We start from the raw sequence: 276802 nt of genomic DNA on the forward strand, positions 1-276802 counted from the left end.
CTTCTTTTCACCCTCCAGGCCATGCCTGGGTCTGATTTCCCCCAAGGACAACTGGGATCCTGCTATGCAGTCTCTGTCACGTATTGCTTGAGGTCCTATTTGAGTGCCAGGACTGAAAAGTCTCAACTTTCATCCCTGGAAGATAATGGGACAGTACTCCTTACTCAGCCCCACCACATCCAGTCCCTCCCTCCCTGGGCGATATAACAATACACCTTGGGAGGAAAGACCCTCAACACTTCTCCAGCCACAGAATCCTCAACTCTAACTCTGCGAGATCCTCAGCCCCAGGGCCTAGTAAAGGGGGCTGCACACATGAGATCAAGATTGTGGAAGTGAGGCTTCTCACTGGAGGGGTAGCAATAGCTGTGGTGACCCTTCTGTGGTCCTGGGGAGAAGAGTGGGTAAGGGGCTGAGTGAGGTAGTTATAAATAAGGCAAAGTGAGCATGAGAGGAAGAGGAGGCGGGGGAGACTTTCTTAGTTTGCAGCATGAGGCAGGTTTCTAATGGTGGAGAACTTTATTTTTATTGAATTTGAAGGGCTCTCCATTATTCTAGCCTGCCTCTCACTTTTTAGCTGTCTGACTTCGGGCAGGTCGCTGAAACTTTCTGAGAGTCAGTTATCCCTTTATAAAATTGTAGGGCTTCCCTGGTGGCGCAGTGGTTGAGAGTCCGCCTGCCGATGCAGGGGGCGCGAGTTCGTGCCCCGGTCCGGGAAGATCCCACATGCCGCGGAGCGGCTGGGCCCGTGAGCCATGGCCGCTGAGCCTGCGCGTCCGGAGCCTGTGCTCCGCAACGGAAGAGGCCACAACAGTGAGAGGCAAGCGTACAGCAAAAATAACAATAATAATAAAAATAAAATGGGATTGTAAAAATGCTTGCCTTAACTCATAAGGTTGTGGTGAGGATCAGATGGGAAAAAAAGAAGAAAAAAAAAAAGCTCTGTAATCGCTAAACCACTTCACAAACGTAAGTTATGGCAATTACTGAGGAGCGATTAGGTGAGGATCATAGATGCTTTGGGATACGATGGGATCTCTGCGCCACGTTTAGAAGGAGGTGGGATGTGGCTCTCTTCTTGTGTGACAGCTCCCTCTACCTCAGTTCCTTGAAGAAATCTAGACCCCAACACTGTGATTAGGAATGTGCTGGGCCAGTGCAGAGGGACGGGAATAAAGGAAGGGGAAGCCCTAGAGAAGAAAAAGAAGGAGATGGGCCAAGTAGAAGAGGGTGTGGCCAAGTGAGTGTCTGAACTGGTACAGAAGAGGGAGTGTCAGAAAATTCCAGCAGAGAGTGGCGAGAACTTGCAGTACCACATTTCCTGAATAGGAGGATGGAAGATACTGTGTCTCGGGGAAGAGACATTCTCACCGCGTGCCTTTCACAGAAAACACAGTTATGACGTGGACCCTCCTCCAGTTTCTGCTGCTAGATCAGACTGTTTTTCTCCCAGGCCCAGGACTCCCACAGCGTCATCATGACCACCCCAGGTCCAGGACCCTGCGTGGGTCCAGTCAGTACTGCCACGTGATGGTGCAGCACAGGGAAGTGGTCTCTAGGGTCTGCAAGTCCCTCAACACCTTCCTTCACCAGAGCTTGCAAAGGATAAATGATGTGCAGCGCCATACCTACCAGGTGCCGGAATGAATGAGTTTTCCGCCTCTGAAAACTCACCACCAAGTGGTATCTCTGGGGTCCTAGCGCTCTGACTGTCCTTACAGGTCTTAGGATCTGGTCCTGGCACATCCGAGTGGCCTGTGTGCCGAACCAGCAGGTTCATCTGGAGGGCTGGACTCCCGGGTCCCCGGGTCCTCCGTGGGCCCTCTGAGGATCTCAGCGCCCCAGCGCCTTAATTGGACCGCCTTTTGTCGTGCTCCCCCTCGTTAGACTTCTTCCCCGAATCTGCACAGCTCACTGACCCCAGCCCACCATCTCTCTCAGGGCGCCTCAAGTGACAGGGAGTGGGGTGAGGAGACATGGGTGTACGACGGGAGAATGGCTATGCTGTCTCCTCCGCGCGTGATTGCCCTTCCTGCCAGATGAGTGCAGGGCCCCCGTGACATCCTAGGCTGAGACTTGCCACTTGTTCGGCTTTTCCCTGGTCCCCCTTTCGCCTGGGGAATCTTGGCAGGGTTCGCAGTGCGTGGGGTGGGAGCGGGGCAGCATCTACTTCGGGAAGCCTTGATCCCGCTCTAGGGTTACGCTCTCTGAGTCATGGAGGCAATTTGTTCACGAGCTGTTCTCATAAAACTGATCCTGGCTGGCAGCGTTTTCTCTGGCGGCTCTACCCTCTTCTCTGGCGGAGGCGCCGCGCACCGCACCGGCGGGCAGGAGGCGCTATGCTGCTTGCTCCCCACGAGCCGAGAGCAACAGGTCGAAATTTCCCTCTTGGCTCTGCTTAGCAAGGCTGAGACCGGCTTTATATTTTAAAAGCCTTTTTTTAAAAAACATCTTTATTGGGGTATAATTGCTTTACAATGGTGTGTTAGTTTCTGCTTTATAACAAAGTGAATCAGCTATACATATACATGTGTTCCCATATCTCTTGCGTCTCCCTCCCTCCCACCCTCCCTATCCCACCCCTCCAGGCGGTCACAAAGCACCGAGCTGATCTCCCTGTGCTGTGCGGCTGCTTCCCACTAGCTATCTACCTTACGTTTGGTAGTGTATATGTGTCCATGCCACTCTCTCGCTTTGTCACAGCTCACCCTTCCCCCTCCCCATCTCCTCAAGTCCGTTCTCTAGTAGGTCCGTGTCTTTATTCCTGTCTTACCCCTAGGTTCTTATGACATTTTTTTTCTTATATTCCATATATATGTGTTAGCACACGGTATTTGTCTCTCCCTTTCTGACTTACTTCACGCTGTATGAAAGACTCTAGGTCTTGAGAGGAACAACAGAGAAATAGACACATAGGATTTAAATATCTGAAAACAGATCAGCTTCCAAAGTACAAGATTTTTACCCTTCCGCGGCGAACTGGCCCCCTGCCTTATTCTACCTGCTGCCATGGGATAGTCACACTTTTTCAAAGAGAGAAGAGCAGAAGCAGACATGTCTACTGAGCATCCCTTGTGTACCATGAGCCGCCAACAGTAGAGTGAAGATGGAGGAGGACCGGGGGAGGAGGGAGAGAGTATCAGCAGAGCGCTTCTCTTTTCTGCTCCAAGAGCAAGCGTTCTCTGTGAGCGTGTCTCTCTCTCTCTCCCTCTCTCTGTCTCTCTGCCTCTCTCTCTCTCACTACTATCATTTGTATCTCTATCTCTGATAGTACGGGCATATGGTAAAAATATAACCTCAAAAACATTAGCGATGTGTATCCAGTGAAAAGAATATCTTCCTTTAATATTTGTCTTTTAGGCCCCAGTTTCTTTTCTAAAAGCAACAAATATTTAGTTTCTTTGTATCTTTTCACAGTCTATACATAATATATATGCCTATACACCTATATACCTCTATTGGTATGTATAGAGGTTTGTGTGTGTTTGTATCTCTTCCATTTACCCCACACATAGTAGTATCATATACAGTGTTCCACACCTTATTTTTTAACTACTATGTTTTGGCGAAGGATGTACCTCACTCTAGTTAATGGCTGCATGGTATTCTCGTCTATGGCTATTTAACCACGGATACAATCATACAGTTTGTTCCAGTCTTTTACTGCTAGAAACAAGATAGAATGTGTATCCTGGAACAAAATAGCAACATCAAACCCTTTGTATTCAGCTGTTGACAAGCTCACTCCCATACATGATTAACGTTCCCAAGACCCCAGCACTGCAGCTCCTGCAAGCTGTGGGGTGGGGGGGAGTTGTGAGTTGTCAGCACCAAGTCTTCCAGATGCACCCAGTATCGTTGACCCCAAGGAAGCCTGGGAGACCATTATTTTTCGGAACATAACAACATGACCAGGGGATGTTTCCTTGTTATGAGAGCCCAGTGACATATCTGCACATGGAAGTCAGCATTAGAGTTTCAAAGTTCTGGTCTTTTAATACTAGAGAAAGCAAATACCTATTTATATGTGTTAGATAAATTAGATACAAGTAAGAACCGCTAATTTAGTTTCATATAGAGAGAATTTGAGAGCAAATTGCAAGCTCTCATTTTCAAGCAACTTCTGTGGGGTAAGCACTTTACATAAATTGACTCATTTAACCCTCATGACGACCCATGAGGTAGCTACCATTAGTCTCATTTTCTTTTAATTGATTTATTTTTATTTCTGGCTGCCTTGGGTCTTTGTTGCTGTGTGCGGGCTTTCTCTAGTTGTGGCGAGCGGAGGCTACTCTTCATTTCGGTTCGCAGGCTTCTCATTGGGTGGCTTCTCTTGCTGCAGAGCACAGGCTCTCGGCTCACGGGCTTCAGTAGTTGTGGCACTTGGGCTTAGTAGTTGTGGCTCGCAGGCTCTAGAGCGCAGGATCAGTAGTCGTGGCGCACGGGCTTAGTTGCTCCGCGGCATGTGGGATCTTCCCGGACCAGGGCTCGAACCCGTGTCCCCTGCACTGGCAGGCGGATTCTTAACCACTGCGCCACCAGGGAAGTCCCCATGAGTCTCATTTTAAAGGTGATCAAACAGAGGCACACACAGTTAACAGACAATAGCGGCAGAACCAGGAGTGTCTCCCTCAAAAGCCAAGTGTTCCCATTTATTCCGGGCTGCCTCTGAAGAGGCAGCTGGGGTGCACCGTAACCCCAGGCAGCTGGGGTTATCTCCTTTGGCAAAAACCTATGTTGAAGAGAGCAAGCTGGTTCCAGAGGGCTCATACATTTTTAAAAACCTGGTTGGGTAGACCCTGCCAGGGCTCCCTACAGATAGAGGACAAGGGAGAAGGAGAACTCCAGTCCACATAGTGTCACAGCAGTGCTCATCTCTGCATGGGATGGCATGAATGGATCCCTGACATCCTCAGAACATGACTCTTGCTCATATAGGAGCTTCTCTAGAGGTACAAAGGATTGGACACCCACTGGGAATCTCCCATATCTCTCCTAAGGACCTGGGACTTCGACATGGGCCCCAGAGTGGCCATGGCAGTGAGAGGCTGTAGAAGTCTTCCTGCTCTCGGTTCACGACTCTCTGAAGGAAATCTTAAAATGATCCCACACGTAGTCATCTGGGCCAGGGGCCTCCATTGTTCAACAACTTACTTATTTAGCAGTTTCTAGTCCAGCCTCCAGAGAGGAATCCCCAGGAAACTTGGGTTCATCATTACCTTCTCCATGCCTTCTAGAAATACCATTTCTAATATACTGCCCTGCAACAGGAACTAATTCAAGAGAGAATTCTGGAAGGATCTGTCAGTGTTTTTGAGAATCACTAGGAACCAACATGGGCAACCTAGCTACTCAGCCCAGGAGGTTGTCTAGAAAATGAAGAAGAAATGTGAGAAGAAAGGGATGGAAAAAGAGAGAGAAAAGAGAGAGGAGAGAAAGGTACATAATGAGAAAATATATTTATTTGTGATATGGAAATTATTTTTCATTTCTGAATTAGTGGAATCCTTTACTGACTGCATTAGATGTGCCAAGTCTTGTGTTAAGGGCTAAAACCAGGAGAGGAGTGGAATGTGTTATGGGAGGTGCTATCTTCTTTTTCTTGTACAAACCTTGTTCCAAATTTACATTTTTATTTTTTTAAAAAGGGACATTTATTTATTTACATATTGGCTGCATTGGGTCTTCGTTGCTGTGTGCAGGCTGTCTCTAGTTGCAGTGAGCGGGGGCTACTCTTCGTTGTGGTGCGCGGGCTTCTCATTGCGGTGGCTTCTCTTGTTGTGGAGCACGGGCTCTAGGCACGCAGGCTTCAGTAGTTGTGGCTCACGGGCTCAGTAGTTGTGGCTCACGGGCTCTAGAGTGCAGGTTCAGTAGTTAGTTGCTCCGCGGCATGTGGGATCTGCCTAGACCAGGGCTCGAACCCCTGTGCCCTGCATTGGCAGGTGGATTCTTAACCATTGCTCCACCAGGGAAGCCCCCAAATGTCCATTTTGAACTCAGTAAGGTGCCTTTATTCAAGCTCTGAAAGTACTATGGCATCAGATATCAATAAAACCTCCTAAGATTCTACAGGCCAGTTCAGTCTTCCCCCAACCCCCTTCAGCTCTTTAATCCTACTCCAGCCCACTAAAGAGCCATGTTATGTAAAAAGAGGCCCAGAATTCCCTGTTGGTCCAGTGGTTAGGACTACGCATTTTCACAGCCGAGGCCCCGGATTCAATCCCTGGTTGGGGAACTAAGATCCTGCAAGCCCCACGGTGCAGCCAACAAAAAAAGAGTCCTGATGGAACAAATAGAGCCAGGGGAGGCTGTTGGCAAAGGAGAAACCCAGGTTCCTTTTTGTTTTTGGTAATGCCCCTTGTTTTCTCTTCACATAAACATTCTGTATCTCATCACCTCCTGATGCCGGAAACTTGAGTCTTTGATTTTTTTGCTGTTCGGTTTTGCAAAGTGTTAGAACAGTTTGTTAAGTACTTCTTGAGTTTTCTTCCTCTGTTTCACTTGCATTGGATTTACTTTCTCTAATTTTCAGTCTGGACCTGATCATTGCTTCTACTCTATGTCAACTAACAACCTGAAAATACACAAAAGTCTTTCTGTAAAATCTGTAAAAGAATGAATATCTGGTGTTGTATAAAGGACTCCAATCTAGGTTTCTAGAATCTTGCATGTATTCACATATGTGCTGTTTTCTACACAATTGTCATGTACATTCTTAGTGCTTGTATTTCACTATGTAAATGGGGAATTTTACCTTTTTTTGTAAACCACCCATTTATGGGCAGTGTACTCTATTCCTGAAACTGTGTTACCGACAAGGTATACCACGATACGTGAAATGGTAGTCTAGATCCCCAAGTGGCCTGTGGAAAGTAGAGAAACCGATTTTGTGATAGAAGTAATATCACTTGTATAAACATGACTTAGGGAGAGTCAAGGGGTGGAGGAAGTTACTTTCCCTGATAGGTCCAGGAAGGCTTCCAGGAGGAGACTCCATCAGAGCAGGGCCATGAGAATAAGCAGGGGTTTGCTCGGCATTAGGGAAAGGCTGGGCATTCTAGGTGAAGGAATTGGTGTGGAACAATGCACAAAGGTGGAGAAGGACTGAGTGCTAAGAGACAGAGGTTAAATCACTGGCCCAGCTTCTAGGTGAGAAAAATTGGAATTAGACTCTTGAACTGGCATACTATAATCTTTCAACAAAATTAATCCACATAACTTTTACTACCTTTCTATATTCTCGTCTGAAAATGTGCTCCTGTTACCATTGTTGTCCTTATATAAATATGGACACAAATGTTGACCTAGACAGGACTGAAGGCAAAGCTAGGAGAACTCTGTTTTGTCATCTTGTTTTGTGGAATTCCTTAATTCCTTTGACTATTAAGCACGTTTTTTCATATATATTGTGTGTTAAGCCTTTTTATAGGTGATGAGGGTATAAAAGTGAATTAGGTATATTGTACCCCTTCTGTGATGCTTTAGTGTCTGGGTGGGCAGCAAGGCTGTACTCAAGTGTTTCTAATATGAGGCAAAACCCATATTCTCCAGTCATAGCAGTCTACCTGGCTCAACAGCTGATCTGATTGGCCTAGTCAGTGGGTTTCGTTGTTGTTATTAACAATTTTAAAAATAATTTTTGGAGTTGATGATAACCTTTCCAAACAGGGATTTTCACACAGAAAATGTGGATCCCTGGGTTGCCTTAAAATAGCCCGCCAAAATGTGGCCATGTAACCATCAGCTAGAGCAGAGTAGCAACTGCCAACTAAAAAGCTCAAGAACTCTTCCCTGATTCCACTCCTCCCTCCTGACTCCCATCCTCTCTGTTCACTCAGTGATGATACCTATCTGGCTCCTGTAGACATTTGTGTTTATGAGCCATCAGACTTGCTAAGTGTCCTGAGAGAAGTCTAGATGATACTCTACCCTATCCTTGACCATTCTCCTTTAGATTGTATTCAGAGAACATCCCCAAACACATTTTCTGATAGTTTTTTCTATAGATTCCCTCTGCACATTTTTAATTGCCCTCCATTGCCTTCAAATTAAATCCAAATGACCTAGTTGACAGGAAAGATCTTGGGCCGAGGATCTGTTTATTTGAAAAGAAATTAATACAAACCCATATTGAAAGTGTACTGGATTCTCAGCATGATTTTGTCTTTAGTATCAAAACACTGCTAAATGTGAGCTTGTTCTGTTATTTCATTAGTTTAATCACCACATCAACAGCCACTGAATTATCAGCCAATGTCATTATGCCATTATTTGTAATCCAGGGACGTTGTAAGATATAGTCTTGGGAAACAGTCTTCTGCATTGTGGTAAAAACAACTGTTGAGGATATCGGCCACAGGGTTTCACAGAGTCATCTGATGTCTAGCACTTGCAATTTCTTCACCCCCAGGGTACTCTTGAGATGTGTGCCCTTAACCTGATGAAAGGGAGATGCCAACTGACAATACCTTTCTGCACACGGCTTTCCGAATGCAGTGGTAATAACATTTTATAATTATAAACACTGCTTGGTTTAGCCTCTCTTTTGAACAGAGTTGATTAAATATGACCAAATCTTTGATTTGGGGCTTCAGTTTTTCTACTGTCCTTGGGTTTTTTATTCTTCTGTGAAAGCATTTTTCCAGGTAGAATTTTTCAACTTAAACCTCGAGATACAGCTGTTTATAAAAGTATGAAAAGTATACAGCTGTTTATAAAAGTATCTTAAACCTCGAGATATGAAAGCGGTTTATAGAAGTATAAAGTATGAAGAGTGTACAACTGCTGAGAAGTGAGCTGACTGATGTTACAGAGTACACAGAGAAATATTTAAGGTGTTAATTGTTACGGGTTTATTTCAATGTGATGAATAATCAGTGTGTCAACTCTGTGGTTTCATATGTATTACCGCTTAGAACAAAACTGTGTCAAAAACTGAGTTGATAAAAAGGAAATATTAATAATACAGATGGAATGGAGCTATGGTGCAGGATATCTGATGTCTCGGAAACCCTGAGATAAACAGTCAGGCTTGCCTGGGTCTATGCCCTAATTGTCTTGTTTCTCAGTTTGAGCTATTCCACTTGTTTCTCAACAATAGTCATTACTGCTGATAATTTTTAGTAGTTAAGGCTTTCCTTTTGATGCCATTCAGGCTAATTTTGGGCCTCTTAACTGTTAAGGTATGTTGTTTCTCCAAAGCCAGAATATTTTCCTGTGTGGAATGTTATCTCCTACTTCACCTCAGTCTCACGTGAGAGGAACAAGCTTGTTTGTCTGTTAAAGCGCACGGGCTTTAAAAAAAAAGACAGATCAGAGTTTGACTCACAGCTCTGCTCTTCACCAACCATGTGACCTCACTCAAGGAGTTTGCCTTCTCTTTTCTACCAGGGAAACAGTAAAATTCTTTCTGGATACACAGACATGCTAATTCTGATGGTGGGTCATGCTGGATGTTGAGCACAGGTGAAAACACTAGAAAGTGTAGGGAGTGTTACCAGCTGGACAGCATTATTGTGAGGCTTAATCCCAATTGCCTGGTATGAAATAGGTGCATCAAAGAGGTGGTGGCTTTCTTGTTATTTTCAACCCTTTTTGCATGTATTTTCAACACTCCATAAGGTATAAATATCATGAATGATGCTGAGATATTTTAGGCTGTATAGCACCCATCAAAGCTTTCTCTTAGGTTTAATAAGTTTTAGGCCTTCTGTTTTCCTATTAGACCAGAGGATGGTGAACCTCACTGGAGAGTGCCAAGAGCGGAACCACTCCATTAATGTTTGCTGACTGACAGGTATCCCCAAGTGCATTAGCCAGTCTTCACATCTAGACAGCTTCAGAGGCCTAAGATCAGCCTGTAGTCTTCTGTGATGATCTTTTATCTCGCTCAATTAAACAACAGTTCTGAGGGGTAGGGATTTGCATGCTGCCTGCAATATAATAGTTAAATGATTTTCTCGATAATAGTAAAGCAACAGTAACAGTAATAAATATACATGCTCCATTAGTCAGGTTTCTCCAGAGAAACAGAACCAATGTTATTAAATATATATAAAGAGATTTGTAGTAAAGAATTGATTCATACAATTATGGAGGCTGGCAAGTTCTAAGATCTCCAGGGTGAGTCAGCAAGCTAGAGACCCAGGAGAGCTGTGGGTGTAGTTCTAACGCAAAGGCAGGCAGGCAGGCTGTAGACCCATGAAGAGTTGATGTTTCAGTTTGAGTCAAAAGGCAGGAAAAAGCCGATGTCCCAGTTTGAAGGCCGTCAGGCAGGAGAATTCTGTCTTATTTGGGGGAAGGGTCAGCCTTTTTGTTCTATTCAGGCCTTCAACTGACTGCATGAGGCCCACCCACATTAGGGAGACAATCTGTTTTACTCAGTCTACCAATTTAAATATGAATGTCATCTAAAACCACCCTCACAGAAATACCCAAGATAGTATTTGATTGAACATCTGGGCACCCCATGGCCCAGTCAAGACGACACAAAGTTAACCATCACATATACATACATATATTTTATTTCAGGTAATCGAACTATTCCTTCTGGATTTAGGTATAATCTTTAAAAAAAAATAAGATTTACATAGTAGAAAATTTTGGAAACGAGGATTGCATTTTCTGTAGACATTCCATCACACACACACACACACACACACACACTCACACACACACACCCTACTCCTTTATCAGGAATTCAGAGAATTACAAGAGTCTCAGTTGGAAGGAACTTGGACATTTGTTCCAAGTCCTTCATTTAACATCTGAGGACCAGAATGGTAGAGTGATTTATCTAGCTGACACAGAAAAGTAGAGATAGAACTGGGAAGGAAACACATGGCTCCTTGAAACAAGGATTCCATAAGTACTACACGGCTATTTAAAAAACAAGGTGGGTCTATGTACAACCTGTAGAGATCTCCAGGAGAACGTGCAGAGTCAAGGTAGTGGGACAGAGGGAAGGAAGGAGGGAGGAGCTGGAACTCGTTACACAAGAGGAAGGAAAGTATGACAAAGTGAGCTTCTCAGATGAGTACTTAGACGAGTGAGGAAGAGGAGAAAGGGAGAGTCCCGAGGGCCTGGAATCTGGAGGAGGAGGGACTGGTAACTAGGGGAAGTGAGACAGAGATGCCCTACTCTCTATCCGTCCATTCCCTCTTCCAGGACCGAGAACATGACTCAGATGCGTATCCTCTTCCTACGCACTCCTGGACAAGACAGTTTTCTTCTAGGCCAAGAACTTTGTAAATTTCCTCAATTGACTCCTCAGCATCATTAGTAAGGGTTAGGGGGCACTCCTTGCATTGGAATAAGACCTCCCCACCCCAGTAGGGTTGATTCTCCAGGCTCAGCAGCATCAGGCATGGTTGATCACTCCATTGTCCTTGATGAGGCTGACCTGGCAATGGGGCTTCTTGTGACACAAACAAGGGTGAAACGCATTGTGAGATCAGTCCCAATGACTTCAAGACAGATAGTTGTGTCAATCTGCATGTTGGGTCTGGGACACCACTGTCTCCTGGCTCTTTCATGAGCCCTAATTTAAAATGCTACAGGTAGAGAATTCCCTGGTGGTCCAGTGGTTAGAACTCTGTGCTCTGGCTGCCGAGGACAGCTGGGTTCAATCCCTGGTAGGGGAACTAAAATCCCACAAGCTGCCCTTGCAAATAAATAAATAAAATGCTCCCCGTAGTTTCCCCACCCCTCCATTCTTCTTCCTGCTGTATTTCCCCCCCTAGAGCTCATCACCCTGTCTATATAACTTACATATTTATTATGTTTATTGTCTCTTTTTTGTCTGCTGTATTCTCTAATGACTCCCACATACCTCTAACGGTGTCTCACACATAGGTACTCAAGAGATGTTTGCTGACTAAGCCTCCTCAGATCAATTGTCACGACACAATATTCCTGAGATGTCAAGGTCCCTGACTGATTTAGGCTCCATGCCAGCCCTTAGCAGCTAGCTGCTTGTGCAACTGAAGCTCCACGCTGATCACCCACGAGGTCTAATAGGGGTCAGGTGTAGACACCTCCTTTCCTAGTAGGACAAGTGCTGGTGATCCAATCCCCTTTTGTTTGGTGAACCTCAGTGTTTCCTTCTAACGCTTCCGCTCCGGAATCCGCACCCCTCGTTGACCCCAGCCGGCTGCCTCTCTCACAGCCTCTCCGATGGCTGAGGGCCTTTGACCGCAAAGCGGAGCCATGTGTAAATGCGCCTTCCCGCCAACAGAGGGCAGGTGCTGCTGCGAAATTCTGTGCTGGGCTCGCGCCTTGCTCCAGCCTTGCCGGTTTTCTTGGCGAGTTCTCCCCTCTTCCCCAAACTCCTCGCGCCCTCTTCCTGGGCGGGATTGAAGAAAACCGGGCCCGGAGAGTCAGCAAGCTCTTGCGTACGCGCGACTGTGGTGATGCAGCTACTCGGAAAGCCATGCTCCCACCGTGGGATGATGCTCTCCGGGCTCACTGACCGATCTGCGCACGGCCGCTCTAATACAACTCCGCTGGTGCTGACCCTGAGCCCCGAGTGACCGGGCCCACAGCGTTTTCCTTCGAGTCTCTTCACCCCCAAAGCCCCTGCCACCGCGGGGGCAGATCACGGGCTCCCGAGAGGGGTCTGGAGGCTCTACCCAGATTGGATCAAAGCAGAGGGTCTCTGCTTCCTTCATAGAAAATAACCTCAGACTTGCGAGCACAGCCCGAGGACAAGGCGCTGGCAGGAGAGGAGGGGGCGCGGAGTAGGGGCGACCCCACCTCTCCCCTCGCCTTTGCTCTAGCAGGCGGGTTCCCACGGCCGCCACCTTGGCCGGCAGGGGCCGCTGCGCCGACTGGACCCCGCGGGCCGAGCGGGACCAGAACTTTTACCTCCTGGTTCTTAGTGATGGCTTCGAACTTTCAAAAGCCTCCTTCAATCACTGAGGAAAACCGCAGAATAATAAGTAAGTAGGCTTCAGATAATGAGCGCCTACTGTGTATCACGAACTCTCCATCACGAAGGTGGCTGATCTGCGGAAGGAGGGCCGGGCGAGGAAGGAGGGATGTCTGTGGCGCTCTGCTTCTCCGCCTCGCCGGCAGACGTGGGAGTTTCGAGGTCAGCTCTATGCTGCATCACCAAGGCAATTTACGTTTTATTTCATCACTTCATTGTTTGAACTTTCTATGACCAGGGACCCTTCCTTACTCGACTGAGAAAGGGCTACAGTGAGGTAGCCTATTTGACTTTTTCCGTTCAAAATACAGATGCGTTGTACCTGCAAATGGCAGACGTAAATGCAAACGTTGAGAGCAAATCTAGTAAAAAGGATGTCTTCCTCTGGTCCTTGTCTAACAGGCCCCAAATTTATTTTCCAGACGCAATTATTTTTCAGGTTTTTTTTTTGTTATACTTTTACAGTCTTTATATAATCTACACATGTTAAACACATTTCTAAGTTTGTTGACATGAGTATAGATGCGAGTGTTTCCTCTTTTTTTCCCGCCACAAGTAGTAACATTTTATATTCAGTGTTCTACACCATTACCTCTTTCCCAGCGACAATATATTTTGGACATATTCCATGCCCGTGCAAGAGTGTACCTTATTCTATTTAGTGGCTGTATAGTATTCTTTTGTAAGGATATACCATTGTATTTTATACAGTCCCATATTCAGGATATTCTCTTTGTTTCCAAACTTTTACTAGTATAAACAAGTTGGGATGATTATAGTGGAACAAAGCAGCAACATTAAGCACCATGTGTTTACTTATAGTGCATGTGCTATTGGCAAGTCACCCCATATACTTGTCACGGGCTTCCTAGGGCCTTATGTGCTGAAGCTCCTGCATGGGTGGAGGGTGGGGAATGCTGTGGCCTGACAACAGAAAAGCCTTCCAGATGCACATGGTGTCACTGGATCTAATGAAGCCTAGGGAAAGTGAACATTTTCAGCACAACTCAGTTATTTTTTCTTGTAACAGGACTCTGAGGAGTCAGTATCAATTGGATCAAACTTTGGTCTTTTAATACTGGAGAGGGTTAAAATAATAACCATGTTTATATATGGAGGACAAACGAAGATGCCAAGATAGATAACTAACTTACTTTTATATTCACACTGAACATATTCTAGAGCAAATTGAAAGTTCTCATTTGTAAAACAATTTCTGTATTTAAACTGACCCTCACAATAGCCCAGAAGGCAGGTACAATTATCCCCATTTTAGAGGTTATACTGAGGCCCAAAGAGTGAACGTAATAGCAGGTAGAAGCAGAGCCACAAGTGACTCCTTCAAAGCGTGATGTTCTCCTACATTGTTGGCTGCTTCTTAGAAGGAGGCAGGATGCATAGTAGGTTTAAGGTAAGTTTCATCCATTCAGGTGGACTTTGAGTCTCTTGTCTAAGATGGGCATATCATCCAGGCTGAAATACCTGCTTCATCAGGTATGTCAGGGTTTCGTTTCCTAGGTAATAATGTTTCCTTAATAAAATGTATTTATAGAATGTGAATCTCCATTCTAATGGTTCTCTCACCTTTTATACCCCCAAGGACCCTTGTTATTTTCCCTTCATGCAGAAGCTATATTTATAAACACAAGTAATAAAATTATTTTTTGCCATTTTAATTGATCACATATTATATATATAATATAATATATACTATATATATTATATATATATTATATGTATAATTATTATATATATAATAATATATAAATATATATATTATATGTATAATTATTACGTGATACTTTTGAGTACCTGAGTTAAATGGTTTTACCATGGCATAGATACTTTCTGTTCAGTTGTTTCATTAGCCTCTGCTATTCCTCCTTAATATAGGTAAACGTGTGTTTCTTTTTGGATATTTGCAATAACATATAGTATAATACTTGCACTCTAGTAAAGCAGTTGTCAAAGTGTGGTCTAAGGACCCTGATGGCTTCCAACAATCGGAATGAATTTGGGAATAGATTCTCTGTTAATCAACCCTTTAGTTGAGAATGCGGCGTGGCCAACGCTTTGATGGCAGCCTGTGAGACCCTGAGTGGAGGACCCAGAAAAACTGTGCCTGGATTCCTGATCCACAAAAACCGTGAGATAATAATTATATGTTGTTTTTAAGCTGCTAACTTTTCATTAATTTATTATGCAAAGATGAAAAGTTGATATGATCTATGTGTCTTCATTCATTCAAACACTTTACTTAACATCTGATCGGTACCAGGTACTATTCTAGGCACAAGGGATGTAGCAATGTACTGAGGCCTTTTATTCCATGTAATGGGTCTCAGCCAAAACCTTTGATCATTTCTCCCTTTATTCAACGGGAAAATGTCACAATGACAGGTAGGTCAGTTGTGTGCACTCAGGTGATGACTGGGTCAAGTTAACACAGGTTTATCCTAGGATATAGGTGCATGATTAGAAGTATTTGTAGCTGGAGTTGTCTTGGGCTCCCAAGGCAAATGGTACCTCCACTTCCTCTCACCTTGGAATAGCCCCAATATCGAGACACTATCAATTTCCATCATAGGCTTCTGAAGTCAGGATCAGTTAAAGTGAGTCCCAAATGCCAGGCTGGGGACAGGTTACAACAGAAACACCTGAAGAAAGATTTGGAAGTGCTGACTCCTGAGCTCCCAAACTCTGCAGTTTTCTAAATGAACAAGGGCATAGGCAAGATTCACTTTGTGACTGAGTGGAACACAAAGATTAGGTATTGGTGATCACCACAGTGCCTTAGTTTCTTCTCAGGGGTCTTAATAAAGACCATGGAAAGTGCCCACTGAATTCAACCTCATCTGACCTCTCAGTAAAACAATCCCCATTCTGAGACTCTGCGGAGGTCATGATGAGTGACCAAATACAACGTTGTATGTATTGGTTGGCTATGACCAATATCCACTGCCTAGAATAATAGCTTGATACCAGAAAAAGCATGATTGGATTTCTGGCCTCACAAAATGTCAAAGGAGAGCAGCAGGGTGGGTATGAACCCAGGTTTCAGTATGGGACAACCTCACCTCGACCACACACCCCGACCTCTGCCCAATATTCCGTAGCAGCAAGACTAAGAGTTTTTGCTCTAGGTATCACTTTACACTCTAAAAGTTGAGAACAGCAAAGAACTTTTGTTTATGTTGATTATACCTATTTATATTTACCGTGTTAGAAATTTGAACCAAGAAATTTTAGAATGCTTAGTAATTAATTCAAAAATCACCTAATAACAATATTGAATCATTAAATGTTGATATATATTATATATTTTTCAAAAAACTTATTTTCTAAAACAAAAAACAGTAATAAGAAGAATGCCGTTGTTTCACATTTTCTTTACTGGCTGACTCTATATTGACAGCTGGATTCTCACATCTGCTTTTGCATTCATCCATTGTGCTATGTTGTTTTGCTAAACTGTGTAAAGAGAACCTGGCCTCACATAGATATGTGGTTTGAAAGGTAAGAACCTAATAGATACTGTGAAAGGGTTTGTGGGACCACCAGGTTCCTCGAACCATACTTGACCTGATCAGTGCATGCATCTCTCATTTCTTAGGTCACAGTTGTTGATTCTGAGATCAACCCTTAACACAATCAGATATGTTTGATGGGAATGTTGGCGTATGAAGACAGGGCCATCCTCTGCTGAACTTATTCCTGAGAGGGTATATGGTTTGGAGTTGTTGCAGTCACCTTACAAAAATGTGAGAGAAATTTGCCTGAAATGTGCACCAAGATCTAGGAGAGATGGAAATGGAGAAAGAGAGAGAAACTTTGGTTCTCTTTTCATCATCTGAGTTCTGATAAGCTGCACATTAAGCCATAACAGCCCGTTATTTCTCAGGACAGTTTAACTGTTCTTGCAGATTGTTAGGACATCATCAGCAAGGCCAAGTACTTGTGGAAGGAAGGGGATTCGGCACACCGTTGTGGCTGGAGGAGCTCCTGAAACTATCAGAGCTGTGGAGGACCCTGTGGGTCACAAGCCGGTCAAAATCCACGGGAAAGTGTAGAGGATATTAAAATAGATGAATAAATGAATTAATTTAATCCTCCACTTGGTTTTGAATCTCTTTGTTTTTTAGATAACTGCTCATGATGAAAGGATTGTGGCAAATGGCTCTCGCATTTTGTAAGAGAGCAAATGAAGAATTTGTTGTTTCTCATTATTAGCTGTGTCCTAGGTTCTTGACTCCCCTCCAGACAAATTTCACCTCACAGGTGAGACTGAATTTCTGGTAAGTTCAGAAGTGCACTGGCCTGATATAGGTGGGTCCTGATGTCTTTTGCCAGATTTGGTAATGTCCAGATGGTGCGCCATGGGTCGTATTTTCTAACTCAGTGAGAATGTGTGAACGATTTGATCTACTCGGTGCTCCTGTTATCCATTGAAATCACCCTGCTACACCCATTCACTAATGTCTCTCATGTCACCAATTCTGAATCCAATATACCTTTGAAATACTGAGAATTTTGAAGTAGGCATTGTTCTTTTTTTGTAATTTTTAAATTTTATTTTATTTATCTTTTTTATACAGCAGGTTCTTATTAGTCATCAATTTTATACACTTCAGTGTATACATGCCAATCCCAATCGCCCAATTCATCCCACCCCCACCCCCACCCCCCCGCCGCTTCCCCCCCCCTTGGTGTCCATACATTTGTTCTCTACATCTGTGTCTCTATTTCCTGCCCTGCAAGCTGGTTCATCTGTACCATTTTGCTAGGTTCCACATATATGCGTTAATATACAATGTTTTTCTCTTTCTGACTTACTTCATTCTGTATGACAGTCTCTAGATCCATCCACGTCTCAACAAATGACCCAATTTCGTTCCTTTTTATGGCTGAGTAATATTCCATTGTATATATGCACATCTTCTTTATCCATTCGTCTGTCAATGGACATTTAGGCTGCCTCCATGACCTGGCTATTGTAAATAGTGCTGCAATGAACATTGGGGTGCATGTGTCTTTTTGAAATATGGTTTCCTCTAGGTATATGCCCAGTAGTGGGATTGCTGGATCGTATGGTAATTCTATGTTTAGTTTTTTAAGGAACCTCCATACTGTTCTCCATAGTTGCCGTATCAATTTACATTCCCACCAACAGTGCAAGAGGGTTCCCTTTTCACCACACCCTCTCCAGCAATTGTTGTTTGTAGATTTTCTGATGATGCCCATGCTTACTGGTGTGAGGTGATACCTCATTGTAGTTTTGATTTGCATTTCTCTAATAATTAGTGATGTGGAGGATCTTTTCATGTGCTTCTTGGCCATCTGTATGTCTTCTTTGGAGAAATGTCTATTTAGGTCTTCTGCCCATTTTAGGATTGGGTTGTTTGTTTTTTTAATATTGAGCTGCATGAGCTGTTTATATATTTTGGAGATTAATCCTTTGTCACTTGCTTCGTTTGCAAATATTTTCTCCCATTCTGAGGGTTGTCTTTTCATCTTGTTTATGGTTTCCTCTGCTGTGCAAAAGCTTTGACGTTTCATTAGGTCCCATTTGTTTATTTTTGTCTTTATTGCCATTACTCTAGGAGGTGGATCAAAAAAGATCTTGCTGTGATTTATGTCAAAGAGTGTTCTTCCTGTGTTTTCCTCTAAGGGTTTTATAGTGTCTGGTCTTACATTTAGGTCTCTAATCCATTTTGAGTTTATTTTTGTGTATGGTGTTAGGGAGTGTTCTAATTTCATTCTTTTACATGTAGCTGTCCAGTTTTCCCAGCACCACTTATTGAAGAGACTGTCTTTTCTCCATTGTATATCCTTGCCTCTTTTGTCATAGATTAGTTGACCATAGGTGCGTGTGTTTATCTCTGGGCTTTCTATCCTGTTCCATTGATCTATGTTTCTGTTTTTGTGCCAGTACCATATTCTCTTGATTACTGTAGCTTTGTGGTATAGTCTGAAGTCAGGGAGTCTGCTTCCTCCAGCTCCGTTTTTCTCCCTCAAGACTGCTTTGGCTATTCGGGGTCTTTTGTGTCTCCATACAAATTTTAAGATTTTTTTGTTCTAGGTCCATAAAAAATGCCATCGGTAGTTTGATAGGGATTGCATTCAATCTGTAGATTGCTTTGGGTAGTAGAGTCATCTTCACAACGTTGATTCTTCCAATCCAAGAACGCGGTATATCTCTCCATCTGTTGGTATCATCTTTAATTTCTTTCATCAGTGTCTTATAGTTTTCTGCATACAGGTCTTTTGTCTCCATAGGTAGGTTTATTCCTAGGTATTTAATTCTTTTTGTTGCAGTGGTAAATGGGAATGTTTCCTTAATTTCTCTTTCAGATTTTTCATCATTAGTGTATAGGAATTCAAGAGATTTCTGTGCATTAATTTTGTATCCTGCAACTTTACCAAATTCATTGATTCGCTCTAGTAGTTTTCTGGTGGCATATTTAGGATTCTCTATGTATAATATCATGTCATCTGCAAACAGTGACAGCTTTACTTCTTCTTTTCCAATTTGTATTCCTTTTATTTCTTTTTCTTCTCTGATTGCAGTGGCTAGGAATTCCAAAACTATGTTGAATAATAGTGGTGAGAGTGGACAACCTTGTCTTGTTCCTGATCTTAGAGGAAATGCTTTCAGTTTTTCAGTGTTGAGAATGATGTTTGCTGTGGGTTTGTCATATATGGCCTTTATTATGTTGAGGTAGGTTCCCTCTATGCTCACTTTCTGGAGAGTTTTTATCATAAAAGTGTGTTGAATTTTGTCAAAAGTTTTCTGCGCCTATTGAGATGATCATATGGTTTTTATTCTTCAATTTGTTAACATGGTGCATCACATTGACTGGTTTGCGTATATTGAAGAATTCTTGCATCCCTGGGATAAATCCCACTTGATCATGGTGTATGATCCTTTTGATGTGTTGTTGGATTCTGTTTGCTAGTATTTTCTTGAGAATTTTTGCATCTATATTCATCAGTGATATTGGTCTGTAATTTTCTTTTTTTGTAGTATCTTTGTCTGCTTTTGGTATCAGGGTGATGGTGGCCTCATAGAATGAGCTTGGGAGTGTTCCTTCCTCCGCAATTTTTTGGAAGAGCTTCAGAAGAATGGGTGTTAGCTCTTCTCTAAATGTTTGAGAAGAATTCACCTGTGAAGCCATCTGATAGAATTCACCTGTGAAGCCATCTGGTCCTGGCATTTGTTTGTTGGAAGATTTTTGTTCACAGTTTCAATTTCATTACTTGTGATTGGTCTGTTCATATTTTCTATTTCTTCCTGGTTCAGTCTTGGAAGGTTATACGTTTCTAAGAATTTGTCCATTTCTTTCAAGTTGTCCATTTTATTGGCCTAGAGTTGCTTGTAGTAGTCTCTTAGGATGGTTTGTATTTCTGTGGTGTCTGTTGTAACTTCTCCGTTTTCATTTCTAATTTTATTGATTTGAGTCCTCTCCCTCTTTTTCTTGATGAGTCTGGCTAATGGTTTATCATTTTTGTTTATCTTCTCAAGGAACCAGCTTTTAGTTTTATTGATCTTTGCTATTGTTTCCTTTATTTCTATTTCCTTTATTTCTTCTCTGATCTTTATGATTTCCTTCCTTCTGCTAACTTTGGGTTTTGTTTGTTCTTCTTTCTCTAGTTCCTTTACGTGTAAGGTTAGGTTGTTTATTTGAGAGTTTTCTTGATACTTGAGGTAGGCTTGTATAGCTATAAACTTCCCTCTTAGAACTGCTTTTGCTGCATCCCACAGGTTTTGGATCGTCGTGTTTTCATTCATTTGTCTCTAGGTATTTTTTTATTTCCTCTTTGATTTCTTCAGTGATCTCTTGGTTATTTAGTAACATATTGTTTAGCCTCCATGCGTCTGTGGTTTTTTTAACGTTTTTTTCCCTGTAATTCATTTCTAATCTCATAGTGTTATGGTCAGAAAAGATGCTTGACATGATTTCAATTTTCTTAAATTTACTGAAGCTTGATTTGTGACCCAAGATGTGATCTATCCTGGAGAATGTTCCATGTGTACTTGAGAAGAAAGTGTAATCTGCTGTTTTTGGATGGAATGTCCTATAAATATCAATGAAATCTATCTGGTCTATTGTGTCATTTAAAGCTTGTTTTTCCTTATTTATTTTCATTTTGGATGATCTGTCCATCGGTGTAAGTGAGGTGTTAAAGTCCCCCACTATTATTGTGTTACTGTCGATTTCCTCTTTTATAGCTGTTAGCAGTTGCCTTATGTATTGAGGTTCTCCTATGTTGGGTGCATATATATTTATAATTGTTATATATTCTTCTTGGGTTGATCCCTTGATCATTATGTAGTGTCCTTCCTTGTCTCTTGTAACATTCTTTATTTTAAAGTCTATTTTATCTGATATGAGTATTGCTACTCCAGCTTTCTTTTGATTTCCATTTGCATGGAATATCTCTTTCCATCCCCTCACTTTCAGTCTGTATGTGTCCCTAGGTCTGATGTGGGTCTCTTGTAGACAGCATATATATGGGTCTTGTTTTTGTATCCATTCAGCAAGCCTGTGTCTTTTGGTTGGAGCATTTAATCCATTCACGTTTAAGGTAATTATCAATATGTATGTTCCTATGACCATTTTCTTAATTGTTTTGGGCTTGTTTTCGTAGGTCCTTTTCTTCTCTTCTGTTTCCCACTTAGAGAAGTTCCTTTAGCATTTGTTATAGAGCTGGTTTGGTGGTGCTGAATTCTCTTAGCTTTTGTTTGTTTGTAAATCTGAAAGAGATCCTTGCCACGTAGAGTAATCTTGGTTGTAGGTTCTTCCCTTTCATCACTTTAAGTATATCATGCCACTCCCTTCTGGCTTGTAGAGTTTCTGCTAAGAAATCCGCTGTTAACCTTATGGGTGTTCCCTTGTATGTAATTTGTCATTTTTCCCTTGCTGTTTTCAATAATTTTTCTTTGTCTTTAATTTTTGCCAGTTTGATTACTATGTGTCTCGGCGTGTTTTTCCTTGGGTTTATCCTGTATGGGACTCGTTGCTCTTCCTGGACTTGGGTGGCTATTTCCTTTGCCATGTTAGGGAAGTTTTCGACTATAATCTCTTCAAATATTTTCTCGGGTCCTTCTCTCTTCTCCTTCTGGGACCCCTATAATGCGAATGTTTTTGCGTTTATTGTTGTCCCAGAGGTCTCTTAGGCTGTCTTCATTTCTTTTCATTCTTTTTTCTTTATTCTGTTCCACAGCAGTGAATTCCATCATTCTGTCTTCAGGTCACTTATCCATTCTTCTGCCTCAGTTATTCTGCTATTGATTCCTTCTAGTGTAGTTTTCATTTCAGTTATTGTATTGTTCATCTCTGTTTGTTTGTTCTTTAATTCTCCTAGGTCTTTGTTAAACATTTCTTGTATCGTCTCGATCTTTGCCTCCATTCTTTTTTTTTTAAATAAATTTATTTATTTGTTTTTATTTTTGTCTGCGTTGGGTCTTCCTTGCTGTGTGCGGGCTTTCTCTAGTTGTGAGCAGGGGCTACTCTTCGTTGCGGCGCATGGGCTCCTCATTGTCGTGGCTTCTCTTGTTGGGAGCACAGGCTCTAGGCACGCAGGCTTCAGTAGTTGTGGTGCATGGGCTCAGTAGTTGTGGCTTGCAGGCTCTAGAGCGCAGGCTCAGTAGTTGTGGCACACGGGCTTAGTTGCTCCGCGGCGTGTGGGATCTTCCCGGACCAGGGCTTGAACCCGTGTCCCTTGCATTGGCAGGCAGATTCTTAACCACTGCGCCACCAGGGAAGCCCTGCCTCCATTCTTTTTCCGAGGTCCTGGGTCATCTTCACTATTGTTTTTCTGAATTGTTTTTCTGGAAGTTTGCCTATCTCCACTTCATTTAGTTGTTTTTCTGGGGTTTTATCTTGTTCCTTCATCTGGTACATAGCCCCCTGCCTCTTCATCTTGCCTACCTTTTTGTGAATGTGGTTTTTGTTCCATAGGCTGCAGGATTGTAGCTCTTCTTGCTTCTGCTGTCTGCCCTCTGGTGAATGAGGCTATCTAAGAGGCTTATGCAAGTTTCCTGATGGGAGCTACCTAGGCATTGTTCTTATGTTATTATTATAACTCAGACTTGAGACATGAATAACAGTTAACTGTGTCACATTTCTATGTGCATTTTAGGAAGCAAATTTAATAACGTAAGTAAAGTTTTAGTTTCAAAAAAAGGCTATTTTTCATAGATAATTTGACTTGGGGATGGGAACAGAATTTCTGTGCTCCCTTCCCTACTCATTGCCTCACTCTCTTTTTTTTTTCTTCCAGTTTTACTGAGATATAATTGACATACAGCACTGTATAAGTTTAAGGTGTACAGCATAACGATTTGACTTACAAACATAATGAAGTAATTAGCACCATAAATTTAGTGAACCTTCATCATCTCATATAGATACAAAACTAAAGAATTGGGAAATAATTTTTTCCTTGTGATGAGAACTCTTAGGATTTATTCTCTTAACAATTTTCATATATAACATACAGCAGTGTTGATTGCATTTAAAATGTTGTACATCACATCCCTAGTGCTTATTTATCTTATAACTGGAAGTTTGACTCTCTTGATCCAATTCCCCCTCCCTCTCATCCCCCACCTCTGGTAACCACAAATCTGATCTCTTTTTCTATGAGTTTGTTTTGTTTGTTTGTTTGTTTTTGAAGTATAATTGACCTACAACACTATGTTAGTTCCTGGTACATAGCAGAGTGATTCAGTATTTCTATACCTTTCAAAATGAACACCATGACATCTGGTTGTCATCTGTTACCAAAGATATTACATAATTATTGACTATATTCCCCCACACTGTACATGTATACCTGTGACTCATTTGTTTCATAACTGGAAGTTTTTACATCTTAATTTCCCTCACCTATTTCTTTCATTCCCTTATCCTGCTTCCCTCTGGCAAGCACCTGTTTGTTATCTGTACCAATGACTCTGTTTCTATCTTGTTATTCTTGTTCATTTGTTTTGTTTTGTAGGTTCCACATCATACAGCATACAGTGAAATCATACAGCATTTGTCTTTCTCTGTCTGACTTATCTCACCAAGGATGATACCCTCTAAGTCCATCCATGTGGTCACAGTCTCACTCCTTTATGTGATTCAAATGGAAACAGTGCCTAAAATCTCAATCTAGGCAAAAAGAAATCAGGAGCTTTAGATCAGATTGCTCTCCTCTCACACCTCCTGACCTGACCCTGGGGCCTTCTCTCCCTGATCTGAGGGTCACTTGAGGCAACCTGCTTCGTACCCACACGGAGGGATCTGCTCCTGATGTTAAAACATGAAGTAGAAACAATAACAATGTGAACGGCCCTTTCACTTCATGCTGTACCTTACAAAGTGTGTTACAACCACTAACTGCTTTCACTCCTCCAAGACTTCCTTGAGATTTGGTACTATTACGAGCATTTTACAAAGTTAGAAATGGAGGCTTAGGGAAGAGAAGTGGACTCCAAGGAACGTGTCCTTGGAACATGCTGACGTGAACAATTAACTTCTCTAAGAGTGGCCACTGTAGCGCTGGCCTCAGGTTCAGTGCAGCCAGATCTTGAGTGTCTATCACAGAGGGTGGTGGGCGCCAAGCCACGGCTTTGTCGTCACAGAGCACGGAATCCTCCTTGCTCTGCTTTGAATCCTCCTGCCTCCCAGGAGGGAAAAGCTACATCTAAGCTTCAGGGCCACCAGCTCCCTCTGACCCCAGCCCAATCTTCAGCACAGGGACTGAGGAAGATGAGGAACAGAGGAAAAGCAGGAAGAGAGTGGGGAAGCATGGCCTCAGGGAGGGGGAACAGCATGGTGCTACTGAGTGAGAGGATGAAGGTGCATTTTACTGACATGAGGAAGTCTCTTCTGTTCCCCTCTCCCTCCGCTTCCAGTCCTTCACTAAAGCCTGATGATTCAAACTTGGAAACATAATCCTAAACCTGCACTTTTTCTTCTGCCCTATTGCTATTACCTTATCCCATGCCTCTGGGATTTGGCCTGGATACCACGAGTTCCTGACTGTCCCCACAGTCCCTGCACAGCTGCCAGAGTGATCTTCAGGTCACATTATTATCTAACATGCTCCATTTGTACCCCATAGGAAATTTACTCTTTATTTTCATCTCCATAGGTATGAAGCATCTGAGCCTCAATAACCTCTATCATTAATGCTCATGGTTAAAATGCTCTTGTCCTGCTAGACTAACTTTCATTTTTGTAACATGACTAATCTACATTCATGTCGGGCCCTTTGAATGTTCTCTCTCTGTCTCTCTGTCTCTGTCTCTCTCGGGAAGACTATCCCCTTAGTTTCTGCATGACCAGCTGCTTCTCATATTGTTCGGAATTCATTCCTTCATTGGGTCCCTACCAACCACACTTCAGATTCACTTCTATGGACTCATCGAGACCCACTACAGATGGCCCTCTGTGTGGATGTGAAACCCACGGATGTGGAGGGCCAACGGTATGAGCCCCTTTTATATAAGGGACTTGAGCATCTGTGGATTTTGATATCTGCGGAGCCTCCTGGAACCAATCCCCTGAAGTTACTGAGAGATGGCTGTACATTGTTTCCCTCAGTGCAGTTTTCCTCCTGACACTTATCACCTGGAAAAATAATTTTGCATTTTCTTCCCAGTAGAATAGGCACCCTAGGGCAGAAATGTGTCTTTGTTTACACTGCACCCTCACGACCTCAGAAATCTGCCTAGAGCACATCTGCACATGGGTTAACTACTGCATTAATGAATGACGAATGAATGCATGAACGAATGGTGGGAGAGGGGATGACGACACAAGGCAGAGAGAGCTGGGGCAGCTGAGTTGGCTAATCCCTCTACCATACGGTGTTAGAGATGCTGTGTCCATGGCTGGCAAGTGACATGTGATCTGCTGAGACAAGGAAGGTTCACTGCCTCATGGCAAATGTGACTCCAGCCTTGCGGTATCCCACCTTCTCCTTCTGTTACTCCAAGCCTGTTGGAAGGGTAAGCTCATTTCATGCCACTCTGTATTAATCTCAAGTCAGTGGATTCGGGGCTTCCCTGGTGGTGCAGTGGTTGAGAGTCTGCCTGCTAATGCAGGGGACACGGGTTCGAGCCCTGGTCTGGGAAGATCCCACATGCCGCGGAGCAACTAGGCCCGTGAGCCACAACTACTGAGCCTGCGCGTCTGGAGCCTGTGCTCCACAACAAGAGAGGCCGTGATAGTGAGAGGCCCGCGCACCGTGATGAAGAGTGGCCCCCGCTTGCCGCAACTGGAGAAGGCCCTCGCGCAGAAACGAAGACCCAACACAGCAAAAATAAATAAATTAATTAATAAACTCCTACCCCCAACATCTTAAAAATAAATAAATAAATAAAAACCCTTGGCTTAAAAAAAATAATAATAAAAAAGATAAAGTCGGTGGATTCTGTTGAGCCCTGGAATTTTCCAAACCTAGTATCTCCATGCAATAGCTTGAGTCAACAGACCTGCCTGGAAGAACAAATCCTCCAGTGGCTTCTCCAGAGAAGATGCTCAAGTGCAGACGCCGTATACAGTACTACCAAGAGCAAGAATGACTGACCATATGGAGGGGGGGAGGAATGGAAATTGCCATGTATCTGGGCCTGGAAGAGGAGCTGAAAAATAGGAGGTCAGGAATCCCAGACTCAAGGACAGAGGTACAGATTTAATGACATGCTACCTGCCTTCTGTTCTGAGTCAGGTGCTGCAAAAGACCCGACCTGTCCCCCGAACAATCACTTGAATGCTGCATCTGACCACAGTTTACAAAGAGCTTTCCCTTCCTGTTCCTCACTGATTCCTGAGTGCAGCCTTGTGATGGAGGCAGAGTAGGGGCTTTCATTATCCGCCCCCTTTTCTGTCTGTCTACATTTCTGTAATCCTGGAACCTGTGCCCCTTCCTGACCTGAATGTGAACAAGCCACTGATTCATCCTCGGGAGAGATCCCAATTCCATGTCTCCTTCCTTACCTTCTGCTACCAGATGACCAGCTGCTCCCTTCTCCAGGACACAGAAATCGCCAGGAAAGAGTTTCACCTCTTCTCCAGGTAGTACTGGAATCTGTCCATATACTACCTGAACAATTTGTCTCATTCCACATTAGACTCAAACTCTGGATCCACCCCTAGGATAACCATTAATATCTGAAGATTTGATATGCTTATTTAAAAACAAATCTATGCGGCTAAAATTTGCTTCTTTCTTTTGGTCTTATCACAATTACGGCATTTTCCCCTTTCTTTTTGTTTTTACACCGTATCGTTCTCTTCTATCATAAAATGCATGGTTCTTAAATCAGAATCAAATACATTTGTTTCTACTTACTGGGGGCTCTTTGCCTCCTGGTAATGAAATAGGCCGCTGTGAGTGGAAGCCGCAGCTTCCTGGCCTAAAGCAGAGAGAAGGAAAAGTCTGCACAACTTCATGACACAAGGAGCCTCTTATCCTCACGTCTATTTCCCACAAATCTCAGATTAGAAGAAGGGGAAAAGCCTCTAGACGAGAATGTAACTACATGACAGAAGAGCACAAACAGACACATGGAGCCTTGTAGGTGATTCTGCAAAGTTTACTGTGCGTGCACAAGGAGCTTCAGCTGAGCAAAGCTTAAAGGGACCTGGAGGCTGTGAGATGAGGACTGATGCTGATCTCTGGGGTGGATGGTGGGACAGGACTGTGGCGCTTGGCAAATGAGCATGGCCCAAAGTTTTGGCCCAGAGTTTAGATGATGTCATCCAAGTGAACTGGAACCAGGGGGTACCTGGCATCGTCCTGTGGTAATCTGTTTCCACACGCAATGATGTAGATCTTCCGATTACTTCTCTGTCCATAACGGCAGTTCCTATAATCATTTTCCTTTCTTATGCGGTTGCAGTAGGTTACAGGCACTGGATATGGGCTTCTATGACAATTCGTCTCCCGTGATCTAGGGCAGGTTACATTTGTGGTGTGACAAACACGAGCTACGGCAGCAAACGTTGTGTGGAGAAAAGTATTTTTATCTTTGCATGCCCTTTTGTAACCGTTAACCACCCGCATTGCATCATCGCATCGACGGTGGGCCATATTTAGGTGCTGAATCTGAAACCACTGAGCCGGGGTTAATTGGGCGTGGACTGAGATCACCATTCCCAAGAGCCCCAGCAGCAAAAAGAGAGGAAGCTGGGCATTCTGCTGTCTTGGAACCATGTTTCCTGTGAAAAGAAGGGTATCTTCTGTATCCCGGCCCACAAATAACACACTCCCTCCTCACTCACCCTGCAGGCCCCCTGCTGTCACTGTGGTTCTAGCTCCTTTCCCCTCCGCTCCCCAAAGTCTGTCATGTGTCCTGGGCACTAACTTCAGCTCACCGCTCCCCCAGTTGCTGCTTCATTGCTGTCTCTCCTGTTCCAGCTCTGGGGCTCATTGTCTTACCCAGTATCTCTGCTGTGGCTCCTGTGAGAACAGATCAGCTGGTGGGCCTGGCGCTCAGGGGCAGCTGGTATCCCCCCAGTTCTTGGGTCTGGAGATATAGAGCAGCCCCTGTGGGTGGGGCTAGCAGAACAAGGAGGGTTCTGAATCTAGGACATGAAGAAACGCACAGATTAGGACATGGTCCACTTATGCAATGAGCCCTTTGTTTTATCATTTGCTGATCAGTGCATACCCAGGGATGAACCACTGCTGCTTCTGTTGTAACAAATCTAATTCCAGGCATCCTGTGCAGGACAGAGCTCTGCCACTGGGTCTGGATTTCCTAAATGAAAAATATCACTGGCTGCAGAATGGCCATAGATTTTTTATTTTTATTTATTTATTTGGCTGCGTTGGGTCATTGTTGCTGCGTGCGGGCTTTCTCTAGTTGCAGCGAGCAGGGGCTACTCTTCGTTGCGGTGCACGGGCTTCTCATTGCGGTGGCTTCTTTTGTTGCGGAGCATGGGCTCTAGGCACGTGGGCTTCAGTAGTTGTGGCACAAGAGCTCAAGAGTTGTGGCTCACGGGCTCTAGAGCTCAGGCTCAGTAGTTGTGGCACATGGGCTTAGTTGCTCTGCAGCAAGTGGGATCTTCCCGGACCTGGGCTCGAACCTGTGTCCCCTGCGTTGGCAGGCGGATTCTTAACCACTGCGCCATTAGGGAAGTCCCAGAATGGGCTATAGGTTTTATAACTCAACTTGGGGGCAACACATTGAAAGACTGAAGTACATGAAGGCAGGCCCGGTACTCAGAACAAATAGAGCCAGGAGGCTTGTTTGCACCAGAGGAACCCAGGCCCCCCTTTCATTTTAGTAATCACCCTGGTTCCTTCTCACCCAAATGTTCTTTATCTCCTCACTTCCCTGTGCTGGAAACTTGAGCTCTGAATTTCTCACTGCTCAAAATCCTATCAGTAATTAGTTTGTGACGAATCTATGATTTTTTTTGTAATTGCTGTTGTCTTTTTTTTTTTTTTTTTCTGCTTGAATTCACTTTCTCTTGTTTTTACCCTGGCCCGGTTTTTGCCTTCACTTCCTGTGAAATAGCATGACCTAAAAACACCCTGAAGAAAGTCTGTAAAATCTGCCAGAGAATGAACATTTGGTGTCATGTAAGGGATTCCAAGCTAGAGCTTGAACTCCTGTGTTCTTTTCAATCTGCGCTATTTTCTACAAAACAGTCTGTCCTAGAGTTGTCATTTATCTTACTAGTACATTTCATTTCTTTTTTTTTTACATTTCATTTCTTGATGTTAACAGGAAAAAACAATTTAATTTGTAAAATGAGCATCAGTGGATAGGACACTGTATTCCTGAAATTATGGAAGTCATAGTGTGTAACTTGATGCATGAAACATACTCTTGGTTCTCAGAGAAGCAGAGGAAAATAACTGTAGGCCTATAATTTGATTACAATGTGATAGAGGTAATAACACTGTGTGAAGATGGTTTTATGGGGGCGCTGAGGATGAAGGGTCTTTCTTGGCCTCATGGGATAAGAAAGGCTTCCAAAAGAAATGTCCATTTGAGCTGGCCCATAAAGGATAAGCAGAGTTTAGGGACTTAGGGAATAAATGAGCATTCTAGGCTAAGAAGATGGTGTGGGACATTGTACAGACAGGGAAAGTGTATCAAGGTAGGAAAGGCCTCCAGATAAGAGATATTAAATCCCTGGTCTAACCTCTCAGTTAGAAAACTGGGGCTTCCCTGATGGCGCAGTGGCGCCCTCTCCCTGCAACTAGAGAAAGCCCGCGTACAGCAACGAAGACCTGATGCAGCCAATAAACAAGCAAACAAACAAATAAATAAAATTAAGAAAAAGAAAACTGGATTAGGTCCTCAAATGGTACTGTACAACCCTCCAAGAAAATTAATGCACATTTTTTTAAACCACCTTTTTATATTTCTGTCATGTGGAAATGCAATTATTTTACCACTGACGTCGTTATGTAAACATGGACATAATGGTGACCTGGATAGGACTCAGTGCAGTGCTAATAGGATTCTGCCTGAAATCCTGTTCTACCTAAAAGGCATTAATATCTTTTACCATGAAGTAAGTTGTCTTTTTTTTTTTCACGTATATTTTGTGGAAAGCATTTTCAAGAGAGATGAGGATGTAAAAATGAATTAGGTGTAGTTTAGCCCTTCTGTGATACCGACAGCCACACTGGGTAGAAGGATCTGTACTCAAGTGTCTATAATATGAACTAAAAATCATACACTGCAGTCACAGGGAGTGCATCTGGCTCAAAAACCTGTTCTTGATCAGCATATAGTTTTACTTTTAACATTGGGTTTTGGAATATTAACACTTCAAATTGGGAGAGTTCACATAAAAATTTGCATTCCTGTCTTATCTTTAAAAATCGGGAGATGTTGTCGGTGCACTGTCTCCATTACCACAAGGGATCAACTAGAGCTGAGTAGTTCCCTCCTCTGTTGAAGGTGGCAATAGTTCAGGGGTTTTCACGCACTCTACTCCTACCTACTGATCACATCCTGTCTGTTCACTCAGATACTGCCCGTCACGCTTATCACAAGCGTCCTGAGAAGAGACTCACCCAATGTCACGCCCAATCTGCAACCATGCTCCACCTTTAAAATTGTATTCGGAGCACACCTTCTATGCTTTTCCTGATCGGTTCGTACATAGCTTTCCTCTATGCATATTTACCTTACACTAAATCTCTTCATAGAAATTTTTGTTGGCTAATCTACATATCATTCAGTAACTGCCACTAATCACAACTAATAATTTTAGGTAATGTGCTTTTTCCTCTTGGTTGTTTTCAGACGACTAGGTTAGTCTCTCACTATAAAGATAACTTTTCCCTCAATAGAAAGAGAAGTTTTTTTCATGTTGAATACATTTCTAAATCTTTGCTTGTCCTGCGGCCTGCCACATACCCTCTTCAAAAAGTTAAGGTCAGATAAAGGACCTTGATTTGAATACGAGCTCTACTAATTCTGAGAAGTGAGACCCTATATGTACCACTTGGCCAAAGGGTCGGATACTTTAAGCCCAATGGCCAGTTATGCAGGGCCATGAACACACGAAATTGTGAAACCTATAAATAATGACACATACACTTGTTAGAACTACTGTGTGAATTAAACAAGAAGAGCTAAGCAGAGTGAAGTTCCAAAAAAGGCAGTTCCTCTTTTCTTGGCCAATTATAAAGGATATTGAGATCTAGTTATTAGATCTCAACTTAGTTTCCTGCCCGCTGTCAGTCAGCTTTTGCTTTGTTGCCTAATCAGACAAAAGGCTTTTGAGGCCTATCTGCCAGGGAGACCTATCAAGATAAGACCTATGAAATCTACTTCTATTACAACTTGTTGATTGACTGTATGTGCCCCTGCCGCCACCTTCATTAGCAGGGCCCCTAACATAACTGATTTTGGAGCTCTGGAAAGGCATATGTACTGATTTCTTCCCTTCCCTTACTGAAATGCAGACCCAAGTCTCAGGCAGCTTCTCCCATAATAAGAACATTCACAGTTTAAATTGTGAAGACAGAAAGAATATAATCTTTACATAAAAGTGATTGATTTTTTTTTTGTGCCTAGATTCATCAACAACTTTTTAAAAGAAAAATTAGATTTAATTGGATTAACAGTTTTCAGATGGAAACCCAACTTGCAAACAAAATATTGCTGCTTACCTGGACATGTCCAAAACAATATGTACACACAGAAAATCACACATGGACTCATACACACAAGTAATGCTTAGTTAGGGAGTGAAAGAGAATGATTGAGGTGAAAAAGATCTTTAGTCTATAACCTTCACTTTAGAGTATAAGGATGAGGTGATTTGCCTACCTCCAACAATAGCAAGCTACTGACAGTCACCAAACTGCAGGTTTTTTTCTTCATATGTGTGGTGATGTCATAGGTACTCTGTGTGATGCTGGTAAAGACTGTGGGTGTGAAATAGTAAACATGAAATTAGTCCTACTAGGCAATCTGTTTAAGATCATTGACAGACCTGAGAGTTTTCCATATGGCCTGCCCCTTAAGGTCTGGGAAGAAAATATCCACAATGTAATTCCTATAGGATTAGAGGAAGGAGGGAAGGCAACGGAGGTTCCATTTCTGCTAGGAGTATCCACCACTGAAAGGGACATATGTATCTCTGTGGATGTCATCTGCTCTGCAAAAACCCTGCCCTGGGACTCCCAGTTATTCAGTAAAAGAGTCAGAATATACACTCAGTCTTTACTCAGACTCCCTGGGCACTAGTTGGGAAGTTTCATGACGACAGGCCCTATACATAGAAGAGCCAAGAATTTTTTTCAGAGTACTTATTTATTTATAAGTAAGATGCTGGGTCTTACTGCAGCATGCAGGTTCCTTAATTGTGGCATATGGGATCTAGTTCCCTGACCAGGGATCAAACCTGGGCCCCCTGCATTGGGAGCACAGTGTCTTAACCACTGCGCCATCAGGGAAGCCCTGAGGAGCTAGGAATGTTTATTCTGAGGCAGAGGAATCTGTGGGAGAAACATGAAGTCTACTCCCTTAGAACTGAAATGCTTCCATTTTCTTTCTAACAGCATTTAAAACAGGCATAGGTATTTAAGGAAGTGGAAATATTTTCTAAGATGCAAGGCATATAGATTTGTAGTGAGCTCACCCACTGTAGAAAAGGTTTGGCAGGGACACCTGCTTCATTCATAGGCTGTGGAATCAGGTGGCTGATAGATGCAAACACTTTTTTCGTTTAACTACTCAAGTGAGGAGCAAAAATCCTTCGGAGTTTGAAAATACCTTTGTATGTCAGGCCTGTAAAGGGGTGAGTGGGTGGTAGGCACCTCCTTTCTTCCCAAGTCCTTCTCTTCTCTTCCCACTTCTTACCCGAAAAGGAGGGGTGTGAGGTGGAAGGAGAATGTGAGAACAGTAGTTGCTGTGAGTACAAGAAGTGTAGATAGGGGCCAGTGGGGACATGAAGTGTTTGGGCCGAGAGTTCTTAGAAATACAATAGGTATCTTGCGGGCAAGGGACCACAGCCTGCTCCCTGACCCCATTCTTCCTCGACCTGCTTTCACAGGGAACATGAATCTGATGTGGACCCTTCTTCTCCTCCTCCTCCTGGGGCCAAGTGTCTTCACTCCAGGCCTGCCCTTCTCAAGACGGCGTACAGACAACCCCAGGTCATGAGTCCCTGGAGGACACCACCGATACTGTGACGTGATGATGAGGCGACGGTGGCTGATCCGGAGGGGCGGATGCAAGCAGATCAACCCCTTCGTTCACGAGGATTTGGCCACCAGAGCAGATTTCTGCAGAGCTCCATCTGTGCCCTGTACCAGCAGCCGCTCCTTGCAAAGCTGCCACAACGGTACTCACAATGTCAGCGTCACTGACTGCTTTGCCAAAGCAGGGACCCGGCCCCCGCACTGCCACTGCCATAAGAAGGACTCCACCAGGCCCATCCGCGTGGGCTGTGAGGAGGGGGCCCCTGTTCACCTGGACGGCTAGTCTTCTCCCAGCCCTGACGTGGGAAGCCGAGTGACCTGCGCCCTACACCTCCAGATCTTTGAAGCCCTGCCGAAGTCTTCCCTGGAAACGCTTCTTCTCTTGCATCTGGATCCCTCATTGTTCCCAGTCACGAGCATCTCTCTCACAGCTTCTCCCCCGACCCTAACTCCACACTCCACCCCGCACTCCTGCCATGGAGTCGGTTTTTGGGGTGTAGGACAAGATGGGGCTGGGGAGTTGGGGAGAAAGCCCTGTTACCTCGCAAAGGGAATCTACCTCTGGAAAAGCCTTGCTCCCCCGGAGCGGCTACACAAGCCGTGCTGGCTGGGCTGATTTGCCCACGAGCTGCTCTAATAAGAACTCCCGATGGCGCTGGCCCTGTTCAGCCCCGAGTGGCCCGCCTCGCAGGGTCCTCCTGCGGGACCTTCGGCTCCCTTCTCCCCAGTGGGCTCCTGTGGAGGGGATTTGGGACGACTCCCGTGAGGGAAACCCGCTTCCTTTATAGAAACAGACCCCTGATGCGGGGGGACACAGCACGGGAAAGAGCCGCTACCTGGAGGAGAGGTGGCACGGAGCCGGGCGACTCCCACGCCACACGGTCCCTTCGGCGTCTCTCGCCGGCGCCGCCTCAACTGGCCCGCAGGGGGCGCTGCGCCACCTGAGACCCCGGGCCAAACAGAGACCAGAGCTGCTTTCCGGGTTCCTCTCAAGACAGGGAGAGATGGGTGGGAAGTTGCTTGGTTACCGACACGGGAATGGAGGATAACAGGTGATTAAACGGAAAATTCAGCCAGCGTAAATACAGCCTAACTTTCAAAAAAACAGATTTCTGAGTTTACCATAACTTTCACGCTCTCGTACTCTTTAGTATTTAACTTGCCTACAGATTTACATTCTAGCACCGCAGGTATAGAGGAAATAAGATCTGTACAGAGCACCTACTTGTGTTATAAGCTTTGCAGTTTGGCTGCACTGGAAAAAAAAGAGCCTATTTCTTTCTTGGAATCCATTATATACATACATATATATATATATACATATATATGTGTGTGTGTGTGTAAAAAAAATATATATATATATACATATATATATACAATCCTCTTCTGAAGGAAGTTTTTCTACCCACAAGAAGGAGCAGCCATAAATGACCATGTTTTCTGAGACTCCATCAAAATGGTGACAGGGCTTTGAATCCAAGAGGGCACCTGACTCTAGGGCAGCCATCCATGGACTGATTGGCTGGTGCTCATGGAGTAAACTGGGGATTTTACCCTCCTGGAATAATGGTGACAGAACTTGATACTCTTATTTTCATCTTCTCCTCTGAAGCCAGGAGCTGTAGTTGTGTTACAGTCGTTTGTGACCTTCCACACTTAATGCTTGCTATAAAAATGTTTTCAGTAAAATGTTAAAGGGCCATTGTGGTAGATCCTGTTGGTGCTGTGGAGATCTGTAGACTTTCACTTTCAGGTTGGGAAAGTTTCCTTCCCTTCTACTCCTAGTTTCCACTCTTGAATGGACTGTGAATTTTATTGAAGATTTGTCTTCATCTAATGATAAAATCATATAGTATTTCTCTCTGAATCAGTGAATTGCATTAATTGATTTTAGAATATTAAACCAACTTTGGGATAAACTCATTCTGGTTATGCTAAATTTTCTTTTTTTAATCACTGAATTTAGCTTGCTAATATTTAAGGGTTTTTTTGTGTTTTTTTGTTTTTGTTTTTTGCATTTATGTTCATGAATGAAATTGGTCTGAAATTTGTTTTTGGAAATATCTTGTTTGATCTTGGTATCCAGATTCTATGTTAGCCTTCATAAATGAGTTGAGGAATATTCCCTCTTTATTTTCTGTAATTGGAATTATATGTTCTTTTATTATTTACAGAACTCATCTGTAAGGCTGTCTGGCCCTGATATTTTCTGAGACTATTTTTAACTTCTATTTCAATTTCTTTAATGGTTATAGAGATGCTGAGTTTTCTAGTTCTTTTTTTTTAATTGAAGTATAGTCGATTTACAATATTATATTAGTTTCAGGTGTACAGCATAGTGATTCAGTAGTTTTGCAGATTATACTCCATTATAGATTATTACAAGATAATGGCTATCATTCCCTGTGCTATTGCTTACCTATTTTATACATAGTAGTTGGTATCTGTTAATCCCATACCCCTAATTTGTCCTTACTCCCTTCCCTTTCACCTTTAGTAACCACAAATTTTTTTCTATATCTGTGAGTCTGTTTCTATTTTGCATATACATTCATTCATATTATTTTTTTGGATTCCACATATAAGTGATATCCCTAGTTCTTCTTGAGATCATTTTGGCAAGTTTTTTTTCCCCCTAGGAATTTATCCATTTCATCTAAAGTGCTTAAATATATTGGCACAAAGTTGTTCATATTCTTTTGTTAATATTTACAGCATCTCTTTTTACATCTTATTTCTATCTGACATTCTATTTATACCTTTTAAAATTGATAAAACTTATGAGAGCTGTCGTTTTATTAGATGTATTAAACAAAGACTTTTTCAGACATACAGAGCTAAAAGAATTCATTGCCTGAAAGAAGTCCTTAAGACAGAGGAAAAATGACACCAAATGGAAATAGAAACCTACACAGAAATGAAGGACATTGGAAACTGTAATTACATGACAGTATGTGAAACTCCTGGGAATAGTGCATGGAAATAGCTTTGGAAGTTTTGAGTTATAACTCTAAAATACTGGGTTTTGTTCTCCATGAAGTAGTATGTTTATTTTCTGAAGCAGAATCTCTGATCATGTAATTTATTTACCCTTCTAATAAATGTCAAAGAGTCAAACTGCCTCCAAATTAAAAGTAAAATTCTTGGTTTAAAATTTCTTTCCTTGGGACTTCCCTGGTGGCACAGTGGTTAAGAATCTGCCTTCCAATGCAGGGGACGTGTGTTCGATCCCTGGTCTGGGAACTAAGATCCCACATGCCTCGGGTCAACTAAACCTGTGTGCTGGAACTACTAAGCCTGCTTTCTAGAGCCTGTGGGCCACAACTAAGAGAACCCACATGCCGCAACTAAGATCCAACACAGCCAAATAAATAAAGAATTTAAAAAAAAAAAAAAGATAAAATCAAAGAGTAAGGAAGAAATGCAGAGCAGAACCTCTAGCAAAATGAGTTGAGATATAGCCTGCGGTTAGGGAGATGGGCATGAAATGAAAAAAAAAGAAACCACACTTGAATTTGCATCTTTGATGAGAATGTTTTGCACACTAGGCCTTGATCTCGTCTCGAAAAAGAAAATGCAATAACAGAGGGGAGAGCCCCCTCTGCTAGCACTCAGTGAGGTGGACATGCCAGACTCCTGCCTACCCCTCCTTCTCTAGCCCTGAGTATGAAAACTGGCCAGCACTGGGGTGGCCTGAGCCACGTTGCTGTTCTTCCAGCAGGACCCGTTTGTGGTTCCCCTTCCTCTGGCCAGAGGGCACCCAGAAACAGTACCTGAGCTGCTTCTGTTTGAGGACATGGGGATTTTCAAGGAGGTCAGGATCACCTGTGCCTGGTGTCAGCCTTCCTAGGTTCACCCAAGCTGCCTTCCCTATGTGATCATTCCTCTCCTCCAACTTTGATGTCAAAGCCTCTCTCCAATCTCAACGTCCCCATACTTTCTAAGAGACTGTTTCTTTTCACTGAAGTCAGGCTTCTCAAAAAACAGCAAGCTTAAAAAAAAAGCAAAAAAACCCCAATAAGCTTAAGTTTGGCTTTAAACACTTCCTGCCTTCCACTCTGCGGATATCCCTGAACCAAGGAAATACAAAGGGTGTGGCTCCTACTTGGAACTAGGGGAATGAGGAACGTACAGAAAAAGAAAGAAAAATTCGTGTCTCAGCAAAATATCCTGTTTGCGTATATTCTTTAATTTTCTAACTAGAAAATTTCTGTGCTCTTCCCACCCCAGGAACCAGAATAGGGAGAACAGGAAGTTATTATTATATCCTGAAGGTTGTAACATTAGATTCACCTTGAATCCCAATGTTAGAGTTTCTGCAAAGATAGAGGGGTCCATGCATTGGGACCATCAGCTTTTTCTCCTGGTCTAAATTAAAGGAGGTCTTTAGTGTGTGTGTGTGTGTGTGTGTGTGTGTGTGTGTTACGGGGAGCAGGTGAAGGTGAACTGAGAAAAAGGGCTGGTTTGTATGATGACTGAGCATGTTTTCCTCAGTCTCAAAGAAGTGGGAATGGGGAAGTTTCTACCGAGTGGCAATGCTCCTGAGAGCTACTCTGTTGACAAAAATTAGACGTTACTCTGCTACAGATCTTTGTTAACAGTTGGAAAGTAAGCTAATTATATAAAATTATGGAATATTTCTATGAAAATTGGGAATCATTTGGAAAGTGAGCACCCTTAGGATGCATCTCTTTGCTCTCACTAATTGTGCACGATCATGAAGTCAGATGCTCCTACACTTCTCTAAAAAAGAGGTCTAGAAACTCGAATAAAAATCAGGATCTCCTGGATTAACATTCTCTAATAGTCTGAAAGTCTATTAAGCAAAAGCACAAATATGTGTGAAGATCCGCTAACAATACCCAATTACAGGGACTTCCCTGATGGCACAGTGGTTAAGAATCCGCCTGCCAATGCAGGGGAAACGGGTTCGAGCCCTGGTCCGGGAAGATTCCCACATGCCACGGAGCAACTAAGCCCGTGTGCCACAACTACTGAGCCTGCGTGCCACAACTACTGAAGCCCATGTGCCTAGAGCCCGTGCTCTGCAACAAGAGAAGCCACTGCAATGAGAAGCCTGCGCACCGCAACGAAGAGTAGCCCCTGCTCACCGCAACTAGAGAAAGCCTGCGTGCAGCAACAAAGACCCAACGCAGCCACAATATTAATTAACTAATTAACTAATAATTAGAAATAAATAAATAAAAGAGCTTTCAGAGAGCTCCCTGGCCCTTTCTACTATGTGAGGACAAAGAGAGCCATCTATGAACCAGGAAGTGGCTCTCACCAGACACCAAATGTGCTGGTGCCTTGATCTCGGACTTCCCAACCTTCAGAACGGTGAGAAATGAATTTCTGTTGTTTGTAAGTTTGGAAGTCTTTGGAAGTTTGTTGTAGCAACCTGAAGGAACAAAGACAAGGACTCTAGACAGGGTGGTCAGGAAAGAATCACTGATGAAGGGAAATTTAAACTGAAACCTGATGTCATAGAAAAGAACATTTCAGGCAGGAAGAACAGAAAGTGCAGAAGTCCAGAGGCAGGCAAAGGCTTGGCATCTTTTAGGTGCCTACAGAGCCCGGTGTGGCTGAGGTGAAGTGAGTGTGTGTGAGATGCTGATGAAGAGAGAGAAAGAGAAGACATACATAATAGAAGAGTCAGCCGCAGGGTCAACAGGGGATTCTCCAGGGAATAGAGTTCCTGTCCTAGAATTGGTATGGCCTCAGGAAAATGATAAAGAGAAACCCCCAATTTCTTAAAGAAAGAGACATCAGTGACTGCAGACCATCCCTGGAATGAAATGTGGATCAGCTCACCACAAGGAGTTATGCAAGATCCAACCCAAGCAGGGGCAGCAGCAGCAAAATCTCAGGTGACCAACTCTCTCTCCACAGTGAACCTTTAAGTGAGGAGGGTGTCTCTGAGGTTCTGAGGTCCTCCTGCAGAGGAAAGAGGGATGTAATGAGCCTCATCACTAGACAAAGAGAAGTTGAATGATGCTCTCCCTGGAGGAGACATGCTAACAGTTCTGACATCAGCAGCCACGCAACAAACTGTGTTAAGTAATGAGAAATTCTGAACACTTGTTCATTTATCATAAGTAGTAAGAATAGAGGGAACTCCCTGGCAGTCCAGTGGTTAGGATGCTGTGCTTTCATTGCCGAGGGTGTGCGGGGTCGATTCCTGGTTGGGGAGCTAAGGTCTCACAAGCCATGCGGCGCAGCCAATAAAAAAGAATAGAGAAGAACTAAATGCATTCAGAACGCAAACACAGAGATTCAGAGTCACTATTATAGAGCTGCAGGGAAGGGCTGTGAGCTGCTCTACTGGATTACTAAGGATAAATGTTGACTCTCCCTTCATTAGTTCTCTACGTATAGTTTCCTTTTGCCAAAAAAGAGGAAGAGATGGATGAATCTCTAAATTAACCAATTATCCCATGCGTTCATGGTGATGAAAGATCACTGACAGAATAAAGAACTTCTGTCTGAGTCCCCCTTCTTTCTCAGTGGCCTAATTTCCTCCTTTATTGGTATCATTTATCGCGGTCTAATCAACTTGTCCCTGCAGAAAGCACCCAGCCCCTCCTCTCTGAGTGCATGGCCGTTGTGTACAGGCTGCCCAAGTGCCTGACGGCTTGTTCTCAGGATGGGTTCGTTAAACCCCATCAATCTCGCAGACCTCTACATGTTCCTGATTAATATCAAGGCTTCCTTCTCATTTCTCTGTCTGTGGCAATCCCCAAAACTGCCCCTGTCCCACTGTAGCTCCTCTCCTCTCCAGCAATGGCTTCAGCCTCCTGAGGTCACCCATCTGCTCCTTCCGTTCATGTGCATTTCAGCCATAGGGATCGTATAGCCTGAGGCTCGTGGCACTCATGCAAAAGGCCAGGGGCACAGACCTGGAGGTTATGCCTTTCCCGGGTCATCTACCCTCTCTCAACTGTGTACCATATTGGGACCTGTCCACCTGTGAACAGCTACACCCATTTCAAGTCTCAATTTAAGTGTCAACTACTCTGTGGAGCCTTCCTTGGAACAATTCCTATTCCTTTCTTTTTGTTCCTTGCACATTTAAAACTTTTTTTAAAATAGTTTGGTAGCTCCTATAGAACTCTAAGTCCCTTGAGGGCAGGTACTGTGTCTCATCTATCTGCGTGTTAATAAGAACTAGTGGGGCTTCCTTGGTGGCACAGTGGTTGAGAGTCCGCCTGCCGATGCAGGGGACACGGGTTCATGCCCTGGTCCGGGAGGATCCCACATGCTGCGGAGCGGCTGGACCCGTGAGCCATGGCCACTGAGCCTGCGCGTCCGGAGCCTGTGCTCCGCAGTGGGAGAGGCCGCAACAGTGAGAGGTCCACGTACCGCAAAAAAAAAAAAAAAAAAAAAAGGACTAGTGCATAGTAGATGCTTGATAAATAATTGTCAAATAAGTTAATTATAGTGAACATCTATCATAAGAGAGGTCAATGAGGTAAACAGAAGCATAATGAAACCAAGCGATGCCCTGTGGGGCTCCTGGGCACGGAGGCCTTTTTCGTCCCGTTTCTTGTAGGCAAGACTCCAGCCTCCAGGACCTTCCCTGAGTTCCAAAGGGCAGATTCAAACAGTTGCTAATCAAGGGAACGGCAGCCAAGAAACCACCTGAGGCCAGATTAAAAGACCAGAGAAGCTCATCCAGATTAGGGGACCGACCACCTGAGACAAGATGAAGGGAACGCAGGCCCTGCTCACCCCTGACCTTGTCAGAGACCCCACCCTTGAACAGTTGCTATAAAACTTCTCCTCCAATCCTCCCGGGTTGGGACACATAGTTTTCAAGGACAGGAGCCCACTGTGTCCCCCTTTGCCTGGCAAAGTGATAAAGCTATCCTTCTCTACTTCACCCAATACTCTGTCTCCAAGATTTGATTCGGCACTGGCGTACAGAGACGTTGAGTTTTGGCATCATGGGGACAAAATTTCTAAAATGCAGGCACCTGTCTGTTTGCTCACTATACGCACAGCACTTAGAATAGCGCTTGTCACATCAAAGACACTCAGAAATTCAGGGGCTTCCCTGGTGGCGCAGTGGTTAAGAATCCACCTGCCAACGCAGGGGACACAGGCTCGAGCCCTGGTCCGGGAAGATCCCACATGCCGCGGAACAGCTAAGCCCGTGCACCACGACTAGTGAGCCTGCGCTTCAGAGCTGGTGAGCCACAACTACTGAGCCCACGTGCCGCAACTACCAAAGCCAGCGTGCCTAGAGCCCGTGCTCTGCAACAAGAGAAGCCACGGCAGTAGCCTCCGCTCACCACAACTAGAGAAAGCCCGAGTGCAGCAACAAAGACCCCACACAGCCTAAAATAAATTAAATAAATAAATAAATTTATATTAAAAAAAAAGAGCTAGCTTGTGCACAAGGGAGAAGATGGGGAAAAAAAGTGCTAGCTCCCTGAGTAGAAGGGGCAAGTTGCTTTTATAACAAAAAGGAGAGTTTGTCTCATGATTACCAGTAATTTCCAGAAATCATCAAACTTCTTTGATCAACAGCAGGTGGCTCTATGATGGCCAGGAACGGGGAGGCTAACCACACACAGGGCAGGCAGCAAGCAGTGCTTAAATGCCACACTAAAGAAAAGAAACAGCATCATTGGACTCAGTGGACCAAACAGCTCCTAGATAAACATGAGGAAAAGGCAAAGAACTCACAGCCTTGACCGGCAATAGCTGCTGTTGCTCGTTATGGAAGGGAAGGCAGGTCCTCTCGGTACATTTGCCTAAAAAGATAACACTGTTAGCAGGGTAATCTTCGGAAGAGGGAGTAAATTACAGTTGTGTGTACATAGGAGAGAGCGTGTGTGTGTGTGTGTGTGTGTCTGTCATGGAGGATGTGTGGGAAATGGGTGGTGACTGTGTGTGTCTCTCTCCTACAGATGCCTCTGCATCTATAAGAAACCCAAGAGTTAGGTAGAGGGAGAGATGCTGTCTGCTGGGAGCAAGGGAGAAGGGCTTTGCTGTCCTTGACTGACCTCTCTACTTTGCTGGTCCTGCACACTCCAGGTTAGCCCATGGGGATTCAGTGCCCCCCTGTGGTTGGCATGGTTCTTCCTAGCTTTCCCCAGCTCCCAGGTCCCTTCCTGAGTCAATCCTGAATTTGGTTTCTAGTTACCACGCCCCAACTAACTCAGCTCTCCCTCCTGTCCTATGCTTCTTATTCCATTCTTCCTCATTTCCAGCTCATTCAGAAATCACTTCTGTTCATCTTCTCTTTCCTTAGAGCCCTCTCTGGCTCCTTGCTGGGGATTCAGAGCTTTCGAAAATGATCAAGATTTTTCCTTTTTCTGATCCTGATGTTCTGTCTATGAAGCATTCTCTAGCTCTGTTCTAGCTCTGGATACAATATGGTTCAAGCTAAAGATGGTTCCAGTCCTGTTTGGTAAGGATCTTGGGAAAAGAAAAGGAAATGGTCATTGAAAGTATGGCTGAAAGCAGAGGAGGCTATAGGGGAATCTACAGGCCCCTGGGATGGGAGGGGGCAAAAAATGCATGACCCACCCGTGCTTGAAATCTCCAGCCTCTGCGCACTGACCTCAAATGCTGATAGCATCAGTGACCCAGAAACATGTGAAGAGCCTCGGAATCTAATGTGCTTCTCCTCAAGCCTCCTCTCTATAGTCATACAAACCCTCTGTACCAGAAATAGCTCTCTAACTTCCATATAATCATGTCCCTTCCAATTTCTCCTTCCAAAGTCTGGGCAAGATCACTGGAGTTGAAAGCAGCAGAGAATCGATGGTGTGTGGGACGTCTTCTGTTTAAAGGAAGCAGGGCAGACAGATCGACCTTCTAAAGGCACAGCTGAAAAATTTTTTTTGCCCTCATTTCAGCAAAATCACTGTGTTGTTACAGTCCAGATTTCTACATAATTTATGTTCTTTGGACAGCAATTGATGTCAAATGAGCCAGTCGTTCTTGAATCATTGTAGTTATTAGTTTTTAAAAATTAATGTAATTTGAAAATATTTTGCTCTGTTAAGTCCGTAGCAACTGGTATTGTTAATACCGTCCTTAAAGCAATACTTAGATTTGGAAATGAATTGGTAGTTTTATATACCGTGTTCTCACACTGTAATGGGCTTGCATATGTTAAATTAACATGATCACATTAAATATTAAGGACTATTTCATTATATAAAGTACTATAACTTACATTGTGATTTTTACCATTTCTTAAAGCATTATCTAGATACATAGATAAAGAATTCATATCAAGTTCACACATATTGTCCAAACCTACATATACAAATTTAAGAGTAAAGACATTGTTGGCTATTGCAAACTGTGCCTCAGCTGCCATGTACACCTATTGGGTATATCGTGCTAATTTTTGAGTACCTTCAGAACTGTGCATTGGAACATGAAGGGAAAAAAGAAATAGGTGCTTTGTACCATGTTACATCATAGTATAAAAATGCACTGCAGTCATGCTCTCTGAGAGGAAGAATTTGACAAATTTGTCTTTTTTTTTTTTTCCCTATATGCTTCTGCTGCCTAGTCCTTCCTGTATTTGGAAGCAGTGCCTGTCTCCTATCCTGGAAGAGGCACAATCTATAAGGAGTCTTGTCACTCGACATAGTCACCTTTAAGGATCTGGGTAAGAGACGTGGAAAAGTGTTTCGCCTGGATTAGAGCCATGTCAGTCCCGAAAGCAGAAGTTTAGGATGATAGGTTGCACTGGATCCCAAGTAACAGAGGCACATCTGTTGTTTAGTAAATTCATTATTTATATGTCTACATTAGTTACTTGTGGGGCTTCCTCAAATGTGAGGCCCAGGGAAGGGGCTCTCCTTTCTTGGGCCTAAGGGTAGTTCTGGCTATATCTTCAGCACTTAGGCAAAGCCAGGCATATAGTCATAGCAGATTCCTAATAAACATCTGATCAAAAAATTTTTTGAGTGAATTGGATGAGTTCCTGAAAGAGATGTGTTGCTGGCTCTCTGGATGCTCTATGGTTGGTGAACTTTTAAAAAAGAAGAGAATGTTTTCAGGGCAGGAAAAGGTTAGAATTGTCAGCCAGGAAGAGACTAGTTTAGAAATGTTTTCTAAACAGAATACAGATGAGCTCTCAAGTTGACTTTGTATGCACCTAAGGAGGGTAGTTTCTACTTGAGCCATGAAGGCTGGACCCAGAGTTCTGATTGAAAGAACCCTGTTTCTTCAGAGATCAAGGGATAAAGAGCTCTGGCCTAAAATGGGGACTAGCCGTACATGTGAACCTTGAAATGAACTGCAGCAGGCTTCACAGCCTGAATGGTGGCTGAGAGTGTGCGAAGCACATCGTGTGGCTTGAGACAGTCCCCAGAAATTTGCCCTAATGCTCTCTAGTTAGCATGTACTGTGAAAAGTCATTGTCACCATGGTGACAACGTGCTCTACATAACTATGTTTCAGAGGAAATGGGAGAGGCCTCCCTCATGCCAGAGAGGTATAGGGATAGAATAGGATGTCAGGCCACATTTTTTGGAGAAAAAGACTTTGCCTTTCAAATTTATATCGCAACAACTTAACCCGCTGACTGCAAAGCTGGCTAAGAAGTTTTCAGTGTGGGCATGTCCTTGACCCGTGCTCTGGCAAAACCACCTGCTGCCTACTCCTGCTTTCCCTCTCTATCTAGAGGTTTAAGGGAAGAAGCTCTAGAGAACAGACTTGGCAAATTTCAAGGGATAGATGGGATGGATCTTTTTTTTACAGACTTGCGCATTTCCATAAATTTTAGGCATCTGCTGAAAACTGTCAGACTGTAATTCTTATCTGTAGCTCCTACCAAGAAAATAAAATCTGTAACGTGGAGAATCTTACCTGTCTCGGGCCTTGTAGCAAACTTAGGTTGTAAGCTGCCCTTCTGGGCCATGTTGATATGGATCCTCAGAGCTTAGGAAACAAGTCCTTCATTCAACTGCAAGGTTGGGCCTGTGGCTCCTTGCTTAAGGGGAGAAAGAAATTTGGCTGTAGCCTTGGCAAGCTGTCAGAAAATGATTGCTAAGATATAAAGAGACAGTTCACAATAGAGGATTATGAGTAGTGAAATAAACATTGGGGAAACTATTTAATCTCACTAGTAAAGAAATGCATGTTAAAACATTAGGATGGGGACTTCCCTGATGGGCCAGTGGTTAAGACTCCGCACTTCCACTGCAGAGGGCACGGGTCTGATCCCTGGTCAGGGAACTAAGATCCCCGCATGCCGCATGGCACGGCCCAAAATACCCCCGCCCCCAAAGAAAGCATTAGGGCACAGTTTCTCCTATTAAAAAAGCAAGGTTGCAGTGGAACTTATATTCCACAGCAGATGGCATTATAAATAGGTGTTAACGTTTTGGAGGGCAGTTTGCAATATATCAAGAGCCAAAAGAATTGTTTGTGTTCTTTGATCCATTGATCCCAATTTTGTTATTCTGTAAACATTTATAGAGTCCCTTCCAAATGACAACATTCTAGGCAGAGACATCAGAGATTGGTGTTGCATACTGTGCCCTTCAGGAACTGACGGTCGGCTGGGGGAAAACATACCAATAATCAGATAATAATAATACAAAGATGAACGGGGAAGATGGGGGCCTAACTGCAGGTCTGGTGAGTGTGTGACCGGGGACAGGGAAGGTTTCCTGCAGCAGATGACACCACACTGAATCTGGGAGGATAAATAATTACCCTAGAAAACCACGTGGGGAAGGATGTTCCAGGCAGAGCCAGAATAAGACCTGGAGGTGGCTGTCCATGGTTCAGCTTGGCTAGAGGATAGGCCTGGAAGTGATTTCAGAAAGTTATTCAACCATTCTCAAGGCTGACATTAGAAAAACTTTTTACACGTTTAGTGTCTTTCCCTTGACTCTGGTTTTTATTTTCTGCCTAGAGGTACATATTCATCCCTTCACTTCCCTGGGATAGACATAGGCAAATCATGCCACCTTGGCTACAAACTCCCCTGTAGTAGCAGCTGGCAAGCATGAGCTGCATTCCCTGGGTCTCTTTAACACAATGCAGGACTTCAGTGTTCCCTGAGCCCCTAATAAGAAGCAGAGATGACTTCTTGGGTAGGAGAGACTGGCAGCTGGAGCGACAGGGCACAAGACAGGCCAGACCTGCATGATCCTTTCCCTTTCCCATGGCCGCTCCATCTGGCAGGGGGCCCCTGGTGCCTTGGCAGAGCAGAGAGTCAGGCCACAGTATAGGAGAAAGTGATGGGAACACACACTAACTGTCTCCAGAGAAGAATGGACTTAATCCTGCTCACCAGCATTGCCAAGAGTGAGATGGGAAGATTGAAAGCCTGAGAATTATAACCTAAAGGAAAAGTTAAAGGAGAGTGCCTGGGGAAGAAAAAGTTTTGCAACACTAAGAAGAGTCAACATGTAGTTTGTTTTTATATTCCATCTCCTCCAAAACAAGAACAAGCTGAATGGGGTCACAGCTGTAGTACATTGGTCCCAAAGGCCTTTAGACATATGAGAAAGCACTCTCTAGCAGTGGTCATGTAGATGCCAGCATAGGGAATCTGGGAGACCCTGGAGAGCTCTATGAATAGGAGAAGCCCTGTTATCACCCCACCGTGCTGTGAATGGCTAGATGGCTGAGGTGCCCGGGCTTAGGGACTCAGGCACTCTCCTTTCGCCTTTCATTCGGTAAAGATCTGCTTAGCAAGTGCTATGGACCATGCATCATAAGTGAAAGTGTATCTATCTTTTACTTCAATTTTCCAGATGAGGGATAATGATTCTTGTCTAAGGGCCTGTGGCAGATCAGAACAGGGTCTGAGTCACAGGGGGAGCCCTGAATCCAGGAGGAAGAAGGCCCATCAGGGCTGAGTGGTCAGGCTGAAAGAACCAACTAATGGAAAAGCAAAGACTTGGCTGAGCACGAGGGTGACCCAGCCTGCAGTGCACGAGGTTGATGAGGCATTTAGAGAGCTGTCCCCAAGTGCGGACTGTGACCAAAAACGTCTTGAGACCGAAGTTCTGGCTCTCGTGATGGAAGGAGAAGAGGACTAGGGGGTTAGGATTTTTCTTCATGGAAGCTGGGAGGGCATTAGAGGGAGCAGCGTTACTTATGCAGTCAGCACCAATTCTTTTCCTCGGATCTCAGTTCCTGCTCTTGCTGCCTTCCATCCTCAGGCCCTCTTGCCTTCCTTCCAACTGACTCTGAGGGACTCTTCTTCACTGGGAATCTATGAATATTCTTTTCCCCAGGCCCTTGGATTTCCTGGCTTCAAATGACAGAGCCCCAGGGCTACTTAGGGGAGAGGACAGTCAGGGTGGAGGCTGGCGTGTTGCTCAGACTGGGTTGCATTTGCTGAAAGGATTTATGCTTTCTAGTTAGACTCTTCTTCCTTACCACTGCTCTTCCAGATGAAATGGAACAATTGGATGCCTTCCCCTTATAACCTGTGGCAAAAAAGAGGCTCAAGGAGAGGAGACAATTATCTGGGGAGTCCGGGAGTTGGGGCTGCCTTCTCTTTGCTTCTTTTCACCCTCCAGGCCATGCCTGGGTCTGATTTCCCCCAAGGACAACTGGGATCCTGCTATGCAGTCTCTGTCACGTATTGCTTGAGGTCCTATTTGAGTGCCAGGACTGAAAAGTCTCAACTTTCATCCCTGGAAGATAATGGGACAGTACTCCTTACTCAGCCCCACCACATCCAGTCCCTCCCTCCCTGGGCGATATAACAATACACCTTGGGAGGAAAGACCCTCAACACTTCTCCAGCCACAGAATCCTCAACTCTAACTCTGCGAGATCCTCAGCCCCAGGGCCTAGTAAAGGGGGCTGCACACATGAGATCAAGATTGTGGAAGTGAGGCTTCTCACTGGAGGGGTAGCAATAGCTGTGGTGACCCTTCTGTGGTCCTGGGGAGAAGAGTGGGTAAGGGGCTGAGTGAGGTAGTTATAAATAAGGCAAAGTGAGCATGAGAGGAAGAGGAGGCGGGGGAGACTTTCTTAGTTTGCAGCATGAGGCAGGTTTCTAATGGTGGAGAACTTTATTTTTATTGAATTTGAAGGGCTCTCCATTATTCTAGCCTGCCTCTCACTTTTTAGCTGTCTGACTTCGGGCAGGTCGCTGAAACTTTCTGAGAGTCAGTTATCCCTTTATAAAATTGTAGGGCTTCCCTGGTGGCGCAGTGGTTGAGAGTCCGCCTGCCGATGCAGGGGGCGCGAGTTCGTGCCCCGGTCCGGGAAGATCCCACATGCCGCGGAGCGGCTGGGCCCGTGAGCCATGGCCGCTGAGCCTGCGCGTCCGGAGCCTGTGCTCCGCAACGGAAGAGGCCACAACAGTGAGAGGCAAGCGTACAGCAAAAATAACAATAATAATAAAAATAAAATGGGATTGTAAAAATGCTTGCCTTAACTCATAAGGTTGTGGTGAGGATCAGATGGGAAAAAAAGAAGAAAAAAAAAAGCTCTGTAATCGCTAAACCACTTCACAAACGTAAGTTATGGCAATTACTGAGGAGCGATTAGGTGAGGATCATAGATGCTTTGGGATACGATGGGATCTCTGCGCCACGTTTAGAAGGAGGTGGGATGTGGCTCTCTTCTTGTGTGACAGCTCCCTCTACCTCAGTTCCTTGAAGAAATCTAGACCCCAACACTGTGATTAGGAATGTGCTGGGCCAGTGCAGAGGGACGGGAATAAAGGAAGGGGAAGCCCTAGAGAAGAAAAAGAAGGAGATGGGCCAAGTAGAAGAGGGTGTGGCCAAGTGAGTGTCTGAACTGGTACAGAAGAGGGAGTGTCAGAAAATTCCAGCAGAGAGTGGCGAGAACTTGCAGTACCACATTTCCTGAATAGGAGGATGGAAGATACTGTGTCTCGGGGAAGAGACATTCTCACCGCGTGCCTTTCACAGAAAACACAGTTATGACGTGGACCCTCCTCCAGTTTCTGCTGCTAGATCAGACTGTTTTTCTCCCAGGCCCAGGACTCCCACAGCGTCATCATGACCACCCCAGGTCCAGGACCCTGCGTGGGTCCAGTCAGTACTGCCACGTGATGGTGCAGCACAGGGAAGTGGTCTCTAGGGTCTGCAAGTCCCTCAACACCTTCCTTCACCAGAGCTTGCAAAGGATAAATGATGTGCAGCGCCATACCTACCAGGTGCCGGAATGAATGAGTTTTCCGCCTCTGAAAACTCACCACCAAGTGGTATCTCTGGGGTCCTAGCGCTCTGACTGTCCTTACAGGTCTTAGGATCTGGTCCTGGCACATCCGAGTGGCCTGTGTGCCGAACCAGCAGGTTCATCTGGAGGGCTGGACTCCCGGGTCCCCGGGTCCTCCGTGGGCCCTCTGAGGATCTCAGCGCCCCAGCGCCTTAATTGGACCGCCTTTTGTCGTGCTCCCCCTCGTTAGACTTCTTCCCCGAATCTGCACAGCTCACTGACCCCAGCCCACCATCTCTCTCAGGGCGCCTCAAGTGACAGGGAGTGGGGTGAGGAGACATGGGTGTACGACGGGAGAATGGCTATGCTGTCTCCTCCGCGCGTGATTGCCCTTCCTGCCAGATGAGTGCAGGGCCCCCGTGACATCCTAGGCTGAGACTTGCCACTTGTTCGGCTTTTCCCTGGTCCCCCTTTCGCCTGGGGAATCTTGGCAGGGTTCGCAGTGCGTGGGGTGGGAGCGGGGCAGCATCTACTTCGGGAAGCCTTGATCCCGCTCTAGGGTTACGCTCTCTGAGTCATGGAGGCAATTTGTTCACGAGCTGTTCTCATAAAACTGATCCTGGCTGGCAGCGTTTTCTCTGGCGGCTCTACCCTCTTCTCTGGCGGAGGCGCCGCGCACCGCACCGGCGGGCAGGAGGCGCTATGCTGCTTGCTCCCCACGAGCCGAGAGCAACAGGTCGAAATTTCCCTCTTGGCTCTGCTTAGCAAGGCTGAGACCGGCTTTATATTTTAAAAGCCTTTTTTTAAAAAACATCTTTATTGGGGTATAATTGCTTTACAATGGTGTGTTAGTTTCTGCTTTATAACAAAGTGAATCAGCTATACATATACATGTGTTCCCATATCTCTTGCGTCTCCCTCCCTCCCACCCTCCCTATCCCACCCCTCCAGGCGGTCACAAAGGACCGAGCTGATCTCCCTGCGCTGTGCGGCTGCTTCCCACTAGCTATCTACCTTACGTTTGGTAGTGTATATGTGTCCATGCCACTCTCTCGCTTTGTCACAGCTCACCCTTCCCCCTCCCCATCTCCTCAAGTCCGTTCTCTAGTAGGTCCGTGTCTTTATTCCTGTCTTACCCCTAGGTTCTTATGACATTTTTTTTCTTATATTCCATATATATGTGTTAGCACACGGTATTTGTCTCTCCCTTTCTGACTTACTTCACGCTGTATGAAAGACTCTAGGTCTTGAGAGGAACAACAGAGAAATAGACACATAGGATTTAAATATCTGAAAACAGATCAGCTTCCAAAGTACAAGATTTTTACCCTTCCGCGGCGAACTGGCCCCCTGCCTTATTCTACCTGCTGCCATGGGATAGTCACACTTTTTCAAAGAGAGAAGAGCAGAAGCAGACATGTCTACTGAGCATCCCTTGTGTACCATGAGCCGCCAACAGTAGAGTGAAGATGGAGGAGGACCGGGGGAGGAGGGAGAGAGTATCAGCAGAGCGCTTCTCTTTTCTGCTCCAAGAGCAAGCGTTCTCTGTGAGCGTGTCTCTCTCTCTCTCCCTCTCTCTGTCTCTCTGCCTCTCTCTCTCTCACTACTATCATTTGTATCTCTATCTCTGATAGTACGGGCATATGGTAAAAATATAACCTCAAAAACATTAGCGATGTGTATCCAGTGAAAAGAATATCTTCCTTTAATATTTGTCTTTTAGGCCCCAGTTTCTTTTCTAAAAGCAACAAATATTTAGTTTCTTTGTATCTTTTCACAGTCTATACATAATATATATGCCTATACACCTATATACCTCTATTGGTATGTATAGAGGTTTGTGTGTGTTTGTATCTCTTCCATTTACCCCACACATAGTAGTATCATATACAGTGTTCCACACCTTATTTTTTAACTACTATGTTTTGGCGAAGGATGTACCTCACTCTAGTTAATGGCTGCATGGTATTCTCGTCTATGGCTATTTAACCACGGATACAATCATACAGTTTGTTCCAGTCTTTTACTGCTAGAAACAAGATAGAATGTGTATCCTGGAACAAAATAGCAACATCAAACCCTTTGTATTCAGCTGTTGACAAGCTCACTCCCATACATGATTAACGTTCCCAAGACCCCAGCACTGCAGCTCCTGCAAGCTGTGGGGTGGGGGGGAGTTGTGAGTTGTCAGCACCAAGTCTTCCAGATGCACCCAGTATCGTTGACCCCAAGGAAGCCTGGGAGACCATTATTTTTCGGAACATAACAACATGACCAGGGGATGTTTCCTTGTTATGAGAGCCCAGTGACATATCTGCACATGGAAGTCAGCATTAGAGTTTCAAAGTTCTGGTCTTTTAATACTAGAGAAAGCAAATACCTATTTATATGTGTTAGATAAATTAGATACAAGTAAGAACCGCTAATTTAGTTTCATATAGAGAGAATTTGAGAGCAAATTGCAAGCTCTCATTTTCAAGCAACTTCTGTGGGGTAAGCACTTTACATAAATTGACTCATTTAACCCTCATGACGACCCATGAGGTAGCTACCATTAGTCTCATTTTCTTTTAATTGATTTATTTTTATTTCTGGCTGCCTTGGGTCTTTGTTGCTGTGTGCGGGCTTTCTCTAGTTGTGGCGAGCGGAGGCTACTCTTCATTTCGGTTCGCAGGCTTCTCATTGGGTGGCTTCTCTTGCTGCAGAGCACAGGCTCTCGGCTCACGGGCTTCAGTAGTTGTGGCACTTGGGCTTAGTAGTTGTGGCTCGCAGGCTCTAGAGCGCAGGATCAGTAGTCGTGGCGCACGGGCTTAGTTGCTCCGCGGCATGTGGGATCTTCCCGGACCAGGGCTCGAACCCGTGTCCCCTGCACTGGCAGGCGGATTCTTAACCACTGCGCCACCAGGGAAGTCCCCATGAGTCTCATTTTAAAGGTGATCAAACAGAGGCACACACAGTTAACAGACAATAGCGGCAGAACCAGGAGTGTCTCCCTCAAAAGCCAAGTGTTCCCATTTATTCCGGGCTGCCTCTGAAGAGGCAGCTGGGGTGCACCGTAACCCCAGGCAGCTGGGGTTATCTCCTTTGGCAAAAACCTATGTTGAAGAGAGCAAGCTGGTTCCAGAGGGCTCATACATTTTTAAAAACCTGGTTGGGTAGACCCTGCCAGGGCTCCCTACAGATAGAGGACAAGGGAGAAGGAGAACTCCAGTCCACATAGTGTCACAGCAGTGCTCATCTCTGCATGGGATGGCATGAATGGATCCCTGACATCCTCAGAACATGACTCTTGCTCATATAGGAGCTTCTCTAGAGGTACAAAGGATTGGACACCCACTGGGAATCTCCCATATCTCTCCTAAGGACCTGGGACTTCGACATGGGCCCCAGAGTGGCCATGGCAGTGAGAGGCTGTAGAAGTCTTCCTGCTCTCGGTTCACGACTCTCTGAAGGAAATCTTAAAATGATCCCACACGTAGTCATCTGGGCCAGGGGCCTCCATTGTTCAACAACTTACTTATTTAGCAGTTTCTAGTCCAGCCTCCAGAGAGGAATCCCCAGGAAACTTGGGTTCATCATTACCTTCTCCATGCCTTCTAGAAATACCATTTCTAATATACTGCCCTGCAACAGGAACTAATTCAAGAGAGAATTCTGGAAGGATCTGTCAGTGTTTTTGAGAATCACTAGGAACCAACATGGGCAACCTAGCTACTCAGCCCAGGAGGTTGTCTAGAAAATGAAGAAGAAATGTGAGAAGAAAGGGATGGAAAAAGAGAGAGAAAAGAGAGAGGAGAGAAAGGTACATAATGAGAAAATATATTTATTTGTGATATGGAAATTATTTTTCATTTCTGAATTAGTGGAATCCTTTACTGACTGCATTAGATGTGCCAAGTCTTGTGTTAAGGGCTAAAACCAGGAGAGGAGTGGAATGTGTTATGGGAGGTGCTATCTTCTTTTTCTTGTACAAACCTTGTTCCAAATTTACATTTTTATTTTTTTAAAAAGGGACATTTATTTATTTACATATTGGCTGCATTGGGTCTTCGTTGCTGTGTGCAGGCTGTCTCTAGTTGCAGTGAGCGGGGGCTACTCTTCGTTGTGGTGCGCGGGCTTCTCATTGCGGTGGCTTCTCTTGTTGTGGAGCACGGGCTCTAGGCACGCAGGCTTCAGTAGTTGTGGCTCACGGGCTCAGTAGTTGTGGCTCACGGGCTCTAGAGTGCAGGTTCAGTAGTTAGTTGCTCCGCGGCATGTGGGATCTGCCTAGACCAGGGCTCGAACCCCTGTGCCCTGCATTGGCAGGTGGATTCTTAACCATTGCTCCACCAGGGAAGCCCCCAAATGTCCATTTTGAACTCAGTAAGGTGCCTTTATTCAAGCTCTGAAAGTACTATGGCATCAGATATCAATAAAACCTCCTAAGATTCTACAGGCCAGTTCAGTCTTCCCCCAACCCCCTTCAGCTCTTTAATCCTACTCCAGCCCACTAAAGAGCCATGTTATGTAAAAAGAGGCCCAGAATTCCCTGTTGGTCCAGTGGTTAGGACTACGCATTTTCACAGCCGAGGCCCCGGATTCAATCCCTGGTTGGGGAACTAAGATCCTGCAAGCCCCACGGTGCAGCCAACAAAAAAAGAGTCCTGATGGAACAAATAGAGCCAGGGGAGGCTGTTGGCAAAGGAGAAACCCAGGTTCCTTTTTGTTTTTGGTAATGCCCCTTGTTTTCTCTTCACATAAACATTCTGTATCTCATCACCTCCTGATGCCGGAAACTTGAGTCTTTGATTTTTTTGCTGTTCGGTTTTGCAAAGTGTTAGAACAGTTTGTTAAGTACTTCTTGAGTTTTCTTCCTCTGTTTCACTTGCATTGGATTTACTTTCTCTAATTTTCAGTCTGGACCTGATCATTGCTTCTACTCTATGTCAACTAACAACCTGAAAATACACAAAAGTCTTTCTGTAAAATCTGTAAAAGAATGAATATCTGGTGTTGTATAAAGGACTCCAATCTAGGTTTCTAGAATCTTGCATGTATTCACATATGTGCTGTTTTCTACACAATTGTCATGTACATTCTTAGTGCTTGTATTTCACTATGTAAATGGGGAATTTTACCTTTTTTTGTAAACCACCGATTTATGGGCAGTGTACTCTATTCCTGAAACTGTGTTACCGACAAGGTATACCACGATACGTGAAATGGTAGTCTAGATCCCCAAGTGGCCTGTGGAAAGTAGAGAAACCGATTTTGTGATAGAAGTAATATCACTTGTATAAACATGACTTAGGGAGAGTCAAGGGGTGGAGGAAGTTACTTTCCCTGATAGGTCCAGGAAGGCTTCCAGGAGGAGACTCCATCAGAGCAGGGCCATGAGAATAAGCAGGGGTTTGCTCGGCATTAGGGAAAGGCTGGGCATTCTAGGTGAAGGAATTGGTGTGGAACAATGCACAAAGGTGGAGAAGGACTGAGTGCTAAGAGACAGAGGTTAAATCACTGGCCCAGCTTCTAGGTGAGAAAAATTGGAATTAGACTCTTGAACTGGCATACTATAATCTTTCAACAAAATTAATCCACATAACTTTTACTACCTTTCTATATTCTCGTCTGAAAATGTGCTCCTGTTACCATTGTTGTCCTTATATAAATATGGACACAAATGTTGACCTAGACAGGACTGAAGGCAAAGCTAGGAGAACTCTGTTTTGTCATCTTGTTTTGTGGAATTCCTTAATTCCTTTGACTATTAAGCACGTTTTTTCATATATATTGTGTGTTAAGCCTTTTTATAGGTGATGAGGGTATAAAAGTGAATTAGGTATATTGTACCCCTTCTGTGATGCTTTAGTGTCTGGGTGGGCAGCAAGGCTGTACTCAAGTGTTTCTAATATGAGGCAAAACCCATATTCTCCAGTCATAGCAGTCTACCTGGCTCAACAGCTGATCTGATTGGCCTAGTCAGTGGGTTTCGTTGTTGTTATTAACAATTTTAAAAATAATTTTTGGAGTTGATGATAACCTTTCCAAACAGGGATTTTCACACAGAAAATGTGGATCCCTGGGTTGCCTTAAAATAGCCCGCCAAAATGTGGCCATGTAACCATCAGCTAGAGCAGAGTAGCAACTGCCAACTAAAAAGCTCAAGAACTCTTCCCTGATTCCACTCCTCCCTCCTGACTCCCATCCTCTCTGTTCACTCAGTGATGATACCTATCTGGCTCCTGTAGACATTTGTGTTTATGAGCCATCAGACTTGCTAAGTGTCCTGAGAGAAGTCTAGATGATACTCTACCCTATCCTTGACCATTCTCCTTTAGATTGTATTCAGAGAACATCCCCAAACACATTTTCTGATAGTTTTTTCTATAGATTCCCTCTGCACATTTTTAATTGCCCTCCATTGCCTTCAAATTAAATCCAAATGACCTAGTTGACAGGAAAGATCTTGGGCCGAGGATCTGTTTATTTGAAAAGAAATTAATACAAACCCATATTGAAAGTGTACTGGATTCTCAGCATGATTTTGTCTTTAGTATCAAAACACTGCTAAATGTGAGCTTGTTCTGTTATTTCATTAGTTTAATCACCACATCAACAGCCACTGAATTATCAGCCAATGTCATTATGCCATTATTTGTAATCCAGGGACGTTGTAAGATATAGTCTTGGGAAACAGTCTTCTGCATTGTGGTAAAAACAACTGTTGAGGATATCGGCCACAGGGTTTCACAGAGTCATCTGATGTCTAGCACTTGCAATTTCTTCACCCCCAGGGTACTCTTGAGATGTGTGCCCTTAACCTGATGAAAGGGAGATGCCAACTGACAATACCTTTCTGCACACGGCTTTCCGAATGCAGTGGTAATAACATTTTATAATTATAAACACTGCTTGGTTTAGCCTCTCTTTTGAACAGAGTTGATTAAATATGACCAAATCTTTGATTTGGGGCTTCAGTTTTTCTACTGTCCTTGGGTTTTTTATTCTTCTGTGAAAGCATTTTTCCAGGTAGAATTTTTCAACTTAAACCTCGAGATACAGCTGTTTATAAAAGTATGAAAAGTATACAGCTGTTTATAAAAGTATCTTAAACCTCGAGATATGAAAGCGGTTTATAGAAGTATAAAGTATGAAGAGTGTACAACTGCTGAGAAGTGAGCTGACTGATGTTACAGAGTACACAGAGAAATATTTAAGGTGTTAATTGTTATGGGTTTATTTCAATGTGATGAATAATCAGTGTGTCAACTCTGTGGTTTCATATGTATTACCGCTTAGAACAAAACTGTGTCAAAAACTGAGTTGATAAAAAGGAAATATTAATAATACAGATGGAATGGAGCTATGGTGCAGGATATCTGATGTCTCGGAAACCCTGAGATAAACAGTCAGGCTTGCCTGGGTCTATGCCCTAATTGTCTTGTTTCTCAGTTTGAGCTATTCCACTTGTTTCTCAACAATAGTCATTACTGCTGATAATTTTTAGTAGTTAAGGCTTTCCTTTTGATGCCATTCAGGCTAATTTTGGGCCTCTTAACTGTTAAGGTATGTTGTTTCTCCAAAGCCAGAATATTTTCCTGTGTGGAATGTTATCTCCTACTTCACCTCAGTCTCACGTGAGAGGAACAAGCTTGTTTGTCTGTTAAAGCGCACGGGCTTTAAAAAAAAAGACAGATCAGAGTTTGACTCACAGCTCTGCTCTTCACCAACCATGTGACCTCACTCAAGGAGTTTGCCTTCTCTTTTCTACCAGGGAAACAGTAAAATTCTTTCTGGATACACAGACATGCTAATTCTGATGGTGGGTCATGCTGGATGTTGAGCACAGGTGAAAACACTAGAAAGTGTAGGGAGTGTTACCAGCTGGACAGCATTATTGTGAGGCTTAATCCCAATTGCCTGGTATGAAATAGGTGCATCAAAGAGGTGGTGGCTTTCTTGTTATTTTCAACCCTTTTTGCATGTATTTTCAACACTCCATAAGGTATAAATATCATGAATGATGCTGAGATATTTTAGGCTGTATAGCACCCATCAAAGCTTTCTCTTAGGTTTAATAAGTTTTAGGCCTTCTGTTTTCCTATTAGACCAGAGGATGGTGAACCTCACTGGAGAGTGCCAAGAGCGGAACCACTCCATTAATGTTTGCTGACTGACAGGTATCCCCAAGTGCATTAGCCAGTCTTCACATCTAGACAGCTTCAGAGGCCTAAGATCAGCCTGTAGTCTTCTGTGATGATCTTTTATCTCGCTCAATTAAACAACAGTTCTGAGGGGTAGGGATTTGCATGCTGCCTGCAATATAATAGTTAAATGATTTTCTCGATAATAGTAAAGCAACAGTAACAGTAATAAATATACATGCTCCATTAGTCAGGTTTCTCCAGAGAAACAGAACCAATGTTATTAAATATATATAAAGAGATTTGTAGTAAAGAATTGATTCATACAATTATGGAGGCTGGCAAGTTCTAAGATCTCCAGGGTGAGTCAGCAAGCTAGAGACCCAGGAGAGCTGTGGGTGTAGTTCTAACGCAAAGGCAGGCAGGCAGGCTGTAGACCCATGAAGAGTTGATGTTTCAGTTTGAGTCAAAAGGCAGGAAAAAGCCGATGTCCCAGTTTGAAGGCCGTCAGGCAGGAGAATTCTGTCTTATTTGGGGGAAGGGTCAGCCTTTTTGTTCTATTCAGGCCTTCAACTGACTGCATGAGGCCCACCCACATTAGGGAGACAATCTGTTTTACTCAGTCTACCAATTTAAATATGAATGTCATCTAAAACCACCCTCACAGAAATACCCAAGATAGTATTTGATTGAACATCTGGGCACCCCATGGCCCAGTCAAGATGACACAAAGTTAACCATCACATATACATACATATATTTTATTTCAGGTAATCGAGCTATTCCTTCTGGATTTAGGTATAATCTTTAAAAAAAATAAGATTTACATAGTAGAAAATTTTGGAAACGAGGATTGCATTTTCTGTAGACATTCCATCACACACACACACACACACACTCACACACACACACCCTACTCCTTTATCAGGAATTCAGAGAATTACAAGAGTCTCAGTTGGAAGGAACTTGGACATTTGTTCCAAGTCCTTCATTTAACATCTGAGGACCAGAATGGTAGAGTGATTTATCTAGCTGACACAGAAAAGTAGAGATAGAACTGGGAAGGAAACACATGGCTCCTTGAAACAAGGATTCCATAAGTACTACACGGCTATTTAAAAAACAAGGTGGGTCTATGTACAACCTGTAGAGATCTCCAGGAGAACGTGCAGAGTCAAGGTAGTGGGACAGAGGGAAGGAAGGAGGGAGGAGCTGGAACTCGTTACACAAGAGGAAGGAAAGTATGACAAAGTGAGCTTCTCAGATGAGTACTTAGACGAGTGAGGAAGAGGAGAAAGGGAGAGTCCCGAGGGCCTGGAATCTGGAGGAGGAGGGACTGGTAACTAGGGGAAGTGAGACAGAGATGCCCTACTCTCTATCCGTCCATTCCCTCTTCCAGGACCGAGAACATGACTCAGATGCGTATCCTCTTCCTACGCACTCCTGGACAAGACAGTTTTCTTCTAGGCCAAGAACTTTGTAAATTTCCTCAATTGACTCCTCAGCATCATTAGTAAGGGTTAGGGGGCACTCCTTGCATTGGAATAAGACCTCCCCACCCCAGTAGGGTTGATTCTCCAGGCTCAGCAGCATCAGGCATGGTTGATCACTCCATTGTCCTTGATGAGGCTGACCTGGCAATGGGGCTTCTTGTGACACAAACAAGGGTGAAACGCATTGTGAGATCAGTCCCAATGACTTCAAGACAGATAGTTGTGTCAATCTGCATGTTGGGTCTGGGACACCACTGTCTCCTGGCTCTTTCATGAGCCCTAATTTAAAATGCTACAGGTAGAGAATTCCCTGGTGGTCCAGTGGTTAGAACTCTGTGCTCTGGCTGCCGAGGACAGCTGGGTTCAATCCCTGGTAGGGGAACTAAAATCCCACAAGCTGCCCTTGCAAATAAATAAATAAAATGCTCCCCGTAGTTTCCCCACCCCTCCATTCTTCTTCCTGCTGTATTTCCCCCCTAGAGCTCATCACCCTGTCTATATAACTTACATATTTAGTATGTTTATTGTCTCTTTTTTGTCTGCTGTATTCTCTAATGACTCCCACATACCTCTAACGGTGTCTCACACATAGGTACTCAAGAGATGTTTGCTGACTAAGCCTCCTCAGATCAATTGTCACGACACAATATTCCTGAGATGTCAAGGTCCCTGACTGATTTAGGCTCCATGCCAGCCCTTAGCAGCTAGCTGCTTGTGCAACTGAAGCTCCACGCTGATCACCCACGAGGTCTAATAGGGGTCAGGTGTAGACACCTCCTTTCCTAGTAGGACAAGTGCTGGTGATCCAATCCCCTTTTGTTTGGTGAACCTCAGTGTTTCCTTCTAACGCTTCCGCTCCGGAATCCGCACCCCTCGTTGACCCCAGCCGGCTGCCTCTCTCACAGCCTCTCCGATGGCTGAGGGCCTTTGACCGCAAAGCGGAGCCATGTGTAAATGCGCCTTCCCGCCAACAGAGGGCAGGTGCTGCTGCGAAATTCTGTGCTGGGCTCGCGCCTTGCTCCAGCCTTGCCGGTTTTCTTGGCGAGTTCTCCCCTCTTCCCCAAACTCCTCGCGCCCTCTTCCTGGGCGGGATTGAAGAAAACCGGGCCCGGAGAGTCAGCAAGCTCTTGCGTACGCGCGACTGTGGTGATGCAGCTACTCGGAAAGCCATGCTCCCACCGTGGGATGATGCTCTCCGGGCTCACTGACCGATCTGCGCACGGCCGCTCTAATACAACTCCGCTGGTGCTGACCCTGAGCCCCGAGTGACCGGGCCCACAGCGTTTTCCTTCGAGTCTCTTCACCCCCAAAGCCCCTGCCACCGCGGGGGCAGATCACGGGCTCCCGAGAGGGGTCTGGAGGCTCTACCCAGATTGGATCAAAGCAGAGGGTCTCTGCTTCCTTCATAGAAAATAACCTCAGACTTGCGAGCACAGCCCGAGGACAAGGCGCTGGCAGGAGAGGAGGGGGCGCGGAGTAGGGGCGACCCCACCTCTCCCCTCGCCTTTGCTCTAGCAGGCGGGTTCCCACGGCCGCCACCTTGGCCGGCAGGGGCCGCTGCGCCGACTGGACCCCGCGGGCCGAGCGGGACCAGAACTTTTACCTCCTGGTTCTTAGTGATGGCTTCGAACTTTCAAAAGCCTCCTTCAATCACTGAGGAAAACCGCAGAATAATAAGTAAGTAGGCTTCAGATAATGAGCGCCTACTGTGTATCACGAACTCTCCATCACGAAGGTGGCTGATCTGCGGAAGGAGGGCCGGGCGAGGAAGGAGGGATGTCTGTGGCGCTCTGCTTCTCCGCCTCGCCGGCAGACGTGGGAGTTTCGAGGTCAGCTCTATGCTGCATCACCAAGGCAATTTACGTTTTATTTCATCACTTCATTGTTTGAACTTTCTATGACCAGGGACCCTTCCTTACTCGACTGAGAAAGGGCTACAGTGAGGTAGCCTATTTGACTTTTTCCGTTCAAAATACAGATGCGTTGTACCTGCAAATGGCAGACGTAAATGCAAACGTTGAGAGCAAATCTAGTAAAAAGGATGTCTTCCTCTGGTCCTTGTCTAACAGGCCCCAAATTTATTTTCCAGACGCAATTATTTTTCAGGTTTTTTTTTTGTTATACTTTTACAGTCTTTATATAATCTACACATGTTAAACACATTTCTAAGTTTGTTGACATGAGTATAGATGCGAGTGTTTCCTCTTTTTTTCCCGCCACAAGTAGTAACATTTTATATTCAGTGTTCTACACCATTACCTCTTTCCCAGCGACAATATATTTTGGACATATTCCATGCCCGTGCAAGAGTGTACCTTATTCTATTTAGTGGCTGTATAGTATTCTTTTGTAAGGATATACCATTGTATTTTATACAGTCCCATATTCAGGATATTCTCTTTGTTTCCAAACTTTTACTAGTATAAACAAGTTGGGATGATTATAGTGGAACAAAGCAGCAACATTAAGCACCATGTGTTTACTTATAGTGCATGTGCTATTGGCAAGTCACCCCATATACTTGTCACGGGCTTCCTAGGGCCTTATGTGCTGAAGCTCCTGCATGGGTGGAGGGTGGGGAATGCTGTGGCCTGACAACAGAAAAGCCTTCCAGATGCACATGGTGTCACTGGATCTAATGAAGCCTAGGGAAAGTGAACATTTTCAGCACAACTCAGTTATTTTTTCTTGTAACAGGACTCTGAGGAGTCAGTATCAATTGGATCAAACTTTGGTCTTTTAATACTGGAGAGGGTTAAAATAATAACCATGTTTATATATGGAGGACAAACGAAGATGCCAAGATAGATAACTAACTTACTTTTATATTCACACTGAACATATTCTAGAGCAAATTGAAAGTTCTCATTTGTAAAACAATTTCTGTATTTAAACTGACCCTCACAATAGCCCAGAAGGCAGGTACAATTATCCCCATTTTAGAGGTTATACTGAGGCCCAAAGAGTGAACGTAATAGCAGGTAGAAGCAGAGCCACAAGTGACTCCTTCAAAGCGTGATGTTCTCCTACATTGTTGGCTGCTTCTTAGAAGGAGGCAGGATGCATAGTAGGTTTAAGGTAAGTTTCATCCATTCAGGTGGACTTTGAGTCTCTTGTCTAAGATGGGCATATCATCCAGGCTGAAATACCTGCTTCATCAGGTATGTCAGGGTTTCGTTTCCTAGGTAATAATGTTTCCTTAATAAAATGTATTTATAGAATGTGAATCTCCATTCTAATGGTTCTCTCACCTTTTATACCCCCAAGGACCCTTGTTATTTTCCCTTCATGCAGAAGCTATATTTATAAACACAAGTAATAAAATTATTTTTTGCCATTTTAATTGATCACATATTATATATATAATATAATATATACTATATATATTATATATATATTATATGTATAATTATTATATATATAATAATATATAAATATATATATTATATGTATAATTATTACGTGATACTTTTGAGTACCTGAGTTAAATGGTTTTACCATGGCATAGATACTTTCTGTTCAGTTGTTTCATTAGCCTCTGCTATTCCTCCTTAATATAGGTAAACGTGTGTTTCTTTTTGGATATTTGCAATAACATATAGTATAATACTTGCACTCTAGTAAAGCAGTTGTCAAAGTGTGGTCTAAGGACCCTGATGGCTTCCAACAATCGGAATGAATTTGGGAATAGATTCTCTGTTAATCAACCCTTTAGTTGAGAATGCGGCGTGGCCAACGCTTTGATGGCAGCCTGTGAGACCCTGAGTGGAGGACCCAGAAAAACTGTGCCTGGATTCCTGATCCACAAAAACCGTGAGATAATAATTATATGTTGTTTTTAAGCTGCTAACTTTTCATTAATTTATTATGCAAAGATGAAAAGTTGATATGATCTATGTGTCTTCATTCATTCAAACACTTTACTTAACATCTGATCGGTACCAGGTACTATTCTAGGCACAAGGGATGTAGCAATGTACTGAGGCCTTTTATTCCATGTAATGGGTCTCAGCCAAAACCTTTGATCATTTCTCCCTTTATTCAACGGGAAAATGTCACAATGACAGGTAGGTCAGTTGTGTGCACTCAGGTGATGACTGGGTCAAGTTAACACAGGTTTATCCTAGGATATAGGTGCATGATTAGAAGTATTTGTAGCTGGAGTTGTCTTGGGCTCCCAAGGCAAATGGTACCTCCACTTCCTCTCACCTTGGAATAGCCCCAATATCGAGACACTATCAATTTCCATCATAGGCTTCTGAAGTCAGGATCAGTTAAAGTGAGTCCCAAATGCCAGGCTGGGGACAGGTTACAACAGAAACACCTGAAGAAAGATTTGGAAGTGCTGACTCCTGAGCTCCCAAACTCTGCAGTTTTCTAAATGAACAAGGGCATAGGCAAGATTCACTTTGTGACTGAGTGGAACACAAAGATTAGGTATTGGTGATCACCACAGTGCCTTAGTTTCTTCTCAGGGGTCTTAATAAAGACCATGGAAAGTGCCCACTGAATTCAACCTCATCTGACCTCTCAGTAAAACAATCCCCATTCTGAGACTCTGCGGAGGTCATGATGAGTGACCAAATACAACGTTGTATGTATTGGTTGGCTATGACCAATATCCACTGCCTAGAATAATAGCTTGATACCAGAAAAAGCATGATTGGATTTCTGGCCTCACAAAATGTCAAAGGAGAGCAGCAGGGTGGGTATGAACCCAGGTTTCAGTATGGGACAACCTCACCTCGACCACACACCCCGACCTCTGCCCAATATTCCGTAGCAGCAAGACTAAGAGTTTTTGCTCTAGGTATCACTTTACACTCTAAAAGTTGAGAACAGCAAAGAACTTTTGTTTATGTTGATTATACCTATTTATATTTACCGTGTTAGAAATTTGAACCAAGAAATTTTAGAATGCTTAGTAATTAATTCAAAAATCACCTAATAACAATATTGAATCATTAAATGTTGATATATATTATATATTTTTCAAAAAACTTATTTTCTAAAACAAAAAACAGTAATAAGAAGAATGCCGTTGTTTCACATTTTCTTTACTGGCTGACTCTATATTGACAGCTGGATTCTCACATCTGCTTTTGCATTCATCCATTGTGCTATGTTGTTTTGCTAAACTGTGTAAAGAGAACCTGGCCTCACATAGATATGTGGTTTGAAAGGTAAGAACCTAATAGATACTGTGAAAGGGTTTGTGGGACCACCAGGTTCCTCGAACCATACTTGACCTGATCAGTGCATGCATCTCTCATTTCTTAGGTCACAGTTGTTGATTCTGAGATCAACCCTTAACACAATCAGATATGTTTGATGGGAATGTTGGCGTATGAAGACAGGGCCATCCTCTGCTGAACTTATTCCTGAGAGGGTATATGGTTTGGAGTTGTTGCAGTCACCTTACAAAAATGTGAGAGAAATTTGCCTGAAATGTGCACCAAGATCTAGGAGAGATGGAAATGGAGAAAGAGAGAGAAACTTTGGTTCTCTTTTCATCATCTGAGTTCTGATAAGCTGCACATTAAGCCATAACAGCCCGTTATTTCTCAGGACAGTTTAACTGTTCTTGCAGATTGTTAGGACATCATCAGCAAGGCCAAGTACTTGTGGAAGGAAGGGGATTCGGCACACCGTTGTGGCTGGAGGAGCTCCTGAAACTATCAGAGCTGTGGAGGACCCTGTGGGTCACAAGCCGGTCAAAATCCACGGGAAAGTGTAGAGGATATTAAAATAGATGAATAAATGAATTAATTTAATCCTCCACTTGGTTTTGAATCTCTTTGTTTTTTAGATAACTGATCATGATGAAAGGATTGTGGCAAATGGCTCTCGCATTTTGTAAGAGAGTAAATGAAGAATTTGTTGTTTCTCATTATTAGCTGTGTCCTAGGTTCTTGACTCCCCTCCAGACAAATTTCACCTCACAGGTGAGACTGAATTTCTGGTAAGTTCAGAAGTGCACTGGCCTGATATAGGTGGGTCCTGATGTCTTTTGCCAGATTTGGTAATGTCCAGATGGTGCGCCATGGGTCGTATTTTCTAACTCAGTGAGAATGTGTGAACGATTTGATCTACTCGGTGCTCCTGTTATCCATTGAAATCACCCTGCTACACCCATTCACTAATGTCTCTCATGTCACCAATTCTGAATCCAATATACCTTTGAAATACTGAGAATTTTGAAGTAGGCATTGTTCTTTTTTTGTAATTTTTAAATTTTATTTTATTTATCTTTTTTATACAGCAGGTTCTTATTAGTCATCAATTTTATACACTTCAGTGTATACATGCCAATCCCAATCGCCCAATTCATCCCACCCCCACCCCCACCCCCCCGCCGCTTCCCCCCCCTTGGTGTCCATACATTTGTTCTCTACATCTGTGTCTCTATTTCCTGCCCTGCAAGCTGGTTCATCTGTACCATTTTGCTAGGTTCCACATATATGCGTTAATATACAATGTTTTTCTCTTTCTGACTTACTTCATTCTGTATGACAGTCTCTAGATCCATCCACGTCTCAACAAATGACCCAATTTCGTTCCTTTTTACGGCTGAGTAATATTCCATTGTATATATGCACATCTTCTTTATCCATTCGTCTGTCAATGGGCATTTAGGCTGCCTCCATGACCTGGCTATTGTAAATAGTGCTGCAATGAACATTGGGGTGCATGTGTCTTTTTGAAATATGGTTTCCTCTAGGTATATGCCCAGTAGCGGGATTGCTGGATCATATGGTAATTCTATGTTTAGTTTTTTAAGGAACCTCCATACTGTTCTCCATAGTTGCCGTATCAATTTACATTCCCACCAACAGTGCAAGAGGGTTCCCTTTTCACCACACCCTCTCCAGCAATTGTTGTTTGTAGATTTTCTGATGATGCCCATGCTTACTGGTGTGAGGTGATACCTCATTGTAGTTTTGATTTGCATTTCTCTAATAATTAGTGATGTGGAGGATCTTTTCATGTGCTTCTTGGCCATCTGTATGTCTTCTTTGGAGAAATGTCTATTTAGGTCTTCTGCCCATTTTAGGATTGGGTTGTTTGTTTTTTTAATATTGAGCTGCATGAGCTGTTTATATATTTTGGAGATTAATCCTTTGTCACTTGCTTCGTTTGCAAATATTTTCTCCCATTCTGAGGGTTGTCTTTTCATCTTGTTTATGGTTTCCTCTGCTGTGCAAAAGCTTTGACGTTTCATTAGGTCCCATTTGTTTATTTTTGTCTTTATTGCCATTACTCTAGGAGGTGGATCAAAAAAGATCTTGCTGTGATTTATGTCAAAGAGTGTTCTTCCTGTGTTTTCCTCTAAGGGTTTTATAGTGTCTGGTCTTACATTTAGGTCTCTAATCCATTTTGAGTTTATTTTTGTGTATGGTGTTAGGGAGTGTTCTAATTTCATTCTTTTACATGTAGCTGTCCAGTTTTCCCAGCACCACTTATTGAAGAGACTGTCTTTTCTCCATTGTATATCCTTGCCTCTTTTGTCATAGATTAGTTGACCATAGGTGCGTGTGTTTATCTCTGGGCTTTCTATCCTGTTCCATTGATCTATGTTTCTGTTTTTGTGCCAGTACCATATTCTCTTGATTACTGTAGCTTTGTGGTATAGTCTGAAGTCAGGGAGTCTGCTTCCTCCAGCTCCGTTTTTCTCCCTCAAGACTGCTTTGGCTATTCGGGGTCTTTTGTGTCTCCATACAAATTTTAAGATTTTTTTGTTCTAGGTCCATAAAAAATGTCATCGGTAGTTTGATAGGGATTGCATTCAATCTGTAGATTGCTTTGGGTAGTAGAGTCATCTTCACAACGTTGATTCTTCCAATCCAAGAACGCGGTATATCTCTCCATCTGTTGGTATCATCTTTAATTTCTTTCATCAGTGTCTTATAGTTTTCTGCATACAGGTCTTTTGTCTCCATAGGTAGGTTTATTCCTAGGTATTTTATTCTTTTTGTTGCAGTGGTAAATGGGAATGTTTCCTTAATTTCTCTTTCAGATTTTTCATCATTAGTGTATAGGAATTCAAGAGATTTCTGTGCATTAATTTTGTATCCTGCAACTTTACCAAATTCATTGATTCGCTCTAGTAGTTTTCTGGTGGCATATTTAGGATTCTCTATGTATAATATCATGTCATCTGCAAACAGTGACAGCTTTACTTCTTCTTTTCCAATTTGTATTCCTTTTATTTCTTTTTCTTCTCTGATTGCAGTGGCTAGGAATTCCAAAACTATGTTGAATAATAGTGGTGAGAGTGGACAACCTTGTCTTGTTCCTGATCTTAGAGGAAATGCTTTCAGTTTTTCAGTGTTGAGAATGATGTTTGCTGTGGGTTTGTCATATATGGCCTTTATTATGTTGAGGTAGGTTCCCTCTATGCTCACTTTCTGGAGAGTTTTTATCATAAAAGTGTGTTGAATTTTGTCAAAAGTTTTCTGCGCCTATTGAGATGATCATATGGTTTTTATTCTTCAATTTGTTAACATGGTGCATCACATTGACTGGTTTGCGTATATTGAAGAATTCTTGCATCCCTGGGATAAATCCCACTTGATCATGGTGTATGATCCTTTTGATGTGTTGTTGGATTCTGTTTGCTAGTATTTTCTTGAGAATTTTTGCATCTATATTCATCAGTGATATTGGTCTGTAATTTTCTTTTTTTGTAGTATCTTTGTCTGCTTTTGGTATCAGGGTGATGGTGGCCTCATAGAATGAGCTTGGGAGTGTTCCTTCCTCCGCAATTTTTTGGAAGAGCTTCAGAAGAATGGGTGTTAGCTCTTCTCTAAATGTTTGAGAAGAATTCACCTGTGAAGCCATCTGATAGAATTCACCTGTGAAGCCATCTGGTCCTGGCATTTGTTTGTTGGAAGATTTTTGTTCACAGTTTCAATTTCATTACTTGTGATTGGTCTGTTCATATTTTCTATTTCTTCCTGGTTCAGTCTTGGAAGGTTATACGTTTCTAAGAATTTGTCCATTTCTTTCAAGTTGTCCATTTTATTGGCCTAGAGTTGCTTGTAGTAGTCTCTTAGGATGGTTTGTATTTCTGTGGTGTCTGTTGTAACTTCTCCGTTTTCATTTCTAATTTTATTGATTTGAGTCCTCTCCCTCTTTTTCTTGATGAGTCTGGCTAATGGTTTATCATTTTTGTTTATCTTCTCAAGGAACCAGCTTTTAGTTTTATTGATCTTTGCTATTGTTTCCTTTATTTCTTCTCTGATCTTTATGATTTCCTTCCTTCTGCTAACTTTGGGTTTTGTTTGTTCTTCTTTCTCTAGTTCCTTTACGTGTAAGGTTAGGTTGTTTATTTGAGAGTTTTCTTGATACTTGAGGTAGGCTTGTATAGCTATAAACTTCCCTCTTAGAACTGCTTTTGCTGCATCCCACAGGTTTTGGATCGTCGTGTTTTCATTCATTTGTCTCTAGGTATTTTTTTATTTCCTCTTTGATTTCTTCAGTGATCTCTTGGTTATTTAGTAACATATTGTTTAGCCTCCATGCGTCTGTGGTTTTTTTAACGTTTTTTTCCCTGTAATTCATTTCTAATCTCATAGTGTTATGGTCAGAAAAGATGCTTGACATGATTTCAATTTTCTTAAATTTACTGAAGCTTGATTTGTGACCCAAGATGTGATCTATCCTGGAGAATGTTCCATGTGTACTTGAGAAGAAAGTGTAATCTGCTGTTTTTGGATGGAATGTCCTATAAATATCAATGAAATCTATCTGGTCTATTGTGTCATTTAAAGCTTGTTTTTCCTTATTTATTTTCATTTTGGATGATCTGTCCATCGGTGTAAGTGAGGTGTTAAAGTCCCCCACTATTATTGTGTTACTGTCGATTTCCTCTTTTATAGCTGTTAGCAGTTGCCTTATGTATTGAGGTTCTCCTATGTTGGGTGCATATATATTTATAATTGTTATATATTCTTCTTGGGTTGATCCCTTGATCATTATGTAGTGTCCTTCCTTGTCTCTTGTAACATTCTTTATTTTAAAGTCTATTTTATCTGATATGAGTATTGCTACTCCAGCTTTCTTTTGATTTCCATTTGCATGGAATATCTCTTTCCATCCCCTCACTTTCAGTCTGTATGTGTCCCTAGGTCTGATGTGGGTCTCTTGTAGACAGCATATATATGGGTCTTGTTTTTGTATCCATTCAGCAAGCCTGTGTCTTTTGGTTGGAGCATTTAATCCATTCACGTTTAAGGTAATTATCAATATGTATGTTCCTATGACCATTTTCTTAATTGTTTTGGGCTTGTTTTCGTAGGTCCTTTTCTTCTCTTCTGTTTCCCACTTAGAGAAGTTCCTTTAGCATTTGTTATAGAGCTGGTTTGGTGGTGCTGAATTCTCTTAGCTTTTGTTTGTTTGTAAATCTGAAAGAGATCCTTGCCACGTAGAGTAATCTTGGTTGTAGGTTCTTCCCTTTCATCACTTTAAGTATATCATGCCACTCCCTTCTGGCTTGTAGAGTTTCTGCTAAGAAATCCGCTGTTAACCTTATGGGTGTTCCCTTGTATGTAATTTGTCATTTTTCCCTTGCTGTTTTCAATAATTTTTCTTTGTCTTTAATTTTTGCCAGTTTGATTACTATGTGTCTCGGCGTGTTTTTCCTTGGGTTTATCCTGTATGGGACTCGTTGCTCTTCCTGGACTTGGGTGGCTATTTCCTTTGCCATGTTAGGGAAGTTTTCGACTATAATCTCTTCAAATATTTTCTCGGGTCCTTCTCTCTTCTCCTTCTGGGACCCCTATAATGCGAATGTTTTTGCGTTTATTGTTGTCCCAGAGGTCTCTTAGGCTGTCTTCATTTCTTTTCATTCTTTTTTCTTTATTCTGTTCCACAGCAGTGAATTCCATCATTCTGTCTTCAGGTCACTTATCCATTCTTCTGCCTCAGTTATTCTGCTATTGATTCCTTCTAGTGTAGTTTTCATTTCAGTTATTGTATTGTTCATCTCTGTTTGTTTGTTCTTTAATTCTCCTAGGTCTTTGTTAAACATTTCTTGTATCATCTCGATCTTTGCCTCCATTCTTTTTTTTTTAAATAAATTTATTTATTTGTTTTTATTTTTGTCTGCGTTGGGTCTTCCTTGCTGTGTGCGGGCTTTCTCTAGTTGTGAGCAGGGGCTACTCTTCGTTGCGGCGCATGGGCTCCTCATTGTCGTGGCTTCTCTTGTTGGGAGCACAGGCTCTAGGCACACAGGCTTCAGTAGTTGTGGTGCATGGGCTCAGTAGTTGTGGCTTGCAGGCTCTAGAGCGCAGGCTCAGTAGTTGTGGCACACGGGCTTAGTTGCTCCGCGGCGTGTGGGATCTTCCCGGACCAGGGCTTGAACCCGTGTCCCTTGCATTGGCAGGCAGATTCTTAACCACTGCGCCACCAGGGAAGCCCTGCCTCCATTCTTTTTCCGAGGTCCTGGGTCATCTTCACTATTGTTTTTCTGAATTGTTTTTCTGGAAGTTTGCCTATCTCCACTTCATTTAGTTGTTTTTCTGGGGTTTTATCTTGTTCCTTCATCTGGTACATAGCCCCCTGCCTCTTCATCTTGCCTACCTTTTTGTGAATGTGGTTTTTGTTCCATAGGCTGCAGGATTGTAGCTCTTCTTGCTTCTGCTGTCTGCCCTCTGGTGAATGAGGCTATCTAAGAGGCTTATGCAAGTTTCCTGATGGGAGCTACCTAGGCATTGTTCTTATGTTATTATTATAACTCAGACTTGAGACATGAATAACAGTTAACTGTGTCACATTTCTATGTGCATTTTAGGAAGCAAATTTAATAACGTAAGTAAAGTTTTAGTTTCAAAAAAGGCTATTTTTCATAGATAATTTGACTTGGGGATGGGAACAGAATTTCTGTGCTCCCTTCCCTACTCATTGCCTCACTCTCTTTTTTTTTCTTCCAGTTTTACTGAGATATAATTGACATACAGCACTGTATAAGTTTAAGGTGTACAGCATAACGATTTGACTTACAAACATAATGAAGTAATTAGCACCATAAATTTAGTGAACCTTCATCATCTCATATAGATACAAAACTAAAGAATTGGGAAATAATTTTTTCCTTGTGATGAGAACTCTTAGGATTTATTCTCTTAACAATTTTCATATATAACATACAGCAGTGTTGATTGCATTTAAAATGTTGTACATCACATCCCTAGTGCTTATTTATCTTATAACTGGAAGTTTGACTCTCTTGATCCAATTCCCCCTCCCTCTCATCCCCCACCTCTGGTAACCACAAATCTGATCTCTTTTTCTATGAGTTTGTTTTGTTTGTTTGTTTGTTTTTGAAGTATAATTGACCTACAACACTATGTTAGTTCCTGGTACATAGCAGAGTGATTCAGTATTTCTATACCTTTCAAAATGAACACCATGACATCTGGTTGTCATCTGTTACCAAAGATATTACATAATTATTGACTATATTCCCCCACACTGTACATGTATACCTGTGACTCATTTGTTTCATAACTGGAAGTTTTTACATCTTAATTTCCCTCACCTATTTCTTTCATTCCCTTATCCTGCTTCCCTCTGGCAAGCACCTGTTTGTTATCTGTACCAATGACTCTGTTTCTATCTTGTTATTCTTGTTCATTTGTTTTGTTTTGTAGGTTCCACATCATACAGCATACAGTGAAATCATACAGCATTTGTCTTTCTCTGTCTGACTTATCTCACCAAGGATGATACCCTCTAAGTCCATCCATGTGGTCACAGTCTCACTCCTTTATGTGATTCAAATGGAAACAGTGCCTAAAATCTCAATCTAGGCAAAAAGAAATCAGGAGCTTTAGATCAGATTGCTCTCCTCTCACACCTCCTGACCTGACCCTGGGGCCTTCTCTCCCTGATCTGAGGGTCACTTGAGGCAACCTGCTTCGTACCCACACGGAGGGATCTGCTCCTGATGTTAAAACATGAAGTAGAAACAATAACAATGTGAACGGCCCTTTCACTTCATGCTGTACCTTACAAAGTGTGTTACAACCACTAACTGCTTTCACTCCTCCAAGACTTCCTTGAGATTTGGTACTATTACGAGCATTTTACAAAGTTAGAAATGGAGGCTTAGGGAAGAGAAGTGGACTCCAAGGAACGTGTCCTTGGAACATGCTGACGTGAACAATTAACTTCTCTAAGAGTGGCCACTGTAGCGCTGGCCTCAGGTTCAGTGCAGCCAGATCTTGAGTGTCTATCACAGAGGGTGGTGGGCGCCAAGCCACGGCTTTGTCGTCACAGAGCACGGAATCCTCCTTGCTCTGCTTTGAATCCTCCTGCCTCCCAGGAGGGAAAAGCTACATCTAAGCTTCAGGGCCACCAGCTCCCTCTGACCCCAGCCCAATCTTCAGCACAGGGACTGAGGAAGATGAGGAACAGAGGAAAAGCAGGAAGAGAGTGGGGAAGCATGGCCTCAGGGAGGGGGAACAGCATGGTGCTACTGAGTGAGAGGATGAAGGTGCATTTTACTGACATGAGGAAGTCTCTTCTGTTCCCCTCTCCCTCCGCTTCCAGTCCTTCACTAAAGCCTGATGATTCGAACTTGGAAACATAATCCTAAACCTGCACTTTTTCTTCTGCCCTATTGCTATTACCTTATCCCATGCCTCTGGGATTTGGCCTGGATACCACGAGTTCCTGACTGTCCCCACAGTCCCTGCACAGCTGCCAGAGTGATCTTCACGTCACATTATTATCTAACATGCTCCATTTGTACCCCATAGGAAATTTACTCTTTATTTTCATCTCCATAGGTATGAAGCATCTGAGCCTCAATAACCTCTATCATTAATGCTCATGGTTAAAATGCTCTTGTCCTGCTAGACTAACTTTCATTTTTGTAACATGACTAATCTACATTCATGTCGGGCCCTTTGAATGTTCTCTCTCTGTCTCTCTGTCTCTGTCTCTCTCGGGAAGACTATCCCCTTAGTTTCTGCATGACCAGCTGCTTCTCATATTGTTCGGAATTCATTCCTTCATTGGGCCCCTACCAACCACACTTCAGATTCACTTCTATGGACTCATCGAGACCCACTACAGATGGCCCTCTGTGTGGATGTGAAACCCACGGATGTGGAGGGCCAACGGTATGAGCCCCTTTTATATAAGCATCTGTGGATTTTGATATCTGCGGAGCCTCCTGGAACCAATCCCCTGAAGCTACTGAGAGATGACTGTACATTGTTTCCCTCAGTGCAGTTTTCCCCCGACACTTATCACCTGGAAAAATAATTTTGCATTTTCTTCCCAGTAGAATAGGCACCCTAGGGCAGAAATGTGTCTTTGTTTACACTGCACCCTCACGACCTCAGAAATCTGCCTAGAGCACATCTGCACATGGGTTAACTACTGCATTAATGAATGACGAATGAATGCATGAACGAATGGTGGGAGAGGGGATGACGACACAAGGCAGAGAGAGCTGGGGCAGCTGAGTTGGCTAATCCCTCTACCATACGGTGTTAGAGATGCTGTGTCCATGGCTGGGAAGTGACATGTGATCTGCTGAGACAAGGAAGGTTCACTGCCTCATGGCAAATGTGACTCCAGCCTTGCGGTATCCCACCTTCTCCTTCTGTTACTCCAAGCCTGTTGGAAGGGTAAGCTCATTTCATGCCACTCTGTATTAATCTCAAGTCAGTGGATTCGGGGCTTCCCTGGTGGTGCAGTGGTTGAGAGTCTGCCTGCTAATGCAGGGGACACGGGTTCGAGCCCTGGTCTGGGAAGATCCCACATGCCGCGGAGCAACTAGGCCCGTGAGCCACAACTACTGAGCCTGCGCGTCTGGAGCCTGTGCTCCACAACAAGAGAGGCCGTGATAGTGAGAGGCCCGCGCACCGCGATGAAGAGTGGCCCCCGCTTGCCGCAACTGGAGAAGGCCCTCGCGCAGAAACGAAGACCCAACACAGCAAAAATAAATTAATTAATTAATAAACTCCTACCCCCAACATCTTAAAAATAAATAAATAAATAAAAACCCTTGGCTTAAAAAAAATAATAATAAAAAAAATAAAGTCGGTGGATTCTGTTGAGCCCTGGAATTTTCCAAACCTAGTATCTCCATGCAATAGCTTGAGTCAACAGACCTGCCTGGAAGAACAAATCCTCCAGTGGCTTCTCCAGAGAAGATGCTCAAGTGCAGACGCCGTATATAGTACTACCAAGAGCAAGAATGACTGACCATATGGAGGGGGGGAGGAATGGAAATTGCCATGTATCTGGGCCTGGAAGAGGAGCTGAAAAATAGGAGGTCAGGAATCCCAGACTCAAGGACAGAGGTACAGATTTAATGACATGCTACCTGCCTTCTGTTCTGAGGCAGGTGCTGCAAAAGACCCGACCTGTCCCCCGAACAATCACTTGAATGCTGCATCTGACCACAGTTTACAAAGAGCTTTCCCTTCCTGTTCCTCACTGATTCCTGAGTGCAGCCTTGTGATGGAGGCAGAGTAGGGGCTTTCATTATCCGCCCCCTTTTCTGTCTGTCTACATTTCTGTAATCCTGGAACCTGTGCCCCTTCCTGACCTGAATGTGAACAAGCCACTGATTCATCCTCGGGAGAGATCCCAATTCCATGTCTCCTTCCTTACCTTCTGCTACCAGATGACCAGCTGCTCCCTTCTCCAGGACACAGAAATCGCCAGGAAAGAGTTTCACCTCTTCTCCAGGTAGTACTGGAATCTGTCCATATACTACCTGAACAATTTGTCTCATTCCACATTAGACTCAAACTCTGGATCCACCCCTAGGATAACCATTAATATCTGAAGATTTGATATGCTTATTTAAAAACAAATCTATGCGGCTAAAATTTGCTTCTTTCTTTTGGTCTTATCACAATTACGGCATTTTCCCCTTTCTTTTTGTTTTTACACCGTATCGTTCTCTTCTATCATAAAATGCATGGTTCTTAAATCAGAATCAAATACATTTGTTTCTACTTACTGGGGGCTCTTTGCCTCCTGGTAATGAAATAGGCCGCTGTGAGTGGAAGCCGCAGCTTCCTGGCCTAAAGCAGAGAGAAGGAAAAGTCTGCACAACTTCATGACACAAGGAGCCTCTTATCCTTACATCTATTTCCCACAAATCTCAGATTAGAAGAAGGGGAAAAGCCTCTAGACGAGAATGTAACTACATGACAGAAGAGCACAAACAGACACATGGAGCCTTGTAGGTAATTCTGTAAAGTTTACTGTGCGTGCACAAGGAGCTTCAGCTGAGCAAAGCTTAAAGGGACCTGGAGGCTGGTGAGATGAGGACTGATGCTGATATCTGGGGTGGATGGTGGGACAGGACTGTGGCGCTTGGCAAATGAGCATGGCCCAAAGTTTTGGCCCAGAGTTTAGATGATGTCATCCAAGTGAACTGGAACCAGGGTGTACCTGGCATCGTCCTGTGGTAATCTGTTTCCACACGCAATGATGTAGATCTTCCGATTACTTCTCTGTCCATAACGGCAGTTCCTATAATCGTGTGCATTTCTTGTGAGGTTGCAGTAGGTTACAGGCACCGGATGTGGGCTTCTATGACAATTCGTCTCCCGTGATCTAGGGCAGGTTACATTTGTGGTGTGACAAACACGAGCTACGGCAGCAAACGTTGTGTGGAGAAAAGTATTTTCAGTCCTGCATGGCCTTCTGTAACGGTTAACCACCCGCATTGCATCATCGCATCGACGGTGGGCCATATTTAGGTGCTTAATCTGAAACCTCTGAGCCGGGGTTAATTGGGCGTGGAGTGAGATCACCACTCCCAAGAGCCCCAGCAGCAAAAAGAGAGGAAGCTGGGCATTCTGCTGTCTTGGAACCATGTTTCCTGTGAAAAGAAGGGTATCTTCTGTATCCCGGCCCACAAATAACACACTCCCTCCTCACTCACCCTGCAGGCCCCCTGCTGTCACTGTGGTTCTAGCTCCTTTCCCCTCCGCTCCCCAAAGTCTGTCATGTGTCCTGGGCACTAACTTCAGCTCACCGCTCCCCCAGTTGCTGCTTCATTGCTGTCTCTCCTGTTCCAGCTCTGGGGCTCATTGTCTTACCCAGTATCTCTGCTGTGGCTCCTGTGAGAACAGATCCAGCTGGTGGGCCTGGCGCTCAGGGGCAGCAGGTATCCCCCCAGTTCTTGGGTCTGGAGATATAGAGCAGCCCCTGTGGGTGGGGCTAGCAGAACAAGGAGGGTTCTGAATCTAGGACATGAAGAAACGCACAGATTAGGACATGGTCCACTTATGCAATGAGCCCTTTGTTTTATCATTTGCTGATCAGTGCATACCCAGGGATGAACCACTGCTGCTTCTGTTGTAACAAATCTAATTCCAGGCATCCTGTGCAGGACAGAGCTCTGCCACTGGGTCTGGATTTCCTAAATGAAAAATATCACTGGCTGCAGAATGGCCATAGATTTTTTATTTTTATTTATTTATTTGGCTGCGTTGGGTCATTGTTGCTGCGTGCGGGCTTTCTCTAGTTGCAGCGAGCAGGGGCTACTCTTCGTTGCGGTGCACGGGCTTCTCATTGCGGTGGCTTCTTTTGTTGCGGAGCATGGGCTCTAGGCACGTGGGCTTCAGTAGTTGTGGCACAAGAGCTCAAGAGTTGTGGCTCACGGGCTCTAGAGCTCAGGCTCAGTAGTTGTGGCACATGGGCTTAGTTGCTCTGCAGCAAGTGGGATCTTCCCGGACCTGGGCTCGAACCTGTGTCCCCTGCGTTGGCAGGCGGATTCTTAACCACTGCGCCATTAGGGAAGTCCCAGAATGGGCTATAGGTTTTATAACTCAACTTGGGGGCAACACATTGAAAGACTGAAGTACATGAAGGCAGGCCCGGTACTCAGAACAAATAGAGCCAGGAGGCTTGTTTGCACCAGAGGAACCCAGGCCCCCCTTTCATTTTAGTAATCACCCTGGTTCCTTCTCACCCAAATGTTCTTTATCTCCTCACTTCCCTGTGCTGGAAACTTGAGCTCTGAATTTCTCACTGCTCAAAATCCTATCAGTAATTAGTTTGTGACGAATCTATGATTTTTTTTGTAATTGCTGTTGTCTTTTTTTTTTTTTTTTTCTGCTTCCTATGCATTGAATTCACTTTCTCTTGTTTTTACCCTGGCCCGGTTTTTGCCTTCACTTCCTGTGAAATAGCATGACCTAAAAACACCCTGAAGAAAGTCTGTAAAATCTGCCAGAGAATGAACATTTGGTGTCATGTAAGGGATTCCAAGCTAGAGCTTGAACTCCTGTGTTCTTTTCAATCTGCGCTATTTTCTACAAAACAGTCTGTCCTAGAGTTGTCATTTATCTTACTAGTACATTTCATTTCTTTTTTTTTTACATTTCATTTCTTGATGTTAACAGGAAAAAACAATTTAATTTGTAAAATGAGCATCAGTGGATAGGACACTGTATTCCTGAAATTATGGAAGTCACAGTATGTAACTCGATGCATGAAACATACTCTTGGTTCTCAGAGAAGCAGAGGAAAATAACTGTAGGCCTATAATTTGATTACAATGTGATAGAGATAATAACACTGTGTGAAGATGGTTTTATGGGGGCGCTGAGGATGAAGGGTCTTACTTGGCCTCATGGGATAAGAAAGGCTTCCAAAAGAAATGTCCATTTGAGCTGGCCCATAAAGGATAAGCAGAGTTTAGGGACTTAGGGAATAAATGAGCATTCTAGGCTAAGAAGATGGTGTGGGACATTGTACAGACAGGGAAAGTGTATCAAGGTAGGAAAGGCCTCCAGATAAGAGATATTAAATCCCTGGTCTAACCTCTCAGTTAGAAAACTGGGGCTTCCCTGATGGCGCAGTGGCGCCCTCTCCCTGCAACTAGAGAAAGCCCACGTACAGCAACGAAGACCTGATGCAGCCAATAAACAAACAAACAAATAAATAAAATTAAGAAAAAGAAAACTGGATTAGGTCCTCAAATGGTACTGTACAACCCTCCAAGAAAATTAATGCACATTTTTTTAAACCACCTTTTTATATTTCTGTCATGTGGAAATGCAATTATTTTACCACTGACGTCGTTATGTAAACATGGACATAATGGTGACCTGGATAGGACTCAGTGCAGTGCTAATAGGATTCTGCCTGAAATCCTGTTCTACCTAAAAGGCATTAATATCTTTTACCATGAAGTAAGTTGTCTTTTTTTTTTCACGTATATTTTGTGGAAAGCATTTTCAAGAGAGATGAGGATGTAAAAATGAATTAGGTGTAGTTTAGCCCTTCTGTGATACCGACAGCCACACTGGGTAGAAGGATCTGTACTCAAGTGTCTATAATATGAACTAAAAATCATACGCTGCAGTCACAGGGAGTGCATCTGGCTCAAAAACCTGTTCTTGATCAGCATATAGTTTTACTTTTAACATTGGGTTTTGGAATATTAACACTTCAAATTGGGAGAGTTCACATAAAAATTTGCATTCCTGTCTTATCTTTAAAAATCGGGAGATGTTGTCGGTGCACTGTCTCCATTACCACAAGGGATCAACTAGAGCTGAGTAGTTCCCTCCTCTGTTGAAGGTGGCAATAGTTCAGGGGTTTTCACGCACTCTACTCCTACCTACTGATCACATCCTGTCTGTTCACTCAGATACTGCCCGTCACGCTTATCACAAGCGTCCTGAGAAGAGACTCACCCAATGTCACGCCCAATCTGCAACCATGCTCCACCTTTAAAATTGTATTCGGAGCACACCTTCTATGCTTTTCCTGATCGGTTCATACATAGCTTTCCTCTATGCATATTTACCTTACACTAAATCTCTTCATAGAAATTTTTGTTGGCTAATCTACATATCATTCAGTAACTGCCACTAATCACAACTAATAATTTTAGGTAATGTGCTTTTTCCTCTTGGTTGTTTTCAGACGACTAGGTTAGTCTCTCACTATAAAGATAACTTTTCCCTCAATAGAAAGAGAAGTTTTTTTCATGTTGAATACATTTCTAAATCTTTGCTTGTCCTGCGGCCTGCCACATACCCTCTTCAAAAAGTTAAGGTCAGATAAAGGACCTTGATTTGAATACGAGCTCTACTAATTCTGAGAAGTGAGACCCTATATGTACCACTTGGCCAAAGGGTCGGATACTTTAAGCCCAATGGCCAGTTATGCAGGGCCATGAACACACGAAATTGTGAAACCTATAAATAATGACACATACACTTGTTAGAACTACTGTGTGAATTAAACAAGAAGAGCTAAGCAGAGTGAAGTTCCAAAAAAGGCAGTTCCTCTTTTCTTGGCCAATTATAAAGGATATTGAGATCTAGTTATTAGATCTCAACTTAGTTTCCTGCCCGCTGTCAGTCAGCTTTTGCTTTGTTGCCTAATCAGACAAAAGGCTTTTGAGGCCTATCTGCCAGGGAGACCTATCAAGATAAGACCTATGAAATCTACTTCTATTACAACTTGTTGATTGACTGTATGTGCCCCTGCCGCCACCTTCATTAGCAGGGCCCCTAACATAACTGATTTTGGAGCTCTGGAAAGGCATATGTACTGATTTCTTCCCTTCCCTTACTGAAATGCAGACCCAAGTCTCAGGCAGCTTCTCCCATAATAAGAACATTCACAGTTTAAATTGTGAAGACAGAAAGAATATAATCTTTACATAAAAGTGATTGATTTTTTTTTTGTGCCTAGATTCATCAACAACTTTTTAAAAGAAAAATTAGATTTAATTGGATTAACAGTTTTCAGATGGAAACCCAACTTGCAAACAAAATATTGCTGCTTACCTGGACATGTCCAAAACAATATGTACACACAGAAAATCACACATGGACTCATACACACAAGTAATGCTTAGTTAGGGAGTGAAAGAGAATGATTGAGGTGAAAAAGATCTTTAGTCTATAACCTTCACTTTAGAGTATAAGGATGAGGTGATTTGCCTACCTCCAACAATAGCAAGCTACTGACAGTCACCAAACTGCAGGTTTTTTTCTTCATATGTGTGGTGATGTCATAGGTACTCTGTGTGATGCTGGTAAAGACTGTGGGTGTGAAATAGTAAACATGAAATTAGTCCTACTAGGCAATCTGTTTAAGATCATTGACAGACCTGAGAGTTTTCCATATGGCCTGCCCCTTAAGGTCTGGGAAGAAAATATCCACAATGTAATTCCTATAGGATTAGAGGAAGGAGGGAAGGCAACGGAGGTTCCATTTCTGCTAGGAGTATCCACCACTGAAAGGGACATATGTATCTCTGTGGATGTCATCTGCTCTGCAAAAACCCTGCCCTGGGACTCCCAGTTATTCAGTAAAAGAGTCAGAATATACACTCAGTCTTTACTCAGACTCCCTGGGCACTAGTTGGGAAGTTTCATGACGACAGGCCCTATACATAGAAGAGCCAAGAATTTTTTTCAGAGTACTTATTTATTTATAAGTAAGATGCTGGGTCTTACTGCAGCATGCAGGTTCCTTAATTGTGGCATATGGGATCTAGTTCCCTGACCAGGGATCAAACCTGGGCCCCCTGCATTGGGAGCACAGTGTCTTAACCACTGCGCCATCAGGGAAGCCCTGAGGAGCTAGGAATGTTTATTCTGAGGCAGAGGAATCTGTGGGAGAAACATGAAGTCTACTCCCTTAGAACTGAAATGCTTCCATTTTCTTTCTAACAGCATTTAAAACAGGCATAGGTATTTAAGGAAGTGGAAATATTTTCTAAGATGCAAGGCATATAGATTTGTAGTGAGCTCACCCACTGTAGAAAAGGTTTGGCAGGGACACCTGCTTCATTCATAGGCTGTGGAATCAGGTGGCTGATAGATGCAAACACTTTTTTCGTTTAACTACTCAAGTGAGGAGCAAAAATCCTTCGGAGTTTGAAAATACCTTTGTATGTCAGGCCTGTAAAGGGGTGAGTGGGTGGTAGGCACCTCCTTTCTTCCCAAGTCCTTCTCTTCTCTTCCCACTTCTTACCCGAAAAGGAGGGGTGTGAGGTGGAAGGAGAATGTGAGAACAGTAGTTGCTGTGAGTACAAGAAGTGTAGATAGGGGCCAGTGGGGACATGAAGTGTTTGGGCCGAGAGTTCTTAGAAATACAATAGGTATCTTGCGGGCAAGGGACCACAGCCTGCTCCCTGACCCCATTCTTCCTCGACCTGCTTTCACAGGGAACATGAATCTGATGTGGACCCTTCTTCTCCTCCTCCTCCTGGGGCCAAGTGTCTTCACTCCAGGCCTGCCCTTCTCAAGACGGCGTACAGACAACCCCAGGTCATGAGTCCCTGGAGGACACCACCGATACTGTGACGTGATGATGAGGCGACGGTGGCTGATCCGGAGGGGCGGATGCAAGCAGATCAACCCCTTCGTTCACGAGGATTTGGCCACCAGAGCAGATTTCTGCAGAGCTCCATCTGTGCCCTGTACCAGCAGCCGCTCCTTGCAAAGCTGCCACAACGGTACTCACAATGTCAGCGTCACTGACTGCTTTGCCAAAGCAGGGACCCGGCCCCCGCACTGCCACTGCCATAAGAAGGACTCCACCAGGCCCATCCGCGTGGGCTGTGAGGAGGGGGCCCCTGTTCACCTGGACGGCTAGTCTTCTCCCAGCCCTGACGTGGGAAGCCGAGTGACCTGCGCCCTACACCTCCAGATCTTTGAAGCCCTGCCGAAGTCTTCCCTGGAAACGCTTCTTCTCTTGCATCTGGATCCCTCATTGTTCCCAGTCACGAGCATCTCTCTCACAGCTTCTCCCCCGACCCTAACTCCACACTCCACCCCGCACTCCTGCCATGGAGTCGGTTTTTGGGGTGTAGGACAAGATGGGGCTGGGGAGTTGGGGAGAAAGCCCTGTTACCTCGCAAAGGGAATCTACCTCTGGAAAAGCCTTGCTCCCCCGGAGCGGCTACACAAGCCGTGCTGGCTGGGCTGATTTGCCCACGAGCTGCTCTAATAAGAACTCCCGATGGCGCTGGCCCTGTTCAGCCCCGAGTGGCCCGCCTCGCAGGGTCCTCCTGCGGGACCTTCGGCTCCCTTCTCCCCAGTGGGCTCCTGTGGAGGGAATTTGGGACGACTCCCGTGAGGGAAACCCGCTTCCTTTATAGAAACAGACCCCTGATGCGGGGGGACACAGCACGGGAAAGAGCCGCTACCTGGAGGAGAGGTGGCACGGAGCCGGGCGACTCCCACGCCACACGGTCCCTTCGGCGTCTCTCGCCGGCGCCGCCTCAACTGGCCCGCAGGGGGCGCTGCGCCACCTGAGACCCCGGGCCAAACAGAGACCAGAGCTGCTTTCCGGGTTCCTCTCAAGACAGGGAGAGATGGGTGGGAAGTTGCTTGGTTACCGACACGGGAATGGAGGATAACAGGTGATTAAACGGAAAATTCAGCCAGCGTAAATACAGCCTAACTTTCAAAAAAACAGATTTCTGAGTTTACCATAACTTTCACGCTCTCGTACTCTTTAGTATTTAACTTGCCTACAGATTTACATTCTAGCACCGCAGGTATAGAGGAAATAAGATCTGTACAGAGCACCTACTTGTGTTATAAGCTTTGCAGTTTGGCTGCACTGGAAAAAAAAGAGCCTATTTCTTTCTTGGAATCCATTATATACATACATATATATATATATACATATATATGTGTGTGTGTGTGTAAAAAAAAAATATATATATATACATATATATATACAATCCTCTTCTGAAGGAAGTTTTTCTACCCACAAGAAGGAGCAGCCATAAATGACCATGTTTTCTGAGACTCCATCAAAATGGTGACAGGGCTTTGAATCCAAGAGGGCACCTGACTCTAGGGCAGCCATCCATGGACTGATTGGCTGGTGCTCATGGAGTAAACTGGGGATTTTACCCTCCTGGAATAATGGTGACAGAACTTGATACTCTTATTTTCATCTTCTCCTCTGAAGCCAGGAGCTGTAGTTGTGTTACAGTCGTTTGTGACCTTCCACACTTAATGCTTGCTATAAAAATGTTTTCAGTAAAATGTTAAAGGGCCATTGTGGTAGATCCTGTTGGTGCTGTGGAGATCTGTAGACTTTCACTTTCAGGTTGGGAAAGTTTCCTTCCCTTCTACTCCTAGTTTCCACTCTTGAATGGACTGTGAATTTTATTGAAGATTTGTCTTCATCTAATGATAAAATCATATAGTATTTCTCTCTGAATCAGTGAATTGCATTAATTGATTTTAGAATATTAAACCAACTTTGGGATAAACTCATTCTGGTTATGCTAAATTTTCTTTTTTTAATCACTGAATTTAGCTTGCTAATATTTAAGGGTTTTTTTGTGTTTTTTTGTTTTTGTTTTTTGCATTTATGTTCATGAATGAAATTGGTCTGAAATTTGTTTTTGGAAATATCTTGTTTGATCTTGGTATCCAGATTCTATGTTAGCCTTCATAAATGAGTTGAGGAATATTCCCTCTTTATTTTCTGTAATTGGAATTATATGTTCTTTTATTATTTACAGAACTCATCTGTAAGGCTGTCTGGCCCTGATATTTTCTGAGACTATTTTTAACTTCTATTTCAATTTCTTTAATGGTTATAGAGATGCTGAGTTTTCTAGTTCTTTTTTTTTAATTGAAGTATAGTCGATTTACAATATTATATTAGTTTCAGGTGTACAGCATAGTGATTCAGTAGTTTTGCAGATTATACTCCATTATAGATTATTACAAGATAATGGCTATCATTCCCTGTGCTATTGCTTACCTATTTTATACATAGTAGTTGGTATCTGTTAATCCCATACCCCTAATTTGTCCTTACTCCCTTCCCTTTCACCTTTAGTAACCACAAATTTTTTTCTATATCTGTGAGTCTGTTTCTATTTTGCATATACATTCATTCATATTATTTTTTTGGATTCCACATATAAGTGATATCCCTAGTTCTTCTTGAGATCATTTTGGCAAGTTTTTTTTCCCCCTAGGAATTTATCCATTTCATCTAAAGTGCTTAAATATATTGGCACAAAGTTGTTCATATTCTTTTGTTAATATTTACAGCATCTCTTTTTACATCTTATTTCTATCTGACATTCTATTTATACCTTTTAAAATTGATAAAACTTATGAGAGCTGTCGTTTTATTAGACGTATTAAACAAAGACTTTTTCAGACATACAGAGCTAAAAGAATTCATTGCCTGAAAGAAGTCCTTAAGACAGAGGAAAAATGACACCAAATGGAAATAGAAACCTACACAGAAATGAAGGACATTGGAAACTGTAATTACATGACAGTATGTGAAACTCCTGGGAATAGTGCATGGAAATAGCTTTGGAAGTTTTGAGTTATAACTCTAAAATACTGGGTTTTGTTCTCCATGAAGTAGTATGTTTATTTTCTGAAGCAGAATCTCTGATCATGTAATTTATTTACCCTTCTAATAAATGTCAAAGAGTCAAACTGCCTCCAAATTAAAAGTAAAATTCTTGGTTTAAAATTTCTTTCCTTGGGACTTCCCTGGTGGCACAGTGGTTAAGAATCTGCCTTCCAATGCAGGGGACGTGTGTTCGATCCCTGGTCTGGGAACTAAGATCCCACATGCCTCGGGTCAACTAAACCTGTGTGCTGGAACTACTAAGCCTGCTTTCTAGAGCCTGTGGGCCACAACTAAGAGAACCCACATGCCGCAACTAAGATCCAACACAGCCAAATAAATAAAGAATTTAAAAAAAAAAAAAAGATAAAATCAAAGAGTAAGGAAGAAATGCAGAGCAGAACCTCTAGCAAAATGAGTTGAGATATAGCCTGCGGTTAGGGAGATGGGCATGAAATGAAAAAAAAAGAAACCACACTTGAATTTGCATCTTTGATGAGAATGTTTTGCACACTAGGCCTTGATCTCGTCTCGAAAAAGAAAATGCAATAACAGAGGGGAGAGCCCCCTCTGCTAGCACTCAGTGAGGTGGACATGCCAGACTCCTGCCTACCCCTCCTTCTCTAGCCCTGAGTATGAAAACTGGCCAGCACTGGGGTGGCCTGAGCCACGTTGCTGTTCTTCCAGCAGGACCCGTTTGTGGTTCCCCTTCCTCTGGCCAGAGGGCACCCAGAAACAGTACCTGAGCTGCTTCTGTTTGAGGACATGGGGATTTTCAAGGAGGTCAGGATCACCTGTGCCTGGTGTCAGCCTTCCTAGGTTCACCCAAGCTGCCTTCCCTATGTGATCATTCCTCTCCTCCAACTTTGATGTCAAAGCCTCTCTCCAATCTCAACGTCCCCATACTTTCTAAGAGACTGTTTCTTTTCACTGAAGTCAGGCTTCTCAAAAAACAGCAAGCTTAAAAAAAAAGCAAAAAAACCCCAATAAGCTTAAGTTTGGCTTTAAACACTTCCTGCCTTCCACTCTGCGGATATCCCTGAACCAAGGAAATACAAAGGGTGTGGCTCCTACTTGGAACTAGGGGAATGAGGAACGTACAGAAAAAGAAAGAAAAATTCGTGTCTCAGCAAAATATCCTGTTTGCGTATATTCTTTAATTTTCTAACTAGAAAATTTCTGTGCTCTTCCCACCCCAGGAACCAGAATAGGGAGAACAGGAAGTTATTATTATATCCTGAAGGTTGTAACATTAGATTCACCTTGAATCCCAATGTTAGAGTTTCTGCAAAGATAGAGGGGTCCATGCATTGGGACCATCAGCTTTTTCTCCTGGTCTAAATTAAAGGAGGTCTTTAGTGTGTGTGTGTGTGTGTGTGTGTGTGTGTGTGTGTGTGTGTGTGTGTGTGTGTGTTACGGGGAGCAGGTGAAGGTGAACTGAGAAAAAGGGCTGGTTTGTATGATGACTGAGCATGTTTTCCTCAGTCTCAAAGAAGTGGGAATGGGGAAGTTTCTACCGAGTGGCAATGCTCCTGAGAGCTACTCTGTTGACAAAAATTAGACGTTACTCTGCTACAGATCTTTGTTAACAGTTGGAAAGTAAGCTAATTATATAAAATTATGGAATATTTCTATGAAAATTGGGAATCATTTGGAAAGTGAGCACCCTTAGGATGCATCTCTTTGCTCTCACTAATTGTGCACGATCATGAAGTCAGATGCTCCTACACTTCTCTAAAAAAGAGGTCTAGAAACTCGAATAAAAATCAGGATCTCCTGGATTAACATTCTCTAATAGTCTGAAAGTCTATTAAGCAAAAGCACAAATATGTGTGAAGATCCGCTAACAATACCCAATTACAGGGACTTCCCTGATGGCACAGTGGTTAAGAATCCGCCTGCCAATGCAGGGGAAACGGGTTCGAGCCCTGGTCCGGGAAGATTCCCACATGCCACGGAGCAACTAAGCCCGTGTGCCACAACTACTGAGCCTGCGTGCCACAACTACTGAAGCCCATGTGCCTAGAGCCCGTGCTCTGCAACAAGAGAAGCCACTGCAATGAGAAGCCTGCGCACCGCAACGAAGAGTAGCCCCTGCTCACCGCAACTAGAGAAAGCCTGCGTGCAGCAACAAAGACCCAACGCAGCCACAATATTAATTAACTAATTAACTAATAATTAGAAATAAATAAATAAAAGAGCTTTCAGAGAGCTCCCTGGCCCTTTCTACTATGTGAGGACAAAGAGAGCCATCTATGAACCAGGAAGTGGCTCTCACCAGACACCAAATGTGCTGGTGCCTTGATCTCGGACTTCCCAACCTTCAGAACGGTGAGAAATGAATTTCTGTTGTTTGTAAGTTTGGAAGTCTTTGGAAGTTTGTTGTAGCAACCTGAAGGAACAAAGACAAGGACTCTAGACAGGGTGGTCAGGAAAGAATCACTGATGAAGGGAAATTTAAACTGAAACCTGATGTCATAGAAAAGAACATTTCAGGCAGAAAGAACAGAAAGTGCAGAAGTCCAGAGGCAGGCAAAGGCTTGGCATCTTTTAGGTGCCTACAGAGCCCGGTGTGGCTGAGGTGAAGTGAGTGTGTGTGAGATGCTGATGAAGAGAGAGAAAGAGAAGACATGCATAATAGAAGAGTCAGCCGCAGGGTCAACAGGGGATTCTCCAGGGAATAGAGTTCCTGTCCTAGAATTGGTATGGCCTCAGGAAAATGATAAAGAGAAACCCCCAATTTCTTAAAGAAAGAGACATCAGTGACTGCAGACCATCCCTGGAATGAAATGTGGATCAGCTCACCACAAGGAGTTATGCAAGATCCAACCCAAGCAGGGGCAGCAGCAGCAAAATCTCAGGTGACCAACTCTCTCTCCACAGTGAACCTTTAAGTGAGGAGGGTGTCTCTGAGGTTCTGAGGTCCTCCTGCAGAGGAAAGAGGGATGTAATGAGCCTCATCACTAGACAAAGAGAAGTTGAATGATGCTCTCCCTGGAGGAGACATGCTAACAGTTCTGACATCAGCAGCCACGCAACAAACTGTGTTAAGTAATGAGAAATTCTGAACACTTGTTCATTTATCATAAGTAGTAAGAATAGAGGGAACTCCCTGGCAGTCCAGTGGTTAGGATGCTGTGCTTTCATTGCCGAGGGTGTGCGGGGTCGATTCCTGGTTGGGGAGCTAAGGTCTCACAAGCCATGCAGCGCAGCCAATAAAAAAGAATAGAGAAGAACTAAATGCATTCAGAACGCAAACACAGAGATTCAGAGTCACTATTATAGAGCTGCAGGGAAGGGCTGTGAGCTGCTCTACTGGACTACTAAGGATAAATGTTGACTCTCCCTTCATTAGTTCTCTACATATAGTTTCCTTTTGCCAAAAAAGAGGAAGAGATGGATGAATCTCTAAATTAACCAATTATCCCATGCGTTCATGGTGATGAAAGATCACTGACAGAATAAAGAACTTCTGTCTGATGTCCCCCTTCTTTCTCAGTGGCCTAATTTCCTCCTTTATTGGTATCATTTATCGTGGTCTAATCAACTTGTCCCTGCAGAAAGCACCCAGCCCCTCCTCTCTGAGTGCATGGCCGTTGTGTACAGGCTGCCCAAGTGCCTGACGGCTTGTTCTCAGGATGGGTTCGTTAAACCCCATCAATCTCGCAGACCTCTACATGTTCCTGATTAATATCAAGGCTTCCTTCTCATTTCTCTGTCTGTGGCAATCCCCAAAACTGCCCCTGTCCCACTGTAGCTCCTCTCCTCTCCAGCAATGGCTTCAGCCTCCTGAGGTCACCCATCTGCTCCTTCCGTTCATGTGCATTTCAGCCATAGGGATCGTATAGCCTGAGGCTCGTGGCACTCATGCAAAAGGCCAGGGGCACAGACCTGGAGGTTATGCCTTTCCCGGGTCGTCTACCCTCTCTCAACCGTGTACCATATTGGGACCTGTCCACCTGTGAACAGCTACACCCATTTCAAGTCTCAATTTAAGTGTCAACTACTCTGTGGAGCCTTCCTTGGAACAATTCCTATTCCTTTCCTTTTGTTCCTTGCACATTTAAAACTTTTTTTAAAATAGTTTGGTAGCTCCTATAGAACTCTAAGTCCCTTGAGGGCAGGTACTGTGTCTCATCTATCTGCGTGTTAATAAGAACTAGTGGGGCTTCCTTGGTAGCACAGTGGTTGAGAGTCCGCCTGCCGATGCAGGGGACACGGGTTCATGCCCCGGTCCGGGAAGATCCCACATGCTGCCGAGCGGCTGGGCCCGTGAGCCATGGCCGCTGAGCCTGCGTGTCCGGAGCCTGTGCTCCGCAGCGGGAGAGGCCGCAGCGGGAGAGGCCGCAACAGTGAGAGGTCCACGTACCGCAAAAAAAAAAAAAAGGACTAGTGCATAGTAGATGCTTGATAAATAATTGTCAAATAAGTTAATTATAGTGAACATCTATCATAAGAGAGGTCAATGAGGTAAACAGAAGCATAATGAAACCAAGCGATGCCCTGTGGGGCTCCTGGGCACGGAGGCCTTTTTCGTCCCGTTTCTTGTAGGCAAGACTCCAGCCTCCAGGACCTTCCCTGAGTTCCAAAGGGCAGATTCGAACAGTTGCTAATCAAGGGAACGGCAGCCAAGAAACCACCTGAGGCCAGATTAAAGGACCAGAGGAGCTCATCCAGATTAGGGGACCGACCACCTGAGACAAGATGAAGGGAGCGCAGGCCCTGCTCATCCCTGACCTTGTCAGAGACCCCACCCTTGAACAGTTGCTGTAAAACTTCTCCTCAAATCCTCCTGGGTTGGGACATAGTTTTTTGAGGCAGGAGCCTGCTGTACCCGCCTTTGCCTGGCAAAGTGATAAAGCTATCCTTTTCTACTTCATCCAAAACTCGGTCTCCAAGATTCGATTCGGCACCAGTGTAGAGAGAGGCCAAGCTTTCGGTAACAATAACTCAACATCCCTATATTTGTTTGCTTCCCATTTAGATGCAGAATGCTTGCATTAGAAATTTTGACCAGGTCCTCTTAGATTTAGAAGTCCTCTGTCTGGACTTTCCCACTGTGACATCTCTTTTATTATTATTTTTAAATTTTTGAAAACAATTTTCAAATTTACATAAAAGTTGCAAGTAGTTACAAGAGCTTTCTTTTTCTTGAACCAATTGAGACATAAATCAAATTGAAGACATGATGCCCATCACTTCTGCCACCCTCCCACCCTTGCCAAATACACCACTGTGTATTTCGTACAAGCAAGGACATTCTCCTACTTAATCATGATCATCAATGGCCACCCAAATCAGGAAATGAATATCGGTACATGATTCCACCTTCCGCTTTTAGTTGTCATGTCTCTTTTTCTTCAACTCGGAATAATTGCTCAGCATTTTCTTGACTTTCATGACTTTTGACAGTTACTTTGTAGCATACCTCTCTATTTGGGTTTGCCTGGTGTTTCCTCATGATTAAATTCAAGTTTCGTGCATCTTTGATAGGAATATCAGGGAAGTGGTGCTGTTTTCTTCTTGTTGTACCTTATTAGGTGGCACGTGACATTTAGACTATTGCCCTCTTAACTTATGTTGTTCACTTTGATCATTTATTAAGGTAGTGTCTGCCAGGCTTCTCTGGTATAGTTACTGTTTTCTCCTTTGTGATTAATAAATATTGGGGGAGATTGTACTTTGAAACTGTGTCAATATCCTGTTCCTCATCAAACTTTCAGTTTATTCATTTATTTATTGTATCAGTGTAGCCTCATGGTTTCTCATTTTTTAGTAGGTTATATAATCTGTTATTTTCATTGTTTACCTTCATGCTCACATTGTCACAGATTTGGCCATTGGGAGACCCTTAAAGTGGCTTCTGTGGCCTTTTGACATGCCCCTATCATTCTTTGGGTACTTCCTTGCTTTCTGGCACAAGATATTCTAGTATCATCTCCTATGCTCCCCGTCGTAGCCCTGGGATCAGCCAGTTCTTCAAGGAGCCATTTCTCCAAGGTTCTGTTTAAGAGTAGTACATGATATTTAAAAGCCATGTTCAGGCTAAAATCTATCTGTGCTTGTCACTGTTGGAGTGTTGCTATTCTCAGGCTCTTTGAGTGAACAGATCGAGGAACTAGATGAATGTAAATTCACACACACAGATTTACATCTCCATTTTTTTTTTTTTTTTTTTTTTGCGGTACGCAGGCCTCTCACTGTTGTGGCTTCTCTCGTTGCGGAGCACAGGCTCCGGACATGCAGGCTCAGCGGCCATGGCTTACGGGCCCAGCTTCTCCACGGCATGTGGGATCTTCCCAGACCGGGGCACGAACCCGTGTCCCCTGCATCGGCAGGCAGACTCTCAACCACTGCGCCACCAGGGAAGCCCCACATCTCCATTTTATATCAATATCGAAAACCACGACTAGACACTGTTCCCTCAAGTTTCAATCCAACACCACAAGGTTCCTTCTAGTTTCTTGTCTTCCACGTTTGGAACTCTCATCTCCTAAATGACAAACCTGGATCTGATTTTCCTTAAAATAATTATGTATTTGATAAATCCCTAAAGAGTTCTAGAATGTGTTACAATGGCATGAGGATTATTTTGAGCTGAAGACATTTGGGAATTGACAAACACAGGACAATACTTTCTCTGAACTCCCCTTATCTGTGAGTATACTGAAGACATTTAATTTTTTCATAGGAAGATAGGAATTTGTGTATTGTGTGAAAATATTCAAACCCCGTTTCTTGCTGGTCTTTGACAGGGACTCAGTTGGGGGAGGATGGCGGGTATAGGTGAGAACTTTCTTCTCCCTTTCTGTGTATCTGTGTTTCCGGACTAAGGTGTGTGAATGAGTTGCTCGTCAGTTAGACCAAAGGCAATTGGTGAATAGATCCAAAAAAGCAACTTTGGCTCTGTGAAAAACATAAAAGTCTTAAGAAAATAGATCTGCTATTGAGATCTTATATTGCCTTTCTTCCTGGAAAATATTGAGCGGAAGATCTTTAGAAGAAGAAAGTACTTTTAAAGAAACAAAACAATGTTTTAACTCAGGGTGATCTTAGAGATCATCTTTCTTCACTCTTTCATTTCTCAGAAAACAATACTAAGGCCCAGAGAGATCACATGACTTGGCCACAGTCACTGCACAGTACAGTGACAGAAGTCCGCTGACCCAGCTGGTGGAGGTGGATGGACTGTCTGGCACCCACACTTTTCCTCACACACGTGGGTACTGAGTGTGGGATACCCTCTCCTGCTCATAGAAAATAACCATAGCCCTGCTGAGGTCTGCTTTGCTAGTTTCTTTATGAGAGAGAAAATGACTTACAAAGAAAAAATTAAAAAGTTGAGTTTGGGGCAGAACCAGGAAAGCAGAGAGGGATTAAGGATTAGCCTTTCTGGAGAAATGAAACCCATATTCAGGGAGTGGGAACTCAGGCCGGATCAGATCGCAATGAGGGAAGGCATCAGGACTGTTTAATTCAAAGCTCAAAGCAGGTCAGCCAGCAGGTCAAGAGGCTGAACTTAGTGACCCCATAAAAGACTCCACTTAAGTAGATGTGAGACTTTTCCCCTAAACTCGATAAAGCTGACTCTTTTCACTTGATATTCCGGAATCAACTTCCCGATCCACGTGGTCTGAATCTTTAACATCCCCCGCCTGTGGGTAAAGAAGCACCATTGTGCTGGTTGTAACCGTCCAGATGATTAATACCAGGAGGAAAGCAGGAGACGGAAGATGTGTGACCCAAGAAATTTCTAAGCAAATGACTTTTCTCAAGACCTTGCTTCCTTGGTGGAACCAGCTTGTGATGCCTCTTAAAGAAAGGGAGGGGGACTGTTTGGAGTAGCTGTTTTCCTGGGGGGGCCTCTTCCTCCTAAACAGGCTCCCCTGCCTCCTGTCCCCTTACTCCAGCTGCTCCAATGGAAGTGCCCCTCATTGTACCCCAGTATGAGTCCCCAGGCCCCTAACTCCATAGGTGGGGGGAGCAGCAAAGCTACCGCTGTCTTCTCCCACCACAGGGTGCAACAGGAAGAGCTAGAAGGGGGAAATCCAAGGCTAGAAGAAGGGGATTATTTCACAATGAGAAATTGCAGCCCTTTGGGTGTCCATCCCGAGGGCGGGTTCCCTGCCCCACGGCACACCAGCCAGCCCAGTTTAGTGAGAACGCTGCCCTGGAAGTTGGGGACCTGACACTGGTTTCTGCTTCTGCTGCCAAGACGCAGATCTCTGACCTTGGGTCCACTAGGGCCCTCAGTCTCCTTGGGTGTATAATGGGATGCCTGGAGGAAGGTCCCTTGCATTGCTTGTGTCTGGTCTCTCCTTGAGTTCAAGGGAACTGTATCTTTTACAAATTGAAGTGTTCTGCATGGCATTCAAGATACTTCTCCCCTGAAAACAAATATCGTATACTAACGCATATATGTGGAACCTAGAAAAATGGTACAGATGAACCGGTTTGCAGGGCAGAAATAGAGACACAGATGTAGAGAACAAACGTATGGACACCAAGGATGGAAAGCTGAGCGGGGTGGGGATGAATTGGGAGATTGGGATTGACATGTATACATTAATATGTATAAAATGGATAACTAATAAGAACCTGCCGTATAAAAAAATTAAATTAAATTAAAAAGAAAAGGACATTAAACTTTGATTTTATCATTAAAAAAAATATACTCCTCCCCTGGTCTAAATTTTATTTCTGTGCCATCCCCTGCCTCCTCCCGGCCACGTGGAGAAACTTGCTAGTCTCTAAACACACAGTACTCCTCCGTATGTGTCTAACGTCACTTTCTGGCCTTTTTTTCTGTCTGAATTACTTTTCCCCTCCCCCTAATGGGGAAAACAAAACAAAACAAAACTCTGTATCCTTAAAAGTCTTCCCTAAGGTAATCTCTGCTCTGAAATCTTCCCTGATTCCCCCTCACTCCACCCCTTTCCTCTTGTTGCTTCCAAATAACTCCACCCTCATCTCCACTGGAGCTCTTCTCAGGGTCTGGTTTATGTTACAACTCTAGAGGCTGCTTCTGTTGGAGAGAATTCTCAGCACTTGGATCTTAAACATAGTCCTTGATTTCGTTGCTTAGCTCTTCTCAGGAGAAGAAAAGGTATGTAGCTCTGGTGGAGGCTGCGGTTTTGAGGTTCCCACATCCCTCGGGTGCCCTGCCCTCCTCTCTTCTCAGCTGTTTTCTTTCACACGAGAGCCCTGGTCAACAATTAACGCCACAGTGATAAGCCATCCGAAGAGATGGCACAGGTGGGCTGTCCCTTATGTGAGCGATGAGGGCACTGGGGCTTGCTCTAGAAGGGAGGCAGGGGGTGCGGGGACTCTCCTAAAATGGTTCAAACCAAGAGACCACTGACCAACCCAGGCTGAAGGGTCATTAGGTAATTAGGTCTTCTCCAATCAGGAACCCCAGACACCCAAGTCTCTGTCTTTCCTCAGACACCCTGGGCCATATCTGGCCTCCCTTTAAGAAGACCCAGGGCTGGTAATCAGGGTGGGAAAGGACATATGGAGAAGGCGCTCTGTCCTTGGGGCTGAGGAACCCTGTGATAGTGTGGGAAGGCTGGGAGGTGGAGGTGGGAGACTGGGGCCTGTCTCTCTGTGTTCTGGAGTCCAGACGACTGCACGTGGCGGGCTCACACGCAGGTCAGAGCCACCCTCTGGGAAAGGGCAGCCTGTGCTCAGATGTTGGAGCCCCTTTCTTTCCCAGTGTGTGCCGTTAGGTGTATGTGGGTGGGATGGACAGAAGGAGAAATGGAAAGTGTTATAAAATGGGGATAATCAACAGGAACCTGCACAGCCTTGAAAGCTTTTTGCCCTTTTGTAGTTGATTTGTCACGTGAGGTGAAGTGTTGTGGTGTGGGTGTTGCCGAAATCTCGGCTTCTCTGTGCACCGATGCCGAACAGAAATACGGAGACAGAGATTTTGGAGGAAGAGAGAGATGGCTTTATTTTTCTGCCAGGCAGAAGGGAAGACACAGCAGGCTAGCGCCTCAAGACCAGTGTCCCCCCCCTCCTTCGGGAATCACAGAGGATTTTATATGTGGGGCCCGCAGGGTATATGATAAGGATCAAAATAGTGAAGGTCTTACATTCTTCTTCTTCCTGCATTATCTCAAAACAGTCACAGCTGGCATCAGGCAGCCTGGTAATTGGGTCCTTTTGTCTCTGGGTTATTGGCCTGCGACTTTTTCTTCTGAAATGCAAATGCTACAAAGGGTGATTTGCTACAAGGGAGTGCAGGATGTAATTCACATAGTGTTGAAGAGTAATAGGTTAGCTTTGTGAAGTACAAACCTAGTTACAGACACTACAGATTAGTAACAGTTAAAAAACAAAACAAAACAAAACCTAGGAGTGATTAACTCTTTCAGGCCAGTTTATGTTTCTTCTCTAGCCTGCTCCCTTTGTTTTCCTTGTTCTCAGGAGAGGGAAAATTTCATTTCTATTTTTGCTGCAGACTAATTCCCCACTGCTAGTTCATTCCCTCCATATCAAGGGAGGAAGGGAAACAGGTGTCGTTCTTGTCTGGCTGAGGACAAAACTTCAGTTTTGCTCCACTTGACAAATACCAGCTGTCCGGCCCAGGGGCCCATCTGTCTCCTATTTTAAATCCCACCCACCCCGGCCCACAAGAGACATGAACCCCAAGAAGTCTTTGTTGGGAGGATGAGGGATGACGGTGTGTCCTCTATAGCTTCTTCAGGCTGGCAAGGGGCTCGTAGACCCAACCTAGTTGGGGCCATGGAGCTCTCATCCTGTCTTATTAAGGGCCCCAGGGTGGGTGACTTCTGTTGTTTTGGCAGGATCCGTTCTGAGAAATGGCTGGAATCTTTGCATCATCATTGTCTTGATGTGAACCTATTGTAATCCGGTAGAGACAGAATTTAACAAGTAGTTTAAAAAAACAGAGGCCAAAGATTATTAAAAGAATTATTGTAGGGCTTCCCTGGTGGTGCAGTGGTTGAGAGTCCGCCTGCCGATGAAGGGGACACGGGTTCGTGCCCCGGTCCGGGAAGATCCCACATGCCGCGGAGCGGCTGGGCCCATGAGCCATGGCCGCTGAGCCTGCGCGTCCAGAGCCTGTGCTCCGCAACGGGAGAGGCCACAACAGTGAGAGGCCCGCATACCGGAAAAAAAAGAATTATTGTAGCCGGGAGCCCAAGCAGGATTGAGAGCCATGTTGCGTTTGGTAGTAGTTGATCCTGGTCCAGACAGAGTCAGTGCTTGGGTTACCCTGTCTAAAGGAATCGAGCCATTTGGTCATATATATAATTTTATGTCCTCTTCTATTAGCCCAGTGTGATTGATGTAGGTGTAACAGACTCTGTTAGAAGTATTTGGAGGAGTGACAACCTAAATGTTAATAGAAAAAACAGATCTCATTTCCTTTTAGGAGAATAAGCCTGAAACTCAGTCTAGGCCTGGCGCTTTGGGGAGACTTGTAGCCAGGTAGCTGGTTATCTAGTTTCATCAAAGTAGGTTTTAACCTTTGATGTGGTATTAACATATAGATAACAGGAGCTGTTGGTCACTACATATGTGTTTTCTCTTTTTGTTAACATAGGATCTAAAGCAATGTTATCATCTAAAAGTGTAATAGTTACAAGAGGAGACCTTTAAGAAGTAAGGTTGCAGGTACCAGCTGCCAGCAGACATTGTTTTGAGAATGGCTGGTGGCATCCCAAATCTAACACAGCTCAGAAAACTCAAGTTCTTAGCAATAAAAAGACTTGCCTAAAATCACACCACAGTGTCACTGTTAATGATGTTAGTGTTTCTCTAGGTATGAGAAGATGCAAGAATTGGGGCTCATAAAATCTTCTCCTGAAAGTATTTAACTATTTGAAGGCCTGTCCTGTCAGTTTTTCCCAGAGCACAGAGTGCGGCATTTAAGATCTCCACCCTGAACTCCTTGTAGGGGGTGTTGAAAGTCAATAGCTACAGCAGCTCATGGTTTAATCCTTGTAGAAGTAGATGGCAAGTGTCAGTTTTCAGTCAGCAGGGCCCCTTTATAGTCATAATTTCAACCATGGTTTGGGGCATTTCACGACCATTTTGTCCCACGGAGCTAGGAATGCTCATTCCCAGGTCTGGCAAAGATTTTGCTGATAAGCTACTCCATGTGCTGTTGCTGGACTAGGCCTTTACTAGTATCCAGAAGTCTCTGGACCACCTGTCTTCCTAATCTTGTATGGTCCAGGACAATATTCTCTCGTGTTGCCGCTTCTCACACCTAGAGTTAGACTATTGCAATCATTGATCTCATATGGAACTATATATCATCATTTTATCAGAGGTTCAGTCACACATTTGGTAAGAAACAATCATTTTTTTGAAATAGGCAAAATACAAATAGCATAGCTGTCAGTATTAATAAAATCATAAGTAAGAAATAAGCCAAGATCTTCCATTAGGTGTAGCCCAGTATATTCCAGGTCATCTGACTTAGTCTGTTCTGTACCAGTCCCTATTCTTCAGGGAAACTATATCTTGGCATTGTCCATAAGATGCTGAGCCCAGTTTCCTAGTGTTACTAGACTGATCATCTTTAGTATGATTTAATTGTTCCCAGCATAGAGGAACCTTTCACGTTAAATTCCCATAGACTGGTGTTAATTACATAAATCCATCCCATAATTGTGGGAGGTTTTATTCCTTGGCTGAAATTTTGCTTGTGCTCTGATTGAACTTTGAGTAATAGAGGAAAATTCATATTTATGGTCAGGGTCAGAGCAGGTATTATTAATCGGTCAGGTGAGGGGATCTCATTTAGTAATACCAACAGTGGCCTGAACATGACTATAAGTTTCCTTTTAAGATAAATTTCCTAAGAGTCAACCAATTAGAGCCTTGGACTGGAGAAATCCACTCAGGTAACCCAGAAGTACTAGACATAGGTAATTGGCCACAAACCCAACGACTGGACTGATTTTTAAAACTAGCATAGGATCATGCCTATGATAGAAAAACATCTGATTCATATGCAAAGGTCCAAGAGGTCAAGAAAACATTCTAAATGAGAATATGAGTCAGGTCCAGGATCTTGGGTAAGCTATTTCTGATGTTGTCTTTTTCTCATCTTGGTGTGAATGTAGTTTCTCTTCTGTTTGAGCATTGTTTTAAGGTGCTTTTGAGGTCAGCTGTCCTCTCTATAGGCCAGTCCAGTGCAGGGGCCCTTTGTGAGTGGAAATTAATCCAAGAGTTAATTCTCATTAATTTTACTGTGTATAAGCCAGTTAAGAATACCTGATAAGGGTCCTTCCATCCAGTTTGGAGATAGTCCTTTAAATTATGTCTTTTCCAGTATGTATAATCCCCTGGTTGTAGGTCGTGGGGCATCTGATCTCCATCCAAAGACAGATTACTGAGATAAGCTTTAGAAACAAACTTAGAGCGTCCTTTAATAATTCAATTAAACTTTTTAGCAATATAAGATAATAGCAAGGAACTATCTGGGAAGTGAGTCTTGGTAAACACAGACCTTAATTAACAAAGCTAGAATTTAATATTCAGTAAAACATATTTTTTTTCCTTTATTGTGAGGGCATTAACCCTGCAGCCAGGGAAGGCTTTATCCCGTCAAATAAAAAATGAGGTTTGTCAGGGAACCGGAAAAAGCCAAGCAGCTGTCTTGGATTTCCCATAACCCTGTCTGATTGACAGCGATTGTTTACCCATTTTCAATTCCCTGATTTAGGAGTAGACTGTTGTTATGTTTTAAGGACATCAAGATGGCAAAAGTCTGACAATGAGGGGTTAATTTTTGTAGAAGCAGAATGAACTTGATCTATGTGTGCAATAATCTTTATAGATCATTGTGAAATAATACTTTACCAAAGTAACAAAAGATTTTAAAAGCAAATGAAAATCACTTAAAGGCAAGGAAATATACATAGTCTGTTATTAAAGCAGCATTCCAAGAAAACTTTGTTCTCTTAACAGAGAGAGAGAACCAAATTTCAATCTGGTCTCAATAAACTTGCCCCGATAATTTATATAACTATAAGTGATCATATAGGCTTTTTGCTTGCTGAAACTTTTTTAAGGAGTCTCAGACTGAACTTTTTTTGTTGTTGTTGTTGTACGCGGGCCTTTCACTGTTGTGGCCTCTCCCGCTGCGGAGCACAGGCTCCTAACGCGCAGGCTCAGCGACCATGGCTCACGGGCCCAGCTGCTCCGTGGCATGTGGGATCTTCGCGGACCGGGGCATGAACCCGCATCCCCTGCATCGGCAGGCGGACTCTCAACCACTGCGCCACCAGGGAAGCCCAGGGAAGCCCTCAGACTGAACTTTTAAAAGACCTCTCAGGAAAGTCACACCAAGGGCTTGTCACAGATTTCACATACCAGATCTAGGTGAATTCCTCCCTTTTCAAGTTCCCGAAAATACCTTGAGATTTCTGTACCTGTTACTGAGGTAGCCTTCCTAATTTATCTGTTAAAGCTTCTGGGGACCCAAGAGTTTCCAGTCTCTGGAGCAAGCAGATAGAGAGAAAAGATAAATGTTTTAATTTTACCCATAGGTGTAAATTACCAAATTGTTGTAAACCATAAGTAGCTTGAGGAGAAGAGCTTCTTTTTTCTTTTTTAAATAAATTTATTTATTTATTTATTGGCTGCGTTGGGGCTGTGTTGGGTCTTTATCGTTGCTTGCAGGCTTTCTCTAGTTGCAACAAGCAGGGGCTAGTCTTCATTGTGGTGCACGGGCTTCTCAATGTGGTTGCTTCTCTTGTTTCGGAGCACAGGCTCAAAGCACACGGGCTTCAGTAGTTGTAGTATGTGGGCTCAGTAGTGTGGCTCACAGGCTCTACAGCACAGGCTCAGTAGTCGTAGTGCACAGGTTTAGTTATAGGATCTCCCCAGACCAGGGCTCGAACCCATGTCCCCTGCCTTGGCAGAGCAGATTCTTAACCACTGCGCCACCAGGGAAGTCCCGAAAAGAGCTTCTTTATATCCAGTTTAGCATTATGGTCTGAAAGTCAGAAACTTGTATTTATCTAAAAGTCCTTTTTATAAAACTTCTTGAAGAGGAAGCATTTTTGCAAGGGCATCAGAGTGAAACCATATCTATAACGACAAAAGATTTAAGGAAGTTTAAAATCTGATTACAATGTAATTAACAAGGTAACTTGGTTACTGTTGTAACATATGACACTTAAGATAATAACTAGAATTATGACTGATAACATTTTACCAGGACATAGAATTTTTTTGAAACTCTATACAATTTCTAGAATATCTATATTAGTAACAATCACCATATAATATAACCTAAGAAGATTTGTTACACGTTTGACAATACTTCCCACGTACTTTTAACATATGAAATGAACTTAATTAGTGTAATATCTCTCTTTGGGATATTTCAGGGGCCCTTTGAAGCACCCCAAAGTTAGCTAGAGGTCAGAGAAACTTCATTACAGTTTTGATTTGGGAAGTTTTATCAAAAAAATCAAGAGTTTAGAACACTCAGTCAGATAAGATCATATGTCTCTGTGAAATAATAGTTATTCCCTTAGCCAAAGTAACAATAAAAGATTTTAAAGGCAAATATCGAACTGATCACTTAAAAGGTAAGGAAGCTTAAAATCTGTCATCCAAGGCAGTTCAACATCTTAAGGAAACTTGTACCATGTATAAAACTCATTTCTCAGGGTCCACTTTCCACAAACCTTTTTTATCACTTTCTGTATCCATCACTTTATTTTCCCATTCAGAAACTGCCACCTGTTAAGTCAGACTTACTTCCTTTTCTCTTAATAAAATGCATTTCCATTCCTCATACCTTCTTTACTAAAAACACACGTCCTACTTTCCTTAAGCAACCATGAACTGTCCTTTATATCAGCACTCTGTAGATTGGTAAACATACATCCAAATAATAATTTTTGAAGAACGTGCTTTCTTATAGAAAATATCTCAGTGTGTCACCAACACATTTTTTAATAGTTCTAAACCTTTTGTTTCTCTGTAAAAGGAAGCCAATGTTCAGTAATTAATGTTTCAGTACCTTATTTTATTTGGAAATGGCCTAGTTATTTAATAAACTTCCATCCTTTAACTTAATTTAGCACAGTCTAACTTTTCAAGTTGTCGAATATTTGGAGAGATCATTCTTAAGCAAATATTCCTAAAACATAATTATTCCTAAAGTTCACCCAAAACTCTTATCTCACTTGCAATTTTTTTTTCTTAAAAGTTTCTTCATATCGAGTTATTTTCATTGCTGACAAATTTGTAACAGGTATAATAAGATCTTATTTCGTTTATATTAAACCTAGGCACAATAAAAGCATTATACTTAATGTTGATGGCTCTAAAGACATGTCTATATTAATTAGATCAACAAACTTAAACATTAATACCAAGTATTAATTTAGTACTGAATATTTCCCAGTCCACATGAACCTGAAATTTATTTAATTTTTCTTGCATTTAGAATCGTTTGATTGTAAGTGCTTACTTTTCATTTAAGCCAATTAAATAGAGTTCATTTACAAATTAACCTCAACAATATTATCCAAAGACAAAAACACATACTGAGACATACACATATATCCAGACAGACAGACATCTCATAGTCTCTACTTGGGATTTAAATGTCTCTTTTCCTCTTTTTTCTTTTTTTCTCTCTTGGCTTGAAATTCTACTAATTAACCCAAGGCTGAAGTCTCAGGCAAAGTGGACTGTGTCTGTAGCTCAAGGACATGATAAGAGTTAACTTCAAGCTTTGTCCTAGGCATATTTTTCTCTCTCAGGGTCAGAATTTTGAAGAAAAGTATTTTAACAAGCAAGCTTTTTCTAGCTGCACATGCAAAAAGAACTGGTTTTGCAATTTTAAGAAAAGTTTTATTTTAACCAAATTTCTCCAGAGTCTAAAGAATATTGTGGCCATACTGTTAAAAATCATCTTTCTCTTTTTGTGGTCATGGTTTCATAGCTAAAATTTAAACCAGGTAGTGCTCAAATTGGCTCTGATAACAGGGGCAGACTGGCTGATAAAATGTTGTCCCAGCAGGGACTGTCCCTCTGGGGAGGTGGGGTCTTAGTTTGATCAGAAGAATCTGAAAGAGTAAGGGAACTTGCAGGGGTGGGGTTAGCTCGGTCCAGCACCACCACCCCCCAACTCTAAGAGCCGGGATGAAGATAGAAGAGGATCATTTAGAATGTCAGGAGAGGCCCCCATTTCTCGTGCTTCAGCAAGGCCCACACTTTTCGCGCATCACCTCAGAGAGCGCTAGCCTCATGAAGGAGCTCAGGGTAAAGGCACGGCTGCCAAAGCAGGAGTGAGAGTGACTTGACACCAGGAGGGAGACCCCAAAGAGGCCACAGCCGCAGGAGGCGAGAGTCCGGCCGCTGGCGGCCTTCCCCAAGGGCTTCGACCAGGCCCCTCAGACCGCACACCAGCTGAGCGCTGCCCACCTCACAGACCCCATCCTGCCTCGGTTCACCGACCCAGTCGCCCTGTTGCCAGAATGAGCTGAAGTCTGAAAATTGCTCAGTAGGACCAGGCATAGCGTGGGCCTCTTCTCTTGTGGTTTCACTTGCCAGTGTCCAATATCTTGATAATTCTGTGTGGCTGACAGGGTCTTGGTGCTCCAGCCTGGTGTCAGGCCTGAGCCTCTGAGGTGGGAGCGTGGAGTTCAGGACATTGGTCCACCAGAGACCTCCCAGCCCCACGTAATCTCAGTCTGCGAGAGCTCTCCCAGAGATCTCCATCTCAACACTGAGATCCAGCTCCACCCAAAGGCCAGCAAGTTCCAGTGCTGGACGCCCCATGCCAAACAACTAGCAAGACAGGAACACAACCCCATCCATTAGCAGAGAGGCTGCCCAAAATCATAGTAAGTTCACAGATACCCCAAAACACACCACCGGATGTGACCCTGCCCACCAGAAAGACAAGATCTAGCTCCAGCCACCAGAACACAGACACCAGGTCCCCTCCACCAGGAAGCATACACAAGCCACTGAACCAACCTCACCCACTGGGGGCAGACACCAAAAACAATGGGAACTATGAACCTGAAGCCTGCAAAAAGGAGACCCCAAGCACAGTAAGATAAGCAAAATGAGAAGACAGAGAGATATACAGCAGATGAAGGAGCAATGTAAAAACCCACCAGACCAAACAAGTGAGGAGGAAGTAGGCAGTCTACCTGAAAAAGAATTCAGAGTAATGATAATAAAGATGATCCAAAATCTTGGACATAGAATGGAGAAAATACAAAAATGTTTAACAAGGACCTAGAAGAACTAAAGAGCAGACAAACAATGATGAACAACACAATAAATGAAATAAAAAATTCTATAGAAGGAATCAATAGCAGAATAACTGAGGCAGAAGAATGGATAAGTGACCTGGAAGATATAATAGCAGAATAAAAAAAAAAAATGAAAATAATTGAGGACAGTCTCGAAGACCTCTGGGACAACATTAAACACACCAACATTCAAATTATACGTGTTCCAGAAGAAGAAGAGAAAAGAAAAGGGTCTGAGAAAATATTTGAAGAGATTATAGTTGAAAACTTACCTAACATGGGAAAGGAAATAGCCAATCAAGTCCAGGAAGCGCAGAGAGTCCCATACAGTATAAATCCAAGGAGAAACAAGCCAAGACACATATTAATCAAACTATCAAAAATTAAATACAAAGAAAACATATTAAAAGCAGCAAGGGAAAAGCAACAAATAACATACAAGGGAATCCCCATAAGGTTAACAGCTGATCGTTCAGCAGAAACTCTACAAGCCAGAAGGGAGTGGCAGGACATATTTAAAGTGATGAAAGGGAAAAACCTAAAACCTACAACAATCTCATTCAGATTCGATGGAAAAATTAAAACCTTTACAGACAAGCAAAAGTTAAGAGAATTCAGCTCCACCAAACCAGCTTTACAACAAATGCTAAAGGAACTTCTCTAGGCAGGAAACACAAGAGAAGGAAAACCTACAAAAACAAACCCAGAGCAATTAAGAAAATGGTAATAGGAACATACATATTGATAATTACCTTAAATGTAAATGGGTTAAATGCTCCAACCAAAAGACATAGACTGGCTGAATGGATACAAAAACAAGACCCATATACATGCTGTCTACAAGAGACCCACTTCAGACCTAGGGACACATACAGACTGGAAGTGAGGGGATGGAAAAAGACATTCCATGCAAATGGAAATCAAAAGAAAGCTGGAGTAGCAATTCTCACATCAGACAAAATAGACTTTAAAATAAAGACCATGGACTTCCCTGGTGGTGCAGTGGTTGAGGGTCCGCCTGCCGATGCAGGGGACACGGGTTCATGCCCCGGTCTGGGAAGATCCCACGTGCTGCGGAGTGGCTGGGCCTGTGAGCCATGGCTGCTGAGCCTGCGAGTCCTGAGCCTGTGCTCTGCAACGGGAGAGGCCGCAGAAGTGAGAGGCCCGCGTACCACAAAAAATAAATAAATAAATAAATAAAATAAAGACTATTACAAGAGACAAAGAAGGACACTACATAATGATCAAGGGATCAATCCAAAAAGAAGTTATAACAATTGTAAATATTTATGCACCCAACGTAGGAGCACCACAATACATAAAGCAATGCTAACAGCCATAAAAGAGAAATTGACAGTAACACAGTAATAGTAGGTGACTTTAACACCCCACTTTCACCAATGGACAGGTCATCAAAAATGAAAATAAATAAGGAAACACAAGCTTTAAATGACACATTAGACAAGATGGACTTAATTGATATCTATAGGACCTTCCATCCAAGAACAACAGGATACACTTTCTTCTCAAGTTCCTATGGAACATACTCCAGGATAGATCATATCTTGGGTCACAAATCAAGCCTTGGTAAATTTAAGAAAATTGAGATCATATCAAGTATCTTATCCGACGAGAACATTATGAGACTAGATATCAATTTTAGGAAAAAAAACTGGAAAAAATACAAGCACATGGAGGCTAAACAATACACTACTAAATAACCAAGAGGTCACTGAAGAAATCAAAGAGGAATTAAAAAAATACCTGTAAACAAATGACAATGAAAACACAACAATGCAAAACCTATGGGATGCAGCAAAAGCAGTTCTAAGAGGGAAGTTTACAACAATACAATCCTACCTCAAGAAATAAGAAACATCTCAAATAAACAACCTAACCTTACACCTAAAGCAATTAGAGAAAGAAGAACAAAACCCAAAGTTAGCAGAAGGAAAGAAATCATAAAGATCAGATCAGAAATAATAGAAAAAGAAATGAAGGAAACCATAGCAAAGATCAATAAAACTAAAAGCTGGTTCTTTGAGAAGATAAACAAAATTGATAAACCATTAGCCAGACTCATCAAGCAAAAAAGGGAGAAGACTCAAATCAACAGAATTAGAAATGAAAAAGGAGAAGTAACAACTGACACTGCAGAAATACAAAGGATCATGAGAGATTACTACAAGCAACTATATGCCAATAAAATGGACAACCTGGAAGAAATGGACAAATTCTTAGAAAAGCACAACCTTTGGAGACTGAACCAGGAAGAAATAGAAAATATAAACAGACCAATCACAAGCACTGAAATTGAAACTGTGATTAAAAATCTTCCAACAAACAAAAGCCCAGGACCAGATGGCTTCACAGGTGAATTCTATCAAACATTTAGAGAACAGCTAACACCTATCCTTCTCAAATGCTTCCAAAATATAGCAGAGGGAGGAACACTCCCAAACTCATTCTATGAGGCCACCATCACCCTGATACCAAAACCAGACAAAGATGTCACAAAGAAAGAAAACTACAGGTCAATATCACTGATGAACATAGATGCAAAAATCCTCCACAAAATACTAGCAAACACAATCCAACAGAACATTAAAAGGATCATACACTGTGATCAAGTGGGGTTTATCCCAGGAATGCAAGGTTTTTTCAATATATGCAAATCAATCAATGTGATACACCATATTAATAAACTGAAGGATAAAAACCATGTGATAATCTCAATAGATGCAGAAAAAGCTCTTGACAAAATTCAACACTGATTTATGATAAAAACTCTCCAGAAAGTAGGCATAGAGGAAACTTACCTCAACATAATAAAGGCCATATATGACAAATCCACAGCCCACATTGTTCTCAATGGTGAAAAACTGAAACCATTTCCTCTAAGGTAAGGAACAAGGGAAGGTTGCCCACTCTTACCACTATTATTCAACATAGTTCTGGAAGTTTTAGCCACAGCAATCAAAGAAGAAAAAAAATAAAAGGAATCCAAATCAGAAAAGAAGAAGTAGGGCTTCCCTGGTGGCGCAGTGGTTGTGAGTCCGCCTGCCGATGCAGGGGACATGGGTTCGTGCCCTGGTCCGGGAAGGTCCCACATGCCACGGAGCGGCTGGGCCCATGAGCCATGGCCACTGAGCCTGTGTGTCCGGAGCCTGTGCTCTGCAACAGGAGAGGCCACAACAGTGAGAGGCCCACGTACTGAAAAAAAAAGAAAAGAAGTAAAACTGTCACTGTTTGCAGATGACATTAGAATATACATAGAAAATCCTAAGAATGCCACCAGAAAACTACTAGAGCTAATCAATAAATTTGGTAGAGTAGCAGGATACAATTTTTTTTAGGATACAAAATTAATGCACAGAAATCTCTTGCATTCCTATACACTAATGATGAAAAATCTGAAAGAGAAATTAAGGAAACACTCTCATTACATTGCAACAAAAAGAATAAAATATCTAGGAATAAATCTACCTAAGGAGACAAAAGACCTGCATGAAGAAAACTATAAGAGGCTGATGAAAGAAATTAAAGATGATACAAACAGACGGAGAGATATACCATGTTCCTGGATTGGAAGAATCAACATTGTGAAAATGACTCTACTACCCAAAGCAATCTACAGATTAAATACAATCCCTATCAAACTACCAATGGCATTTTTCACAGAACTAGAACAAAAAATTTCACAATTTGTATGGAAACACAAAAGACCCCGAATAGCCAAAGCAATCTTGAGAAAGAAAAACAGAGCTGGAGGTATCAGGCTCCCTGACTTCAGACTATACTACAAATCTAAAGTAATCAAGACAGTATGGTAATGGCAGAAAAACAGAAACATAGATCAATGGAACAGGATAGAAAGCCCAGAGATAAACCCATGCACATATGGTCACCTTATTTTTGATAAAGGAGGCAACAATATACAATGGAGAAAAGACAGCCTCTTCAGTAAGTGGTGCTGGGAAAACTGGACAGCTACATGTAAAAGAATGAAATTAGAACACTTCCTAACACCATACACAAAAATAAGCTCAAAATGGATTAAAGACCTAAAGGTAAGGCCAGACACTATAAAACTCTTAGAGGAAAACATAGGAAGAACACTCTTTGACGTAAATCACAGCAAGATCCTTTTTGATCCACCTCCTGGAGAAATGGAAATGAAAACAAAAATAAACAAATGGGACCTAATGAAACTTAAAAGCTTTTGCACAGCAAAGGAAACCATAAAGAAGACAAAAAGTCAACCCTCAGAATGGGAGAAAATATTTGCAAACGAAGCAAGTGACAAAGGATTAATCTCCAAAGTATACAAGCAGTTCATGCAGCTCAATATCAAAAAAACAAACAACCCAATACAAACATGGGCAGAAGACCTAAATACACATTTCTCCAAAGAAGATATACAGACTGCCAACAAACACATGAAATGATGCTTAACATCACTAATTATTAGAGAAATGCAAATCAAACCTACAGTGAGGTATCACTTCACACCGCTCAGAATGGCCATCATCAAAATATCTACAAACAATAAATGCTGGAGAGAGTGTGGAGAAAAGGGAACCCTCTTGCACTGTTGGTGGGAATGTAAATTGATACAGCCACTATGGAGAACAGTATGGAGGTTCCTTAAAGAACTAAAAATAGAACTAACATATGACCCAGCAGTCACACTACTGGGCATATACCCTGAGAAAAATGTAATTCAAAAAGAGTCATGTAGGGCTTCCCTGGTGGCGCAGTGGTTGAGAATCTGCCTGCCAATGCAGGGGACACGGGTTCGAGCCCTGGTCTGGGAAGATCCCACATGCTGCGGAGCAACTAGGCCCGTGTGCCACAACTACTGAGCCTGCGCGTCTGGAGCTTGTGCTCTGCAACAAGAGAGACCACGACAGTGAGAGACCCGCGCACCGCGATGAAGAGTGGCCCCTGCTCGCCACAACTAGAGAAAGCCCATGCACAGAAACGAAGACCCAACACAACCATAAATAAATAAATAAATAAATAAAATTAAAAAAAAAAAAAAAGTCATGTACAACAATGTTCATTGCAGCACTATTTACAATAGCCAGGACACTGAAGCAACCTAAGTGTCCATTGACAGATGAATGGATAAAGAAGATGTGGCACATATATACAATGGAATATCACTCAGCCATAAAAAGAAACGAAACTGAGTTATTTGTAGTGAGGTGGATGGACCTAGAGTCTGTCATACAGAGTGAAGTAAGTCAGAAAGAGAAAAACAAATACCGTATACTAACACATATATATGGAACCTAAAAAAAAAAAGAAAAAATGGTTCTGATGAACCTAGGGGCAGGACAGGAATAAAGACGCAGACATAGAGAATGGACTTGAGGACACGGGGAGGGGGAAGGGTAAGCTGGGACAAAGTGAGAGAGTAACACTGACATATATACAGTACCAAATGTAAAATAGCTAGTGGGAAGTAGCTGCATAGCACAGGGAGATCAGCTCAGTGCTTTGTGTCCACCTAGAGGGGTGGGATAGGGAGGTTGGGAGGGAGACGCAAGAGGGAGGAGATATGGGGATATATGTATACATATAGCTGATTCACTTTGTTATACAGCAGAAACTAACACAACGTTGTAAAGCAGTTATACTCCAGTAAAGATGTTAAATAAATTTATTAAAAAAAAAGAATGTCAGGAGAGTTTTTTGTTTTTGTGGGGCTTTTTGTTTGTCTTTCTGATTCCTTAGGCTTTTTTAAATTAATTAATTAATTTATTTATTTGGCTGTGTTGGGTCTTTGTTGATGCGCGCAGGCTTTCTCTAGTTGTGGCGAGCAGGGGCTACTCTTTGTTGTGGTGCACAGACTTCTCATTGTGGTGGTTTATCTTGTTGAGGAGCACGGGCTCTAGGCACGCAGGCTTCAGTAGTTGTGGCTCACAGGCTCAGTAGTTGTGGCTCATGGGCTCTAGAGCGCAGGCTCAGTAGTTTTGGCGCAAGGGCTTAGTTGCTCCGTGGCATGTGGGATCTTCCCGGACCAGCCCGGGTCCCCTGCATTGGCAGGCAGATTCTTAACCACTGCGCCACCAGGGAAGTCCCTGATTCCTTAGACTTTTGATTATGGAGCCACCTAGAGCTGGATTATAATAAAAGGGGCATAAAATCCTGAACATTAGGGAACCACGTCCATTTTCCCCATCCTTTGGCAATAAAGATCTACTTGTAGGAGACCCATTTCAGGCCTTTTTTTTTTTTTTTTTTTTTTTTTGTCTTTGGATCATAGCTATAGGTCGACCAGTCTTTTAAAATTTTCCCTAAGCGTTCCCAGGTAGGGGTGGAACCTTAGAGGAAGCGCTTCCCATTTTGGCTTGAGCAGTTGGTAACAGACGTTAAATGTTAGCGTGCTCAAGTCAAAACATAAACCTGCACCTCATCAGCTGGAAGTCACACATAAAACATAAACCGTAAACGGAAACAGCAAAGGGATGCTCAAAAAGGAAAACGAGAAACATATGGCGGAGACCCGCCCAAACGTGACTTCCGAGTCCCACTCGACCTGCACCGTTGCCCCAAAGCGGCGCCTTACGTCAGAATCTCCCTTTGCAGGGAGAATTCCACATCAGAATTTTCCCTTTGTAGGGAAATCCCCAGATTGGAACCGAAGTTCCCATACGGGGACGGTCAAAGGTCAGAGAGTGCACTCCGGGAGACTCACCGTACGTGCTGGCGGGTGCGTCGCGACTTCCGTATGCCCTCTTTCTGATCCTCCAATATTTAGTGTTTTCTCGGAGTGGAAGTCCAGGCCGGCGCGGGCAAGAGATGTCCTCAAGGCAAAAGAAGCCTCTGCAGCTGCTAGGTCAGCCTCTCCCCCGTTCTCCACCGCAGGCTCGGAGTTCCGCGGCCGAGTCGGCGGGCCGGGTGTGATCGGGCTCAGCCCTGTGGCAGGGAGTCGGTGGCGATCTAGACTCAGATATCCTCCGACCCTCCGCTTTCCTGAAGGAGGCTGGCGTGGAAAGGGATTCCCGAGCTTCCGATCAAGCCAAGGGGCCCTGCGGGGCCGCCTGCCCGTGAGCAGATTTCTGTTCGGCATCGGTGCACAGAGAAGCCGAGATTTCCGCAACACGGGCAGGAGGTGGAAATTGGGAGAAGACTGTACGATGGGTTTCTCAATTAAGGCTGATAAATGCATAGCTTTGTGACAGGCTTGAGGGGCCATGCTGTTGGACTCCTAAGGGACTCCCAAATTACTGCCATCCACAGTAACCTCTGTCTCCGTGGAGTTGGTTCCAGACAGTACAGAGTCCAGAGCCTCACTCCTGAAAAGGAGCCAGGAAAACTGCATAACCTGGGAGTGGGGCAGACGCCCCACCTGAGAAAAGAGTGCGGGAGGTGTGTGTGGGCTTTGCCACACAGTCTATAAGGAGGCTCCCTGGGGCCTGGTGCCCGCAGGTGCAGTATAGTTCTAACCTTCCTGGGCTGCCTTTGAATTTAAGGGGATTTCAGAGGTTAATTTCCAAGCATTCTGTGAAGGGGGCAAACACGCACTTCCCTTCACTACCCCCCCCCACCCCGCCCTACACCCCCCCCCCACCCCGGCCGCCGATCAAGCCAGTCACTGATGCATCTTCACGATGCGATGTAGTCTTGGGAGCCTGCCTTGAACATTCAAGTTGGTCCTCCCACCACCCCTCACGAGAATGCAGGCTGGGGACCTGGATAGCTCAGGCATGCTTGGGGACAGGAAGAGCAGGGGGATGTTGCAAAGAGTCTTATGAAACCTGACGCTGCACAGTCCCTTCTCTAGGAGGACAAGCTCAGGATCCTAAGGGCTTGGGTATGTCAGTCGCATTCATACCTTCCGGAGCTCAGGACACCATCCCCATGTTTCTCACTTGCCTGCAACTGGATGTCCTCTCCACACACCATTCCCCTTCACACTCGGGCTTATCACAGTCTCTTGGGTGAGATTTCGGGGTGTCAGGTACTGCATTCCCCTATTCCAAAAAAATGCGTCTATATCCACCCTCGTCATATGAAGTTCTTTGATAAGAAGATAAAAATTTTATTCTATGTTTGGAAATAAGGCTTAAAGTATATATTCAATTTAACTGGGTTCTAAATGATTTTGGATTCTTAAGGAGGTAGATGAAAGAAGAGAAGAAGCAAGGAGCTTCTGCACAGATGTGTGGAGGAGATGAGCAGGGGAGGAAGCTCAGAAAGGGAGGCTGAGACCTGGAGAGAGAACACAGCTTTGTCGAAGTTGCCTCGCTGCCTCTCATGTGCCCCCAAATATTCTCAGACCCAGCATACTTCCTCAGGCATGATTGTTTGAGAATCAGCTCTTAAGTGTTTATGTCCAAACACTTTCAGTGTCTGAAGCCAAAGGGAAGGATGGGAGAGGAAGAGTCCCCAGACGAAGGGACCTGAAGATGGAGATCCCTGATTCTGCCTCCCTCCCTGCAGTTTCTTGCCCGGTTCTGCTCTAAGACGTGTGGTAAGTCATTGTTAGACAGGGAGTGACCTAAATGCAGAGAGTCGGGAAAGAGGTCCCTGCAGCCAGGATGGAGCTCTCTACAAGACAGGAAGAGCTAGAGGTGGGAGAAGTGCTGGTCATTAACTCAGCCTCCACCACTGTCCTTTCCATTCTCCATATAATCAGTCATTAAAAACGAATCTTAGACTTGGGGCAGGACAGGAATAAAGACACAGACTTAGAGAATGGACTTGAGGACGCAGGGAGGGGGAAGGGTAAGTTGGGACGAAGTGAGAGAGTGGCATGGACATATATACACTACCAAATGTAAAATAGATAGCTAGTGGGAAGCAGCTGCATAGCACAGGGAGATCAGCTCAGCGCTTTGTGACCACCTAGAGGGGTGGGATAGGGAGGGTGGGAGAGAGACTCAAGAGGGACGGGATATGGGGATATGTCTATACGTATTGCTGATTTACTTTGTTATACACCAGAAACTAACACGACACTGTAAGCAATTATACTCCAATAAAGATGTTAAAAAAAAAAACTTACATCTTAGGTTTAGAGTCACATGTGGGATTTCTGGATGGAAAAAGATGAGTTGAAGGATGTCATCTTGGCGGTGACCCTATTTCCCCTCTGTGGGCAGCTGGGTTGCAGGGAACCAGGGTGGGGTCAGGGCGGAGCCAGTGCAGGGGCTGCACTGGCTTCAGATGTCTCTTTGTGTATTTCCTCCATCCTTTCTGCTCATTGCCCTCCCCTTCCAATCACTGGTCACCTCTTTGCCTGCCTCCACTTTTCCAACTTTTTCCTTCTAATTTTTCTCTGCTTTGTTACTTGCTGAGTTTGACAAGGAACTCTGGAATATTTGTGTGTGTGTGTGTGTGTGTGTGTGTATTTGGGGGGCTGTGCTGAGCCTTTGGAGCCAGACTAATGGCAAAACATCCTTGAGATTTTCTGAACCTTCCCTGTGGACCCTCCTTCCCTGAGGACCCTCTACATACCCCCTTCCTTGCTCTTTTAAAGATCATGTGGAAATGAACAAAACCACTCAAATGGGAACAAGAAGAGCCTATTTATTCAGAGTTTACTATAGAAGGAAGTCAACCACTATCAGTTGTGTTTGACAAAGACTCAAAAGCAGGGAAGTGGGAAAGATTTATGGTGGAAAAAAGAGCAGTTTTCAGATGTGCCCTAATTGGAGGCTGTTGGCATGGAGCTGGAGGTGGCCTAACTAGAAGCAGGACAATCTACAGCTAGAGGCGCATATCTGGCTTTCTCCAGTTGGTCCTAATTTGGGGAAGTGGGGACAAAAATTAGGGAAGCTTTCAGTTATTAATCAAGTCACAGCTGTTTTGGGCAAACAGCCAACCTGTTTTGCTATTGGGGTTGTTTTTTGGCTTCCTGGACTGGTTTGCTATGTATAGTGGGTTGGCTTCCTGGATTTATTGCTGCAGATTTGGGGTCAGAAGTTTATCTTTATATATAGTCTGGCTGTTGTCTATTTGTCTATTTGGTGTCTCAGTCCCTCTTCTTGTTCATTCTCTCACTTCCAAAAGGTTGACCCACTTAAGGAAAGCTAGAATTCCAGATCTTCATTGCTCAAAACCGGTTCCGTTATCTTCATAGTCAACTGTATTGCAAGATCTTCTTGACGTTTCTATTGTATCATCATGGTGATCATCTGATGAGAGAGAGGCTGCACAGAAGCATTTAAGACTCTGAAACAGACCGGCATAATGCCCACTATCACTAAAACAAGAGCAATAGCCTCTCTGAGGTGCTTTGCAACCACGAAGGGCAGTTGCCCAACCCAGGCCCAGAGAACAAATCCCATAGGCCATGAAGCTCAACCTTAGACATCCAAATAGCTTCTCCTTTAAGGCAATGGATAGCCTGTTAAACTTGCCTATTTCATTGACAAGTACAAGAAGTATTAGCACTGACACAGGCATAACTGTGACTAGTCAACAAGAAATCTAAAGCAATATGATTGTCCATCACTACTCATGCTGTTGAGTTGAGACTCATCTGTATTCCATCTAGGGCAGAGGTGGTATCATTAACAACTTCTGCCAGAGTTAGTAATAGGTTTCTTTTTTTTTAATTTTTATTTTATATTATTTTATATTAAAGTATAGTTGGTTTACAATGCTGTGTTAGTTTCAGGTGTACAGCAAAGTGATTCCGTTAATGCATATGCATATATCTATTCTTTTTCAGATTCTTTTCCCATATAGGTTATTACAGAGTATTGAGTATAGTTCCCAATGCTATGCAGTAGGTACTGGTTGATTATCTATTTTATTTATGGTAGTGTGTATACGTTAATGCCAACCTCCTAATTTATCCTTCCCCCCAGTAATAGGTTTCTGAAAGTCTTTTCAGTTTGTATGATTCCCACTGATGGGAACACTGCTCTGATTATTCAAATAAAAATTGAGCCAGTAATTCTTCCAAGCAGTGCACCTAAATAATCCAGAATGGCCTCATCTGGACTTCATATCTAAGTTGGAATTCCAGCCTTGGTGATTTATGGAATTAGGGTCAATTACAGACAAGTCTTGGAATACTATTCCTAATGTTCCTGACGTGTTCGTCTGAGGCAAACAAGACCAGGTATCCTGATCACAAAGGAAGTAGTATCCAGGAGAGACAGACAGAGATCCAATGAAAAAAGAGCTGTTTATGACATGAGGTTGGAACCAAGGTCTTACGTGTTTGGATCTCTACTAGTCTCTTTCAGGTGCTAAGAATTTGGCTCATCACCTTACAAAGATTGCTGAGTTCAAATTTAGAATTATCTAGGGTCTGAACAATAGATTTTCATAAAATTTTTTTCCCCCCTGGGAGAGAGGGACACTAGCAAAATCATCGGTTGACTTCTTTGGAGTCAATTTTCCATGTAGGTACAGGTAGAAATGCCATTGGCTGTGATTGCCTGCGGTCTCATTTGATGAAATCAGAATTGCCCAGAGGGTTTTATCATGGGGGTCTGGTGATGGTTGGTATATCCAGCAGTCAGTGGGAACAGTGGCTAGATTTGCAATAATCTAAAAATGGCATTAGAATGGATATTTTCTTTTTAACTTCATTGAGGTATAATTGACAAATAAAATTGTAAGATATTTAAAGTTTACAACGTGACAATTTGATATACGCAGGCATTGTGAAAGAATTCCTTCCATAGAATTAACATGCATCACGTCACATATTTACCTTTTTAGAATGAGTATGTTCTGACCTAACAACTGTAATAAGGAGGGAAGAAACGAGAAAAAGGTTCATTATGGGTGAATGACACCAAGAGGTCTATAGACAAGAAGAAGAAGAAGAATTATAAGCAAGCAGATTAAAAAAACAAACAAGAAATGGATAGGAGTTTTGGTCCAACATCTTGGATAGAAGCAGTCCACTATCTGTGATCATCTGCTTGTTCCACAGGTCTTAGGCTAGCTCTCTGCTTCTGAAGATCAGCAGTTTCTGAAGGATCTCTGAGAATCCTCAGTTTGAGATCTTGTATTGAAATAGCCTTCCAATTACATAGAATTCTGAATTGCTTCTTCAGTTGTAAACTATGAACCCAATGATTGATTTCCTGGAGTTTTACTGCTGTATTTGTTGTTAACAGTATTTTGATAAGGTCCCTTCCAATGAGGTTCAAGAACAGGTTTTCTCTGATGTCTCTTCCAATAGTTAAAATCCCCTGGTTGACAATAATGAAGAAATTGTTTAGAAAGATGTTGTGCGGGGATGGCTTTAACCTGTTGGTGATAGGGCTGGGTATAGCACATGAGTCCCTCGCAGTATTTTGTCTTGTCTGTGTGTGGTCGGGACGAGTCTAGAATTGGAGGTGAAATTCCAAATGCACATGCCTTCCAGTTATCAATTCACAGGGGGATAACCTATGTATTCCTGAGAGAGTAGCCTGTAGAGCCATAGGATAGTGGGTGGGAGCAGCTGTGACAAGAGAGCTCAAGCGTTTCCGAAAATATTGCTAATTTTTTTTTTTGGCTGCATCACACCACTTGCGGGATCTCGGTTCCCCAATCAGGGATTGAACAAGCTCCACCTCAATGAAAGCGCTGAATCCTAACCCCTGGACGGCCAGGGAATTCCCAATATTGCTGATTTTATTTATTTATTTTTATTTATTTTTTGCAGTACGCGGGCCTCTCACTGTTGTGGCCTCTCCTGTTGCGGAGCACAGGCTCCGGACGCGCAGGCTCAGCGGCCATGGCTCACGGGCCCAGCCGCTCCGCGGCATGTGGGATCTTCCTGGACCGGGGCATGAACCCGTGTCCCCTGCATCGGCAGGCGGACCCCCAACCACTGCGCCACCAGGCAAGCCCCTTATTTATTTATTTTCAAAAAATTTTTATTGGAGTAGAGCTGATTTACAATGTTGTGTTAGTTTCAGGTGTACAGCAAAGTGAATCAGTTATACATATCCACTCTTTTTTAGATTCTTTTCCCATATAGGCCATTACAGAATATTGAGTAGGGTTCCCTGTGTTATACAGTAGGTCCTTATTAGTTATCTATTTTATATAGAGTAGTGTGTATATGTCATCCCAATCTTCCAATTTATCTGTCACCCACCTTACTCCCTGATAACCATGTTTGTTTTCTAAGTCTGTTACTGTTTTATAAATAAGTTTTTTTCTTTTTTTTTTTTTGGCTGCATCGTGTCTTGTTGCGACATGGGGGATCTTTCGTTGCTCCGCGCGGGCTTCTCTCTAGTTGAGGCGCGCAGGCTGCAGAGAGCATGGGCTCTGTAGTTTGACACACGCAGGCTCTCTAGTTGAGCCACGTGGGTGGCCCTAGGGCTTAGTTGCCCCGTGGCATGTGGGATCTTAGTTCCCTGACCATGGATCAAACCCGCGTTCCCTGCATTGGAAGGCAGATTCTTAACCACTGGACCACCAGGGAAGTCCCTGTACCCTTTTTTAGATTCCACATATAAGCGATATCATATGATATTTGTCTTTTGCTGTCTGACTTATTTCACTCAGTATGACAATCTCTAGGTCCATCCAACAATATTGCTAATTTTAATTTAAGGGTGCTATTAGTCCTTTCAGCATTTCCAGAGGATTGTGAGTGGAAAGGACAGCTTTCCTTTGTTTTTCTGAGGGTTTGTTTGTTTGTTTTTCTGTTATTTGTTTGTTTGCTCTAATTGCCTGCAGTTTTTGAGTAAGAAGTAACGCTATAGGGAGTTCTTTTATAATGGCTACCAGAAAGCTTGTGCCTCAATCACTTGATATAAAAGTTGGGATGCCCCAGGTGGAAGACACTAAATCAGCAGCTTTTTAGTGACTGTAAAGGCTGTAGCTCTTTGGCAAAGAAATGCTACAACTCATCCTGAAAATTGATATACAATAACTAAAACATATTTAAATTCCATGAAGGGTGGAAGCTAGGTAAGTGTCTAAAGGTATCCAAGAGGCTCTTGAGGCTTTGGTTCATGGCCATGTCCCACCTTTACAATTTTTCCAGAATTGTGTCATTGACTCATAATAGGTGACCTTGTTAGGGCTCAGGGCAGGCCGGTGCAAAATAGGCTGAAGTGGCATATTGATTATTTTGAATTAAATTTACTTAAGAAACAGCCAGTGCAAAAAGGACGCTCTGATCCTCCCCCTTTGTCTCCCTGAAAGCAGTAAATAAATCTCCCATGTGAAAGGTACCCTCTCTGTACTAGGAGGTAGAAAGAGACACCCTTATCACCAGAGATTGGGAAATCTGGACCAGGAAGGCTGTATAGACTAAACTTGTTATTTCTTTACTAATTTACTACCCCAACCCCAAACTCTGTTTAGATTCTTCGCCGATTAAGCACCCAAGACTAAGTTTCTTTGCTCTGTCAATTCCTCAGCAATTTATTGTTTCTTTGTCTAAAAAGTATAAAAGCTACCTGCCTTGGATACTTCTTAGGTCCCACTTCTGTGAGACCTCTGTATATACGAATTAAATTTGTTTTTTCCTCCTCCTGTTAAGGATGTCCCCATCCCTGACATCCCTAACAGTTGGCATAGTTAGCATGATGCTGCCTGGACCCCTCTTTCCCCCAAGGCTGCTGCAGCTGAGAGATCCTGGGACATCTGATAGGCTAGCAGAAGGTGAGCTTTCTTACCACATCAACCTCCTGGATATCTGCCGGCAGGATTCAGTGGAAGGGAAAGTTGTGAGAGTCCCTTTTCTCTCTTTCTAAATTTAAATTAGAAGGAAAAAGTATTTTCAGAATTAGTTTCCTGGACTTAGTGACTCTGGTATTGCTCCTTTTCCTCTCAGAGATGGTCACTGTATTTCTTTGTCTTTGTCATTTGTCATAAGGAGGAAAACCCATGGGGCAGAACACAGGCGTAGACCCTATAAGCCTGCTGTTCAAGCTGGCCTCACAGACTGGTGAGTTAATTGTTCTCACCAGAATGGCATCTGTTTGGGCAAACATTGCTGTGGGTCCCCTATGTAAAGACAAGATGAGGTTTTTCCTTTTGTCTTGTTCTATATCCTGATAGCTTGGCTTTGTAACCAACGAGAATATTCACTTTGGTCTCCGCTATCCAGAGGGTGCACTTACCCAGGTGCAACTTGGTGGCCAGTCTAATAACCAGCTAGCTCTCAGGGGAATTTGTCAGAAGGAGTCTCAGTTCCTAAGGGGCCTTTGTCATCTCAATTTTTGTTGCTTTTTCAGTGTTCAAAAAATTCCATTCCGGGCTTCCCTGGTGGCACAGTGGTTGAGCGTCCGCTTGCCGATGAAGGGGACACGGGTTCATGCCCCAGTCTGGGAAGATCCCACATGCTGCGGAGTGGCTGGGCCCATAAGCCATGGCCGCTGAGCCTGCGCGTCCGGAGCCTGTGCTCCACAACGGAAGAGGCCACAACAGTGAGAGGCCTGCGTACCGCAAAAAAAAATTCCATTCCAGTAGCACCTACCTGGTGTCACAGATCAGCGAGTCTGTAACTGGAGGCATCCCACGTTCTCCTGGGAAACTGGAGACACCATTTTCACCGCGTATAGCAATGAAGGCTTTTACTTTCTTAGACCAATGCTAGGTATGAACTTTCTGGATCTTGTGAAGGCTGGATACTCTTTTTTGAGATGACTCATGTCTTTGGTAAGCCATGGAAAGGCTTATTGGTTTGAGTCGCTATTTGAGATGAATATAAGATCCTACTCACTGATGGCCAGATGATGGATGCTTTGAATTGGCTATATTTAAGAGAAAAAATGTTTAGCAAACTCTTATTCTAAAACCAAATTTTAAAAGTAGATGAAGCAAACAAAGAAAAAATGTACACAGGCATAGCTTGAAGATATTATGGCTTTGGTTCCAGATTACTGCAATAAAGTGAACATCGCAATAAACCCAGTCCTATGAATTTTTTCTGTTTCCCAGTGCACATAAGAGTTATGTTTACACTATACTGTAGTCTACTAAGTGTGTGAAGCATTATTTCTAAAAAAATGTATATACATTAATAAAAATACTTCATTGCTAAAAGATGCTAACCATCATTTGAGCCTTTAGCAAGTCATAATCTTCTTGCTGGTGGAGGGTCTTGCCTTGATGTTGATAGCTGATTAGGGTGCTGGTTGCTGAACGCTGGGATGGCTGTGGCAGTTCGTTAAAATAAGACAACAGTGAAGTTTGCTGCATCAGTTAACTTGTCCTTTTACGAACAATTTCTCTAGCATGCAATGCTGTTTGATAGCACTTTACCCACAGTAGAACTTCTTTCAAAATTGGAGTCAATCCTCTCAAACTGCTACTTTATCAACTAAGTTGATGTCATAGTCTAAATCCTTTGTTGTCATTTCAATAATCTTCACAGTACCCTCACCAGGAGTAGATTCCATCTCAAGAAACCACTTCCTTTGCTCACCCATCAGAAGTAACTCCTCATTTGTTAAAATTTTCTCATGAGACTGCAACAATTAAGTTACATCTTCAGGCTCTGCTTCTAATTCTGGTTCTGCTCTCAGGTGGCCTCAGCCCGGCAGCAGCTTGAAGCAAGATCTCAGTTCCCTCACCAGAGATGGAAGCCAGGCCACAGCAGTGAGAGCACTGAATCCTAACCATTAGATGACGAGGGTCAGTGGCTAGTGACAAGGCCCTGGCTTGTCTGCTTTGTAGAAATGAATTTCAACAAAGAGACAGAAAGTAGTGAAACAAGTAAAGTGTTTATTAGAAGGGGAAAAAGAAATTACTTGTGAATAGACACACAGGGGCAGGCTCAGAGAGAGAGTCGTGCCCCAGTGGTAGCTTGAATCACTTATATGGGGCATTTCTTCCAGGTTCCCTCTGGCCAATCATCTTGCTTTGCCTGGCTCTGAGTTTGTATTTGTTATAACTCAGAGTCTCCCCTGTGTGTGCACGCATCTCTTAGCCAAGGTGGATTCCAGCGAAGAGGACTGTGGGAAGGTTGACACCACCTATTATGGGGTGGTGCCCCCTTCCTTTTTGGCCCCTGAGGAGCCTTTCTGCACATGTGTAGTTGGGAAGGTCTCCTGGACCTCAAGAATGAGAAATATGTGGTCTCTTCATCTCTTATCTGGGCAGGACTCCGCTCCTCCTTTTTCCTGCCATTATCTTTATCTTGGAGTATCTGTCCACAGGGGACATATTTCAGCTGCTTAGCCGGGGCCCATCTATCTCCTGCCTCTGTTCTTTTGCTATTTCCACCACATCTGCAGTGACTCCCTCCACTGAAGTCTTGATTCCCTTAAAGTCATCCATGAAGATTGGAATCAACTTCCAAACTCCTATTAATTTGATATTTTGACCTCTTTCCATGAATTATTAATGTTCTTAATGGCACCTAGAATGGTGGCTCATTTCCAGAAGGTTTTCAATTTACTTTGCCCAGATCCATCAGAGGAATCACTATCTATGGCAGTTATAGGCTTACAAAATGTAATTCTTGAATAATGAGACTTGAAATTAAAAATTACTCCTTGATCCATAGGCTGCAGAATGGATGTTGTGTTAGCAGGCACGAAATCAACATGAGTCTCATTGTACATCTCCATCAGAGCTCTTGGGTGACCAGGTACATTGTCAAAGACCAGTAATAGTTTGAAAGGAATCTTCTTTTCTGAGAAGTTGATCTCAACAGTGGACTTAAAATATTTAGTAAACCATGTTGTAAGCCGATTTGTTTGTTGCTCCATTTATAGAGCACAGGCAGGATTTGTTGCTCCATTTATAGAGCACAGGCAGAGTAGATTTAGCATAATTCTTAAGGGCCCTAAGATTTTCAGAATGGGAATGAGCACTGGCTTCAAATTAAAGTCACCAGCTGCATTAACCTCTTAACAAGAGTCAGCCTGTCCTTTGAAGCTTTGAAGCCAGGTATTGACTTCTCCTCTCTAGCTATGAAAGTCACCAAGCAGCTGTCTTGAGAGCATCAGGGATTATTTAAGTGAAGAGTACAACCAGAATTTTTTCATTCTTCTTTTTCAAAAATCAGGGGCTAAATTTTGATATTTTATAAGGACCTTGTTGAATCCTTCCAGAGATTTATTCTTTGAGGGCTTAGATAAAATCATAATCTTGGTTAAAGCAGTTTCTTTGGCATAATGATCTGCTAGAGCAATCCTTTACCTTCCATATCATCTCTTTTAATGTGGGCCTCAATCTTTAGAATAACCACTCTCTAAGAAGTAGGAATGCATCTAAAACTTCCTTGACGACTTGTCCATTTTGATGCTTGTTTCTAAAGCATCCCCAAATCATATACTACTCCAAAAGCATACCTGCTGTCTGTATGTTTACTCGCTGGTCTTTGGCTAGTTGACAAGCTCTATTTTGAAGAGTTTAGTTAGTGATACTATATCCTACTTGATAACCTCCAGTTTCAGTTTTGAGGTATGATTCATCAACAAATAAAATTAGGTCAGTGAGAGCACTGAATAGGAGTGTCAACTGGAGTCTATAATAAATGAGTGAGATACAGAAAGTTCCCTGCCAACGTAAGATGATCATGGGGCTCCCCTTCTTCTGGTAGCAGCAGGAGAATGGAAGGATTCAGGGTGCTTCTGTGGTGAACAGTATGTGAGATGGAGAGAGTAATAGAATCTTACAAGGAGTTAGTGGACTGGCTGGAAAGTGTTGTGTGTTCTCAGTCAGTGGTAATGTCTCACTGCATGAGGAACCATGAATCACAGGGAGCCTAGAACTAGTTTAGCAGAAGCATCAACTTTTGCAACTGTAGCTCTTGCCCTAAGGCAAGAAGGCCAAGGGTAAGGCTATAGCAAGGATGGGTTTTTGATTGTTTCCATGAAGTTGAATTAAAACCTCAAGGCTGGGAATTCCCTGGCAGTTCAGTGGTTAGGACTTGACGCTTTCACTGCAGGGGGAGCGTGGGAGGAGGGGCCCAGGTGTGAGCTTGGGGAACTGGGATCCCCCAAGCCACACGGCACAGCCCAAAGAAACAAACAAACAAAAACAACCCCAAGGGTTTGTCCAGATTGCCATGCACAAACAGGCAAAATGACTTCTTATAGGGCTTCCCTGGTGGTGCAGTGGTTGAGAGTCCACCTGCTGATGCAGGTGCTCCGGTCTGGGAAGATCCCACATGCCGTGGAGCGGCTGGGCCCGTGAGCCATGGCCGCTGAGCCTGCGCGTCCGGAGCCTGTGCTCCACAACGGGAGAGGCCACAACAGTGAGACGCCCGCGTATCGCAAATAAAAATGACTTCTTATAGTTTGGGGTGCTCTGGGGTAGGCTATTGAAGAAACTTATTTGGGTTACAGAAAACTTATTCATATTTGAACTGTGACTCTGAAATTTTCTTGGTGAACCAACTCCCTGAAATTCTTCTGGCATGGGAAAGGTGCCAAATGAATGATTGTTTTCGTGCAGCCATGCCCAACACCTTGGTGGGACTCACCTGATGAATACAAACTATCCTATCAGGTACCTTTAGGGCAGACCCTGTAACTTATTTCTGTATTCCCACTGTTGAATGAATAAATGAACAAATTCTAAATTTGTTACTGTGGGTACCGTCTCAGATCTGCAGAGTTAATATGAAGGTTGTTTTAAACTGAAGATATTTGAAACCCAGCAGATGCAGAAAGAAGCTTTTTTGGAGCTTCCCTCATCTGAATAAAGGCAGAGTCTTCAGAGAGTAAAGCTGCTATAAATCCCCTTAGGGGAGTTTTGCAGCCAGGACGAAGACACACTACTCACACTTGCAAAGACAAACATTATCACAAATTATTTTACGTCCCATTTATTCCCCCAAAAGCTCATTTATCTTTCCTTTAAAAAAAAACCCATTTATTTCCTTAAGAGTCCCTATTTGCTCCCCTCCCCACCCCCATTAAGTTGATGTATAAACCTTTATCCCTAGCTGTTCAGGGAACTACTTCTTTTGTGCTCCTCCATATGCAGATGAATAAACTTGGTCAATTCTTCTGTTAATCTGTCTTTTGTCAGTTAATTCACAGGCCTCCAGAGCAGAACATAAATGGGTAGAGGAAAAGTTTTCCTTCCAACACCACTCAAGATGGTATGAGTATGATCCAAAGACTAAGAAGCAAAGAAAACCTGGGTGGTAGGTAAACTACAAAAACATGAGACTAAAAGCTCATGTCTCACCACGTCCTCCTTGACCCCACTTCCACTTCCAAATTTATACACACTAGAAAATAATGCTGACTTTACCAAAAATTTCTTGGATTTCATGTGGCGAAACAATTTTAAAATCTCCCCTTAAAGAATTCTGTTCTTCCCTCAAGTTTCCTCTCCTCTCTCTCCCCGCTTCCCTTTTACTCCCCAGGGCTTTGAAACTGCCTGCTATTTTCAGCTCTGGATTTTAGCAAAACAAAAGTTTTGCCAGGCAGTTACTTGACTCCACCTCCTGTGGAAAGCAAATCGGAGATCACCCAGTATTGTTTAAACAGACTCCTTGTGGGAGGTCTTAACCCTCCTCCCAACATGAACCATCATTGGCTTTTTAAGCACTGTTTTAAACCCTCTGCATCTTACCTTATTTTGTCTTAATAGCAAATCTAAAAGGAACATGTTATTATCATCCCCATTTTAGAGATGAGGAAACTTGCCCAGGGCTTAAGGTGCTAAACCAGAATTTGGACTAAGGTAGTGTAAACCTAGAGCATGGAGAGATACTTTGATAATTCTCACTCCAAAGGGATTAAAATTGTCCTCCGTTTTATCTGGCTGAATCAATTTGCTGTACACCTAAAACTAACACAATACTGCAAATCAACTATACTTTAAAAATAAATAAAGGGCTTCCCTGGTGGCGCAGTGGTTGAGAGTCCGCCTGCCGATGCAGGGGACACGGGTTCGTGCCCCGGTCCGGGAAGATCCCACATGCCGTGGAGCGGCTGGGCCCGTGAGCTATGGCTGCTGAGCCTGCGTGTCCGGAGCCTGTGCTCCGCAACGGGAGAAGCCACAACAGTGAGAGGTCCGCATACCGCAAAAAAAATAATAATAAATAAATAAAAATAAAATTGTCTTCCAGCAAATGCACGTCTCTTTCTAGGATGAAATTTTACTGCTAAGAAATATGATGTTCTCTATTTCTTCTCTAAAGGGGATTTTGCATTTTGGCTCATCCCTAGTTCCTCTCCTCCACTCTGGCCTACGGGATGAGAAGTCACTATAGATAAGAATGGCCACACACCCTCCTTCAACAGCCCAGGAGTGTTGAAGTGGCCACAACTGGGTGAGGTCACACCGAACGAAGCTGCTTTCTACTCCTCCGTGTTCAGGTACTCTCCCCCTTCTTCTCCAGATCCGGGAAGCCTTCCAGCTGGGGCAGCTGGCCACTTCTCCCTGCTCCCCCAGCAGAGGAGCTGGTGGGAGATGTGGAATTCTGGCCAAAGCAGCTCCAGGACTCCCAGGGCAAGAGAGGACCTCCCTTTCCCTCCCCTTCCCGTGATCACATATTATGTGCATTTTGCTAACCTCCAAGGGCTATTTGGTGAAAACGGCTTGCAAAGAGACAAGAAGGACTTGGTTGGGGTTCGAGCAACAGTGCTATAGTGGCTTTCTCTGCTGCTTATAGAAAGAAAGGTTCTTATAGGCAAAGACTCGCTCTCCCCAGCAGCCCTGAAAAAAGGGTGGCCTGGGCAATTCCCCACCCCTTCCTCATATGACCTTGTTTTCCTGGGGACTGAGACCAAGATGCTCCTCCCACTGGTCTTTTCCTGGAAGCCAAGCCTCCTTTTAATCTGTATAAAGTCCATACCCCTGGGAGAGAGTGATTGCAGAAACTGCCTTTTCTCTCTCAGAGACCAAGCTAGAGACTCAGGTAAGCAGCCCAAGAGGCACACAGGAGCTGTTTCTGCTTGAGGGTTGGAGAGTGGGGAGCCAGGGTGGGTGAGGCTAGCCTGAGAATCGGGCCAGGCAGATGTGGGCAGGGGGCAGAGCTGGGGTCAGGAATGGAGAACGTAGGCTGCAGAGAGCCCATGGGGCTGGAGAAGGAGCAGCCCCCAGGTTGGGGGAGGAGAGCATCTCTCTCTGGAACACAATGGCATCCCTTTATGATGCCAGTGTAAAACACTGGGGCTGAGTTTCCCTTGTGTTGTAGGACAACAGGGCTCTGTCCACCGTGATCCTGGATGAATACTTGGTGGTTATCTCAGGGATACAATTTGGCTTATTCAAAATTTGAATTATTTATTTAATGGTTTATTCAAAAGCATCTTCTAATGAGCCGTGTGAGCGCTGGGTACGGAGGTGTTTTATGTTTCAAAGGTATTTCGTATCAAAAATATTTCTGTATTCAAATACAGGGCTGCTAGGATTTTAGGTCATTTCTAGGGTCACCACCCAGAGGGGAGGACGGCCTCTCTGTAGGGAGTGGGAATCAAATGTTTGTGGAGAAGAGTATATGTGATTGTCTTGTTACTTGGAAAAGCTCGCAGGGAGAGGGACATCTTTCTGGTTGACCTGGAGACCGTAAGCCAGGGAGGCTACAGGTGGGAGCTGGGGTTCTCTTTCTAAGGTGATGTTATTCCTCCTCTCCCCCTTTTCCAGGAGCGGCTCCTCCAGGGCAGTGAGACCACCATGGCTTGGAAGTCCCTGGTCCTGCTGCCATGGCTGGTCCTGGTGCTGCTGGTGCTGGGGTGGGTCCAGCCTTCCCTGGGCAAGGAATCCCCGGCCATGAAGTTCCAGCGGCAGCACATGGACTCCGGCAGCTCCCCAGGCAACAACTCCAACTACTGCAACCAAATGATGATGCGCCGAAAAATGACCCAGGGACGGTGCAAGCCGGTGAACACCTTTGTGCACGAGTCCCTGGAAGATGTCAAGGCCGTCTGCTTCCAGAAAAACATCCACTGCAAGAATGGGAAGACCAACTGCTATGAGAGCAACTCCACCATGTACATCACAGAGTGCCGCGAGACAGGCAGCTCCAAGTACCCCAACTGTGCCTACAAGACCAGCCAGAAGGAGAAACACATCATCGTGGCCTGTGAGGGGGACCCATACGTGCCAGTCCACTTTGACGGTTCTGTGTAGGTATCTACCTGAAGCCAGAGATGCCCCACCTCATCGCCTCTCCCCCTCTCGCTTCCTTGCCCTGCAGGCAAGAACTCAAGTTAGTTAGGGCTCTCATCTACCCCCTTCCTCTGTGCGCGCGCGCGCGCGCACGCGCACGCACACGCGCACACACACACACACACACACACACACACACACACACGTGCTCCCCTGGCCTGAGGCTGGCCCCTGCGTGGCTTGGGGGGTGAGGAGTGGGTTGTGAGATGGGGCCTATGTTGACCACTTCACTGCTTCTTTCAATAAAACACAGTTGCAACCACTTGAATTCCTGATGCCGTCCCCATCCAGGTGCTGTTTGTGTGCTCCATCCAGGTGCTGTTTGTGTGCTCGCTCTCCTGACAGGGGAGAGAACCGTGAGTCTGGTTAGCTTTGGTGAGTGGCGAATGGAATCCTCAGATGCCACCTCTTCTGACTTTTGATTTTCACTGACCTGAGATAATTCCTCTCTTTGTAGGTTCCTTGATGCCCAATACAGTTTTAAAGTGTGGGCTATTTTAGATAAAAAGGAGCTACGGTCTGGGACAGTGTCATGCTGGGCGAGCTGACAGAGGGTGAAGCTCAGATACAAAAATCTCTGGCACAGAAGGAAGGACAGCGTGACCCTGGGAAGACCCTGCTCGGTCTCAGGCGGGGAGGAGAAGTGTATGAAATTATGACCCTAAATTTCCATCTTCCTTTTCTTGAGGGAGCTATTGCTAAATCAGAAAGCTGGCTGTCTCTTCCTTACAAAGTTGGAACCCTCCATTCAGGAGCTAGGAAGGACTTCAGCGATCGTCAAGTGGGGGGAGGATGAGTAGATTTCAGCTTGTGGACCAACTCTAATTGGAAGTGCCTGCCTAGAATGCTGTAGAAAAATACCTAAACGGTGAAGTGATGGAACAGTGGCCTCTACCGAAGGCTCGAGAGAGGTGAGGGTGTGTGTGCCACCCACTGGCCATCCCTGACCTAATGTAACCCCCGCCTTTTACAGAGGGGCAACCTGAATCTCGGAAAGGTTAAGCCACCTGCTCACGGCTCGTTAATGTCCGACTGAGACTAGACCTTGGGTCTCCTGGCTTCCCTGTCATTGCTCTCTCTGCTATTGGAGTTTCCTCAAGAAGGAAACTCCCCAGTCTCCCTCCTTCACCGAGTGCTGTGGAGTCACGGCTTTCTCGGCCTCCGCTTGCTGGGGGCTCTCACAGGTTCCCAGGGCACTTGGCCTATGAGTCTGCTCACTCCTTGGCAACCCTTTCTTACATCCATTGAAAAGCCTAAACATGACTTCTGTCATCACTTAATCATTTCATATGACCCCCTGTTTACACCTGCATCAAGCTCTAGACAAGGTCATAGAACTAGAGAAAGGTCCTACTGCCAACCAGTTTGACCAGTTCTGTCATTGTCTTTGTGTACTACATTTATAAATGTTGGAAGTGGTTGTGTGTTTTTTAGGTAAAGTGAGTGCTTAGCTCTGGGGCCTCTGTAAGAGGAAGAAGGGCTTTGGGTCAGAGGGGTGGCCAGCTATTTTGTTGGTAGTGGGGATCTCACTCCTTACAAACAGTGAGGATGGAGGAGGGAAAAAAGGGAAACTTTAAGTTTCTAGTTCTGTTTTCTTTAGATAGAATTTTTCTTAAGTTCATCTCACCCTTGTTTCCAAACCCAAAGCTCCTCATTTTCCCTCCTACTAGTGCTAAGAGAACACTTTAGGAGATCTTTTTTGAACACTCACTTGGAGCTTTGCTGCATCTATTCTGCACAATCACCAGCTCTGGCTACTGGTTCCATGCACCTTCCTGGCCATGGGACCACCCGGGGAATAAAGTGATAGGTGCTAGCGGATGGTCCGGGTGCAGACCTGCACAGCCAGGGAAACGGGGGTGAGGTGGGGCGGAAAGTGCTCTGAATAGGAGGACTCTGGGCAGGGGAAGATCAAGTCCTGTCCTAGAGCCATCAGGCAGAGTCAAGGAGAGAAACACCAGTCGTCGGGAGACAAATCAGAGGTCTCTGTTCTGTGGGGCGACTATTGCAATCCCACAAATAAAGGAGTATTAACCTCTTCTAGGAGACTGACCCAGGCAGATTCATCTTAAAATTGAGGTGCTAACATGTGAAGATGGGTACCTGCTTAAAGACAGAAATGACCATATCCAGTGATTCTTCTAAGAAGGATAATGTTAATTTTCAGAAGAGTCTTCAAACCAAACAAGCTTCAGGAATTCTGCATTCTCGGTGGACAGGTAAATGCATCGTAGCGTCCACCTTACTCCTGCAATTTTACCTGTACCGACAAAATCAGAGTGTCTTCTGACATGCTGATTTTCTCCTGTCTCTCTCTGGTAAATTCCCCTTCAATTCCAGCAGCCAATAGTCTTCCAGCCTGAAACAGATCGGTCACCCATACCTTCAATGAACAGAGTAAAGGGCCATCGCGTCAGGTTCTTTCTTTCCAAGTGCTGCCTCATTTGCACTTTGTGCTTTCTGTCTAACTGGAAAATGAAAGGCTGCTCCCAATCGCCACTCTTGCCTCCTGAGACTGATTCAGCCCTCACAGAGTAAGTGGGAGCACTAAAGGGCTTTGAATCTACCTGCCCGTGGCAGAAGGCGCCTCAATATTGGTTTGGGAAATTGATCACGAATGTGGGGCGGCCCTCCATGTGCATGATTCATGATGCATGATGGAGGTCCTGCAGAGAAGTTTCAGAATGAAAGTGTTACCTCCTGAAGACTAAACCGCGGCATACCTGGAAGCGTCTCAAAACTGTCTCCCAGGAGCCACTTTCTAGGGGACTAATCTCAAACACCTCTGCAAATCATTCAGTAAATTCCCATATACTTCAGGTTTCTTTGTGGCTTGCAGCAAGTGTAGGTGGGATGGTTTCATCTCAGCTTCCTCCCTCCGGCGCTTATCTCCCTTCCCATTCCCTTATTGTCTTCTTACTTAACAATAGAGAAGGAGTTGTTCATCTGGATGGACAGAGTCTCAGTAGGCCTGTTTTACTAGCCAGTGTGGTGACTGTACTTTAAAGCTCATCACTACTGTATGTCATCCTCTGGTTTCTTCTCGCTACAAGTCTGAGCAGGGCCTGTATTCAGGGTCAGTTTCCTTCCTTTTCCACCTTCCCTCAGTCTGCAGCTGGATGGATAATTGGGCCAGGGCACCTAATGTAGTCCTTGCCCTACTATCAGCTCCCTGTGCTGTGCCCCTAAGGCACTCTGTAGCCCTCTCTGGACCACAGTTGTCTAATCTGTAAAACCCAGGGCTTGGGTTTGGTTATCTCAAAGTCCCCTTACGCTTAGCGCCTTCTACTCCCTATCTTTTTTGTGTGTGTGTGTGTGTCAGTTAGTTCCCCGACCAGGGATTGAACCCGTGCCCCCTCCAGTGGAAGTGGGGAGTCTTAACCACTGGACCACCAGGGAAGCGCTTAGGACTTTCTAGCTGAACATCCATGTCTAGCAGTGAGTGCTGAGCCCTGGCATGCAGTTTCTGGCTCTTTGTGGGTAGGCATCTCTAGAAGAGTCACGTCATTGAGATCTGGTTTGGTGCAGAGCTCTTCTCAGTGCAAAGCCATGTTCAGAGGTCTAGGTCATCCCAGTGGACTTCAAACATGCTTCTAGGGCAGAGTTTCCTCTCAGGCGACTTTAGGCAGCCTCTGAGAGTCAAGGCTGGCAGCTAGCCTCTGCTAGGCGTTGTTAGGCTTCCTGGGACCTGAGAGCCCATGGAGGTTTTTAGCTTGGCTCAGATCCGCAGACGGGAGAGAGTAATGTGGTGGCGAGATCAAGGCAACAACAAGAGAATGCGGGAGTGGGACCAGGAATTTCCTGAGTTTCTTGGAAACATTCCTCATAGAGGCTGGGAGCTGGCCCTGCTTCAGGCCAACATGTTCGGCAGCTTCTCTTCGCCACCTCCCTCAAGCTCCCCCTTCCTCTCCCATAAATACTGCCAGACAATTATTTAAGGGAAAGGCTCTGGGATAAGGAGAGCTTGGGCTGTTGTAACATAGAGACAAAATCTGTTTGCATGGGACCATGAGTGTGTGTGCACACGCCTAATATGAATGTGATCATGTTTGTAGATCTGTGGAATTAAGGAACATCAGGGCAGGGAAGGTCTTTTGTAATCTAGCTCTAAAACTTTCACCTTAAAAACAAAGAGGGACTTCCCTGGTGGTCCAGTGGGTAAGAGTCTATGCTTCCAATGCAGGGGACCGGGGTTTGAACCCTGGTCAGGGAAGTAGATCCCACATGCCGCAACTAAAAGCCTGCATGCTGCAACTAAGACCCGGTGGAACCAAAATAAATAATAAAATAAATAAATAAATATTTTTTAAAAAAGAGAAACTGAGGCATGAAGCCAAGTATGGAATGATGAAAACCAGGTCTGCTGACTCCCAGAGTGTGTGCTTTTATGCCTTGCTTCCACATTTTCCTTCTTTTTCTGTTTTGATTTTTTTCTTTTTTAAAAAATATCATATGGGAAAATTGATCTTTTTGGTATACAAGTCTATGAATTTTTAACTTGTATAAATGAATTGCACACTACCAGGACACAGAACAGTTCCACCACCCCCCAAATCCCCTTGTGCTATCTCTTTATAGTCATACACTCCCCTCACCCCAACACCTGCCAACCACTGATCTATTCTCTGTCACTATAGTTTTGTCTTTTAAAAATATCATACAAATAGGATTGCACAGTATGTAACCTCCCAAGACTGGCTTCTTTTACTCACTATAATGCCTATGAAATTTATCCAAGTTGTATGGATCAGTGGTTCGTTCCTTTTTATTGTTGAGTAGCACTTTATTGCATGGATGTTCCATGGTTTATTTATCCATTCACCTGTTGAAGGACGTTTGCATTGTTTCCATTCCGGGTGATTATGAAGATAGCTGCTTTAAACATCTGTGTACATATTTTTGTGTGAATTGGTGGAAGGATAGACACATAGATCAACAGAGCTGCATAGAGAGCCCAGAGCATACCCACACAAATACTGTCAAATGATTTTTGACAAAAGTGCAAAGCAATTCTAGGAAGAAAGGATAAGCTTTTCAACAAATTGTGATTGAACATCCACGTGCAAAAACAAACAAAAACAAAAGCCCCCTAACTTCAAAACCCTAAACCTTCCTCCCTCTGCCCTCTCTTTTCCGCAGAGGAAGCTCTGTATTGGTGGAGAGACCTATGATATGCTTCTAAGTCCTGGAACCACCAACAGGATCTGTTCTCAGTCAGACCCTGGGTAGGTGGGAGCCTTGAGGTTGGGACAGAACAGGCAATGAAGAAGGCACAGGAGTATAGAAGTAAGACAGAGGGATTACAAATACGGTGTCAGGAAGTAAGTATGGATGAGACTTAGAGGTAGAAAGGGATGAGAAAACAAGATCAGAAGGGTTGGCATAGATGGTTCTGTTGACTACCTGGAAGGTTATAACTAATCAGGTCACTTAGGAGTAGGAGGAAAATCTGTTTTTCTTTTTGGTTTTTTTCTCACAGGAAATGTAGCTCTGCATTCCCAGCATTCCACCTTCTTCTCTTGGGCTTTTGGTGTGGGCCAAAAATGGTGTGGGCCCCCTCTATGGCAAGCCTTGCTATTTCACTTAAGCTCAGTAGTGTGACGCCCAGTACTTACTGCTTTTCCAGCCTCCATGTACTCTCGCAATTCCTTCAGTCAACCAGGACAATGGGAGATATAAAAAAACATCAGTTCTTTCCTCAGTACCTTTCCTTACAAGCTGCTGTCTGTGAAATCCCCACAACCACTGGTAGGCCCCAAATAACCGTTGTCATAAGAGCAGGGAACAGCTCTTATTCTTATTGTATCCTCTCCTCGGAAAAGTTGCCAAACTACAATTAAAGACCTAAATGTAGGGATGCCTCCCACCATCGCTTAGGGCCTTGGGGCTCTTATGAAACTTCTCTTTATAATCACTGTTATAAGCTGAATTGTGTTCTCCCAAAATTTATATGTTCAAACTTTAACTTCTCAGAAATGTAAGATGTAAGTCAGAATGTATTTGAAGCTAAGGCCTTTAAAGAAGTGATTAAGTTAAAATGAGGCCTTAGGTGGGCCCTAATGCAATCTGACTGGTGTCCTTATAAGAAGAGGAAATTTGAACACAGAGAGACACCAGGGCTGCCATCACCGTCCCAGGGGGAAAGACAGGAAGTTGGGAGCTGGCTAGAAAGGGGGCTATCTGAGGATGTCTTTTTTAGGGAACTAAAAGTACTTTCCTTGAAGCTTGTAATCATCCAAAGGGGAGATGGAACTACTTGGATGAGGTACCAGGAGTTTCATTAAGCCCCTTTTATATGTATGTTTAAATCTATATTAGGTCATTCAGGTCTTGAAACCACCCTGAGAACGAACACTAGTCACTCTTCGTTAAACATTCCAGTTTTCTTGGTTGTTTTTCCCACTCCGCTGAAAGCTACCAGTGATCCGGTCTTTTTCATCTTTCTGTGGCTGGTGATTCGCAGGGTGCCCGACACAGTAGAGTTTGGTAGATTCTATAAATGAAAGTGAGTAGGTAAATATCTTCTTAGTAAATGAGGCAACTGATTATCTGCAAAGATAGGTAATTTGCACAAGTAGTAAATGACCGTGCTGAATTTTTTTTTTAATTTATTTATTTATTGTCTGTCTTGGGTCTTCGTTGCGGTGCGCGCATTTCTCACCGCGGTGGCCTCTCCCGCTGCGGAGCACGGGCTCCAGGCACGCGGGCTCAGCAGTTGTGGCTCGTGGGCTCTAGAGCGCAGGCTCAGCAGCCGCGGTGCACGGGCCCAGCTGCTCCGTGGCACGTGGGATCCTCCCGGACCGGGGCCCGAACCCGCGTCCCCTGCATTGGCAGGCGGACTCCCAACCACTGCACCACCAAGGAAGCCCCTGAAAATATTTTTAAACTTTTCATTTTGAAATAATTTCAGATATACAGAACAGTTTCAAAAATGATACAAAGAATTCCTGTATATCATTTGTCTATATTCTCTAAACATTAACATTTTTCCTATTTGCTTTATTAGTCACATATTTATGTACAGATACATAAATTTTTTTCTGAATGTGTGAGAGTAAGTTATGGACATGTTGCCCTTTTTCCTAAATACTTCACTATGCATTTCCTAAAAACAAGAACATTCTTTTTACAAGGGTTTAAAATAAGTATACTTATCAAAATCAGGAAATTTGCATTGAAACTATACAGTTATCTAATCCACAGACTGTATTCAACTTTCATCAACTGTCTCACTCTAGAGCCCGAGAGCCACAACTACTGAGCTCTTGTGCCACAACTACTGAAGCCCGTGTGCCCTAGAGCCCATGCTCTGCAACAAGAGAAGCCACCGCAATGAGAAGCCCATGCACTGCAACGAAGAGGAGTAGGGGCTCGCCCCAACTAGAGAAAGCTCACATGCAGCAACAAAGACCCAACGCAGCCATAAATAAATAAATAAATAAAAGATTAAAAAAAAATAAAAAGAAACCCACTAGTGTCTGGGACTTCCCCGGTGATGCAATGGTTAAGAATCTGCCTGCCAATGCAGGGGAACCGTGTTCAAGCCCTGGTCTGGTAAGATCCCACACGCCACAGAGTAACTAAGCCCACAAGCCACAAGTACTGAGTCCGCGTGCCACAACTACTGAAGCCCGCACACCTAGAAGCCGTGCTCTGCAACAAAAGAAGCCACCACAATGAGAAACCCACCCACTGCTGCGAAGAGTAGCCCCCGCTCGCCACAAGAGAAAGCCTGCGCGCAGGAACAAAGACCCAACACAGCCATAAATAAATAAATTAAATAAAATGAAAAGAAACCCACTAGTGTCAGGCATTGTACTAGGAACCAAGGATCTAAAGATGCAAATAGCATCTTTTTTTTTGCCTACATGACAATGTTGTCCTATTTCATACTCATCAGGTTGCCAAAAATGCAGGAGCATGATACTCTCATGTTTTGCCAGAGACAGGACATTGAGATGCAAAAACTCACATACCATAGTTTCTGGCAATATTATACAATCAATGCTTCAGTTAGTCTATCTGTGTAACAAATTACCCCCAAACTTGGTGGCACAAAACAATAATTTATTATGCTCCCAGTGGGTCAAGAGTTCAGATAGGACACAGTGGGGACAGCTTGTTTCTGTTCCAATGTCTGAGGCTGCAGCTGGAAGACTCAGAGGTTGGGAGCTGGAATCATCTGAAGGCTCATTCACCCACATGTTGAATGGTTGATGTTGGCTGATACCTTAGCTGGGCCTGTTGGCTGGAATATCTATACAAGGCCTCTCCACGTGGCACCATCTTCCTCACAGCATGATGATTGGGTCCAAGTGTGGGTTGTCCTACAACAGAGAGGGAAAGCCAGGCAGAAGCTGTATCACCTTTTAGGACCTGGCTTTGGAAGTCATACAGTGTGACTTTCATCCCATTCTATTCATTAGAAGGGAGTTTCTAAGACTAACCCGTACTCAAGGAAAGGGAACATAGACCCTTCTGATAGAGAAGAGTCAATATCACACTATAAGAAGAGCATGTAGAATGGGATATGTTGATATGGACATCTCTGAAAAATACAATCTGCTACAATCAGTTTGTGAACAAAGAAGAACAAAGAACATCACTCATTACCCAGTTATACAAGGATTAAGTCGCAACCCACTGCAGTCGACCACTGACAGGGCACCCTGCAGGGAACTGAGAATGAAAAACAGGATGAGGTACTCTGTGCTTTGGAAAAACAGGTTCCTAGATAGTTAGACGTGTATCTCAAGAATAATTTCAAAGACCCCTGATTCTTGCACCTTCCCAAACATAAAAAGTTCTAGTCCTCAGTAAGACCATGGATACAACTTAAACACGCAATTCTTATGCTGAGTGTCTTCCTGTAAGTTGACAAGTTTCTTTGTACAGAGAAATGTACAAAGATATCATTGCAATGCTGCTTGTTAGGGTGGAAATTTGGGAATATCCCAAATATTCAACAATAGACGACTGGTAAATAAATGATGGTTTATTAATACAAAGGAACAAACAATACACCAGTAAAAATAAAAGAACAACAAAGATACATTTTAACATCGATGAGTCTTAAAAACATTGTTGAGTGAACAAAAAAAGCAAGTTGCAGAATGATTTGTACTATATGATAGTATTTATATAAATTTCTTTTTAAATTGCACATGGAAATCCTATGTTTTGTTTATGAAGATATTATACATGAAATATAAGTATAAAAATAGGACTGGAAACACTTTAAATTTATAATTTCATCTGAGAAAAGTTAAGAGGAATGGGAATGGAGAGAGGAATAAAATGGACGCCAATGTTTTTATGTATATATATATATATATATATATTTAGATAGTAAGTAAACGAAAAACAATATTTATTTTGTGTACTGTATATTGGTTTGTATTTATCCACGTTGTTTAATTTTTAAAAAAAATATTTATTTGGTTGCACCAGGTCTTAGTTGTAGTAGGCGGACTCCTTAGTTGTGGTTCCAGGGCTCCTTAGTTACAGCTCCAGGGCTCCTTAGTTTCAGCAAGCTGGCTCCTTAGTTGTGGCATGCAAACTCTTAGTTGCGGCATGCACATGGGATCTAGTTCCCCTTAACCAGGGATCGAACCCGGGCCGCCTGCATTGGGAGAGCAAAGTCCTAGCCACTGCGCCACCAGGGAAGTATCTACATTGTTTAATTTTTGAAAAGTAATTCATCACGTTAAAAATGAAATTAGCCCATGAGAGAGGGCAAGAGAAGGACTTTATAAAATCCATCAAGTTACTTCCCTGGCAGTCCAGTGGTTAAGACTCTGTGTTTCCATTGCAGGGAGTAAGTGTTTGATCAGGGAACTAAGATCCCACATGCTGTGTGGTGCGGTCAAAATAAGTAAATAAATAAAATAAAATCCATCAAGAAGTGTGAAGAGGGACTTCCCTCGTGGTGCAGTGGTTAAGAATCCGGCTGCCAAGGCAGGGACATGGGTTCGAGCCCTGGTCCGGGAAGATCCCACATACTGCAGAGCAACTAAGCCAGTGTGCCACAACTACTGAGCCGGGGCTCTATAGCCTGTGAGCCACAACTACTGAAGCCCACCCACCTAGAGCCCTTTCTCCACAACAAGAGAAGCCACTGAAATGAGAAGCCGGCACACTGCAACGAAGAGTAGCCCCCGATCACTGCAACTAAAAAAAAAAAAAAAAGTGTGAAGAGCTCCAGAAGAATTCCCCTCCTCATGAGCGTACGCTTCCCCCTTCCTGTGAGGCTGTTTGGCCTTGCTTTTGCCACCCCATATGTGGGTTTTCCTCTGTAGGCTTGCCTCATACGTGGACATCACGTTTTCTGTTTCTATTAGCCCTGTCTAGATAGTATGGTATCTTCCCAAAAAACCAAAAAAGCCAAACAGAAAAACACAAACGGAAAAGAAAGATAAGAATAATAAAAGAGAGAAAAAGGAAAAAGAAAAACACAAACTGTTATAAATTAAAAAGGTGACTTAAAGAATATTCACAGTATTGAATTTATCAATGAAACAGTTTTCGATTGTATACTTTTTTACCCCGATGGAACTAGTTAAAGTATCCATCTAAGGCAGTAAGTAAAGCAGTAAGAGGGGCATAATATTTTACTGGCTCCACATCCTCTAGTCAATATAAATTTTTTTAAAAGTACAGTGTCGGGCTTCCCTGGTGGCGCAGTGGCTGAGAGTCCACCTGCCGATGCAGGGGACACGGGTTCGTGCCCCGGTCCGGGAGGGTCCCACATGCCGCGGAGCGGCTGGGCCCGTGAGCCATGGCCGCTGAGCCTGCGCGTCCGGAGCCTGTGCTCTGCAACGGTAGAGGCCACAACAGTGAGAGGCCCACATACAGCAAAAAAAAAAAAAAAAAAAAAAAAAAGTACAGTGTCCTCTGACCTGATACTCAAATTCTATTTCCACACCCTGTGAGTAAGAGATATGTATTGAATTGTCTACTTAGTTCATTTTCCCTGGGAACTTTGGCATCTCTAAGCCAGAGCTAATCCTCCTGGCACCAGGCTTGGCCCCAGGATGCCATTATAAACATGGACCCTGAAGCTCCTCAGGGCTTCCTGTGTCTTTTGAGTCTCATATCTTTGTAGCGCTCCCATATGTACATATGTAACTAAAATTGTTTTTTTCCTGTTGATCTATCTTTTTATTACAGGGGTATCTCAACCAAAAACCTAGAAGCGTTTATGAAAAATTATTTTTCCTCCCCTACACATAGGACCTAAATTCTTAATCCCAGTCCTTCGATCTCTAAATCAGATACCTGTTCCAAAGCCCCAATGTTTCTGTGATATTTCACTATTTGAGTAGGGCAAGAATGTTTTTAGTGTCCCAGTGCTTTTTTTTTTACCCCCCTTGATCTATGCTTTCTCTTTGTCCATTCCAATAGACAACAGGAGAATTGACTCTAAGGCTACAGTGGATTATTATCCCTACTACTATTTATATTTAAAACATTATCTGATTAATTATAGAGGCAAATAGTTAAGATCTAGGATGCCTCAGTTACCAGCGTTAGAATCTGTGAAAATACCATCAACATTGAGTATCAGTGCCACCTCCAAACAACCATAGACAATGGTTTCAAGGGAAATATGTAAAGCCATGAGCAGAGTTTGAAGGGATGGAGAACTTTCTTGCTCCAAAGTCCCAGAGACACAGGGGTGAGGGAGTGGCAGAGGCCCCAGGTTGCCAAATAACTTCAAAGGTTGCCTAGGGCCAAAATCGTTCTCCTTGGAATGCTGGTAAATGCAGGCCTAGATAGCTCCAGGCTGGCAATGATGTGAAAGGGAACACGCTTCCAAACACACTTATACACACACTCATTAGAATGCAGCAGAACATGGTGTTATTTCTGTGAACACAATACAACAAAAGTTGGCCGAAGTTCTAAGGCTGAAAATATGGAGACCTGGACCCTTCTTTGCCCTCTTCCCTACTATCTTCCTTCAAAACCTAGAGCTCCAAAGCAGAAAAGAATCCTACATATTTTTTGTCCCAACTCTGGTCTATCCTCATCACTCTAATTTTTCCAATACCCTCCTTTTTCCTTCTATGGGAACCAGGAAAATCAACAAAAGAAAAGAAAAATCAGAAGAGATCGTAAGAGAATTTGTGCCAAGTGAGAGGGAAAATGATGGAAACTTTAAACAATCTTGTCTAAGTGTACAGGAACCAAATGATAAGGAGGGTCGCTCTTCTGAGGGGGGTCACAGGCAACAATGAAGAGCTTGTATTGGGTGTCATCTCGGTAGCGGCAGTCAGGATACTTCCCCGCAGTGAGACTGCACTGAGTCAGGTTAACAGGCTTTGGACTCTGGTGGCAGTTGTGCCGCCCATTCTTACAGACGATGTGGGGCAAATCACAGACCACAGCCACGTCCTGGAAGGAGTTGTGCAGAAAGGTGTTTTGAGGCTTACAGTGCTGAGTATAATTATTGACACTGCTCATTGCCTTGTTGCACTGGAGAAGCCTTGGCTGTATATGCTGAATTTCAAACCAGCGAGCCTTGGTGAGATGCTTAGGCAAAGCACAAAGTGGACACACTGACCACCATAGTCCCAGCAGCAATAGGAGAGGAAAGCATCCCAGAAGACCTGGCCCCATCTTTTCTGTGTAAGGAGAGAGAAAATAATGGTAGTAGCAAAAACAATAAGAGCAAAATTATCACTCATAACCATTTAGATTTTTATTCTGCCTTTTAAGATTTCATAGCTCTTTTTTGTTTGTTTGTTTTTAACCATCTCCTTTCTCACTCGAGTCTCACAATTCTAAAGAAACTAAAGCCCAGTGAGGAGGAATTTGAGGTAAGACGATCTTTTCTCTGACTGGTAGATCTCGTTCTTCTCTTTGTCCTGCACTCATGCGTTTGATGGTCCCCATGTCAGAAACCTTGTCTCTTCCCTCCTGAAATATTTACCCTCCATCTATCTGACCTGGATCTCCCAGCCATCTTCACTGGCCACTCTCCCCAGCCCTGGGGGCTTCTGCTCTTACCAGGTCTCCGCGCTGGGGCTCCCGCTGAGAACAGCAGCAGTAGTTAGTCCCAGGCTCAGAGCTTTCGTCTGTTGTTCTTCTCCCAGGTGTGCAAGGCTGCCTGCGTGTGGCAGGGGAAGGGTCCTGAGCCCTAGGAAAGAGAAGACTGGGGCTTGGAAGATGAACTTGTTGACAGTGTGGATGAGACTCTTAGACTTTCAAACTTGCTGTTTAATGAGTGTCAATAACACTGTAAATGCAGGGAGAGAAAGCTTACTTAAAGAAACAGTGAGACTCAAAACACAGTTTTGAGGAACTGATCACTTCCTGATATGAGTTGGTGCTTCCTCCCTGACTTGAAGCTTCAGTTTTTTGAAGTTTTATGGTTTCATTTCCTTAGGAGAAAATACACATGAAAATCTGATATAATAACTGCCATGTACTTGGTATGTGAGCTTCAAACATAGACTTGAATGAATTATTCCTTTATGTGTATGTTTATTGGGCCAGATACTGGGCTACTCTGATTCGGGAGCTTGTGATCTAATGAAAGAGACAGTCAGGTAAATGGACCAATGCACAATATATTAACAAATAGAAATAGCACTTACAGCTGTGATCAAGGAAACTACAGGTAACTGTGTGGATACAGTAGAGAGGAGGTATTTTTGGAGGGCACAACACCGGCACTGAGTTTTGAAGATTAATTAGAAATTAGGTGAAGAAGATGGTAAGGGCAGCCCAAAGAGGAAACTGTGTGAAGAGACCCATACATATGAAGAAGGGCACATTTAGGGTATTTGCCTCTTAAATCTGTTCTTGCCTTTCCATTGGTGCTGCAATATCCTTATTCAGAACCTTATTGTCTCATAGAGGACTCACATAAAAGTTTCCTACATGGACTCCCTGCCTCTAGTCTCTTTTCCTTCCAATCCATTCTACATATTAATACTTCCAGATTAGTATTTCTTGAGCATAAATATAACAGTGAAACACTCTTGCCCAGTACTTTTAATGGCTCCAATAATCTTTAGGATAAAAAGTATTTCTTTTTATAGCAAAGTTGCAAGATACAAGGTTAATATACGAAAATTGCTTTCTTATATACCAGCAATGAACAACTGGAATTTGAAATTAAAAAAAAAAGAAACTAACATTTATATTAGCACCAAATAAAAATGAAATACTTAGGTATAAATCTCATAAAATATGTACAAGATCAATATGAGGAAAACTATAAAACTCTGATGAAATAAATCAAAAGAAGATCTAAATAAATGGAGAGATATTCCATGTTCATGCTGAAGGAAATCAGAATATGTAACCCCCCAAAAATGGCTCTTTGACATAAAAATTATTTTGCACTGAAGTCAATTAAGAATCATGAAGTGCAGAAAAAGCTCCCCGCTTTTTGTCCAAAGCCAGAAAATAAATTCTCTTTTTACTGGAGATAGACCCTCAACCTCCCAGAGAGGGCACCAGAGGAATCTGCGAAAGAATCTTGAAACTAACCCTTATCTTTCTAGTTACTTCTTCACCATTTACTAACCATACACCAAACCCCTTTGTCTTGTCTTGTCTCCAATTCTTTACAAATATCTTGTTTCTTGGGCTAAAAGGTACAAAAGCTTCCTGCTCTTTTCACGTATTTGGATTTTTCATTCTCTTGTGAATGCTCCCATGTACATGTAAATATTTAATAAAATTTGTATGCTTTTCTCCTATTGATCTGTCTTTGTCAGTTGAATTTTCAGACCCAGCCAGAGACCCTAAGAGTGTTGAGGAAAACGTTCTTCCCATACAATGACATTATGCACTTGTCAAAACGTGTACAACATGAAGAACGAATCCTAGTGTAAATTGTGGACTTTATTAATACTGGTTCATCAAATATAACAAAAGTACCACAGTAAAATAAGATATTAATAATAAGAAAATTGTGAACAGTGTGGTTAGGAGAGGAGGGAGGGAAGAGAGGCATATGGGAGCTCTTTGTACTTTCTACTCAATTTTTCTGTAAATCTAAAATTGCTCTGAACAAATAAGTCCATCACTTAAAGAAAAAAAAATTTTTAAGATGTCTGTTCACAACATTGTAAAGCAACAATACTCCAATAAAAATTAATAAAAAAATAAGTCTTTTTGCCTAGTGCTCATATATCTTATTCTACATCCTATGTATTAGAACAGTCCTCCTTCTCTCTGCAGTTCCACAACTTGATTGTACACCAAACCCACTACAGAGGAAAACAATACCGAGTTACCCACGTCCTTAAGTAGGGGTCTCCTAACCCTGGCCTCACATCAGAATTGCCTATGAAAAGTTTTAAAATGCCAAGATCCTAGGCCTACTGAATCAGGATCTTGGGGATGGACGTCTTTGCATATCTATATTTGATTAACTCCACAGTGATTCTGTTACCCATTCTTTGTAGAGAACCATTTTCCTTGACTGACATTGATTTTCACCCAATGTCCAAGTTCTTAAGACTGGTCTTAGGCTTGATTCTGAGATAAAGTCCTCCTGAGTGCTACTTCCTCCTCAAGGGATATACATAACAACGTATCTTTGAATTCTTGTACAGGAACTAAGGCTCCCACCCAGGTGGAGGATGGTAGCTTCAAGCTGAGCACAAGTTCTGGAGCACCACCCTGTTGCCTCACCACCAACCAATCAGAAGAAAGTCCCACACCCTGCAGCCCTCACCCCAAATTTTGCCTTTAAAAATTCCTCCCTGAAAACCATCAGAGATTTCAGGTCTTTTGAGCATGAGCCACCCCTTTCTCCTTGCTTGGCCCTGCAATAAACCTTTCTCTGCTCCAAACTTTGATGTTTCAGGTTGTTTGACATCACAGTGTATCAGGCACGACAACTTGGGTTTGACAACACGCTGGGCTAAAGAAAGTGAGTATTTCCTGTAGGATAAGCACTAGTATGCATGGCAGAAGGCATGATGAGGATCACAAAGGTTGCAGATAGAGTTTATCCTTTAGGTTTATTTTGTTTGCAAGCAACACAAATTTGAGCTAATTTGAGAGGGAAATTTTTAAGTGATAGTGAAACTGCACAACCCAGGTTGGGACTTGAACCCACTGCCTTTTTTTAAAAAAAAAAATTTATTTATTTTGGCTGCCCTGGGTCTTAGTTGTGGCATGTAGGATCTTTGTCATGGCATGCAGACTCTTAGTTGCAGCATGCATGGAGGATCCAGGTCCTCGACCAGGGATTGAACCCGGGCCCCCTGCATTGGGAACACAGATGAAGTCTTCCCCACTGGACCACGAGGGAAGTCCCATGAACCCACTGTCTTTTAGTTGAGATCACACACTTGGTCTCAGGACTTAATGAAGCTCAGGTTCTTTATGACTCAAGGCAGAAAGAATTCAGTGAGAAAAAAAAGAGATGGGTAAGAAGTGGATCTATTTAGAGAGATACACATTCCAGAGACACAACGTGGTCTGTCTCAAAAGGCGAGAACAGCCTTGGGAGAAACACACTCCACGGACAGAGTGTGGGCCATCTCAGAAGAGGGCAAGAGGCCCCCAGATATGGGGTGGTTAGTTTTTATGGGCTGGGAAATTTCACAGGCTAATGAGTGGGAGGATTATGCCAACCATTTTGGGGAAGAGGTGGAGATTTCTAGGAACTGGGCCACCACCCACTTTTTGACATTTTATGGTTAGCCTTGGAACTGTCATGGCACCTGTAGGTGTGTCATTTAGATGCTAATGTATTACAGTGAGTGTATAATGAGGCTCAAGGTCCACTGGAAGTCAAATCTTCCACTCTCTTGGATCTAGTTGGTTCTAACCAGTTTATGTCATATCCTCAAGGGCTATGTCATTCTTTTAGAGGTTGTGCCCTGTCTGCTTCCCTCCTGTTTCAGTAGTAGTGGGAATAGGGTGGGGATTTATTGGAAAAATCTGGGAGAGATTACAATATGAAAAAATATAGCAGAAGGATCAGTCTTTGGAAATAGCTGGAACCCAAGAAGCTTGGGTGAGCTGCAGAGCTGTGCCAAATGGGCATGAATCCACTTCAAATTTTTTAAAAATCCTTGCATCACTACTTGAGATTTAGACTCTGAGGACAGTGTAGAGAATGAAAAAAAAATCATCTTTTCCTTTTTTCCTTCTCAGTTCTCAGCTAGGGCCTCTATAACAAAAGACAGATTAACAAGAGAAAAACAAACAGAAGTTTATTAGCATGAATATACCACATATACATGGGAGAAGCTCAGGGATGCGTAACTCAAGGAGGTGGCTAGAACTTGGGTTTACTTTCCATCTTCAGCTAAAACAAAGAAGGAAGAGTGTGGAGGAGGCAAATTATGGGAAGGTGACCAGGAAAAGTACAGTAAACAAGGATAGGGTTTGTTATGCAGATTTAAGTCTGTGGCTTCTCCATTGATGAGGGTTTCTTGTGATTTAGAGTCATCTTTTTCTTCCTGTACAGAGAGGGAAACATGCTTACAAATAGAGATTTCCTTGGTAATTGTAAATTTCCCTTACATAAGGGTAATTTATACTCTGTTTTCAAAGTTTCTCCTTTATCTACTGTTTCTCAAAATAATCCTATGTTGAAGAGGTACATTCTGGTCTCCTATAAGAGACAGTTCAGTTAGCCTACCTTGGGTCTCATTACTATTGTTTGGCTCAGTAGAGGAGATTAGGAAACTTAAAGGACAGCCCCACCAATGTGCACACAAAAAGGGGAAAGATAGTTCCTTAAGGGAAATGAATATGCCTCTTTCCAAACAGGGGAAGTGGATGTGAGAAAGTCTAAGCAACAACACAAGGCTATTATCCTATGTAGACCTGAAACAAATAGACTGCCAACTATTTCTCCAGCAAAGACAGGTTTATTCAGGATCAGCAGAGAATTGTAATTTGGGGTCTGCAACCATGGCAAGCCATGTGCAAGTCCCTGCACAGCAAGGGAAAGAGACTGCTTTAACAGAGAGAAGAAAATTGGGAGGGCTATAGTAAACAAAGAGTGCATAGCTTTTCATTGGCTGAGTCCTTGCCAGGAAAGAAGACAACTCTTTCTTCTTCCAGTTTGCTTCAGCTATGGTCACAGGGTGTGAGAGCTCCTCCTTCTGGTCTTCCAACTCTAGTTAATTAAGGTTTCTGTTTATTAATTTTTTATAACGAATTGTGCTTAAATTCATTTTCCTCCTATACTGTTTTGAACCATCATCTTATAACCTTTTAATAAAAGCAATTTTTTAAATTTAAATTTATTTATGTTTGGTTGCATTGGGTCTTCGTTACTGCGTGCAGCTTTCTCTAGTTGCAGCAAGCGGGGCTACTCTTTGTTGTGGTGCACGGGCTTCTCATTGCGGTGGCTTCTCTTGTTGCGGAGCACGGGCTCTAGGTGCGCGGGCTTCAGTAGTTGTGGCACGTGGGCTCAGTAGTTGTGGCTTGCGGGCTCTAGAGGGCAGGCTCAGTAGTTGTGGCATATGGACTTAGTTGCTCCGCGGCGTGTGGGATCTTCCCGGAGCAGGGCTTGAACCTGTGTCCCCTGAATTGGCAGGCAGATTCTTAACCACTGCGCCACCAGGGAAGTCCCTAAAAGCAAATTTTAAAGAGTTTTTTAAAATGAGGTATTTGTGAAAACTTATTGTAGGACAGCGGAAGAGACAACCCTAAAATATGACTCTAGGAGACCAGAATATGCCAGTACATTTTGAAGCAGCATTTATCAAGTGAGAAAAACAACCAGTATTTCCCCACATGTCAAATGATCGTTGATGAAGAACTATTACCCAAAAACTGAGTTTGTCCCTTGGTGGATGTCGAGCCAAAAGATACAACCAAGCCAAAGAGCAGGAGAAGGAAGGATTTATGATTACTTGCAGCAGGTAAGGAGAACACTGGGAATCTTTCCCAAAACAGTCTCCCTGGAACAGCAAAACTGGGGAAGTTTTAAGCTAAGGGTATATGCATATTCATGAAGGGGCTTGAGCAGAGGAGAATTCAGCATAGAACTGGGGAAAGGTTGACAGAGTCCAAGCTTTAGCTGACTGAAGTCAGGAACGTCAACAGCATCATTCTGTCCTCCACCTGGGTGGGGGCCTTAGTTCCTAGAGAATGCAAAGACTTTATCAGATTGTAATGTATGTCCCTTGAGGAGGAACTGAGATTCTGTTTTATTGCTGAACTATTGTTTCTTGACTGCTTTTCCTTTGTTCCTGCATTCCCTTACTTCCCTTAAGATCCTGTGGCCAGGCTTAGACCGCAAAATGGCTTAGGCTAAAATGGCTTCTCTTATGTCAAGAAAACCCTTCCTGGTTCTCTTTCTCCAGGGACCCCCTACCCTATCTGCTTACAGAACTGCTGTTTAACACTAATCTCTTGTGAATTTGGTGGGTAGAGGTCATCATCTCCCAGGTATTTGCTCATTCCCAAGTACACTGAAAAAATGGCAAAGCTGAGGAGCTATGCTTGGAGCACGATGACCAATCTAGATTCACTGGCTACTCGTTGAGGCCCGAGTTCCAGGAAGGTGTTGTTGGGGAGGATTTTTTTTCCTTTTTTCCCTTCTAAGATATTTGGCTCATCTCATAATTCAATGATATAAGACAAACTGACAGGAGAAAACAAACAAAAGTTTAATAACACGTGTAATACATGGCGGAGACCCAGGTAAACTGAGTAACTTGCCAAAATGGCTGGGGCCATCACCTTAAATATCACCTTCGGCTAAAGACAAAAGGAGATGTTGGGGAGGGAAATCTATGGGAGATGACCAGGAAAACACAGGAAACAAGGATAATGTTGTTGTGGTACGCGGGCCTCTCCCGTTGTGCAGCACAGGCTCCAGACGCCCAGGCCCAGCGACCATGGCTCACGGGCTCAGCTGCTTCGCGGCATGTGGGATCTTCTCGGACCGGGGCACGAACCCACGTCCCCTGCATCAGCAGGCGAACCCTCAACCACTGCACCACCAGGGAAGCCCAAAGATAATGTTGTTTTGCAGACTTATCATTGTCTTGTCCACCACTAAGAGTTTCTAGAGAATGAGTCGCGTCCCCCACCCCCCCACCGCTTCCTGGTACAGCAGGAAGACACCCGTACAAATGGAGATTTCTCTTTTACCTGTAAATGTCTCTTACAAAAGAGTGACTTCTATTTGGTTTTCAGAGCTCCTCTCATATCTGCTGATTCTTAAAAAATAACCAGGCTAAAATAATCCTTATACCAAAGAGACATATTTTAGGGTGGAAAATTCTGTTCCCTTATAGTGTGCAGCTTAATTTAAAGTGTCATCTAATTTAAAATGTTTATACCCTGGTCTTTGTTCTAATTGTTTCAAGGCTTGAGTCATTCAGTGATGCAGGAGGCTGAAGAACACAGGGTCCTTTAATGTTCAGTATCTCTCCTTCGCATACCTGCCCAGGCAAAATTATACGAAGCGAACATTTCTCTTACTCTGTATCTCTATCTCTCATTTAGCAAACAGAATTTCTGTGGACCTTACTTACTTGTGTTTCAACATTTCCTTCTCCAATCTACTTCCTCTTTCCTCCAACAAAATGCAAGTCTTAAGCCCCACTCTTTTTTTTTTTATTTTAATTTTTGGCTGCGTTGGGTCTTCGTTGCTGTGCGCAGGCTTTCTCTAGTTGTGGTGGCGAGCGGAGGCTACCTTTCACTGCGCTGCGCGGGCTTCTCATTGCGGTCGCTTCTCTTGTTGCAGAGCACGGGCTCTAGGCGCGTGGGCTTCAGTAGTTGCAGCTCGCGGGCTCAGTAGTTGTGGCATGCAGGCCCTAGAGGGCACGGGCTTCAGTAGTTGTGGCTCATGGGCTTAGTGGCTCCGCAGCATGTGGGATCTTCCCGGACCAGGAATCGAACCCGTGTGTCCTGCATTAGCAGGCAGATTCTTAACCACTGTGCCCAGGGAAGTCCCTAAGCCCCACTCTTGATGAGAGTTTCATTTTAAAGTCCTCTAGCCCTACCCTATATCTCTGCCAAGTGAAAACGGTTTTTATCAGATAAACTCATTTGTGTTCATATCTTCCACTTAATGTATTATTCATCAGGAAACATACATACTACCGTAACTCATCTAAAATGCAATAGCCTCCTTACAGACATTCTTAAAGAAATCCAGGGAGAGGAGACAATTGATGGGCACTCGTCATGTTTGTTTTGTCAAAGTCAAAATTAAAATACCAAGTCAAAGGATAGAAAGGAAGAAAATCAGTGTTGACTGAGCACCTGCTACGTGCCAGGAACATGCTACATATTTTGTACCTAATCAGCTCTGGCCACACCCATCAATCTGGGTGGGTATGGGAACTCAGCATATCCCCACAATCAATGCCTAGGTCACAACTTTTCCCCAGCTTAGCACATAAACAGTTTTACTTTCATCATACACACAAGTCTATTACACATATTAGACACACACATATAATACACTTTAAACCTACATACAGCACAAATCACATTCAAGTGTAAGCTATATAACTCACAGTTATAACACCCGTGCTAATCACACGACACATAAATAAATTTCACACATTGGAATGATAAAATTTATTTAGGGATGGGAAGATCATTCCACTTGCAAAGTTATAAGGAGAGTCAATATCAGGAAAATTCCTGGGTTAGTCAAAAAGAGATTCCATATGAGCTGAATCTTTTCAAAAATGTAGAAGTAAATCAGGTAAATAAGGACAGAAGGGTGTTCCAGGCAAAGAAACAACATAGGCAAAGTTACGATAGTAAGAAACCACGTGAAACATAACTCTCAGTAGTTGCAAAACATTGGCAAATAAATGCAAGGGCTCTTGGTGCAGGGAGGGACCACCACTTGGGAAGCACTGAACGCTAAAACCTGTGGGTGTGGGTCAACTTTCTAGTTGCTGATATCCTCTAACAACTGCATGTCCTCTATGTCATCAACAAACCCATTCATGCCACAATGGAATTCAATGTAGCTGTAGCTCTTGTAATCTTTGTAGTTGTTTTTGCTATTCTTCCGGTAGCAATTGAGTGTTTTGAAGGGATATGGGGCCCATATATATACATTTCTGTAGTGATCTCTCCAGTTCCTGATGCATATATGCTCAATCTTGTGCCATACGGTATAGACGAAGATGTGATAGTTCTCGTCTTTTGAAACACCTCTTTCCCTCATCAGATCACTGCACTTGTACTTGCTGAATTCCCAGTTTGTGCTAGGGTGGTGCTGTTTCACGAATTCCCTCCAGGAAATGTTCTGGCTGTGTACAAGGAGCCCACATAGAGGGAACAGCAGGGCCAAGAGAGGGCCTAGGACCTTTAGAGAGGATGCCATCTCAGTCACCAGGGCCACCTGTCGGGGTACAGGGAAGAGAGAGGAAGCACTGCTGAGCTCTACCTTAAAATTCCTCTCTGCCAACGTAGGCCCTTCAACCAAATTTTATCATTTGGCTCCCAGGCTAGAAGGTGATAACTCTCATTAGATAATAAAGTTTGTAAGAACTGAAAATATGTTACAGCCTGAGTGAGATAAGCACAAAGTTGTAAAAAACTGATGAAGTTCATTTTGAGAATTCCAAGTACCTCCTGTCTGCCATCTCTTCCACCTGAACTGAGGAACCAATCACCCTCTAGCTAGCTGTTTTGCAGTCCAGATCGATTCTTTTTTGTTTTTTCAATATTTATTTATTTATTTTGGCTGCACCGGGTCTTAGTCGCTGCATGCGGGATCTTTTAGTTGCAGCATGCGGACTTCTTAGTTGCAGCATGCGGACTTCTTAGTTGCAGCATGCATGTAGGATATAGTTCCCCGACCAGGAGTCAAACCTGAGCCCCCTGCATTGGGAGCTCGGAGTCCTACACTGGACCACAAGGGAGTCCCCAGATCAATTCTCAAAAGAGCATGTGTCCTAAAGAAAATGGTATTTTAAGCTCTATGTCTGTGAGGTGGAAAGTGTTGTTGCCTCTTAAGGGGATACAGAAGATGAATAGAGACTTGGGAGATATTTTTGAAGCAGGAAGGCTTTGGTTCCTTGAAATCTGAGGCTGCAGCTACGCTGACTCTGCAAGATGGTGCTTACCAGGATCTTGACTTCTTTAAGACACTTCCCCAAAGCCTGTGTGAAACATGTTATCACTTGTGACTACCCACATCTCTTCTCAGAGGCCACTTCCCTAATTATCATCATTATAAACGATCTTGATCTATTGTTAAGAAGGTCATCATAAAGGAACTCCAGTTTTGAAATATTGTTCTAATCAATCAAAATCAAAATATTGTTCTTTCAACCAAAACTGAAACTGCCCTCACAACAGCTACTCTGGTCAAAATTAGAGCAGAGAGTTGCTTGAAAAAGTCTTCCCTTTAAACTAGCTCTCTGTCGTCATTTACCATGAGGAGTATACCCGGCCCTGTGGAATTTCTAACCCGATTCTCAACTCTCTGAGTGTGATGTCCTCAGATGGGCTTAATAATAACTCCCTCACAAACCTGTAAGAGGCTAATGAGATACGTGTACTGAGAGCGTATCTGAGAATGTCAAGTACTCCATCAAACAGAGCGCAAGGGGTAGGCACGTTCTCATTTGTGGCACCCTACCCCTGGCTCAAAAGGCCTAAATAGGATGAAGAGAAGACCAGGATTCAAGCTGCTTCAATGTACAGTTGGCTCTCTGTATCTATTTGTTCTGCACACAGGAATTCAACCAACCACACCATGGATTAAAAATAGTCCCCCCTCAAAAAAAAAATCCAGAAAGTTCTAAAAAGTAAAACTTGAATTTGCTGTGTGCTGCCAACTATTTACATAGCATTTACATTGTATTTACAGTTATTTACATTGTATTAGGTATTATAAGTAATGTAGAGATGATCAAAGCATATAGGAGCATGCGCGTATGTTAGATGCAAATACTACGTACACCATTTTATATAAGGGACTTGAGCAAGCTTGGATTTTGGTATCCTGGGCATGGGGGGGGTCCTGGACCAATGCCCCCCATGGATACTAAGGGACAATGGTATTATGCTCAGGAAGATTGGAGAAGAAGTGGGGAGGGATGGAAGAGTGGAGAGAGGCTCCAAGAACTGTTTCAGTGAGATTAACGCTGAGTTGAGTCCAGGTCTTTGGTTCTTACAAGTTGAGTCACTGTCTATTCTTTTTTTTTTTTTTTTTTTTTAATGGTACGCGGGCCTCTCCCGTTGCGGAGCACAGGCTCCGGATGCGCAGGCTCAGCGGCCATGGCTCACGTGCCCAGCCGCTCCGCGGCATGTGGGATCCTCCCAGACCAGCGCACGAACCCGTGTCCCCTGCATCGGCAGGCGGACTCTCAACCACTGCGCCACCAGGGAAGCCCGGGTCACTATTCTTAATTCCACCATCTAGAAGTCCAATCAAGCCCCTTACAGTGTTCCTGGGCCTTTCCCTCTAAGCATCCTCAGCACCAACCCTTCTAAACGTAACTCACCCTATTTAGATCCAACACTCCTGTCACTGGCTGTAGTAGGGATCAGTTTATGGATCTAAAGAGCAGAGAGTCTGTGTCTTTCCCCTTTTCTTAGAGCCAAGAAGTCTGCAGCAGTGAAGGAAGGAAGGAATAGCAGTAGGAGGTACAGTGTTCCAACTGATTGGCAGTGGGGTGGGGGTGAGGGACAGCCTCACTAAGAGAACCAGTTCCTATAGCTTCTCATCTAGAATCCTTGGGTTCACTGTGAGAATAGCCTGGAGCAAAGGTGTCAAACCCCGAAGACTGACTTGTGGGCATAAAGGAATTGCAAGGCCTTGGGTAACACCAGAGAGGGGTTATCTAGAGTTATCAGGAGACAACCAGAGATCTGGCTCCTAAACTCATTTCCCAACCAACTTCTAGGGGAAATTCCCTGGATGGCTATGTTCCATGGGAACTTCAGTGAGGAAAACCACATCTGGAGTTGTAAACTGTGGGACTTCCATTGAGAGGTGAAAAGTATCTAGTCAAAGGCACAGTTTGCGGATAAAGTGAGATCCTTGAATGTGTTTCCTATGAACATATTTCTTCAAGGGCTGTTCCTAGCTAAGCCTCCTTGGTTGAATTTCTCACTGGGCCACCTTGTTATCAGAATGCCATAAAGGGTAGCGGAATATGCCACCCCAAAATATGCCTCTGAGGGGAGCAACATTTGCCTCCCCAAAATGTGTCACTTCGGCATGTGGATTATTTTGAGCTGAAAACAATCATGGCATACAAGACTCAGGAAGAACCATTGACCTCCCCTCTAACTACCTAAAAGAATTATGAACAAAGAATACCATCTGCCATTTCAGTAAACAAAGGATATTGAAACCATCAAGCCAGCAACCACTGCAGCCACCCGCAATGGTGCCCCCTGAGGGGAATTCAGGATGGAGATAAACAGGATACTGGCCCTAGATAGTCAAGGTGCATCTCAAAGGAAAGATTTCAATGAGCCCAGACTCTTGCATCTTCTTATACATAGAAAAGTGCTAAATTCATTAAACTTAAGATGCCTGGTTTTTCTTTAATTAACAGTAATCTTTTGATGTTCCAACTACCTGTTGGGTTTTTTTTTTTAAAAATCTCCTATATATCCTGGCTCCTCCCTAACCTCTTCAAGACAGCCCCTCAAGGCTATCTGAGAAGCTGTCTCCCAAGCTTAGGTCCTCAGTAAGTCCACCAAATAAAACATAATTCTCATCTTTTAGGTTGTGCATTTTTTTCAGTCGACAGAATGTAGGTAGGGGACTTGTTCCAGGAAGATAGTTACACCATGGATAATTATAGTATAATATGAACTAGGTGTGTAGACAGGGAGGAACCTAGCAAAGTCTGTTTGTTAAAATTTCTCTCTGTCTCACTGTCTCTACAAGGCTCAACAAATATTTGTTTACCACCATTTGCTCCTTTCAACTTTGGTGAATTTCCTTCCTTCCCGTATGTAATACTATCCCCAACATCCTCTTTTGTCTTTAGCTGAAAATGGTATTTGATGTATCAGCTTGGGCCACTGGGGGGAGTTTTAGTCAGCTTTCTTGGGTATCTCCCAAGCATGCAGGAAATATACATTTTGTTAAGCTTCTGTTTGTTTTTTGTAAAAATAATAATAATAATAAATAGAAATCTCAATTAAATAGAGTCAGGAGACCAGAAGGGGGAGCTCTCATGCTCTATGAGGATAGCAGAACCAACAGGAAGAAGAGAGATTTCCTCTTCTTTCCTGGCTCAGAAATTAAGAGACTGTCACAACTCAGCCAACAAAAAGCCATGCTCTGTTTACTATAGCCCTCCCAACTTCCTTTTCCCCTCTATAAAATTCTCCTCTCCATTTTTGCTGGAGACTTGCGTGTGGCTCACCATGGTTGTAGACCTCAAATTGCAATTCTTTGCTGATCCCAAATAAACCTATTTTTTGCTGGAGAAATAACTGGCAGTCTGTTTGTTTTAGGTCAAGATTTTCTCTTGTTAATCTATCTCTTATTACAGGGGGATCTCATCTAGGTCTCAGAACCTAGAAGGATAGAGGGAAAATTCTTTTTCCTGTCCTATAGTCAGAATGCTTAGTTTATATCCAGAACTTGTCTTCAAAGCATGTTCGTAGCAATGCCATCCTGTTTCTTCTCTTGGAATGGGAAATATGTCATCAGGATTAGATGCGGACGTGTTGGTATTTACAGAAACTCTGGTGCACTGTAAACCCTAGCTCATGTCAAGTATTCCTTGAATAACGGGGAATCATGTGCTGATAGTCTAGACGGGGATCGTCTCAGAGGACGCTGTAAATCCAACTACTCTAGTTCTTTGGGTGAAGAGCGGGGGTAAAAAGGCAAGAATTCTGGGCACCTGGGTATGGAGGATTTGAGAGGTGACTCTAAGAAAAGATAAGATGGCCATCATGTGCCCATACATCTTGAGCCCTTCCCAGCAACTTAGTGTTATCTACTGAAGACCTAAATCAAGTAGTGACTCAAGGAATACAGAGGCAGGAGGGAGACACTCCTAGGACTCATGTGTGAAGTGGCAAGCTAAGAAAGCGATCCATTTTATGTCTGCTAATAACTCTTTTTCTGGGAAAAATCCCCAGTTTAAATTCTTCTAGGAACTTAAGTGAGGGGCAGTAGTTTCTCTTGAGTTAACAGGGTCTCCACTGCCATTAGCTCAAAATAATCCACATGCCAAAGTAACACATCTTGGGGAGGCCTCTTTTGAGCCCCTAAGTTTTTTAACAGGTGGCAATACAGTACTGCATACTTAAAATGTGCTAACAGGGTAAATCCTACGGATTCTCATCATACACACACACGTAAGGGTCACCATGTGAAATGATAGATATGTTTGGTAGCTTGATTATAGTGATTATCTCAAAATGTATATGTATACCAAATGAAGTTGTACATCTTAAATATAAATAATATATGTCTGCTACAATTCAAATGCTTTCAGCTCAGTCCTTTCTCACATACACACACACGCGCACACACACACACACACACACACACACACTTTCCTTCTTTAGCAGTTAATGTCTTTATACATCTCTGTCCCCCAATTTGCTCCTAAATATTTAAAGGGAGAAGGAAGGGGTATGAGAATTGTCTTGAGAGGAGTCATTCTCTCTGGAGCAAATGAGACAAAGTTTTTTGTGTCGTGGTCATTGATCTGATGAGCTTTAGTCTTGAGCCAGAGTCTATGAGGATATTAAAGTGTGTGCATGTTTCTAAACTAGAGGAGAATTAAAAGAGGATAGGAGGGGAAAAAAATCTCACACACAAGACCATAGTCTTCTCAAATACTTGGAATTGAAGGTACCTTATTTCCTTTATTATAAGGAAGGCTTGAAAAATCTTTCAGTCAGGAAGAGTCTTAATGATCTAGTACATTTTAATACTCTGACTTACTAGGGCGACTCAAAAGTTTGGGAAGAGGAAAAGAAAATCCCTTGTATAATTTCTTGATCTTATTAGATCCAAACACAGTAAGGTTGCCGCATTATACAGATAGAGCTCTCATGTTGCCAGTGTCTATTTCCAAATTTTTAATGCTTCCCCCAACAGCTGACATTTGGGAAGAACAGAAACCAAATATTTTCAAAACATTCCTTGTGATGAAGTGGAAAAAGCCCTGGATTAGTAACCGTGTAAACTAGACTTTTGTCTCAGCTTTTCTACTAACCTTTTGGTCTTAGCAAATCTCTTAACTTTGCACTTTTGTATATTGCAACACTAGCAGCAGCATCCCAAGGGTGCTATGGTATTAGAATGAGATAACTTAGATGAAAGCACTTTGAAATTCTTGAAGTGCTAAGTAATGACTAAATTCCAGAGGATGAGATTAGAGAGAGCAAAGCTGACCAGTATTATAGAAGGAAACTTATTACAGAAAAGCTCAGATTCATTATAAGTTTATGTCTCATCTTTCATGCAATGTATTTAACAGAACTGGTTATATAATGAACCAAAAAAAAAAAAAAGGAAAGAAAGAATCAGTGGAGACGGAGCCTGGGACAGCTCAAATGCATTACTCATTGTTATTTAAGGAGTAAATTAAAGGCCAGCAGCTGGGCCATAACCCCTGCTGGGTGGCATCTATTTATCAAAGTGCACAGGCACCTCTGGGTTACCTTCACAGGCAATGACAACACGTCTGGTGCTGGCCTTGGCCCGGTATCTGCAGTTGGGAGCCCTGGAACTTCCTGTCTCCCTGCAATCTGTGACCCTCACTACACCCTCATGGCAGTTCATCCGGCCATTCTTGCACTGAATATTGGCGGTTCTGCAGATACTATGAATGTTCCCAAGGTCTTCATGAATGAAAGTGTTGAAGCGCTTGCACTGATGTGAAGTCATCTTCCGTCTTTGCATCATCAAGTTGCAGTAGCCAACATCGCCTCCTGTCACATCAGGGTCCACGTGTTGCCACAGGAATCGTTGGTACATGCGATCCTGGCCATAGGAGGGCTGTACCAGCCCCAGCCCCAGCAGGGTCAGCAGCAAGAGCAGGAGTAATGCATGGGTCGTCTGGAGAGCCATCACTACCTTGGAGATGCCTAGAGAGAAACCAAGGGGCAGGCAAAATCATCCCTGATTCAACAGGAAGTGAGCAACCCAAAGCAGAAAGGACAATTTTTGGAGCGTCAGACAGATCATTTTCTACACATGCAGTCCAAGGGTTAGCCCCAGCTGAACTCCTAGTTTGATATATATGGTTACTACTGTCCTTTGTTTCAAAGAGGCTGCTTCATGATGGTGGATCACCCACCCCATGTGAGTGATTAAACGGCTGACGAGGGACCTGCACTTTATTCCACCTACAGCCTATCCTTAACGATAATGATTAGGATCAAACATAACTATCATTCTTTTAAATGCCAGCTTCTAAGTTCACAACCACCTTTTGCCTGTGCACAGAAAGATACGAAGCTCTATGTCATATTCCTGTGTCTGATGCCGCAGATATGCGATATGGAGTTGGGAAGTGAGGGAAGTGAAGGAGTTGTGGGAAGAAGGATGGCGGGAAGAAATGATGTTTGATTACCCTCAACCCCAGGACCACTGGTTACAACTTCTGAAGATACACTTGGCACTTGGGTAAGAGCTTCATCACAACAATGTACTTTGGGTTGCTTTTCCCAAATCCAATTTTGCGCAGTTCTGTCTACTTTCTCTCATCCTGCTTCTTTGTGACCAACAACATGGTTTAGCAAGATGACTAGCTACAGAGTAGATTAAACTATTCATCCAAGAGCAAACCCATGACCTCAGCCACAGTAACCAACTGAGTTAACAAGACATGGAAAAACATTATGAACAGAAGTCCCATGTAGACATCAATGGGTGCATCTCAAGATTCTACCTACAACAGAAAATGAAATGGTCCCTAAATCCTCCCAACACGTACTTTTGTTTAGAGCTTGCCCCAAAGGCTTTCTCCACTGCACACGTCAAATCTCAGTAAGAACTTCTTTTGATACTGTGATCCCAAAGACCTAGTTCTGCCACACTAACTGTGTGACCTTGGGGAAATGACTTAACCTCTCTCAGTATATTTCCTCACAAGTAGAATAAGCATAATAATAATACCTACTTCTTAGGAATGTTGTGAAGCATAAATGATAAAATCAATGTAAAGTGCTTATCACAATGCCTAGCCTACGGTTAAGTGTTCAGTATATGTCAGCAGTGGCCATTTTTACAATTTCCATTTTTCTTGGTTTCCTTTGTTCCCTCAATCTGATATACTAACAACTAAACTGAATTGCACATATTATTGACACCCTCCCTCTTATTTTGTAGAGAATCTGTATTCCCAAGAGATGAAGGCTCTTTTTAAGCCAAAATATCTCAGCTACTAGAATTTATGCTATGTCCCTGGACAAATGTTTCCTCTCCAAAGTGCATGGAATTTTCTTTCTTTCATGTCACCATTCTTCAAAGGACTTGACATTTGGGGGTGCTTCTTCTCTTTTCCTTGCAAAGTCAACAAAACATAGTGGATTAGGATTTCAGTTCTTCAAATGATTGACCTGGGATAAAATGACTTGCCTGTGACTCAACATTTCATTCTAAACAAACTTTGATTGTGAGAGAACAAGAGATCAAGAGCAAAAACTACTAGGGTTGGCTACTCAGCTGCTAGCTCCATCAGCAGGTCAGGAAGAACCCTATCCCAATGCCACATGATTTCCTGGGAAAGTGTCATTTGTCCTAACACCAGGGCAGGGTATGCAATAATAATGCTCTAAGTAGATGTTTGGAGATGTGAGTTTTCACAACTGTGATGTGATCTATGTAATAATGGTCCATGCCTTTGACTTTCCCCATCAACCCTTGAGTTGGCAAGAGTCTGTTTGGAAGCCCCTTTGCCTAATATTAGGGAGACAGTCCTGGTTGGAGAACCAGAAATAAAAAATCCAAATAGTCTACCAAACTCTGGAAATTTCTCGCTTCCTAAGAGTTTTTTGATTTTATAGTAAGATAAAGTTTCTTTCTTTCTTTTTTTTTTAACACTATACATTTCCAGAACTTTTTTTTTTTTTCTGTGTTGAGTCTTTGTTGCTGCACGCGGGCTTTCTCTAGTTGTGGGGAGTGGGGGGCTACTCTTCGTTGTGGTGTGTGGGCTTCTCATTGCGGTGGCTTCTCTTGTTACAGAGCACGGGCTCTAGGTGGTGCACCGGCTTCAGTAGTTGCAGCACGCAGGCTCAGTAGTTGCACCTCGTGGGCTCTAGAGCTCAGGCTCAGTAGTTGTGGCACACGGGCTTCGTTGTTCCGAGGAATGCAGGATCTTCCCAGACCAGGGATTGAATCCGTGTTCCCTGAATTGGCAGACGCAGTCTTAACCACTGCGCCACCAGGGAAGTCCCAAGACAAATTTTCTAATAAAGGAGGTTTGGAAAACCCTTCTCCCTACTTCAGAAAGAAATGACAATGTTTTCAATTTTGAAATAGATGAATTCAAGGCAGATATATTCATGCGTTGAGTATGTATCCATAACCTTTCATCCTTTCCTCCATAAATTGAGTACTTTTTCATCCTTTCCTCCATAAATTGAGTACTTTTTCATCCTTTTCTCCATAAATTGAGTACTTTCAGTGAGGGTGGGCTCTCTGTGGCACCAGGACACTGGCCTATAACCCAGGTATTGAGGAGCCAGGGCTTTTGGTCCATTTGAGGGCATGTAGGCAGCAGGGGAGGCCACCATGGGGAATACTGTGACCACTATAGTCATTCATAAGATGGTAAGACTAGTGATGCATAACTGTAATTTATTAACTACTTTCTAAATAAAATATCCAGGTATCTGTTGATGAGATTAGGTAACAGGAAGTTAACCACTGAACCCATGGATTAATTAGCATATTTTACAGAGATTGTTAACCTAAGTTTGTATTTACTTAAAAACATCAAGTTGAAGAAGAATAAAGGGTAAGCTTGGAATCTTTCTATGACCTCCCCAAGACCTCAGAGTTGCCAGACGTCAGTTGAGAAAGTAAAAGATTAAAGAGAAAATAATTATAGTAATCAATTTTTTGATCTTTATATAAAATAACCATGAGAATATCCTGGCAGTGTTCCATTCAAAGCAATATCAAATTACTTCCTGCTTAAGGTAAGAGTGGCTACCCTGAATGGATTTTGGTATTCATGCAGGATTACAAATGTGTGTGTGTGTGTGTGTGTGTGTGTGTGTGTGAAAGAGAGAGAGAGTGTAATTAATCTGTTGGTATTTAGTCCTAAACTCTTCTTCCTAGGGCTTAACATTTGTAAAAGTAATACTGGCTTATTAACGGTGACAGCAAAACAATCTGCTTCTCCTAAAAATTCTGCTTAGTGGCCTTGAGCCCTGGAATTTTCCCAGCAATCTTGGTAAGATGAATTTAACATCCTTACCTTCACGGAAAGGTAAAGTCCACCTCCTTCATGCCTGATAAGGAACTGACTGATAAGGAAAAAGGCATTTCTATCCCATCCAACCCTCTCAGGGGACAGCTGAATAGAGAAAATGGGGAAAGATCAATAGACCAAGAATCAGTGAGAAGACTTTGATTTTTACTGATTTCAGAGACGTTTTTATTTATTAAGCATATTGTAAAACAGAAAACAAAAAGATCAGCAGCTCATTTTCTGGATTCCTAGCAATGAATGTTGCTACAGTAAGAGGGGGAAATGCAAGGAAAAAAGAGCAGAGCCAGCTCTAGGCTACTGTGCTGGAGTGATAAAGGACTCCTGCAAGTGGGTGGGCCAGTCATTTTCACAGCCAATAGCAATGACTCTGTACCCTTTTGTGGCTCTGTACCTGCATGGAGGCCGGGGGGACCCTCCTTTATGCTTGCAAGTGGTGATCTGGAAGGAAGACTTGCTTATTCTGAGATTGCCTTTGCCAGGTTTTCCATTCGTATCATCACAGATGCCCTTGATGTCATTCTTGCTGCCATGAATAAAGGTGTTGACCTCTTTGCAGGGATTGGTCAGGTCTCGCCTCCTCATCATGCTTTCACAGTATCTGTCATCCCGGCCCTTTGGTTGGGGATCATAGTGCTGGGACAGGAAGTGTCTGTATCTGTAGTCTTCCTGAGCCAGGGTCAGTGGGGTCAGACCCAGACCCAGCATGAAGACGAAAAACAGGGGGCTCAGGAACATCACCATCTCTTTCAACAAAAGCTCCTACCAAGAGAAAAAGGAGATGCAGTAGGGGCATCTACTAGTAGATTCTACTACTAGTAGAATAGCATTGCCAAATTAGGCTAAAAGGACAGGGACCTTTCCCTCTGACCGGGCGTCATAAATCAGGTATCGTCCATCACCTAAGCATATCTTTTTCTTTTCCTTTCCTCATTAGTCTCATATGTCTTGTCTATCGATTCCTTTGGAAAGTCTATTTAAAAGTTTCCTGAACACACCTTCCAGCCCCAACCCCTCTTTCCTATCCCTGAAAATTTACATTTCTACCAGTTGTAGCATTACAAAATCCATTCACACTCTTTCATTCATATTAACTAATTTAATAACAAACACTACATAAGCCCCTACTGGGTACCAGTCACCATGCTAGGTCCTGGAACACAAAGACCATTAAGACACACCAAGTCTTGGACTCCCCAGGTGGCACAGTGGTTAAGAATCCACCTGCCAACACAGGGAACATGGGTTAGATCCCACATGCCACGGAGCAACTAAGCCCGTGCGCCACAACTACTGAAGCCCACGTGCCCACAGCCCGTGCTCCACAACAAGAGAAGCCACCGCCATGAGAAGCCCGTGTACCACAACGAAGAGTAGCCTCCACTCACCTCAACTAGAGAAAAGCCTGTGCGCAGCAACAAAGACCCAACACAGCCAAAAATAAATAAATAAATTTATTTATTTAAAAAAGAATAAATGGTATAGTGTCATGGATATTAAATTAATTTTTATATTGTGCTTTTCTTGTGTGTAAGTCAATAAACATATTTTTGTAGCCCTTAAAGAGGCCACAGGCTGTAGCACTGAGCCTGTAGTGATGCTAAGCAGCCCTGGGAGTACAGCTGTGGCTCTAGAAAGACAAGAGGATTCGGGGTTCTGCTGGTTACATGTGAAGGCATGTGACAGGGTGAGCGAAATGACCTCTCTTTCTTCCTTTTTTTTTTTTTTAGTGAAGCAAGTAAAGTGTTTATTAGGAGGAAAAAGAGTACAGTACATGTGGATAGACACACAGAAGGGCTCAGAGAGAGAGACAGTCATGCCCTCGTGGTAGTTTCAATCACTTTGATGGGGCATTTCACTACCTTGCCTGTTTTATCATAACTGTAGACAAATTGGGTATACTGCCAAAGAATTACCAAATTATACACTAAGAAATGACCAAATTATACACTAAGTCATTCCTCAATTATGAAATAAAGAAATAGTCACTGAAAAGGTTTCCATGAAGCATGTAAGAGTATGATCTGTAATAGCAGCAGCAAAAGTGTGTTCTTGGGAGGTTAGCAAGAAAGTGGTACGTGATTGGAAGAGTCCCACCTAAAAGAATAACAAGTAGTCCTACATGGCGGCTGCTCCACCACAGCTGCTGGGCTGCCACGCTCCCCACGCGGCAAGCTCTTTACATTTACATTGTGCTTTTCAGTCTCCTGGGTGTGTTTTCTCTTTCTAGTTTTTTGGAAGACAAAGCTTTCTTGAATTGTCATCAGTTGAGTCTCTTGCTCTGCTATGGACAAATATTGCCTTCTAATGTCACAGGCAATCGTAGAATGGCAGGCTGTCAAGGTTGGAAGGGTCCTTAAAGGTCCCACAGGGAGCAGAAGCCAGAATCCCAGAGTCCAAAAATCTGGAAGTAGAACCTGAGCTGGTAGTACCCAAAAGAGTCATTAGGTGGCAGTGGTGGATAGGAATGCTGTCTCCCACGCTGTAGAGGAAACAGTGGGTCCTTGTAGGAGGTGCCAGTATTGTACAGGGGATATTGCTGTTCACCGAAGGGGGTGTGAGCTGGCAGGCCTGTCTACAGTTTCTGTCCAAACACTCTATGCTTTAGATATTAAGCCCAAGGACAGCTCACCAGTGTCAAAGCAAAAGTCACAACGCTCAGTATATGCCCACAAGGATATCACAAAATAAAGATTTACCTCTTGTCAGGTTTCATGGGTGCCATTCCAAAACCATTATTCATGGGATCTGAGCGAACAATTACCTGTTTACTTCTCAGTGTTTCCTACCGGTGCATAATCTACAGGAGGGCAGGGCTCATATCATTCACCTTGTATTATACTACCTGCCTCACAGTAGACCCTCAATAATAATTTTTTTAATGACTGACTTCATTTTCTTCTCCAGGCCTAAATTTGTTCATCTATAAAATGAGAGTTGCTAGCTCTAAAAGTTTGAAATTCCCTGGTTCTCATAAAGCATAGAGAGCCTTTCTAGTTTCACTAGCAAAAGTCCAGTGACCATGGAATTGTAAAGATAAGTTTGTATAAGTTTAGTTGGTAGCACAAGGCACCAGCTGGAAGAAAGAGATGATAGGGTGGTCTGCAGCCCAATCTCACTGGTATGCAACATCCCTGAAGGCTCGGTGTGTAAGTCCAGCCCATACCACTTCTAGTTAAGGCACTGGACTGACCCTACCTCAGGGCTTGTCACCCTAAAAAGCCACTTGTTTGTTGGGAGGTTGAAGGTCCTCATGTGCCAATCTGCGGAGGTAAAGGAATATCTTTGTTTCTGACTTACAAAATTTGCACATTCGTTCTATAACAACTCAGCTAAAGTTTGCTCAGGCTTATTGTAATCTTGACTCCCTGAGACATCCAGAAACCAAATCCCAGCAAATACACACCACTGGTGAGAGTGGTCACCACTATCTAACATCTGCTCCCCCCACTCATACCTTCCACAAGCATATATGCAATTCTCAATTTCCCAAAAAGAGAGGTAAAAGGGAATTGGAAGAAAACAAATAAGAGATTATTTGTGGTCCAGAAGTGAATCTGCCTAGGCCAAGGGCACAGAGCCTCACACTTGGTCAAGGGTGGTCAGACCCATTTACACATATCCTTCTAGACCCAAGCACATAAGTGTCAGTGGAATTTGTTCCAAATGTTCTTTAGACTAACTTTATCCTCTGTCTCAAACCAATCCCTTGGTCTTTATAAAAATTAACATTCTCTTCCTCTCCCCCCAGGCAATATTTTGTATTCAAGGGATCCACCAAACTTTATGCACCAGGGAATTACCTTGACCTTTAATGATGAGTAACTATGGTCAGTGTACCTTCTTTTGATCTTGGGATGTGTCCCACTTTGCTTTCAAAGAGCACCCAAAACTTTCTTTTTTTTGGCCGCACTGCACGGCCTGTGGGATCTTAGCTCCCTGACTAGGGATTGAACCCACGCCCTCTGCAGTGAAAGCGCAGAGTCCTAACCACTGGACCACTAGGGAATTCCCCCAAAACTTTCTTAAGGAAAGAAATTATCAGCGAAGGTTATAAGAAAACAGAGCTGGGACTTCACTGGTGGTCCAGTGGCTGACTCTGCGCTCCCAGAGCAGGGGACCTAGGTTCCATCCCTGGTCAGGGAACTAGATTAGATCCCACTTGCCAACTAAGTTCGAAGGCCGCAACTGAAAGATCCTACATGCTGCAACGAAGATCTCAGATCTCATGTGCTGTAGCTAAGACCCGGCGCAGCCAAATAAATAAATATCGAAAAAGGAAAGAAAACAGAGCTAAAAATATATTTTCTGTTTTCTTTTCTTGTTAAGCCACATACAATGCCTATATGGCGGGGGTGGGGGGGGTTCCGGATGCCCTTCAGCAAACAGCTTTCCCAAATCTTTGGGGATTTTATCACAATTTAGGAGTCTCTCCTAAACCTCCACTTGCTCCTAATCGCACTAATTTCCCTTTATCTACATATAGGACAGTGGTCTCCAACCTTTTTGGCACCAGGGACCGGTTTTGAGGAAGACAATTTTTCCACGGACGTGGATGGGGCGATGGTTCAGGCGGTAAGGGGAGCGGTGGGGAGTGGCGGATGGAGCTTTGCGCGCCCCGCCGCTCACCTGCTGCTCTGCGGCCCAGTTCCTAACAGGCCGCGGACTGCTACCCGTCCACAGCCCAGGGGTTGCGGACCCCTGATATAGAATATTCCCCAAAGAAATCTGTTTTCATTTTAAACTTTGGAATCTAATTCATTTTCTTCTTAATTCATGAGCTTGGGCCCAGAGGCTTTAAAAGGGGGGAAATAGTTTCACTGAAATGGATGGACAGCTAAAAATAGTATATAAACAAACAAGTAAATAAATAAAACAACGGATTACCCAGGTGGAAGAATCTTACAAAAACCTGGAAGTTTCCCTCCAACTGAAGAGAGGTTCCAGCTGTTTGTTCCTGGAGATGGGTTCCAGCTGTGTGAACCTGGAGGCCTCTCTTGGTTCTCATTATATAGTGATCAGATGAACAGGGTGGGGAGACTAGATCTAAAAATCCCCAATTCTGCAGAGACAGGCAAACCAAGGACACTGCTCTTGGACAAACAATGAGAGTCATTCACCTCTTCCCTGGGCATGACCCGGCCAACTATCAATCCACCTGAATCGATTAGAGATTTGTTCCAGAGGCAAAGTTTGATAAACATGGCCTCTTGTCCCAAAGTTGCTTTTCCTGACATCGTGGTTCTTACTTTTGCCCAGGACAGGACCGAGGTTTCATTGCTGCCATGCAATGATCTGGATCCAGAAGATGTCGTTTCTTGGGCCAGCTCTAAGAACTGCCTCAGAAGAAGCCTGCAGAGTGAGATGGGGTCTCTCAGCAGGATGCTGCTCTGCTGTGCTTTCTGTTTACCCACATAATTTGGTTTCATGAAAGGGTGCTAAGTAGGTTTCACAGAACCAGGAAAGCACTTCCAGAGAAGGTTATGTGACAGCTATTAGCACCCTGCCTTTGACCTCAACCTCCCAGCTACTAACCCTTACTAACCCTCGGAAATATCCTTACCGTATGTCCTGGGCTTCTCTTTCCTTTCTTCTTTACCTGTCCACAAATGACTAACTGTGCACTCAATCTTCTGTTCCTTGTAACACAGTTGTAAACTTGATTATCTCCACCATCAGTGCAACACTGACATTGCATCCACTCACAAAGTGGATTCGTTGCCTGCATAGAAAGTGGACTGAAGGTCACCAGGATCACTTCTAGATCCTATGGTTTCAAGTATCAGGTAGCAGCAGGAGGCCAACTATTTCACAAACCCTCAGCACCCACCTTCACTGATGTTGGATCTAGGACACTGTTATCTTCTTAAAAATCCTCAGCCTTCTATTGTCATCCACCCACCTCCAAGTTTTCAGTCTCCCTGTATTTTAGGTGTCAACTGAAGACAGGCTGCCTACCAGTAAAACAAATGCACTTGAAATCATAATAATTATAATAATCAGTGTTACCTTTCACTCTATGAAGCGCTCATATACATGACTACATTTAACCATCACCGAGACTGCGTGAGGTGGGTATTATGTAAGCCAGTTTTTCTCATGAGGAAACTCTGAAATCAAACAGCAGGGGCCCTTGACTGAAACAACCCTTTCTTTTTCTTTTGCTAATAACTTTCTTGCCTCATCCAGCTTCTGACTATAAAAGCCTTCCATTGAAGAGCTCCTCGGAGCACCTCTTATCTACTAGATGAGATGCTGCCCCATTCGTGAATCGTTCAACAAAGTCAATGAGGTCTTCAAATTTACTCCGTTGAATTTTGGTTTTTAACAGAGCAAAGAGCAGTAGCGGGATGTGGGGCTCTCCTGCCTCTAACGACGTGCCCAAACACTCACTTTCCTTTTATGGGCAAACACACCGTTTGAGAGGGGCACCTACCGTAAATTAATCACACATCACTTTTTAAACACAAACTGAAGAACTGAGTTTTAAAAAGTTATCAGCCATTACAAACCACACAGCTGGGTTTTGCTTTGTGATTCAATCTGATGATCTTTTTCTTTTAGTAGTGAGTTCAGATTTATTAATACAAGTAACATGATTAAAAAAAAAGTTATCAGGACTTCCCTGGCAGTCCAGTGGTTAAGACTCCTCTTTCTAATGCAGGGGGCAAGGGTTCCATCCCTGGTTGGGAAATAAGATCTTACGTGATGCTTCATGCGGCCAAAAAAAAAAAAAAAGACTTATCAAACCAGTCACTTGTTGCGGAGAAGGCTGCCAGACCCATTGCTGACACCCTGATTGCCTCAGCAGTCCTGGACCAGGAAGCAGCAGCCAACTCCCACAGTCTGTGGGGATCAAGATGACTTGATCAACACAACCCCGCCCTAGTCTGATAAATCGCCTGAAAGCAGAGATTAGATACTCCACTCCAAAATCAAGCACATACAGTCCAATGGCCTGAAACACCAGTGCAAGCACCAACTCACACAAACAGATCAGCCTCTGATTTTAGAGTTATGCAGTAGTGCTGGGGGGCAGCCTTCAGCCTCTGAACACAGCCGAGTCCTTTCTCTTCCTCTGGGGTTTGACAACCTTTTCACAACCTGTCCATAGAGCTGACAATGCCAAAAGCCAGCTGGTGAATGGTGAATGATTGCTTTCATTCTAATTGTTTTTCTTTTCACCTTGGCCCAATGAGGTTATGATGAAACAGAATATAAGATTTTGGAAAAAATTAAAAAAGTAAGTTTTACTATTTCATTAAAATGCATCTAAGTGTTTACTCAAAATACTTATAATGAGGAACTACAGTCAACGCTCCACATCCACAGGTTCCCCATCCTCGGATTCAACCAACTATGGATCGAAAATATTTGAAAATAAATTCTAGAAACTTCCAAAAAGCAAAATTTTTAAGTTGCTGTGCCCCAGCAACTAGTTACATAGCACTTACATTGTATTAGGTATTATAAGTAATCTAAAGCATGAAACTTATTTAGTAACAGAAGTAATGGTTAAAAGAGGATGAAGTCCACATGGAAATAAGGGTCACACCTCTACCTCCGGGAATTAGGGGACACTATTGATTGAGGGAGGATGGAGACAAAGTCCAGCTGACCCACCTCTATTTCCAAATAAAGACAAACATTAAACATTCCATTTTCAACAAACCCTTGTTCTGTGCCCATTCGCTCTTTCCCAGGTATTTCAATGTGTTTGGAGAATAGCTGTTTACAGAGATTGTTCTTTGCTCAAATAAAGATTAAATAAAAACTAAAGAGAGATTTCACTGGCCTGCTGTGGTCCACTTTCTTGGCCAACTACTTTAATTTATGAATCACACTGGCAAATGCTTACAACAGTAACTCGGCAAACCCCTTAGTTTTGACTGCTTATAAGCTCACATCTGCTCTTTCAACAAAGCCAGAGCCATTCCTCTTTTCCTAGAATGATTTTCCCCAGCCTCTCTGCCAAACTATAGTTTTTCTCCATATTACTGGAGTACCTTCTTTCCTATAAGAGTCATGTTACCAACATCCTACAGTCAGAATTAGAAGAGGGACCTCAGAGACTATCTATCAACCCCTCATTTTACAGATGAGGAACCAGGAACGAAAAAAGAACATGTATCGCCTAGTGAATATTTGCAGTTCCAGGGACTAGAAGCTTCCCACTGCACCACACAGCATTCACAGTCCACACTAGTAATTTCTAGGAAATCAAAGATCATTTTAAAGGTGCCAATGAAAAGTTGCTGTTTAAGAGAAAACTACTTTGGATATTTCCATATATTCCCAAAATATTTTAACACCCCCATTATCTATTAAAAAGTTGCTTGAAATATAAAATGTCTTATCCTTCTGCACTAACTAGTTAGTAGCTGTGTAGTTCAGTGGCTCTTTGAATACCTCTGGCTGCTTCTGGGAAGTTAGCCATGTGCTATTCAGATAATTATGTCACTTGGGTTTCTAGTGATTACATTTATGACTTGATTGTGAGGTTCCCAATGACACAGGAAAGGTCTTGGCTCTGTTGGGGAAGAGGACATTTTCTTCCACCCCTCCAGGTTCTTCTGGCTGGTTTAAGAATCAAATTGACATGAGACAGATTGACAGGAGAAAATCAAACAGATGTTTAAAATCATGGACACATTAGAGAGACCCAGGAAAACTGAGTAACTCGCCAAAATGGCAGAAGCCTCTCCTTAAACACCATCCTCCCCTGAAGGCAAAAAAGGATGTTGAGGGTGGGGAGAGTCAGTTATGTTAGGGTACCAGGAAAAGCGCAGTAAAAAGTAGGGTTGTGATGCAAACTGAAGTCTTTGCCTTCTCCAGCAGGCAAGAGTTTGTAGATATTTGGTCATCCTCTTCCAGGTACAGCGAGGGAGACACTCTTACAAATGGAGATTTCCCTTATAAATGTAAATGTTTCTTACTACAAAAAGTTAACTCCTACTAGGCTTTCTGGATTTTCCCCTTGTCTGCTGTTTCTTAGGAAATAACCAGGTTAAAATAATATGCTACAGAGATAGTTTGGGGTGGCAAATTCTGCTCCCCTACAGCTCACTTGAGATTTCCCCAGGCCCCAGAATGCTGCTGAAACTGTTTTTACCATCCTGCCTAAATAAGCCCTGTGCTGTTACCATTTGATGTGCTGTCACAGAGTAAGAAAGCTGAGGATCCCAAGGTTCCACTAAGAAAGCTTAGAGAAGAGGCTGGTGGCAATGTCTCAAAGAACGTCTCAACACTGGCTGAAGGTGGGTTAAGGGTGAGGAGACAGAGGAGTAAACAGAAAACGAAAACACGAGCTCCCACGTGTCAGTTGCGGTCGCAAAAGCGGGACAAGACCTGCTTCATAAATCTGGCGATCATTCTGGGTACCAAGAAAAAGAATCCTTAGTTTTGAGGAAGTGTAGGCCTCCCCGGATTTCCTTCGGTTCACCAATTCTGGGGTCCCACTTAGAGCCTACGTTCGAGGCAACAGGCATTTCACGCTGGCATCTCCACTCAGCTGCGGAAAATAAGCATCGGAGTCGGAATGGGGAATCTCTGACTCTACAAGAACTGGACTTTTACCTTCCTTCCTATTCCTCAGCTCCTCCAGTCCGGTGCCGCAAACGCCTCCCCACCGAGCCCCACACTGCCTCTGCTAAGAGGCGACTCCCCCGACTCAAACGCCCCTGATGAAACTACTAAAAAGGAGGCGGGGCGGGGGAGATGGAGGAAAAGGAGCTGGAGGAGAAGTGTGAACCCACCTCGGCCTCAGAACAAGTCTGCAGAAACAGGCAAAACGGTGGAAAGAGACGTGTTTGCTTCTCACCCGCTTCTTCCTCCCTGTGAGGACGATGGGGAGCCGGTAGAAACGCAAAGAGGAGAGGAGCGTCGGGGTGCGAGCCTTTTTGTAGTTGAGGCCCCGCCCGGTTTCTCCGAGAAGGCGCCTTCCTCCAGGACCCGCCTCCGACGCAGGCATCAGAGCAGCCCCCGCCCCAGGCGGAGGGGGTGGGTCCCCACCTGGGCTGGGAGCGAGCCTGGAGATCCGAGGCCGACGCTCAGGGGCCGTGAGGACACGGCCTGTGGGGTCTGCAGACGGCGGGACCCTGGCCCCTGGCTCCCTGCTCCCGGGAGCGAGGTTACCCCTCCTAGGCGTCCGCTGGCGAGAGTCCAGGAAGCCAGGCAGTTTGGCCCCGCACAGATAATCTTTTTGTAGAACAGTTCTCTTTTGTAGAACAGTTCAGAACGCTGGAAAGTTTGTATAGAACTGAGCTTTTTTCAGCGGTTGGAAGGGGGAAGGAAAAGTTTCAACCACTGGGGCTCGTCCGGGATTTGAACCCGGGACCTCTCGCACCCAAAGCGAGAATCATACCCCTAGACCAACGAGCCACGCTGACGAGGGTTTGTGTACTTTTCCTCTGAACCTTACTTCTCCGTCAGCAATTGGCTGCCAGGCTGCTCTGGAGTTTTACCTTATGTTGTGACATTTACCTTTCGCTTTGCTTAGCTCTTCCGTCTTGAAGAAGTCTCACGTCTGACTCCAGCCTCGCTAATTCTCCTCGATCCTTGTCCTGGACGCCTCCAGACGCCGGATGGGGTGAGAAGAGGCAGCTTTTCAGACGTCAGGCCACCTGTCGGTGCTCCCGCAAGCCCCGCCGGGAGGAGTCTAGCCTTGAGCTCCAGCGTGGGGGGAGCCTGGAGGGAGCCTGGAGAGAACCGAGTTGGAGCCTAAGGGCCCGAGCTGGGGTCGATTGCAACATTGTAGGGTCCTGAGCCCCAGGACAGACGCACAGGATGTGTATCTGCCGGGCTGCTACTGCTTCGCGCGAGTATAAAATCCTAGGGGCAGGACTGATGGGCATCAACATACGGGGAGCCAGTATTTTGATCTGTTGGAGGTGGACCAGTCTGGGGCGTGTTCGTAAAGTCCAGACCCCTGCAGTTTCCCAGAATGAGAATCAAATGTTCCATCTCTCTACCTCTGCTTAAATTGTTTCCTCAGTCTGGAATTCTCTCTCCCAGTCTCATCCCAATTCACGTCAAATCCTGTTCCTCCTTCCGGCTCCAGCTCAAAATGATTTTTGTGGAACTATAAAAATCTATAAACAGCTGAATAAATTAAAAGGGCCTCCCCCTGAATGAACGTATGTGTATAGAGTGAATAAAGGTCTCAGGGGTTTGTCCCACAAATTAAGAGTCCCAAAATTAAGAGTCCCAAGGGCCGCCGGATATATATTCTGTACCAGCGAGTGGTCTTGGATCTCCAAACTTTGGACCTCAGGCAGCAACCTAAGTTCAGCTAGAACATCCAACCCAGAACTTCCTTAGTTGGTTTGAAGAGTTAGTGCACACTCCCTTTTTAACTGAGAACCGTGCCCAACAAGTCCAACTTTTCAAGAGGTGATTCTCGAAGTTCATACAACCATGCTGAGTTTATCTTTGGAACGGGGTAAGGTCTGGAGAAAATGACCCCAGAAGAGGGAAAACGACGTAAGAAACAGGAGAGCAACGTCTCGCTCGATGGGTGGTTGCAACCCCCAAAACATCAACTCTTCCTTCGAGCCGGAGTTGAACCAGCGACCTAAGGATAACCATATTGTTTTACACTACAGTCCTCCGCTCTACCAGCTGCGCTATCGAAGGAAATATAAAAATTGTGTTCCTACTATTCTATATTGAGGATATTGATAAGCAGAGGTTCGTGCATAATGGCCCACTAGTTGCCGGTGCATGGACAGCACTTAGCAGCCAGCTTAGGAGAAAGTCCTACATCCGCGATTCTGCAGACAACCCCTCTAGAACTGGATTCTCTTGCTTCATGTACGGGCTTCCAAGCAGGACCAGAGAGTGGGCTCTTCACCGGCACACCTAGAGCCTGTGCATCCCGAGGCCGCCCCGGACCGTGGCGATCTGCTCGCCCCCGGGCTGTTCTCTTCACGTAGTGCGCTGCCCGGGGCCTCCCTGGCATGATGTGTGTCTAAAGTGGGAGAGGACACCCGGGCATCGGAGAACTAAGGGCTGAGGTGGTGGAACATACAATTCTGATCGCGCAACTGCGAGCCAGAGAGAAGGGCGGGCCTCGGAGCTCTGGCCTGGGCCTTTCTTTTCCACACTTCCTGCGCTCGCCTCCAAATCCAGGAGCGTTTGCACATGCGAGCTGCTTCTCTCTTCCGCTTACACGTCCACAGAGTAGGGGAGGGAGGGGTATATAATATATATGGCTAAACCCAATGCTGCTATGAGAATTGACTTGGAGAAACTATTTTAAGGTTTTTCAAAGAGGAAGCCACAGTTTCTTTGAGTCAATAACAAATTTAGTGACCCAAGTCCCGACGCTAATTTTCCCGCTGAGATACTTAAATGTTCGAAAATCCACTGAAACATGAAAACTTGTCGGACCCCCAAATCAGGACAGCTGACGCCGGCTCTTCCCCTGTGGGGAGGGGACCTTGCTCTGGGCTCTAAATCTGCCCAGAGCGGGTGCTGAGGGCTCGATCCCAACTCTTTCCCCACAGCCCTTAGGCCCCGCTCCGGCTCCGGCCGCCCTCAGGGCTCTTGCTGCAGGTCCGCACAGCCAGGTCGTCCGCGGAGGCTGGCAGCGCTCCCCGCAGTTAGTAATGGACTCCGCCACAATCTAGGCAGCGAAGCAGCACTTGCGCATTAGCACTGGAAACTGAGAGGAAGCGGTTCCGCTCGGGTGTTTATTTGGCACATCTGAACACTGGCGAGAAGATATGAGCTGAATTTTCGCAGGGGTTAAAGTAACGAGAGAGAGGCGAGTGGCTGGTGAGGAAGATTTGAAAATAATAAATACACACGAGGCCCCAGCGAGATTTGAACTCGCGACCCCTGGTTTACAAGACCAGTGCTCTAACCCCTGAGCTATAGGGCCCTCTCGTATAACGCTTATTTCTCTTTCCCAGCTGGGCCTTTATTAGAGTGTCTGTAGGTAGCGGGCGACCAAAACCTGAACGTCGTTTCGATCTATTTCCCAACTACTGGAACTCAGTTTGTAGACTCTTACTGGGGACAGAGCAATATGGGGGGCGGTGACAGGACCTACCACTATTTTAAATTGCAGAAATCTGCCCAACCCAACACAGTCTGATGCAATGAAAGCTTTCCCCCTCTCTGCCCTCTGCAGATTGTGAAAATTAAGATATCTCACATGAAACCCAGACATCCGCACTTGGTTTTCTCCTTGATTTGGACATCCACCGATCGGCCTGCCTCAAGTTCATTAGACTAGGGACCTCTTTACAGCTCGAGTAGCAGCGCCAGAGCAGGCATTCATTAATTCTCTGTTTAATTCTTCCCTTCATTCAATAAACACTGAGCTCCAATTCTGTGTTAGGCTCTGCACTTAGGAACGAGGCATCCAGATATGGTCTTTACTTTGAAGTCACTGGCATAGTCTTGTGGTATAAAAGAAAGTTAGTTTTCATGAAAGAGAACAACAAAAAGTAGCTGTGCCCGGTGTGAGGGGCGGTGGACAGTGTCAAGGTTCACAAAACTACAGAGTGAGCCATCACAGAGGCAGGCCTGCAGGAGGGGATGGGACTCGAGCTGCGCTTTGAAGAAAGGTTAAGACATACAAGTTTGGGGGCGGTGTGATCCCTGGTAGAGAAAAATTTATGAGCAAAGTTGGAGAGAAAGACCTAGGCATTTAAAGGGCCAAGGCAGACACTGGGGCAGATGCCGGCCCTGGTGGAAGTGAGGGAATGTAAGACAAGTTAGCAGGAGACTGTGAAATTTCTGGAATGAAGTTACACCATTTTACAAATTGAACATGGAAACTCACAAGGCTTGGAGATGCAGAATGAATTGAAGGGAAGAGAAACCAGAGTCAAGGGGACACCAGAGATTGGCCATGGTGCAGATCCTCAAACATAAAATGCAGGAGAGTAATAGTTACAGGACTGGAAAGGAAGGAATGAATGAGAGAGACACAGGCAAGGGAGATTCTGCTGAAGTTAGATATGAATGAAGAAGAAATGAGACAACAAAGAGGAAAGAGTCAGGGAGGATTCTCAAAAATCATACCTTGAAGAAACAAGATGATACTGAAAAAAAATCTAAGGGAGAGATGTGTATCTCGAGAAGGCAGAGGGGGGAGAAGTGCTCAGATTCAGGTAGGCTGAATCTGAGGTGTGGTTGGAGGATATAGGAGTTTATGATAGCCAGAATACTCTTCTATCTAGAGTTCTGTAGATTGATAGGTCAAGGTTAGATCAAATTACCTAAGTCATTTATTGAGTCAGAGCCTCTAAGAGTTATGTGCTCTTGAAAGAAGAGAGTACAAAGAGAAAACAGCAGACACCTGAACCTGAGCTTTCTGAATAGCCCTGTTGCAGGCGTTTGTCATACTAGTGAGTGTCCAACACTTTTAAAACATTTTCCTTACTTTTTGTAATTGGACATATTATAAGTAAGTCTGTCCTAGAAAAGTTGCTTTCCCATCTGGCAGCTGAGAGTGAGCATGTTACCTAGGTCTACCAATCAGATGCATCCAGGGAAGATTTCAGTTTAGAAGTGTAAACCAGGAGTAAATAATCCCACAGGGAAATCGCATACTTTTCGAATGGTGAAGGTGTCAGATTCTTGGGTAGACAGCCACATACTAACACTATAGATTTCTTAAATCTATAGATTGCTGTCTTTCTTCTGTTCTGGAAAATTCTTAGCCATTATCTTTTTTTTTTTTAACTTTCTGATTACTTTTATTTGTATCATTCATTTTTTTTAACATCTTTATTGGGGTATAATTGCTTTACAATGGTGTGTTAGTTTCTGCTTTATAACAAAGTGAATCAGTCATACATAAACATATGTTCCCATATGTCTTCCCTCTTGCGTCTCCCTCCCTCCCACCCTCCCTATCCCACCCCTCCAGGCTGTCACAAAGCACCGAGCCAATATCCCTGTGCCATGCGGCTACTTCCCACTAGCTATCTACCTTACTACGTTTGTTAGTGTGTATATGCCCATGACTCTCTCTCGCCCTGTCACAGCTCACCCTTCCCCCTCCCCATAACCTCAAGTCCGTTCTCTAGGAGGTCTGCGTCTTTATTCCTGCCTTACCCCTAGGTTCTTCATGACATTTTTTTTTCTTAAATTCCATATATATGTGTTAGCATACGGTATTTGTCTTTTTCTTTCTGACTTACTTCACTCTGTATGACAGACTCTAGGTCTATCCACCTCATTACAAATAGCTCAATTTCGTTTCTTTTTATGGCCGAGTAATATTCCATTGTATATATGTGCCACATCTTCTTTATCCATTCATCCGATGATGGGCACTTAGGTTGTTTCCATCTCCGGGCTATTGTAAATAGAGCTGCAATGAACATTTTGGTACATGACTCTTTTTGAATTTTGGTTTTCTCAGGGTATATGCCCAGTAGTGGGATTGCTGGGTCATATGGTAGTTCTATTTGTAGTTTTTTAAGGAACCTCCATACTGTTCTCCATAGTGGCTGAACCAATTCACATTCCCACCAGCAGTGCAAGAGTGTTCCCTTTTCTCCACACCCTCTCCAGCATTTATTGTTTCTAGATTTTTTGATGATGGCCATTCTGACTGGTGTGAGATGATATCTCATTGTAGTTTTGATTTGCATTTCTCTAATGATTAATGATGTTGAGCATCCTTTCATGTGTTTGTTGGCAGTCTGTATATCTTCTTTGGAGAAATGTCTATTTAGGTCTTCTGCCCATTTTTGGATTGGGTTGTTTGTTTTTTTGTTATTGAGCTGCATGAGCTGCTTGTAAATTTTGGAGATTAATCCTTTGTCGGTTGCTTCATGCCATTATCTTTTTAAATGTTGTTTTTCTCTGTTTTTTCTTCTCCATTCATGAAACTGGAATTAAACATATATTAGACCTTCACACCCTGTCCTCCATTTCTTTTAACCTCTCTTCTGTATTTTCTGTCTTTCTTTCTCTCCAAGTTGCATTGTGGATTACATGTTCTTACTCATAATCCACTAATTTTCTCTACAGCTGTGTTTAATCAGCTGTTAAAGCTACCCACTGAGTAAACTGTAATTATAAATTGTAATTTTCAATTCTAGAAGTTCTATTTGCTTCTTTTTCAAAACTACTAAGCCAAATTTTGTGATTTCCCATTCCTCACAGATACCTGCCACTTAAAAAAAATCTCTTTAAACATAGTAATTATAATTTTTAATATCTATAACTGATAATCCTATATTATGCTATCTGTTGCTTTAGTTGATTCGTACTCATGTCACATTGTTTCCATGTGTAACTGGTCATCTTTGAATGTGTACTGCTCAATATCTTTGCAAAATTATACACAGTGAATTTTTGAGGTCAAGTTGAAGCTGTCTTCCTGGAAAATATATATATATATGGCTTTTGTTTCTCACATGTACCTGGACCATTATCAGCCCAAGAGGACCCTGAAAAAAGTTCATGGCCAGGCATTCCCTGGGCCTCCAAGATGATGTAAGCCCAAGCTGCAAATCAGACCTGTGATCACCAGGAAAAGACGAGGAAAAGCTGACAGCTCATCCTTTCTGTTTTCTCTTGCTAAGCTTAGATGATTTCTGCTGAGCTCCACAACAATTAAGTGGAAGGTTAACTTCTTGTTCATCCTTATCTTGTGAGAATATCTCTTTGGGGTTCCAACTTAATATTTGGCAGATTGCCTTCCTAGAATTTCCACTTTTGGTGGGAGCTGGATCTTGACATCTGTCCCTCTTTTTTCTCCCACCCAAAGATGCTGCCAAAACTATAGCCCAATTTTGCAGTAATTAGCAAATGTCTTAAGAGCTACAAAGGTTAATGCTCTCAGATTCCATCTTTCCTTTAGATTCTGACCTATTAGTTGCTTGTTATCATATCAGTACTTTGATGCTTTTACGAAGATTTGGTAAAATCTTATCCAATATTTTTATCATTTTTCCTCAAGGAGGTTGGTACAAATTAATTAGCCCACAATTACTAGAAAGGAAATTAGAGTGGTAGGAGTTATAAAATCAATCATATTCTACCACATGGGCTGAGAAGCAGAGAAAGCGTTACTATAGAAAGAGCATAAGGGAGAGAATGCCAAAGAACAAAAAAGAGAGTGGTGACAGTGAGAAAGGAAGCCTGGATACCTTCTAAGTCCCTAGCTATGGCCCACTTCAGAGGCCTCACTGTATTCCCACTTGGAATCTATGAGACTTCCCTGAATTCTTAAAGAAATCCTCCCTTTTTGTTTTAGCAAAAATTATCTTCAACTTAAAAGACTCCTAACTAACACTGAAGGTGTTAGTATGTGTCTCTCTACCTCACTGCTTTTATCTTCCAATATTTGGATCAACATTTATCAAATGGCCGTTATATATTGGCAACAGGTTGCCCTGTACAGATCTTTGCTCCAGTCAACTTGGCCCACTTATAATTCCCCAGATATAACTCACACCTTTTCCAGTTGTGATCATTTGCTTATTATTTCTTCAACTAGAATGATTTCCCATTTCTCCATACTTAGCAAACACTACTTATCCTGGAAAAACCATCTCAATGTTCTAATTCACAATGCCTTTGCTTTTTACCAAATAGATTTCATCTCTTTTCCCCTCTGAAACCCATGAACCATTTTTTGTCCTTGCTATTCCTTCCTCTACACTCCCTCTCTCAAGATTTTGAATAGGACACATGTAATGGAAGTGTCCCCCAGCACTCAGAAGTAAGCATCCAGACTGACATTACCCATTCAACTACACTCAGTCAATCATGAAATTATTGTCTTCCGTCCCATATTTCTTCATCTTATATGAAATATTGTCAAAAGGATGCACATTTTAATTTTTTTAATCTTCCAGAATTACTTCTGAGTTGTGGTTTTCTGTCTATTTCTATGTCCATCTTTTGGAAAATGCTACAAAAGATACAAAGAAAGAACTGAATGAGATGGAAAAGAAAAAGGGAAGGAGACTGTACTGCACTTTGGCTTTAGATGGCTTTGTTTTGCTTTTAGAATTGTGTGTATTAGTACATCATCTGCAGTTTATACATTATACAGCTCCTTTAGGGGAAGGTTGTATGGATTATACTTCTGGGTCTCCAAAATACCTAGCAAAGTGACCACCAGCACATACCAGGGCATTAATAAATACTAGAAATGGAGAGCAAACAAATACACAGATATGTGCAGAGAGTGAAGGAAATTATTACCCTCAGAAATCTAGAATACAACAGACTCTTATAGTTTCCTCTTCCTGAAATTCTTGGTAAAACAAGCACTGAAAATCTCTAAGGGACTTCTAGCTGTCACCCAATTTAAGCATAAATTCCAGGAAACTAGTCTGAATTCAGGTGCCAGTTCTCATATTTATGTGGTCACTGAATGGTGTACCTGACACCAGCACAGAGATGAATGTCTCACCCACCCAACACACACAGAGTATCCTTACAGAAAAAGGAGAAGTTACCTAAGAATAAACATATGGTTACCTACTGAGACTGAGAATCTCTAAGATAATGTTCATAAAAAAACACTGGGTAGAAACAGTTTAACATGGCATGTGCGTTTAGCCCTGCTGGGGCAGATTTCCTCTGAAAAATCTCTGACCTCCTTTTTCAGGCCAATTCATGATTTCAGACCCTCAAGCAGACACACTTTCTAGTGAGAGAAGCCCCACTTAAGAAACTTATCTTATGCAACAGGACAACCTTTGTTTTCTAAACATCTGTTCAGTGGAAAGTGTTTTGTGTTCATGGATTGGAAGAATTAATAGCGTTAAAATATCCAAACTACACAAAGTGATCTACAGATTCAGTGCAATCTTTATCAAAATCCCAATTGCATTCTCTACAAAAATAGAAAACAATCCTAAAATTCATATGGGACCACAAAAGTCACTGATGAGCCAAAGCAATTTTTTTTTTTTTAGTAAATATCAGTGTTTATTTACAGTTCTTACAAGGACTGGATTTATTCTCTTTGATCTCTTTGTCTTCTTTGAACACTTGACTAGCCAAAGCAATCTTAAGCAAGAAAAACAAAGTTGGAGACATCATACTTTCTGATTTCAAAATGTATTACAAAGCTACAGTAATTAAAATAGTAACATACTACCATAAAATAGACATAGATCAAAGGAACATAATATAGAGCCCAGAAATAAGTTTTCATATATATATTCAACTGATCTTTGGCAAGGGTGCCAAGAACACACAATAGGGAAAGGATAGCCTCTTTAAGAAATGGTGTTGGGAAAATTGGATATCCACATGCAAAAGAATAAAATTGGACCATTATCTCATATCTTATATAGAAATCAACTCAAAATGAATTAGAGACTTAAGTGTTAGACCTAAAACTATAAAACTACTAGAAGAAAACATAGGGGAAAAACTTCTCAACATTGGTTTAAGCAATGATTTTCTGATAATGACACCAAAACCACAGGCAACAAAAGCAAAAATAGACAAGTGGGATTATGTCAGACTAAAAAGTTTCTGTTCATCAAATGAAACAATCAATAGAGTGAATATTTTCTACCAAATAGGGGAAAACATTAGCAAACCATATATCTGATAAGGGATTAATACCTAAAATATATTTTTTAAAAAATCATATAACTCAATAGCAAAAAAACAAATGACCAATTAAGAAATGGGTAAAGGACCTGAGTAGACAGTTCTTAAAACAAGGCATACAAATGTCCAACAGATATAGGAAAAGGTACTAACATTACTAATCATCAAGGTAATGCAAATCAAAACCACAATGAGATATCACCTCACACCTGCTATAATGGATTTTATCAAAAAGACAAAAGATAGCAACTGTTGGTGAGGATGTGGACAAAAGAAAACCATTGTGCACTTTGGTTGGAATGTTAATTGGTAGAGCTATTATGGAAAGAGTATGGAGGATACTAAAAAACATTAAAAATATAACTACCTTATGATCCTGTAATTCCACTTCTGGGTTTATATCCCAAGGAAATGAGATCAGTATCTCAAACAGACATCTGAACTCCTATGTTTATTGCAGAATTATTCACAGTAGCCAAGATATGGAAACAATCTAAATGTTGATGGATGAATGGATAGAGAAAATATGGTATACATATATACAATAAAGTAATATTCAACCTTTAAAAAGAAGGAAATTCTGCCATCTGCAATACGTTTCTTGCATTGTAAGTTTTCTGCATTGTCTGGGATATGATTAAAATGTTAATTTCAGGTAGACTAATAAAAATGATGCATTTAGTAAATTTAAGGTTAAGAACTTAAAGAATGATAACTAAAAGTAAAACAAAATGGAGGAGATAAATGGAATGATAAAAGTGCTTGTTTAATACAAAGAAAGTCAGAAAAGGACGATGATGATTTATTTAAGATTATTTAAAAAATCAAAATGGAGTAACTATGTTTCAGACATCCAAAATGGAGCCAGGTACCCATTGTGGATGTGGTTTCAGAAACGTTCCCAAATCACTGAGAACTTGAATTTTCTGAACTTCAAGGACATTACCAGTCATTTTCAAAACAACATCTGGCACGGTATTTGTTTTTCTCTTTCTGACTTACTTCACTCTGTATGACAGACTCTAGGTGCATCCACATCTCTACAAATGACCCAGTTTTGTTCCTTGTTATGGCTGAGTAATATTCCATTATATGTATATGTATATATTTATATATACCACATCTTCTTTATCCATTCATCTGTCGATTTAACTCATATATGTGGAATCTAGAAAAATGGTACAGATGAACCTATTTGCAGGGCAAGAATAGAGATGCAGACCTAGAGAATGGATGTGTGAACACGAGGGGGAAGGGGAGAGTGGGATGAATTGGGAGATTAGGTTTGACATAAATACACTACCATGTGTAAAGTAGATAGCTAGTGGGAACCTGCTGTATAGCACAAGGAGTTCAGCTCGGTGCTCTGTGATGACCTAGATGGGTGGGAAGAGGGGGGAGGTCCAAGCGGCAGGGGTTATATGTATACATATAGCTGATTCACTTAATTGTACAGCAGAAACTAACACAACATTGTAAAGCAATTATACTCCAATAAAAAATATATATATATATCTGCTAGCCGCTGCTAGCTACAACCTTGTAGTTTCAAAATGTCCCCCACCCATGTCACAACTATGTTATCATTTCAAATCCCAATCAATCCTTGCTTAATAAGCATGCTTACTTCTAATTCTTGACAAATAATTTATGTAACCGCACAGTTTTTTGCTGTTGTAAGCTTCCCTCATTTTGTAATGCAATGGAACACAATTCAAGTGCTTCCTTGAATTTATGCTTCCTGGGCTGCAGTCCTAACAAACCCCAAATAAAAGCATTTATTTTCTGTCTCAACCAGGTCTCTGTTCCTGGATTTCTCGGTTAACAAGGAATAAAGAAACAAAGAACAGATAAGAGGGATCTTACTGTGATGACACAAATGTTTTAAACCTTGATTATTGTGATGGTGGTACAACTTGATAAATTTACCAAAATAATCATTGAATTATACACTTACAAAGATGAATTTAAGGTATGTAAATCATACCTCAATAGAGTTATTTTTTTAAGTGTTGATGGGAATAATAGAAAGCAAATAGCAATTGGTAGACTCAATCTCTTCTGTATCAGAAATTACAATTAATGTAAATGTTACAAATATTGTAGTTAAAAGCAAAAATTGTTAGATTGAGTAGAAATGAGACCTAACTCTATGCTGTTTATAGAAAACACATTTTAAATGTAAAGACAAGTGTTGACAGAAATAATCAATAAACAATGAACAATAGAAAGAGAAAAGAGTTTTATTTGTTCCAAACCAAGGACTGTACCCTAGGAGACACAGATTCAAGAAGCAATTGAACTGTGTTCCACCAACCTATAAAATGGAGGCTTACATAGGCAAAAAGTGCAAAGTTATGTAAGTTGCTTGTCAAGATTTAGGTATGGAGCTGGCAAGAAGTAAGGGTGTTTGTTAAGCAAGGATTGGCTGGGGTCCAAAATATTTGCATAGTTACAAGAGGAAACCTAAACCACAGTCATTCCATTTTGATTTTACAATACATTATTTTCTTTAATGGCTAAAGCAGATGTACAATGCATGTTTGACAGGTCATAAGACAAGCTGTTCTAGTTAGTGTAAAGTTCAAGCCAAATTGTGTATAAGCCAGAATGACTTGTGATGATGCAAATGTTTTAAACATTTATATATGGAAATTTATGAAAAGTTTGAGTTTATGAATTCAAATATATGAAACTTTCTTCCATCATACAGATAGGCTGGAAGGAAAAAAATGGAAAAGACATACCATTGAAAACTCTTTAAAGGAAAAAGAATGATGTAGTTATATCAATATCAGACAACAGATTCTTTAAGGTGAGAAGTACTATATGAGATATTGAGGAATATTTTATTATAAAAGTGTCAATTATATACAATATTCCTTGTGGTACATCCATACAATGGACTATTATTCAGCACTGAGACCTATAGCATGAGCTAACAAGCCATGAAAAGAAATGTAAGAACTGTTATGGACTGAATAACTACGTTTCCGCCAGATTCATATGTTGAAGCCCTAACCCCCAATGTGATGGTATTTGGAGATGGTCTTTTGGGGGTAAGTAGGGTTAGATGGGGCCATCAGGATGGGGCCCTCAAGCTGGGAGCAGTGTCCTTATAAGAAGAGATATCAGAGGGCTTGCTTTCTCTTTCTCTCTCCTTCTCTGCCATGTGAGGACAGAGTGCTTGCCTGCAAGCCAGACGATAGCTTACATCAGAATTCGACAATCCTAGCACCCTGATCCTGGACTTCCAGCCTCCAGAACTGTAAGTAAATATATTTCTGTTGTTCAAGTCACCCAGTCTATGGTATTTTGTATGGTAGCCTGAGCTGACTAAGACAAAAAACTGAAATGCATATTACTAAATGAAAGAAGCCCTTCTGAAATGTTACATATTGTATGATTCCAACTATTTGATGCTCTGAAAAAGGCAAAACTATGAACGAAACAAAAAGATCACTGGTTGCCAGGGGTTGGGGTGAGGGAGGGGTGAATAGGCAGAGCACAGAGGATTTTTAGGGCAGTGAAACTATTCTATTTGATACAGTAGATACATGTCATACATTTGTTAGAATCCATAGAATTTGTAACACCAAGGGTGATGCCTATTGTAAACTGTGGTTTGGGGGTGATAATGATGTATCAGTGTGATTCATTGATTGTAACATATGTACCATTCTGTACCACTCCAGTGTGGGATGCTGAAGATGGAGGAGTCTGTGCATGTGTGAGGGCAGGAGGTATATGGGAACTCTATGCACTTTCTACTCAATTTTTCTGTGAACTTAAAACTGCCCTGAAAAGAAATTCTATTTAAACTCTCCATAATATCCTTGAATTTTTATGTATCTAATAACATGTCTTCAAAGGTAAGAAACAAAAGTTGACATAACTGAGAGAAGAAATAGAAAAATACACAATCATCATTGGATATTTGAACAATCCTCTCTCAGTAAGTATTAAACAAGTAGACAAAATATTCAGTGAGGACTTCGAAGGTTTTATGAACACAGTAACCAATATCTGGTACTGGGAGGTAACTGGATAGATTCCTAACAAAAAGGAACTTTGACTAACGTTTACTATGCATATGCCAACTACAAACTGGCATTTGCCATCTGCCTCTGCAAGGATTAAGTCACTAGCCACTGCAGTCCCTGACCTTCAACACACCCTGAAAGGGGTTCAGGGTGGAGATCAGGAATGAGGCAATGTGTGCTCTGGGAAAAACTGGCAAAACAGACCTTTCAGATAGTTAGATACTTTCAGGAGAAGATTTTATGAGCCCAAATTCTTGCATCTTCTTACATCTAGAAAAGCACTAAAATCATTAACAGAGACATCTGCTCCTTGCCAAAATGTGTGCTTGACTGCATGTACCCCCTTCACTAAAATCACATACAATACTGAGTTCCTTCCTACCTCTTCAGAGCTGTTCCTCAGAGCTGTCTGAGATGCTGTCTCCCAGGCTATAGTCCTCATTTTGCCCCCAATAAAACTCACTCACAACTCTCACATTATACATGTTTTTTCAGTCGACACATACTTCAATCACTCAGTTGATAGAATGAAGGACTGTAGGATGCATATCCTGGTAGACATCCTTAGGTCTCTAAGGTTCAAAGGAGAATGCAAGTATTTTGCACACTACTGACAAGGATGTGAACTCTACCTTGTCTAAGTCCGTAAAATGGACATGATAAAAAATACACTTGGACATAGAAGATCAAGGGTAGATGAGATTCCATTTTCTTAGGCCGAGATCTTGCAGGTGCATTGTTCATGGACCTCAGACTTCCTAGGCTTCAAGTCTCTAAAGTTCTTTCACAGATGAGAAAGACCTGTGGTATCAAGTTTCCAGGGTGACCTCAGTTGATTAATTTGGATATGTGCAAAGTTTTCCATGTGGCCTAGGAGAGGGTAAGGGTGCAAACATTTCTCCTAGTTTCTCCTGCACGCTCATCTGTCTTTATGCCATGCCCAGTAAGACAAATACACGTGGCCAGAGACTTCAGAAGATAGCACCGTTTGATTCCACTTTTGCGTAGTTCATCTGAGACCTTTAGCATTTCTTGTCCTGGGCATCCTTGGGTCCACATTCTATTCATGCCTTTTTTTTTTGCGGTACACGGGCCTCTCACTGTTGTGGCCTCTCCCGTTGCGGAGCACAGGCTCCGGACGCACAGGCTCAGCGGCCATGGCTCACGGGCCCAGCCGCTCCGCGGCACGTGGGATCTTTCCAGACAGGGGAACGAACCCGTGTCCCCTGCATCGGCAGGCGTACTCTCAACCACTGCGCCACCAGGGAAGCCCTATTCATGTCTTAAGGGTCATAAAGTGACCGGTACTGTTCACCAGTATTGGAAGGACCTTATCCTTGTCCTTAACAGTAGTCTTTACTATTTTGCCAGGCTTTTCCCTCTCATTTATATCCAAGGCCTCTCATTTTTCCCCCACTGCCACCATATTGAGCATACATCTCTTCCCTGCACACTGCTTTCAAGAAGTCTGCACATCTTTGACTCCTTCAGCTTGCCTTCCTCATTTCTGTTACAATTCCAAAATAAAAAACTGATCTCTGCTGCAGTGGTTTTCGAAGCATGGTCCCTGGATCAGTAGCAACAGCAGCACCTCACAACCTGTTAGAAATATAAATTCTTAGGCCCTTGGTCTTCTAAATCAGAAATTCCAAGAGTTGAGTCTAGCAATCTGTCTTTTTAATAAGCCCTCCAGGTGATTGTGATGCATGCTAACATTTGAGGGCCACTGCTCTACCACTGGTGAGATGCCCCTCTCCAGTGATCTCTTTCCACACCAGCAGGGAGCTCCAGCCCCAATATGTCTACCTCTGTTACCCTTGAAACTACGTTGAGGTTCTTTTACAGAGATCCCACAGAGAATCTGAGTTAGCAGTCTTCCTGCAATCCCTGTTCCCTTCACTTTTATGTTGAAATTTATGGGATTTCAGGAAGAGATCTCTATCTCTATGCCCAAATTTCCCCCTTTTTATAAAGACACCAGTCGTATTGGATTAGAGCCCACACTAATGACCTCATTTTAATTTGATTACTTCTGTAAATACCTTATTTCCAAATAAGGTCACATATTGGGGCACTGGGAATTAGGACTTCTATATATCCTTCTGGAGGGACACAATTCCACCCAAAACAAAGACCATAGAATTTTACTGGAGGCTCTGGGAAAATCCCCTTTATGTGTCCTGGGAACCTTCAACACCACCAAGGGAAGGGATTAATTTTCCCTTCTCTTGGGGGAATTAAGAAACAATGACAATTGTCTATTCTTAAGGAAGTAAGCCAGGTCTGGGTGCTTCTTCTCTGACATAGACTGCATATTTGCAAGAGAGAGGGAAGCACAGAGCATATACAACCTCCCCGTTTAAGGCTCTTGGTGGAATTTGCCCCCCAAATAGCTTTAATTTTATCAAATGAAGGATGTGATCAGATATCACCAGGGAACCACAATTTCTACCCTTAGAAGGCAGAAAATTGGCCCAAGCATCCCCCAATCCCATTGCCCAGCCTTTTGCTCAGTCACCTGTTAGAATTCCAAAATACAAAACCGATCTCTGCTGCAATGGTTTTTATTGCCCGCCCCCCCACCCCCAAGTCTAGGCAGTAGTTGTGAAATAATTCTCAGCTACTGACACAAAGTAGCAAAAGAGACATAGCATCGTGGTCTTCTGTAACTTCCACTTCGTTGTAATTAAAAGCAGCAAGAATTCCTTTTCACATAGGGAACATGGAAACTCAAGTTTGGTGGATCCTAGACAGATGCTCAAACATTTGGAGAACTGATGTGTGGCTCCTCTTCTCCGTGTCATGAGGCGTGACAGTGTAATTCTCTCGCCTATTCTGGCCCCGTTCCCAGGCTCCCCTCCGGAGGCCGGCAGCCTTGGGCTTCTAGGTAGGATGAGGAGCGGGAGCGTGAGAGTTGTCAGGAATCCTGGGCACCTTGAGTACCAGTCTGGGCTCAGAATCCGGCCTCAGTCCCTATGGAAGGACGTCTCAGTCCGTCTCCTTCCGCAGTCGCCAGTAGTAATAGCCTCCACAGGGCTACAACTGCGCAGGGGAAACAGGACCTCTCTGGGAGACGCAGAAATGGGAGACACAGAGATACAAAAGGGACTAGAGGCTCCCGGGAAGCAGGAACCGATCCGACCTAAAAAACAGCCTCCCTTCCCGCAGGCTGAACTGGGGAGGAAGACTGCAGACTCTGCTTGGGCTGGCACTAGGGAGCGGGCATTGATCGGCGTCGGCTATTTGCGCTTTCGGCCAAGAGAAGAAAAAGGGAACTAGGAAACAAGCTTTTTTTTTTTCCCCAGTCGTTTAACGCACGCACTGTGCATGACTTCTGGAGACTTCTCTCCCGGCTTCAGAACCGAAAAGTATCAAAGTCAAAATTTAGCAAAGAATTGAAGTCGCGGCGCGCGGGGTGGTGACAGGGAAAGACAGTTTGCTCTTTGTTATTCCACCACCGCGATCCCCAAGTGATCTGGAGTCTAAATCAAGGAGTTCATTCGTCCTTCAACAGTTTTTGAGCGCTTACTGGACGCCAGGCGGAAGCTGACGTGACCCGCCTTCGCAAAGATGTTACATTCTAGATCCCAAGTGCTGTGCTTTGGGAGGGGATACTTGGTTTTGAAGGTCTTTCTCTTTTAGCTCCTGGAGTGAGAAGAGCTGTTTGGGTTGGGTGAATGCAGGTTCGAGTCCTAGTAGAGCTGAGAAGAACTTTCTTAGTGTCCCTTGGTGATACCTAGAATCATGGTTTCGGGTCAGGGAGTTGAGAACAACGCGGGAAAAAAAAAGGGCAGAAATGTATAACTAGTAAGTGTACAGAATTATACGGTATACGCTTGGTAGCGTGGCCGAGCGGTCTAAGGCGCTGGATTTAGGCTCCAGTCTCTCTGGAGGCGTGGGTTCGAATCCCACCGCTGCCAAGGTTTTCTTTCTTAATCACAAGCGATCACTGCCCGTGTCCTCACTACAGGAGCGGATAAGGACTTGCCAAAGGTGTTGCATTTAAGCTGGGGCGTTCAAGTTGAGGAGAGGTGGAGAGCCTTGAAACCGGCGGGGTGGAGTGGGGTTAGGCTCCCGGGAGCAGGAACCGATCCAATCTAAACGACAGCCGCCCTCCCTGCAGGCTGAATTGGAGAGTAAGACTCTGCAGACTCCGGGGTGGGGCACGGAGGGGAGCGGGGAGCGAAGTAAGACTTTGTCTCATCATTTTCTCTTAAGTGTTAACACGGCAAAATTCGGGCAGATGCAAAGTGTCCCTGTGCAGTTTCTGCTGCTGACTGCCTCTGGAACCCCTATAGTTTCCTACGGGATGTTCTCTATTTTTCCACTGGTCTCCCCGCTACAACAGCACCCCCCACTCACCCACCCACCCTTTCTCTTTCCGTCTCTCCCTCCAGGTAAAGGTGGTAAAGTCAAGCCAGTAAAGGACGATGGGTTAAGCATAAAGCGAATCATCGAGGGAGGCAACTGCTCACCAGCTCAGGGAAGTGATTCAATTCCCAGGCTTGAGCCAGCCAAGGAAGAGTACCCTGACCGCCCGCCCCACCCCCAGCCCGCAAGGTATCCTAGGATGGGTTCAAAGTCAGAATTTGAGCTCTTTAGAGAAAATTCTCACTTTCTGACCTTTGGACAATGACTTTCCTGCCCCATGTGCACTGCCTTTGGTACCCAAAGGGTGCACTGGGCACGGTTTGGCAGTCATTGCCCCCAGGTGTGAATCCAGGCATTGTCCCTTCCTCAAGCCTTTGAGAAGGAGTCATCGGTTCATTTCAGTAGGTGGTGATAGTCCTGACTGGCCCACGCCCTAAAGGAGGCAAGAGATAAATTTGTCCTTGTGACTTATTAGTCAGCCTCTACCATAGTGACATTTTGGATAATTCTTTGTAGTGGGGGCCTGTCATATGTATTATAGAATGTCTAGCAGCATCCCTGGCCTTTACCCACTAGACACCAGTAGTACTGTCCCAGTTTTGACAAACGAAAATGTCTCCAGACATTGTCAAATGTCCCCTACGAGGCAAAATCCTCCCTAAAGACCTGAGGGTGCAACTACAGTATTATCTCCCAGTGTTTGGTTTGTCTTCTCAATCTCTTCACAGTGTCTTTTGAAGGGCAGGGGTTCTTAATTTTAGGAAGTACAATTAATCACTGTACTTAATTTTTCTTTGATGGGTCATGCTTTAATGTTGCATCTAAGAAATCTTCCCCCAACACACGTTGACAAAGATTTTATTCTAAATATTGTATAGTTTTGATTTTTCATCCATTTTGAGTTAAGTTTTCATTCAGTGTGAAGTAGGGATCAAAATTGTGGGTTCTTTTAAAGCATCATTTGTTGAAAAGACTACTTTTCTCTACTGACTTGCCTTTGAAATTTTGTCAAAAATTAGTTGATAATACATGTGTGGTTCTACCTCTGCACTCCTGTTCCATAGATCTATTTTTGTATCTTAATGCCAATACTACAGTCTTGATTGTAGCAGATTTCTAAGTCTTGAGGCCAGGCGCAGTGAGTCCTCCAACTTTGTTTTTCTTTTGTTGTCTGGAGCATGCTACGTCTTTGGATTTTCATATGAATTTTGGAATCAGCTGGTCATTTTCTGGGAAAAAAACCTGTTGTTATTTTGATTTGGATTACATTGAAACCATAAATCAATTTAGGGATAATTGATATCTTAACAGTATTGTCTTCTCATTCACAAACACAAAATGTTTCTCCTTGTATTTAGGTTTTCTTTCATTTCTCTCAGCATTTTTTTTTCAGTGTACAAGTGTACACGTTTTAATGCTAAGTATTTCATATTTAATGATACTATAGTAAATTGGATTGCTTTTTTTTTTTTTTTTTTGTGGTACGCGGGCCTCTTACTGCTGTGGCCTCTCCCGTTGCAGACCACAGGCTCCGGACGCGCAGGCTCAGCGCCCATGGCTCACAGGCGCAGCCGCTCCATGGCATGTGGGACCTTCCCGGACCGGGGCACGAACCCGTGTCCCCTGCATCGGCAGGCGGACTCTCAACCACTGCGCCACCGGGGAAGCCCCTGGATTGCTTTTTAAAAGAATCCAAAATCGATTTCTTTTTTAAAAAAATAAATTTATTTATTTTATTTACTTATTTTTGGCTGTGTTGGGTCTTTGTTGCTGCGTGTGGGTTTTCTCTAGTTGTGGCGAGTAGGGGCTACTCTTCTTTGCAGTGTGCGGACTTCTCATTGTGGTGGCTTCTCTTGTTGTGGAGCATGAGCTCTAGACACACGGATTTCAGTAGTTGTGGCACGCAGGCTCAGTAGTAGTGGCTTGCGGGCTCTAGACCGCAGGCTCAGTAGTTGTGGCACACGGGCTTAGTTTTCCACAGCATGTGGGATCTTCATGGATCAGGATTTGGACCCATGTCCCCTGCCTTGGCAGGTGGATTATGTAACCATTGTGCCACCAGGGAAGCCCCAAAATTGATTTCTGATTGTTCATTGCTAGATACTATATATATATGTGTGTGTGTATATATATATATATACACACACACATATATATGGTATACACTCTCTATATATGTATATATAGTATAAACAGTAATATATACAATTAATTTCAATATTAATCTTGTATTCTACAGCTTTTCTAGATTCAATTAGTAGTTATAGCTTTCTGTAGATCCCATAGGATTTTTACATAGGCTTTCATGTCTTTTTTTCACTTTTCCAATTGAATTTTATTCCAGAACATTTTAAACCCAGTACATTTCCCCACTGCTAACAGCTCCATCCTCCATCAACCCGTAGAGGAAAGAACTGAAGCTACTGCTCAGCTGTGAGTGTGCTGTCAGCTACAGATTTTCAAGGAATATAGAACAAAGTCCTGGAGCCAGGCCAGCAGCGGTCAGTGACTCAGCCAGCTCCCAGAACTGTGGTCCTGAGTTCGCAGGTGTGCGCCTTCAGTAGTGTCTCTCCCTTCCTGGCCCTGCCGCTTTGCTCAGACTGACTGGAAATCCATGCAGCACAGGAACAGTGAGAGCCCGGAACCCCGCACGTTGTCCTCAGAGGTCCGTGCCCCACATGCTAGAAGAGTTCTGTCTAGGCCAAAGCCACACAACCCGAGGGCAAGTTCAGGTGTTATCCAGAAGAGTCCAACACTAATCCTTAAAGAAAAAACAGCTGCTCTCACTGACCTTGCTACCGAAAACTCGGCCTCTGTACACCGGTGCCGAATCAAATCTTGGAGACAGAGTATTGGGTGAAGTAGAGAAGGATAGCTTTATCACTTTGCCAGGCAAAGGGGGACACAGTGGGCTCCTGTCCTTGAAAACTATGTGTCCTAACCCGGGAGGATTGGAGGAGAAGTTTTACAGCAACTGTTCAAGGGTGGGGTCTCTGACAAGGTCAGGGGTGAGCAGGGCCTGCGCTCCCTTCATCTTGTCTCAGGTGGTCGGTCCCCTAATCTCGATGAGCTCCTCTGGTCCTTTAATCTGGCTTCAGGTGGTTTCCTGGCAACAGTTAATTAGCAACTGTTTGAATCTGCCCTTTGGAACTCAGGGAAGGTCCTGGAGGCTGGAGTCTTGCCTACAAGAAACAGGGGATGAAAAAGGCCTCCGTGCCCGGGAGCCCCACAGGGCCTCACTCGGTTTCACCCTCGGCTCACTATGTACCAGGCACTGTGCCAAGCACTTAGTACTTCATCTTCGAAACAGCCTCGTGAGGTCGTTGTGTCATTATCCCCACTTTACAGATGAGGGAAGAGACTCAAGAATGAAGTCACATACTTGCCTAAGTCTCAGAGCTCTTAAGATGGGGCTCAGGTTCTGTGTGACCTGAGCTCTTCGTTACCTCATACCCCAAAACTGCCCCTTAGGAAAGAGGGGTAGGGGATGAATTCTGACAGAGAACACTTTTAGAAATTTGGAGAAAACCCAGCCACTGCAGTGATTGGGGGCACCCACCTGAGTGCAGGCAAAACTGCACAGCTGTTAATGCCTGGCCCAGCCCCAGTAGACGGGCACTCTGCTCCCCTACAGACCTGTGGCCTTGCTTTCAATAAGCAAAGGTCATCGTGGGCAATTCTGCACAGGGGTCCCAGAATTCAAATTGCTGTCTTGTTTCTCAGGCGTTTGCTTAAGAGAGCCTAGTGCTGGGTGCGCAGGAGGAATGCCTGATTCAGGTCAAAATAAATATGCCAGTCTCCACCCAAAGCTTATCTGCTCTCAATCCTCCCAGAATAGGGCCTGGTGACTTCTGGTGGCATCATGGGAGGATCCAGCTTCCCATGAGCCTGTAGGCTCTGCTATTCCATTGTAGCCTAGCAGTTCCTACAATGGCTACAGTCAGAGTTCCAGTTCTGAGAGAAAGGGATAAAATGACCCTTGAGTGGCCTTAACTCTATAGCTTCAGAGCATATTTATTCTCTGGAAAATGACTCTGAAGGAAGAGGCAGACGGCGACAACAGGATGAGAACTTTACCCCAGGTCACTGAGTGGAGATAAGAAGACTCTTAGATATTGCCACCCCTACCCACCTCCCCAGGGAGGGAGACATTTAGAGTGACAGCCTGGGACCATCTGTTGGTACATTCCCTACTCCTGCTGGCTCTAGCAGCTAGCCCACGGGACATTTTCATCATATCTGTAAAGTGCCGTTAGCAAAGCCACAGGATTTGGGGAGAAAGGGCTGTCAACAGCCCTGGAGCGCAGAGGGCTGTGCTGTGGGCAGAGGGAGCTGAGTACAGATAGATGGTCCCAACTCTTTAGACCCTGGGGGCAGCTGGCAGCATCCTGCCCCAGCCACTCTCCTGGTCTCCTCTCCCCAAGGGAGCCTCTCCTTCCTCACTCCCTTCTGCCTTGCGCCTCCTCCGTTCCTCTGCTGGTGCCCTGGGCCAGGTCCTCAGGCCAGTACTGGTCCTCCATACACTGTTCCATGTCCGTGCTGCTCTCAGGCTCTTTGTCCTCAGGGTGGGTCCGGAAGCTGCTGGCCTCCTGCTGTTCCCACTGCACCTCCACCAGCTGGTAGAGCTGTTAGCCCAAGTTCCTGTGCCCAACGATGAACAGTGAGACCAAACAAACCAAAACGTCACAGTTTGGAGCAGAGAAAGGTTTTTTTATCTTAATTAAAAAAAAAATTTTTTTTTACATCTTTATTGGAGTATAATTGCTTTACAATGGTGTGTTAGTTTCTGCTTTATAACAAAGTGAATCAGTTACACATATACATATGTTCCCATATCTCTTCCCTCTTGCATCTCCCTCCCTCCCTCCCTATCCCACCCCTCTAGGTGGTCACAAAGCACCGAGCTGATCTCCCTGTGCTATGCGGTTGCTTCCCACTAGCTATCTATTTTACGTTTGGTAGTGTATATATGTCCATGCCACTCTCTCACTTTGTCACAGCTTACCCTTCCCCCTCCGCATATCCTCAAGTCCATTCTCTAGTACGTCTTACTCCTAGGTTCTTCATGACATCTTTTCTTTTCTTAAATTCCATATATATGTGTTACCATAACGTATTTGTCTTTCTCTTTCTGACTTACTTCACTCTGTATGATAGACTCTAGGTCCATCCACCTCATTACAAATAGCTCAATTTTGTTTCTTTTTATGGCTGAGTAACATTCCATTGTATATATGTGCCACATCTTCTTTATCCATTCATCCAATGATGGACACTTAGGTTGTTTCCATCTCCGGGCTATTGTAAATAGAGCTGCAATGAACATTTTAGTATATGACTCTTTTTGAATTATGGTTTTCTCAGGGTATATGCCCAGTAGTGGGATTGCTGGATCATATGGTAGTTCTATTTGTAGTTTTTTAAGGAACCTCCATACTGTTCTCCATAGTGGCTGAACCAATTCACATTCCCACCAGCAGTGCAAGAGTGTTCCCTTTTCTCCACACCCTCTCCAGCATTTATTGTTTCTAGATTTTTTGATGATGGCCATTCTGACTGGTGTGAGATGATATCTCATTGTAGTTTTGATTTGCATTTCTCTAATGATTAGTGACGTTGAGCATCCTTTCATGTGTTTGTTGGCAGTCAGTATATCTTCTTTGGAGAAATGTCTATTTAGGTCTTCTGCCCATTTTTGGATTGGGTTGTTTGTTTTTTTGTTATTGAGCTGCATGAGCTGGTTGTAAATTTTGGAGATTAATCCTTTGTCAGTTGCTTCATTTGCAAATATTTTCTCCCATTCTGAGGGTTGTCTTTTGGTCTTGTTTATGGTTTCCTTTGCTGTGCAAAATCTTTGCAGTTTCATTAGGTCCCATTTGTTTATTTTTGTTTTTATTTCCATTTCCCTAGGAGGTGGGTCAAAAAGGATCTTGCTGTGATTTATGTCATAGAGTGTTCTGCCTATGTTTTCCTCGAAGAGTTTGATAGTTTCTGGCCTTACATTTAGGTCTTTAATCCATTTTGAGCTTATTTTTGTGTATGGTGTTAGGGAGTGATCTAATCTCATACTTTTACATGTACCTGTCCAGTTTTCCCAGCACCACTTATTGAAGAGGCTGTCCTTTCTCCACTGTATATTCCTGCCTCCTTTATCAAAGATAGGTGACCATATGTGCGTGGGTTTATTGCAGGGCCACGCAAGGAGACAGGTGGTTCAGGCCCCCAAACCCTGAGCTCCCCGAAGGGTTTCGGCAAAGCATTTTTAAAGGCCAGGTGAGGGAGGGGGGGTCCGCAGGGTATGTGATCAGCTCATGCACAGTTCTCTGATTGGCTGATGGTGAGGTAACAGGGTGGTGTCACAGGGGTTAACACTATCAGTCCTTAGGCTCCAGGAGGCCAGGGGCTGTGTGCTCATGGTCATCAAGTAGTTAACATCTTCCATTTGGTGGGGGTTTTCACTTCTGTAAACCAACTCTGGAAATGTGCATCAAATACTGTTATCTAGGTACTTCAGAGAGGAGCTAAAGCAGAGGATGAGGGGAAGGGCCTGTCCCGGGAAGGCCCCATAGGGTCCTGCTCAGTCACAGAGCTCCATGGCTGTCCTGGCATCTTCCACTGAGGAGTGCCCCTGCTGGCCCACCTGGATTTTCTTGTGCAGTAGTTGCAGGGTCAGGTCCTTAAGAGAGACCTGGGTCTGGGTGTTGAGGCTGGACTAGCTGAGGAGGTTGGAGACATAAGTGGTATCTGGAGTTTGGCCCCGAGGGTAGACGTACTTGAGGAAAGACCTGGAAGCCATTGTGCAGCACGTGCCTCCCAGCACCTTGCCCTTCAGGAGCTTCAGGATCTCTTTCTGGGCCACCTGGAAAGAGATAGCCTTGCACACGTGCTGCCCAGTGATGGCGCTCCAGAGACTGCAGTAGTCCATGATGGGCATCTCAGTCCAGACGTACTTGCTGAAGAGGACCTCGCCGTGCTAACTCTCCACAGAGCAGCGGGCCAGCTCACTCACCCACGTTCGGGGTTCTGTGCCCACCATCTCACAGTCGATAGCCACATACTTGCTGGGCAAGGGCCCAGCAGATTCCCTGGGTGTGGGCTTTCTGTTGCATGGGGCACCTCCAGATTCAGCCCTTGGACACACTCCCTCATACTGCTGGTGGCTTCCTTGCCTGGTGGTGCCTCCAACAGCGTGGGTGGCGGGGAGGACCCCGGCTCTGGGGATGTGCTCAGCAGCCCCTGCTCCTGCAGCAAGGCCTTCTGGGCCATGAACTGCTGGTGCTGTCTGCTCTTCCTCTTGTGTTTCCGCCAAAGCACAATCTTGCCATTCGGGCTGGCCAGGGAAGGGCACAGACACTGGGCAGACTCAGGAGATTCCCGGCATACCATCCCAATCAGCTCACCATTGAGGGAAAGGGAGGCCTGGGAGGTAATCTACCATCGGGGCAGCACCCTGAAACTCCGCGAATCCCCTCACGCTCCTACGTGCTGTCCAGGCAGCCAGGCAGCTCCCACATGCCCCAGGCTTTCATGTTTTCTTGGAAAAGAATTTCAGCTTTACTTCTTTGTTTAAATACAGATGCTGGATGCCTTCTATTTCAATTTTTTTTTTAATTTATTTATTGGGCAAAATCTCTAGTACAATGTTGAATACAAGTGATGAAAACAGATGTCCTTGTTTGCTTCTTATCTTACAGGGGAAACATTCAGTCTTTTATCATTAAGTTGATGTTGGTTGGAAGTTTTTCATAGATGTCCTTTATCATATTGAAGAAGTTCCCTTCTTTTCCTTATTTGCTGAGGGTTTGTGTGAAGAATGAATGTATACTTTGTCAAATGCTTTGTCTGCGTCTTTTGGTAAGATCCTATGATTTTTCTTTTTTTAATCTGTTACTATGATGACTTACATTAACTGACTTTGAATATTAAACCAACTTTGCTTTTCAGGGATAAAGCTCACTTTACTTTTTTTTTTTTTTTTTTTTTGCCTCTCCCATTGCGGAGCACAGGCTCCGGATGCGCAGGGTCAGCGGCCATGGCTCACAGGCCTAGCTGCTCCGCGACATGTGGGATCTTCCCGGACCGGGGCACGAACCTCTGTGCCCTGCATCGGCAGGCAGACTCTCAACCACTGCGCCACTAGGGAAGCCCCCACTTTACTTTAATCTTGATGTATTATTATTTTATATACCATTGATTCAACTTGCTAAAGTATTGCTAAGTTCCTTTGCTTCTATGTTCTTGAGACATATTGGTCTGTAGTTTTCTTTTTTATGTAGTGTCTTTGGTTTTGATGCCAAAAACATGCTGGCCTCATAGAAAGAGTTGGGAATTATTACCTCCCCTTTAATTTTTCTGGAAGAAGTTGTGTATAAATGGCATTATTTCTCCCTGAAATGTTTGTTAAAATTCACCAGTGAAGTTTTCTTGGTCTGGTAAATACATCGGAGAGTATAAAAAGGGCAACAGCTAGGGCCCCATGGGGACTTCACATCTTAGCTCCTGCCTGGTGCACCAACCTTTGAGTTACAGCGTCTCCTTATTGTATTCTTCTAAGAGAGACACATTTTGTTGATCGACAGCCAACAAAACTGGCAGAAGGAAGAAGTAGGAGATACTTGTCCCTAGGTTCAGGTAATTGCAACTCGCTCTCCGGGGGCTATCACACCAGAAGACAAGTCCCCAGACGAAGCAGGAACACAGTCTGTGTGAATGCCGCCTGCGCAGCTAAGTCTGGACAAAGCCCCCGATACACCGCGCCGCCACCCCCTCACACGTGATTTGTCCTGTACAACAGGGGTCCCCAGCCCCCAGCTGTAGACGGGTCCGCGGCCTGTTAGGACCCGGGCCGCACAGCAGGAGGTGAACCGCGGGCGAGGAAAGCTTCATCTGTGCATCCCCATTATCGCCTGAAGCGTCCCCCAAACCCCCGCCGTGGAAAAATTGTCTTTCCCGAAGCCGGTCCCTGGTGCCAGAAAGGTTGGGGACCGCTGAGGCACAGTACCCACTTCAACCTCTATGTCTCTCCTAACCTAGAAAATCTCCAGTGTTGGTGCAGATGGCTCTGAGACTGGTGCCAGCCCCTCCTCCAAGGTTCCCCGCCCCCGAACATTCTCCCCAGTTCCTGGGCAGCAGCTTTGGGAAGAGCGCAATGGCTCCGGGAGCAACATCTCTGTCTCATCTCTTCTATACGCCGTGTCAAAGGTCAAAGAGAAGCCAGTACTTTTAGACTATGTTGATTAGGACAGCCTCTGACGATTAAATGAACGATTTAGGATCCGCGCAACCATGAACCGGAAAACCTATTCTCAGGTGTCATTTTGGGGATATATTTGTTCCTGGTACTAAGGCTTTAAGTCCAGAGCTCACTTCAAGTGTGTGAGTGGGAATAAGGGAGTTAGAAGCCCTAGATCATCCTGAGACGTGTCAAAGAACGGGACCGAAAGACAGGAATTTAGAGGGACTGGGGAAGAGCCCTTCTTATATGTGGTTCCTCGTTGTAATCTATAACAACCTTACCTTGTTTTTATTGAGAGTCTAGTAACTGGTAAGATGTAGAGGACACTATCTTTTCCATAATCTGACAACAGTAGCCAGGGGGCATTTGGCGGCTGCCATCCAAGCATTGAACCCAGCAATGACATTTCTTGGCTGTGTCCCAGGAGGTGTCCAGAGAAAGAGCTGCGGGCCAAGCAGGTTTTGACTTGACGGGCAGGACAAGTGAGATTTCCTTAAAAGGAATAGAACAGGCTTGTTGGAATATCCTCCTGCACTGCACTTTTTTTTTTTTTAAATGTTGGCTGCACTTGGGAAACTTTACAAAACGCTGATGCTTGGATACCACCCACAGAGATCCTGATGTAATTGGTCTAGGGTGTGGCCTCCACATCAGAATGTTTTTAAGTTCCTGTACAGCCAGGGTTGAGGACTACTGCTTTAGGAATTTAATTATTTTGGATGTGATGTGCCAGGTTAAAAACCTGAAGGGCCCTGAATGATCTTCTGAAAAATGGCGTCAGCCATTAAATGAAGGTGATCTGTGCATGTGGACAGAATATTCTGTGATAGTAAAAACTGCCTGGTGGGAGGGGACAGCTGTCAGGATCGGAAGCCCCAGTCAGGCCTCTGTGGAGCTGCAGGACTTCTATCACCAAAACGTTTTTCTATAAAAGGGTTTCATCTTCAAGGAATTCATGGAAAAGACTCTGACAAGTTCAGGTTTCTGGTAACTGACTATACTGCTGAACTGAATGAATAAGCATTTTCAGAACTCTAATGGAAAACTGATGAATTCATAAAAGTGCTAACAAAAGATCAAGATAAAAAACAATCAATTACATGGGACTGAGTGAGCTGATGAGGATGATTATAATTTTTGTGACTTTCCGTTTGAATAAAAAAAAAAAATCCCACAAGGACTCAGAGGCAAAAAGTATACAAATCAGTTTTCACTGCAAAGTAAAGGAGTTGTTACAGTGGAGGATTACTGGACTGAATGTCAATATTATGACATAGTATGAGTGTGTTTCGTGTTTGGTAATTGCAATCATTGTTGCTTTTGTTGTGGTCATCCATTTACAATGCTTGGTGTCAGTTTATTTATCTCTTGTAAAAATAAAATACAGTGTGTGTGGGGGGTGTGTGTGTGTGTGTTGTGAAAATACAAAACAAAACAAAACGTTTTTCTCGGAGAAATGAGCACGTTGTGTCCTTGGGCTAGGAGGGAGACCTAGAGACGGAGATCCTTCGGGAGCCCTGGGCAGAGCTCTCCGCGGTGCGTTGACGGTTCCACCAGGGGAGCAGGGTTTGTCAACAGGGAACTTGAGCGCTGCTTTCTGCTCACGACGACATTTCCCACCACCCCACCCCCGGCACAAGTTCCGGAGCAACAAGAGGGTGGATCTGTAACGCAGAGATGTCAACATGGCGACCTGGGCGACGCTTAAGGTCCTAAAACCGTCAAATTCCAAAGACGTGAGCAACTGCTATGAGAGCAGAAGACATCTCCAGGTGTCTTGGGAATAGAGTATAAAACCATGTGAGAGGCTGCTCCTTCTCTGAAGAAATAATTCAGCAGAGCCACATGTGTGCATTCTTTGATGCCTCAGCTGGTAAAATGGGGGAGGGGGGCGGCGCTGTAGAGCTCCGTTGGCATCTTTAGGTTGTTGGTTAGGTTCCAGCTTTAAGTACGTGCTCAAGGATTTGCAAATGCTTTAAAACGCCATTTGATAAGTCATGCTCCTTCGAAGATAGGATTTTTGTGGCTTTAATTAGCGTCAGCCTTCGTTTGTTTTCCTAAGAAATTTGTGGCGAGACTGAGAAGAAGCCTAAAAGAATAAAACATAGTAACACCTACAGAAGGCCCACGGCCTAGTTGTGTGGCACAGACTCAATTCACTCATTGTTCATCCACTAAGTTCTTCCCATTTAAACACTTGGGTGGAAGATGAAAACTTCAGAGCCGATGAGGAAAGTAAGTTTTTGTGATAAGCCTCCGCTGTTCCCTGAACCCTTCCTCCACTTGCTCTTGAGGTATCAAGTTAGGACTTCGAGAACACATTGTATAGAGCACAGCTGAAATGTAAAAGAAAGTAGGTAGTATGGGAAAGAATAGGCAATATCACATAATACCAAGTAGTGTGGCCCAGCGGTCTAAGGCACTGGAATGAGGCCTCAGTCTCTTTGGGTGGGGCGTTTGAATCCCACCACCGCTAAGCCACAGCTTTGCCAGTTGCACAACCGAGGTCTAAAATGGGAATAGTAATCTAGTCATCGGTTTGGGGCTGAGATGAGTGACTGAGTGTACCAGAGTGAGGTTCAGGTCAGACTATTTAAGGCAAGTGGGTTCCTGTTTTCTGGCCAGATAGGGCTTGAGAAAGTTTTGCCAGGTAGTAAGTTTTGATAAGTCTTAAAGGTTGAAGTTCATCCGCAGGATAGGGTTCCGTAAGAAAGAGAAGTTTTAAGTACAGGTGTAGCCCCAGAAGAGGAAGCTGTCACATGCAACAGGAGACGGATAAAAGGCTGGAGAAAACAGGGAGTGGTGTCTGTTTTTATTTATTTTATTTACATTTTTTTCCTCATAATGGAGACTCACAGAAGCTTCGTGCGCAGTCTATAAGCGAACTTCAAGAGTTACTCCTTTGGCAAGAGGACCGGTGCAGACCCTTGGGTCTGTACTGTTGCTGGAGTACATCAGTGACCTTAGAATCAGCCCCTCGGGTCCTCAGCTCCCCAGTGGTATGTTTGCTCTGGGACGTTTCTGCTTCCTCACGCCCAAGCCCTAGTTCTTTTTTTCTTTCTTTTTTTTTTTTTTTGCGGTACGCGGGCCTCTCACTGTTGTGGCCTCTCCCGCTGAGGAGCACAGGCTCCGGACGTGCAGGCTTAGCGGCCATGGCTCACGGGCCCAGCCGCTCCGTGGCATGTGGGACCTTCCCGGACCGGGGCACAAACCCATGTCCCCTGCATCGGCAGGCGGACTCTCAACCACTGCGCCACCAGGGAAGCCCCCAACCCCTATTTCTGATCTCCCGATGGAGCTTCCCTCTGCATCTTTCTCTGCCAGGAAGTCAGGACAGAGGGGGTCTGAGTGAGACTGTCCCGAGATGTGACTCAGCAAAAAGGCGATGCCCCGGGGATGATGGAGATGTTTCAATTCTTGCAGACTTGAATCGAGCATCTTTGACAACTAACTTGGAAAATTAGCTCACTGCCCCTACAGTTTGCTCTCAAAGATCCCGAGAATGTTTTAACCCATAATATGAACTCCTATGAGATATTTTCACGGCTTGAACTGTAAGTACAGTGTACTTCGGATCTTTGCCCATATCTTGGGGGTCCCAGAGAGTAGATGGGTGGAATTTGATGTCCATTGCAACCCAGGTTGAATCAAAGTGTTGCCCCTTTCTTAGTGTGCCTTTGGAGAGGTCACCTTTAGTAGGAGAGAGCACCTTTAGGCAAAGGAGAGAGCACCTTCAGGAGGTGGTGAAGGAGAGAAGATGGCCCATGTCCTTCAAACGAATCACCAAGAGAAGTTTCAAGTTCCTGGCTAAATTCTTGATCTAGGGGTCTGAATATGATCGTCCCTCTTTTGCTTAGAAAAACTCACTTAACAAAACAGCAATCTTTATTTAATGTAAGCATTCAATACGTGCCCTCACCTAGCTGAACTAGAATGAAGAGAAACCCAGTGATGCTGAAATGGTCTCAATTTAAATTCATGACAATAATCTCAAGTGCATATGCATAACAATCTTACTATTTTTCTCAATCCCTTCACTTCTACTCTTTCATCCCTTCTCTTGTGTCTTCAAAATAGCAATACCTCAGCATACATTCTCACTCTCAGCTTTCTATTTCACTAAGAAAACAGAAGCATTCACAGGAGAACATCTACAAGGTACCCATGTACAGGCATCTGAGTACTTTTCTTCCTCCTGTTACTGTGGATGACCTATCCAAGATCCTAGCTAAGACCATCCCCTCTAACTGTGCACGAGATGCCGTCCTTTATTGCTTACCCAAGAGCATTCTTTCCAGTAGTTGTATACACATGAATGAATATACATGGACAAAATCAATTTATTAATTTTTCAGTTAATACTGTTTCTGTTTAGAGGCAGTTTTCTGTAAAAGAAAATTGAGCACAGTGTCAAGAATGTTCTCATATATATGTTCTCACTGCCCCTCTTCCACTATTTTCCCTTCCAATGACAAATTGTATTGGTATAATACATTTCATTACAATCGGTGAGCCAATTGTAGTACTTTATTAATAATTAAATCCAGGGATACATAAGTTTCATCCTAGCAAAATTTCTTTGATTGCCATTAAAGATTTCTTCAAAACTGGAGAGTAAAAGAAACTTGCAGCAAAAGCCCAAGAGAATCTGAGCATACATAATTAAAAACACATCCAGGATAACTATTCTTAAACCTCTGGACCTCTCCCTTTATTTTCCCACTGGCTTCTCTCAGCCTGCACTTCAGATAATATCTATTGCCCTATACACTGCTCTCATTGCACCCAGAAAGTGTTAGTTCCACCTGAAAGAGCAATGACTGCCGAAACTAGGTGAATCAGGAACAAATGCACTGCAAATTCTGACATAGAGATATAGAAGTAGAAATATAGAGAGACAGAAAAAAAAAAAAGAGAGACAAAAAGCAAGAGAAAGAGACAGAGAGAAACAAAGAAGGAAACAGTGAAAAAAAGTTTCAGAGAAAAATCAGACCAAAAAGTCAAAAAAGAGAGCCAGACACCCTGAGAGATAGAAAGTGAGAAACAGACACAGATGTACAAGAAGGGGAAAAGTTTGAGAGAAAAACACAGGCTTAGGGATCAGAAATACACCTGGTAGCAGGAAGGAGGTGGGGAAAACAAAGCAGGCTGAAGGAAGGGAACTGAAGGGTGCAGGGAGTGGAAGATGGATGCTGGAGAAACAGCTACTTAAAAAAATTCTGCTCTGTGGGCAGAAAAGGGGATCCAAGTTCGTAGGATGGCCGCAGAGGGCCAGGCCGATGGGTACCTATGGGCGTGGTGTCATCGTCGACCCCCACCGCCTTCCCTCCACCCCTGGCCTGCCTGGCCCAACATCCCGACATCCCTTCTCCATCACATCCCAGGAAGCCTCACTGCGCATAAAAGTAAGACTAGGTCTACATGGGCACCTCGGCCCCGGTCTTGAGTAAGTGGCGAGGTGACGGGGGTATAGAACCGGGGCCGAGGGCTGGGGTGGGATGGGTGGGGTGGGGGGAGGCGCTTAGAGGCTGTGCTCCTCCTCAAGGGATCTTCTGTGACCCTGTGGGCTGCGTTCTTCTGCTCTCCATCCTCCGCAACCAACCCACGCATCTTCTGCTCTCCATGCCCCCAACCAACCCACGCATCCGTTTGCCCGACGTCCCCTTCCCCCTCACTCTCTTGCTGGCTTTCTGGCCTGGGATGGGCGTCATCCCCCCACTCCGTGTAGAAAGGGACAGGGCGGGGTGGGGGGGGGGGTAGAGGAAATGAGTCAACAGGTGACTGTCCAGTCCCAGGCATTCTGAAAATTGCCGCCCCAGGATGCCTGACAACCACGGAGCCAGCATATGCACCGCTCCTTGCCTAGGGGCCTTCCAGCCAACCAAAAGCATGTTGTACCTGGGGCCATTCAACGTGTTGGCCTCTTGTCATTTCTGCAAAAAGGAAGGACTCAGCACTTACCAGCGTGGACCCTTCGATAGCTCAGCTGGTAGAGCGGAGGACTGTAGACCTGATACATGTGGATATCCTTGGGTCGCTGGTTTGATTCCGGCTCGAAGGATGTGCCCATGATGCTTTTGCCCCATCATGAAGCCCACCACTGCCTAGTGCAGCCTTGCCTCTACCCTGCAAATTGGGCCTTCCCCTTGCACTACAAGAGCATCCTCATTCTCACAGGAGAAAGCCGACAAAGCCCTCCTGGAGCCACTTGTCCCTTTCCCAAAATCCAGAGACACATGCTTCTCAGCCAAAGACACCCTTAGCAGCCTTAGCAGACTGCCACCACCAACCAGCCCCTTCAACCTCCGAAGTCCTTTAAACTCTTATTCACGCACCTCTCCTCGGGGAGAGCAGCGCTCCCTCTGCCACCACCACTTTGCTCAACGTGGACAGATCCGACAAACATGTGGCCACACAGGAGCTGCCCACCGCGAGCCCTGGAGGCCGACCAGCACACGGGCCATCACATGGGTCACGGACAACCAAGGCATTCTTCTTGAAAACCCTCCCAACTCAATTTCCCTTTCCTACTCTGCCTAGTCCTACGTTAGTCCATGGCCTCTCTCTTCTGTCTAGCCCAACCGCGGTCTCTGTGTATCTCTGTCCATCCCTCTCTCCAACTGTCTCTCTCTCTCTCCCTCATTCTCGAACTCGTTCTCTCTTTCTGTGTCTCTCTTGAATAATCATAAATATATAAACTTAGGGAGACAGAAAGCTTCACCATTTGCTTTATATACTGTGGGACAGGACTGCCACCCTGAGATTTGCCAAGCCATTGCCAATTGTGCGCCTGCGTCAAGAGCCTCTGGCATTGGCAGGAGCAAAAGACACCAGGGCTCTCAGGACAGGGGAGGAGGCTTGACGCCATGATGAAAACTTCAGAGGCCCCATTCAGGTCTCCTGTCAGTCAGAGAACAAGGCTGAGGCCACGGGAAAACTTCCAATTCCTCGAAATTTCACACCTGTTCTTGCTGCCGTAGGAAGGTTTGAGTTCCTTCTGCAAGAGCAAGGATTGCTCACACTCTGTACAATTGTGGGAAAAACCCCTGTACCAATTCCCCTGCTACTTCTGATGGAGAGACAGAGAAATAGAGACTGAGATAAAGATAGAGACAGAGAGAGACTGAGGGAGAGCGACTGCAAGGGAGAGGGGGAGATGGGGAGAGGAAGGGAGTTTGTGAGCAAAAGGAAAGGCTGAGACCTGAGAAAGAGACCTGAGAGTAGGAAAAGGCCGGGGGTGGGGGGCAGATAATGGTGGCTGAAGGCAGGGAACAGAAAGGGCCTGGGACTGGGGCTTGGTGGCCGGATGTGTGATCCTGGAGGGGCACAACAACTGTCTTCCTGACACAGGCCACTGGCCTGTGCCTTGTGACCAGCTGGCTGAATTAAGTGCTGGGCCGCTGAGGCTACAGCCTTCCACACCCTCCTCCCTCCACCGCCACTGAGCCGGGTTTCAGGGATGGTGCTGGTTGGGGGAGGGTTGTCAGGGCATGTGGGTGCAGAGAGGAAAGCCAAGGAGTGGCCCTTGCCCTTTTCTCTCCTGTGGGAGGGAAACTCCCGAAGGCTGGAGATACAGTTGGAAAGCACTGTCAGAGGAACGGTGATGGGAGCGTGGCTCTCTGCAGGCCCTGGGGCCCAGCCACTGCCCTCCCCTGACCCTTGCGGCCACGAGCTCCTTTTTTGGTTCGGGTTCTGCCTCTGCATCCAGACTGCGTTTCCCGCATATCTTCATCTCCAGGTCTCCTCTGCAGCAGCAATCTTCCCTGCTGCCCCACTGCTGACCAAGAGGAGCTGAGCCTGGGGCTGTGGAGTTTCCAGGGTCCAGGGGGCAGTGCCACTGCTTTCCCACAGGAGCCCTTCAGGAGGAACCTACTGCTCTGTGGCCACTAAGATTCCCCAGCCTCGAATGTCACCATCTGCAGAGACCAGTGGACAGGGACCAAAGAGAGATTCTAAGGCTTCCATTGGATGTGCCCATGCCCTCCACCCACCATGGAAATTGGAGGTTCCCAGGTTTGGGGGAACTAGCTTTGGTGTTTGGGGGATATAACAGGGGTGGAGGATGTGCCTGTGGCTGGGAGGTGGACTCTGGTGACTTGGACACACCCCGGTGAGCCCCGGCACGGCCACCTCCTCCTGTCTGGGGCCTCACAGCGGGCAGTAGGGGACCTCCGCAGACATGGCTCTCATCCTCGCAGGTGCAGACCTGCTGGTCTCCCGATCAGGGGTGGCGACACAGGCATCGGAGGGCAGGTGACTTGGGTGTGGCTTGCCGTACTTCTGTGCGACCTGAGCTGGGTGGGTGAGCGAGTGGTGTCAGGTGGTGGGCACGCACCAGATGGGATCTGAAACGTTTGTCAAAGACGCGGAGTGAGGGCGAGAGGTCCGACCTGGACAACGGTGTGCTCTGCCTGTCCAGGAAGCCCACAGAATCTTGAGCTGCTTCAGGGAGCACCCGCCTCTGCTGGAGGAATCCGGGTCTGTGGGCAGAGAATGCGAGCCAAGTCCCCAGACAGGCCTGGCCCGACGTCCTTTCTCCATCACTTCCCAGGTGCCCTCACTGCGCGGAAAAGTAAAACTAAGTTTAGGTGGGCACCACGGCCCCTGTCTGGAGTGAGTGGCGAGCTGAGGGAGGTACAGAACTGGGAGCGGGATTTGGGGTGGATGGAGGGCATGGGGGGAGGCACTTAGAGGCGGTGCTCCTCTTTGAGGAACGGTGAGGCTCCAGTTCCTTGGTCTCCACCATTCCTGCAAAAAGAAAGGACCCAGTGCTTGTCAGTGGAAACATGGGTGTGCACCCTTCGATAGCTCAGCTGGTAGAGCGGAGGACTGTAGACTTGATGACATGTGGACATCCTTAGGTCGCTGGTTCGATTCCGGCTCGAAGGAAGTGCTTTAATCGTTTTCTACCCCATCATGAGGGCCACGCCCTCTGCTTCTGCCCTGCAAATTGGCCCTTCCCCTTGCACTACAAGAGCATCCTCATTCTCACCGGACAAAGCCAACAAAGCCCTTCCAGAACCACTTACCCCTTCTTCCTGAAGTCCACAGACGTATGCCCCTCAGTCCACAACATCCCCTTGCTCCTGCCTTAGCAGACTGCCCCCACCAGCCAGCCCGTCAGCCTCCCAAGCCCTTAACACTTTTATTCTCGCACCTCTCCTCAGGGAGAGCAGCGCTCCCTCTGCCACCACCACTTTGCTCAACGTGGACAGATCCGACAAACATGTGGCCATACAGGAGCTGCCCACCGCGAGCCCTGGAGCCCAACAAGCACACGGGCCATCACATGGGTCACGGACAACCAAGGCATTCTTCTTGAAAACCCTCCCACTCAATTTCCCTTTCCTACTTTGCCTAGTCCTACGATGGTCCATGGCCTCTCTCTTCTGTCTAGCCCAACAACTGCAGTCTCTGTGTATCTCCATCCATCTCTCTCTCCAACTTCGTCTCTCTCTCTCTCTCTCTCTCTCTCTCTCTCTCTCTCTCTCTCTCTCTCGCCCTCATCCTTGAGAGAGGGACAGAAGTTCCCCAGGTTTGGAGGAACTAGGTTTGGTGTTTGGGGGATGTAACAGGGGTGGAGGATGTGCCTGTGGCTGGGAGGTGGACTCTGGTGACTTGGACACACCCCGGTGAGCCCCGGCACGGCCACCTCCTCCTGTCTGGGGCCTCACAGCGGGCAGTAGGGGACCTCCGCAGACATGGCCCTCATCCTCGCAGGTGCAGACCTGCTGGTCTCCCGATCAGGGGTGGCGACACAGGCATCGGAGGGCAGGTGACTTGGGTGTGGCTTGCCGTACTTCTGTGCGACCTGAGCTGGGTGGGTGAGCGAGTGGTGTCAGGTGGTGGGCACGCACCAGATGGGATCTGAAACGTTTGTCAAAGACGAGGAGCGAGGGCGCGAGGTCCGACCTGGACAACGGTGTGCTCTGCCTGTCCAGGAAGCCCACAGAATCTTGAGCTGCTTCAGGGAGCACCCGCCTCTGCCAGAGGAATCCGGGTCTGTGGGCAGAGAACACGAGCCACGTCCCTAGACGGGTCGCAGCGGGCCAGACGGCTGGGTACCTATGGGGACATCCTTTCTCCCTCACTTCCAGGAAGTCTCACTGCGCAGAAAAACGAGCCCAGCTCACGGCGGGCAACAGGGTCGGGTCGAGGTTAAATGCGCGGATGATGACGCCCCAGCACCAGGGGGCGTGTATGTGATTGGGTGGGGCGGGGGGGGGCGAGCTCAGAAACTCCTCGAGGGCCCTTCAGCGACCCTGCCTGCCTGGTGGTGCATTCTTCTCTCCTGCTTCCCTCCGCAAGCCCGCCCCCACCCGACCCACTCATCCGTTTGGGTTTCACCAACGCCCCCCCTCCCTTCACCCTCTTACTGGCTTTCTGGCCACCGAGGGCTGTCGTCCTGGTGTCTCCCTGTAGAAAGAGCCCAGGGGAGAGAAAATGAGTCAACAGGTGGCGGCCCGGGCCCAGGCGTTCTGAAAATCGCCTCCCCGGGATGCCTGGCCACCACGGATCCCCGGCGTGTGCACGGCTCCCTGCCAAGGGGCTTCCAACTAACCTAGGGCATATTGCACCCGGGGCCTTCCAGAGCCTTGGCCTCTGTCGTTTCCAGGAAAAACGAAGGACCCAGCACTTGCCACTGTGCACCCTTCGATAGCTCAGCTGGTAGAGCGGAGGACTGTAGGCCTGACGCACCTAGACATCCTTAGGTCGCTGGTTCGATTCCGGCTCGAAGGAAGTGCTCTGTTGCTTTTGCCCCGTCATGAAGGCCGCCACCACCCCCTGGCGCCCAGGCCTGCAAATTGGCCCTTGCAGCAAGTCAGCAGCTGAACTCAGCCAGGAAAACCCTTCCGGAGTCACCCTCACAGCCACCTGTGGGCTGTCGCCAAGGAACACACCTACTTCTTGAAATCTATTGACCCATGCCCTTCAACGCAAGACGGCCCAGCCCCCATTGCTCCTGCTTTAGTGGGTAGCCGCAATTAGCCAGCCCCGACCCCCCACCTGCAAAGCCCTTTATACTTTTATTTACCCACAGCTCTTGCTTTTGCTCCTTCTGCCCAGGACAGCACTGTCTCTATCTGATACCACAGCTTCTCTAATCATGGACAGATCCCTGTCAAACAGGTTGCCCCAGAGGAGCTGTTTACTGTGAGCCCTGTATGTCTGCAACCATACCGGCCACTAGGCGGGCCACGGATAACTCTGGCATGCATCTGTGAAACTTTTCATGTCGTTTTATGTATATGTCTGTTTTCCTCAATGTTTTTTTCTTTTTCTGTTGGTATTTTTAATTTTATCTGAGAACTATAATTTTTAGAAACCCAGCTATGTAGTAAACTACCATGGTTGCCTTCTTAGCATGGTATTTGTAGGGATTTACCTTTTGAGAATGTATTTGCTAATCTTCACTGCTTTTTAAATGACATTTAAGCCGAAATATGCAGCTGTTTGGTCCCTGTAGTTTAATGGGTAATTATTACTCCCAGTGTCTTATTTAGGTGGTCTGTCCATCTGATCTCTGGATTTTTTTTCTGCTAAGAATCCTCAGGTTTATTTGTCTTGTTAATATTTCCCGGCGCTCATGTAGATTTTTCGCTATTTTATGAGCAATGATATCTCCTAGTTTGCTTATATTATTTAGCTCAGACAGGTGATCTATACGAAGACTCTATTGCTCTGTATCCACAAAGAGACCCCAGCCTTGAATGTCACCATATGCAGAAATTAACATAGTGAGACCAGTGATGGCACTGGGCCTTTCTTGGACATCTTGTAATTCTACCTCTTACACCATTATGTATTTACTAAGAATGTGTTCTTAGAATTATGAATGAAGGCATGTATGCATCAATAAGGGGACTAGTAAGTCCTGCATCCTCTCAGCTCATCAACCCGGGTCGTGTTGACTCAATAGAATTGCCACTCTTTAGGATTGGTATTCAGGTATGTTTTGTTCACAAACCATTTAATAAGCACGTAATACGTACCATGTATTGTGCTTGTGCCAGGGATGTAGAAGTTAAAATATAGGTCTTGCCCTAAAATATTTCTGACTGTAGGTTACCCAGAGATGGAAGCAGACAGTTATAATACAATGTGCTGAAAACTACAAATGAGGTAGATAGAATATTCCATGTAAATCTAAAACTAAAATCAATCTTAGGAAGTTTTAATTCAGGCTGGGGTGGAGGGCAAAATAGAAAATATGGAACATCTCATGGGAGAGGCAATGCACTGTAGTCAGCTCAGTTTTAGAAGAGGAGTAGTAGATCTGTGATCAGGTGAGTGGAGCGGATCCAAAACAATTAGAAAAGAAACAGAAACCTGAAGAGTGTTGATTTTTTTGTGTAACTATATATGGTATCACTAGAGCATACAGAGAAATCCAGGACTAGCAGGAAATGAAGATACAAATAATTGTGCATGGAATTTTAACTTATCTCATCATATCCCTGATTTCCAGTTGCTGCTCACCCCAGAAGCAAGGGAACGATTTCTCAATATCCCTTGTGAGTCTTTTTGGAGAAGACACCGTGGCTTTTTAACATGATATGTTTATTATTTTTCCAGAATGACCAGCAGAAGAAGCTTCATAATGTCCTTGTACTTCCACAATCACCTCCATTGCATCCATTCCCACACCTACTGTCATTTTCTCTACACATACATTTTGCAACTACCTGGCTTAGATCAGCTGACAGAGAAGGCAGAGACATCGCTGATGCCAGGAGAGAAAAATCTTATGTTGTATAAGGGTTTACCTCCTTTCCAGATTTGTCAGGAATGGGGAATTGGGAAATTTCCATTCAGGAGCTCTTGAAATTTTCTACTCTCTTTCTCAGACCTCACATCACTTCTGTTTACCACCAAGGTAGCCTTTCTCAGAAAGTCTTGCCTCTATGATGCCTGGATCAATAAAACCCTCTATGCAGGCCGTACTCAGTAATAATTAAATAGTTATACATAGGCTATACATGAAAATGTTTACCTTTCAATAGTGAGATTAATTAGAAACCAAAGTATTTTCACTCTCCTCCATCTCTACACTCATGCTAATACAAGTAATCAAGAAGTATGTGGTCCAAGACGGGTAAAATGACATTTGCATGTAAAATCCATAAGCAAGAAACATAAAACCTGGCTTCAAATGGAACAGTTTTTCAATCAGTAGTGGGTAAGGGAATGTGGATAAATATCACAGTCTTTTCAAGATGGAGGATGAGAAGTGTAATCCTTTCAAGGATTTTGCCTGCCAGTCCCATATTGTACACAGACTGAAATGTGTTGGGGCATTTTGTGGCAAAGTCCCTTTATTTAAATATCAGAGTATGCTCAAGCCAAAATCATTAAGTACATTGTAGATAAATAAAACTCTCTGAAAGAGGGGAGGGTGGGGTCCTTGAGGTTGGTAGCCACAAGATACAACAAGGTTACTCCTCTTCCTCAGGATCAGAAGGCACCCCCTTTATTTTTACAAGGCAGAAGAACAGCGTCTGAGAAGCCACACCTGGGATGAAAGCCTAAAAAACAAGCAGTATCTTACTAGGCAAGCTCCTTGTTTTCCCATTGTTGCAACTTCACTGTCTCTCACTGTATGCCAGGTAATAGGGCAGGAATCCAAGTCACAAAGAGGGCAAATGAGTTCCTGCCTCTAGGCCCCTGCAGCACAACCCATTCTCAACCGGGGGTCAACACTGCCCTAGAAGATGGGAAGTGCTGCTCTTTTTACTGGTGGCTTTTTCTTCCTATCATCTTAGTATTTTACTAAAAATATTGGAGCCTCAGAAAGGATCACATTTGAAGTAACCAGCTTAATCAGTTCAATGCCCCCCATTCCCACCTCCACCCAAACGCTTTGATTCAGTCAAAATATGCCACGTTTCCTGGGTTTACGAACACTGGACGGTAACAAGATGCTCATTCTGCTTTGATCCCTCTGCCTCCCCTTTTATCAAATTCCTTCTCATTCTCTCTTACTCATTTCAGGATCATTTTTTATCATAATCTTTTCCTAGCTCCTCAAGTCTCAGTTTTGTCCTCTTCCTCTTTGTCTCTTTGGTACTCCTTAATTACTTTCACCTTTCTGCCTATCATGCTATGCTGATATTATAATTTAATATCCTCTTTCGGAGTGAGCTCCTTGAAATCTGGGGAAATCTCATATTTATTTTGGTACCAACAGCACCTTGCTTTTCACAGTACCTTGCACAGGACAGACATCTAGCGCATGTTAAATTATTTACTAGCCTGAGGCATTTCACCATCAGCTCCAGAAAGATGAAGGCTCTGATAAATAAGGACATCCTGGAGTAATGACTAAAGACCTGATTTATTGGAAGATTTATTGGAAGATAAAAAAAGGTCCATAATTCCTTCTAAGGTAAGAACCAGAGGCGACAGATTCCATGTAAAGAGTCCAGGGTTTTCTGTGATGAAAAGCAAATGAAGAAGATTCTGGGAATCACATAGTAAGATATTCAAACTAACCCTTATCACTGAGGAAAGTTGAAACAATATATGAAAACATCTGCTTCGTGATACTGGAGAGAGAAAAAAGATGACAAGACTTACTCAGTCAAAATATAAGAGAGGTAAAGTCCAGAGTGATAATAACTAGAAAATCCACACATATATGAAAATGACTCATTTTATGAAAAAATCAGTATGAATTTTATAACAAAAGCAGACAAGAATATTAAGAGAAAGATTTATTACAGGTCAATCTCATTCATGAACATGGCTGTAAAAATTCTAAACAAAACATTAGCAAATCAAATAAACCATATATAAAACTTATTACATATCTGACAAAATTGGAGCTATTGCATGAAAGTAGCATTGATTTAACATTAGAAGAATCTGTATACTTCACCGTACTAACAGAACAAAGGAAAAAATAAGAAGACTATTTTAATAGATGAAGAAAATTCATTTAATAAAATTCAGTATCTCTCATGATAATGTTATTAATAAACCAGAAGGCAATTTGTTTGATAAAGTGCATTTACAAACAAAAGTCTCATTGTATGTTGCATCTAACAATGTGTTTAATGGTGAAATGGTGCTAGATTTCTGTCTGAGACTGAAACAAGACTAGAATGCCCTCGGTGAACGTGCAAGCCTCATGTTGAAGACCCTGGATCTCTAAGCCATTGCTGCAGCCCACGAGACTATAACATGAGTGAGAAATAAACATTCACTGTGTAAAGCCCCCCCACCCCCAAAAAAGAAAAAAGAAATCTACAGCTGTATTACTAGAGATAATAGGTTATTTTAATACACTTGCAGTATCAAAGGTCAATATTCAAAGATTACTTATATTTCTATATGCCATCATCAACTAGAATAGTTAGAATATTAAATTTTCAAAAGATTACCTTTATAATAGCATCAAACAATGAAATACCTAGAAACATATCTTTAAAAACATGCACAATCTCAAGGCACAAAATACAAAATATTATTGGAGAATTAAAGAAAAGTTACATAAATGGAAAGACAGTCCATTTATAGACTAAACAACTCAATATTGTAAAAATATCAAATCTCCTCAAAATAATCTATGATCTTAAAAATATAATCAAAATTCCGTAATTGGGCAGGGAAACTTGATAAGACAATTCTAAAGCATATAAGGGCATGCAAAGTGTCAAAACAGCTCATATACTCTTGGAAAGGACAAATAGAGAGGACTTAAATATACCAGGTACCAAGAAACTTTATAAAGACACAACAGTTTAGTTAGGATGGTAATGATATAGGACAGGCAAATATACCAACCGAACAGTGCAGTCTAGAAATAGACCCAAACTTGGCCACTGATTTGTGACAAAGATTACACTGCAAGGGAGATAATTGTCTTTTCAATAAATAATAATGGATCATTTAGCTACTACAATGGAGGGAAAGGAATCTTGATTCAAATCACATATCGCATACAACACTGATGAATTATAAATCTAATTGTATGTTGTAAATCTAATTGTGAAATGTAAAACAGTAAAACATCTTTAAAAAAACATAAGAGAATACCCTGATGACCTTGAGTTAGGCAAACATTTCTTAAACAAGACACAAACAAATGTAGAGGGATAAAATTGATAAATTGGGCTACATTAAAATTAAGATCTTCTCATTTAAAAAATCCCATTAAAGGAGTAAAGAGGCCTGCCACAGAGTGGGAGAATGTACTTGTATATCCAGCAAAAGATTTACATCCCAAATATATAAAGAATGCCTACAAATTAATAAGAAAATCAACTGACAACCATCTCAAATGCTTTTTCTTTCATCAGTTTTTAAAGCAATGTCATTCCTGCTACTTCAACAATTTTTTTGTTTGTTTGTTTGTTTTTTTGTTTTTGCGGTACGCGGGCCTCTCACTGTTGTGGCTTCTCCCGTTGCGGAGCACAGGCTGCGGACGCAGCATGCTCAGCGGCCACGGCTCACGGGCCCAGCCGCTCCGCGACATGTGGGATCTTCCCGGACCGGGGCACGAACCCGTGTCCCCTGCATCGGCAGGCAGACTCTCAACCACTGCACCACCAGGGAAGCCCTCAAATCTTTTTTTAATTAAAAAAATTAGTTGTTGGTTTTCTTATGAACAAGTTTTAAAAGTTCTTAATATAGTCTAAAGTCCTTTATTAAATATGTGATTTTAATATATTTTTCCCAGGTGATGACTTGTTTTTGCATTGTCTTAACAGTATTTGAGAAAGAAAACTTGTAATTTTGATAAAGTTCAATTTATCAATTTTTATTTTATGGACTGTGCTTTTGATTTAGTTTCCATGAAATCTGCCTAAATCAAAGTCACAGAGATTATACCTTATTTTGTGCTTTTAGAAGTTTAAAATTTTTAGTTTTACACTTAAGTTTATGATTCATCTTGACAATTTTTATATATGGTCTAAGGTTTAAAGTCCATTTTATCATACGAATATCCAAATGTTCTTGTAATATTTGTTGAAAAGACTATACTTTTTCCACTGAATTTTCTTTTCCCCTTATTGAAAATCAAGTTGCCATAAATATGTGGGTCACTTTCTGCACACTCTATTCTGTTTCGTAGATATTTGTCTACCTTTTCACTTAACATTTCTCTCATATATTTTATCTCTCAGTTCTACGTTCTAGAATATAAGCTTCAGCCAATCCTGAAGTGACTGTTTCCTCTAAGGTCACTTGTCCTATTTTATCCTTCTCTTTCACATTCTGGTTATACTCAAGGCCAGGTGATATATGGGTGTGAGTTAACATGTATGAATTAAGGACTATGGAATAAATATTTCCTGTTCATATTTTAGATTTGCATTGCAGTTCTCTGTTCGTTTTAATTCAATTTTATGTGCTATTTTTTTTCTCCTGGAAGTTCCTTTTATATAAAATTTGGTAATGGCACTCTGTCTTGTTTTCCTATGTTGTTAGTTAATTACCCTTTTAAAAAATGAAAAGGGAAGAAAACAAGGGACAGAAAAAGTAATCTTTATTTTAAGGAATTTTGTAATAATGAAAAAGATAGGCTTCTGTATTCAATATATTATTTTAATCCTATCTCTCCATTCTGAACTGTGATTCTGTGTGAATAGATGTGTTTCTATATTGCCTCCACTACTTTTGGATCAAAAAGCAAGTTGTTACTGAGAGGTTTGAATTCCACTTGGAGCTGAAGTTCATTATAGTTTTACATTTCCTGGCTCTGAGTAGCCCACATGGTATTTGACATTCCCCAGGGTTTGGCTGGCTAATTTTGTGGAAATGAAGTTGCCATCATTAGGGAAATATTTCTGACATTCATTAATTTCTAACTGCAGACATCTTGTATTTCTAAAAACTTTGAGTTTTTTAAAACTAGATACCTGATTGTCACTACATATTTCTGAAGCTTTTTCATTACGAAAAATTTCAAATACACTAAAAATAGAATGGTATAATGAATAATGGTGTAACCAACTCATAGTTCCATGAATTTCCAAATCATGGCCAGGCTAATTTTATCTATACATCCACTCATTTTATTTTAAAGCAAATCCCAGGTATTGTATCATTTTGCTATAAATTATTTTTACTTACAAAATGATAATTAAATTTCTCATACAATGTCTACCACAATAGGAATTTTACTGATGAGGAACACTAAAGTCAAAGTGATATCAAACAATGATTAATGTAGAAGTATAATTCAAGAATGTTGCAATCCCATAATTCAACAGAGTTATCAAGCTAACAGTCTCCTTAGTTAAAATATTTTCCTCTGTTCTCCAGGTAATGGCAGGGAAATTTTTCCAGGGTATCTTAAAAGCAAGAAATAAGGTGCAGAACAGTGTAAGAAAGTCACAGGTAAATAACTAAGCATTTTGACATTTGCTTACATACACACAAAATGACACTGGAAGGATGTGCAATAAAATAACGAAAATGGTTAATTAGGGAAGGGATGTGGGGTGGAAGAGGAGGAGGAGGACTAGGACTCTAAAAATCTATATATTGTTGTATTTTTTTGAGTCATTTTAGTATGTTTTATATTTTTAAAGTAAATTTAATGCCTTCTAAAATGAACTATTTCATGCAAAAACTAAGATATTCCTATGATCAAGTCAGTTTGAAAGTAGTATAAGCTGAATACAAAAACCATTGTCAATTGGACAGATGGCTATGCAATTTTTTAAAAAATTTAAAAATTTTTTAAAAAATACTTTATAGTTAAAGCCTTAAGCTTTATGGTTCAATTAAATTTTAAAAACGTGTATATCTTAAAGTGTGCTTTACTAGCGCTCAGACTTCATGGGTCTCTCTTCACTTAGAACTCTCCTCCCTGTAGCTCAACAAACAAGAGCCTCATTTTCTAGTTTATTTTTGTTCGGCTTAGCTCAGCCAGGTGTACCTGTCTGTGCTCCCACTCCTTCCTCAGAATCTAAAGTGATGAAACTTCTCATGCCTCATTCATTCTTCCAGTTAGGTATTTTCTTTTCTCTAAAAAGGAGTATGTCCAGAAGAATGGAATTCAGTCAAACTGAGTCTTGGGGGACCTCTGTACAATCGACCCTCCATATTCATGGGTTCTGCATCTAGGGATTCAACCAAACGTGGATTTAAAATAGTCAGGAAAAAAATTCCAGAAAGTTCCAAAAAGCAGAACTTGAATTTGCTGCATCAACAACTATTTACATAGCATTTGCATTGTATTAGTTATCATAAGTAATCTAGAAATGACTTAAAGTACAATTGACCCTTGAACAACACAGGTCTGAACTGCACGGGTCCACTTACATGTGGATTTTTTTCAATAAATATAGTACTTGTATTTTCATTTTACATATCTTTAAATTAAGAAGGTATGGGGAAAAGTTTCTTTTCTCTTAGAGATCACAATATGTGGAATCAAAAGAAATCAGAAAGATTTGAGTCCTGATTCTAAACAAACTGTTTCAGCTTTCTGCCCTTGGGTAAGTGATTTATCAATTCCTTTGTTTTTGAGGCAGAAATAGCAGTGGGTTTTCAACTGCACAGAGGTTGGCACCCCTAACTCTCCCTCTCACATTGTTCAAGAGTCAACTCTATATGGGAGATGTGTGTAGGTTATATTCAAACACTTTGCCATCCTATACAAGGGACTTCAGCCTCCATAGACTTTTTGGGGTATCCCTGAGGGGTCCTGGAACCATCTGATTCAGATACCAAGAGACAATACTACTCTTCTTCCTCTCAGCTCAAGACTTAACTGGTGTTCATCTCACAAGACCAGCTGCTCCTCAAGTCTGGGAGATCAGAGCAGTTTAGTTCACATGCCATTTATTGAGCACCTAATGTGTGCCAGGAACTGTGACTGGTGTTTGATATTATACCAAAATATAGTTCCTGCCCTAAGAGTTCCGAGTCTGGCATGAGACACACATGAGAAAGCAGAGTTCCAATTAGGTATTGAGACTGAGGTCAGCAGAACCCGCCATTGTTCAAGTTGGGAGTGGGCAGCGGGTGGGGATGAGGGGAGTGGGTAGGGGAAGCCTCTCAGAAAAGAAGTTGATATGTGTCAGAGTAAACTGAGTTTTAGAATATGAATAGGAGTTAGTCAAGTCTTTAGTCAGGGGCATAGTGTAGACACAAGTGGGAAAATGTGAACAATGGTACAGAATTCTGAACAGTGTTTTGGGTGTACCACATACACTATTACTAGAAGATAAGGTCCAAGGCTGGGAGAAGCTGTAGAAGCTAGAGCAGGGAAACTTCTCCTATCTTATCCCACCCTTGGGGCTACTATCGCTTCCCAAACCAGAAGTCAGGGGAGGGATTCCCAATATCAGTGTAAGTCTTCAGGGAGAAGAAACAATATCTATATTACTTGGGATATAAATGTTTCCCTTGAGTGACATACAGGAGGAAGATGGATCATGGCTATGGTCTTCCACAGCTGGTCTAACTCCATCCTTTCTCTCATTGCCACTGTATTGCCCAGTACTTTTGCAGCTGCTGGTCTGGGGTGGGTGACAGATGAAGGCAGAAGGATTCCCACTCATCCCTTGTTGAATAGAGGGTCAGCTTCCTTTTCCGATTTATCTGGCATGGAATCTGGGAAATTTCTGTTGAATTGCAAATCTCCCTTGGGTCTTTGAGGAATTATTTTCTCTCTTTCTTATGGTTTTATCTCCTCACCGTTTGGGTCTCTTTTCTCCAGCAGGCACTGTGGCTAGCTGGGCTCCTAATGTCTGGTTCAGTAAACCATCATTTTGGGGCATCTCCAAGCAGATCAAAAAGAAAGTTCATGAATAATAGCATTTAATGTGGCTTTCTAATCTGCACTGTATTATAAAAGTGAATTAAAGACATAACCACTCATTTTGTCATTGGATTGTGTCTCTTTCATTTGTCCATCTTTCTACATTTTTATATCTCTTGTCTTCATTCGTCTTTTTAGCAAAATTGGGATTGGAATGAGGACCTTTAATATCAAAAAATTATGAATACCAACTATTGTTGTACCTACCAAGAACTAGACTTTGTGTTATGTTTTATCTACCTCATTGTATATTTTAAAGGGAACGGGGGTTTCCATTTGTGGTGACCCTGGAATCTTGGACAAATATTTATTTATTTATTTATTCAGTCATTCAACAAAGGTCTTTTAAGCATCTTTGTTGGATACTGTGATACACTAATATATGCTAAGATGAACAAGCAATGATTCCTAACCTCAAGCAACTTTGACCTTAGAGGGGAAGATTAAGAGACAAATAATAATTCAAAAGTAGGGGATGATAAGGGGGTTTACAAAATAATGTTGGAGGTCATGTGCAAATTGATTTACCCTGTCTGGTATTTTCTTGCTAGAGAAGTTTTCGGAAGCTATCATTCACTAAACAGGAATTAATTCCATGTTAAAGTATGTTTGTATATATAGAGACACTATTAAAAAAAAAAGAAAGTATGGACAGCACCTCAAAAAAATGGTGCAAAATTGGAAAACTGAGCATTAACATGCAACGACATGGCCATAAAGCTTCAGTGATCACTGGAAATAGTAATGCTTTTATCTGGTTCCATTAGTAATACACACAAACACATAATATTTCTATCCTGAAAAATTTCTGAGTGAGAACTAAAGGAATGGAAGGATCAGTCATTTGAGAGGGAAAATGAATTCTTCTCAAGTGATCTAGAAGTGTTCCCCAGAGGGCAGATGAAGTATTGCCTTAAAAGCTACCTAATTTCATGGAGCATAAAAACCTGAAGTGAATCCCAGACACTGGCCAGAGAGAGGAATTCATATAACAGTTTATAGCGTTTCTGGAAGGAATCATCGCCAAATTTTAGTAATAAAACATGTTAAACCATCTATTTTCAAAATTATTTTATTGTGGGAAATTACTTTGGACTAAATTTAATTCAGTAAAAATTTACTGAGTACCATGTTCTGGGAACTAAGTTGGTATGCAGAGATACAAATACATGATCCCCGCCATCAAGGAACTCACAGACTCTTTTGGGCGAGACAGAGAGGGTGGGGGAGATAGGGATGTCTCTCACTCTCTCTCTCTCTCTCTCTCTCTCTCTCTGACTGTGGGTCAAAAATGTAATAAGATTATTGTAAAATTTTAAAGTGGATCTAACAAGATGGCATTTTACTAATAAAGCACAAGAGCAAATATTAGGTAAGTGAATGTGATTAGGAATAGAAATATCACAATAAAAATTGTACTAGGGAGCAATCTGTGGATGTATTTTTTTCAGTCTTATTTTATAAATTTCTGTGCCATAAATATTTTTTTTACTCTTCACTTTAATCTCAGCAGTACTTGGCACAGATAATCTTGGCTTCTTATTTAAATCAGTCTTATTCTTTGATTTTCCTGGGACCACACTTGCCTGATTTTGTCTCTACGTTTCCAATTGCTCTTTTTTTGTGTGTGTGCTTTGTTTTATTTTTGTTTTGTTTTGCAGGTGTATCCTCTTTAATAAAGCCATTAAATATTAGCTAAGCTGTCAAGGAAAAAAAGGTTATTTCCAGAGATCACAAAATAAGAGGAAACTGAAAATAAGAATGTGTTCCAAACACATAGAACAGAGCCTGGTACTTAGAAGGCGCCCAAGAAAGTTGACTTTGCACTGTGTCAGTTTATCTAAGCTAGAACTACATTATCGAGAATTTTCTTTTCTGTATGGATCTAAATTTTCTATATGGATATGGTGAAATTTGTAGTGAGATTTGGAAGGTGAAAATGTCACACATAGCAGCCGCAGTGTTCTGAAGGTTGGCATAGGATGCCAGGCTCTGTTGCACCTTGCACTTTTTGATGCTGGTCTGCTTGTTCACTTGTTGGCATGGGGCTTCAGTTGGACCCACAACCCCTCTGGCACAAATGAATCTCCTCCTTCAGCTCCTCCAACTCCTAGGCCAAGTGCATGGGTATCTCCATAATGAAGGGAGCAAGCTTCTCCTGCAGGTCTCCCACATCAACAAGGTTGGAGACAGTGAGAGACAGCTGTAGGTTCCAGTCTGCCCTTTTGATTTCAGTTTGTCTTCGTGGATTTCATGGTGTCGGTTTGCACTGATTCTCCTCACTTCATGCCCACGTGTCCTTCTCAACTGCTCATCCTGCTGAGTCACAGAGATTCAGGCCCAACTCTAGACATAGAGGCAAGGGCCTTACATAAACTTCTTCATCAATTCCCAGAATTATAATAAATCTCTTATTCTTCATCACTTAGAGTGGTTCCTCTTTGATTGAATCCTAAATGATATAATTTCTTTTGCAATACTAATAAGCTGCAGCATTTCTCCTGTTTCCCATTATTTTGCAAACCCCTTGAAGACAGAGACTGGGTCATACCTGAGTTTGTTTCCTTGCCATCTAGAAGAGTACCTGGAAATCTAGAACATAGCAAAGACTCATTACGTTTTTGTTTCTTGAAGGGACAAACGACATAAGGGATGAAAAAGTGTCAAACAGTCATGCTCTGTAGTGATTTCCTGGGGACACTTTTGTGTAATTCAAAGGGGGTCACGTTGACAATAGCATACTAAAGGCCCACATTGGCTGAGAAGTACCATAGTTATGCTCAGGAGGTGAGGAAGACAGTTTAGCAGCTCAGCTAAGATTGTACAGGCCCTGACTCTACTGGCTGAGCTGCTGAGTGGGCCTTGGAGCAGATAAGTTCAGTGGCTATACACAGTCAAGTCCCTCCTTAAAGATCCTTGTTCCAGGAAAACCATGATTATGCAAAACTTTGCATATGGATATCTCCCTTTTTTTTTTTTTAAATGCATTGCCGATATAGAAAACATTTCAAGATCTGACAATACAGAAAGGATTTTGGCAGTAAGGACTTTGGCAGGTTTTCCCAGATCCAGACCTTCTCTGTGACCCCTGACATTCCCCAGTCAATGAGGATGAACTGGTAGTTCTCAGCCCCAACAAGCAAGTTCTCAGCTTCCAACAAGTTGCCCATGAGCTATTCTTTAATTTGTTTTTTTTTTTTTTAATTTGTTTTTTTTTCAAGTGCTGCAGAATTCCCTCTGTCCTGATTGTAGCCAGTATTTCTGCCTCTTACCATGGTGATGGGAGGAGTAATGCTGCCATTTTCATCTGTGCTGGTGATAAAATCCCTTAAGAGTCAGAACATACCAAAGCCAAGGAGTGCACTCTTGGCAACCCAACACACTTTTGCTCAGGTTTCAGGGCAGGGAAAGAAAGGCCCCACAAAATAATTGTGGGGCTACCCTAAGACCTCCGAGCCAGACGTGTGAACTGGCTAGGTCCTCCCCTTCACAGTCAAGATCCTAAAAAGAATGATTTACTTAGTTTCCACACCTTCCCCTCATTCTTCAACCCATCCAGTGCTATCATCTTCCCTAAACTTTCTGCTTTAAATGCTGGTAAAGATTGTCAACAGCCCCTGAGTTAGCAAATCAGCCATCAGATTTTTAAACACTAGTGATCACCAGGGCCTGTCTTTAAATCCTTCCTCTCTCTATTAATGCTCTTCCCTGTGGGTTCTTTCCAAAACCAGTGTTAACCACTGGTTAACCACTGCCCTGTGTTTTTTATTCCTAAAATTCCTTTCTCTGGTTTGGATCTTTCTCTTGAATCTCAGGACTTTATATCCAACTTCCTTCTGTTCATCTCCACCAGTAATCATTCAGCAAATACATCAAAGCCCAGGCTAGATATAACACCTTTCTCAGGAGACAACCAACCTAGAAGTCAGGATGTCCTGGCAGATTCTACTCTCTCCCCTCCCTCCAATTACCGATCACAAACCCCTTTATTCTTGCCTGAGTACATACCTTTTCCAAGAGACGAACCTTGCAAAGGGCAAATATGATCAGGTCAGACAGAAATCCTGTCAAAGATTCCCTTGTACAAGCAGTTTAGGAAGACTAGCAAGTTTGAAGGCCTATCGTACCAGTCGTTTCTATGTTTGGGCAACTTCGACAAACCAGGATCAACCACACTCTGAGGTTACAGGTAGACACCTCACACCATAGCCTGCTGGTTTTCCAAGTGAGCTATCAAAGGGCACTAAGGAGCCGGGTGATTCTTGCCAGAAATGGCAAGACGACTGTCACTATGTTATATTGCGTTTTGGAAAGTAACGTCTGAAAATAATTCAACCGTACTCCTTTTGGACGGAATGAATATCTGCACCCTTTGAGCCCGAGGGTTCCCGGGGCCCCTATTTAGCATTAGGAAGACTAACACAGCACTTGCGACTCTGGGGTAGACGGACTAGGGCCTCAGGAAGAGGGTTCTGTATGGCGCTGCGACCCCAACACACCTCCAGGTACCACTCTTTTCCATGTGAAATGCCCTAGTGAGAAGTGCACTAGTTTTTTTCCGCTCGAAGTGCCGGCGTGAGACCTGCCTGAGCAAGATATTCCTGACAAAAAAGCCTGTCATAGCGGGACGAGGGGCCCCTATCTATACAACGAAGCCCTTGGCCCACGGTAGCATCTTCGTTGTCCCTGAATTGGTCGACAGAAGTGGCCAACTTGCTCACAAGCTAATCTCGAATCAGGTCGAGGTTGAAAGGGACTTCACCTAGGTGGATCTAGACTGGGCGGTGTTGGCTTCATTTAGCTCTAAAGAGGGAGGGGGAAAAAGAGAGAAGAAAGAAGGGGAAAGGTAGGGCTCGTCCGGGATTTGAACCCGGGACCTCTCGCACCCAAAGCGAGAATCATACCACTAGACCAACGAGCCACCCGCGAAACCACTGCTTTCTCTTTAGGAATATTCATACATTCTGTTAGTTGCATCACAATATTTGAGGACCGTTTTTGATTCCTCTCCTAAGTCCAGCGATTTTCTCCAGACCCCAAGAGCGTCACCGTGCAGATTCGGAGGAACCTGAGCCACAGCGTTCCAGAGGTAGGAACGTTCAGTATGGGACTCAGGCTGAGCTGCTAGTCCACCTGTGGACCCTCTGACGAGGGCCCGAGTACTTACAGGGTTAGGACCAACACCATTGCAGGTGGTCTGGGGATGGAGGACAAGTAAGGACAAAAAAAAAAAAAAAGAAACAAACCAAAACAACAAGAAAAACCCAAAACGTTGATTTCGTCAAAAGACCCTCCTCCCCAGGGTGCGGCAGCGGAGGAACTCGATACCACGCCCCTGCGGAGGTCAAATCCTAGAACCATTGTCTTAGCCTGCCCTGCTATCTCACACCCTGTAACATGCTCTTGCTGTTTCCTTTCGGCTTTACTTAATGAACTTTGTACTATAGGTCTAGATTTAAGGCACCCTTCAAGGGCGCACAGAACATGGCAACCGTCCGGGAGAGTTGCCCACTTCCAATATCCTCTTCTAGAGAAGCTTGCCCTCGCCCGCTTCTCTATCACCTAGAAGGTGGTGGTTGGAATGGGAAGGGAGAGCGTTGTCCTTACGCCGCAGTCCCTTCTGCTCGGGGAACGACGCTCTTGGGTTCTAGCCTGTTTCGCTTGGTCACACCTGTTCACCGTGCACCGAGCACATTCTTGGCGTAGGGGGAAAACTCGATAAATAACAGTTGAATGAATGGCTAAACATCGGCACCAGACTGCTGCGCGGGCTAAGACGGGAGAGAAAAGAAGGGGAGCGCTCCCTTCCCAGCCCTCTAATGTATCGCCACTTTCTGCTGATTCTGGACTTCAGGTTGGGCATTTAGAAGAGCCCGGAGGCCGAGAGAGAAGCAGCTACCGTTCAGACTCCGAGCTGTTAGCAAAGAGTGTTAAAGGACCGAGGGAAAGGTTACTCCTTTTCTAAAGCCAGTTTCTGCTTCAGGAAACCTGGAGGAATCTCAGGCCCAGACTGACTATGACCGAACCTGACTCCGCTGAAAGGTCGTGGGAGGGGGCGGCCTGGACGCCTGGATGCCTTCACATCCTCACTGCCTCGCCCCCGGCCCCCTCCATTCTGAGGGCCCAAGGGGTAAGTTCTGGGCTTCGACAAGGCCGCCTCCTTTTAAAAGCAAACAAACAAACCCTAATCTCAGTCTACGAGAGCTGGAGCAGTTACTTTAAGAATCCAAGCAGATGGGAGACAGTGACGTGATGCCATGTCTCGCATCCTTTTCTTTGGTAAGGCACCCTCACCTACCCCACTTTATCCCACGGCTCCGCTCGTGGCCCTGGTGTTGCCCAAGTTCAGTGACTTGTCAGGCCTGAGACTGAGGAGCATGCACTGTAGGTGCTACCAGGGATCTTCCAGTGAATTACATTCCCGTTTGGGCCTAGTCAAGAACATGTTTCTTCCTCGTATATAAGGAAGCGCTTCCTTCAAAAGAAATTCCTTTTAATTTTTAAGTAGTTATTAAGTTTTGTTTAGATATGCCATTTGGCTGCAGCTTTTAAAACTTAGGGAATTCAATACAAGCCGTAGGATTATGGCTAGGCTCCATAGCTTACGGGTTAGTGTACTGATCCTGTAAACCAATGACCGTGAGTTCGATTCTCGCTGGGGCCTCTGCGTGCTTTCGTTGCAAAGAGGGTGGCTCTCTCCTTTTCTTGCGTCCACTGACTGTTGAAAGCAAGCTAGCACTGTGTGATGTTTCAGGGAAAATCAGATCCTGAGTATTTGGGACGAAAGATTATAGGATTGGGGGCACTATGATTCTGGGGAAAAGCCAGGTGTTTATACCATTCAGTAAGTAGTGGAGAAACTAGATTACTCAGGTCTCTGCGAGAACACTCCAGGGCTTGGCGGAGTCCACACACACCTGTGTTTATGGAAAAGAGCTAATTAGCCTCGGCCTATTGATGGCCATGATCCCCCGGCTGCTGCCACTGGAGCGTGGCGTCCTGCACATTTCGCCACTTGCAATATGCCTGGCGCCCCAGTTTTTCCTGTGCTCTTGGAGGGAGAACTGGTTTGCAGATTACTCTGGGACAGCCTAGTCCAGAAGCTACGCAGATACACCCAATCCGGATGGCTCCTGTTCTGTTCCTATTGCTTACTTCCTCGGATTCAGACTCCTCGTCCTTCGGCCCCCGGCTGCTCCCTGGATTTGGTTCACCAGAGATTCAACTCTCTGGAGACTTCCTGACCTCCAACTTGAGCCCGAACTTTAAATACAAAGAAGCTAGACCTCTCACTGGCTGTTACTATATGCTCAATGATTGACACTAACTTTCAACAATTGTGTCCTTCGATAGCTCAGTTGGTAGAGCGGAGGACTGTAGAGGTAATTCACCTTCTGTCATCCTTAGGTCGCTGGTTCGATTCCGGCTCGAAGGAAGGATGTGAGATTTTGCTGCATGCCAGGTTTTATCCTCCTATACCGACGACTGTAAAACATTTACTTTAGCTCTGTTTTCAGGCAACAAAAGAACAGCTTTTTGCCGACTATGAAACAATTTTGTGTGTCCTCTTTGTGATCATGCAGTATACGTGATTCGATTTACAGAGGAGATATGAATTAATAGTTCCCCTTTTAGATTTGAATGTTATCTCCTAATCTTGAAGACCAACTAGCCTTGACTGAATATTGGGTAACATCCCTCAACCCCACCCCAGCCCTACACGTTTCCCTTACTGTGAATATTTTATACTGGGCAATTCAGGGTTTAAAGAGAAATACTGTAGAAATATCTGTTCTTCAAAGCAATGTAAACAAACAGTGTAGAGAATAAGCAACGCAAAAGACAAAATATGCATGTGGAAATGTTCCTTCAATAATAAGAAGAAATACTAATTAAAACTAGGGGATATTGCTGCACCACCAAATTAGAGAGTGTTTATTATTTAGTACTGGGCAGGATACAGTGACGAGGACTTTCTTGTAGAATGTCACTACTTTCTGGAGGATAGTTGGGCATTATAAATCAGGAACCTTAAAAAGAGGCTGTGTGCTGGGGCTTCCCTGGTGGCGCAGCGGTTGCGAGCCCGCCTGCTGATATAGGAGACATGGGTTCGTTCCCCGGTCCGCGAAGATCCCACGTGCCGCGGAGCAGCTGGGCCCATGAGCTCATAGCTGCTGAGCCTGCGCGTCCCGAGCGCAGCGGGAGAGGCCACAACAATGAGAGGCCCGCATACCGGAAAAAAAAAAGCCCTTGTGTTTGATCAGATATTCTCTTCCTGCTTCTAGAAATTTATCATTCATTTTTGGAGAAGAGGAAATATGGCAAAAGATGTTTATCTGTGGGTAAATTGTGTTCTTTTTACTTTAAGGTATTTTTTTCAAAATATGTCACATATATAAATTAAATTTTTGAAAAAACAGTGTTTTAACCTTACAAAATGAAGTTTAAAAATACACTGTGCCACTATGGAAGACATTCTGGCAGTTTTTTACAAAACTAAATATATTCTCACCATAAAATCCAGGAATCACATTCCTAGGTACTTACTCAAATGAGGTGAAAACTTATGTCCACACAGAAACCTGCCCATGAATGTTTATAGCAGCTTTATGTATGTATAACTTCCCAAACTGGGAAACAGTAAAGATATCCTTCAATAGGCAAATAGATAAATAAACTGTGGTACATCCATACAATGGAATATTATTCAGCACCAGGAAGAAATGAGATATCAAGCCATGAAATGATATGGAGGAACTTTAAATGTGTATTACTAAGTGAAAGATGCCAGTCTGAAAAGGCTACATATTGTATGATTCCAAATATATGACATTCTGGAAAAGGCAACATGGAGATGATAAAAGATCAGTGTTTGCCAGAGGTTAAAGGGGACGGAGGGATGCACTGGTGAGGCACTGAGGATTTTTAGAGCAGTGAAACTATTCTGTATGATACTTTAATGGTGGATATATATATAATTATACATTTGTCAAAACCCATAGAATGTGCAACACCAAGAATAAACCCTAATGTAAACTATGGACTTTAGAGGTTTGTTTTGTTTATTGTTTTTGTAAAGACCTCAGGGGCCTAAGGTGGGTAAAAAATGAAAGGAACTGGTCTGGAGGAGTCATCAAAGTGAAATGGGAGTGGGTCTGGGAGGACACAGGAGAAGCTTTTGATTGAGGAGGGGGAAAGACATAAAAAGGAAGGCAGAATTAAAAAGTGTCATTAAAAAATCCCTAGACCTTGGTTCCTGCACAGAGTCCTAGTCTACTGCTCTGTTCCTTTCATTCATTCCTCAAGGCACTGCAGGGAAATTCGTACCTCCTTGAGAGAGCTGTACAGCCAAATCTGTGAGCACTGCCGTGGGGTAACGGGCTGACTCGGCTGAGAAGTGCGGTGGGACAACCATTCTAATAGGGCACCACTAAATAGACCCTGAGTTTACCCGCTCCTCTTTCCCACACTGAGTTAGTTTCTGCACAGGTATTGCAGTTGGGTTGCTCAGAGACCTGGACAGTCTCCAAGATAAGTGAATTCACTTGTGGAAGGGGCAGAGCAGTGGCTAAGCCAACATTCACAGCACACCCCACTGGGCCAGACGCACGGAGTTAGCCAAGAATCCGCTTTGAAATGTTTTGGAATCACAAACCCACCTGCGAAGTCAAATTCAAAAGAACCGTTTACCTGCCCTACTCCACCGCCATGCCTGAGTGACATCTGGAAGCCTGGTAGGAAGTGGCTTTCTGCCTTCATTCATTCATCATATTCAATTACAAAAGTAGTGTGATTAAACGCAAAATCGGGTCTGTGCAGGTTACTTCGCGATCACAGATCTGCAGCTCCTAAACCAGTGTGGGCGTCGGGCTGATGGAGGCTGCGGGGCACTTTCTAGGAAGCCTTCCCTACTGGATGGTGCCTACGCCAGGTCATGAGAATGATTCAATGTGAGCATGGGTTTTAGAAGAGGAGGACCGAAAGAATTCCCCATTGCGGGAACACAAAAACTCGGACACAATGAAAAGTCTAGTCGGGTGCATACCGCTAGTTTCGGCACGGGATGTCGGGAGGAATCCGAGGTAACCCGACTTGATATTTGGTAATAGGTATTTCTCGGGCAGCGGGGGGGCGGGGAGGGGGTACTGATCGAAGTTCCGGGGTAATTCTTGCTGGAAGAAAGAGGATCGCTTGGGATTTAATCGGAATTTCTGTATTACTTTGGATTTACAGCTAGACTAAAACACGGTTGGCAGTGATGGGATTCGAACCCACGCCCCCGAAGAGACTGGAGCCTAAATCCAGCGCCTTAGACCGCTCGGCCACACTACCACATGCAGTTACAAGTTTTCATCCTTGAGCTGTTTACTACCGACCCCAGGCTCAACATTCTGAATTTTCTTCATGGTTAGTTGGGTCTCCTTCACTGTTTTCATTTACCCCTAGGGTTCTGAGCAAACTTGGAGAGAGTAGAAACCATCGCATTCTCACAGGCCTGGGAAGTGAGCTAGAAAGTGGTCAATGATATTAGCGTGAATATCCTTTGAAGACTTCCGCCTTTTCTTTAACCTAGGCAATTCCACGCCGAAAGGGAAAAGCAAAAAACAAAAACCCATCTCACTGGCGACTTATTGCAAGTGATTACAGAAGACTGAATAAGGAACTCCTCGCTGTTGGGTCGTTGGTCTGTGGCTGTGAAACTCACAGTGCGAATGGAGCCGGAGATCCAGTAAGAGGCCCCCTTCCGTTGACAGATCTGGTAAGCCTGTCACCGATAAAAAAGAAAATCCTTGATCGCATCCCCTGCAGGTTCAGTCAGAATGGAGAGATTGGGTCTAATTTTTTGGAAAGTAGCACTCTGGGGTAGACCCATGCGCATGTAGCCTCTGAACCATTTCCCTTATGTAGGGACCAGGGTGACTGCCAGAGGGAGGTTACATCCAAGAAACTTCCCACACCGGAAAGGAGTGGGTCCCGGGCTTCCCTGGGGTCCTGGATCCACTAGGCTCCATATCGTTTCTTTCGAATGGAGTAGAGGGAAGGCTAAGTAAAGTTGCAGAAGTGATCCCGGGAATCTCCAGCACCCAAGTGGGATCTCGTACCTGTCAATGACCTCTAGTAGGCGCTAAAAGCCCTGGGTTACACGTTACATATATTCTTCTTTGCTGTTTCTGATTGGCCATGTCTGGGTCTCCGGATGCAGAAATTCTCCTAGGAGTCTAATTAAAGTTTCCTAACTTCCTAACTCTTACTCTCCTCCTCGATCACTCATAAAAAACACCCTGCTCTTGCCTCCCCTTGCCCAAGGGCTCTCCGAAGTCCTTCCGTGGTGGCTTGAGGGGTCGGGGTCAGGGGTGCTTAGAGAGAGGCAACATTGTTCTTCACTGGATCTTCACGGGGCGAAGGTCCTGCTAGTTCCCGTCTTTGCTTCCAGGAAGGGAGTGGGGGCCGATGAACAGAAAAGAAGTACTAGAAAAGCTGCTTGGAAATAGGGCTCAGGGAGCACCGGATGAATTTAGGACCGAGGCCGGGAAGTGGGAGTGGCGAGTGGGAGAAGGCTGGGGCCGGTTTAGGAAGGGGCTCCCAGGGTCCGAGGCCGGAGGCGGGCTCTCCTCGGGCTCCCCATCAACCCTCCACCCCCTCCAGTCCCGGCTGCCCTCTGAACCAAGTCCCCTCCACCCCGCCCCCGTCTCACCCCCGCCCACACCGGGTTATGCCCACCCTGGTCGCTCCGCTTCGTCCTCTCGTTCCCTCCCTCTGGTCCCAGTTGATAGGCAATCTGAGCTCCCGGGGCAGAGCTGGATGTCTACCCTTGGGCTCCAACTAAGTTCTCTTTCTCTCCAGAAGCTACCGGAGTCAGGAGCGAGGCGCACGCTCGGAGATGGTTAGCGGCGAAGGCCAGCTAGTCTAGCGGAATGGGCAAAGGTGTGGTTTCTATGTTCCACATCACTGGAGATGGAGGGGTTCAAGTAGCCATCGCCAGCCCCTTTGGCTGAAGGGTACGACTTCTGAGAAACTTCACTTTGTGTTTTCACACTTTTTGAGAATCCTCAGATAAAAGCGAATGTGAGCTTATTGCCTCCAGCAGTACACGCAAGTCTTTGCAACACGCCACAGCAATGGAAAGACTGATGCTAATCTCAAATTGGAGAGAACCCAGAAATCCTGTGCAACCACGCACGTTTTGTGCATAACATGAGGAAGCATCAGTTTGAAAGACAGAAAAGGCCTGGGGCTCTTTATTCCTTGAAATGAGGTAGGGAGTGGATGGGAGGAGAGAGAATAAGTATTAATATTTTAAACATCAATATTTATTGAACTATTTGTCTAGTACTGAACCAGGCAAGAGACTCAGGGTCTACGGGTGGGTCTTGGGAAGCCTCATACTGATGAGATGATGAAATGAGATTATATAGTCATATTTAAGTCTCTGTTAGTGCTAATTTGATAAACATGCACATTTAAGTAAACCACAGTTTCTGTAAATGTTTTGACTTTTTAAAAATACGGATTCAAAAAACTACGAGATTCTCATAAGGTGGAAGTGACCTGAGCCCTTGATTTTTTTTTTTTTTTTTTTTTTTTTTTTTAGTGCTAAGTCAGGCAGTAAAAGGAACCAGCTAACAAGAAAGAACCTGGTCATTATAGCAGAGCTCCTTTTGATCCCAGGGGGCTGCATGTTCAGGCTCCACAAACTGACAGACTTCAAAGCACTTTCTTATCAGGACAAAGTACCACACTCTCATATCCCAGGCTGAGTTTCCTTTACTAACCCGTGTGCCTGGCTTCCCCTATTCAATCACCTGATGTTGCTTGAGCACTCACTGCCTGTCTTGAACTTACTGGATCCTTCATTGGGGGAGGATCCTTGCTCCATTCCCCACAGAAGTGGACCACCCATCGGGTTACACAGAGACCTGAAAGCCAGAAGTCTCAGCTTTCCTAGAGGAGTGCCAACCTTGCCCAATACTGAATTGTCCATTATCTGAAGACATTTGGAATGATGCCTGATAAAGATAAAATGTGCTGTGTTTGTCTGGCACATGCCTATTCCTTCAGTTTTCAGTGGGGGATACTAGTATTTTAGGCTCTAGCATTCTGCAATATTACTGGAGAATTTAACCTTAGATTTCCTGCTATCTATACCTTGGCAATAGTCCAGGTGATGAAAATGTATATAAAAGCAGGAAATTTACCTCAAAGTCTTGATGCTCAAAGTGTAGTCTAAGGACCAGCAGCACCAGCATCTCCTGGTAATTGATTAGAAATGCATATTCTCAGGCCTATGAATTGGCATCTTAACAAATTCCTCAAAGGTTAGAGAATTTTTACAAGTACTCTATGTTTCCATCTATGTTTCAACTGTTCTATGCTCAAATAGGGCATTTGAAAGTTTCCACCAGACTTGCACTACGTTGCAATACCTCAACAGGCATCTCCTAAAAATAAGAATTAAGAATAGAAGCACAGGGTTTCCCTGGTGGCGCAGTGGTTGAGAGTCTGCCTGCTGATATAGAAGACACGGGTTCATGCCCCGGTCCGGGAAAATCCCACATGCCGTGGAGCGGCTGGGCCCGTGAGCCAAGGCCGCTGGGCTTGCGCGTCCGGAGCCTGTGCTCTGCAACGGGACAGGCTGCAACAGTGAGAGGCCCACGTACCGCAAAAAAAAAAAAAAAAAAAAAGAATAGAAACATAACTTCAGTATCATATTACACCTAACAACATTTATAATAACTCTATGTAATCAAATTTCCCCAATTGGCTCCCTCCAATTTTTTTTAATCTAGATTCAATGTTTCTCATTGCATTTAGTTTTAATGTTTCTTTAGTCTCTTTTAATCTAGAAAATTCCCCTCCTCTCAGCCTCTCTTTTTTCATGGCAGTTGTCTTATAGGAGGTCTCTCTGTAAATCTCTCTCACTAGCTCCAGTAGAGAGCCGCCCAGGTATTGGTCTGGCTCCTTTCTGCATGTACTATAAAAATCTTACTAAAAATTAAATACTGGTAAATAATATGTTCCTTTTGATGGATGTATCAGATAGTCTTTTCAGCATTTATTGAGCCCCTACTTAAATATTTAGCTTTTTTGTGGTCTCATACGTTTATCACATTGACCATTACACTAATGCAAAGTACTGAGATGTATTTATACTTATGAATTTTCTAAAATAACTGTTCAAAGAAAAAGGAGAAAAGGGGAAGGAAGTCCCTTCCCTTATTTTCAACAGGGAAAATTAAGCCTCTTACTTTAAATTTTTAGTTGTCCTTACAGTGTTTACTGGAGTTTATGGAAGAGGTGGGACAAAAGGGAGCAATCTCACCAGATTGATTGCCTCTGCAACTTCAGGTGAAAAGAAATGCAACCCTGAACTAGGGCATGGTCAGCAGAATGGAAAGATGACGTTTATGAGACATTCTTTATTCTTTGTTTCTGTTCATCCTGCTGGTAGCAATAACCTCCTTCCCCTGCCCTGACTCTGTCCCTGCAAAATATTATAATAGTCCGGCTGCTTTGGGTTTAAGATCAAGTCTGATGTACACTTGATTTTCTTCTTGGATGTCTCTACTACCTTTCCTAGCTTCTGATTCCAATACAGCAGAGTACCAAGTGCTCAAATCTTGGTCAGCTTGGGCACACAAGAGTGATTATAATGGATTTAGGCACTTAGGATTAGGCTAGTGGGGAACATCTACCAAGAGGCATTTTGAAACTGAGAAATAGGATCTTCCTTTGGCCCTTCAAGGTAGCACACACCCACAGATAAATCTGCACTCACCATTTCGTCAGGTTTGGAGAGGTGCAGAAAATAAACACGTTTACATCCCTGCTTGTAGGGAGCTTGCCATTGAATAAAAGAAGATATCTCCTTCTCCTTCTGTAATACATACAATATAAATCTAGAAGAATGAATATGCATGCACACACACACACACACACACACACACACACACACCACACACACAGTGGTTAGGTGGCAACACAAGTAGTGACCGAGGATTGCCAGAGTGAGCGCAGCCTCAGTTTCCCAAGGGTGAGAGGTCTGCGGAAACTGAAGAAAATAAATTTAAGAAAGCACAAATTGAGGCAAGTACAACTTTTTTTTTTTTGGCTAAAGTTTTACGAAGCCATGTTCCTTGATATTTTAGATAAATAATCTATGTACCTTAGAAATCAGTCTGCCTATCCACAGATGTACTTGGATGTTGCTAAGGTGAATAATTGACTGGGCTCTGGTAATTGTGCCTACTTTTCTATATTAATCCTTGACTTTTTAAGATACTTTATGGTCAATGAAGCTGAAAATTACAGGGTCGTCACCCAACGAGATCAAGGAGGTCTCTTCACAGATGTAGAGAACAACTGTATGGACATCAAGGGGGGAAAGTGGCAGGGAGGGGGTGGTGGTGGGATGAATTGGGAGATTGGGATTGACATATATATACTAGTATGTATAAAATGGATAACTAATAAGAACCTGCTGTATAAAAAAATAAATAAAATAAAATTCCCCCCCACCAAAAAAGAGGAGGTCTCTTTCATGAACAAAAGCTCCTTGAGTGCATTTTCATGCAAATAGATAAAATAATCTTATTAGACTTCATTCTTTCTGCTTGGGTAATTAAAATTTTAATTTTTCCTACAGCCTAGACATCTGTCCTGGAAAATTATTGGATTCCTCAGAGTATTAAAAATCTGTGAGGTAGTGTTTCTGACAAAAATATGTAAACTGAATCCAGTCATGAAGAAATCATCAAAGTCAAATGTTAAATTGAATCTAATATAAGGAAATAATCAGACAAATCTAGAATGTGAGACCTCCTGTAAGACAACTGCCATGAAAAAAGAAAGGCTGAGAGAAGGGGAATTTTCTAGACTTAAAGAGACTTTAAAACTAAACACAATGAGAAATATGGTTTGAATATAGATTTTTTTAAAAAAAAATTAGAGGGAACCAATTGGGGAAATTTGAAAATAGGGACTATTAGATTACATAGAGTTATTATAAATGTTGTTAGGTGTGATATGGTACTGAAGTTATGCTTCTATTCTTAATTCTTATTTTGGGAGATGCCTGTTGAGGTATTTAGGTATGAAGGATCACAGATATTAGGTACAAAACAAACAAGGTTATTATCCCTGTTTCTTGGGAGCTTGCACTTGAATAAAAGAAAATATCTTCTCCTTTTGTAATAATACAATATAAACTTAAAAGAATGAATATGCATACACACACACACTATGGCAACACAAGTAGTAAATGTGGCAAATGTTAATAATTAGTGATTCTAAATTAGGGGTATACAGGTATTACTGTACTGTTTTTTTCAACTTTCCTCTAGTGGCAGATTGAATATACAAATGGACAAAGTTCAGACCATATATAACAATGGAACTCTGGCCCACAGCCTGCAGAAATCAGCTCAGGAAACCAATCCATTATCTACCAGCTCAGGAAGCCAGCCTACCATCTTTAAGTCAGACTTGTAGGAACTCTGACCACTATGTCTAGTAAGAGTCCGGGAAGCCAAACAATAACCCCTGTAACAGCTCCAAATGGCCAGGAATTGATTAGTAACAGCCTTCCTGATACTAGTCCCTGCTTCCAACTTAGGATCAACCAGACAAAGTCAAATATGCATCCCGAACCAATCACATAGGATACCTGGCTTCTAGTTAACCCACCTGCAGCTTCCCTAGGCCAGCAGCCTCCAATCAGGGCACCTGAGTGTGGGAAGCAGTCAGCCTTGAGAGCAGGCTGCGGACACGCCAGGCATGCCGCCGCTGCTCGAAGGGACTGTCCCTACTTGTTCCCCTCCTTGTTCCATTCCATGGGAGATAAATCACCAGGGCCCAGAGATCAGAGAGAATGTAAAATGAAACAAGCAAAGCTGTCTGCTCCCTGCACGTGCAGGTTATTTTTGATGATTCTGGGTTTATGGGTTTTCTCCCAGGGAAGTTAACCTTGAGCCAAGACAGTCTTCAGATAATGTAAACCACCGTCCAGCAACCTTCCCTTTTCTAGCCTATATAATCTGCAACTGTAGCGCAATAAAATTTGCCTTGCAACCATCAGTTGTCTTGGTCCTTCTGACCCCATTCGTTGGTGCTGTTTCAGTTCCTCACCCCTTCCCTTCTGGCTCTGGTCGGTTTGGTCTTCTTCGTCCGGCTGGTCCGCGGCACCTGAGCCTTCCCTTTTTCCTCTATAACGCTTTTCCACTCCTGAGTCTACCTTTGAGTGTCTGCCAAAACGCAAGTGATGGTGGCTGACTCCCTCGCAACAGCAAACTCTGAATAAGTAGCCTTTGCTTGTTCTCATTTAGTTGGTCTTCATTTATTTCCACTCTAGGGTTAAAATTTTGCAAAAAAAAAAAAAAAAAAATTGAGGGGAAATGGAAGAAATACAAACAAAAAAGTAATGAAAAATATTCCTGAGATCTCTACTAGAGTCAAGTTGTTTCAGAGACGAGCTTCTGATGTCCAGAGCACACTGGGACATGCCCATATTTGATATTGCTCTCTGGGTCTAATAAACTAGTGGGAAGGACTCTTGGAACCTTCTAGAATCAGACAGGCCAACCAAAGTGAGCGGTGGGCAGTGGCTGGGAGAATGAGGGAGATTGACCTAAGGTCGTGGACAACCTTCAGGGATAGGAGACAGGTGGAATAGAAGTGAGCTTGCTGAATTGTGACAGGTGAGGATGAGGAAACAGATTCTAGGAAAAGGTCCAAGGAGCCAAGACTACAACCAGAGAATAACAAGTAAAGAGAGGAGGAGAAACAGCATGGGGGAGGGGATGAGAGAGCTGCGGTGGACAGAGTTTTGACTCTAGCCATTTTGCAGAAGGCCTGTCTCTTCAAAAATAGTAACGATAATAAAGATGATTGATAATAATGAACCCTTGTTTACAAAACTAGGTCACTGTGACTCTGCAAGGCTGAAAAACTGCCCCAGGTGTTCTCTGACCACTACACTACATACTCAGTGTAACACTCACCAACATAACACATCGCCCATGATTCAGAGTGTTGATTTGATATTCCTGCTGTTTCCTTAAGAATTATGACGTCTGTCTTCAGGTTCAAAGAGATTATCATGCTGAGCACCTTGGAGGTTTCCTCCAGTAAAATGCCTTGTGTAGGCAAATGGGGTACAGCAACCTGATCCTTGATTCTCACAGGCACAGCAGTCAGTTAAAACAAAGCCTCGTAGTTCTATTGGGTGGAGGGTTGGGGGAGTGGAGGATATTGCCTGGTGTAGAAAGACTGAAGGTTGAACACCAAGGGAGTGTTGGGAGGAGCAGTTCTTGTCAAGCCACAGAAGATCTATTACATTCTTGGCCCTGGGCAGTTGTACATCTTCATCTCACCTTAGGACAACAGGGTGATGCTTCCCCACGACTCATCCCTGAACCTAGACTATCTGCCATAAAGGCCTTACTTTATATGTCTAAATAGGGAATTTCTCTTCCTTATAAATTTGTAGGGTCAGTGTCACCATGTTTTACATTTATGCAACGAAAATGAAAGGAGACAATGAACCATGAGCTTTCAGATTTCTTACAGACTTCATGATCTTTGACAAATGACATTAAAAAATAGTGAGTACACGAGCAGGCCTGTGGTCAGAGGATCTAAACCTTACTAAACAGAAGTGGTTCACTTCTTGGGCTTGTGTGAATCAGTGCCTTTTCCCCAGTGTTCTAGTCTATGACTATATTTGCAGTAAGAAATAGGTACAAGATTTTTCGTACCTATTTAAATAAATAAAATTTTAGTTCCTGTTTACTAGCTTACAAAAACGGGGTCTCTAAAAAGTGAAAACGCAATCCTTTAAAAAAAATTGTATTATTTTCAAACCAAAGATATATGTAAATCCATATGTCTTTAAGGAAGGATTAAAATCTTCCTCCCCAGCACCTCTTTTCCCTGCTTGCTCCTAACCCTGGACCTTTGTTTGAGAGAGAGGTATTAATTCCAATACACAAACAAGGGTCTGGGGCTCTGTTCAGAAAGGACAAACCCGCGTGGTAAACCTCTTCTCACCTTCTCCGCAGATTTTACCACTATATTAAGGGAAGAGAACACACCATAACCTCCCTGCCCAACAGATAACCTCTATATGCACCTCTTAATTCTCAGGTGGGTTTCCCGTGTGCCCAGGTATCTAGAGTTCTTGTATTATGCATCCTTTCTGGGCACCAGAGGCGCAGACGTCGATGTCTCAGCAGAGTATCAAGATAAGGGACTAGAAGACAGTCTAGTAGTGGCTCTGCTCCAAGTGGAGCCTTTTCGAGAGGTTGACAGGACACGGAAAATTTTCAGTTTTGTAGAATGTCTTGGATTTTTGCCTGGGTCAAAATTCTATTTCATTTGACAGATGCCAGGCGTACTGAATACATCTATAATATGGAAGATAGAGAGTGCCATCTCGGGCGAAGGCTCCATAGCTCAGGGGTTAGAGCACTGGTCTTGTAAACCAGGGGTCGCGAGTTCAAATCTCGCTGGGGCCTTCGGGATCATTTTTCCCTCCGAGGCCTCAAAGCGGCAAGGGCCGAAAGACGGTGCCAATGCGGCGGTGCTCGGCAGATACCACCTCTCCTCGGCAGCGCCTGAGAGGATGTTCAGGCAAAATGGACGCATAATAATTCCCTTGCTGCTCACCCGGTCTGGATCCACCATAGCTGCTGATAAATGCCTCTCGGCGGCGTGAGGCTTGTGCAAGCTGGCTTAATAAACACGCATTCCTGCCAGTAGAAGGCTCTCAGATTCACATTTCTTTGAAAAACGCCTAGTGACGTGAGTGAGCCTTGGGGCCGAATTAAAACTCAAGGAAAGCATGGCTCGTTGGTCTAGGGGTATGATTCTCGCTTAGGGTGCGAGAGGTCCCGGGTTCAAATCCCGGACGAGCCCCGTTTTCCTGCTTCTAATAAATAACGTATTTCATTTCTAATAAACAACTTATTTAATATACGTCTGTTACAGCATTTTGTTTACTCTGCTGTGAAAAGTTGAGCAAAGGCCCCCGAGGATGTGAAATAGCAAAGTCAGGGACAGCTCCAAGTTATCTATTGAATTCTGTCTGACGAAGCGGTTCCCCACTCTCCCTGGCGGGTAGGCGGACGTGGCAGTTCCGAGAGCGGGTAAGTCTCTTGACCTCTCAGTGCATCGGCTGTGAAATGGAAATGGTAACACGTTCCCTTTCCCTGCCTACCTCCAGGGACCCCGTTCAGTAAAATAAAATAGTGTTTGGGAGACTGCTTGGCAACGTCAAATAGTGCTAAATACGGGGGTCTGTTCCCCACACCCCCGCCCCTCCTCCCCAAGGGAACTGGGATCTCAAACATACTAACATAATCACCATTTTATGAGTGTGATAATTATCGTTTAAAAGAGTTTTTATGTATTATCATATAGTGTCGTGTCTTTTCTTTCTCCTCCCCCACCCCACCTCCGCCTCTTTAAAAAAAAAACACTCCTGTGGAGTAGGGAACGAATTCTGTTAACTCTAGCAGAACAGCAGAGAAAGGAGGGAATGTAAATCCCCAAAGGCAAATTTTAAAGGCTAAATTTTTAAAAAAAATGTTTTGTGGATCCTTATCAACTTTCTTTATTAAGTGAATAACTATTACAGAAAAGAATAACTCCTTTAGAAGTGAACTGTATCCCCTTCCTGCAGCCAGTTCACCGACATCCACACTCATATTCTCTGTCTTCCCTCCTGTTTCAAGGCTCATCTTTCTCATCTCCTATTTAAGGCAACTCCTTCACTTTCTCATCAGATGAATCCCCTTTGCTCTCCCTTACTCAAGGGCTTGATTTCTGCAATCAACATTCCCTGCTACAGCCCCTAACAACAACTATTTCTCCCACTGTACAAGATCATTCCCATCAGCATACAAACGTAGCATCTCCAAGTCCTTCAAGATCATAATCAGACTTTTATCTCCACCACTCCACGGAGATCACTCTTGTCAGAGTCACTAAAGACTTTGTTTCCAAATCTAAAGTTTAGTTCTCACTCGTCATCATACTCGACTTCCCAGCAGCATAGGGATAATATACTCCTCATTTCAGGAGGCTACTTTTTAGTCTCTTTTGCTGGTCCCTGCCTTCCTGAACTGTCAATTTACAGATGTCTTCTTGTCCTCCTTTTTGGATCAGTCTACAAATACTCATCCAATCATTTGGCTTTAAATACCGTCTCTATACTGATGATCCTTAAATTTGTATCATAAGACTTGACCTAGGTTTGTACATATAGTCACCTGCTTGCCCCACATGAATGAGTTATAGGTATCTGAAATTTACCATGTCTCAAACACTACTCCTGATCTCCTGCCACTCCTCTTCCAACTGCCCTTCCACCACCATCCATGTCTCAGAAAATAGATCCATCATTCATCCAGTTCCCCTATACATTACATCCAATCTACCAACAAAGCCTATTGGGTGTACCTTCATCCATTTCCCAATGCATTCACTGCTAGTATCCTAGTCCAAACTCTCCTTCATCTTTTGACTGTACTCCCACAATAGCCTTCTAACTCATCTTCCTACTTCCTCTCTACTCCCTACTCTAGAGAGCAGCCAGAATTATCCTATTAAAATACAAACCAAAAAAAAAATCTCTTCAGTTCCTAAACATCCAGTAACTTCTCACACATAGAATATAATCCATGATCTTGCCCTTGCATGTTCTGGCCCTGACTATCCCTCTGAGCCCGGCTCCAATCCCCTCCTCCTCCTTCTCACTCGTTCTTCTGGCTACACTGGTCTTCTTACTGTTCCTCAAATACATGGACCTTGTTTCCTATTATGGATCTTTCACTTGCTGTTTCCTCTTTCTGGAATATTATTCCTTCAGATATTCCTTCTGTGCTCAAATGCCACCTCTTTAGAGACATCTTCCTTGACCACTCTTTCCAAAATGGCCCCCAATTGTCACTAGCCCCTGTACAAATCTATTTTTCTTCACAGCATTTATCACTACTTGACACATTTATATACATTTAATTATTTCTTTTTTTCTTCTCTTTCCTCCCCTCTTAGGATGTAAGCTCCACAAGAGAAAAGATTTTGTTATGCTCGCTGCAGTACCCTCAGCACTTAGCCCTGTGTACACGTATAGTAGGTGATTAATAATGAATGAATGAATGAATGAATGAATATTACCATATTCCTGGGTGCACCTGCTGGCTTCCAGAAGCCACAATTAAACAGCATTTATTTTTGGCTTTTGTAGGCTCAGATTGGAATCTTCCCAAAGGACAGGAACCATGGTTTTGGTTTACAATACAAATGGAGAGCCTAAATCAGTCTTCGTCTCTCCACTTTGGCCCAAGTACCTAATTCAGGCTTCTCCTCAATAAAAAACTACTAAACTGCTTATCTGTGGGTAGCAGAATGACACATATCTATATTGATAATTACAGGACTTTCACATTTCTACATTTTTACTGTAGCTTTCTGTGGACAATTTGATCTTTTATTATCTAATCTTTAGTGGAATTTCAACCCAGATGGGAGAAAAGAAAGAGAGAGCCCTGTGGTCTGAAATGTGGCAAAAGGTGTGTTTAAGCAATGAAAACACTTAACATTTTTTGATTGCCAAACTGTTCTAAGCACCTTACATGTGCAAACTAAGTTTTGTAACATTTCCATGAGGAATCTCCATATTTACACATGAAGAAACTGAGGCACGCGGAAGATAAGCAATTTGCCTAAGGGCACACAGCTAGTAGTGTGAGAATAGGACTCTGGTGGTCTAACAGCAGCAGCGGAGCCCGGCGTTTCCACACCCACACCACATCACTACACTGCCTTCCTTAACACTGCCTTTGTTTTGTGCGTGATGATGTCTTACAATGTTCCGAGACCGTTTTCAAATAGTATGGCTTACTTTTCCAATGTGCTTTGTGAGCTTCCCTTGCGGGCAGGCATCGTGTTTTATTCATTTTTTCTGTACCCCCCCAACAGTAGAGCAGTGCCAATAACAATAAAAGTGCTCCTAATATGCCCTTTGGCTGAGTGAAGAAAGGCAAAGCAAAGCTTACAGGTTTATATTAAAGTCCTAGCACCTTACCAATGGGAAACCATGGGTTCAAAGGGATTATTATGACCTTACGATGGTGTTAATGTCTATCATTAAAGAATTTTGACTTATGAAAGACTCAGAAACATGACAAGTCGCAAAACAGTGCAAACCCAGATTCTCTATCAAGTATAGACAAGCGGTTGGACAAGAGAGGAAAGTAAATAAACTCTGTCTTTAAGTGGCAGGACCAGCGCATTCACGGTTGTGACACCCAAGAGTGTTACAAAAACCAGTTGGCAGCGGTGGGATTCGAACCCACGCCCCCGAAGGGACTGGAGCCTTAATCCAGCGCCTTAGACCGCTCGGCCACGCTACCCTGCACCGAACAGCCTGGAAGCATTTCCTGTACCCTCCACTCTCCTCCCCTTCACGCCACATGGTTCATATATTTATCTTTTTAGGAGGCTCTTCATATCTCTTTTTTCCCCCTTTCTTCCCGATTTGTTGTGCTTTCTTTCCTCTTTGTAGCCACAGTGCTTGAGATTGATGGAAAGAGTCGTTTTACACAAGCGCAGGGAGTCTCGAGAGACCCAACAACCTTTGTTAGCTCTAACGGGTACGGAGCGCCTACCTAGGCTGGTCACCCGGGAGAGTCGGGGTCCTCTCGGGCCGCGGGCGGGCTTTCCACGGAGGGCGCCACACGGCGAGAGCTTTCGCTACTTGAGATGCTGAGTCTGGGGTCCTGCGGAGAGAAGGCGCCTGGATCTTCCCGGAGGAAACGCGGAAGCTCACCGGGCGGTGCGTTCCATAGCATGTAAGGCAGGGCCAGAGACGTCCCAGCCTGGCCGAGCCAAGAAACAGGTCAGTAATGTGCCGAAGCCAGAAGTCTCCGGAATTGGGCCCAGCTCTCCGGCCGACAGCGGGCAGAGAGGTCGGTACAGGTCAGGGAGACGCCCTGCTGGGAACGCGGGTCCTCTCCCCTCCCCAGTGCCACGGGATCACCCCTCAGCCTGTGACTGTCCCTGATGAGATTGCCTGCCATCATTCCCGCAGCATCTCTGGCCCACTCGGAAGCGAAAATATGCAGCGCAATTAATGTTGATCCTGAACCTTTTTTCCTAAAAAAGGTGTGGCACTGCATTCGGAAATTTGGACGAGAGCATGCAGTGATTTGTTCCTCCACTAGGTGTCACCCATGCCCACAGTTGGTAAAAGAAGAGTTTACAACCATGGACGTGGCGAAAAGTTTCCATACTAAAGTTTAGAAATGGAAACGCGGCTTGCGTGGCTCGTTGGTCTAGGGGTATGATTCTCGCTTAGGGTGCGAGAGGTCCCGGGTTCAAATCCCGGACGAGCCCTACTTTTCCTAGCCAGCGGTCTTGGTCTTGGTCTTTACCTTACTTCCCATAAAGCCTCTGATTTATTGATGTTAAACACCATCACATTAAGCAAGCACCCTATGTAGCTACTATTACAGTATGAACACCAGTTTATAATCCACTATTGCAGATTTATATGTATCTCTAGACCAATGCTCCTTGTATTATTAATTCACGAGGATAAATGACAGATGTTATTAGGTATATTTCATACAGTATTTCTTCTACGAAATCATTATTTCTAAAATCAACCATCATTTCTCTTTTGTAGTTTTTTTGTTATTAGCCAGGAATTGTTCCTTTAGGACTTAGGGAGGTGTATTTTATATTAACAGCTTCACATAACCCTCAATTTTCCTCCACTGTAAGCCTGGGGGCCCACTGGGTGCTGGGACCTCCGCAGGTCAGCAAGTGCGACGACGTGTCTCGTCAAAGAAAGCCTGGACTCCCTCCCTCAGTCAAGCCTAACATTCCAGGGCCCTTGGGTGTGTGCGCGTCAGGGTACGGGAGTCGCTGGTAACGCAGCACCCAGGGAGTGAACTTCTCAACAGGGACGCTCAAGCCTGCCTGCAGATGAGGCTTAACCTGTAACCATTCACTGCAGTGTCCAACACCGAACCAATTACATTGGGGTCTTTGAGGATGGGGTCCCCACATGGTTATGCCCTTCACCCCTACTCGCTCCCTACCTGCTGGGTATGCAGTGTTCACATCCTCTTATTTCAGTCTGATGTGCCCTGACTCACCTGATGAACAAGACCCAGAAACCACAGGTATTTTTCACCTCACTCTTAATTATTCTCCTGAGTATTTAACTTCTAGTACCTCTTCAGACATATGGAAGAACTGTGAAACAAATAATCTCGGAATCATCTTTTAGTGCTTCCTCTTATAACCTACGGTCAGTCCTGTAACAAATGATGTTGGCTGTACTTTTAGAATATTTCCAGAGTCCAAACACCTCTCACCACCTCCTCCACCACGTTTGTAATCCAAGGCACAACGACCTCTCCCCTGCACTAGTGCAGTAGCCCCTTAGCAAGCCTCCCTGGTTGGCCCTGGTGTCTATTCTCAACATAGCATAGATGTAACCAAGTAGGACCCTATGGGACCTTCCCGGGACAGGCCTTCCCCCATATCCTCTGCTTTAGCTCCTCTCTGAAGTACCTAGATAGCAGTATTTGATGCACATTTCCAGAGTTGTTTCCAGAGTTGTTTTACAGATGTGAAACCGCCCCCCCCCCAAATGGAAGATGTTAACTACTTGATGACCATGAGCACACAGCCCCAGGCCTCCTGGAGCCTAAGGACTGATAGTGTTAACCCCTGTGACACCGCTCTGTTTCGTCACCATCAGCCAATCAGAGAACTGTGCATGAGCTGATCACATACCCTGCGACCACCCTCCCTCACCTGGCTTTCAAAAATCCTTTGCCGAAACCTTTCAGAGAGCTCGGATTTTTTAGAGCAAGAGCCAGCCGGCTCCTTGCGTGGCCCTGCAATAAACCTTTCTCTTGCTCCAAACTCCGACATTTCAGTTTGTCTGGCCTCACTGTGCATTGGGCACATGAACTTGTGCTAACATTGGGTACATGAACTTGTCCTATTAAAGCCTAGGACAGAGCTGATCATTGCTCTGCTTAAAATCCTTTGATGCGTCTCCATTTCACTTCATATAATATTAAAACTCCTTGCCATGGCTTTAAAAATCTCTACATGACTTCGCCATTTCTTGGACTCCCCTCACTTTTTTGACCTCATCTCCTACCGTCTCTCCCTTTGTCAGCTGTCTTCCCACTACATTAGCCTCTAGTACTCCTCAGAGATTCCCACCTCAGTAACTTTGCACATGCTCTTCTCTCTGCTTTGAATCTTATCCGCTTCATATCTGCATGGCTCTGACCACTGTGCATGAAATAGCACCCCTTTGCTCTCTACTCCCCCTTCTCTACTTTAATTTTCTTCTTTGCACGTACCACCACCTGACTTCTGCTGCTGCTCCCGCTTTGTTGAATTCTCCCTCCCCAACCACTAGAATGGAAGCTCCGCAAGAACAGGACATTGTTGTTGTTGTTGTTGTTTTTACTGCCAAAGCCTCCTGTTCAGAGGCTGGAACAGTTCTTAACACCTAATAAATACTCAATAAATATTTGTTTAATGAATTGTGTGAATTGTTTTATTTTACTTATTTATTTATTTATTGCCACAGAGCAGAGTCCTAACCACTGGAAGTCAGGGAATTCTCTATGTGAACTATATTAAATCAAAAAGGAATCCCGGATCCTGGACACAGAAGGGCATAAGGAGCATGGAGGTATCGGGGACTTGAATAGAGGGCTCTTGCAGTGTGGGTTATCCACTGTGTGTGCCACCCTCTGGGAAAGGCTGAGGGAGGGCCATGCCTGAAATATATCCTCTAGCAGCTCTCCTTCTCGGCCACAGTATGGACCTGTGAATGCTTTACAGAAGGGTTGAAAAGGTCTCCCAACCGGACATAAAGAAAGGCACAAAGTAGGCTCTCGCAGCTGTAAATCGCGCATCAGCACCGTTGACTTCTGTTGCAAGCTTTCTCCAGGCAGAGATGCTGAAGTACAGGGCTGCTTCAGGCTTCCATGGCTTTGGGCAAATTCTGAACCAGATAGTGTTTTGAGGTCACTCTGTAGGGTTGCATTTAGCCATTCTGTAAGAGTGTGTAAGACAAGTGACTTAACAAGATGAGGAACAAAAGTCCATGAAAGGGAGACTGCGGAGGAGAGGAAAAAGGTTAGGGAAGGAGGTGTATAACCCAGCAGGACTTCATCAACTTCACTTGACCAGGTTTTGTGATGAGGGGTCACTCTGAGTATGAGTCCTAAGGAGACATTGCTCACATGTGGGGAGAATGCTGGCAGGAGTATATGAAATGGGGTGAAAAGCTGTTGATGGTCACAAAGTACATGTGAATAGGCAAAGTGTCTCTGCTGCTCTCAGGAGCTATGACTGCAAGTTGAAATCTGCCCCCTTGTGGACAAACCAAATATTACCACGGGTAATTACCACCTTTAAGGTCTTGCAGATTAAAAATTCATTCCTAGGGACCTCATTACTTTTTGCTGATCCTTCCATGTGCATTATAGGCAGGTGGAACTTATAGCGGAGAGAGCTGTGTTATTGTCCAGGGAGGTGGTGTTCATGGGATTAAGCTGAACTACTTATCAAAGTAGATGGCATCCCATGGCTATAGAGGGAAAGCAGAAAACAAAGCTAGCATCCACTAGCAAAACCCTTGAGTTGCTTTCAACAGCTAAAGGTGAGAGTTAAGAGTGACAATCACAGATTTAAAGTCTTCAAGTAGAAGTGAATCAACATTTTTCTTTCCTTTTATTGATCTTTCTGATCTTATGTCCATATGGTGCTACAGGGTCCCACCAAAAGTATCAAAAAGGATTGTTAAGTTTTGCAAAGGATAGCTTTTCGATACTATGGTTAAAGAATAAAATCTAGTTCTTTTAGGACATTTACTCACGGATTCTTCCATTCAATCAGTATATAAAGAGTATTTTTTGAGCAAACATTTGTTGAACATTTGTTGTATTCCAGGCACTATGCTTGGAGCAGAGATTACTTCAGGGAACCAGACAGATGTGGTTTCTGCCCTCATGAAACAATCAAATAGTTTTTCAAAAACCAAGAAATACAGTTAATTTATTATGCTAGTGATAAGGGCCGCAAAGGAAAAGTACAGAGTGTGACGCAAGCAAAACAGAGGCTGTTCACTTCCCCTGGGGTTTCTGGGAAGGCTTGTCTAAGGAAAGGAGGCACACACAGGATTTAAGCAGGTAGAATGGGGAGGGGTGAATGGAGTAAGGAACATAATGAGGAAACTAGGTGTTAAAACCTTAAGTTGGGAGGAAGCCTGATGAGTTCAGGGGACTGAAAAGGGGAGTGTAAGGAGATAGACAGAGAGAGGAAGGGTGGTTTGGGTGAGGCTCCCTTGCAAGGCCTGGTAGGCAGCGGTAGGGACTGTGGTCATTATTTTAAGACTTATGGAAAAAAAAAAGATTTATGAAAAGCTATTGACACCGTTTAGGTGGGTGTGTGGGTGGAGAGCACAGGCACAGAACTAGATTTGTGTTTTACAAAGATTACTGTGATATAGTAGGGTTTGCACAAAAAGCCATGGGGACCCCCATTTCAGCTTTCTAATAAGCAAGCACAGAGCCCTGCATCAGGGAAGGTTACGACCGAATGTGTGTTATCCACTCTAAAATTGTTCTCTGTTTTTATCTTGTGCATTCCACCAACTCTGCCAGCTCCCAGAGCCACTTCAAAGGAGGTCAGTGAGGCCCGTGGAATGCAGGTCAGGGTCACAGAGCTAGTTAGTGGCAAAGTCGGTATGAAGATAGGAACCTCGCTTTCATGACTCCCAGACCACTGCTCATTTTGTTCTAGCTGGAGACTTCTGAAAAGGAAGGGTGTTTTTTTGTTGGTGGTGGGTTTTATTTTTGGTTTTGATTGTTTGCTTTTTTTTTTTTTTTTTTTGCAGTACGCGGGCCTCTCACTGCTGTGGCCTCTCCCGTTAGCGGAGCACAGGCTCCAGACGCGCAGGCTCAGCGGCCATGGCTCACGGGCCCAGCCGCTCCGCGGCATGTGGGATCTTCCTGGACTGGGGCACGAACCCGTGTCCCCTGCATCAGCAGGCGGACTCTCAACCACTGCGCCACCAGGGAAGCCCTGTTTGCTTATTTTTATTGCATCTGGGTTCTTTAGGGCCTTGGTGATTATTTGCTGATTAGCCATCATTCATTCATCTGCTTTCAAGGAATCTTATCTGATTTTCAGGGAAGCTGGAACTGGCCCCCAAGAGGAGAGCAGAGCTGGGAATGGCAGGACAGCCGTGAATGTGCTTGGAGGTGCTGTAGGGGAAAGCTGGGTTAATGCTCCTTACTCGATGAGGATTCAAAGGAAACTGTTGAGGGCTCAGCCTGGGGACACACATAAGAAGCCAGGTATGCTATGATCAAAGCATTCTCAGAAGTGGGAAACTGAAGGGCCTACCAAGCAGCTGTTTGATATGGTTACGTCAACCTCCCTTCAACCTGACCTCTCCTGGCCTATCACCTGGTGGCTGTCATTTGTGGAATACAAGTAAAATCACACACACACACACACACACACACACACACACAGAAAAGGCTTGGTTTGCCCCCAAGGGAGTACAGGACCTCCCTCCTCCTGTGTGAATAGCCTGGGGCTGTACCTGCAAGGCTGAGGTTGATGACAGCCTCTGATTCAGAACATGTCCTGCCCAAATCAGGAGCAGCTCGTTCTTGGATATATGCAAGCTCCAGTCTGTCTACCTCACCTGGACAGAGACAGGGAGGTAGTGGGAGGGCAGCTGGAAGAGCGCCCAGAGCGCCTTGTGAAGGTATTGCATGACTCTTGCTATTAACATCTTGTCTAGCCAACAGCTCTGCAGGTGCCAAGGGTAGCCAATCAACTCCCCCAGAACAGGGATGCTTCCTGCCTTTTTTTTTTTTTTTTTTTGCAATAGTTAGTGTTTTTGATTTAGGGAGGTGTCTCTCTGATTTAGGGAGGTGGGGGGAAATAGAAGTGGTAGCCAGAGAATCGTCATCTTAAGAGGATAGTCACTGAGGTCATTTAAATGTAGTTCAAAGCCTTCATTTGTGACAGCAGAAAGGTAGATAGTCAAATTCTTCCTTCATTCTTTTCTACCACCTCCATTTTAGAGATAAAGGAACTGGGACTCTGAGAAGTGACAGGGCTTTCCCAAGATCACACAGCTAGTTAGTGGCAAAAGAAAAAGATCTAAAACCCTTTACCCTTTTTTGATCTCCTGTGAGTACCAGGCAGTGTGCTAGTGCAAGCAAGTACATCGTTCTGGCTCTCCAGTGACACAATGGCACAGGGGACAGGAGGCCAAATACACCCTTTGCCATTACCACACAGTACTCACTAATGCTAAGTTGTGTACAGGAAGCTTGAAGGAAGGCTTCATATGGAGACTCAAGGAGAAGATGGAGGTTGTTAATTCAAAGAAGGATTCCTGGAGGAACGGATAAAGTCCCATGCCCTTTGCACAGCAGTCAGAGATATTTCTTGATACATGGGCTTACATCGAATGCCTGAGAGTTTGTGGGAAACAGCATGAATTTCCTCATGGGCAAACTCCACTTCCAAGGTTAGAAAGAAGCTTGAGCTATCTATCTTCTGACTGTTGTCCACACCAGGGTAGTAGATGAAGATAGTTTGGGGGGCTTCTTATTGAAACTGAACAGGGAGGAAGGAGAGCAGATCTCAACCCAGAGGTACTTCCAAACTTCTGTCTTAAGAGTGGTGCTGGGGGTTTCCCTGGTGGCGCAGTGGTTGAGAGCCCACCTGCCGATGCAGGGGACACGGGTTCGTGCCCCGGTCCGGGAAGATCCCACATGTTGCGGAGCGGCTGGGCCCGTGTGCCCTGGCCGCTGAGCCTGCGCGGCCAGAGCCTGTGCTCCGCAACGTGAGAGGCCACAACAGTGAGAGGCCCGCGTACCGCCAAAAAAAAAATAATAATAAATTCCAGTAAGATTCCAAATCTGAAGATTCTTTTCATCTATAACAGTTTCTCCCTCTTTGTTTCCGTGCCACTTACCAATTGAAAAACTTGTTGGGTATCTTGCAGAATGTCTCACCATCTGGATTTGTTTTATTGCCTCCTTGAGGCATTATTTAACATGTGCCTCATTTCCCTTTATTTCCTATACACTGGAAGTTAAATCTAGGGCTTAATTAATTTAGATTCAATTGTTTGGCAAGGATACTTCCTGAACAATGCTGTGTACTTCCTATGGCATCATATTAAAAGGCACATAATAACTAGCTCTTCACTTCTCTGAATACCTAGGTGGTGGCATCCAGCTCTTCCATTGCAAAGTTTCCCATAAGCCTCTCTCCTAATGGTTTTACGACCTACCAAATACATTTTGCCTGACTTAATAATTTCATAAATGATTATAAAATGGCGACTTTTAAAAATTTTATCATTCTTTTCATATCTATTAGTTATTATTCTTCTCTAAAGAAGAACTTTCCCTTACCACATGAAAGCTCTTTGGTTACCCTGAAATATAGTTCCTATGGGCTAGGCAGAACAAATGTGCAATTCTTATATTTTAATTATCAACTTTCATAGTCAGGGATTGATTTAGAGTCAGTTGGGGGATAGGGATCTTTATCTTTTCGCTGATGTGTCCCAAGGGTCTAGAATAGTGTCTGGCATAGGTAGGTGTTCAATAAATATGCGTTGAATGGAATAACATGTGAATGATGAAAGTTCCTTACAGTAGGTGACAAAAATCCCATAGAGTCATTACTGAGGAAATCGAGTCTTAGTACAACCATGAATCGAGATCCTGAATCTGAACCCTGTACTCGAGGAGTTTTTATAAGGGAAGCTAATTAGAATGTTTGTCCCCCAGTTAGTGCTGTTGCCTAATACAGGTTCCATAGTGGGAAGGAGCAAGGACAGTATCCTTCCAGATCCCCCTGGGTCCCTGGGGAGGAAAGGGAAACTGTAATAATGACCAAGTTGAACTTCTCCCCAGATTAGTAGGGCAAAAGACCTAGAATTCGTTTTAATTTGATATAGAAGCAATAAGGTGAAGCCAATGTTCTTGCCCGAGTTTGTAGAATAAGATCTATACCAGCTGGGTAGCAAAATACTAGTTACTTACAATACTTCACTCAGTTTTTAAGTGACTCGATGCTCAGGAAGGGTCTTTCTTCGGTCACAGGGTGATTGATGGGAAGGTAGGGGGCACAGAGGGGCAGGTGGAATCCAGGAGACACAGAGGAGCTGGCACCATGGAGAAGGGAGGCTCTCAGGGCAGAGATGGAGAAAGCTGGGGGAGTTGAAAAGGAACTTGGGGGGTTTTACCGCAGATGGAGATTTTAAAAACGAGTTTTGTCTTGTTTGCGAGACAACCCGTACTCTATAACCAAGAAAACGTCCGTGGTATCTATTATTTGCTAAAACGCGGTGGAATTGGATTTGCCTGGGGAGATGTGTCAGAGTGGTGAGCCCTCTAGTCTGGTTGTCTATGGCTGCTTTACAGATGACCCCCAAATGGTGGCCGAAAACGATAACAACACTCATTTGCTCCTGAATCTGGAGGTTGAGCTCAACTGGGCAGTTCTCGCTCGAGGCCTCGCGTGTGGTTTTATTCACGGGGAGCTGAAACACGTGGAGCATTCTGGGCATCTCTCTCTCTCTGTGGCTTCTCCCTGTGTGGCCTCGACACAGTCAGACTTCTTTCTACGCGACCCCCAGAGGCAACGTCCTAGGAGAACCACAGCCCAGTGGAAGCTGTGTGACCGCGGCTCAGAGGTCATGCCATGCTGTGTAAGTGGGAGCAAACAGAGGCCCACCCAGGTTCTCAGGAAAGGACAGAGACTCTACCTCTTGCTAAGGGAGTGGTAAGGCTCTGGAAGAGGCTGTGGGATAGAAAATATTTTGTGGCCATTTTGGGGAAACTACAATCTGCTGCGTGACTTTAAGGTGAGCATGGCATGGGGCAACCGTAGAAGTCTTGCAAGGGTAGCCAACCACCTCTGTAGGACAGAATAACCTCCACAGTTTTCTGAAGGCACTGAAGCAGCCGGAGCTCTTTGAGAATTTCTCTCCCTCCATGTGTTCTCTCCACTGGTGGCCTCAACATGCTCGAACATCATACGTGGCAGCTGAAGGCATCCAGAGTGAGTGTTCGCTTCCTTTGCGGTCCCTTTGAGGCCGTTGCCTAGTCTCAGACAATACTGGAGCTGGGTCGGTTTCTAGCAGTCCTGGAGGAGAGCTTATTAATTTGACAAAATGAGTGGTGAGGGGAATTACTAATGTTGTTTTACATCCTGGCACAAATATTTGTCTCCAGCCACTACCTGCCTCCTGCAGTCTCCTGAGGGTGACTTGAGGCTTAGCAAAGGGAGGGTGGTGGGAACTTTAGGTCAAATGCAGTCATCTGATAATAGGCCCAGTTTCTTCCTCCCCTTCTCCACCTCTTCCTCCCCTTCTCCACCTCTTCCTCCTCTTTCCCCTCCATCCCCTTCCTTCCTTCTTTCCCTCTTTTCTTCTTTCCTCCCTTCCCTCTTCAGGTGTGCAGAACTGAGTTGATCATATTCTGTTTATGGCCCATGCTAGGCCTCTCTTTTGTTTTATTCAATTTTATTATTTTCCCTTTTTATTCCTTATCCCTGCTTCTATTTCTCTCATCCTCATGGGCATCTGTCTTAGAGTATTTAATCCACGTTCTTCCATCCTACTTAAATATTGTATGTCCTTGGAAAATTTTTTATATTATTTTGGAGCATGCGTGTTTTCAATTTAAATCAACTGGAAATGATTTTCATTGTTTCTTTTTTTCACACCACACCAAATAGCCTGTTGCTATTTGTAAAGCTAGCTATTTGAAGCTGTTTTATACTATTTTATTTTATGTACGTAACACATGTTTACCTGTCCATCCCCTTCATGAGGGACATTTCAGTTACCTTTAGCTCTTTTCTGCCACCAGTTATGCCATGATGAACATCCCTGCACGTACTCCATCTGGAAGAACTATGTTGGAGTCTATGCCCGGGACAGGCTTACAAAGTCTCAGATTATACCCATTTATAATTTTGCCAAATACTTCCAGATTAGTTTCCAATATCACTACACCAATTCTCCTGCCCTGTAACATGTTTTCCAGCACTTGATATTAGATTTTCTAATTGTTGATAATCCAATGTTTATAAATCGGTATCTTTTGGTTATGTTAATTTCCATTTATCTGATTACTAACGAAGTTAAGCATTTTTCGTCATCCATTTTCGCTTCCTCTTCTGAAATTGACTTTTTATAACTTTTGACAATCTTTTCTCCTCTGGAGTTTTTGTGTCTTTTTATTGTTGATATGGAGGAAATCCTTATCTCTAGATGTTAATCCTTAGTTGGTTTTAGGCATTACAAATGTTTTCTCCGAGGCTGCCAGCACTATTAAACAGCTCTATTTCAGGAGGGTAAAACTCTGAAATGTAGAGGTAGGTCGAGTTGCCTCAGTTGAGGATAAATTTTGTAACAAGGGTTGATTCCTTGCCTGTAAACTTAGTATAACATCTGTAATTTGGTTGCTTGGAAGTCCTGGAAGGAAATATTGAACATGTCACAATAGGTAGAAAGAGTTCTTTTTATACAATGGAAATGTTTTTGCAAGATGGTGTGCAAATCAAAATCTGTTAATTGAAAAATTTGTCAACAGTTAGTAACTATGCACTTATACCCTTGTGGCATTTTTGCAACACGTATCCATAACAGAGCAGTTTGAATTGTGAAAGGACAACCAGAATGAAAGTTTCTGGAAAGTAAATAATCACCTCCTGCTTGTTCATTTTCATGGTCTTGAATTATGCTTTTGTTTTTGTTGCATACAAAGAGACACATTCTTTGAAGTCTTTTCTAGGATTCTCTGTCTTTCCCAGACAAGTTTTAACCCCCAAATAGCTTTCTAGTTGACAATTAGAAAGACACAGATACATACAAAGGAGGCTATGTAGCTGTCTTTCCAAAAAAGAAATCATTTCAGAGCAAGAAATAGTACAATTAAGTCCATTTTTTCCATGCCTATATCAAAGACTGGGAGATGTTGGCAACAAAAAGAATTCTATTGTTTCAATACCTTGAGCCACTCACTATCTTTTACCAAGCCCTCATCTACTAATTTTCCATGTAGGTCTCCCAAGTATACTATAATTCAGTGGCTCTCAAATTTTGCTGCGTATTAGAGTCACTGGGAAAGCTTTTAATAATCTCAGCTCCCAGGTCTTACCCAACACTAATTAAAGCAGAATGCCTCAAGGTGGCATTAAAAAATGCCTCGGAGATGCCAATGTTCAGCAGAGATTGGAAACCATTGCCATACTTGCCAGGAGTCCGGGGCTTTATCAAGACTAATGTTAACGTCAGGGAATTGTTTCTGCCCTGTCCTGGACACCACGTGGGAATGAAACTTGCTGAAACTGGAGTCCAAGGGTTAAGCATTGAGAAAGTGAGATTTTTATTACTCTTGCCATCTCACATCTCTACCTGAAACTTTCTGCAACTCATTTCTTCATTAATGAAATGGAGCTAACAGCTACTTCACAGGTTTGTAGTAAGGACCGATGAAAATCTGGAAAATAAACCGTACCGCATCTGGCACACCTCAGGACTATAATAAATGTTTTGAAATGTCAACGCTTGTTTAGTGAGGACACATTCAGGACCTGCCTTACCCAACTGTCCCTCTGAAAGTAACTTCTCTTCCCGCTGGCAGCCAAGCACACTCCCCTCCTACAGGCTCCTCCCTTTCTGCTTTTCCCCTTGGCCTCCCCACACACAGCTTGCACCCTACCAGTTATTGTCTGGGAACAGTGAGACACAAAGGACTTTCTTGGATCCATGATCACAAGGATATGTTACCTGTGAGAGTTACAGCAAAAAGGAAAGGTGAGAGGATGTAGCACAGAACCAAGTAGGACTGACAGAGGGAGAGATTAGGAAGGAACTGGGAAGAACAGATTAATAGAAAGCGCTAAAAGCATATTGAATTTGGTGGGATCAAGGTTAAAACAATCATGGGAAAGAAAGTCATTCAGCAATACGAATAAAACAATCAGACAAGGGTGCTTTTAATACCTTCTGTATGTTCTGCTCCATGTTAAACATTCTGAGGGATTCAGGAGAAATAGGAGATGAGATACTGACTGTCAAGGAGCTGTGGAGGCCAACAAACACAAAACAACAGGAAAAGTTAGAGAACAGTTCAGTGCCAAACTCTGAGAGCTGAAATGGTCAGAAACGGCTTTCTTGGGGAGCTGGACCTCCAGCTGGACCTTGCAGGGTTAGCATGATTTTCACCAACAGAGAGAAGGAAATAAAATATCAAAGGCTAGGGGAGCAAAGTCAGGGGATGGTGCTGGAGGAATCTGATTACCCCCTGATATTTTCTGTCTCCTCTTACTCTATAGGAGTTAGAGCAAAAGATGTGAAGGACCTCATACCCCTGGTGATACTTTTCCTGCTGCTTCTATTCTGGGAAAATGAGCTGGATGAGGAAGCAATGGCGGCAACCTTAGAGCAGTTGCACGTGGACTACCCTCAGAGTGACGTTCCTGTAAGGTACTGCAACCACATGATCATACGAAGACTCATCAAGGAAGCCAACAACACCTGCAAAAAGGAGCACGTCTTCGTCCATGAGAGGCCTCGAAATATCAACAGTGTTTGCAATTCTCTCAGGAAGGTGGCTTGCCAAAACCATTCCACCCTTCTCTGCTTCCAGAGTGAGACCAAGTTCAAAATGACAGTCTGCAAAAAGCTCATTGAAGGCACCAGATATCCCGCCTGCAGATACCACATTCCCCCACAGAGGGGTTTATTGTCGTCACTTGTGATGACATGGGGCCAGCTAATATCCAGAGATATGATGAATAACCTGAGACCAGCGTCTGAGCCGGCCGCCCTCTCGTCTCCTCTCGCAGAGGCACTGATGCTGGTTCTCCCTGAGGCGCACCTGAGTTGTGGACGTGGGGTCATGCCTTGGGTGAAATGCATTTATCCTTTCAGTATTGTTGAGCTGGGATCTTTTTATTCTGCTTTAATAAAAGAAAATCTACCGAATTAAACCATAAACTCTGCATGTGTTTTAATTCCTTGTCCTTTTTCATTTGATGAGAGCCAAGGGTGAATCCTACACAGGACTGGGATTAGGTAAAGTGAGGGACTCACTTCACACGCAAAATTGAAGGAGCACCAAAAACCCCTGAGCAATATAGAGAAATAACTTTTTTAAAAATCAAAATTAATGCAAAAATCCCTGATGAACAAAATATCTGAATTTTAAATCAAGACCCATTCTGACAGGGTTAGATTTAGGATGAGGTGGGTACACGAGTTGTACCAATGCAGGGTCAGATCCTGTTATTTTAAAAAAAAATTTATTTTTTGCGGTTAAAATTTTGATAATTGTTCATCAGGGATTATTTTGCATTAAATTTATTTATTTATTTATTTATTTGGAAGTATAGTTGATTTACAATGTTGTGTTAATTTCTGCTGTACAGCAAAGTGATTCAATTATACATATACATATTTTTTTTAATATTCTCTTCTATTGTGGCTTATCACAGGCTATTGAATATAGTTCCCTGTGCTATACAATAGGGCCTTGTTGTTTATCCATTCTATATATAATAGTTTGCAGTTGCTAACCCCAAACTCCCAGTCATCCCTCCCTCATCCCCTTCCCCCTTGGCAACCACAAGTCTGTTCTCTATGTCTGTGAGTCTGTTTCTGTTTCGTAGATAGGTTCATTTGTGTCATATACATTCAATTTATTTTTAAATATTGCAATAAAATATTATTTATCTTGATTATTGGGCCTTTAACATTTTGTACATGCAGCGAGTACCTCATTCATCTCACACTAATCCCAGACTTTATCCTAGGTGTAGAGGCGGTTGGGGTCATCTCTTAAGGTCCTCTTTAAGGACGACGTGTATAACTTAAGCTGTACCTGCTCCTATTCAGAAGATGCCTCTGTGCCCTGCTGAAAGGGAAAAGCAGATCAGAAGATGCCTGACTGGTCAGAAACCATTTCCCTTAAAGGCTAGAAAGAAATGGATAAGGATTTCCGAGGGAGGGATCAAGACCCTCAGGGTTCAATCTATTTCCTCAGAAGGAACAGAGAGGACTTTGACTCACACTAATCATTCCTTTCCCCTATTAGTTCTTACAGCTGGACTGTTTTTTTAGTTCCTCCTCATTCAGCTACGGGCAGAGGATCTTTAGAGTGAGAGGGCAAAGGAAGAGAAGGAAGTGAAAGAGAGGTTCCTAAGTCTGGGGATTTGATTAAGTTCTGTTCCTATCAGTTTCCTCATCTGTAAAGTGAGGAGCTTGAACTAGATAATCTTTGAGATTCTTTCCTCGTCTATTACTCCACAATTTTATTTCTTAGGGAGTCTAGAAATTGGTCTCGTTGGAGTTGCCGGGGGTGGGGAGATTAGTACTGGGGGGTAGTGAAAAAAAAAAAGGGAGTAATTGGCAAGTAAGGGCCAGATTATGAGATCACTAATTCTGAGCTATGACATTTTAATCCTGTAAGTGATAGCCAGAAACTCATAGAGAGAGCTGGAGCAGACACGGGCAATGCACAAGATTTAGAGGACCCTTTCTGTTCTTATATTTTCAGTTGAGAGACGTCAACTTTTGCATTATTTATTTGTACTTAATTTAAGGTCAGATCAACCTATGCTAGTTGTTAACTCTGTCATTGGTAAACATCAAGTTCTAACAGATTGATTAGATCTATGGACGGAAAAGGATGGCCATCATGTGTAAAGGACACTTTGCAACATTGTAAGTAAAGGCTTACCTCTCTGGGTGGCCCTTCTGCAGCTGAGTTCTATTACTCATTTTTCTGTGGAAATCCCATTGTCATTGTTGTCTTCGTGAAAGTGTGAATGTCATCAAGGAAGCAGAGCCCCCAGAATCTAAATAGATGCTGAGCAGAAAACAGCTGGTCCCTGTCATATGACGCATTGGGTCCTGGTAGCAGCATCATTTCCTGGGCAAAAGTAGCTGAAATGTGTTCTTTAGGCCCGTGTTTCTATGTTCTGAATTCTGATTCCGTTTCCTATCCCTCTCCCTAGGCTTAATTGTCCTTTCTTTCCTTCTCAGTGCTTTTTCTTCCCTTCTTCCCCTAGCCTCCTTTTCTAATTAAAAAAAAAAAATCTTGCAGATAAATGCATTCCTATTAAAGTGTAAGTAACTGAGGATATCAGATGGAATCTATCCTCAGAGTATTTTCATTCAATAAGGATCAAATCGCAATTCAAATAAATTGTGACATTTTAGGGCTTCCCTGGTGGCGCAGTGGTTGAGAGTCCGCCTGCCGATGCAGGGGACACGGGTTCGTGCCCCAGTCCGGGAAGATCCCACATGCCGCAGAGCGGCTGGGCCCGTGAGCCATGGCCACTGACAGGCCTGCGCGTCCGGAGCCTGTGCTCCGCAACGGGAAAGGCCACAGCAGTGAGAGGCCTGCGTACCGCAAAACAAAACAAAACAATGTGATATAATTTTTTTTTAACCTGCCCAATCTGCAGAAATAAGATTTTTTAAAATAACATAGTGCTGGCATAGGGGCAGGAAAGGGGACATTCTCATGCACTCTTCCTGGGAAGACAAATTGGGGTGTTTGCTGTCTTTCTGGAGAACTATTTGAACTCAGCCCCGTTCTAGCCTTCAGACCCTCTGCATGTTTGGTTTCTTTACTCCACTGCTGACACTCCTCCCTCCTCTTATACATCCTTTAGGTAAGAGACTCAGCTCAGTCCATTCTGGCTCTGATGACTTTGAGTTCGGGTCCTCATGGGAGGGCTTGAGGAGGCCCTGGGGCTTGTCTCGTGTAATATCAGAGAGCAGGGCCAGGTGAGCTGGCAGAGCCCTGGGCATGTGCTAGCTGCAGGCTATGCTGCTGGCGTGTGCGCTCCTTGTCTTTCCAGCTCAGGCTGTTCCAAGAATCCCATGTCCTCCATGAGATCTCTGTCCTGTCACTTTCAATACCCCTTCTGAGAGCTCTCCTGGGCACGGAAGGCAGGGCCTGTTAGAGGAGGAATTGGGGAAGCAAAGTTGGGAGCACGGGCTCTTGAAACGTGCCTCCATGAAGAGTGATGACTCTTACTTCTCCCTTGGTGACACCTTTCACCTTCTATCCCTTCCTCATCCAACTTTCATGCTCTCTTCTCTTGACCAGATTGTGCCGTCAACTTACATCTCCCTTTTGCACCCTACATGTTTCTGCTTCCTATTTTCCTTCCAGGCTTTGCACCACTTAACTTTATGTGTTCTTCCCTGTGTGTCTTGTATTCAAAATCACTGTTCAGATATGGTGACAAGTTGGACAGATTTCTAGAGCCAGGCCACCCATAAGACTTTCACTCAAAGGCCAATATTCAATCTGGTCTGGTTTCAGCCCCAGTGGAGCAACCTGTTCATCCAAGGCTCATGGAACACGTAGCCCTGAGTTGCCCAGGTGGAAAAAGACAAGAGCAGCACGAATTGCTGAACTCACCCTGGGTACACATCCAGCCCTTTTAGAGGAGTGCCTCTGAGCTGCTCCCTAGTCAGCTTTAGAAATTCCCTCTTGCCTTCCTTTAGAAAATTCTGGAATTGCTCAGCTATCTTTACAAAAATCATACTCACTGTAAACATTTTTACGGGCTGCTTCCTTTTGGGCCTATTTACCAGGCACTATGATCATGGCTATGAACATCACTAAATGCATGACAAATTATACTGATGTAAATTTGTTCTCATCACAGTTCAAAAATCTGTTCATCATATTTTTTTATTTTGTAGTTTTATTCCTCATGTCAGACAGTCACCTGCCCGTAAATTATAAAAGTGAAGGCACGTTCATGTAGGCCTAGAGTGGTTGAATAGGCATTTGGACCTAGTGGGGAGAAATGTAATGATATTACGGGAGATGACCTACTATGGGGGCAGAATAATAATAGAGTGGTTAATGAGTAGAAGATATTGACAGGCAAGCAAATGAGAAACTTCTGTATGTAAGGCATTGTACCAGCTACTGTGGGAAAAAGGCATAAATGAAAGAAACATGCACCTGTATACAAGGTACTAGATACAGGATAATAATATCATCTCTTAAGAGATGAACTTATCTCTGTTGTCTGAAGTGATCAGATCAGGCATGTGTAAAAGAAGAATTAAAATCTTGAACTTGATGGATAATCCATTAAAATAGCTAAAATTTGAATAGAAGAAAAAAAAAGTACTAGGAGTTGGAAGAAACATATGAAAAGAGTGGGTGGAAACATAGTTGTAGACAGATGAGTACTAGATCTTTTGAGTATTAGAATAAATAATTTGTATGGGTTTTTTCCCCACAGGATTGTGGTAGGCTGAATGATGGCTCCCAAAGATATCCAGGTCCTAATCTCTAAAACTGGTGAATGTTATTTTATGTGGCAAAAGAGACATTGCAGATGTGATTAAGTTCAGGATCTTGAAATATGGATTTTCTGGGTTGGTCCTAAATGCAAACATAAGTGTCCCTATAAGAGGAGGCATAGGGAGATTTGACTCTAGAGCAGAAAGCAATGTGATGGACTGAGGTGAGATATTACAATGTTGCCTTTGAAGATGGAAGAAGGGGTTATCAAGGAACGCTAGGAATGCAGCTCTAGAATCTGGAAAAGAGAAGAAGACTGATTCTTCCTAGAGCCACTGTGGGAGTGTAATCCTTCTAACTCCTTGATTTAGGCCCAGTAAAACTGATTTTGGACTTCTGCCCTTCACAGCTGCAAGAGAATAAATGTGTATTGTTTCAAGTAGCCAAGTTTGCGGTAATTTGTTACAACAGCAATAGGAAACCAATACGAGGATAATGAGAGATAATATGAAGATTTGCGGTAGAGAAAATTATATTTAAAATTACATTAAAGAAGATGTGGTATGTATATACAGTGGAATATTACTCAGCCATAAAAAGGAATGAAATAGTGCCATTTGCAGAGACGTGGATGGACCTAGACATTGTCATATAGAGTGAAGTAAGAAAGAGAAAAACAAATATTGTGTAATATTGCTTATATGTGGAATCTAGAAAAATGGTACAGATGAACTTATTTGCAAAGCAGAAATAAAGTCATAGATTTAGAGAACAAACTTATGGGTACCAAGGGGGGAAGGGGGAGTGGGATGAATTGGGAGATTGGGATTGACATATATACACTGCTATGTAGATAATAGACAACTAAGAAGAACCTACTGTATAGCACAGGGAACTCTATTCAGAGCTCTGTGGTAACCTAAATGGTGAGGAAATCTAAAAAAGAGGGGATATACGTATATGTATAACTGATTCACTTTGCTGTACAGCAGAAACTAACACAGGGGCTTCCCTGGTGGTGTAGTGGTTAAGAATCTGCCTGCCAATGCAGGGGACAGGAGTTTGAGCCCTGGTCCGGGAAGAACCCACATGCCGCGGAGCAATGAAGCATGTTGTGCCACAACTACTGAGCCTGCGTGCCACAACTACTGAAGCCTGCGTGCCTAGAGCTCATGCTCCACAACAAGAGAGGCCACCGCAATGAGAAGCCCATGCATCACAGTGAAGAGTAGCCCCCGCTCGCCAAAACTAGAGAAAGCCCGTGCACAGCAATGAAGACCCAACACAGCCAAAAATAAATTAATTAAATAAATTTTTAAAAAAAGAAACTAACACAATATTGTAAAGCAACTATACTCCAATAAAAATTAATTTAAAAATTAAAAAAATAAAATTACGTTAAAAAAGGTAATATTTGAAGGTTAATTTGACAATAATGGACATGACAGATTGAAGGGGAGAGAGACTGGAGACAAATATGTGGTCTGAGTGACTATAATATGTATAACCTAGGTATAAGGCCATGAAGACAGGAAAGAGAATAACATAAGGAAAAGAAAGGAAGAGATTAATATGAGAACATTTTAAAGGAAGTAATTGTATCACTTCCTGGCTGATCATCTTGCTTAAGCAATATTTGCCCGTTCTTTACACAGTAAAGTTATTTTTCAATTGCTCCACTCTTCTGTACTGTTCCTTTTGGAAGCAAGTCATCTCACTGTGGGCAGGGGAGCTATGCTCCTTCTCCTGGAGCGGGTAGTATCTCAACAAACTATCGGGAATACTCTGTATGGAAGATTTGTCTTTTCTCCTCCATTTATTTATTTATTCAGATGCATTTATATCATTGTGGACTCATGGATATTTATTTTATACTTTGGATAAGATTCAATACTAAACTATTTTGTTGTTCAAATTGTTCTAGCTCTGGTCATCAGGAGTTCTTTCAGTCACCTCCTGTGCCCCTTTGACATTTTGTATTTTGGGGTTTTTTTGAGCACTCCATTTTGGTTTTGCATATTCTCTTACTGTTTGACATTACAAGATACTCCAGGTATATCTTATATTCCCTGCCTCAATCCTAAAATTAGCCATTCTTCAAGGATCCTGGTTCTTTTTATTGGAGAATGGTATTTAGAAACCAAGATTCGGGTACTGATTGCACTTATTGCTGCTGGAACGTCATTGTTTCAAGGCCTTCTCAGAGAACAGAGCTAAGAAAGTTATATATGCCAACTCATGTATACGCTCGTATCTGTAATTATTTCTATATATCAATCAGCATTTATTTTAAGCCAAATCTATACTGACACATACAACTCTAAACCACATGGTTTATTCTAGTCTTTTCCTCTTCTTATCGGCAACCTCTCACTCCAATAGTGAGAAACCTGGGATCCCACCAACCACAATTCATTTACTTATTTGTTCAGTCCCAGTATAGATATACAGCAGTTTCAATTTAACTCATACCCCTGTGGAAAACAACTTATCAACTAGAATACAGTCCTTATGTACAGTTCCTTTTGTCTTTAGTCTTCCAGTTTGCAGTAATTTCTAAAGTTACTGTCTTAGTCTGTTTGGTCTGCTCTAACAAACATACCATACACTGGATGGTTTATAAACAACAGAAATTTATTTCTCACAGTTCTGGAGGCTGGGAAGTTCAAGATCAAGGCCCAAGTATATTTGACGTCTGGTGAGGAGTCACATTTTGGTTCATAGATGACTATCTTCTTGCTAAAATCTCACATGGCAGAAGGGCTGAGGGAGTTCTCTGAGGTCTTGGGCACTAATCCCATTCATGAGGGCTCCATCTTCATGGCCTAATCACTTCCCGAAGGCCCCATCTCCTAATACCACCATATTAGGGATTAAGATTTCAATATATGAATTGGGGGTGTGGGGAGGCACATAAACATTTAGTCTATAGCAATTACTTAAGTCTCTTCAGTATCCCCTTCAGCAAGGTTTTGTCATACAGTCAAATTCCTTTGTCACAGTCTGCCCTCCATCCTGGGATCCCCTCACCCTACTGGTTAATTTTTTTAAATTTACATGCATTAAGATTCACTTTTTTGTGCTGGTTTTTGGCAAATGGACAGTGTCATGTATGCACCACTACAGTACCATACAGAATAGTTTTCATAGCCCTAAAATGTCTCTTGCCCTTCATCTAGGCAAACCACCCCCCTCCACAACTCCCGATAACCACTGATCTCTTTTCTGTTTCTGTAGTTTTGCCTTTACCAGGATGTAATATTAACGGACTCATACAGTATATAGTCTTCTCAGGCTGGTTTCTTTCACATAGCAATAACATTTAAGATTCATCAATGGATTAATAGCTTGTTACTTTTAAGTGCAAAATGGTATTCCATAGTATGATATACCAAAGTTTGTGCATTCATTTACCTGTTGAAGGAAATCTTAGTTTCTTCTAATTTGGTGGGATTCTTTTTTTTTCTTTCTTTTTTTTTTTTTTTTTGCCATGCCACGCGGCTTGTGGGATCTTAGTTCCACAACCAGGGATCAAACCTGTGCCCCTGCTGTGGAGGCGTGGAGTCTTAACCACTGGACAGCCAGGGAAGTCCCTGGTGGGATTATTAATAGAGCCGCTATAAACACTCTAACAAGTCTGTTCATGAGATTAGCTTTGGAATAATAATTTATAATAGAAACAGGAAAAAAATTAGTGAGTCACCAATTTATACCTATATGTTAATTTCTTTCCATCCCAAATATTAAGAGAGGTATATTGTAACATCTAATATTGAAATTTAACTGTTTTACAGAGATACATCATTTTGACTTTTAAAAATATTTATTTATTTTGCCTGCGCCAGGTCTTGGTCACGGCACGTGGGATCTTCGTTGTGACATGTTAAGTTGTGGCATGTTCAGTTGTAGCATGTAGGATCCTTAGCTGCAGGATGGGAACTCTTAGTTGCGGCATGCAAGTGGGAACTAGTTCCCCGACCAGGGATTGAACCCAGGCCCCCTGAATTTTGATTTTTATCACTCGTATAATGCATATTATTTGGTAAAGACTAAGAAAAGAGTACTATTCAAAAATTAATCATATTCTTCCACAGAAAATTATGATTCATTTATTGGTTTATAGCTTCCCAGATTTGATTCCATAAAATAAGTGCCGGAGTATTCAAATTTATTAAGAAAGATTGAGACACGTGTGAAAGCCAAGCACCCACTTTACAGATCCTGATCATGAGACCAGTGCATTGGCGCCATCTGGTGGCATACCTCACACATGTTGTAGATGCTGGGAGTGTTATTTTTTTATTTTATTTTTTTTGCGGTACGCGGACCTCTCTCTGTTGTGGCCTCTTCTGTTGCGGAGCACAGGCTCCGGACGCGTAGGCTCAGCAGCCATGGCTCACGGGCCCAGCCGCTCCGCGGCATGTGGGATCTTCCCGGACCGGGGCACGAACCCGTGTTCCCTGCATCGGCAGGCGGACTCTCAACCACTGCGCCACCAAGGAAGCCCTGGGAGTGTTATTTTTGAGAAGTGGATACATATAGGAGGAAAAATTAGACCCTACCATTTCACTGTTAATATATATACATATATCCTTTTAGCAACATTGAATTATCTTTATTTTAAAAAGAAATTTACTTGCCCAAGGCTACACAATTAGTTCTATTTGTCTGCAAAATTCATTCTTTTCACATACTGAATGGCCTCCATATCTCTGAAGATTGCACTTACAAAACATGAAGTAAAAGAAAAATTACAAAGCAGAAACTAGAGGATAAAGTCTTAATATTTAATAATTAGAGGCTAAGACCTCGAATTAGTGTATTTTGATTTATCTGAGAGCTGTCGTTTTTATAAAACAAGACTAGAATCCTTTGAAAAAGTAACAACGGAAAAACAATAAACACTTGGAAAATAAGCATATTAATGTCAGGAGGAACAAAAGGATCAGTATTAGGGTCAAAAGTACTAGGGTCAAAAGTATTAGGTCAAAAGTCAAAGAAATTTCCAAGAGGGCTTCCCTGATGGCGCAGTGGTTGAGAGTCCGCCTACCGATGCAGGGGATACGGGTTCGTGCCCGGTCCGGGAAGATCGCACATGCCGCGGAGCGGCTGGGCCCGTGAGCCATGGCCACTGAGCCTGCGCATCCGGAGCCTGTGCTCCGCAACGGGAGAGGCCACAGCAGTGAGAGGTCCGCGTAAAGAAATTTCCAAAAAATTAATTCCAAAATATGAGAAAAAAGTAGAAGAGATAAGAAAATCCAAAAGAATAAATACATTTTCCAGTATGTAAGAACTCACAAAATGCACCTCCTAAGCACATTTTCTTATGAATTTACTTGGCGATAGGCTCCAACAAAAACTAAAAGAAGAGAGTAGACCAAGAAAGAGGACAACATGGCATCCAGACAAGAATGATTACAGGATCACAGCTGAAGAACAGACCTACTGGGGCAGAGGCTCTAGGAGAGAAATCTCTAAGGAAAGGAAGTACTTGATAGAAAACTCATTTGATTGAGAGGATGGCATCAATTACATTCACAATGTTGTGCAATCATCACTACCATCTATTTCTAAAACTGTTTTTTAAGTGAGCATTTACAGCTTGCAAAAAAAGCATCTAACAAATAAAAAAGACAACAATAAACTCCAGGAGATACAAAATGTTTTCTTAAATTATGGTGTTTCTAGGGACTTCCCTGGCGGTCCAGTGGTTAAGACTCTGCGCTTTCACGGCAGGGAGCGCGATCCCTTGCTGGAGAACTAAGATCCCGCATGTCTCACGGCCCCCCAAAAAAGAAATTATGGTGTTTCTGGATCTTCGGAAACGTTATTTGCATATTCTAAATAATGTAAATACTTTGTATCAATTTTCGGTGTTAGAGTCAGTGAACCTAAGTCTTAATTTTGATTATAGAATGAAATATTAATATTAAAAATCATGACAATGTAGAACTAAAGGACAGATGACTGAAGGGTTTTTTTAACATCTTTATTTGAGTATAGTTGCTTTACAATGTTGTGTTAGTTTCTGCTGTACAACAAAGTGAAGCAGCTATATGCATACGTATATCACCATATCCCCTCCCTCTTAAGCCTCCCTCCCACCCTCCCTATCCCACCCCTCTAGGTGGACACAAAGCACAGAGCTGATCTCCCTGTGCTATGTGGCTGCTTCCCACTAGCTATCTATTTTATGTTTGGTAGTGTATATATGTCCATGCCACTCTCTCACTTTGTCACAGCTTACCCTTCCCGCTCCCCATATCCTCAAGTCCATTCTCTAGGAGGTCTGTGTCTTTATTCCTGTCTTACCCCTAGGTTCTTCATGACATTTTTTTTTCTTAAATTCCATATATGTGTTAGCATACGGTATTTGTTTTTCTCTTTCTGACTTACTTCACTTTGTATGACACACTCTAGGTCCATCCACCTCACTACAAATAGTTAAATTTTGTTTCTTTTTATGGCTGAGTAATATTCCATTGTATATATGTGCCACATCTTTATCCATTAAAGATAGAGAAAAAGAGAATGAAGGGAACGATAAGGATGCTAATATCCTCATCTTGCAAAATAGGGACTCACAATATGCAGCACATAGCTGAAACAGATAGTAAGAGGGTTAGTATATTATTAGGTTAGAAAGGTAAGCAACAGAGAAACTAAAATATTGCTATATTAGGAGGAAAAGGAGAGGGGAGTGAGGTGAAATTGAGCTAAACCTTAATCTGCCATAACATGAAGTCAATAGACTTGATGGATTAGTAAGTAGAGAAAGAAGACTTTTACAGAGATAGTGAGACGAGAGCTAGAAATGGTGCCTCTTGGACCCACTTGGACTTGGACTGGAGAGTTGGAAAGTCGTAGGGAGAGAGGCTGTAGATTTTAACTGTGGGCATGTATTGTTTTGATAAATATTACAAAATGTGAACTGAGGGACAGAATTTCTATTTGGCATGATAAAAATAACTTTCAGAAATAAATGGTAGTGATGATTGCACAGCATTGTCAATGTAATTAATGCCACTGAATTGTATACTTAAAGATGATAAAAATGGCACATTTTATGTTTGTGTATATTTTACAATGAAAAGTACGTGCTGAGATAAGATTCATCTTTTGCTGAGTCCACCTCCTACAATACCTCGGCTTAGGGAAATGATTAGTCCTAGAATTCCAGAAGATGGATTTAAGTGACCACAACAGCGAAGATGAAAGAACTGTAGAACCAGGGAATTACACAGGTCATTATGAGGATATTAGATTATTTCTGGTTGTGATGCTGCCTGTTCAGATTTTATTCTCATTCAACAGGACCTGCCAAGGGAGAAAGTTCCCATCTTACAACAGACCTTTTTTTTTTTTTTTTTTTTTGTAAATCTAGTCTTGGAACCCTAACTAAATCTTTTCCCATCTTAGGCTTAACATTAAAAGAGTTGCTTCAAAGGTGGTTGGGATGACTAAGCTGGGCAAAACAGACTACAGAATAGGAACCAGCGAGAAGATGCCTGAGTATGGGAATAATTTGCCCAGGCAGGTATAGATAATCTCAAGAATGGTAAACACTGATGATGGCATTACCCACAGAAGGGTGTGTGGCAAGACTGAAGGTAGGTGAATGATGGGATATCCGTGGTACTTGCACAACCTGAGCACTGTGAGGTAATTTTCCTCTAGGAGAAATTCCTGAACCGTATTTTCTCTGTGTACCCTCCTAAATGAACCCAGATTCAACACCCTGAATGCATGACTGATGATACTGTGCAGCCATCATGAATAATCCACTCAAACTTAAAGAGTTTTTAACTTGTGTTTTCAGAGTAACAGAGTATATGGGAAAAAGAGGGCTCATAAGGGTTTCTATCAGGAAGTGGAGAGAATCTCTGGGAAGAGGAGACAGAGTTACTAAGAATTGCTTTAGATATGGCCCACTTGGGGCTTCCGTGGTGGCGCAGTGGTTAAGAATCTGCCTGCCAATAAGCCCGCGGGCCACAACTACTGAACCTGCGCTCTAGAGCCCACGAGACACAGAGCCCATGCTCCAAACAAGAGAAGCCACCGCAATGGCTTGCACACCACAACGAAGAGTAGCCCCCGCTAGACGCAACCAGAGAAAAGCCCGTGTGCAGCAACGAAGACCCAATGCAAAGATAAAATAAAATAAATTTATATAAAAACAAGATATGGCCCATTCAATAAAAGGTATGCAAAGTTAAATAATAATGAGATCCCTTATTTTGCCTATCAAACTGTCAAAAATTAAAATAAAATATAATACCAAATTATGCAAAGGATATAGTGACGTGGGTCCATTCTATACACTGGTGGAGAGAGTATAAGCACAACCTTACTGAAAGGCAATAGGTGAATAGGTACCTAAAGCTTTGAGGTTTATACTCTTTGACCTAATAATTCCACTTGGAAGAATTTGCTTTAAGGGAAAGAATCTGTGCAAACTATTTATTGTTAGACGTCAACTTAACCTCCAAAAGTAAAGGAATAGTTCAATGAATCATATTGCATTAATAAAATAGAATAATATATAGCTAGTAAAACTTTAAAGTACAGAAACTGCTAATATATAATTTTAATTTTCAAAAGATATAACACCTCTTCCCTTTCATTGGCTTATTTCCCCTGGCCTTCCATTTTGTTTCTTTCCTATTCCCTTCCATTCTTTTCCCTTTCTTCCCTTCCCAAACAATTTAGTCCTGAAGCCATTAAATGGGGCAAAACCTGGTGTGCATTGAAAAGGGGGGTCAGCCTGGCATGGGGAATAGGAAGCCAAAGCCCAAGAAAAGAGAAAAGGGCATTCATATGGGGGGTGAGGGGGAGTAGAGGTGAGGCATGGGGCGGGGAATCCAGCATGGAGCGTCAGCCTGAGCAAGGAGAGGAGGTATCTCACTCAGAGGGGAACCTGGTGTGGGGTATGAAAACCCAAATGGGAAGCATCCACGTAGGGGGCCAGCCTGTCACAGAGTGTCGGAGTCAGAGAGGGCAAAGGGCATCCATATGGAAGGGGGGACAGTGGCAGAAACAGAAGATTCAGTTACATACATGGAGATTGATCAAATAAGTAAATATATTAAAGAAAATATGGTAGAAGGGGGTTTATAAATATGGAAATGGAGATATAAATATGGAAAAGGAGAAAACTAATATGAGCCTATGGGGTTGGATTGGAATTGGAGATATTGATGTGAATCATGGTTTTCAATGTAAATACAGAAATAAAATACATGTAAATTGTGTGTGTGTGTGTGTGTAATTGCATCTTTTTGCTATATTCCCAAGCTCTGCCCTCTGAGGGACCAACTCTCTCACCACAAAAATGAACACACACACCTAGCATCCGATCTTGGTTTTAAAATACTGTTTTCCACTAAAACAACCATGTCTCTTTAGAGAAATGACTGGTCCCAGGGCAAGGAAAATACAAGATGAGCTTAGACCATCTTGCTGTTTCTCAAAGCAAGGAAGTGTCTAAAGAATGATGGGAACATGTCAAAAGCACACAGAAGCCAGATTAGAAGGGCTTCTACTGACTAATTCTGGGTCAGATTATGTAACGCTTTTTCCATATTTATAACCCCCTTCTACCATATTTTCTTCAATACATTTCCTTCTCTTCCAGAGAAGTGCACCTGTGAATTCTTGGCAGGTAACACTCACAGAAGCTGGGAGATGGCTGCACCTTCCTGGTAAAAATATCTATCTTTATCCGTTGACCCTTTGGACAGCCTTTTCCTCCCCTTGGAAATAGTCTCCTAATGCAGTTGCTTGCTCTACATTGGTCCTTAGCCAGACCAGCTTTCCAGGGCAATGCCTAGTGCTAGACTTAATCATGCCACCTTCTCTCTTCCTATCCTATCCCCTATAGGCCTCGTCTGTGGATGTGTTACCATGGCAGATACAATGCCTGATTTTAGTTTTTTTGTCTTTTTGTTACTGGTTTTAACAACCGGTAACTAGCACACTGCCAAACTCATGCAAAAGCATTCATAGAACAAGTACTGTTTTGCCTTTTGCTTTTCTTGTCACCTTATAAAGGTGCTGAAAATCTCACCCATTCTTTGAAGTTAAAAATTTTACATGCTGTGTATAGGGATACGCAATATGTTTATACAGATATAATTCTAAACATTAGCTTCGTGCTAATACCGGAGAGCTGACATTTTCAAACAGTGGGATATCGCAGTGCCTCCTGAAATCATATGTAAATGGTAAAGGGCCACGACGCCTTGACGTGTGCACTCACATTTCCCTAAATATTCCTTCTGCTTAGCCATCTTCCTCTTTTCCCAAATTCTTCCTTTAAATCCAACTATTACCTGGCTTCTGAATCATTAATTCTACTAAAGAGCCAACCCAGCTGCTCCTGGAGGTGGCATCTCTGTCCTTAGAATCACTTTCTAGAAACTGACTGAAGCCCAGTTTATAAATGCAAAGAGGAGAGGGCAGGCCTATGGGTAGGATCCAAGGTTCAGAGGAAGGAACATCATCAACAGGTTACATGCTAAGTCCAAGTACTGCCTAAATAGCAACAACTCTGTCCCTTGGAGTCCCTTTTCATCCCACCAGGAATGAGTCTCTGCCAGATGATATAACTTTGCCACCTTGGGAAAGAGAAGGGGTGGAGAGGGCCAGCTCAGTCCACTTTGCCTACAAGAGTGAGCTCTAGAGGGATCTGAGGGGGAGAGTTCGAATCAAGAGCGTGGCAAGGGCATGATACAGACATTACCCTGGATCTGACCACAAGCTGAGCTGCTTCTAAGGAGTGTGTGTCCCTGGCCAATTTTTTTTTTTTTTTCTCCAGGGAGGGATGGGGAATGCGGCCCTTATCTATATAAACAATTTGATTTTAAAATATATTATAAAAATCATAGACCCAAGTGAAGTATAGGGACTTATTGCTGAAGATTTAGAATTATGGGCAGAGGACAGATACTCACCTGTTTGGTTATTATCCAATCAGTGCACACGTAGACTTTCTGTGTTGTCTGGGCACCATCTCTTCCTGTTAGATCTAGGATCCATTTCTTCATGTTCTTTATTGTCAGATGTATTATTCCTGGATAATTTCATTATCTCCCACCACATGAAAAAGACAAACCGGTCTGATAGGACCCATATAGATGTTCTCGTTTCTGCAGTTTCCTAGTGCCATTTATTTCATGCCAGCTGTATCATGACTCATGGCCCTGAATCATCCCTTGTGCTGCCTGTGAATACCGTCTTCCAATGACTCTCTCAAAGGTTACTTTGTTACTGTACATTGTTGATAATGACCACAAACACAAGCAGTGTCTTACTTAGCCCAGCCCATATTTTTAGAACAAAATACCACAGACTGGGTATCTTACAAACAATAAAAATGTATTTCTCACAGTTCTGGAGGCTGGAAGTCCAGATCAGCGTGACAGCATGGTCAGGTAGGGTCCTCACAGGGCAGAAGTGGCAAGGGAGCTCTGGGGGATCTCTTCTGCAGAAGCATTAACCCCATTCATAAGGGCTCCATGACCTAATTCCCTCCCAGAGGTCCCACCATCTCACACCATCACGTTGGGTGTTAGGATTCCAACATGTGATTTTGGAGGGGATACATATTGAGACCATAGCACACAGAGTACACAGGAAAATGAAAATGATAATTTGTGACCGTGCGAAATTTGCCATTTAGAGTTTTGTAGTATAAACATAAAACAACACATCTTCCAACTAGATCTTCTCCTGAACTCTTTTTTTTTTTTGAGAACTGACTTGAGAATTTCTAAAGTTTTCTTTTTTTTCTTTTCTATTCTTTTTCCTAATTGAAGCATAATTGACTTACAATATTATACTAGTTTCAGGTGTACAATTCTCTTGAATTCTTTAAGCCATAATCACCGCCTTCCTAGAATGCCACCTCTTTCATAACTGACCACACTACACTCCTGTCTTACACACATTGCCACCATCCAGGAGGATAGGCAGGGGGTACATGGGCAGAGCAAAAGAGCAATCCCATTCACACAAGGAATGACTAGCCTTCATCTTGCACAGATTAAGAGAGCGTGTCATCACCTGTCAATCAGAGGCAAGAGAGGGCATTGATCTGAATTGCCCCATTGACACTGCAGAGCAATGGTCTCAAAAGTCTTTACAGGAGACAGGAGCAGCCCACTATACCTCCATATGGTGTGGAGCCTGCAAAGGGGTGGAGTCCACCCTGGGTGCCTGCAGTGGGAAGCTCCCAGGGTGAGGGACACGTGCTGTTGTCCCTGCCACCCTCAAGTGCTATAGACCAGAAGTAGCAGAGCAATAGGAACATGGGTGGGTGAAAGCCTCCTACATATGCACTCAAGTCCAAGGGTGAGTAGTGACCATTGGTGATCCAGAGTCCTAAATTTATTCTGTGTCCAGGATATGTTTGAGTCACGCAAAATCAGTTTATCAGCACCATTCTGGTGACCCACTGCTGTGTGATCCCACAAAAGACATACCACACCAGCCAGAGGGGACCGCCGCTTGCCAGGTCACCCTCGTGGAAACAGGGCTTGGCTTCAGGGTCCTAGGACAACCCCATAGGTGCAAGTCTCAGAACTTTTGGGGGGCAGCTTGTTGGCCCTACGCATGGGGTAGGGGAGCAGTGACCTGAGGGGAGAAATGGGACTCAGGCCCAGAGAAGTCCCAGTTCAAGCTCAGGGTACCCAACCCAGATGGCACTGCTGGCCTCAGTCAGTCCCAGACACCAGAGGGGGACTTTCTAAGACCCAACACAGCCAAAAAAAAAAAAAAAAATGCTATGGTCTCACTGAGGTCATATTATATATTCAAATAAATTAAGGGTTAATTAAATAGTATATATAGGTCTCAATCCCTTACCTGAAACCTTTAGGGCCAATGCATTTTGAAACAGAATTTTTAGGGTTTTAAAAAGCAACATTGTATAAGTGTATGTGATATTTATGCATCCCTAGAAGAGTTTATCTGAGGCAGTATTCATAATCAGACATATTGATATTTCTTCAGTGAAATGTATAATAGTCATATAGCATAAATAAAGATAATAAATAGACTTGCATAGTCAATTCAGCCTGATTTTGCATCTCACTGAGCTTGGGAGCCACTTTGAAAGAAAATCTTTCAGTTTTCGGAGTTTTGGGGATTTAGGAACACTGGGTAGAGGACTGAGGACCTGTTGTATGGACTAAGCATATACACTGGAAGTGCGAAGAGGGGGATTTTACTGGAATTCAAAGAGTTGGTGAAAGTTTTATGAATCAGGCATCATTTGAGCTATAATGAGTTAATTTTCTATCCCTTTTGAGTGAAGTTCCCACATCTTGTCAACCCATGACATCTACCGAGCTGTGTTTTCCTGCTTGAGCCACTAGGAGCCCGTAGAGTGCTTTGTAAATTGCTTTCCTGAGATAGTTTTCACAGTCAGATAAAAGCCTGACCACTGAGATTTGTCCAAAGTGGAGACCAGATGAGGGCGATAGCAGAACTTGTTGGAGTGTGGGAACCCTAAAGGAGAGAAGCTGGTGGGAACCTATAAGAGGTTCTTATCTGTGAATGAAAGCACATGGGCTTCCATTCCTTGCTAATTCCAGTCTCCTAATAGTTTGCCCCACACAATGGATCCTCTGTGTTTTGGTTAAGAAGTCAAACTTGGAACCTTTCCCATCACATTCCCAATCTTCAAGGCCTTTGGGTTACATACTGGACAAATTCTTAACACACTGATTTTCTCTGACACCCACTCTTCTTTCCTCTCTCACACCTCACTTCTTTTTTTCTCCCTTGTCTTAGATCGTCTTTTGTCTATTTCTTCTGAAAGGGGTTCTCCCATCAAGCAGAGTAGGGGTCTTCCCTGGTGGCACAGTGGTTGAGAGTCCGCCTGCCGATGCAGGGGACAAGGGTTCGTGCCCCGGTCTGGGAAGATCCCACATGCCGCGGAACGGCTGGGCCCGTGAGCCATGGCCGCTGAGCCTGCGCGTCCGGAGCCTGTGCTCCGCAACGGGAGAGGCCACAACAGTGAGAGGCCTGCGTACCACAAAAAAAAAAAAAAAAAAAAAAAAAAGAAGAGTAGGAATCTGCCTTGTCCAGGGCCTCATCTCCTGCCACTCCTCCACCCACCTCTAACATGTCAGGGCAGCCCACAGATGCAGACACACTTCCTGCCCAGCAACACTGTTCCTAAGAGGTCATTGCCGGGAGAGGTGAGTCAAAGGTATGGAGGGAAATGTTGAAACAGGGAAGTCTGAGGGGAGACTAGAGGCAAAGCATTTAAGTGGTTGCCTGCCTGCAAGAACAGGAAGGGTAAGGGAGATTTGGAGCTAAATGAAGAAAGAACAGGAAGGTAAAAGCCAGGTCAGAGTAAGCCAAACCTTTCCTTCCTCCAGTGTCCCATTTATGGATGTCCCTGACTCTTGAGTGTATTACTGTCAAGGAGATTGAAACAGGAAAAAACCCTAGGAAGAGGAAAACTCAAAATCAAGTCTCATAGTGAATCCTTATTGCCGTTTTCTAAGATCCCTTCCTGTGCCCATGCATGTCTAATGAAACTATTTCTTGATAGATTTGAATTCAGAGAAAATAGGCTGAGCAAAACCACTTAACATCTTCTATTTATTCAACCCCATAGCTTGTCTCCTCTTTGAGTAGATCCAATCCCTTTTCTGCTGAAAATATTCTTTCACTAACTTTCTTGTTTTTCAGAGCAAAAGAAGAAAAGAGGTGCTGAGTGAGAATAAAATTCCCTCCAATCTCACTCATTCTACATCTATTGAGCACCTAATGTGACCATTATTCTACTTATTGGACATTTTTTTTTTTTTTTTTTTTTTTTTTTTTTTTTTTTGCAGTACGCGGGCCTCTCACTGTCGTGGCCTTTCCCGTTGCAGAGCACAGGCTCCTGACGCGCAGGCTCAGCGGCCATGGCTCATGGGCCTAGCCGCTCCGCGGCATGTGGGATCTTCCCAGACTGGGGCACGAACCCATGTCCCCTGCATCGGCAGGCGGGCTCTCAACCACTGCGCCACCAGGGAAGCCCTGGACATAATTTTTAAAAATAGTTCTCTGTTTCTCTCCTCATCATTCTCTTGACCCACCCTCGCTCTAACCCCCTATGCCAAACTCTTTATAGGACCAACATCTTCTTACCTGGCATGGCATAAGAGATCAGTGCTGGCTGAATGAATATCTAAAAGGATTCAGAGAAAGAACAGGGAGATCCCAAAGAGAAGAGGAAAAGGAGACCAGGAGAAAGAGGCGGGGTGGGGGAGAAACAAAGGGAGGGAAAAGAAGATCAAAATGTCAAGTAGAATAAAGATGTAAAAAAAAAAAATCTAGAAACAATAAATGCTGGAGAGGGTGTGGAGAAAAGGGAAAACTCTTGCACTGCTGGTGGGAATGTGAATTGGTACAGCTATTGGTACACTATGGAGAACAGTATGGAGGTTCCTTAAAAAACTACAAATAGAACTAACATATGACCCAGCAATACCACTACTGGGCATATACTCTGAGAAAACCATAATTCAAAAAGAGTCATGTACCAAAATGTTCGTTGCAGCTCTATTTACAATAGCCAGGAGGTGGAAACAACCTAAGTGTCCATCATTGGATGAATGGACAAAGAAAATGTGGCACATATATACAATGGAATATTACTCAGCCATAAAAAGAAATGAAATTGAGCTATTTGTAATGAGGTGGATGGGCCTAGAGTCTGTCATACAGAGTGAAGTAAGTCAGAAAGAGAAAGACAAATACTGTATGCTAACACATATATATGGAATTTAAGAAATAAAATGTCATGAAGAACCTAGGGGTAAGACAGGAATAAAGACACAGACCTCCTAGAGAATGGACTTGAGGATATGGGGAGCGGGAAGGGTAAGCTGTGACAAAGTGAGAGAGTGGCATGGACATATATACACTACCAAATGTAAAATAGATAGCTAGTGGGAAGCAGCCGCATAGCACAGGGAGATCAGCTTGGTGCTTTGTGACCACCTAGAGGGGTGGGATAGGGAGTGTGGGAGGGAGGGAGATGCAAGAGGGAAGGGATATGGGAACATATGTATATGTGTAACTGATTCACTTTGTTATAAAGCAGAAACTAACACACCATTGTAAAGCAATTATACTCCAATAAAGATGTAAAAAAAAAATGGCAGATAGTAAAAAAATGAGAGGAAAAAGAAAAGGGTTGAGAAGGGTCAAGAAAATGAGTGCTGTCTTTGCCCCAGGACATGTTTTATCTCAGTCTGCACCACCATGGCACCGTACCTGCAGACCCCTACAGCCAGGGGTTCGGGAAAAGAAACCTGATCCACATGGTTCTCCAGACGCAGTCACAGTTAGAATCACTTTAATTTACATCTGTAGCAGAGAAGTGCTACATGGAAAGCCCAGGAGGCTTATGTGATTGCCATAGAGGTTCATCGTGGGTAGCAGGGAAGGACGTGGGTAAAGGATGCATTAAACTATTGTAATCCACACCTAAAGGCCTCCAGACCAGGGCACAGACTGATAACCAGGATCGTAGGAGAGACTAGAGCAGTTCTTCACTTATCTCTTTCCAGGGCAAGAGATAGACTCTAAGAGACAAAGAACCTACAGAGATTGGACATCCTCACCCTATTCTACCACCTCTAATCCCAGGAAAAAAATGCAGGTTGGGTGAACCCCTAGGGCAAAGAAGATTTATATTTTCAAATAGGATAAAGAATAGGCCAGCCTCTCTTCCCAGAACCTTTTTTGCAGAATACCTAAGGACGAAAACAGCATGAAAAAGAGGAAGTGGAAAGGAAGACAAAGATGAGAAGAGAACTTACTTCATGGTCCAGATGTTACCTGGACTTTCATGTCACTACAGGATATAAAAATGTACTTTTCAAGAATGAAAGTTATGTAATTACAGTGAGGAGTGACTTGGCCTGGTTTGGATAACTTGCAGATTGTCAAATCAAAAGGACGGGAGCTTTTGTGACACTTGCCTCCCTTGAGGTCACAGGCAACAACAGGACTCTTACAGACAGCTTTGACTGCCTCTAGTTCCTCATGGATGAATATGTACCGGGGTATGCATGTGTGGTTGTGCGGCTTCATCTTCTGTGCCATCAGGGCATTGCATTCCCTGTCCATCAGGTCAGACCTCAGATAGTCTTTGTTGCTCTGAAAGAGAGCCTCAGCTCTGAGCATCTTGTTTCCTCCAACTTCATCTTCACTGACGATGGTCTCTTCCAGTTGCACCACTTCTTTGTTGCTAAGGGTTTCTATGCTTCGAAGGGTGCCCGCTCCCTCCCTAGTGGCTTCAGCCTTGTCATGTGAGTCACTGGACTGAAACTCATTCAGTAGCTGATCACTTTCCTCCAGGACTGCTGCGGCCATCTGAAGTCCCAGCCCCAGGCCTACCCCCAGGCCCAGCAGGAGCAGCAACATTATGAAAAAGATCTGTACCAGGGTCAGCTTCATTTTGCCTGGAGGGGAGGAGGGAAACAGAGGACTGACTTTGAAATGAAACTTGGCTCCAGTAGAGATCGTAGATTCCCCTAAACCCCGACAGCATAGTCTTTGGGGTCTCCTCTCCCTTCTCCACATTACCCCATTCCCCACCCAAGACAGAGATCCTTTCTCACTCTTTTCCCATTTCTCCTGTCCCTCCCCCCACATTCCCTGTTGCTGTGGCATAATGTGTGGATTCTACAGAACTGGAAGATGACCCGGGAAGCAGTTCTGCAACTGGTTCACATATGGGGTATCAGTGGGGAAAGTTGACATCAATTGATTCTTAAACAGAAATTAGTTCTAAATCACCAAAAAGAATGGGTAAGAGGACAAACAAGTACAGTGTCACACTTCCCTTGAGAGAAATTCTTATAGAAAGTCTTATTCTCAGTAAAGGATTAGAATTACCATAGGAGATCATCTCCCTATTTTTTCCCCAAATTAATTTTTGCTCATTCAATTATTTATTATTCTCCCTGTTACCCACCCTCCCCCAAAAAGATCAAAAGGAATAAGAAAAGTACTATAGTCCATTCTCACTCTTAAGCTGAGGCTGGCGGGGGGAGGGAGACGTGGGAGGATGCCCAATTTCACCTTGCTAAAACTACATCTTGTCATGCCAGATCCCTTCTACTACTATAGATCTCTTAGCACTCGGGTAATTCCTGCTGATTAGTTTTTGTACTCTTAGGGAGGACATGGAACAAGAATGAAACCAAAGAAAACCAAACAACTGACCTGCGAGGGTTCCCCTACTAATAGAGATCCTAAGGAAACTGAGGGAAAGAGCATGCATCTTTTTCCTGCAATGCCAGCCTCATGCCCCTATCAAAGAGAGACCTTCCCTACCAGAAAAGAATATTGCTATAAAGAACATTTTTGAGACAATTGATAATATGAGAATATTGTCGATGGAGTAGATAGGAATGTTATGTCAGTGTTTGATATAGGGAATTTGAAATTTGTGCTACAATTGTTTAAGAGAATATCTTTGTTCTTAGAAAAAGAATCCTGAAATATTAAGGTGCAGAGGGGCATGATTAGACGACTTACTCTCCAAGGTTCAAAATAAAGATCATATGGGGAATTCCCTGGCGGTCCAGTGGTTAGGACTCCACGCTCTCACTGCCAAGGGCCTGGGTTCAATCCCTGGTGGGGAGAACTAAAATCCCACAAGCTGGGCAGCACAGCCAAAAAATAGATAGATAGATAGATAGATAGATAGATAGATAGATAGATAGATAGATAGATATAGATCATATGTATGTATGTAAGTGTGTATTTACAGAGAAAGAAAAATTTTTTTAATAAGGGAAAGAAAATTTTTAAATATTGTGACTGGATAAAGGATATTTAGGAGTTCTTTGTATTAATGTGGTAACTTTTCTTTAAAGTTGAAAATATTTCAGAAAAAAACAATTTTTTTTGGCTGCTCTGTACAGCTTGCGGGATCTTAGTTCCCCCACCAGGGATTGAACCCGGGCCCTCTGCAGTGAAAGCACAGAGTCCTATCCACTGGACTACCAGGGGATTCCCTCAAATTTTTTTAATTTTTAAAAAAGAGAATTTCCCATGTTGTTCCCTGGAGCACCAAACA

The 276802-nt window shown here is 43.5% G+C and overlaps 9 protein-coding genes, 3 long non-coding RNA genes, 14 other non-coding genes and 1 pseudogene across 31 annotated transcripts in view; 13 read left to right on the top strand and 14 right to left on the bottom strand.

Moving 5' to 3' along the window:
• Nucleotides 1-12895: 12895 nt before the first annotated feature.
• Nucleotides 12896-16994, top strand: LOC132530845 (uncharacterized). The gene is made up of 3 exons (XR_009543922.1): nucleotides 12896-12938; nucleotides 14977-15074; nucleotides 16852-16994. It is a non-coding gene; the product is annotated as an uncharacterized LOC132530845 (long non-coding RNA).
• Nucleotides 16995-27673: 10679 nt separating this feature from the next.
• Nucleotides 27674-28141, bottom strand: LOC132530853 (eosinophil cationic protein-like). The gene has a single exon (XM_060168338.1). It carries the CDS (start codon nucleotides 28139-28141, stop codon nucleotides 27674-27676), a length of 468 nt encoding a protein of 155 aa, XP_060024321.1.
• Nucleotides 28142-60991: 32850 nt separating this feature from the next.
• Nucleotides 60992-65090, top strand: LOC132530858 (uncharacterized). Its single transcript, XR_009543927.1, has 3 exons — nucleotides 60992-61034; nucleotides 63073-63170; nucleotides 64948-65090. It is a non-coding gene; the product is annotated as an uncharacterized LOC132530858 (long non-coding RNA).
• Nucleotides 65091-75742: 10652 nt separating this feature from the next.
• Nucleotides 75743-76210, bottom strand: LOC132530862 (eosinophil cationic protein-like). Its single transcript, XM_060168359.1, has one exon. The coding sequence runs from the start codon at nucleotides 76208-76210 to the stop codon at nucleotides 75743-75745; it is 468 nt and encodes a 155-aa protein (XP_060024342.1).
• Nucleotides 76211-93692: 17482 nt separating this feature from the next.
• Nucleotides 93693-118896, top strand: LOC132530868 (uncharacterized). The gene is made up of 3 exons (XR_009543935.1): nucleotides 93693-93819; nucleotides 111347-111470; nucleotides 118150-118896. It is a non-coding gene; the product is annotated as an uncharacterized LOC132530868 (long non-coding RNA).
• A 5756-nt stretch (nucleotides 118897-124652) lies between these two features.
• Nucleotides 124653-126273, top strand: RNASE1 (ribonuclease A family member 1, pancreatic). The gene is made up of 2 exons (XM_060168377.1): nucleotides 124653-124745; nucleotides 125474-126273. Exon 2 carries the CDS (start codon nucleotides 125504-125506, stop codon nucleotides 125957-125959), a length of 456 nt encoding a protein of 151 aa, XP_060024360.1. The 5' UTR covers nucleotides 124653-124745; nucleotides 125474-125503; the 3' UTR covers nucleotides 125960-126273.
• An 11590-nt stretch (nucleotides 126274-137863) lies between these two features.
• Nucleotides 137864-139239, bottom strand: RNASE6 (ribonuclease A family member k6). Its single transcript, XM_060168382.1, has 2 exons — nucleotides 139010-139239; nucleotides 137864-138624 (listed from the first exon to the last, which is right to left on the bottom strand). The coding sequence occupies exon 2, from the start codon at nucleotides 138617-138619 to the stop codon at nucleotides 138158-138160; it is 462 nt and encodes a 153-aa protein (XP_060024365.1). The 5' UTR covers nucleotides 138620-138624; nucleotides 139010-139239; the 3' UTR covers nucleotides 137864-138157.
• An 8612-nt stretch (nucleotides 139240-147851) lies between these two features.
• LOC132530894 (epididymal secretory protein E3-beta-like) lies at nucleotides 147852-148292 on the bottom strand. Its single transcript, XM_060168386.1, has one exon. The coding sequence runs from the start codon at nucleotides 148290-148292 to the stop codon at nucleotides 147852-147854; it is 441 nt and encodes a 146-aa protein (XP_060024369.1).
• Nucleotides 148293-153813: 5521 nt separating this feature from the next.
• On the bottom strand, nucleotides 153814-168962 carry RNASE4 (ribonuclease A family member 4). Of its 4 annotated transcripts, none has more exons than XM_060168430.1 (2): nucleotides 168832-168962; nucleotides 153814-154996 (listed from the first exon to the last, which is right to left on the bottom strand). In XM_060168430.1, the coding sequence occupies exon 2, from the start codon at nucleotides 154977-154979 to the stop codon at nucleotides 154536-154538; it is 444 nt and encodes a 147-aa protein (XP_060024413.1). In that variant the 5' UTR covers nucleotides 154980-154996; nucleotides 168832-168962; the 3' UTR covers nucleotides 153814-154535. The 4 variants fall into 4 exon arrangements, with proteins under 4 accessions (XP_060024413.1, XP_060024398.1, XP_060024405.1 ...); XM_060168415.1 differs by lacking the exon at nucleotides 168832-168962 and adding an exon at nucleotides 168105-168243; XM_060168422.1 differs by lacking the exon at nucleotides 168832-168962 and adding an exon at nucleotides 163913-163997.
• On the bottom strand, nucleotides 158489-168968 carry ANG (angiogenin). Of its 3 annotated transcripts, none has more exons than XM_060168400.1 (2): nucleotides 168832-168968; nucleotides 158489-159111 (listed from the first exon to the last, which is right to left on the bottom strand). In XM_060168400.1, the coding sequence occupies exon 2, from the start codon at nucleotides 159091-159093 to the stop codon at nucleotides 158647-158649; it is 447 nt and encodes a 148-aa protein (XP_060024383.1). In that variant the 5' UTR covers nucleotides 159094-159111; nucleotides 168832-168968; the 3' UTR covers nucleotides 158489-158646. The 3 variants fall into 3 exon arrangements, with proteins under 3 accessions (XP_060024383.1, XP_060024373.1, XP_060024387.1); XM_060168390.1 differs by lacking the exon at nucleotides 168832-168968 and adding an exon at nucleotides 168105-168237; XM_060168404.1 differs by lacking the exon at nucleotides 168832-168968 and adding an exon at nucleotides 163913-164047.
• On the bottom strand, nucleotides 168658-168729 carry TRNAP-UGG (transfer RNA proline (anticodon UGG)). Its single transcript has one exon. It is a non-coding gene; the product is annotated as a tRNA-Pro (tRNA).
• A 925-nt stretch (nucleotides 168969-169893) lies between the features above and the next one.
• TRNAY-GUA (transfer RNA tyrosine (anticodon GUA)) lies at nucleotides 169894-169983 on the bottom strand. The gene is given in 2 exon segments: nucleotides 169894-169929; nucleotides 169947-169983. It is a non-coding gene; the product is annotated as a tRNA-Tyr (tRNA).
• Nucleotides 169984-171159: 1176 nt separating this feature from the next.
• Nucleotides 171160-171232, bottom strand: TRNAT-UGU (transfer RNA threonine (anticodon UGU)). Its single transcript has one exon. It is a non-coding gene; the product is annotated as a tRNA-Thr (tRNA).
• Nucleotides 171233-185781: 14549 nt separating this feature from the next.
• On the top strand, nucleotides 185782-185863 carry TRNAL-UAG (transfer RNA leucine (anticodon UAG)). The gene has a single exon. It is a non-coding gene; the product is annotated as a tRNA-Leu (tRNA).
• Nucleotides 185864-190753: 4890 nt separating this feature from the next.
• LOC132530938 (apoptosis-enhancing nuclease-like) lies at nucleotides 190754-193760 on the bottom strand (annotated as a pseudogene).
• Nucleotides 193761-201520: 7760 nt separating this feature from the next.
• TRNAY-GUA (transfer RNA tyrosine (anticodon GUA)) lies at nucleotides 201521-201610 on the top strand. Its single transcript is given in 2 exon segments — nucleotides 201521-201557; nucleotides 201575-201610. It is a non-coding gene; the product is annotated as a tRNA-Tyr (tRNA).
• A 2737-nt stretch (nucleotides 201611-204347) lies between these two features.
• Nucleotides 204348-204438, top strand: TRNAY-GUA (transfer RNA tyrosine (anticodon GUA)). The gene is given in 2 exon segments: nucleotides 204348-204384; nucleotides 204403-204438. It is a non-coding gene; the product is annotated as a tRNA-Tyr (tRNA).
• A 1761-nt stretch (nucleotides 204439-206199) lies between these two features.
• TRNAY-GUA (transfer RNA tyrosine (anticodon GUA)) lies at nucleotides 206200-206289 on the top strand. The gene is given in 2 exon segments: nucleotides 206200-206236; nucleotides 206254-206289. It is a non-coding gene; the product is annotated as a tRNA-Tyr (tRNA).
• Nucleotides 206290-221177: 14888 nt separating this feature from the next.
• On the bottom strand, nucleotides 221178-221249 carry TRNAP-UGG (transfer RNA proline (anticodon UGG)). Its single transcript has one exon. It is a non-coding gene; the product is annotated as a tRNA-Pro (tRNA).
• A 2422-nt stretch (nucleotides 221250-223671) lies between these two features.
• On the top strand, nucleotides 223672-223763 carry TRNAY-GUA (transfer RNA tyrosine (anticodon GUA)). The gene is given in 2 exon segments: nucleotides 223672-223708; nucleotides 223728-223763. It is a non-coding gene; the product is annotated as a tRNA-Tyr (tRNA).
• Nucleotides 223764-226578: 2815 nt separating this feature from the next.
• Nucleotides 226579-226660, bottom strand: TRNAL-UAG (transfer RNA leucine (anticodon UAG)). The gene has a single exon. It is a non-coding gene; the product is annotated as a tRNA-Leu (tRNA).
• A 9106-nt stretch (nucleotides 226661-235766) lies between these two features.
• TRNAT-UGU (transfer RNA threonine (anticodon UGU)) lies at nucleotides 235767-235839 on the top strand. Its single transcript has one exon. It is a non-coding gene; the product is annotated as a tRNA-Thr (tRNA).
• A 328-nt stretch (nucleotides 235840-236167) lies between these two features.
• TRNAP-AGG (transfer RNA proline (anticodon AGG)) lies at nucleotides 236168-236239 on the top strand. Its single transcript has one exon. It is a non-coding gene; the product is annotated as a tRNA-Pro (tRNA).
• Nucleotides 236240-239657: 3418 nt separating this feature from the next.
• On the bottom strand, nucleotides 239658-239739 carry TRNAL-AAG (transfer RNA leucine (anticodon AAG)). The gene has a single exon. It is a non-coding gene; the product is annotated as a tRNA-Leu (tRNA).
• Nucleotides 239740-240649: 910 nt separating this feature from the next.
• TRNAP-AGG (transfer RNA proline (anticodon AGG)) lies at nucleotides 240650-240721 on the top strand. The gene has a single exon. It is a non-coding gene; the product is annotated as a tRNA-Pro (tRNA).
• Nucleotides 240722-252702: 11981 nt separating this feature from the next.
• Nucleotides 252703-253226, top strand: RNASE12 (ribonuclease A family member 12 (inactive)). Its single transcript, XM_060164294.1, is given in 2 exon segments — nucleotides 252703-253147; nucleotides 253150-253226. Coding segments are annotated over 2 exon segments (522 nt in total).
• Nucleotides 253227-274508: 21282 nt separating this feature from the next.
• RNASE10 (ribonuclease A family member 10 (inactive)) overlaps nucleotides 274509-276802 on the bottom strand; it is a 2407-nt gene continuing 113 nt past the window's right edge. The window contains exon 2 of the mRNA XM_060168457.1: nucleotides 274509-275177. Coding sequence (XP_060024440.1) covers nucleotides 274534-275172 — 639 coding nt within the window. The 5' untranslated portion in view covers nucleotides 275173-275177 and the 3' untranslated portion in view covers nucleotides 274509-274533. The remainder of the gene's footprint in view (nucleotides 275178-276802) is intronic.

Source organism: Lagenorhynchus albirostris, chromosome 1 (assembly GCF_949774975.1).
Source record: "Lagenorhynchus albirostris chromosome 1, mLagAlb1.1, whole genome shotgun sequence".
NCBI lineage: Eukaryota > Metazoa > Chordata > Mammalia > Artiodactyla > Delphinidae > Lagenorhynchus > Lagenorhynchus albirostris.

Bases quoted from the DNA above. Each gene is read 5' to 3' on its own strand.
- LOC132530853 (XM_060168338.1), bottom strand. From the start codon at position 28,141: ATGGTTCCAAGACAGCAGAATGCCCAGCTTCCTCTCTTTTTGCTGCTG.
- RNASE4 (XM_060168430.1), bottom strand. From the start codon at position 154,979: ATGGCTCTCCAGACGACCCATGCATTACTCCTGCTCTTGCTGCTGACC.
- ANG (XM_060168404.1), bottom strand. From the start codon at position 164,047: ATGCAATGTCAGTGTTGCACTGATGGTGGAGATAATCAAGTTTACAAC. The intron at 159,112-163,912 runs GTAAGGATATTT...TTCTCTTGGTAG, and splicing joins AGAGAAGCCCAGGACATACG to GAGCTTTTGTTGAAAGAGAT.
- LOC132530862 (XM_060168359.1), bottom strand. From the start codon at position 76,210: ATGGTTCCAAGACAGCAGAATGCCCAGCTTCCTCTCTTTTTGCTGCTG.
- LOC132530894 (XM_060168386.1), bottom strand. From the start codon at position 148,292: ATGGCATCCTCTCTAAAGGTCCTAGGCCCTCTCTTGGCCCTGCTGTTC.
- RNASE6 (XM_060168382.1), bottom strand. From the start codon at position 138,619: ATGGGGCCAGGTCTTCTGGGATGCTTTCCTCTCCTATTGCTGCTGGGA.
- RNASE1 (XM_060168377.1), top strand. From the start codon at position 125,504: ATGGCTTGGAAGTCCCTGGTCCTGCTGCCATGGCTGGTCCTGGTGCTG.